At 34.5% G+C, this 267,454-nt stretch overlaps 35 protein-coding genes, 3 long non-coding RNA genes and 1 pseudogene across 48 annotated transcripts; 19 read left to right on the top strand and 20 right to left on the bottom strand.

Moving 5' to 3' along the window:
• Positions 1-6,087: 6,087 nt before the first annotated feature.
• HA3 (H[+]-ATPase 3) lies at positions 6,088-13,254 on the top strand. The gene is made up of 16 exons (XM_012982143.2): positions 6,088-6,669; positions 8,742-8,861; positions 8,962-9,198; positions 9,295-10,056; positions 10,163-10,285; positions 10,369-10,473; positions 10,551-10,695; positions 10,784-10,948; positions 11,031-11,269; positions 11,365-11,397; positions 11,496-11,577; positions 11,686-11,846; positions 11,952-12,125; positions 12,250-12,432; positions 12,543-12,724; positions 12,832-13,254. The coding sequence occupies exons 1-16, from the start codon at positions 6,613-6,615 to the stop codon at positions 12,926-12,928; spliced, it is 2,865 nt and encodes a 954-aa protein (XP_012837597.1). The 5' UTR covers positions 6,088-6,612; the 3' UTR covers positions 12,929-13,254.
• Positions 13,255-14,034: 780 nt separating this feature from the next.
• LOC105958138 (uncharacterized) lies at positions 14,035-15,530 on the bottom strand. Its single transcript, XM_012982144.2, has 3 exons — positions 15,251-15,530; positions 14,980-15,156; positions 14,035-14,388 (listed from the first exon to the last, which is right to left on the bottom strand). Exons 1-3 carry the CDS (start codon positions 15,397-15,399, stop codon positions 14,142-14,144), a joined length of 573 nt encoding a protein of 190 aa, XP_012837598.2. The 5' UTR covers positions 15,400-15,530; the 3' UTR covers positions 14,035-14,141.
• A 1,662-nt stretch (positions 15,531-17,192) lies between these two features.
• Positions 17,193-22,651, top strand: LOC105958139 (Galactose mutarotase-like superfamily protein). 2 transcript variants are annotated; one of them, XM_088824105.1, is made up of 10 exons: positions 17,193-17,327; positions 17,441-17,581; positions 18,545-18,619; positions 19,575-19,631; positions 19,710-19,870; positions 19,972-20,112; positions 21,129-21,231; positions 21,326-21,425; positions 21,792-22,030; positions 22,272-22,651. In XM_088824105.1, the coding sequence occupies exons 2-9, from the start codon at positions 17,465-17,467 to the stop codon at positions 22,004-22,006; spliced, it is 969 nt and encodes a 322-aa protein (XP_088680231.1). In that variant the 5' UTR covers positions 17,193-17,327; positions 17,441-17,464; the 3' UTR covers positions 22,007-22,030; positions 22,272-22,651. The 2 variants fall into 2 exon arrangements, with proteins under 2 accessions (XP_088680231.1, XP_012837599.1); XM_012982145.2 differs by lacking the exon at positions 17,193-17,327 and having other exon boundaries at positions 17,343-17,581.
• Positions 22,652-24,684: 2,033 nt separating this feature from the next.
• Positions 24,685-26,826, top strand: LOC105958140 (peroxidase 16). Its single transcript, XM_012982147.2, has 4 exons — positions 24,685-24,961; positions 25,161-25,358; positions 25,461-25,626; positions 26,260-26,826. Exons 1-4 carry the CDS (start codon positions 24,740-24,742, stop codon positions 26,664-26,666), a joined length of 993 nt encoding a protein of 330 aa, XP_012837601.2. The 5' UTR covers positions 24,685-24,739; the 3' UTR covers positions 26,667-26,826.
• A 16,111-nt stretch (positions 26,827-42,937) lies between these two features.
• On the top strand, positions 42,938-45,561 carry LOC148767731 (uncharacterized). Its single transcript, XR_016033864.1, has 3 exons — positions 42,938-43,602; positions 44,165-44,250; positions 45,339-45,561. It is a non-coding gene; the product is annotated as an uncharacterized LOC148767731 (long non-coding RNA).
• Positions 45,562-65,002: 19,441 nt separating this feature from the next.
• Positions 65,003-67,516, top strand: LOC105958124 (peroxidase 45). Its single transcript, XM_012982125.2, has 4 exons — positions 65,003-65,385; positions 65,496-65,693; positions 65,784-65,949; positions 66,906-67,516. Exons 1-4 carry the CDS (start codon positions 65,164-65,166, stop codon positions 67,310-67,312), a joined length of 993 nt encoding a protein of 330 aa, XP_012837579.1. The 5' UTR covers positions 65,003-65,163; the 3' UTR covers positions 67,313-67,516.
• A 939-nt stretch (positions 67,517-68,455) lies between these two features.
• On the bottom strand, positions 68,456-69,429 carry LOC148767730 (ras guanine nucleotide exchange factor Q-like protein). The gene is made up of 2 exons (XM_088824092.1): positions 69,224-69,429; positions 68,456-69,058 (listed from the first exon to the last, which is right to left on the bottom strand). The coding sequence occupies exons 1-2, from the start codon at positions 69,302-69,304 to the stop codon at positions 68,654-68,656; spliced, it is 486 nt and encodes a 161-aa protein (XP_088680218.1). The 5' UTR covers positions 69,305-69,429; the 3' UTR covers positions 68,456-68,653.
• A 4,647-nt stretch (positions 69,430-74,076) lies between these two features.
• On the top strand, positions 74,077-76,639 carry LOC105958141 (Ubiquitin carboxyl-terminal hydrolase family protein). The gene is made up of 2 exons (XM_012982148.2): positions 74,077-75,896; positions 76,021-76,639. Exon 1 carries the CDS (start codon positions 74,543-74,545, stop codon positions 75,881-75,883), a length of 1,341 nt encoding a protein of 446 aa, XP_012837602.2. The 5' UTR covers positions 74,077-74,542; the 3' UTR covers positions 75,884-75,896; positions 76,021-76,639.
• A 6,603-nt stretch (positions 76,640-83,242) lies between these two features.
• Positions 83,243-86,657, bottom strand: LOC105958142 (Protein kinase superfamily protein). The gene is made up of 7 exons (XM_012982150.2): positions 86,117-86,657; positions 85,760-86,014; positions 85,515-85,672; positions 85,355-85,434; positions 85,131-85,266; positions 84,891-85,040; positions 83,243-83,573 (listed from the first exon to the last, which is right to left on the bottom strand). The coding sequence occupies exons 1-7, from the start codon at positions 86,298-86,300 to the stop codon at positions 83,376-83,378; spliced, it is 1,161 nt and encodes a 386-aa protein (XP_012837604.1). The 5' UTR covers positions 86,301-86,657; the 3' UTR covers positions 83,243-83,375.
• Positions 86,658-90,638: 3,981 nt separating this feature from the next.
• Positions 90,639-92,620, top strand: LOC105958143 (U4/U6.U5 small nuclear ribonucleoprotein). 2 transcript variants are annotated; one of them, XR_001172813.2, is made up of 3 exons: positions 90,674-91,368; positions 92,104-92,193; positions 92,405-92,620. XR_001172813.2 is itself a non-coding variant. In XM_012982151.2 (2 exons), the coding sequence occupies exon 1, from the start codon at positions 90,761-90,763 to the stop codon at positions 91,334-91,336; it is 576 nt and encodes a 191-aa protein (XP_012837605.2). In that variant the 5' UTR covers positions 90,639-90,760; the 3' UTR covers positions 91,337-91,368; positions 92,104-92,354. The 2 variants fall into 2 exon arrangements, 1 of the variants encoding a protein (XP_012837605.2); XM_012982151.2 differs by lacking the exon at positions 92,405-92,620 and having other exon boundaries at positions 90,639-91,368; positions 92,104-92,354.
• Positions 92,621-92,830: 210 nt separating this feature from the next.
• Positions 92,831-93,759, bottom strand: LOC105958144 (ribulose bisphosphate carboxylase small subunit, chloroplastic). Its single transcript, XM_012982153.2, has 3 exons — positions 93,543-93,759; positions 93,297-93,428; positions 92,831-93,152 (listed from the first exon to the last, which is right to left on the bottom strand). Exons 1-3 carry the CDS (start codon positions 93,687-93,689, stop codon positions 92,919-92,921), a joined length of 513 nt encoding a protein of 170 aa, XP_012837607.1. The 5' UTR covers positions 93,690-93,759; the 3' UTR covers positions 92,831-92,918.
• A 1,395-nt stretch (positions 93,760-95,154) lies between these two features.
• LOC105958145 (VIN3-like protein 2) lies at positions 95,155-98,852 on the bottom strand. 2 transcript variants are annotated; one of them, XM_088824080.1, is made up of 5 exons: positions 98,711-98,852; positions 98,444-98,549; positions 96,831-97,494; positions 96,320-96,624; positions 95,155-96,239 (listed from the first exon to the last, which is right to left on the bottom strand). In XM_088824080.1, exons 2-5 carry the CDS (start codon positions 98,463-98,465, stop codon positions 95,257-95,259), a joined length of 1,974 nt encoding a protein of 657 aa, XP_088680206.1. In that variant the 5' UTR covers positions 98,466-98,549; positions 98,711-98,852; the 3' UTR covers positions 95,155-95,256. The 2 variants fall into 2 exon arrangements, with proteins under 2 accessions (XP_088680206.1, XP_088680205.1); XM_088824079.1 differs by lacking the exon at positions 98,711-98,852 and having other exon boundaries at positions 98,444-98,638.
• An 11,364-nt stretch (positions 98,853-110,216) lies between these two features.
• Positions 110,217-120,106, bottom strand: LOC148767729 (uncharacterized). 3 transcript variants are annotated; one of them, XR_016033863.1, is made up of 4 exons: positions 119,263-120,106; positions 112,425-118,502; positions 111,590-111,664; positions 110,217-110,530 (listed from the first exon to the last, which is right to left on the bottom strand). It is a non-coding gene; the product is annotated as an uncharacterized LOC148767729 (long non-coding RNA). The 3 variants fall into 3 exon arrangements; XR_016033862.1 differs by lacking the exon at positions 110,217-110,530 and having other exon boundaries at positions 111,588-111,664; positions 112,425-117,368; positions 118,428-118,502; XR_016033861.1 differs by lacking the exon at positions 110,217-110,530 and having other exon boundaries at positions 111,588-111,664.
• A 1,236-nt stretch (positions 120,107-121,342) lies between these two features.
• AIL5 (AINTEGUMENTA-like 5) lies at positions 121,343-125,355 on the bottom strand. Its single transcript, XM_088824075.1, has 8 exons — positions 124,998-125,355; positions 124,435-124,822; positions 124,237-124,323; positions 123,805-123,893; positions 123,613-123,686; positions 123,434-123,484; positions 123,242-123,318; positions 121,343-122,311 (listed from the first exon to the last, which is right to left on the bottom strand). Exons 2-8 carry the CDS (start codon positions 124,550-124,552, stop codon positions 121,590-121,592), a joined length of 1,218 nt encoding a protein of 405 aa, XP_088680201.1. The 5' UTR covers positions 124,553-124,822; positions 124,998-125,355; the 3' UTR covers positions 121,343-121,589.
• Positions 125,356-129,136: 3,781 nt separating this feature from the next.
• Positions 129,137-131,949, bottom strand: LOC105958125 (replication protein A 32 kDa subunit A). Of its 2 annotated transcripts, XM_012982126.2 has the most exons (10): positions 131,785-131,949; positions 131,553-131,660; positions 131,282-131,379; positions 131,126-131,167; positions 130,954-131,031; positions 130,566-130,644; positions 130,401-130,478; positions 130,219-130,298; positions 129,483-129,551; positions 129,137-129,390 (listed from the first exon to the last, which is right to left on the bottom strand). In XM_012982126.2, the coding sequence occupies exons 1-10, from the start codon at positions 131,881-131,883 to the stop codon at positions 129,309-129,311; spliced, it is 813 nt and encodes a 270-aa protein (XP_012837580.2). In that variant the 5' UTR covers positions 131,884-131,949; the 3' UTR covers positions 129,137-129,308. The 2 variants fall into 2 exon arrangements, with proteins under 2 accessions (XP_012837580.2, XP_088680200.1); XM_088824074.1 differs by having other exon boundaries at positions 131,126-131,379.
• A 1,935-nt stretch (positions 131,950-133,884) lies between these two features.
• On the bottom strand, positions 133,885-136,445 carry LOC105958147 (gibberellin 2-beta-dioxygenase 8). Its single transcript, XM_012982156.2, has 3 exons — positions 135,855-136,445; positions 134,516-134,837; positions 133,885-134,237 (listed from the first exon to the last, which is right to left on the bottom strand). Exons 1-3 carry the CDS (start codon positions 136,358-136,360, stop codon positions 134,007-134,009), a joined length of 1,059 nt encoding a protein of 352 aa, XP_012837610.2. The 5' UTR covers positions 136,361-136,445; the 3' UTR covers positions 133,885-134,006.
• Positions 136,446-137,100: 655 nt separating this feature from the next.
• On the bottom strand, positions 137,101-137,547 carry LOC148767728 (transcription factor MYB44 pseudogene; annotated as a pseudogene).
• Positions 137,548-139,336: 1,789 nt separating this feature from the next.
• Positions 139,337-141,213, bottom strand: LOC105958120 (uncharacterized). Its single transcript, XM_088824771.1, has 4 exons — positions 140,709-141,213; positions 140,410-140,627; positions 139,956-139,986; positions 139,337-139,851 (listed from the first exon to the last, which is right to left on the bottom strand). Exons 1-4 carry the CDS (start codon positions 141,126-141,128, stop codon positions 139,387-139,389), a joined length of 1,134 nt encoding a protein of 377 aa, XP_088680897.1. The 5' UTR covers positions 141,129-141,213; the 3' UTR covers positions 139,337-139,386.
• A 985-nt stretch (positions 141,214-142,198) lies between these two features.
• LOC105972016 (DELLA protein GAI-like) lies at positions 142,199-142,997 on the top strand. The gene has a single exon (XM_012996952.2). It carries the CDS (start codon positions 142,347-142,349, stop codon positions 142,995-142,997), a length of 651 nt encoding a protein of 216 aa, XP_012852406.2. The 5' UTR covers positions 142,199-142,346.
• Positions 142,998-145,745: 2,748 nt separating this feature from the next.
• On the bottom strand, positions 145,746-149,031 carry LOC105958148 (Afadin/alpha-actinin-binding protein). The gene is made up of 15 exons (XM_012982158.2): positions 148,896-149,031; positions 148,642-148,753; positions 148,433-148,530; positions 148,070-148,166; positions 147,895-147,984; positions 147,745-147,807; positions 147,556-147,630; positions 147,409-147,474; positions 147,242-147,319; positions 146,904-147,008; positions 146,638-146,715; positions 146,389-146,508; positions 146,262-146,305; positions 146,123-146,179; positions 145,746-145,983 (listed from the first exon to the last, which is right to left on the bottom strand). Exons 1-14 carry the CDS (start codon positions 148,898-148,900, stop codon positions 146,143-146,145), a joined length of 1,068 nt encoding a protein of 355 aa, XP_012837612.2. The 5' UTR covers positions 148,901-149,031; the 3' UTR covers positions 145,746-145,983; positions 146,123-146,142.
• Positions 149,032-154,390: 5,359 nt separating this feature from the next.
• LOC105952293 (uncharacterized) lies at positions 154,391-155,720 on the top strand. Its single transcript, XM_012975827.2, has one exon. It carries the CDS (start codon positions 154,528-154,530, stop codon positions 155,464-155,466), a length of 939 nt encoding a protein of 312 aa, XP_012831281.2. The 5' UTR covers positions 154,391-154,527; the 3' UTR covers positions 155,467-155,720.
• Positions 155,721-160,207: 4,487 nt separating this feature from the next.
• LOC105952294 (NADPH--cytochrome P450 reductase) lies at positions 160,208-165,279 on the top strand. The gene is made up of 17 exons (XM_012975828.2): positions 160,208-161,030; positions 161,224-161,283; positions 161,377-161,453; positions 161,618-161,675; positions 161,785-161,868; positions 161,987-162,093; positions 162,216-162,401; positions 162,567-162,659; positions 162,754-162,979; positions 163,080-163,163; positions 163,340-163,491; positions 163,585-163,681; positions 163,771-163,920; positions 164,011-164,088; positions 164,177-164,299; positions 164,383-164,496; positions 164,782-165,279. The coding sequence occupies exons 1-17, from the start codon at positions 160,683-160,685 to the stop codon at positions 164,860-164,862; spliced, it is 2,118 nt and encodes a 705-aa protein (XP_012831282.2). The 5' UTR covers positions 160,208-160,682; the 3' UTR covers positions 164,863-165,279.
• Positions 165,280-171,978: 6,699 nt separating this feature from the next.
• On the top strand, positions 171,979-172,978 carry IAA33 (indole-3-acetic acid inducible 33). The gene is made up of 2 exons (XM_088824073.1): positions 171,979-172,550; positions 172,806-172,978. The coding sequence occupies exons 1-2, from the start codon at positions 172,090-172,092 to the stop codon at positions 172,888-172,890; spliced, it is 546 nt and encodes a 181-aa protein (XP_088680199.1). The 5' UTR covers positions 171,979-172,089; the 3' UTR covers positions 172,891-172,978.
• A 198-nt stretch (positions 172,979-173,176) lies between these two features.
• LOC105952295 ((DL)-glycerol-3-phosphatase 2) lies at positions 173,177-175,237 on the bottom strand. The gene is made up of 6 exons (XM_012975829.2): positions 174,947-175,237; positions 174,258-174,482; positions 174,070-174,130; positions 173,836-173,983; positions 173,658-173,737; positions 173,177-173,549 (listed from the first exon to the last, which is right to left on the bottom strand). Exons 1-6 carry the CDS (start codon positions 175,041-175,043, stop codon positions 173,417-173,419), a joined length of 744 nt encoding a protein of 247 aa, XP_012831283.2. The 5' UTR covers positions 175,044-175,237; the 3' UTR covers positions 173,177-173,416.
• A 1,144-nt stretch (positions 175,238-176,381) lies between these two features.
• Positions 176,382-179,219, bottom strand: GS1 (Haloacid dehalogenase-like hydrolase (HAD) superfamily protein). Its single transcript, XM_012975831.2, has 6 exons — positions 178,988-179,219; positions 178,166-178,390; positions 177,924-177,984; positions 177,694-177,841; positions 177,508-177,587; positions 176,382-176,697 (listed from the first exon to the last, which is right to left on the bottom strand). The coding sequence occupies exons 1-6, from the start codon at positions 179,073-179,075 to the stop codon at positions 176,565-176,567; spliced, it is 735 nt and encodes a 244-aa protein (XP_012831285.2). The 5' UTR covers positions 179,076-179,219; the 3' UTR covers positions 176,382-176,564.
• Positions 179,220-180,183: 964 nt separating this feature from the next.
• Positions 180,184-185,055, bottom strand: LOC105952298 (3-ketoacyl-acyl carrier protein synthase III). Its single transcript, XM_012975833.2, has 8 exons — positions 184,294-185,055; positions 183,174-183,322; positions 182,532-182,668; positions 182,175-182,280; positions 181,957-182,075; positions 181,754-181,818; positions 181,438-181,660; positions 180,184-180,529 (listed from the first exon to the last, which is right to left on the bottom strand). Exons 1-8 carry the CDS (start codon positions 184,473-184,475, stop codon positions 180,308-180,310), a joined length of 1,203 nt encoding a protein of 400 aa, XP_012831287.1. The 5' UTR covers positions 184,476-185,055; the 3' UTR covers positions 180,184-180,307.
• A 7,399-nt stretch (positions 185,056-192,454) lies between these two features.
• On the top strand, positions 192,455-193,612 carry LOC105952246 (uncharacterized). The gene has a single exon (XM_012975780.2). The coding sequence runs from the start codon at positions 192,642-192,644 to the stop codon at positions 193,404-193,406; it is 765 nt and encodes a 254-aa protein (XP_012831234.1). The 5' UTR covers positions 192,455-192,641; the 3' UTR covers positions 193,407-193,612.
• A 2,448-nt stretch (positions 193,613-196,060) lies between these two features.
• On the bottom strand, positions 196,061-198,540 carry LOC105952299 (muniscin carboxy-terminal mu-like domain protein). Its single transcript, XM_012975834.2, has one exon. It carries the CDS (start codon positions 198,238-198,240, stop codon positions 196,324-196,326), a length of 1,917 nt encoding a protein of 638 aa, XP_012831288.2. The 5' UTR covers positions 198,241-198,540; the 3' UTR covers positions 196,061-196,323.
• Positions 198,541-198,632: 92 nt separating this feature from the next.
• XRCC3 (homolog of X-ray repair cross complementing 3 (XRCC3)) lies at positions 198,633-200,293 on the top strand. Its single transcript, XM_012975836.2, has 2 exons — positions 198,633-199,657; positions 199,884-200,293. Exon 1 carries the CDS (start codon positions 198,697-198,699, stop codon positions 199,552-199,554), a length of 858 nt encoding a protein of 285 aa, XP_012831290.2. The 5' UTR covers positions 198,633-198,696; the 3' UTR covers positions 199,555-199,657; positions 199,884-200,293.
• On the bottom strand, positions 200,212-203,234 carry LOC105952300 (uncharacterized). The gene is made up of 6 exons (XM_012975835.2): positions 202,840-203,234; positions 202,065-202,176; positions 201,393-201,959; positions 200,911-201,010; positions 200,564-200,628; positions 200,212-200,486 (listed from the first exon to the last, which is right to left on the bottom strand). Exons 1-5 carry the CDS (start codon positions 202,920-202,922, stop codon positions 200,603-200,605), a joined length of 888 nt encoding a protein of 295 aa, XP_012831289.2. The 5' UTR covers positions 202,923-203,234; the 3' UTR covers positions 200,212-200,486; positions 200,564-200,602.
• Positions 203,235-206,724: 3,490 nt separating this feature from the next.
• On the top strand, positions 206,725-209,581 carry LOC148767727 (ABC transporter B family member 11-like). 2 transcript variants are annotated; one of them, XM_088824064.1, is made up of 6 exons: positions 206,725-207,309; positions 208,102-208,349; positions 208,541-208,595; positions 208,677-208,852; positions 208,926-209,315; positions 209,435-209,581. In XM_088824064.1, the coding sequence occupies exons 2-5, from the start codon at positions 208,161-208,163 to the stop codon at positions 209,097-209,099; spliced, it is 594 nt and encodes a 197-aa protein (XP_088680190.1). In that variant the 5' UTR covers positions 206,725-207,309; positions 208,102-208,160; the 3' UTR covers positions 209,100-209,315; positions 209,435-209,581. The 2 variants fall into 2 exon arrangements, with proteins under 2 accessions (XP_088680190.1, XP_088680191.1); XM_088824065.1 differs by having other exon boundaries at positions 207,226-207,309; positions 208,201-208,349.
• LOC148767725 (uncharacterized) lies at positions 209,526-214,943 on the top strand. Of its 4 annotated transcripts, none has more exons than XM_088824063.1 (7): positions 209,526-209,668; positions 209,792-209,892; positions 211,281-211,438; positions 211,569-212,771; positions 212,862-214,486; positions 214,571-214,623; positions 214,728-214,943. In XM_088824063.1, the coding sequence occupies exons 2-5, from the start codon at positions 209,822-209,824 to the stop codon at positions 213,416-213,418; spliced, it is 1,989 nt and encodes a 662-aa protein (XP_088680189.1). In that variant the 5' UTR covers positions 209,526-209,668; positions 209,792-209,821; the 3' UTR covers positions 213,419-214,486; positions 214,571-214,623; positions 214,728-214,943. The 4 variants fall into 4 exon arrangements, with proteins under 4 accessions (XP_088680189.1, XP_088680187.1, XP_088680188.1 ...); XM_088824061.1 differs by having other exon boundaries at positions 211,554-212,771; XM_088824062.1 differs by lacking the exon at positions 209,526-209,668 and having other exon boundaries at positions 209,684-209,892.
• LOC148767726 (uncharacterized) lies at positions 213,438-214,484 on the top strand. Its single transcript, XM_088824770.1, has 2 exons — positions 213,438-214,204; positions 214,349-214,484. The coding sequence occupies exons 1-2, from the start codon at positions 213,438-213,440 to the stop codon at positions 214,482-214,484; spliced, it is 903 nt and encodes a 300-aa protein (XP_088680896.1).
• Positions 214,944-222,922: 7,979 nt separating the features above from the next.
• LOC105952302 (P-loop containing nucleoside triphosphate hydrolases superfamily protein) lies at positions 222,923-224,953 on the top strand. The gene has a single exon (XM_088824078.1). It carries the CDS (start codon positions 223,171-223,173, stop codon positions 224,746-224,748), a length of 1,578 nt encoding a protein of 525 aa, XP_088680204.1. The 5' UTR covers positions 222,923-223,170; the 3' UTR covers positions 224,749-224,953.
• A 10,218-nt stretch (positions 224,954-235,171) lies between these two features.
• On the bottom strand, positions 235,172-239,390 carry LOC105952247 (protein YIP4a). The gene is made up of 3 exons (XM_088824072.1): positions 238,684-239,390; positions 235,815-235,889; positions 235,172-235,694 (listed from the first exon to the last, which is right to left on the bottom strand). The coding sequence occupies exons 1-3, from the start codon at positions 239,188-239,190 to the stop codon at positions 235,434-235,436; spliced, it is 843 nt and encodes a 280-aa protein (XP_088680198.1). The 5' UTR covers positions 239,191-239,390; the 3' UTR covers positions 235,172-235,433.
• Positions 239,391-240,194: 804 nt separating this feature from the next.
• On the top strand, positions 240,195-241,304 carry LOC148767724 (uncharacterized). The gene is made up of 2 exons (XR_016033874.1): positions 240,195-240,674; positions 240,863-241,304. It is a non-coding gene; the product is annotated as an uncharacterized LOC148767724 (long non-coding RNA).
• Positions 241,305-247,363: 6,059 nt separating this feature from the next.
• Positions 247,364-252,754, bottom strand: LOC105952304 (alpha/beta-Hydrolases superfamily protein). The gene is made up of 10 exons (XM_012975839.2): positions 252,124-252,754; positions 251,833-251,900; positions 251,414-251,484; positions 251,083-251,295; positions 250,378-250,541; positions 250,231-250,286; positions 250,091-250,143; positions 249,871-249,991; positions 247,709-247,806; positions 247,364-247,533 (listed from the first exon to the last, which is right to left on the bottom strand). The coding sequence occupies exons 1-10, from the start codon at positions 252,468-252,470 to the stop codon at positions 247,462-247,464; spliced, it is 1,263 nt and encodes a 420-aa protein (XP_012831293.2). The 5' UTR covers positions 252,471-252,754; the 3' UTR covers positions 247,364-247,461.
• A 7,293-nt stretch (positions 252,755-260,047) lies between these two features.
• LOC105956469 (protein CUP-SHAPED COTYLEDON 3) lies at positions 260,048-261,481 on the bottom strand. The gene is given in 6 exon segments (XM_088824769.1): positions 260,048-260,161; positions 260,163-260,274; positions 260,276-260,354; positions 260,550-260,762; positions 260,872-260,935; positions 261,174-261,481. Coding segments are annotated over 6 exon segments (744 nt in total). The 5' UTR covers positions 261,336-261,481.
• A 3,288-nt stretch (positions 261,482-264,769) lies between these two features.
• On the top strand, positions 264,770-265,605 carry LOC105952249 (pathogenesis-related protein PR-1). The gene has a single exon (XM_012975783.2). The coding sequence runs from the start codon at positions 264,861-264,863 to the stop codon at positions 265,356-265,358; it is 498 nt and encodes a 165-aa protein (XP_012831237.2). The 5' UTR covers positions 264,770-264,860; the 3' UTR covers positions 265,359-265,605.
• Positions 265,606-267,454: the final 1,849 nt, after the last annotated feature.

The raw sequence follows: 267,454 nt of genomic DNA, 5'->3' as shown, positions 1-267,454 counted from the left end.
ATTAGCCAGATAATAACGGTCTCATTTCATGATTAAACTATATTATACCCTATAATCCTAGATAAATAAATTATTAATTTTGAATTTTATCTAGGTGAATTCAATTTTGATAAATGTGTAATTAATGCGATAACATCTGTCAAGGATTTAGGGATGATTTGCTTAATTATGGGCAATGCACAAAGAAAAGAATTGTTATATCTCTCGTAGTGTGATTTGCAAGCTATTATACGAGAGTGTTGGTTTATTCAGTGCACCTATACGATTGGCTGCGAGTTTCTTCAATTAAAAAAAAATGTTAATCTAACAATTATTCCCTTCATTTAAATATTTTTTTCCTACTTAAGTGTAAGTTCGTTCTAACCATGTGACAACGTAACATGACCACCGAGTATTATGTGAACTCTTGATTAAATATATCTTATATAAATAAATAAATAAATACATATATAATAGTCAAATTTGACTCAATAATTTCTGTTGGGTTTGCAAGTAACATGCATCCACATTATATGTATCTAGTGATAACCGGTATAGCGGTTGGAATACGTGAGTTTGTGTCAATCGAAATAAGTTTGAATCCACTTGCAAATGTTTGTTAGATCGAGTTTGTTACACGTGGTTAGCCTAATATGGTTAATTAGGTTAATTACAAGCTGTCGTACGAGAATGTAAATTTACTCAATAAACCTACCTTCGTTATTAAAAAAATAAAAATAAAATACTTATATAGTAATAGAGAAGTGTGTGTATATATATATATATATATAGAGAGAGAGAGAGAGAGAGAGAGAGAGAGAGAGAGAGAGAGAGAGAGAGATTATGTATAATGTGGTTTTTGTATTTTTGTGACTTGTCTATACAAAAATGATGGCATAAAAATTCCAAAATTATGTCTAGAAATCAAATTAAACTACTCAATACTCGATTTCGATTTTTATTTTAAATTCAAACTCGTTATAAAATTGGAAATGTACAAGAGGTACATAATTTGAACTCTATCTCTACTCTTCTAATGAGGGTTTTGACTTGAAATTGATATTTACAAAGCATATTAGATAATGCAAGGAGTTCCATAATTATACATATCAGATCATAACTAGTAATATTTTCTTCGCTCTCGATAAGTGAAAACGAATTAAATTATTACTTCGATAATTTAATATGTCACTAAATTAATAAAATTTTACAAATGCGTCAACTGCACTAATTTATAGAGGTGTAACTGTAGGCTGTAGCTACTTTGACGATAACAATAGCCGAAGGCATGAACCTAAGGGCTAAGCCGGCCTTCTAAAAGATTTATAGGAACGTAATTAGTGAGTTTTTATAAGGTTAATCACGCATTTTAAGTAATTAAATTTTAGGTTAAATATTAATTTTAGGTTGGTAATTAATATTTAATAGGTCAATATTCCTGTATGTTTGACTGCTAGAGTCTTAGGCTAGCCACAAACAAAGTTACACACACAACACAACACAGTGCCGGCCAGACTGCCTAATTCCCTCCTTATATTCCTTAATTGTAGATTAATAATGCTAACAACAAGATTTTCCTACAATTTTTATAAATTAACAAGATTTTAATTATTATTATAATAATAATTATTATTTATTTGAATATCTTTGACTAAAGTGATAATCTAAGGTGTCTCCATCGGCTCTCCTCTTCCCCCTACATCGTCTCCAACCCCGATATTTTTTTTCACACCCCCTCACAATTTAATAATTGCAACTATAGTATTAATTAGTAGACAATAATATTATTCAATAACAATTATACTAGTCAATAATAATAATGATCATATTTATAGTATTTATAATAGTCCACAAGCTTGGAGAAGCGAATTGGCGTACATGTCAATATAACGATTGGTTGTTCAAATTACGTATGCGTACAAGACTATCGACGGTGTATGTGGACAAATCTGATCCTTTTACTATCGCAGACATATACACAATTCGAAAATGGAAATTAATATTCAATAGACTTAAAGTTTTAGTTTATAATACTATAATATTAAATTGTAAACAAGTTTTATTCCATTTTAAAGTAAGTATTAAAAAAAAATGCATCTATAGGCTTTACAAAGTTTGGCTTAATATTCCAAATTCTAATGTATAGACTATAGAGTAATGAGGGGATGGAAAAGTAGTAGTAGACTTTGATATTGAAGATGTACCACTCTACATTAAAAGTGACCACACACGTATATATGTAGTACAAAATGTTAATGTCACAAATCAAAAATCTAGGGACTTAAAAAATTGAACATTTATTAGAAACCATGTAAATAATTTAATTTGAGTATCACTTCAATGAAAGTATAGAAGTCTATCTGTTATTTAGGTAAATTACGAGCACCTCTGAGGTAAAACTAAATGACTTACGAACCCCTATGGTGTTGGTAAGTACAAATACATTGATTAATTATTTTTCTTTCTTACAATTACACCCTTACGAAGTTATGAGTAACGGAATCTTGAAGATTATATGAAATAGTCGTTCTAAATTTTCAAATCTACCCCCAGGGATTAAATACAATATACACACATAGGGGGGTAAATGTAATATTTTGTCTTACCGAAGAGGGTACCCTCTAATACAAGGGCAATTTAGACAATTAATCCATTCCGTTAGAATTTGCAAGGAGTTGTTACCTTTAGGGGATATTCGTAATGGTCAATATCACATGAATATGTAAGTTATTCGGTTTTACCTTAACAAAATATCGTAATTTACCCTATTATTATGAATAATGAAAATGAGAAGAACATGATATTTATAAAAAATAAGTAATGACATATATAATATTTATATTGCTTCAAAAATCATTAATTAGTCTAAGCCATATTCATAAATAAAACCAAGAAAAAAAGTGATTTTTTGAATAACTTTATCGGGACAGCTTTTAATAGTAGTGTGGGGGCGAATGGAATTTTCCATGTACGAATGGTCTATATGGGGTTAAGGGCCACAATTAAATTTGAATTTTTTTGTTATTATTAATCATTATTATTATTTATTATTTATGTAAAAGTGGAAGAATCATTCGTCAAAAAATGGGTTGTTTAAAATATTGGGGCAATGACTTTGTATTATTGATTGGCCCCATTTTATTAAGTCAATCTCTCTCTCTCTCTCCAAAATCTCTCTCTCTCCAAAATCTCTCTCATTTTTCAATCTCTTTCTTAATTAACACTTGACTGAGCCTACTTTTTCTAAGGTTAAAACGAAACATCCCATGTACTCATCTTGCACTCTTGATTATTTTTTAATTATAATTATTAAATTTTACCAATTTTTTGGTATTTATTTAGGGGTCCCACCATGGAGTAGGTTTCATGTACAATCACATATTATACATATACAATTATACACATGATCATTTTTTTGTTTGTCATATATTATTATTACATATTTAATTTATAATTTGTAACTCAATTCAAGATTTTTCAAAAAAAATATATATATAGAGTAAGTCACATAAAGAAAAGTGAAAAAAAATATTCCTAAAAATATATGGCCTTAATAATAAATGTAATTCAAATTAAATAATTTTGTTAAAGCCACATATTTGGAATAAATAAGAAAAATATAGTAGTATAATAAATAAATAAAACGATAAAACATAGAACTAAAGAATCTTTCTACTGATTCATTGCTCTGGAATTTTATTGTCTGGCCAGTAGGATCCTTGCTGTTTTTATAAATATTTTAATTAATTTATATACTAAATTAAATGTAATATCAATCCTGAATCTGATGATATTGAAGTTGAGAAAAAATTAAATAAATAAAAATAAATAAACAGAAAGAATCTCAATAGTTGTTCATCATGGTTCTTTGATTTAAATATATCAATTTAATTCTACTCCATAAATGAATGCACTAATTAGGCAAATTCTTGCTAAATAAATAAATATAATTAACAAATTACATTGTGACGAGAAATTATTAGTTAACTTACTACCATCATTTAATTTGTTGATTTAGTAATTATTTCTTTAGAATCAGTAAAATGTCATAGCAAAATTCTACAATAAGTGTTTATGTTTGAAATATAACGAAATATAACATTTGTGTTAAATATAAACACATTTCTTTTCGTTGAGAATAGTAAAAAAAAAATAGAAAAAACACAGTTTTCACCCCTCAAGTTTGTACTGATTTCATATTTAGTTCATGTTTTAATAATTTTATAATATTGGTCATTTCCGTCAATTTACCGTTAATTCTTCAGTTAAGGCGAAGATGGACACATACTTGATTTTGTTAGTACTAACGAAATATTCAAAGCAATGACTAAAATTGTTGAATTTTTGAAACATAAAGAATCAAATGTGTTTTTTTTTTTTGTGAACATGAAGGACTAAATATGAAATCGGTGCAAACTTGAAGGATGAAAACTGTATTTTACACTTTTACCCATAAAAAAAATGTTAAAGTGAACCCTAATTTTCATTAAGAAATAAATATTTTAGCAACTTTTGACTTACTCCGCCACTAATAAAATTGCAGCAATTTCATGAAAATAGAGTCAATGAGAAATATTAAGAATTGACAAATTTCCATTAAAAAAATGGTTAGATTGCTTAAATTGATTATATAAATATTATCCTTGATAAGCATAGTCTACTTGCCAACTAAAATGACAATTAATTGCATTTAAAAAATTTAAATGCAGTCGTTTTTCAAACATGGTAACAATCATATCAAATCATGTAATTTCTTACTAATGTTACATTATCGGCACAATCTAATATTGAAAATACCAATTATTGATAATCCATTTACTACCGGTGTAGTCAATATTGCCGTTGTACCGGAACATGCATCGCGATATGATTTTTATAAACGATACAATTCGGCATATGTATCGATTGTAATCAGATACTGCTAAGTATCGCTCTATATCGAGATAAGATACGATATCCGATACAATATGATAGTTACGATATTCGTTTTGAGGGTGATTTGTGCGACTTTCAACATATTTAGGGGTAAATTGTGCGATTTTAAACACGTTTAGGGGTGATTGTGCGACTTTCAACATCTTGTGGGATGATTTGTGCGATTTTCAGCACATTTAGCGATAATTTGTGCAATTTTCAGCACTTCTTGTTTACAAGGATCGTGTTTTTTAATTAAGGTAAAACCACAAAAAAAAAATGCTTCAGATAAAAGCAATTTATAGTAGCAAATGTAATAAAATCGACACTAACATTTCTAATGTTAGAAAATACATGTGATATATATTTTGTACAAATTTTAATAGTTAATCAACTATCATACGATACAATGCGATAAATAATACGGTACGGTAAACGATACGACGATGTATTCCGATACGATAACCATGTTTATTACGATTTTTAAATTTTAATTAGTAAAAACATTAAATTTAGTTAATCCATTTAATAACATTTCTTATTAAACTTTTTTCTTAAAAGGGACTATGAACCGACTATTTTTAATACACCAATAAGGTACGCATTATTTTTCAAATATATATTGAATTATATTCCAACTTATTCAGTAATTTAAAATATTTATTATGTGATCTGGAAGCCTTGAATTCTGGTTGAAAGGCCAAAAGAATCAACTAAAAACTAACTGAAATACATTTTATAAATTATAATAAGCTTCCATGAATATTTGCCCCCTAAAATATTATTTAATTAATAAAAAAAAAAAGATTTTATTTTAATTTTAATATTTCATGTATGTAAATAAAGAGGTGGCAGTTGCAATAATGGCTGCCATGTTTTTTTTTTTTGAGACTTGGGTGGATTTATCATTTTATCTCTCTACATGGGCCCACATGGGCCACCATTTTGGACGGCGTCAGTGTAAGGTTGACGCCCCAATGCATCTTTGCAACCGGCAATCACCGGTAATCACCACTTAATGCGCTTGTAAATTTACCAAAAAGCCCCGCACAAAATTCAAACTCGTATTACTCCTAATTAATAAATTTAGAAAAAAGCGAAAAAAGGAAAAAAAATACAACTAAATTTATAAATAAATTAAATTTGTTGAAAAGAAACTTTTATTAAATTTTGCTGTCTTTTGAGATATGAGGTTATCCGTTGAGTGGTAATATTGTCATAATACATTTACAAAAAAAATGAAATAGATATGTATTTTAAAAAAGGGAAAAAATCTTTATACGGGATACTCGTGTATACATACGTAAGTACGTGTACGTATAGGTGGAGAGAGAAAGAAAGAGAGGAGAGAGAAAGTTAGAGAGAGAGAGAGAGAGAGAGAGAGAGTGGCCACTTGAGGGAAGGAGGGGATGGGGTTAAAACATACGGCGGGTATCGTTTGTGGAGACGTATAAAAAGAGGGGTTGTAGGCAGAAGAGACTCCGACGAACTGAGGAGAGCTAATTTTCCCCTTTTTTCTCTCTCATTACTCTTTTTTCATTTTCCTTGGGGAGTGAAAAACCTCGTTCAATGAATCACTGATTTTCTCTCTCTCTCTCTATATATATATATATCTCCTCTCCCTCTCTCTCTCTCTCCTCTGTTTTCTCTCTCTAAGAAGAAAAAAAAATACTGATCTAGCAGGGGGGGAGATTCCCTGTGAGTGTGCTGTAATCAAACATGGGAGGCGACAAGGCTATCAGTCTTGAGGAGATCAAAAATGAGACTGTTGATCTGGTAAAACTCAATCTCTGTTTTTTTTTATTAATTAATCTGATTCTTCGAATTTCGTGGAATTTTTGTTTGTTTGTGCACAATTTTCTGACGAAAAATCGAATTAAGATCTGCCGTGAAAGCGAAATTGACTGGTGATTTTGAATTAATTTGTTCCTCTTCTGTGTGATTGTTGCTGGAATTGAATTGATTTTTCGCTAATCTGGTTGGTTTTTTATAGTAATTAAAGGAAATTGACATTAACAGCACGATTAGGTTTTTGTTAAGAAGATGAGAATCGGAAAAGATGCTTTGTTTTTGCTTTTTTCTTCCGGCTTTTTTATGTGTATGTAGATATAGATATGCTGTCTCTTTCTTCTGCTTTTTACAAAATTAAGAAGAGATATGAACAACTTTTTCAACAAACAGCGCATGGCGTCCGTCGCCATGACTGTCATCCTTTTTCTGTTTCTCTCTCTAGTTTTCTGATCAAATTCATCTCTTTCTCTCTCTAATTTTCTGACCAAATTCATCTCTCTTTCTCTCTCTAATTTTCTGATCAAATTCATCTGACTTTCTCTCTCTAACCGGTTTGAGACTGTATAGTCAAAGTTTGTTAGCCTCAAAATGTACAGTGAAAAGAAATCACAACACTCTTTGGAACATGGGAAAGTAAACGGCTACGCTAATCGCTCCTATAATTTAGGCTTCTCTTAAACAGAAATTAATTAATTGCATTATATTATTTATTTATCATATTATTATATGAACATATCACATGGTGATGCTGTACAATTATTATTAGGATAAGATAAAAATAATTGGCAAATTGAATTAGGTATATTTTTGTTTTGAAAATTATACCTAATGAACGATCTGGATTCGATCTCGAAATTTCTTAAAATTTGAAAATTGTAAAAATAAATTAGGTATTCTATTTAGGGAAAAGAAAATGAAATAATTCGAATAGTTATTCAGAAGAGTTGTAGTTACTTTTGTGTCTGGTTTTATGTTTTTATAGGGGAATTAGTTAAGGTACTTTTTCCGTGGTACTTTTTAGCCCTTCTTGTTTTCGGTATTTGCGTTTTGGGGAACCTAACTTTTTTTTTTTCTTTTGTTAATCAACGGTTACAAGTACCCTTTCTTTTTTCATGTCACAGTCCCTGGTTTTCTGACTACTCACGGAGATTTATTATTTTTATATTACCAAAACTAAAATATTTTAATCATTTTTCATTACTCATATAGTTAGCCCATAGACTTGCACGGTATTTTTAAATTTACCCCTGCGTGATTATTTTGGATTTTAATGGCGCGTGGGGTCAGTTCAGAATTGACACCCACAAAGGCGCACTGTGATTGGTTGGGGGAACCAAGACCGTTCTTTGTGGGTTTTGGAAAGCTCATTGATGGGCCCCACCCACATTGTTTTGAAAGTCAACTTTCGATTGTCCATACATCATGGTCCACATGACTTGCCGTTTCATGTGAATAAACAGTTGTGTATTATCTGCACTTATTGTATGTAGGCATGTATGGACAAGAATAAATTTGAATTGGTAAATACCAATTTTATTAAGGAAATTAATTACATAATTAAGATGATATTTATGTGATGATTTTTTGTAATTATGTTGACATAATTTTGACTTGATATTGGTAATGGATTTTAAAAATTTCTTATTTTGTATTCCAATTGGTAAAAGTGTAATAGTTTGGTTGACTTTGACTACCAAATAGTGAAGATTTAGCTGTTTGGAGTTTCTCAAGTATATTATGAAAATTAGTTAATACATTTAAAGAATCAGTAAATAAATAACGGGTTCAGTCATAAAATCAATTGGTAAAAGTAGAATATTCGTATTCTCATATTTTCACCACTTATAATGCTTGTTGTTATTATTGCTTTTTATTTAAGATTGATCAACTTTTATGATTCAGTTTGCATTAATCTGTAAATCTTGGAGCAGTTATAGATCAAGATCACACATAATCTGTCAGAATAGTTCATTGCATATGTGTGTTGCCAAGAAAAATGTCTATATAGTCATATTGAGATTCTAAAGTAACTTGTTTCCATCCTCAAAATATAACAGGAAAAGGTTCCAATTGAGGAGGTCTTCGAGCAGTTGAAATGTACCCGAGAGGGTTTGAGTGCCGACGAAGGGGAAAGCAGGCTTCAGATTTTCGGCCCGAACAAGTTGGAAGAGAAAAAGGTGAAACTCATCACAACAATTATTTTTTGCCTATTTAAAATACTAGACTAAAACATTTATGCAGTGGTTCCATATATAATGTTGTGTTATTTCGATACAGGAAAGCAAATTTCTCAAGTTTCTCGGTTTTATGTGGAACCCGCTCTCATGGGTTATGGAAGCTGCTGCTATCATGGCAATTGCGCTGGCAAATGGAGGTGGCAAGCCCCCGGATTGGCAAGACTTTGTTGGAATTGTTTGCTTGCTCGTTATCAACTCGACAATCAGTTTCATTGAAGAGAACAATGCAGGAAACGCTGCTGCTGCCCTTATGGCTGGTCTTGCTCCAAAAACCAAGGTATCTATATCGGACTATTAGTTTTACCAGGAAAAGGAAAAGTATGTATTTTGCTACAAGAAAATATTGCTAACGATTGCTTTCGTATGACAACAGGTTCTCAGAGATGGCCGATGGAGCGAGCAAGAAGCTGCAATCCTTGTACCTGGAGATATTATCAGCATTAAGTTGGGAGATATCGTTCCTGCTGATGCCCGTCTTCTAGAAGGTGATCCTTTAAAGATTGACCAATCTGCCCTCACCGGAGAATCCCTTCCCGTGACCAAAAACTCGTATGACGAAGTCTTCTCCGGTTCGACCTGCAAGCAAGGTGAGCTTGAGGCAGTCGTAATTGCCACAGGTGTCCACACCTTCTTCGGTAAGGCAGCACATCTAGTGGACAGCACTAACCAGGTGGGTCACTTCCAGAAAGTTCTAACAGCAATTGGAAACTTCTGTATCTGCTCTATCGCCGTTGGTATGCTGGCAGAGATCATAGTCATGTACCCGATCCAGCACAGGGAGTACAGAAAGGGTATTGACAATCTCTTGGTTCTTTTGATCGGAGGTATTCCCATTGCTATGCCCACTGTCTTGTCTGTCACGATGGCTATCGGGTCCCACAGGCTGTCACAGCAGGGAGCCATCACCAAGAGAATGACAGCTATTGAGGAAATGGCTGGCATGGATGTATTGTGCAGTGACAAGACCGGGACTTTGACTCTAAACAAATTGACTGTCGACAAATCCTTGATTGAGGTCTTCACAAAGGGTGTGGAACCTGATCATGTGCTGCTTCTTGCTGCAAGGGCTTCCAGAGTTGAAAATCAAGATGCCATTGATGCTGCTATTGTCGGTACACTCGCTGACCCGAAGGAGGTATATATAAACATATATATATTTTTCAATTCTTGTATCATATATTAAAATGTTAGGAGACTAGACGATTTCACTTATTTGACATGTGTTTGGTGTTCTTTTTTAGGCAAGAGCTGGTGTCAAGGAGATTCATTTCTTCCCCTTCAACCCTGTGGATAAGAGGACTGCTTTGACTTACATTGACTCTGATGGGAACTGGCACAGAGCTAGCAAGGGAGCCCCGGAACAGGTGTGTGGCCTACTTACTCCATCTATAAATAATGTTCAAATATTCAGATTGCTAATTTTATTTTTGGTCTCTCCTTGAATCAGATTTTGACTCTCTGCAACTGCCGTGAAGACTTAAAGAAGAAGGTGCACAGTGTTATTGATAAATTTGCTGAACGTGGGCTCCGTTCATTGGCTGTTGCTAGACAGGTTAGATATCGATAGCATTCACAACTTTTTCTCTTACACAGATTTTGGTAATTGACAAATTATGCTGTAAATTTCAGGAAGTGCCGGAGAAATCGAAGGAATCCCCTGGTTCTCCATGGCAATTCATTGGACTCTTGTCCCTTTTCGATCCTCCCAGACACGACAGTGCTGAAACCATTCGAAGGGCTCTAAATCTTGGTGTGAATGTCAAGATGATTACTGGTAAGTAAACGGTCTATCACCTTTGACTACGTGTTTCTGAATTAATAATCCCATATCAATATCTTATTTTTGTTTTCATCGATTTTAGGTGATCAACTTGCCATTGCTAAGGAGACTGGTCGTAGGCTTGGGATGGGAGTAAACATGTACCCGTCTTCTTCTTTACTTGGTAACCACAAGGACGAGTCTATAGCCGGACTTCCTGTTGAAGAACTCATTGAGAAGGCAGACGGTTTTGCCGGGGTCTTTCCAGGTCCGTCTTTATTCATTGATATTTGAGTTTTAAAATATTGATTATCGAAAAATTCACACTCTCTATCTATCTCTTCGTGCAGAGCACAAATACGAAATTGTGAAGAAATTGCAGGAGAGGAAGCATATAGTTGGAATGACAGGAGATGGTGTGAATGATGCCCCTGCTCTAAAGAAGGCCGATATCGGTATTGCTGTGGCCGATGCTACTGATGCTGCAAGAGGTGCTTCGGACATTGTGCTCACGGAACCTGGGCTTAGTGTCATCATTAGTGCAGTGTTGACCAGCAGAGCTATTTTCCAGAGGATGAAGAACTATACTGTTAGTATATATTTCGTCTTTTTTTTCCTTTCTGAATTGAAACTATACTTTTTAGCTGAATCAGGTATTGAAGCTTTTGATTTTTTGTTTGGCAGATATATGCAGTCTCCATCACCATCCGTATTGTGGTAAGTTGAATTTTTCATTTAAAATAAAAATGAGATTGGATAAAATATAATTATGTCTGAGAGGTTGATTCCTTATGTTGTTTTCTTTCCTTTTGTAGTTTGGTTTCATGTTCATTGCTTTGATCTGGAAGTTTGATTTCTCCCCATTCATGGTTTTGATCATCGCCATCTTGAATGACGGTAAATATTCAAATTTTTTTATTCTTTTATTAGTAGTTTGTGTATTTCGAGATTTCAAATAAAAACAAAACGAGGCAACTAATGGATTAATAATTCTTGTTCTATTAGGCACAATCATGACCATCTCCAAGGATAGAGTGAAGCCATCACCATTGCCTGACAGCTGGAAGTTGAATGAGATATTTGCCACCGGCGTGGTTCTTGGAGGCTATCTTGCATTGATGACTGTTATATTCTTCTGGATGATGCACGAAACCGACTTTTTCCCCGTAAGTACTCTTCATGTGAAACAGAATACAAAAAGCTCGACTTAAACCATTTATGTATCTTATTCATTTTAATTTATTTTTCTTTTGCGAAAAAATAAAATGCAGGACAAATTTGGAGTCAGATCTATTAGAGATAATGAAGACGAAATGATGGCTGCTCTATACTTGCAAGTGAGTATTGTTAGCCAGGCCCTTATCTTCGTCACCAGGTCAAGAAGTTGGTCATTCGTCGAACGCCCCGGACTTCTGCTACTAGTCGCTTTCTGCATTGCACAATTGGTAAACAGACTGTTGCCTTTTTTTTTTGTTTCTTTTCCTAATGGAATATTATCACTAAAGATTAAAATAGTTCTTTATTTTTCTGGTTCCAAAATAACTTACTCTGGAATACTTTTTTTTGTAGATTGCAACCCTGATTGCTGTATATGCAAACTGGGGTTTCGCAAGAATCCAAGGGTGTGGTTGGGGATGGGCTGGTGTTATCTGGCTTTACAGCATTGTCTTCTACGTACCCCTCGACCTAATGAAGTTCGCCATCCGTTACATCTTAAGTGGAAAGGCGTGGCAAAATCTCTATGACAACAAGGTATACATATACATATACATATATATACATACACGCACGTGTATTATTTCTGCTTTAAAAAACAAAAGGCTGGTTGTGATTTTCGCTGAATTTGCCTTTGTTTGAATCAGATTGCATTCTCGACCAAGCAAGATTATGGAAAAGGAGAGAGAGAAGCTCAATGGGCTCATGCTCAGAGGACTTTGCACGGGCTTCAAAATCCGGAAGCTGGTAATCTATTCAACGAGAAGAGCAGTTACAGAGAACTGTCTGAAATTGCAGAGCAGGCCAAGAGGAGAGCTGAGATTGCCAGGTACTATTTTATTTTATTTTATTTTTAATTTCACCTTAATTCTTAATCTGTAATGATTTATTTCTTCCGATTTGAACTAAAACACAATTTTTTTTATATCTTCTTAGGCTTCGTGAGCTGCACACACTAAAGGGTCACGTTGAATCGGTCGTGAAGCTAAAGGGTCTCGACATTGACACCATCCAGCAGCACTACACCGTCTGAAGAAACCAAAAAAAATCCCGAACGAACGAATGAATCTTTTTTTTTAACGATGAATTGTGGCTCTTGAAACAGAGAGCGAAAATAATCTTAGGGAAACAGAAAAGAGTGCTTTTTTCTAGAATTTAAAACTGCTTTTTTAAAAGAGGAAGAACGGCAGTATTATGCCTCGTATTTCCCTGACATGTTTCTATTTTTGTTTTTCTAAAAAGTGTCCCCAGAAAGGGGTTAGTTTCTCTGTTTGATATTCGTCTCTGTTGAGTACAATTGCATCTCTACTTTGTAACAGTTTTTCACCATCTCTCTTATTTTTTGCCTGGTTGTTTTTATTCTCTTTGTTTGTTTTACTGCTGCACAAATGTTCTCTTTGTGAAATATATCGATTGTGTTTCTCTTCGATTTACGCATACTTTTACACGTTTAAATGTGGATGTTGTCGAATATATATGGATGTGAAATTCTTTCTTGTTGTAAAGAACAAGTCCAAAAATATTATGCAACAGAGTATTTGATCGAATTAACTTGCAAAATTATGAATGCACATAGGGTGAATTACGGCCACTCCCTGAGGTGAGGTTATATTAAGAAAAATCCCCCTCTTGTTTGGGTAATTACAATCATCATTTCAACTATGAATCTTTTTACATGTCTACCATTGCATTGTTAAATTTAGTGGAATCTTGTAAATTATATGGAATGGTCTCCAGTTTGTACTCGTTTTACTCCATTCGAGCTCCACATTTTGAAACAAGATGATCATAAAATATGTTTCTTGGCTTGTAAATCTAAGATTGTGGTGTATCAGAAACTATATTTTTGCACAAAACGAGAACAAACTAGAGAACGTTCCCCAGAATTTGGAATATTATGTTGAATTTAGCACCATAAGAGTGAATGTGTAAGAAGATTCATAGTTTAGAGTGATTGTAATTATCCGAACAAGAGGGGTTTTTTCGTAATTTGACCTTACCTTAAGGGATTGCCGTAATTTAGCCATACTATACACCACCAAGTTTCTTGATTAATCAGTCACTAAAGTATCCTTTTGTTTTCTTCAATTCTTTTTTATCCAGATACATCTATCTCATAGGAAAAAGAAGAATTAGAACTAAGTTGAAGAAACTTCCAACTATTAAAAATTTCAAAATTGTGTTGTATACAAAGGACTCAAGTATAAATAATTACAAGAGCAATCTCTCTAGGTATAGTTGTGTATTTAATAATCATCATCATCATCTTCTCTTCTTGCACCAAAGAATTTCCTGAAAACAGCAGAAGCTGCACCTAGTGCAATAAATAGGAAAAATAGATCAAATCCACCTCCAACGCCGCCTACAGCCACAGCGGGACCCGGTGCGAAAAACGAGAAGGGAGACCAGCCCCACCCCCCGTAACCATATCCACCGTAACCATATCCGCCACCTAGAGGTGGGGCCACTCGTGGGTTTATATACACATTCGTCCTGCAAAGAGAAACAATTGTTAAAATCTCGGATTTCAAGAAAATTATCCATAATTTGACAACTGATGATCCCAATTTGTAACATGATTTTAATTTTGTAAACAAAAATTGTAGCTAATTGCATTTTCTTGATGTTCAAAAGGCGAATGTTAAAGCAAACAAAACGAGTAAGCATAGCCTTTCATTGATATAAACTAGCTAACACATCGTTAAAGGTAGAAAAAGTTGTAAGTGGTTCGAAGACACGGGAAAATTCGTGTAGGAAATGTAGCTAATATCCATGAAAGTGAACAACCACACGATAGAGAAACCAAGGGATCGAAAATATTCGTATTGTCGAAGTTAATGATGATTCTAGTAAGCAAATTGAATCTTTAAAATTGCTCTATAGTTACACAAATTTCAATTAATTTGACAGAAGAGCACAAAATCCAACCAAAATTCAAGAAAGTCAATCCCATTCAAACATACAATTCTTGAAATGAATCATCTATTCCCATTCTTTTTTCTTTACCACTAAACAAAGCAAACTTACTACCCCACAATAAAAATAGAAAAAAATAAATAAATAAAAACAGAAAAAAAAAACTACCTAGAATTGTTGATTCTTGGGCCAGAAGAACGAGGCGGCGCCGATGACCGGAAAGCCTGACCACCAACCCTACCGCCACTCTTACCGGCTGCAGCAGGGTCAACAGAACCCAGTGTCAATAACCCTGCCGCCATTGCAACTAGTGCCACTCTACCCAACTGGTTCTTCTCATTTTTCCTGCCAAAAACAAAAAAATAAAAATAAAAATAAAAATCAAGAATTAGATATATATTACACAACAAAAAATGAAAATTCAAGAACTATTTATTACATTGAGGAATCATTATTATTATCTTGATCTGGGGTTTGTCTGCAGGATATGAAAATATGTTTAACCGGAACAATTCTTTTGTGGGGTCTGATGAAAGTTGATGTAATAGGGTTTGAGAGGAAGCTGCTTTCCATTAAAGCAACTGCCATTTTTTTATTTGATTTAGATTTTATTTTCTTTGGGGGAGAGATTCTGGGAATTTAAGGCAAGGTTTTCAATCTATATAGAGTACGAGGGTGTCTGATATTTATTTGTTGTTCTTGGATTCTTGATTGTGGTTCATTTGATGCCACCCAATCAGACTGCAGCATCCATATATTGGCTGACGTGTGGCATACTTACTCCCTTTCGTCTTTAACTAAGTTAACTAACTACCATGGTTACTCATCAAGGTTAGCAGAAAAATAAAATCTAAGGAACAAGTGTGATATTTTTGCAATTTTAATTGATTTTTTATTTATCTATTTTCTTTATTTTTATGTTATTCTAAAGGGTAAATTACGGCCACCCCTGAGGTAAGGTTAAATTACAAAAAAAATTCTCATGTATGAGTAATTACGACCATTCCCTCAAGTATTAATCTTCTTGCACGTCCGGCTTATAGTGTCGAATTGAACATAATTTTCTAGATTCCGTAGAATGTTCACTAGTTTGTACTCATTTTGTGTAAAATTGCAGTTTCCGAGGCACTACAATCTAATATTTACAAGCTTAGAGACACATCTTATGGTTATTTTGTTTCAACATGTGGGGATAAAACGGTAGAAATTAGAGATTATTTCACATATCTAGAAAACTCCACTAAATTTGACATAATAAATATGAACATGTAAAGAGATTCATAATTGAGGGGCTAATTGTAATTATTAAAACAAGAGGATCTTTTCCCCGTAATTTGATCTTACACATGGGCCACTGAAATTGAACCTTTTTCAAAGAGGCGTGCTAAATCCTACACTAAAATTTACTAAATCCCACACATACATTAAAAATAAAATCTCTCTCTACTCATATTTTCTCTAACTTCTCTCTAAGATAATTTTTTCCAAGTCACTCAAAATTCATTATTTTTACGTGAATAATCATAAAAATGAGTTCTTTCTTAATTAATATTTATTTGATTTCATTAAGCCTATTTACTTATTCAAATTCATATCAATTCGACTTTTTTCCTCAAATTCCAACTTTAATTTAGTTTGAACATGTGAAGATTTTCGTCAAATTCGAACTTGGAATGCTAGGGACGTTTTTAGTGTGTGATTTTCTAAAAAAATTAGGGAAAAAGAAGAAGGGTGATGAAGGAGAAGAGAATCTTTTAAAAAAAAAAAAGGAAGGAGAAGAGAAGATTTTATAGAGAGAAATATTTTTATTTATGTGCATGATTTGGTAAAATTAGTGCGGAATTTAACATTTCAGTTTTTTAAATTTAGGTAGACTTTTCCCATAAATTTTCTTAAATTTTTTTATAATGGTTTGTACTATAGGGTGTAAATAGGCGGATTGAATCATATAAACATTTTCAAAAAAAAAAAAAAAATATATATATATATATATATATATATATATATATATATATATATATATATATATATATATATATATATATTTTCAAAAATAAAAAATTAACTTCAATTTTATTACAAAAAATAATTGAAAAAAATGAAACCTAGAACTTAAAAAATAGAACGACACAAAAAATTCAAAATTTTTGGATCGAAAGCAACGGAAATCGAAAACTTTAAATTTATATTCACCTACAACATAAGTACATAATATGATATTGTAAGCAAAACTTTTTGGAATTATTTTTCCAAGACTTATAATCGAATTCGATAATTTTCGTAATTCAGAACGAAAAATATTGTTTCAAAATGAATTTTTTTGTAAGAATAAAAATAATTTATTTATTTATAAGAAAGAACTTTATAAAGGGTATTCAAGTAATTTCACACGATCATTTTCTTACGCTATACATGATGAGAGAAATCAATCGGAAACCGATCCCTCTCTCTCTCTCTTCTCTCTCTCTCTCTCTTATAAAAAGTGAAACTGCTGAAAAAATTAAAATAAATTTTCTGTACGTTACACATAATTTAAATGAATGCTTAACTGAAAATTTCGATAAGATATAAATAATACACACAACTACTAATACCCAGGAATTGTGCTTCCTTTTGTTTTTATTATTAGGAGTCCAATTAGTGACGTCACAATATGTCATCGGCGGGGGCAACGGCGGCGTCGAACGAGAAGGCCGCCGTGGAGATTTGCAAAGGAATCAACGGACTCGAGAAGGTCGTCCTCCGCGACGTCCGCGGCAGCTCCGCTGAGGTAAAAATTTATTATATCCTTCAAAATTCACTTTATTGTTCGAGGCTGCTTTTTCTAGTTTTTTGCTTTTTTTTCCGGCGATGCTTGTAAACTGAGAGTGGAAATGGATTGATCTCGATTCGATATTGTTCGATCTGTACTTTTTTTTTTAATCGAATGTTATGTGATGAATTGATTGTTTAGATGTGTGTGATAATTCCTTATATTCGTGTCGTACTGTGTGCTTCGGAGCTTGTACAATGTTGAATTTGGGTAACAATGTGATGTGGCAGGGTTTTAGGTGGTGATTCTGAAGTTTTAGTGTGAACAAACTTTTCGAGGTTATGTTGCGTGTTTTTTGAAATTTTACCTCGGTTGTGTCCATGGAAAAGAATGTCTAAAATGTTTGATTTATTGTGTAACTAATTAAACTGATGTTGGATGTTCCGTACTGATTCGTTGTGCTTCGTTCCCGCAAATGTGTGAATATATTATTAGTATTGAGATCATTGAAATTTTATTCGTAGATTGTATTGATTTGTATCCGTAAGCGGGACTAAGCATGTTGCGGCCAAAAGGCTGTATTTCTTCTAGAGATTTCCTGATTGTTCCAGTCAGTGAGTCTAGAAATTCATTTCGGCCAAACGAACCTTCTCGAACTGTTTCTTGTTGCAGGTCTTACAGAAAAAAGGATTAAGTTAATTCGGAAAATATATTCAACCAACCCCAATCCTTTTAACAATTAACATATTAGAAGATTTCACAAACCCCTTATCACTTAGATTTCGACTTTTCGGGGAAATCTGAGCGAATGAATTAGTGGTGATCTAAATGACAGAATGTAATGTAGAATATGTTCATGTATTGTTCTATCTGAGTGATGTGTTATTTATGATTTGCGTATCTCAAGGAGTGCATCTAAATAAATATTTGTAATGTTATATCTTCATTTTGCAAGCTTTTGTGACTTTATCTTCTTTATAGGTCTATTTTTATGGCGCTCATGTAACATCGTGGAAGAACGAGCATGGCGAAGAATTGCTTTTCGTCAGTAGTAAGGTATTGTCTTTGACTTGTCATTGTCCTTTTGTTCTCGATTGTACTTTAGCGGAAACTAGGCATTAACTATTATAATATTCTGTCCTCTTTAGTGTAAGATTGGGGTGATTACATAAGTGTTTGATTTAAGTACTACTGATTGTTCTTAAACTATATTCCTATCATGCATGCTTTTTTACTTCATAAAATAAACAACCGAGTTTTTTCAAAACAGCATACTTGAGAATTGAGAAATGACTACAAGACACTCCTTAATGTTTTGTCCTTCTAAACTAAGGTTTATATCACCAATAATTTGTTACAATTGCTGGCATAAAGGTTATTATTGGTTTCGGGAGCAATAACGAACCCACTTAGATTTTCATCTGTATAATTTATTAAACTCATTTGATGAGAATGGCTTTAAAAACTCTTAGTTCACAGTTTGCTGATTACCTATTATAATATTCTGTCCTCTTTTGTTGTTTGGATCTGATGGCGCTCTTTTTGTGCTTTTGCCTGCTCTTAATCTATTCTTCTTCATAGATATCTCTTTTAATTTTTTTTCTTGCGTTTCGGTACACTACACACCACATATTTGTATCCTCAATGTCTCACACACTCAATAGAATTAATTATAAATATAGAAATTATGTATAGACGGCACTTGTTTCTCTATAAATCCTTTGTGATGAAGAAAACATAAATTCAATGGTTGAGGAATCGATGCACAAGTAGGAGTCCTCTCCTGATATAAACATGCTGATTTTCTCCTTCAGCTTTCTTTGATTTACACTTCAGATTAACTTGTTTTAAATATTGCAAAATTCCTCCCTTGTTATGCTAGTTGATTGTCAAACTTCTGAAAAATCTAAAATTTTCATTTAAATTTTGCTACATGCTTGCGTTGTTCCTCGTGAGTACTTATGTATGTTCCACCTCAAGTCTCTTGACTGATACTTCTTACATTTTTCAGGCCCTTTTCAAACCTCCAAAGCCAATTCGTGGAGGCATCCCTATATGTTTTCCCCAGGTATGTGCTCTGAACTTTGCTTCTTTACTTTCGTGTTATTCAGGATCCTCACCTAACGAAGCTGCTCTTAACTTTCAGTTCTCTAACAATGGACCACTCGAGGCTCATGGATTCGCTAGAAACAGGTTCTGGAGCATTGACCCTTCCCCACCTCCGTTTCCTACCACTACCTCCAATAAGACATTTGTCGACTTGATTCTGAAGCCCACTGAAGAGGACATGAAAATTTGGCCCAATAGGTATATAATTTAGAAGTTCTTTTTTGAGTGGTGGGGGCACTCACTGCTTCTAGATTTTCTTCGGAAAATGTCTTTGATATTTATCTTTGTTTCTTGTGAAGTTTTGAGTTCCGTCTGCGAGTAACTCTGGGACCTGCTGGTGATCTGATGTTGACTTCTCGCATCAGAAACACTAATAGTGATGGAAAGCCTTTTTCATTCACATTTGCTTATCACACCTATTTCTCTGTCTCTGATATCAGGTATTTCCCTTCATTCACATTTACTTATTCACATTTCTCTCTGTTTGTGATATCGGGTATTTCATAAATTCAAAGGGATCTTCTTCTGTTAATTTGTTTCTGAAGTGGCAATAGTTACTGTCTTGATGCAGTCAACAGATTCTTTTGTCTTCATAGTGCTTGACCACTTATTAAACATCTAAACTCAAGCTTCTTCTAATTTAGAATTGAATCACTTGCTATCAGAACGAATTTTTCAGGATCAATATCAACTACCTACCTTTTTAACACGTATTTGATGAATCATTTTTTTCCTGTTTGTACATATGCATACATATATTAGCATTCACTTTTATGGGATAGTGTAACTTTTAGGGCACACATGTATGATGAGAATGTTAAATTTGGTCTTTCCGCTGCATTCATGATATCTCAAGCTAGGAGAAGACATCCAATAGCATATGTTTTTGAAGGAGATAAATATGGCATATTTATTATAGTAACATTGCTTCAGTTCTTTAACTGATAATCTTGTTCTTGTAATATATTCTTTTGCTATAATTTATTTCAATTTTTGTTTCTTGTTCAAAAAATATGAGGTTTTTTTTAAGGTGATAAACTTTTTAGTTCACCCCATAAACGGGTACTGTTTCAATAGCATTGTTTTATTTGTTAATCCCTTTTTTGTGGCAGTGACTCTAGCCAGTGAACAATTTATAAAAAATATTTTTTAGGCTCATAACGCTAGAACCTCTTTCAGCTTCATTCTTTTGGATAAAAATAAATATTCAAGTTTGTTTGAAATTGTTATTGATTCTTTTGTCAAGTGGTTGTATTGACTCCAGCAACTAGACCTCGAGTTCAGCTCTATCCTGATACTTAGCATTGATGTTTCACTTGGAACGAGTCATTCTCTATGTTCCTATGGGCTGTGTCAGTTGTGTATTCCTGAATAATCTTTGTGTACGATCAGTCAATTTTCAACTATGCTGGATAATGTCAAAATAACTTTTTTGTATCCCATATCATCCCATTAGTGAAGTACGTGTCGAAGGGTTGGAGACACTGGATTATCTTGACAATCTGCAGAACAAACAGCGATTTACTGAACAAGGGGATGCAATAACTTTTGAATCAGAAGTAAGTTCGGAGACTGATGTTTCTTTTATCTGCCCTTTGTGTATGTATTGGCTGATAGCCTCGACTAGTTACTACTTGATTCAATGTCAATTAGGTGGACAGGATATATCTAAGCACACCTACAAAGATTGCTATTCTGGACCATGAAAAGAAGAGAACCTTCGTCATTCGTAAAGATGGCCTTCCTGATGCTGGTAAAGTTTATCTATAGTTTACCTTCACTTTTATATATGTTTTACACTAAATACTTTCTGCAAGAACCCTGTTTCGGTTTTGACGAACGACCTTTCTTGTGTTAGTAAGATCTTCCCGCCCCTTTCCCAATTATGGATTGTGTTAACATGGTTCTAAAACAAATGAATTATATGCGAAGGAAACTGTAGGGTTTAGAGGATTTTAGGTCGATTTCTGACCTTGTGGTTAAATAAATTTAGGTTAAATCCTCGTTTAACTTGGTACGATTGTTGGATTAGCATGATGTGGTTAAAGAATGTTAGGCTTAAAACATCGTCCTCTTTTTTTTTTTTTTTTTTTATTTGAGTTCTTTATTGAATTTGTAGTTGTGTGGAATCCTTGGGATAAGAAGGCAAAGGCAATTGCCGACCTTGGAGACGAGGAATATAAGTATATGCTATGCATCGAGGCAGCTGCAGTCGAAAAACCAATCACTTTGAAGCCCGGTGAGGAGTGGAAAGGTAGGCAGGAACTTTCTGCCGTGCCTTCAAGTTATTGCAGTGGGCAGCTTGATCCTCGCAGAGTCCTCCTAGGCAGCTGACAAGCTCGTCTTTATCATGTATAGGTACTTCTCCTCACCAATTTCTTACGTGTAATTCAATTTACGTATGACGTAATCATGAATTTCATTACATTGCCCTAGGCCTGCATTCGCTCTAGCCCTTTTCAGTTTCATCTTTTATCACAACATTGTCTATTTAGCTCCTATTATTGGTTATATAACTAATTTCTGATATTACTCCGACTTTATACATCGTGATATATCTATTTATATATATCTGAGAGGCTCGATTTTGTTGGTGCAGGTGGTCTGATAACTATATGTGGAGGTATAAGGTGCGTCGTCAACGTCTGTTCAAGACCTCTTTTATCGTCTTGTCCTTAATACAATAATCTCTCTCTCTATCTCTCTTTTCTTTTACGTGGACGAAATGGAGTTGTCTTAGCATATATTGTCAAATAAGTTTTCGATTGTTTTGGTTGGGAATACACGACATTGTAGTAGTAATTGTATAACTCAGAAGCAGTGCCTATGATGCTTTTTGAGTCTCGAATTGATTCTTACCTGAAAGTATATTATATATTCCAGGGAATCGTCTAGGTTTGATTCGACTATTAAATCAAGTGATTGCTAAACATGTAATCAATTACTCATTATCCGACATATATTCGATTCTAAACTAAAGAGTCTTTGTTTTTCTAGTGAGATACATCATGTAGTTCTACACTGTAGATCTACATATAATCACGCACGCATGCAGTGAATGTAAAAGTGAATAGTTATAATTCATGTATATGATGAGATTACACTTGTTGGGCAACCATTCAAAGATTGCATAATTAACATAACAAATAACCTGAATAATATTGATTATTTCAGAGATTAATAGCAATATAGTGTGAAAAGAAAACGTAAGAACAAAAGAAGGGTTTATATGGTTTAGGTCATTTATCTGTGTCTTAACACTCTGATATACTCGTATAAATAGGACTCAAGTCAGTAATAGCCGGTGAAGGTACCAACACAGGGTCAAAGTAAGCCGTACACGGTGGCATTTGACCCACTGTTGACAGGGGAGACTCACGGATGAGATCATTTACAGATACTTCCACTAACTCGGGACCATAAATACACAAACGGGCTTCCCTAATGGTGGGCAGACTTGGAGTAAATGAGCTTCACTGGCCATCAATTGATTTTGGTTTATTTTATGCTACACCGGGTGAAATACATCGGGTTGATCTTTACCATTCATATACATACAAACACACGCACACCTACATTAGTGTGTGTAGATCAACGGTTAAAAAACACCCGGTGTAGTCTTCACCTGGTGTGGCATAGAAATAACCATTGATTTTGGCAAAAAAACACAACACCACTTAGTCAAGTTCACCAGGTTATATATCTTCAAATAAACTTATTTATTCATCTCATACAGTAGAACCTTGATAAATTAATGACCTTGATTAAATAATAGTTTCTCTCGGTCCCGACTCGGTGAAAATATGTTAAATTATTAACTCTGTAATTTAATAATTTGCTGAATTAATAGAATTTCCCTAGTCCCGACTGTATTAATTTATATAGGTTCAACTGTATTTATTTCTGTGGATCATAGATTATATGATTAAACCACAATCTAAGCTTGGACACTTAGATTCTGTACAAGTGCTTAACACATATAATTGAGAGCCTGTGAGATTATGTCAGTTAGGACAAACCAATATTATATTTATATGGTAATAACTTAAATCAAGAAGCGTGTTATATGTCTGGTTAGTTTGAATGAATAAATAAATAAATAATGGGATAACATAGTTTAGTTTTTTGATTAATCCAAATTGTCCCTATAAATGCCAGTCATGATTCCATTTGGCTTGTTCAAATAATCATTAGTTGTTAAAAGCTATTAGTTGATTGGTTCTTTGAAACATAAAAATAGTGTATTAGTCTTAATTACTTAAACAAATCCCGAATAAGAATATAGCTTTAGCTATTTGTTGATATTCCAAAGTGAAGAAAAACATAAACCCGAAATTGCGTCGAATTTGATGAATAATTTCGATCGTTTTTTAGATGGTGGCACGACACTATAAGCTACTTAATTATGACCTACTGTACGTACGTACGCTCGTGAATTCGAACTCACTCAGCCTTTATAGAGAGCCTTGTTTAAAATCCATTGAAACTTATATAGAGATTGTCACAACAAGATTTATTATATATATAAAATAGAATATCATTACATAGTATATATTCAGACTTTGCTTCTGTTTTTGCCCTTTGTACTTGCAATAATCAGTTCCCAGCAGTTTTAATAATTTTTATTGACTTTTTCTTGAAATCTATCTGTTATTCCATGCAAGAAATTCATGTCCTTAGTACAATATGCATTACACGTTCTTCTTACAATCTGTCAAAACCAAGTACTAGCAATATATATATATATATATATATATATACAATTAGAGAGAGAGAGAGAGAGAGAGAGAGAGAGAGAGAGAGAGAGAGAGAGAGAGAGAGAGAGAGAGAGAGAGAGAGACTAAGTGCTTTTCAGCACATATAATCCCAATTATTAATGTAATTAGTCTACTCTAAATCCGTGTTTAATTAATATAACATAAATCAGGACAACCTTACCTCATTCTAATAAAAAAATAGTTTTTATTTTTTAATGACAAACAAAAGACTTGTATATAAATAGGCATCCACCACCACCTCATCAAAACACAACAATCTTGCTTGTATCTCCCAAAAAAGAAAAAGAAAATGATGAACCAAAAATCAACAAGTTTAATGACCCTTTTGCCCCTGATTGTTGTCCTTGTAATTAGCAACACAGCCAATGCTCAGCTTAGAACTAATTTCTACAATGCAACATGCCCTAATGTTGAGGCCCTTGTTCGTGCCGCCGTTCAGGCCAAATTCCGGCAGACTTTCGTCACCGCTCCGGCCACCCTCCGCCTCTTCTTCCACGACTGCTTCGTTAGGGTTCGTCTTTTCTTTCTTTCTCTATATATATATGCATACAAAAAATGATCAACTTTTCATGACATTAATTTCAAGAAACATTTTTTTCTTGACCTAGCTGTTAATTAAAAACCCTCTAATTTTTCATGTTAAATAATTTTCTTTTCTTGGCTATAATATATATACATACATAAATATAAATATATATATATATATATAGGGTTGTGACGCATCGGTTATGATGGCATCGCCGACCGGAAATGCGGAGAAGGACCATCCGGATAACCTATCTCTCGCGGGAGACGGTTTCGACACTGTTATTCGGGCAAAGGCTGCCGTCGACAGAAATACTAATTGCACAAACAAAGTTTCGTGTGCCGATATATTAGCGTTGGCCACAAGAGACGTTGTCGCCTTGGTACGTGTATATATATATATATATGTACATACATTGTCTTAATATATACTATTGGCATTAGTGAAAACAAGAGCGGTGATCGTACGAAATTACTACGTGCAGGTCGGAGGGCCGTCGTATTCGGTGGAATTGGGAAGAAGAGACGGGAGAATATCGACTCGTGCCAGCGTACAAGGCCGTCTTCCGGGACCAGGGTTTAGTTTGAACCAACTCAACACCTTGTTTGCCAGTCATGGCCTAGACCAAACTGATGTCGTTGCATTATCAGGTATTATTATTATTATTATTATTATTATTATTATTATTATTATTATTATTATTATTATTATTATTGTTACGGGAAATTTACGGTTTTTTCGTTCCTCAAGTTCGCATCGATTTCATATTTGGTCCCTCGTGTTCACAAAAAACATATTTGGGTCCCTCATATTTCAGTAATTTAACTATTTTGGTCATTTCCGTCAATTTACCATTAGTCCGTCAGTTAAGACAGTGTTGGACAAATGTTAGATTCCGTTATTACTAACAGAAAATTGACTGAAATGACTATAAGTGTTGAATTTTTGAAATATGAGGGACCAAATGTGTTTTTTGAGAATATGGGGATTAAATGTGAAATTGATGCAAACTTAAGGGATAAAATTTGTATTTTCCCCTTATTATTATTATATATATAACGCCTCAAATTTTTTTTAAAAAGAATTATTCATAAAATGTAGTACAAAATAAATAAATGCATTGAAAACTAGTAAATAGTGGAAACACATTTAATTGAGAGTGGGTTGGAGTTCACTGCTGCCAAAAGATAGATCATTTGTGTATATATATATCCTCAGGAACAACAACAACAACAACAATAATAATAATAATATCTCGTTATACGTCTTAATTAAATTATTAGGCGCGCACACAATTGGATTCTCACACTGCAACCGTTTCTCGAGGAGAATCTACAACTTCAGCCCGGCAAACAGAATCGACCCGTCGCTCAACCTCCAGTACGCATTGCAGCTTCGACAAATGTGCCCCGTGAATGTGGACCCCACAATCGCCGTCAACATGGACCCCACTTCCCCAAACAGATTCGACAACGCTTACTTCCGGAACCTTCAAGGAGGAAGAGGCCTCTTTACTTCCGATCAAGTCCTCTTTACCGATACTCGTTCGAGAGCCACCGTTAATCAATTTGCTTTGAACAATGCTGCTTTTGGCAGAGCATTTGTGCTGGCTATGACTAAGCTTGGTAGAGTTGGGGTGCTCACTGGTAACCAGGGTGAGATCAGAATTGACTGCACTACGCCAAATTAAACCATGGTTAAGGATTGATATATATATATATATATATATATATATATATATTGTATGTGGCTGTTTCTTGATTTTTATTTTTTTTATTTTTGTTTCTTTTAAATTTTGTGAAGAGTGATAACAAATGCATTTATGAATTATAAAAGTATTGTTCAACAAACATTACATTTTCGTAAGAAAATGTTGGAAAACCCAAAAGATGTATCAATTGGTATCAAAGTGTAGTTGCGATTTTATTAACATCACCACGATACCAGAATTGTAATTTTTCAAACTTAAGTAAACTTGTACAGACTTAAATAAAGAATAGACCATGAACCGGATTGTGATTGTAAAGCCGCTAGGGGTATGAACGAGCCGAGCCCGCCTTTTTTAACAGGCTCGAGTCTATTTTATCGAGCTCGAGCTCGTCGAGTTCCCTTTTTTTTGGCTTGAGCTCGAGCTTGTGTCCATATTGTCGAGCTCGAGCCCAAGCTCATTTTGTTGTTTTTTTTTTTTTTTAAAATGTTTTTAATCATTATTTTTATTATATTAAAAATATTTAAAAAAAATTACAAAATAAACAATAAATTATAATTGTATATATTTTATCAAAAAAAAAAAATATAAAAAATAATAAATAAAGCTCGCGAGCCGACTCGTGAGCTCACGAACAACTAAAAACTGGCTCGAGCTCGGCTCGTCAGAAAGCTCGAGCCAGTTTTAAGAGAAAAAAAAAAGAAAAAAAGAGAGAAATAAAAAAAAAAAAAAAAAAAAAAGAGACTAGAAGGGAGAAGTAAGGACTAGTTGTTGAATTGTTTTGAAAACTCGATCCATTGTCTTAAGAGCAAAAGCGGAGACTTTTGAACCCTTAAGAATCGAGTTTATTAAAGTCCTTAGAGGTGACTTCATTGTTTCAAACGCCTATCTTTCAAATTTTGGCGTAATCACCTCAATTCAAGAAGAATAGCCACATATACCCATATTTCCTACCTCGAACCAAAGAGCCTAACAAATGAAAGCCACAAAGCCCCAATGATCCCAATAGCTTAATGTTCGATATTAGTAGAGTAGAATAATTTGGTGAGTATTTGGACATATGCATGTAAGTATAAATTAATTCTTTCTATCTTTAATTTGCAAATATTGGATGCTTGAAGCAATTGTATGATGGGTAAATTACACCCACACCCCTGAGGTATGCTTAAATAATTTTAAGGTCATTATGGTATCGATAATTACACTCACCCCCTGAAACGTAGTTAGAAACTCTAACGGGATAATGCATTGGATACATTATTCCGATAGGGTTCTAATGGACTATTACTTTTAACTAGTGGTGGAGATAACATAGAGTTATGGGGAGTTATTGGGTGACATGACTTCCCCAATATTTCTTAAATCACTCATATACCTCTTTGTTGTCTCCACCACTTCCTGAAACCAATAGTCCGCTAGAACTCTATCGTAATAACGTATCCAATGCATTATCCCATTAGAGTTTATAACTACGTTTCAAGGGGGTGAGTGTAATTATCAATACTACAGGGACCTTAAAGTTATTTAAGCATACCTCAAGGGTGTGGGTGTACTTTACCCTTGTATGATTTGTGGTTTTTGATAATGGTGAGTGACTAAGTGTTGTTGAATTTTGAGCGTGTGAATGCCTAAGAATTATCATTATAATTACAAGTTCTGAAAACGTGAAGTTGATCATTGATCTATGTAATGAGATGTAGTGGTTGAATTATTTGCTTATTGGTAGATTTCGCTTGAGGACAAACAAAAGTTCAAGTTTGGGGGTGTGTTAAGTGTATATTTTTACACTTTATCGTACATTTTTATTTGAGCTTTTGGTGTGTTTTAACGATAATTGGTGCTTAAAAAGTTGATTTATTGTATTTTAGGTACAAATTGAAGAATTGGAAAAGTATGGGGTAAAAACTGTAATTTTGGAGAAAATTTGGGCTAAAAGTGAAAAAGTCAAAAATATGAAGATTTAAAGCTCGGATGGCCGTCCGACTTTAAGTTCAAAATGTGGGACGGTCGTCCGAGACCACGAGGCATCACAGTAAAGGGATTTTAATTGCACAAGGAAGCTGCATTCTTCCCCAAGTTTTTCACCCTATATAAGACCAAGCCAAACACACAATTGGGAATTCATCGTTTACGCAGTTTCAAGAGCAACAAAATAATAGCGAAGACGAAGAATTCGAAGACTCCAAGCAAAGATTTATCGTTTATGATTTATTTTATTTGCGTTTTTACTCTAATCATGAGTAGCTAATCTTTTTAGTTTCTAGGATTTTATTTTGAACCCTATGTGGGATTTATGAACCCTTTTATATGATTTTATGCAATTTTTAATTTCAAATTATTTCTTCTACTTGTTTTATTAAGTGCATAAACTTGATCAACTTATGTGCTTTTATGTTATTATTAATTGCATGAATCGGAAGATCGGATTAATAATTAGAACTGTGGTAGAAGAGCTTTTGTGGTATTAACATAGGAATATAGTTAATCTCTTAGGTAGCCATTATTGAGATTTGTGCTTAATGATGTGTTCTAGAATTAATTGCGTAGGAATACAGTAATTGAATCTAGAGTATTAGAATCGTAATACACGCGGAAGCGGGTTATGATTAATTTAACATCTCAGGTTAATAATCCGGGTTAATTGCTTGCATAATTGAAGGAATTGGGGGAGTAATAATCACATAGGGGGAAGAATAAAATCCTAGGCTTGTCTACTTTGATTAATCTTCGTGTTTAAATTGCTTTCTTGTTTTTGCGGGTTATGATTAATTTAGCATATTAGGTTAATAATCCGGGTTAATTGCTTGCATAATTGAAGGAATTGGGGGAGTAATAATCACATAGGGGGAAAAATAAAATCCTAGGCTTGTCTACTTTGATTAATCTTCGTGTTTAAATTGCTTTCTTGTTTTTGCCTTTTTAATTTACTTAGTTAGTTTAATTTAATTAAATTAATCTTTTCCAAATTCGACTGTGTAGGATGGGCTTGGTAATAATTGTTAGGGTTTAGCATCTAAGATTAAATAATTAAATATTCTCTGTGGGTTCGATATGCGGACTTAATTGTCCACTATATTATTTGTACGAGACGTGCACTTGCATGTGAAACACGTGGATTATTTCCACATTGTGTTTTTAACTTTCTTATTTTTTAAACTAAATTTTAGTTATGGAATAAGTAGTGCTTAGTGGGTTAAGTATAGTGCTTAGTGGGCTAAGTAGTGCTTAGTGGATTTAATTGTGGATTTTATTCTAACTTCCTAACTAACCCACTAACCCATTTTCTTGAGTGCTCTTGTGGTTGGTTTTCTTGCAGATCATGGGCTGAGGAGTGGAAGCTTGAAATGTCTATAAATACCGATTTCAATACTCAATGATTTTTATCGATTCTACGAAATAAAAAACCGAGAGCTGAAAAGAATACATGAGTGTTTTAGAGTGGTTTTAGAATCGGTCGTTTGTACTCCTCATGAGTACAATCTTTACGTACTCCTTATGAGTACATTCTTTACGTACTTCTCATAAGTACATTCTTTGTAGTCTAGATTGTATAGTATATATGTTTCTAGACTTGGTTGTAAGAATGATCAAGATAGTGATTCATTCATAAGTTCTTTACGTACTCCTCACGAGTACATCTTTGAAATCTAGAATTTTTAATATTTTTCTTTTTGTATCTAGATTTGAATGTAAGAATGATCATGAGAATGATTCATTCATAAGGAAGAAGTTTTCGCACCTCTTCTGTTTGTATTCTTGGAATACTGATTTTAATATATTTTCTCGCCCTGTAAAGGGCAAGTTCACAAGTCTTTACTTGTGAACATTTTTAATTCTGAGTGTTGTTCTTTTATCTTTATATTTCCGCTGCATGTTTTCTCAAGTGTCATAACACTTCAGATAACATCTCTGTATTAAACGAATTCGGGACCATAAATTATTTCAATTGGTATCAAGAGCCAACACTTGACGTAACTAAGTGTTTGTTCTTATTTTCTTTTTCAGAAACGAATTCGTGATGGATACTCAGATGATTGCTTCCATGCGACCTCCTGTACTTGATGGCACAAACTACACCTACTGGAAAGTCGAGATGAGGGCGTACATCAAAGCCACTGATGAGAAAGCCTGGAGATATATTCTTAGTGGATGGAAGCCACCAACTATCACATATGCGGATGTGGATGTATTTCCAACACCAGAATTACGGTGGACAGCAGACGATCTATCAAATGCACTCCAGGCAGAACTAGAAAAGGAACAAGTTGCTACGGAATATGATGATGATGCAGATGAATGTCTCAACAATGTGGCATTTCAGATTCAAAAATTCAATAGGGCATACAGACGAAGTGGAATCAAGCCTAGACAGTTATTTCCAGATGGCTCTCCACAAAATCGAAAAACTCAACCTCGGAACAGATCTATTCCACAGAAAATATTTCCTCAAACATCTTCTCAAAACACTTTAAAAAATTCTTCATTTATTCGTTCAAATTCTGAACCCCCTAACTTGGATCATATTAAATGCAAGGCATGTTCAGGATTTGGACATTATGCTAATGAATGTGCAACTACCTTGAGAAGAAGAGGAATGAGTCTGATTTGTGCTGTCAGTGATGAGGAGGAAGAACAACCTGAACAGACAGAGGAACATCAATCCTCTAAACAAGCTCTTTCTGCCAGATATCTCACTGGAAGTGCCTCTGAAACAGAATCACAAGGAGTTTCTCTGGATGCTGCAACACTTTCTGAAACACTTTCATTAACTGAAATTTCTGAGTTAAATACTGATCATTATACATGTTTAAACAATATTTCTTTGAATGCAGCAGAATCCAGTAATAAAGCAGTTAGTGATGAGGAAGAAATGTGTAAGAGATTGTTCTGTGACTTGGAGAAGAAGACTCAAGCTCTAGATGCAGCCAACAAGAAAAATTCTTCCCTTAAAGAAACAATCACACATTTGGAGGTTGGTATCACCAAGAAGGATCTTGAACTGGCAAAGGTGAAAGATGAACTCAAAGAAGCAACTCTAGCAATCAAGAGGATGAATACCGACACAACTAAACTCGAAGAGATTGTGTCACTGGAGAAGTACAACAAGAATGAAGGTCTAGGGTTCAACAAACAAGTGAAGAAACACAAGCCAGTAAAGAAGAAAGAAATTGTCTTTGTAAAAGAGAAGGGTTCAAATGGAAAAGAATGCAGAAATTCCACAGTCACCACTTCAGAGTCCAGAATAAGGGGATACATTTGTCATGACTGTTTCTCACCAGGACATACCCGTCCATTGTGTGAGAAACTAAGTAGTGACAAAATGTTGTACAGGATGAGTCACAGCACTCCAGGGAACACCTCCAAGAAAAATGTAGAATTTACCAAAAAGGAGTGTAGAATATGGACTCCCAAAGGTAAACTTATGTGCAAAGCAGTATACACTTCTTTAAATGCTAACATTTCAGGTTCATGGTACTTTGATAGTGGATGCTCTAGGCACATGACTGGAACTAAAGAGTTTCTATCAAACTACTATACACTCAATGGAGGACGTGTAACCTATGGAGGATGAGCTAAAGGCAAAGTGGTTGGACGTGGAACACTCAGTCTTGAGGGACTTCCAAAACTTTCAAATGTCTTACATGTTGAAGGATTGGGGTCAAATATCATCAGTTCCAGATCAATGGAGAATTGTTATGAAACAGGTGACACCATCTCATGCAAGAGCTCAAGAGTAAGTGAAGTAGAGCTGTGTGTTGGGTTTCGGGCACGCGTACGCAGCGGAAAATAAAAATTTAATGTGATTTAAACGACTTTAAAACACACAAGTACATGCCCGACAAATTAAATCAATTAATTGCGTACCTTTGCGCTTCCAGCGAAATTAAACAACAACATACATGCTAATTATTTAACCGAATTTAAATCAATTAACATGCTCGCGTTTAAACCAAATAACATGCTCGCATTGATTTAAATCGATTACACATAATCACATAAAATCATACGAAACAAACATGAATACATATACATAGGTTTAAACGAAACTCAAATCGAAACTAGGGTTTCGCGTATTTACCTCTTGAAGCGTGAGGTAGGAGCGTTTAGCACGTCGAGATTGCTACGGAAACCAATCCGTACAATCGGGGCAGCAACGGTGCAGCAGCAGCGGCGGTGAGACAGCTCACGGCGGCGCGTGAGTTTCACGCGCGGACTTTCGGGGCGGCGCGTGGGGCAGCGTGCGGCTTCGGCTCGTGCGTTGCTCCTCGATTCTTCGATCTACAGTCTTCATCCTCTCGGATTTCACCTCGTACACTTCGATCTACTAAATCGTGGCACTAGACACGAAGTAGTTAGAATAAAACGGAAGAAAAAGAGAAGGAAAAACAATACCGAAACAATCGGCCAATGAATGGCCGATTCCGGTGAAGCTCCAGCGACGGCGGCGCGGGGGCCGAGGAGAGAGGGCCGAGAGAGAGAGTGTGTGAGCGGCTAGGGTTAGGGTTTTAGTGTTGTGTGTGTGCAAGTCCTATAAATCATGTATTTATAGTCCCTTGCATAAAACCCTAGCGGGCTTAAGTTGGACCGGGCCCAACAGCTTAAGTCCGTTAGTACTTTCACTTGCTCGTCTCTCTTAATTCAATGACCGAAAAATTGCAACGATTACATTTTCGGAATCATTATAATTTTCTCGTCATTACGAGTGCCATCTTTCATTTTCCAACTTTCCAAAAGTGGAAACCCTAGTTCAGTGCACTTTCTAAATTTGGAAACTTCCCGATTTAGAAAGTTCACTAACACGTTCGCCTATTCTTTTCCTTTTCTTATTCTCATTCATAATTCCAAATTACGAATGTTGGACTCAATCATATTGACTTCCAATCATGCAAAGATAAACTATTTTATCTCTGACCGTTTATTCAAAGATCTCATGTGCACGAGCAGTGTGACCCTCGATGGTTCAGGTGTAAGCTAGCCGTGGGCCCACAACCCTTTGTGGTCAAAACTCGTCCCCTTCGAGTTACGATTAAGATGAAGCTCGTTTCACCTTAATCACCCAACGAATCAAGATTGGCGTCTAGCAACTACGCGTCATGATTCCCTAGATACAAATGAAGTGCCTGCAAGAACCTTCAGATATAGTTAACGTACAGTACGGTCCCTTCGATTCATATGTCCCGATCGAACTAGAGGCATTGGTTCATCGAGACCTCTTTATATGTTCGATGACGGTGCGATCGTTCTAAGTGTTGTAATCCTTACGTGCATGACTTAGAGAATCGAATTCTCTAATCATCACCTAGTCAGCTCTGGCCAGAGACTTAGAATGATTACAAACTTTCAGAACACACAGGACATCCAAGACTATTCTAGCGATCGAATCCCCGACTACAATGCACAGACCTCCCACTAGATTTCGGACTGCACGAACACTGGCCCTTGGGATGGTCCTCGGTGGAACTCAGGGACAGGTCACGATACAGCTGGTCCTCTAGTGAAGTCACGGTGATGTCTAGGTCATAAGGACTAATGGTGTACAACTATACCATAGATATCTCTACTCGATTATTGGGAACCACTTAGAGATTTCTAGGGTGAGGGAGCTCAGTGAACTCGTCAACTTACGAGCACCCACTTATGCATGCCGATATCACAATACCGTATACTGATGAGATGCAGTACACATACACTAAGTGCTAGTCTTCATGGGAAAGGCCGATATCCTCATTAGTGGCGTAACCCTTCGACTAGGAACACGTTTAACAGTTATAATACTTAAGTAAATATCTCACGATCCTAACGATCAATTACTAGTACTTGTAATAACTGTAAGGACTATATCTATGCTTGTGACAAAGGGACAAATATATAGAATGCCAATGTGTTTTATCATTAATACGAATAAAGGTTCGTTTATTACAATAATAAATACGAAAGACCACAGCCACAAGTTGGCTTGTTGGTCACCTACTCTAACAATCTCCCACTTGACCTAAAGCCAACTACCCATAAACCGCAATCCCATCGACTCTCGATGTTTCTCATGGACCGATCTTGGTAAAGGCTTCGTGAAGGGGTCTGCAACGTTCTCTTCCGAGGTGACTCGTTCTACCTTAACTTCACCTCTATCAATGATCTCTCGGATCACGTGATACTTCCTCAGAATATGCTTCGACTTCTGATGAGATCGTGGCTCCTTAGCTTGCGCCACGGCTCCGGTGTTATCACAGTACAACGGTACTGGATCACTAGCATCAGGAATGACACCCAACTCTTGGATGAACTTCCTTATCCAAGTCCCTTCTTTTGCAGCTTCAGACGCTGCAATGTATTCCGCTTCGGTAGTGGAATCGGCCGTCGTGCTTTGCTTGGAACTCTTCCAACACACGGCACCACCATTAAGCGTGAATATAAATCCAGAATTCGACTTTGAGTCGTCCACGTCCGATTGAAAACTAGAGTCAGTGAAACCCTCTAATTTCAACTCGGCACCCCTATAGACCAAAAATATATCCTTAGTCCTTCGCAAGTACTTGAGGATATCTTTCACGGCTTTCCAGTGAGCCGGGCCGGGGTTAGACTGATATCTGCTTGTGACACTCACAGCATACGCAATATCGGGTCTCGTACATAGCATGCCATACATTATGCTTCCTATGGCAGAAGCATAGGGCGTCCTTTTCATCTCCTCGATTTCACTAGGTGTTTGGGGACACATAGATTTCGAGAGACGAACCCCATGGGACATTGGCAAGAATCCCTTCTTGGACTCTTCCATGCTAAACCGTTTCATAACGGTGTCTATGTACAGGCTTTGGGATAAACCAAGCATCTTTCTCGCTCTATCTCTATAGATGCGTATTCCTAATACATAAGATGCTTCTCCCAAATCCTTCATTGAGAAACGTGTGGACAACCATGCTTTCGTTTGTTGTAACATCCCTACGTCATTCCCAATGAGTAGAATGTCATCAACGTAAAGCACTAGAAATATTATTGCCCTCCCACTAACCTTCTTGTATACACAAGGTTCCTCCGGATTCTTCTCAAAATCAAACTCTTTGATAGTTGAGTCGAACCTAATGTTCCAACTACGGGATGCTTGCTTCAATCCATAAATGGATCGCTGGAGCTTGCAAACCTTTTGCTCACTTCCAGAAGATATGAAGCCTTCCGGCTGTGCCATGTAAATTTCTTCCTCAATATCTCCATTAAGGAAGGCGGTCTTCACATCCATTTGCCATATCTCGTAGTCGTACCACGCAGCTATGGCCAGCAAAATCCTAATGGACTTCAGCATCGCGACTGGCGAAAAGGTTTCCTCATAGTCAACACCTTGCCTTTGAGTGTATCCTTTTGCTACCAATCTAGCTTTATAGGTCGATACCTTTCCATCAACTCCAATTTTCTTCTTATAGATCCATTTGCAGCCTATAGGAACAATTCCTTTGGGTGGATCTACCAAGGTCCATACCTTGTTGGAGTACATGGAGTCCATTTCGGATTTCATGGCAGTTAGCCAATGTCCCATGTCCGCATCCGATACGGCCTCATTGTATGTTCTTGGATCTTGTCCAAGATCAACATGATCTTCATCATTTTCGAGGAGGAATAACCTATCCGGCATTTTCCGAACTCTTTCGGATCTACGTACCGTAGGTTCAGGAGGTATATTAGTGGTTTGTTGTATTGGTTCGATTACTTGTTCTTGCGTTTGAACTTCACTTTGTGGTTCTTGAACTACTTCAAGTTCTATCATGCTGCCCTTTCTATCGGATAGAAACTCCCTTTCCAAAAAGGTGGCATTTCTCGAAACAAACGTCTTTGCTTCTTTGACATAGTAGAACTCGTATCCCATCAAGTCTTCGGGATACCCCACAAAATAGCACAAGTCGGATTTACTATCCAACTTATCTCCCACTAATCGCTTCACATAAGCGGGACAACCCCATATCCTAATATGTTTGTAATTGGGTTTTCGGGAATGCCAAAGTTCATAAGGTGTGGATTTAACTACTTTGGTGTTAACTCTATTCAGCAAATACGCGGCAGTACGGAGTGCATGACCCCACAAGTATGCCGGTAAGTTTGTGAACCCCATCATTGATCGAACCATATCTAATAAAGTTCGATTCCGACGTTCGGATACTCCATTAAGTTGAGGAGTTCCCGGTGGAGTCCATTGGGACTGTATCCCATTTTCTTTTAGATAGTCAATGAACTCGATGCTCAAGTATTCTCCACCACGATCGGATCGCAGCTTCTTAATACTTCGTCCGAGTTGCTTTTCTACTTCATGTCTAAAATCTTTGAACCTTTCAAATGTTTCAGACTTGTACTTCATCAAGTACACATACCCATACCTAGAATAATCGTCGGTAAAGGTAGCGAAGTAGTTATATCCACCCTTCGCACTAACACTTAGTGGACCACATACGTCTGTATGGATCAAATCCAAAAGACCCTCGGCTCGTTCCATTTTCCCTTTGTAGGGTGACTTGGTCATTTTCCCTTTAAGGCAAGATTCACAAGTTTGTAGTGATTTCACGTCCTCCAAAGAGAACAATCCTTCACTAACAAAATCGTTCATCCTTCTTAAAGAGACATGACCTAATCTAGCGTGCCAAAGTTGTGCGGGGTTTTGATCTATCTCCTTACGTTTTGCTGATATAACATTAATAGGTATTTCACTTGGATTTAGTTCGTACAAGTTGTTTATTAGTCGTCCTTTGCAAATTAAATTCTCATTCTTTTGTATAATGCAAATCGAATTTCCAAAAACAAAAGTAAAACCTTCAATATCTAATACATGAATAGAAATAAGGTTTCTAATGAGCGACGGAACAAATAAACAATCGTTCAAAACAATAGGAAAACTAGAATCCAAAACATTTAAGTAAATTGTGCCAATGGCTTCAGCAGCAACTCTTGCTCCATTCCCCATCCTTAGGTAGGTCTCACCCGCTCTAAGTCTTCGACTTCTTGTCATTAGCTGCAAATCATTGCACAAATGTGAGCCACAGCCCGTATCCAATACCCAAGAAGAAGAGTTGACAGACAAATTTATGTCAATGAAATACGTACCCTTTTCAGAACCTTTCTGCTTTAGGTAAGCCTTGCAGTTGCGGCGCCAATGTCCTTTCTTTCCACAGTGATGGCAAGCATCATCAACTTGCTTACCAACCTTTGCTTTGGGGCCCCCACTACCTTCACCCACCTCGAACTTGCTGTTTGGGAAGGGAACTCTTTCCTTTCTCTTCTTTTGGAAAGGACTCTTCTTTCCAGAAGTAGCAGCAATGAGAACAGACTTCTCTTTCTTAATGGTGGACTCGAAGCTGACCAACATGTTCATTAACTCATCCAAGGGAGGATCTAGTTTGTTCATGTTGAAGTTCACTATGAACGATTCATAGGAACTAGGAAGGGATAACAGGATCAAATCCAACGAGAGCTCGGCCGGGAGGGTGACATCAAGATTCACTAGCTTTTCAAGGAGAGTGATCATTTTGAGACAGTGCTCGTGGACCGAAGTCCCTTCGCGCAGTCTCGCTGTGATCAACTCCTTTGTAGCAGCGTACCTCGATGCCCTAATATTCTCACTATACATGCTATCGAGATGAGCCTTTATATCGAAAGCATGCATGTGAGACTCATATTTCCTCGCAAGCTCGGGCTCCATGGCGGCTATCATATAGCACCTAGCATGAATGTCATCTTTCTTCCAAACTTCATAAGTTTCCTTTTCAGCATCAGTCGCTGTGGCAGGTATAGTGGCGGGAAGCCTCTCGTTCAAAACATAGAGACGCCCCTCAACAGTTAGCACAAGCTTAAGACTACGCAACCAATCTAGGTAATTAGGGCCATTGAGTTTATTGTCGAGGATTGACATTATGGGATTCTTAGACATGATTATCTGAGACATATAGAGAAGAGGATTATTAGAGATTCGCGTTAAATGATTGTTACAATTAAATGTTTGGACTTATGTTATTTAATTGTTCTCCCACTAATTTTATCGAATTCCACTTCCCTCTAGTAGACAAACGAGAAAACTGATTTTTCTTAATGGGCTTTAGGTCCAATAGACAAATATAACCCGTAGTTAATCTAGCCCGATTATATTTGCCCAAGGGTAGATCACAATCAATCATATCCACAATATGACCCTAAATTAATTTTCCTCACACTTGATAATGACCTAAGTTAATCTCGCGAATATCAAAATCGTCGTGTGTCAAGTCTAACCTACCAATCAAAGATGCTCATAGAACTTGATTATGCCAAACTAATGCAGTCCCTAGTTAATCTAGCCGACCACGTTAATTCAACATAACCCTTTTCTACGGCTACCTTCATCATTATGTCAATTGAATTACAGCTTACTCTACCATAGCACTCCCCGCTAACACGGCTTACTGCACTATAGTAAAGGGCTACACATAATCCAACCGTTGGCAGAAGGAAAGAAATAACTCAACAGATTGGGTTTTTTCTTTATAGCTTGAAATGATTCTTAATTAAAAGAATGAGGGATTTTATTAAAATGTTTTATCTCATCAGAAGGTTTTGGATTGGTCTATGTGATTCCTACATCTATGTTCTCTAAAGGTATATGGAAACGCATATTGTCCTAAGAGGAACATACGACCTAACTACATAATTAATTACATTAATTAATTATCGGGGTTTTCAAAATAATTATAGAATCTCAACTAACATAAATCAATCAAATAATGTTGAGGTACTATTAATTAAGTTGAAGTATAATCAATATTATACGTGTGTTCTATTAATTGAAATTAATTTAACAATTTAAATTAATTAATTAATCTAACACCTATTTACTAAAATAGATGATTGTCGATCCAATTATCTAATTGGGATTAATTGAAATTAATTTTCCAAAAATTAAAATCAATTTGTTTTAAGTTTAATTTTAGAAATCTGAAATAAATTTTTTTTTTTTTTTTTCAGTGAACCGGTTCGGCCGACCGGTCCGACCGGTTCGGACCGAAACGGTCCGGACCGAAACGGTCCGGTTCTGCCCGGTCCAATTGACCCAAATCAGTGGGCCGGGTCAGTCGGACCGAGAACCGGTCTGACCGACCCGAATCCACTTGGATTCGGTCGATTGGATCGTGCACAACCATCGAACCGGCCGGTCCGACCGGTTCGATCCGAACAATTAAAAACCGACGTTTTAAAAATAATTTCAGATCCGATTTTCCAATTTTAAACAATTTTAAAGCTGGAAAAATTCTAAACAACATTTCAAAAATATTTTAAACTTACGAAAACTCCCAATTACATAATACGACAATCACTACTTTAATAAATCGAACATGCATAAAATCATAGCATATTAAACGACGCAATTAATTGCGCAACGAGCTCTGATACCACTCTTGGGTTTCGGGCACGCGTACGCAGCGGAAAATAAAAATTTAATGTGATTTAAACGACTTTAAAACACACAAGTACATGCCCGACAAATTAAATCAATTAATTGCGTACCTTTGCGCTTCCAGCGAAATTAAACAACAACATACATGCTAATTATTTAACCGAATTTAAATCAATTAACATGCTCGCGTTTAAACCAAATAACATGCTCGCATTGATTTAAATCGATTACACATAATCACATAAAATCATACGAAACAAACATGAATACATATACATAGGTTTAAACGAAACTCAAATCGAAACTAGGGTTTCGCGTATTTACCTCTTGAAGCGTGAGGTAGGAGCGTTTAGCACGTCGAGATTGCTACGGAAACCAATCCGTACAATCGGGGCAGCAACGGTGCAGCAGCAGCGGCGGTGAGACAGCTCACGGCGGCGCGTGAGTTTCACGCGCGGACTTTCGGGGCGGCGCGTGGGGCAGCGTGCGGCTTCGGCTCGTGCGTTGCTCCTCGATTCTTCGATCTACAGTCTTCCTCCTCTCGGATTTCACCTCGTACACTTCGATCTACTAAATCGTGGCACTAGACACGAAGTAGTTAGAATAAAACGGAAGAAAAAGAGAAGGAAAAACAATACCGAAACAATCGGCCAATGAATGGCCGATTCCGGTGAAGCTCCGGCGACGGCGGCGCGGTGGCCGAGGAGAGAGGGCCGAGAGAGAGAGTGTGTGAGCGGCTAGGGTTAGGGTTTTAGTGTTGTGTGTGTGCAAGTCCTATAAATCATGTATTTATAGTCCCTTGCATAAAACCCTAGCGGGCTTAAGTTGGACCGGGCCCCACAGCTTAAGTCCGTTAGTACTTTCACTTGCTCGTCTCTCTTAATTCAATGACCGAAAAATTGCAACGATTACATTTTCGGAATCATTATAATTTTCTCGTCATTACGAGTGCCATCTTTCATTTTCCAACTTTCCAAAAGTGGAAACCCTAGTTCAGTGCACTTTCTAAATTTGGAAACTTCCCGATTTAGAAAGTTCACTAACACGTTCGCCTATTCTTTTCCTTTTCTTATTCTCATTCATAATTCCAAATTACGAATGTTGGACTCAATAATATTGACTTCCAATCATGCAAAGATAAACTATTTTATCTCTGACCGTTTATTCAAAGATCTCATGTGCACGAGCAGTGTGACCCTCGATGGTTCAGGTGTAAGCTAGCCGTGGGCCCACAACCCTTTGTGGTCAAAACTCGTCCCCTTCGAGTTACGATTAAGATGAAGCTCGTTTCACCTTAATCACCCAACGAATCAAGATTGGCGTCTAGCAACTACGCGTCATGATTCCCTAGATACAAATGAAGTGCCTGCAAGAACCTTCAGATATATTTAACGTACAGTACGGTCCCTTCGATTCATATGTCCCGATCGAACTAGAGGCATTGGTTCATCGAGACCTCTTTATATGTTCGATGACGGTGCGATCGTTCTAAGTGTTGTAATCCTTACGTGCATGACTTAGAGAATCGAATTCTCTAATCATCACCTAGTCAGCTCTGGCCAGAGACTTAGAATGATTACAAACTTTCAGAACACACAGGACATCCAAGACTATTCTAGCGATCGAATCCCCGACTACAATGCACAGACCTCCCACTAGATTTCGGACTGCACGAACACTGGCCCTTGGGATGGTCCTCGGTGGAACTCAGGGACAGGTCACGATACAGCTGGTCCTCTAGTGAAGTCACGGTGATGTCTAGGTCATAAGGACTAATGGTGTACAACTATACCATAGATATCTCTACTCGATTATTGGGAACCACTTAGAGATTTCTAGGGTGAGGGAGTTCAGTGAACTCGTCAACTTACGAGCACCCACTTATGCATGCCGATATCACAATACCGTATACTGATGAGATGCAGTACACATACACTAAGTGCTAGTCTTCATGGGAAAGGCCGATATCCTCATTAGTGGCGTAACCCTTCGACTAGGAACACGTTTAACAGTTATAATACTTAAGTAAATATCTCACGATCCTAACGATCAATTACTAGTACTTGTAATAACTGTAAGGACTATATCTATGCTTGTGACAAAGGGACAAAGATATAGAATGCCAATGTGTTTTATCATTAATACGAATAAAGGTTCGTTTATTACAATAATAAATACGAAAGACCACAGCCACAAGTTGGCTTGTTGGTCACCTACTCTAACACTGTGGCACCAGAAACTTGGGCACACAAACTTCAAAAATCTGAAGCTGCTCAACAAGTACAATGCCATAAGAGGAATTCCTGATCTCAAGATCAATGACATTCCTATATGTGGAATGTGCCAGAAGGGAAAGCAAACTAAAGTACCACACAAAGTGTTACAACCCGTTGGTACCACCATTTGTTTTGAACTTGTACATATGGATCTTATGGGTCCTATAGAGGTAGAAAGCCTAGGTGGTAAAAAATATGTATTTGTGTGTGTTGATGATTTTTCGAGATATACTTTGGTGTATTTTTTAAGAGAAAAATCTGATCTAGAATACATGCATGTGTTTGGATGTGTTTGCTATGTCCTCAATGATACAGATCATCTAGCTAAATTTGATTCCAAGTGTAACACCCCGTAAATTATGCGAGAGTTTATTGTACTTTATAATGAGAATTGGGGGCTGATGTGTTATTATGTAATAATTTTGGGGCATAAGCATAATAATAATTCTATAATTTAGTAACTTGGCCATTAAGCAATTGAGGGGCTTGTTTAATCGGATAATTGAATGTTGTTAACCAAGAAAATGAGAGAGAGAGACACGTAGAATAAAAATGAGTCAGACTTTCTCTTCATCTTCATCCGATTCTTCCTACACTTCACTCCTCTTCTCAAAACTCCTTTCTCTCTCTCGCTCTCTCATCATCTCTCTCTTTCTCTCTCGCCCGCGCTCTCTTCCTCTCTCTCTCTCTTGATCCTTGGCTGAAATCATGGAAGTTAATTGAAGAAAAAACGTCGAATTTAGGAACGAGGTTTGGTCGAGTGGGGTATAGGAAGGGAATTTGAGGTTTTAATCGGGAAATCCCCAATTCACATTATTGGCAGAATTAGGGTTGCGTGAAGAAGGCTTTAGCAAGGGGCTACAACGATCAGGTCGCCTACGGTGGTGGTCGCATCAGATGGTCGCCGGAATCGGGTGAAGAAGATAAGCTGTCCAAAATCTGAATTTTAGCTTTTGGTCCTTTGAAGAATTAATAGCTCGGAGGCCTTAAAGGTTGAATATTGACGATCAGGACACACGGTTAGAAACCTGGAGATGTTAGCTTTCCATTGGTGTTGGAGCTCGGTAGTATAAATCGGCGGTGGTTGCCGGAATTGGGCGAGAAGTTCAGCCTGCTCGCTGGACCTATAATGAAATCTGCTGCCGCACCTGTTTTCGGAGCCGAAATCGAAGGGTTTCGAATGCGAATTTGGAATCGGTTCCTTCAGGAAACTCGTAGAGGACATCGTAAACTATAAGTAAGTGTTCAATTGTATCGAATTAGAATATTTAATATACGTGTTTTAGAGGTCGGAATCCGATAACAGTAATCTGCCGGAAACAGGGCAGTTTTGAGTATCTTCTTGCGGGACTGTTTTCGATATGTTGGGATCATAATTTGGGCTATGTGCCTTCATGAAACTTGTAGATTAAACGTCTAGGTTTCATTTGATGTATTATTTGGACAATTTGGATAACCGTGCAATTTGTTATGATTTTTCAAAATGGCTGTGACAGTAAACGAAATTATCCGAAAATCTGGCAGGTTTATGTATTCATCTTTCGGGGTTGTTATTGACGGGTTATGTTGTTAATTTGGGGTTAAAGTCTTTAGTAAAATTGTAGATACAGATGTTATCTTTAACTTTATATATCATTTAGGTCATTCGGATAAGTACGACGATCGCAGTGATTATTTGAATAGAGTGCCACGAGAAGCAATTCTTAGTATATGTTTAAGAAATTGACTATGTCATATAGTGAATGGTAGTATGACTATATTACTGTTCGGAATCTTATTTAGTTCTAATATTTGCATAGGTGTTGAGCGTAGTGAAGCTCTCACTCAAGGTTTAAGCTTAAAGATGCTTCTATAGCACTTCTATAGCACTAGCGTTGGACTCCAGGTGAGAAACTATGACTCCTTATCCGATTTCTTTCCTACCGCATAATATCTCCTTTGTTTGAACCGAATATTTTGTATATATTGAAGCCTTCGATACCTTGATTATATTTGTTCTTGAAATATGATCCTTAATGTTTTGCGAGCATATTGTTTTCTTGGCTCGAACTTGGAACCTTGATCTTGTTCTTGAAATCTTGAACTTGTCAATTCTCTTGGTTGCTATGTTCACGGCTAATTCCTATACTTGATTCCCTGGCCTGAACATTTTCCTTGAATCGATATTGGATAATATTTATTCTCAAAATCTTGTCTTGAATGCTTTCTGAGAATAAATATTTTGTTGGCTCGAACTTGAATCTCATGTTTATTGAATTCATTGAGATCTTGATATACTCGTTCTTGGAACCTGACATAGGAACTTATTGTTCTTCTTGAATTCCATATTCACGACAATTCTTTCATTGGCTTGAATTGAAATCTGAACATGTTCATTATCCTGAGACTTCGATATTCAATTATCGTGATCGTGACCTATCTTGTGAATGATTGACTTGATTCTTGAATTGATTCTTGAAATGAATGACTTGATATTCCTAAAAGGAATGATATTGATTCTTGAACCTACTGTCCCCACCCTTGAGGACGCTCTTGGGGGAGCTGGGCCCTAGGACCATTTCGGCAAGACGATCGGGCAGTATTGGGCTGACGATGACTGGTCTCCCGAATGGTACCTCCTGATGGTTCGGACTCACGTTCGTTTGGAGTTAAATGTTCTTGAGCCGAATCGGCACGTTCCGGTCGTGCCTCTTGCTTGTTTCCGACCGAGTGGCCACTCGGGACGGAGTGGAGGGATAAGGATGTGATATGATTTTATTTGTTGGGAGTTACAAGGTTGGAGACCCCACCAAATATTGAACTCAAGCCGTACATGTTACACTCTTGTACATGTTACACTTCTGTTAATGAAATTCTTGTAAAGTCTCTCGTTATATGTTCTGTTCTGTTGATTCTCATCATACTCATGGATCATATGTTTTTCACTAAGTCATTCGGACTTATTCGTTTCTCCTTTCTGATATTAATGCGTAGGTAAAAGAAAGACTTAGACCTAAATTTTCATACTAAGAGTTAAAGCTCGTGTATGCCTCCGATTAGTCTCGTCGAGAGGTATCTCTATTTATGTTCCGTATAAGAATCCTTTGATCGAGAATTTTGTAATAGAGTACGTGGTGTCGAAGTCGACTTGTAATAGAATCCCCTTTTGTAAATAAGATGGTATAGATATTGGGGTTTAATGTTTTGATCATCGAAATTTTTAGGAGCATATTTGGGGTCATTGAATGTACTGCATGTTGAGTGGTGTTCCGCCACGAGGTGCCTGGTACTCGGGGCGGGGTGCTACACTAAGAGTGATTTGAGTTTATTTATGGGATACTCTAATAACAGTCATGCTTATAGAGTATATAACTTAAGAACTCGAACCATTATTGAATCTGTAAATGTGGTATTTGATGATTTTGCTGATCTCCGCAGTAAAACAGCTGAAGATGAAGTTGATGACCTGATTGCTGAAGGAGAAACAACCGGAGGAGACACTACTGCCACAGATGCTCCAGATATAAACAGTCCAGTATCAAGAGAAGAGGGTGTTGAGCCAAGTGTTACCACATCTGGCTCAATACTTCCTACAGAGAGCACAGAAGCTGAATTGCAGCCAACTCATGATGTCTGCAGAAAAGGAACCATCAAGTAGAATCCAGAAAAATCACCCATCGACTCAAGTTGTGGGAGATATCTTTGATGGGATAAGGACCAGAAGAAAAGAGAGAGTGAATTACAGAGATATGGTAAGATTTGCAAATTTATCTTCTGAATGTACACTAACTGGAACTACTTGCTTTGTATCTTCAGTCGAACCAAAGAATATTGCAGAAGCACTGAAGGATGAGTTTTGGATTAATGCAATGCATGAAGAGCTGAATCAGCTCATCAGGAATGATGTTTGGTACTTAGTTCCCAGACCAAGTCATGTAAATGTGATAGGAACTAAGTGGATCTTCAAAAATAAAACTGATGAAAAAGGTACAGTTGTTAGAAATAAGGCTAGGTTAGTAGCACAAGGTTATGCTCAGATTGAAGGTATAGATTTTGATGAAACCTTTGCTCCAGTAGCTAGAATTGAATCTATTAGGTTACTTCTTGCTATAGCCTGTTTTCTTAAAATAAAATTGTATCAGATGGATATCAAAAGTGCATGTCTAAATAGTGTTTTAAATGAAGAAGCATATGTAGAGCAGCCCAAGGGTTTTGAAGATTCTGCCAAGCCTAATCATGTTTTCAAGCTTAAGAAGGCTTTGTATGGTCTTAAACAGGCTCCTAGAGCTTGGTATCAAAGACTCACTGACTTCTTACTTGAAATACAGTTTAACAGAGGAGAGGCAGACAGAACTCTATTTGTTAAGAGAACAAATAACCATATCATTACTGTACAGATATATGTTGATGATATTGTTTTTGGTTCTACTTGTGCTAACCTTTTTCAGTCTTTTGTAGATTCTATGTCTCACACTTTTGAAATGAGCATGGTAGGAGAGTTGAATTACTTCGTAGGACTCCAAATCAAACAGACAGGTGAAGGAATTTTTGTAAATCAAAAGAAGTATGCTCTCAATCTGGTCAAAAGGTTTGAGTTGGAGTCAGCCAAGCACATGAAAACTCCAATGGGTTCCAGCCAAAAACTGTCCAAGGATGATGTTGCAGAAGATGTTGACAGCACCCTTTACAGAAGCATGATTGGAAGTCTTCTGTATCTAACAGCAAGCAGGCCTGACATTATGTTTAGTGTTTGTGTGTGCCAGGTATCAGGCTAATCCCAAAGTCACTCATCTTAAAGCTGTGAAGAGGATTATTAGGTATGTTGCAGGTACAGTAGACTTAGGCATTCAGTTTTTCAAAGACACTAATACAAACTTGATAGGTTTTAATGATTCTGATTGGGCTGGGGATATTAGTGACAGAAAAAACACATCAGGTGCATGTTTCTTTTTGGGGAATAATTTGGTTTCTTGGTTTAGTAGAAAACAAAATTGTGTATCACTTTCAACAGCTGAATCAGAATATGTAGCTGCTGGAGGATGTTGTGGTCAACTAATTTGGATGAAACAAATGTTGGGGGATTATGGGTTAACCAATGACACCCTGACCATATATTGTGATAATTCAAGTGCTATTGATATTTCAAAAATTCCTGTTCAACACTCACGAACTAAACACATAGATATTAAACATCATTTTATTCGTGATATAGTTGAGAAAAATATAGTGTGCTTAAAGTACATTTCCACAGAAAATCAGCTGGCTGACATCTTTACAAAGGCATTAGATTATGAGAGGTTCTCTAAACTTAGAAAATCTCTCGGGATGTGTACTCAATAAACATGTCCTAAAATATGTTGCAGCACCTCATCAAACATCTTAAGCTGCAACATAATTTCCTGAAGCTTAGCTTCTTTAAATAATGACTTCACTGTGATGGATTATTCTCTAAATCAGTAACTGGAAGTCTTTCACCTTGAAACGTGATCATGCTTCATGTAAACATTCAGAGAACAATCATAATCACATAAGTCAAACTCCTCTATTTTGATAGTCATATCTTAGTAACTGAGGAACCTTCAAACTGAACACTTGATCATGTTCCATTTGAATTGTTTGACTTGAAAATAAGAGTTAAAAAAAAAAAAAAAAAAAAAAATTCTATGCCTGTCAGCCAATTTATTTTTTCTCAAACTATTAATCATTAATAAATGTGTTTCTTATTTTTGTGAAAATTTCGTGAGGGCTACTATTTTTATTATTATTTTATTTATTATTGAATTATCACTATTTATATGGGTCATGGGGTACATGGGTTAGTCTTTTATCTTCCACTAAGTCCACTCCTTATTGTGCCATGTGTCACGTTTTGCTTTAAACTGCCAAATAAACATTTATTCTCCTTAATCACATTTTCTCCAGAAAAACGCACACCACTTCTTCACCTTCTCCACTTTAATTTTTCTCAGCAAAAATTAGGGCTTATAAATTTCGTGCTTAATCTTTCAAAAAATTCACACTCTCAAATCAAAAGCACAAGAAGAAATTTTTTTTTAGGGATAATATGCTATGAGCCCCTCAAAGAAAACCTAATTTGAATTAAATGACAAGTCTAAATCTAATCTTTTAATTAAATCCTTTTTTTAAATTAATATATGAGCCACATCCCTAATTTTTTATTTATTCCTATACTACCCTTATACCCTAAATTATCTAACTTATACATTCACGTTTCTTCAATTTCAGATTTATTTCTCTTTATTTTTTACTTTCTCTCCCACGTTCTCTAACTCTCCATCTCTCTCTCCCTCACGTCTTCCACTGTATCTTTTTCTCTTTTTTTTTTCTCTTTCTCTCTCAACCATCTATCTCTTCCTTGTTTTCTCCAGTAGCAACGAAGGCCGGCGATGGCAGGTGGAGTCGTGGTGGAGAGGGCCGCGCCTGTGGTTGTGGGGTGCGGAGGGTTGTGGTTATGTTTGCTTGGTTTGGGTTCAAAATAGCAGATCTAGGTTTCCAATCTTCTCGTACTCGTTTTCTCCAATAGCAACGAAGGCCGGCGATGGCGGGTGGACTCGTGGTGGAGAGGGCGGCGGCAGGTGGCTGCGACAGTGGTTGTGCGGTGCGGGGGGCTGTGGTTATGTCGTTGAAACCATATGTTCGACTAATTGAATCTGATTTTTTTATTTTTTTTAAAGAGATTTTGTTTGGTTTGGGTTCAAAATAGCAGATCTAGGGTTTTCCAAAGGTAGTAGGTGAGTATAGATGCGGCGGCTGCGATTAGGGTTTGGCGGCGGCCGCACGGGATGCTAGGGTTGGCGACGGCTGGGAGTTGTTGGCGGTAGGGTTCAGAATAGTACACCATAGTATATCGTAGTACATCATAGAACACCATAGTATACCACTGTATTTTTAAAATTCATAGTATACCATAGTATACCACTGTATTTTTAAAATCTCATGTATTATTTAACAAAAACGAAAATATTTTTTTTTCGTAATTTTCAAAAAAATGTTAAAAATAAGAAAAACATATAAGCTGTTTATAATACTTAAACAATTTTGAGTGAAAAACGAAAAAAAACAAAGATGACAAAGTGTGCAAAAATAAAATAAAATATATTAAATGAAAAAAATAAAGATATTAAATGCATAATAAAAAATGATAAATGCAGTTCGAATTTACTTAATGCAAATTTCGAATTTATGAGTAGAGGGGCACTTTTGGAATGAATTTTATAAAGGATGTGAAGCAAAGGTTTAGTTGGACTTGTCATTTAGTTCTAATTAGTTTTATCACTAGGGACCTATATCTTAAGACCCCTTTTTTTTATCTACTGTATCATGGCATCTCCACCTAGAAATCCCCTTCCAGCCGAAGATGATGTCCACAACGATGCTGCAGCACCTGAACCAGCAGACCAGAATCTAGCCATCATCGTTCATCCTGTCAACCTTGAAGCTATGCCGATCAGCTTTTTTGAGCCCGGAGACGAGCTGAATCCGATTGACCCAGACAACTTCGAGTACGTGGGTCCCTCTTCCACTGCAGGAAGATTTCCAACTCGCCGGTCCAAGCGCATGAATCCTTTCCCAGATCTGAATGCTACTGGGTCACAATGCCGAAGGGAAGAAAATTCTCCCAGCAGAGGCGGCAGAGGTGGAAGAAGAGGCGGCAGAGGCAGCCGTACTCCAGTTAGGCCAAACCCACCAAGAGGCCTTCATTTGGTTGATGAAGAAACCGATGATGAAGAAGGAGATCCAACCTTTGCAGAACCAGAAGCCCAAGCTCTGTCCTCAAGCTTTGCTGAGTCATCCTCCAACGACTCAACTCCACCAGCATCAACTCAGGGGGAGACACTTCAGCCTAACATGGCAGCAGCCTCTTCTCAAACATCCTGTTTCCGAAGATGTTGCTGCACATGTTCCTGAAAATGCTGCCGCACCTACTGTCTCAGACAATGCCCTTCAGAATGCTGCTGAGGATGCTGTTCCCTACCAGGATGAGGAAATGCCTGACTTTTCTGGGATGTCTTCTGCTGAGCATGTAGACATTTGTTAGAGTAGGTGACCAACAAGCCAACATGTGGCTGTGGTCTTTCGTATTTATTATTGTAATAAACGAACCGTTATTCGTATTAATGATAAAACACATTGGCATTCTATATCTTTGTCCCTTTGTCACAAGCATAGATATAGTCCTTACAGTTATTACAAGTACTAGTAATTGATCGTTAGGATCGTGAGATATTTACTTAAGTATTATAACTGTTAAACGTGTTCCTAGTCGAAGGGTTACGCCACTAATGAGGATATCGGCCTTTCCCATTAAGACTAGCACTTAGTGTATGTGTACTGCATCTCATCAGTAAACGGTATTGTGATATCGGCATGCATAAGTGGGTGCTCGTAAGTTGACGAGTTCACTGAACTCCCTCACCCTAGAAATCTCTAAGTGGTTCCCAATAATCGAGTAGAGATATCTATGGTATAGTTGTACACCATTAGTCCTTATGACCTAGACATCACCGTGACTTTACTAGAGGACCAGCTGTATCGTGACCTGTCCCTGAGTTCCACCGAGGACCATCCCAAGGGCCAGTGTTCGTGCAGTCCGAAATCTAGTGGGAGGTCTGTGCATTGTAGTCGGGGATTCGATCGCTAGAAAAGTCTTGGATGTCCTGTGTGTTCTGAAAGTTTGTAATCATTCTAAGTCTCTGGCCAGAGCTGACTAAGTGATGATTAGAGAATTCGATTCTCTAAGTCATGCACGTAAGGATTACAACACTTAGAACGATCGCACCGTCATCGAACATATAAAGAGGTCTCGATGAACCAATGCCTCTAGTTCGATCGGGACATATGAATCGAAGGGACCGTACTGTACGTTAACTATATCTGAAGGTTCTTGCAGACACTTCATTTGTATCTAGGGAATCATGACGCGTAGTTGCTAGACGCCAATCTTGATTCGTTGGGTGATTAAGGTGAAACGAGCTTCATCTTAATCGTAACTCGAAGGGGACGAGTTTTGACCACAAAGGGTTGTGGGCCGACGGCTAGCTTACACCTGAACCATCGAGGGTCACACTGCTCGTGCACATGAGATCTTTGAATAAACGGTCAGAGATAAAATAGTTTATCTTTGCATGATTGGAAGTCAATATGATTGAATCCAACATTCGTAATTTGGAATTACGAGTGAGAATAAGAAGAGGAAAAGAATAGGCGAACATGTTGGTGAACTTTCTAAATCGAGAAGTTTCCAAATTTAGAAAGTCCACTGAACTAGGGTTTCCACTTTTGGAAAGTTGGAAAACAAGAGATGGCACTCGTAATGACGAGGAAGTTATAATGATTCCGAAAATGTAATCGTTGCAATTTTTCGGTCATTGAATTGAGAGATACGAGCAAGTAAAGGAACTAACGAGCTTAAGCTGTTGGGCCCAGTCCAACTTAAGCCCGCTAGGGTTATATGCAAGGGACTATAAATACATGACTTATAGCCCTTACACAAACACATAAAACCCTAACCCTAAAGCGGCCGACCCTCTCTCTCTCGCCCTCTCTCCCGCGCGGCCACCACCGCACCACCGTCGCCGCTCCGTCGCCGGAACCGGCCGTTCGTCGGCCGTTCCTTGTTCGGTATTCTTTCTCCTTTCTTTTTCTTCCGTTTTATTCTAACTACTTCGTGTCTAGTGCCACGATTTAGTAGATCGAAGTATACGAGGTGAAATCCGAGAGGAGGAAGACAGTAGATCGAAAAGTCAAGGAGCAACGCACGAGCCGAAGCCGCACGCTGCCCCACGCGCCGTCCCGAAGCCGCGCGTACACTACACGCGCCGCAGTGTCCTCACGCGCCGCTGCTGCCGTTGCACCGCTGCTGCCCCGATTCTACGGATTGGTTTCCGTAGTAATCACGAAGTGCTAATCGCTCCTACCTCACGCGTCAAGAGGTAAATATACGAAACCCTAGTTTCGTTTAGGGTTTAGTTTAAACTATGATTTCATGCTTGTGTTTGTATGATTTTATGTGATTATGTGTAATCGGTTTTAAATCATTGCAAGCATGTTATTTGGTTTGAATTGCGAGCATGTTAATTGATTTAAATACGGTTAAGTTTATTAGCATGTATGTTATTTCATTTTCGCTGGAAGCGCAAAGGTACGCAATTAATTGAATTTAATTTATCGGGCATGTTCTTATGTGTTTTTAAAGTCGTTTAAATCGCATAAATTTTTGTTTTCCGCTGCGTATGCGTGCCCGAAACCCAACAGTGGTATCAGAGCTCGTTGCGCAATTAATTGCGTTCGTGTTTATATGCTATGATTTTATGCATGTTCGATTTATTAAAGTAGTGTTTGTCGTATTATGTAATTGGGAGTTTTCGTAAGTTTAAAATATTTTTGAAATATTGTTTAGAATTTTTCCAGCTTTAAAATTGTTTAAAATTGGAAAATCGGATCTGAAATTATTTTAAAATGTCGGTTTTTTAAATTGTTCGGATCGAACCGGCCGAACCGGCCGGTTCGATGGTTGTGTGCGGTTTAGTTGACCGAATCCACGTGGATTCGGGTCGGTCAGACCGGTTCTCGGTCCGACTGACCCGGCCCACTGATTTGGGTCAATTGGACCGGGCAGAACCGGACCGTTTCGGTCCGAACCGGTCAGACCGGTCGGCCGAACCGGTTCACTGAAAATAAAAAATAAAAAAAAAAAAAAAAAATTTATTTCAGATTTCTAAAATTAAACTTAAAACAAATTGATTTTAATTTTTGGAAAATTATTTTCAATTAATCCCAATTAGATAATTGGATCGACAATCATCTATTTTAGTAAATAGGTGTTAGATTAATTATTTGAATGATTTATGCTAGTTGAGGTTCTATAATTATTTTGGAAATCCGATAATTAATTAATGTAATTAATTATGTAGTTAGGTCGTATGTTCCTCTTAGGACAATATGCGCTTCCATATACCTTTAGAGAACATAGATGTAGGAATCACATAGACCAATCCAAAACCTTCTGATGAGATAAAACACTTTTAAATAAAATCCCTCATTCTTAATTCAATTAAGAATTATTTCAAGCTATAAAGAAATACCCAATCTGTTGAGTTATTTCTTTCCTTCTGCCAACGGTTGGATTATGTGTAGCCCTTCACTGTAGTGCAGTAAGCCGTGTTAGCGGGGAGTGCTATGGTGGAGTAAGCTGTAATTCAATTGACATAGCGATGAAGGTAGCCATAGAAAAGGGTTATGTTGGATTAACGTGGTCGGCTAGATTAACTAGGGACTGCATTAGTTTGGCATAATCGAGTTCTATGAGCATCTTTGATTGGTAGGTTAGACTTGACACACGACGATTTTGATATTCGCGAGATTAACTTAGGTCATTATCAAGTGTGAGGAAAATTAATTTAGGGTCATATTGTGGATATGATTGATTGTGATCTACCTTTGGGCAAATATAATCGGGCTAGATTAACTACGGGTTATATTTGTCTATTGGACCTAAAGCCCATTAAGAAAAATCAGTTTTCTCGTTTGTCTACTAGAGGGAAGTGGAATTCGATAAAATTAGTGGGAGAACAATTAAATAACACAAGTCCAAACATTTAATTGTAACAATCATTTAACGCGAATCTCTAATAATCCTCTTCTCTATATGTCTCAGATAATCATGTCTAAGAATCCCATAATGTCAATCCTCGACAATAAACTCAATGGCCCTAATTACCTAGATTGGTTGCGTAGTCTTAAGCTTGTGCTAACTGTTGAGGGGCGTCTCTACGTTTTGAACGAGAGGCTTCCCGCCACTTTACCTGCCACAGCGACTGATGCTGAAAACGAAACTTATGAAGTTTGGAAGAAAGATGACACTCATGCTAGGTGCTATATGATAGCCGCCATGGAGCCCGCGCTTGCGAGGAAATATGAGTCTCACTTGCATGCTTTCGATATAAAGGCTCATCTCGATAGCATGTATAGTGAGAATATTAGGGCATCGAGGTACGCTGCTACAAAGGAGTTGATCACAGCGAGACTGCGTGAAGGGACTTCGGTCCACGAGCACTGTCTCAAAATGATCACTCTCCTTGAAAAGCTAGTGAATCTTGATGTCACCCTCCCGGCCGAGCTCTCGTTGGATTTGATCATGTTGTCTCTTCCTAGTTCCTATGAATCGTTCATAGTGAACTTCAACATGAACAAACTAGATCCTCCCTTGGATGAGTTAATGAACATGTTGGTCAGCTTCGAGTCCACCATTAAGAAAGAGAAGTCTGTTCTCGTTGCTGCTACTTCTGGAAAGAAGAGTTCTTTCCAAAAGAAGAGAAAGGAAAGAGTTCTTTTCCCTAACAGCAAGTTCGAAGTGGGTGAAGGTAGTGGGGGCCCCAAAGCAAAGGTTAGCAAACAAGTTGATGATGCTTGCCATCACTGTGGAAAGAAAGGACATTGGCGCCGCAACTGCAAGGCTTACCTGAAGCAGAAAGGTTCTGAAAAGGGTACGTATTTCATTGACGTAAATTTGTCTGTCAACTCTTCTTCTTGGGTATTGGATACGGGCTGTGGCTCACATTTGTGCAATGATTTGCAGCTAATGACAAGAAGTCGAAGACTTAGAGCGGGTGAGACCTACCTAAGGATGGGGAATGGAGCAAGAGTTGCTGCTGAAGCCATTGGCACAATTTACTTAAATGTTTTTGGATTCTAGTTTTCCTATTGTTTTGAACGATTGTTTATTTGTTCCGTCGCTCATTAGAAACCTTATTTCTATTCCTGTATTAGATATTGAAGGTTTTACTTTTGTTTTTGGAAATTCGATTTGCATTATACAAAAGAATGAGAATTTAATTTGCAAAGGACGACTATTAAACAACTTGTATGAACTAAATCCAAGTGAAATACCTATTAATGTTATATCAGCAAAACGTAAGGAGATAGATCAAAACCCCGCACAACTTTGGCACGCTAGATTAGGTCATGTCTCTTTAAGAAGGATGAACGATTTTGTCAGTGAAGGATTGTTCTCTTTGGAGGACGTGAAATCACTGCAAACTTGTGAATCCTGCCTTAAAGGGAAAATGACCAAGTCACCCTACAAAGGGAAAATGGAACGAGCCGAGGGTCTTTTGGATTTGATCCATACAGACGTATGTGGTCCACTAAGTGTTAGTGCGAAGGGTGGATATAACTACTTCGCTACCTTTACCGACGATTATTCTAGGTATGGGTATGTGTACTTGATGAAGTACAAGTCTGAAACATTTGAAAAGTTCAAAGATTTTAGACATGAAGTAGAAAAGCAACTCGGACGAAGTATTAAGAAGCTACGATCCGATCGTGGTGGAGAATACTTGAGCATCGAGTTCATTGACTATCTAAAAGAGAATGGGATACAATCCCAATGGACTCCACCGGGAACTCCTCAACTTAATGGAGTATCCGAACGTCCAAATCGAACTTTATTAGATATGGTTCGATCAATGATGGGGTTCACAAACTTACCGGCATACTTGTGGGGTCATGCACTCCGTACTGCCGCGTATTTGCTGAATAGAGTTAACACCAAAGCAGTTAAATCCACACCTTATGAACTTTGGCATTCCCGGAAACCCAATTACAAACATATTAGGATATGGGGTTGTCCCGCTTATGTGAAGCGATTAGTGGGAGATAAGTTGGATAGTAAATCCGACTTGTGCTATTTTGTGGGGTATCCCGAAGACTCAATGGGATACGAGTTCTACTATGTCAAAGAAGCAAAGACGTTTGTTTCGAGAAATGCCACCTTTTTGGAAAGGGAGTTTATATCCGATAGAAAGGGCAGCATGATAGAACTTGAAGTAGTTCAAGAACCACAAAGTGAAGTTCAAACGCAAGAACAAGCAATCGAACCAATACAACAAACCACTAATATACCTCCTGAACCTACGGTACGTAGATCCGAAAGAATTCGGAAAATGCCGGATAGGTTATTCCTCCTCGAAAATGATGAAGATCATGTTGATCTTGGACAAGATCCAAGAACATACAATGAGGCCGTATCGGATGCGGACATGGGACATTGGCTAACTGCCATGAAATCCGAAATGGACTCCATGTACTCCAACAAGGTATGGACCTTGGTAGACCCACCCAAGGGAATTGTTCCTATAGGCTGCAAGTGGATCTATAAGAAGAAAATTGGAGTTGATGGAAAGGTATCGACCTATAAAGCTAGATTGGTAGCAAAAGGATACACTCAAAGGCAAGGTGTTGACTATGAGGAAACCTTTTCGCCAGTCGCGATGCTGAAGTCCATTAGGATTTTGCTGGCCATAGCTGCGTGGTACGACTACGAGATATGGCAAATGGATGTGAAGACCGCCTTCCTTAATGGAGACATTGAGGAAGAAATTTACATGGCGCAGCCGGAAGGCTTCATATCTTCTGGAAGTGAGCAAAAGGTTTGCAAGCTCCAGCGATCCATTTATGGATTGAAACAAGCATCCCGTAGTTGGAACATTAGGTTCGACTCAACTATCAAAGAGTTTGATTTTGAGAAGAATCCGGAGGAACCTTGTGTATACAAGAAGGTTAGTGGGAGGGCAGTAATATTTTTAGTGCTTTACGTTGATGACATTCTACTCATTGGGAATGATGTAGGAATGTTGCAGCAAACGAAAGCATGGTTGTCCACACGTTTCTCAATGAAGGATTTGGGAGAAGCATCTTACGTATTAGGAATACGCATCTATAGAGATAGAGCAAGAAGGATGCTTGGTTTATCCCAAAGCCTGTACATAGACACCGTTATGAAACGGTTTAGCATGGAAGAATCCAAGAAGGGATTCTTGCCAATGTCCCATGGGGTTCGTCTCTCGAAATCTATGTGTCCCCAAACACCTAGTGAAATCGAGGAGATGAAAAGGACGCCCTATGCTTCTGCCATAGGAAGCATAATGTATGGCATGCTATGTACGAGACCCGATATTGCGTATGCTGTGAGTGTCACAAGCAGATATCAGTCTAACCCCGGCCCGGCTCACTGGAAAGCCGTGAAAGATATCCTCAAGTACTTGCGAAGGACTAAGGATATATTTTTGGTCTATGGGGGTGCCGAGTTGAAATTAGAGGGTTTCACTGACTCTAGTTTTCAATCGGACGTGGACGACTCAAAGTCGAATTCTGGATTTATATTCACGCTTAATGGTGGTGCCGTGTGTTGGAAGAGTTCCAAGCAAAGCACGACGGCCGATTCCACTACCGAAGCGGAATACATTGCAGCGTTTGAAGCTGCAAAAGAAGGGACTTGGATAAGGAAGTTCATCCAAGAGTTGGGTGTCATTCCTGATGCTAGTGATCCAGTACCGTTGTACTGTGATAACACCGGAGCCGTGGCACAAGCTAAGGAGCCACGATCTCATCAGAAGTCGAAGCATATTCTGAGGAAGTATCACGTGATCCGAGAGATCATTGATAGAGGTGAAGTTAAGGTAGAACGAGTCACCTCGGAAGAGAACGTTGCAGACCCCTTCACGAAGCCTTTACCAAGATCGGTCCATGAGAAACATCGAGAGTCGATGGGATTGCGGTTTATGGGTAGTTGGCTTTAGGTCAAGTGGGAGATTGTTAGAGTAGGTGACCAACAAGCCAACATGTGGCTGTGGTCTTTCGTATTTATTATTGTAATAAACGAACCGTTATTCGTATTAATGATAAAACACATTGGCATTCTATATCTTTGTCCCTTTGTCACAAGCATAGATATAGTCCTTACAGTTATTACAAGTACTAGTAATTGATCGTTAGGATCGTGAGATATTTACTTAAGTATTATAACTGTTAAACGTGTTCCTAGTCGAAGGGTTACGCCACTAATGAGGATATCGGCCTTTCCCATTAAGACTAGCACTTAGTGTATGTGTACTGCATCTCATCAGTAAACGGTATTGTGATATCGGCATGCATAAGTGGGTGCTCGTAAGTTGACGAGTTCACTGAACTCCCTCACCCTAGAAATCTCTAAGTGGTTCCCAATAATCGAGTAGAGATATCTATGGTATAGTTGTACACCATTAGTCCTTATGACCTAGACATCACCGTGACTTTACTAGAGGACCAGCTGTATCGTGACCTGTCCCTGAGTTCCACCGAGGACCATCCCAAGGGCCAGTGTTCGTGCAGTCCGAAATCTAGTGGGAGGTCTGTGCATTGTAGTCGGGGATTCGATCGCTAGAAAAGTCTTGGATGTCCTGTGTGTTCTGAAAGTTTGTAATCATTCTAAGTCTCTGGCCAGAGCTGACTAAGTGATGATTAGAGAATTCGATTCTCTAAGTCATGCACGTAAGGATTACAACACTTAGAACGATCGCACCGTCATCGAACATATAAAGAGGTCTCGATGAACCAATGCCTCTAGTTCGATCGGGACATATGAATCGAAGGGACCGTACTGTACGTTAACTATATCTGAAGGTTCTTGCAGACACTTCATTTGTATCTAGGGAATCATGACGCGTAGTTGCTAGACGCCAATCTTGATTCGTTGGGTGATTAAGGTGAAACGAGCTTCATCTTAATCGTAACTCGAAGGGGACGAGTTTTGACCACAAAGGGTTGTGGGCCGACGGCTAGCTTACACCTGAACCATCGAGGGTCACACTGCTCGTGCACATGAGATCTTTGAATAAACGGTCAGAGATAAAATAGTTTATCTTTGCATGATTGGAAGTCAATATGATTGAATCCAACATTCGTAATTTGGAATTACGAGTGAGAATAAGAAGAGGAAAAGAATAGGCGAACATGTTGGTGAACTTTCTAAATCGAGAAGTTTCCAAATTTAGAAAGTCCACTGAACTAGGGTTTCCACTTTTGGAAAGTTGGAAAACAAGAGATGGCACTCGTAATGACGAGGAAGTTATAATGATTCCGAAAATGTAATCGTTGCAATTTTTCGGTCATTGAATTGAGAGATACGAGCAAGTAAAGGAACTAACGAGCTTAAGCTGTTGGGCCCAGTCCAACTTAAGCCCGCTAGGGTTATATGCAAGGGACTATAAATACATGACTTATAGCCCTTACACAAACACATAAAACCCTAACCCTAAAGCGGCCGACCCTCTCTCTCTCGCCCTCTCTCCCGCGCGGCCACCACCGCACCACCGTCGCCGCTCCGTCGCCGGAACCGGCCGTTCGTCGGCCGTTCCTTGTTCGGTATTCTTTCTCCTTTCTTTTTCTTCCGTTTTATTCTAACTACTTCGTGTCTAGTGCCACGATTTAGTAGATCGAAGTATACGAGGTGAAATCCGAGAGGAGGAAGACTGTAGATCGAAAAGTCAAGGAGCAACGCACGAGCCGAAGCCGCACGCTGCCCCACGCGCCGTCCCGAAGCCGCGCGTACACTACACGCGCCGCCGTGTCCTCACGCGCCGCTGCTGCCGTTGCACCGCTGCTGCCCCGATTCTACGGATTGGTTTCCGTAGTAATCACGAAGTGCTAATCGCTCCTACCTCACGCGTCAAGAGGTAAATATACGAAACCCTAGTTTCGTTTAGGGTTTAGTTTAAACTATGATTTCATGCTTGTGTTTGTATGATTTTATGTGATTATGTGTAATCGGTTTTAAATCATTGCAAGCATGTTATTTGGTTTGAATTGCGAGCATGTTAATTGATTTAAATACGGTTAAGTTTATTAGCATGTATGTTATTTCATTTTCGCTGGAAGCGCAAAGGTACGCAATTAATTGAATTTAATTTATCGGGCATGTTCTTATGTGTTTTTAAAGTCGTTTAAATCGCATAAATTTTTGTTTTCCGCTGCGTATGCGTGCCCGAAACCCAACAACATTCCCACTGTTGATGCCCAGGATTTCACCACCACTGAAGAAACACCCTCTGCTCCACATGAAGATCCACTGGAAACTCTGGCAGAGGCAGCTGTTCAAGTGGATGCATCACCTTCCCAGGCTGAAGAAGAAGAGAAAAGTGATGATAGCTGGGAAGTTCTCCTTGTCTCATTTCGCAAAAAATTGCCACCCTCAGAGTCAGACAGTGACTCGTCTGAGGAATTCTCTCAGATGCAGGAAAATGCTGCCCCACGTGTTGCATCACCTGAGCCACCATACATCCCAGATGAACTTGAAGACTCAGAAGAAGAGGAATCTTCTGAGGAAGAAGAGCTGAAATTGGATGGGAATGATCTGTCAACTGCTTTTGAGGTAAACAATGCTTTCAGTACAACCTTTTATTTTGAATCTGATTCAAATTTGAGTCCTCAAATCATGAATTGCCAATTCATTGAGGAGAAGAAAATTTCCAAGGATGAGTTTAATAGACATAGAATTACTGATTTTCGTGATCAAAGAAAAATCCTTAGTCTAGTTGAGATTGCCTGTCCTTATGATCCTTCTATTACAAACCTCTTTTTTAAAGAAAAATTCTCCAAACTTTGGCAAAGTTTTTGTGTGAAATTCCATTTTCTCCCTTTTCTCCCAAAATTATCAACTCTCATTTACAAACTCCTACTGTGATTGATGAGGATAATTATGGTGATTTTTCTGAGGTTTGTAAGACTCTTTCTGGCAATCGTTTAAAATGTTGGCCTGCTCACCCCAGAAAATTCAAAGTTTCTCAACTCACTGCATTTTATTTTGTCTTGTTCAGACTCACAGTGATGAATTGGATTCCATCCAAAAATGTCTCTGTGGTTACTAAACCTCATGCAGTACTCATGTACAAATTGGGGATGGGATTACAAGTTGATGTTGGCAAACTTTTCTTTAATAATTTAGGTCATCTTGCCCAGAAAATTTCATCCTCCACTCATCTTTCGTATCCTTCTCTCATCTACTCCATTCTGTTTTCTCAAAATTTGGGCCAAGATGAATCATAATATCTTCACACTCCACTTAGCATGATAACTGTTTCTCAAAATTTTCTCAAGGCTACTCATGTCCAAGATCTTCCATGGAATGGAGATAATTTTCTCTCAACTGAATCAGGTCAAAATAATCTTGGTACTGAAGGTGTTGCTCATCATGTTGACAACACCCCTGACAATCTTGTTTCTGTTCCTAGAGATCTCTTGTTACAACTGCTTACTCACTCTCTAGCTCAGATTACCTATCACCAGTCCATGGTGGAAATGCTCCGAAGAGCTCTTTCTGATCAAAAAGGGGGAGAAAAAGTTAGTCATGAAGTTGAAGGAGGGACTTCTCATCCTTTGGATGCCAGAGACAGAGAGCAAGGAGTCAGTGAAGAAGGAGCAAAGAATGAAGGAGAAGCTCAAGGAGCAGAGGAAAGCAGTGGATCCAGTGCTGATGATGGAGGAGCAGCAACTGATACTGAGGAGACTTTGGATATTCTACTTTAATCATTTTTATGAACATTGTTGACTTTGTTCTGTTTTTTTTCCTCTGAACGTTTATGTTAATATTGGTTGTCAAATTCAGGGGGAGTTCAAGCAATGACTCAGGGGGAGTTAAGCTAAAATTTAGTTTTGATCAGAAAGTTAAAAATGGGGAGTTTGAAACACGTGGATTATTTCCACATTGTGTTTTTAACTTTCTTATTTTTTAAACTAAATTTTAGTTATGGAATAAGTAGTGCTTAGTGGGTTAAGTATAGTGCTTAGTGGGCTAAGTAGTGCTTAGTGGATTTAATTGTGGATTTTATTCTAACTTCCTAACTAACCCACTAACCCATTTTCTTGAGTGCTCTTGTGGTTGGTTTTCTTGCAGATCATGGGCTGAGGAGTGGAAGCTTGAAATGTCTATAAATACCGATTTCAATACTCAATGATTTTTATCGATTCTACGAAATAAAAAACCGAGAGCTGAAAAGAATACATGAGTGTTTTAGAGTGGTTTTAGAATCGGTCGTTTGTACTCCTCATGAGTACAATCTTTACGTACTCCTTATGAGTACATTCTTTACGTACTTCTCATAAGTACATTCTTTGTAGTCTAGATTGTATAGTATATATGTTTCTAGACTTGGTTGTAAGAATGATCAAGATAGTGATTCATTCATAAGTTCTTTACGTACTCCTCACGAGTACATCTTTGAAATCTAGAATTTTTAATATTTTTCTTTTTGTATCTAGATTTGAATGTAAGAATGATCATGAGAATGATTCATTCATAAGGAAGAAGTTTTCGCACCTCTTCTGTTTGTATTCTTGGAATACTGATTTTAATATATTTTTTCGTCCTGTAAAGGGCAAGTTCACCAATCTTTACTTGTGAACATTTTTAATTATGAGTATTGTTCTTTTATCTTTATATTTCCGCTGCATGTTTTCTCAAGTGTCATAACACTTCAGATAACATCTCTGTATTAAACGAATTCGGGACCATAAATTATTTCAGCATGTAAGTTATCCACCAACAGCCCCTCCAAGAAATTTATTTATTTTATTATATATATATATATATATATATATATATATATATATATATATATATATAAGGAATTTATTATTGATGTACAACAAACTCCATTAAAGAAAATTTTGAATGGTAATTGTTGTTCGAAAACTTATCTGAAAGTGTACGTACCATAACAAGTAGTAAAGTGAGCTTAAAAAAATCAGATGTTGCACCCATAGGAAATATATAACTGACTAATCCTAAGTACTGATCCTATCCAGCCAAATCAAATTTGCATGGTTGATTATATCTAATTCTAAACAACTAAAATGAAAAAGTGAAAAATAATTAGGAAAATCAATTAAGCACGAAGGTTTTATCAAATAAAAAACTAGTTTATGATTTTATCTTCCCCTTATGTGTTTATTAATCACCTAAAATTCTCAATTATGCATGTAAATAATTCTGATTATTAACCTGAGATTCTAGATTAATTATAATCCGTTTTCCCGTGAAGTGTAATTCTAATATTCAAAATCAAATTGTTGTATTCCTACGCAATTCAATTAAAAAATAAACATTAAACACAAATCTTAATTTTGGTTACCTAAGATGATATCCATATTCATACAATTCAATTAACACACTTATACGGTGAAAATGACTCAGATGTTCTTCTACTTAACGTTTTATTATTAAAATAGCTATTTCGAATTAATTTTAATAATCACAGATAAAATCACATAAATTGATCAGGTTTATGCACTAACAATCATAACAAGTAGAAAAAATAATCATACAGTTATAGTTGCATAATATCAAGAAAATTGGTTCATCCCTAGATAGCGCCTCTTCTAATTCATCAATTCAAAATTTCTAACTTATGGTGTAAAAACTTATTGCTTTTATAGACCCTTTTTTATTAAGGAAGTAGCAGAAACCTACGGGGATGTTTGTTTCTATTTCCAAAACAAATTTCCATTTTTATACTATTCATAAAACTGAGATCATGTTTGTTTGATAATTTTATCCTGAAAATCTCATTTTTTCTTCTCAAATTTCTATTGGAAATACACTATTCATATTTTTTTCAATTTTCAAACCTACTAAAACCTACTAACTAACATATATATTTTATTCCACCAACTCATTTCTCTCTACTTCTATTCATCACTCCTCATTAATATTTACACTCTCTCTCATCTCATTTATCTCTCCTCATTAATATCTACACTCTCTCTCCTCCCAATTTCTCTTTCTTCTTCTTCTTCTTCTTCTTCTTCTTCTTCTTCTTCTTCTTCTTCTTCTTCTTCTTCTTCTTCTTCTTCTTCTTCTTCTTCTTCTTCTTCTTCTTCTTCTTCTAACAACAACAACAACAACAATAATAATAATAATAATAATAATAATAATCACTATCATCATCCTCAATCATTACATTCTACTTTTGCACGTACTTTCGTAGAGAAAATTCACCACAACCAAACATATTCTCATTTCTACACATACATAAAACTAAAAATACCACTTCATCCAAACATATTCCCACTTTCTACACCTACATAAAACTAAAAATACCACTTCATCCAAACATATTCTCATTTTCTACACAAAAACCAATAAACTATTTTTTCCATCAGAAATTTTGAAAACTAGAAATTCCCATTGAAAACATAACCAAACATCCCCGTACATTTCCAAATATTTTTCCCATTAGAATATGTTATTCAATTTTGACTATGTTAGGGTCCGAATAATGACAAATTTGTAGCTCTTTCAAATATATTTCCAATGCCGATGGAATCAAGTTATTTAGAGTCCAAATGAAAGAAATATAATAGAAATCGTTGGCAATGCCAAAGATGTTGATTCCTTCCTCCAAATTTGATTTTATTTCTTTATTTGCAATTTTTTTGATATTTTCCCTCATGGATATCTAATTCTCATTTTACAATTTGCACCTATAAAATACAAAATTCTCCAATTAAAAGAAATATCACTACATCATAAAAGATCCTCATAAAAGAAATATCACTACATCAATATTGTAGTATTTAAACATTAAAATTTGACTTTGCTTCTGTTTATGCCCTTGTACTTAGCTTGCAATAATCAGTTCTTAGTTTTTATAATTTATCTTGACTTTTTTTTCTTAATATAATAGATCTATATATCTGTTAATATTGTTCCATGCAAGACTTCCATGTGCTTACCACAAAATGCACCACACGTTCTTCTTACAATCTGTCAAAACCAATTAGTACAACTACACATATATATCTTATCTAGAGAGAGAGAGAGAGAGAGAGAGAGAGAGAGAGAGAGAGAGAGAGAGAGAGAGAGATTGACTTAGTGAAACAAAGACTTGTATATAAAGAGGCGTAGCTCCACCACCACAACACCAAAACACTAACAATCTTTGCTTGCATGTGAAACAACATACACTACTTCTACAAAAAAGAAATGATGAATCAAAAAACAATAATTTCCATGACCATTTTGCCCCTAGTTATTATCCTTGTGATTAGTAACACAGCCAATGCTCAACTTAGAACTAATTTCTACAGCGCAACATGCCCTAATGTTGAGGCCCTCGTTCGTGCCGCGGTTCAAACCAAATTCCGCCAGACTTTTGTCACCGCTCCGGCCACCCTCCGCCTCTTCTTCCACGACTGCTTCGTTCGGGTATACCTTTTCTTCCTTCTTTATATATATATATATATATATATATACAAAAATAATAAATTGTTCAACTTTTCATGATTCTTGATCAATATGATCATATATACATATAGGGATGTGACGCATCGATTATGATAGCATCGCCGAACGGAAACGCGGAGAAGGACCATCCAGATAACCTATCTCTAGCAGGAGACGGTTTCGACACGGTTATTAAGGCAAAAGCTGCCGTTGACCGAAATTCCCAATGCAGAAACAAAGTTTCGTGTGCTGATATATTAGCATTAGCCACAAGAGATGTTGTCGTCTTGGTACGTACACACACACACACACACACACATATGAATTCAAGATTAATAATAATAATAATAATAATAATAATAATAATGTAATTTGTGCAGGCTGGAGGGGCGTCGTACCCGGTGGAATTGGGAAGAAGAGACGGGAGAATATCGACTAGTGCAAGTGTACAAGGCCGTCTTCCGGGACCGGGATTTAGCTTGAACCAACTCAATACCATGTTTGCAAGTCATGGCCTAGACCAAACTGATTTAATTGCATTATCAGGTATTAATTATATATTATTAATCACCTCACACAACTCATATATATATATATATATATATTCTTTGTCCTTGTGTTTGTATAGTTTGTGTTTGTATGTATGTATGTTGTCTAGTATAGGTTCTCTTACAGTTCATTTTATTACATGGATTATTCCATGCTACATCCGATGAATTTTATACATTCAAATGTATATGTATGTCACTGTGTGTAAATTAAAATTAGAAAACTAATTTGATGTACTATGATATCTAGCTAGCTAATACCTTACCCTAATTAAAAATCATGGAGAATTAAATAATATAATTATTTTGGACTAATGTTGGCACGATAGTGATCATTGCATTCATTCCCCTTTACAAATACCTTTTTTCTTTGAGATATACTTTACATGTGCTCATCACATGCGATGGACCCCAGGATTAGGGGTGGAAATTGGAACGTAATTTTCGATTTTCCCAGTCGATTAGATCCAAAGTTTTTTTAATTTTAGTACAATTCTATCATTCCCAATTTTGAAAATTCTAATTCTTGATTTTTCCTTTTCCTTTTTTTTTTTAATAGATCTGAATTGAATTATATATGAGATATCAATTATTTTTATTAGATTTTAATTTTCGAAGTTAATTTCTAAACCCCCATTTTTCTCCAAAAATTATAGTTATAATATAAATTTTTATATTTAGGTAATTAAAAACTTTGAATTTCCATTTCTGCCAATGCCGGTTCGAAAATATAATCTCTAATTTTGGAATAAACATTTTTTTCACTCCAATTTTACAAAATTGTGATTTCCGATTTTTTTTTATGGAATGGAATTTAAATTAATTTCACTTTAATTTTTTTTCGAAATTGCTTATTTCGATTCTATTTGTCCAATTTCCACCATATCCACGATTTTTTTTTTGTAATTTACCCTATAATATATCTCTCGTACTTTGGTGTTAATTACTATAAAGGTGCACACACGATCGGATTCTCCCACTGCAACCGTTTCTCCAACCGTATCTACAACTTCAGCCCATCGAGACGGGTTGACCCGTCACTGAACCCGCAATATGCAACCCAGCTTCGGCAAATGTGCCCGATCAATGTTGACCCTAGAATCGCGATCAACATGGACCCCACATCCGCAAACACATTCGACAACGCCTACTTCCGTAACCTACAAGGAGGAAGAGGGCTATTCACCTCCGATCAAGTCCTCTTCACCGATACTCGATCGAGAGCCACCGTTAATCAATTTGCATCGAACAATGCCGCTTTTGGCAGAGCATTTGGCCTGGCCATGACTAAGCTTGGTAGAGTTGGGGTGCTCACTGGTAACCAGGGTGAAATCAGAATTGATTGCACTAGGCCAAATTAAATTATGAGGATCAATATATATTAAATTAATGTCGTTATTTCTTGATTTTTATTTTATTTTTTATTTTGTGAAGATTGATAACAACTAGAACTAGTGTTAGTTTCTTGTTGCCATTTGTATTGGATGTGATGAAAAAATAAGGAGTTTGAGTTGAGAATATTTCAAATTCATTAATAAATAAACTATTGAATTCATTTGAATAAATTTTTGAGTTACTATTGTGGTGGATTTTATAGAGTTAACTGCAGTTATCTAATGTTTGAAAAAAACTAATTTTGAACAAAAAAAAGCTCGTATTCACTTTGAAAAAGCGTTGAAACACACCACCTTACTACCGATGAATTGCTAAGAAATCACCTCATGTTATTTTATTGGCAAACATTTCCATGTGATTTAACTTTGTTTTAGCAATTACCTTTGTCTAGGGGGTTGTGCGATTAAAAAAAATAATTATGAGGGGTTTTGCTAACAAAATAACATGAGGTAGTTTTTTTTGGCAATTCGACGTTGCACATGGGAACCAAGTGTAATAAACCCGGATTCTATATGGAGTTGTTAAAAATTCTTTCTGCAAATCCTACTTTTAAAATTACGAATCCTTCCGGGCGAATAAGATTTTGAATTTGTATGAAACATATATGTATGGTAGCCTATGTAGCACGAGAACTTTAACGTCTTAATGTATCTGTGTTTCGGACACGTTTCATGTAAGACACCCCTCGAGCACATTATGAGTCATTTTGCAATTTCTAAAAAATTAAAAACATGCAGTTTGAATTGCAAATTGATAATTGATAATAATATTTATTTTCAATATATTTGTATGGAGATATATATTTATAAATATATTTATAAATATACTCCTATAATTTTAAAATTTATACATTTTCTCTAAGTTTATATATTCCCATTTTTGATACATAAATGTAAGCTTAAAGATGAGTGGATTCAAAAGAAAAGCTAACAAGTTTAGACCAACGTTTTAACAAGTAGTGGAAGGAGAAAATTGTCATTTAGCTAATAGCTCACCTTTAGATGCTCTATAGCCTTTGTATTTTGTAATAATTAATTAAACATCTCAAAGAAAAAAATTCAAAAAAAATGATTAAAATTATAGAAGCTGGAAATCAGTCCAAATAGATGGAACCTAAACACATTATTTAACTACATAATTAACTAAATAGTTAGATAGTTTATACAATTATTACATCTCCAAAAAACTATTATTTCCCTTTTGGATGAATAATAAATCTTAGCATGTTAGGAACTTATAAATTAGCAGAAATTACAAAAAAAAAAATAAAAAAAAATTGCAAATTAAATTAGAAGATCGATATCTGATCATCTCGTCGTATTATTTAAGCTTAGATCTTGCAGTAGCCAATGCGGTCGGGCAATATTATTTTCTTGAAATGCAGCTGATTTAATCGGCTCACCGTAATTGTCTCCTTTATTTGATTTTGTCGAGGAAGAAGAACCGATTTCTCGAACAACTTTATTCGATTCATCAGATAATTGGCTCGTACTTTTCGATCTTTGATTATTAATCCTCGTACAATATTGTCGTCCAATGCTGAGTGTTAGTTCCACTTGTACATCACTTTCTTCGTCATCGATTCTTCTCAAATTATTACTACTAGAGTTGTCGTTTTTCTCTTCATTATCTCTTGCATGAAAAACCTCGACTTTTTCAAGTTCTTGCATCAGCTTCTTTTGAAGATTGTAGAGACGGTGAAGCTCGTGAACCTGGAATAATAATTAGATCAAATAATATTTAAAACAATTTGATATATATATATATATATATATATATATATATATATATATATATATATATATATATATATATATATATATATATATGCAACTAGTAAATTTATGGGAAAATAAAAAATCTGATTTAATTTGTACCTGATGTTTAAATACTTGTTCTTGCACGAGCATTGTCTTCTTCATCGACACTATGTCCTGAATTTCAAGAAATCTGTTCATCGAATAATGAATGCTCCAGTTTGTGAACAACAACTTGTAGTGATCGATGAAATTTGTCGAAAGATTTATCGAATAATATTGGAGCTAGTACTTAGGTTTTCATGCCTGATCAATTAGACAAAAGATTGTGGCCACTTAGATTTCAATTAACAACCAAAATAAAAATAAATAAAAAGAATTAACAGACTATATATATCAAGAAACACATCATTAGTGCTAGCAAAACATGTCTGTAAATTGTCAAAAGAGAGGAAGACTTAGGGTATAAAGTAAAGAGACTTAAATTAAGTAAAGGGCTGTTATTATATTTCTGTAATCTTTACTTATATTTGATAATTAATCTTAACCAAATATTAGAGTCCCATGCAAAGCATGACATATATTGCAAAATTAACAAGTCTGTGTACTTTGTACATGTCTTGGACGGATAATGTAATAAAATCAAGTGGTTAGTTATTATCACACCATTTGAAGGTGTTTGTGTGTAAATAAAGTCAAGAATTGAGGCTCAGAAATTCTTTTTTGTATCAGATAATCATAATGGATTCCATTTAGTGATCTAAGCTAATAGAGAGAGAGAGAGAGAGAGAGAGAGAGAGAGAGAGAGAGAGAGAGAGAGAGAGAGAGAGAGAGAGAGAGAGAGAGAGAGATGAAGTTTCAGATCACAAATTAAGACTATAACAAACAAGCAAAAGCAGACAATTCATGCAGTAGCAAAGAAATCTAAAAATCAAGAAAATCTTCAGTAAATTAACACATTCCAAATTCTAAAAACTACAAAATCAGAAATTAAGTACAGACATCTGTATATATACCTGAAAACAAACGTATAATCCCGGTGATAATCTCATCGAAAATTATCAAGAAATCATCCAAGAAATACCAAAGCAATCCTCACAAGCCAACAAAACCAACCGGAACCAATCAGCGTACACAAAATCGATCCAAATTAATCGCGCGCCCACATTGAATTCGGATAATAAACGAGAAATAATCATATATCAATGTACTTTCTTGGAATGAATGAATGAATGAAATCTCTCTGGTGACAACTATATATCTCTTGCCTGCCCAATTATTTACAAAGTCCTATATATATGTATACATATATATAATACTTTTATTTTATTTTATTTTATTTGTTGGAGATCATAACAAACAAATCAATCTATATTGTGAATAAAGTATTACAAGAATCATGGGATTTTTAAACAATTATGACAGGCTGTGTTGTCTATGAGCATGTGTTGTTTATGAAGATCAAACTGAAGGGACCCACATTGAGAATCAAATATTCAAAAAGAATTGTGTTTCTGTGTGAACATATATATATATATATATATATATATATATATATATATATATATATATTGTAGAGGCCTGTGAAGTAAATATTCCAGGCAGGTCTTTTGAGGAACATGAGAATCATGGTGTAAGAAAAAGTTGATGAAATTAATAATAAAATGAAAAAGAAAAATAGAAACTAAAGTTAAGTGTTTCTTTCTGCACACAATATGTATAGCACAAATCCCTTTCTTGTACTTGTAGTTGTCTGATTTTTCAACACCGGTGGAATATTAATTGCAGCTTTTATAATTTTTTTTGTCATGGAAATATCTACTCAAAGTTGCTATATTCCCTTTTTTATTTTATTTTATTTTATTATTTTTTAGGGTAAATTACACATACACCTCTTAGGTATGTTCAAATAACTTTGAGGTCTCTGTAGTATCGGTAGTTATAATCACCGCCCCCCTGAAACATTGTTAGATACCCTAACGGAATAATGCATTGGATAAGTTATTATGTTAGGTTTCTAACGAACTATTAGTTTCAGGCAGTGGTGGAGACGATATAGAGCTAGGGCTGACATAGTTCACCAGATATTTCTGAAATCCTTATTATTTTATATAAGATTTATAAATTTTCGTCTACGGTGGCATTAACAACCCATCGAGAAATGAATATAGCGCATATCGGTCCCCAGGACATGAAATTTTGGGGTAATTGTTTCAGGGGTGTGCCTGTAATTACCAATATATACCACATGGATCTTAAAGTTATTTTAGTACTCTCATGGGTGTAGGTGTAATTTATCCTTTATTTTTTAAAAAGAGAAGATGGCATTCTCGATATAATTATCATCGAAAACTCGTACCTCAGTAATTTCTGAGTCTATAGTATTTGCAAAAGTTTTTAGAAACATATTCAAAAAAAAATTTTTGTTCATAATCTGTTTTTAGGTGATTGCAAAATCAAATATTGATTTTGCTTCTCATGAAATAATAATAGCATACAGTTAAACCTCTATAAATTAATACAGTTGTGATCATCAAAATTTCATTAATTTAGCGAAATATTAACTTATCGATAAATTAATAATTATTAATTTATACATTAATTAATAACTTATTAATTTATGAAATTATTTTTATTATTATTTTCAATAAATACATTTTTTTAAAAGAAATTTACGTGTATATTATCCATATTACTATTAGTTCAATACACTATAGAGCCCGTTTGACGAACGTAAGCTCTAAAAGCAGCAATTGTATAGACAATTTATGCTGAGTTATGAGAAAACTATACCAAAAGTTCTAATCATGTTAAATAAAGTGAGGAACGAGATTGATGGTGATGTGAACTTCACCAAGAAACAATCGATAATTAAATTATATTGTATTAAAAGCCTTCATAAATCAATAAAATATGTATTGTACCATGTAATTTAAAAATTATATACATTATTAATTTATATATTATATGGGACTTCTTAAAATTTTCAAATGTGTATTATCTTATAAATTTAGCGAATTATTAATTTAGCATATTGTCCACGAGTTGGGACCGAGAAAGCGAGATTATTAATTTATTGAGTATTAATTTATCGAAGTTCTATTGTAGTATATTAAAATTCATAAACTAAAGTAAAACAAAAAAAAAAAAAAAGTCTTGTTATTATTGATAGACATTAAAAGAGACAATTAATGTGAACTTTATATGATAGCAAAATTAATTTGGGCAGGCACATATCGTTTAGTGTGAAACCATTGCCCAGGGCCAATATAAAATTTTAATTTCAAATTGAAAAGATAATATAATGAACTTAAATAAATGATGAAAACAGAACAGATAATGGAATCATGTTAATAATAAATGATTAAGATCAGAGTGATTAAATTATTACAAACATAATTATCTGTCTTCTTAATCTCTCTTAAGTCTTATCCCCTCTCTATACTCTTCCACATGCTTGTAACATATTTTATATTATTGTTTTTTATAAATATTATTTATTTATTTATCTATTAATATTATTAATTTCTTTGGAAGCAACCTCTTTTTTGGCAGTATGCTGGCTCATTACTATTCACAAGAAACAATGCATGATTAAGAGTAATTTAGGGACAAAATTATCCCACAAATTTACCACAAAAGATACCCTCTCACATATAAATTATAATATATGGTTCTTTCATATATATTATATATCTTGTATAATATGGACTTTAATATGATTTTATTGCATTGGAGTTAGACCCTTTGATGATCTAAGTACAAATTTGAATGAGGATGCGACCATACTTAAGAGCCCGTTTGGCTAAACTTATTTTAAATAACTGAAAAGTTCGTAGGTCTGATAAACTGTTTTAAGAACTCATAAATTGTTACGTCTTATTTTTAGAATTATTATTTAAAGTGTTTGGATAATGAACTTATAAGCTATTTTTACTCATTATTTGCTCTACGACATCTTATTTTTTTAATTTTTAAGATTTTTCTGAAAAAAAATATCAAACACTTTGAACAGTTTATAAGCTTAACCAAACACCTTCTATGTAAGCTTTTATTCTTTTCTGTTTTGCTATACATCCACATAAATTCATCCAAATTTTGGGTGTTCTAATTAAAATTAATCAGTAAATTGGGTGTTCTTGATTGAGTTTCTATTAAATATGTCCCATATTAATAAATTAAAATTCTAAAAAATGGTTAGAATTAATCTTGATGCTTGGGATTTGACACATGAACAAGTTAGATCCCATATCAGTGGAAATTAAATTCAGATCTAATTAAAACAATACATGTGTAATCAACTATACTATATGCTGACTTCCACATGAATCCAAATCATCTAAAAGTCAAAGGTACAAGAATGTGTAATCATTTATACTAGATGTTGACTTCCACATGAATCCGAATCAACTAAAAGTCAATGGTAAATTACTAGGGGTGAAAAAAAAAAAAACACAAAACCGACAAATCGAAAAATTACCGTTGGATTGGTTTTGCTTTTTTGGAAAAACCCGAACATTTTAGGTTTGTGTATGATTTTCAAGCATAAAACCACACTACTTGAAACGAACCGAATCGAACAGTTTAAATGACGTCGTATTTCATTTTAATATACATACGTGTAGATAAAAAATATGAAATGCCGAAATACTACACTTTAGATCTTTACATTATAAAGACAAGAAGAGAAGATATAATAAACCAACCGAAGAGGAGAAAATCCAAAACCGGTCAAGAATTGGGAAAAAAGAAAAACTGAAATACGAACCGAAATCTAAACCGAAAGAAAACAAACTAAATTAAAATCGATGGCTTTGGTTTTTATTTCATAAAAATCAAATTCATTGGTTCGTGCTTGGTTTTTGCCAAAAGTCGAGGTGGACTGATCCATGCACACCCCTATAAATTACGGTCACCGTCAGTTATGAATTGATACATAACTCATTTTACGAATGAAACATCTTTATGAAAGTAAAAAAAAAAAAAGACGAAAATTTTCCGAAGAGATCGATTGCGATGCGTTCCATCCGGGTTTCAAAACCCAACTTAAAAAGCCCAACACATTGATGAGGTTCGACACTTTTTGGCCCATGAACTGAAAAGAGAAATTAAATTCAGCACCGCCGCGCCAATCTCCGTTCATTCAGTCCCCAAAACCCCCTTCTCCGGCGACTTCCTGTCATCCATCTCCGCCGTCGAACCGTCGCCCTCCCCCTCAATCCCCATCCAAAACCTTCTTCTTATTCAAACAAATACACACGAAAACACACTTTTTTTTTTTCTTTTTCCAAAACCCCTGTAATGCATCAAAATTTCAAACGACGTGATACAGCCAATTTCGTCTAATGAAATCTCTGTAAAGGTGGATATCCTTCAAATTCGTTTGTAGAGGAAATCTCGTCAATTTTTCTGCCAGCTTGCTACATACTTGGTTACACAATGCTCCAGCCTAGAGTATTCTTCACAAACGACGTCGTTCCAGGGTATTGTACCTTAATGTACAACATTCAACGCCGGTGGATGACATCCAGCAAAAGGGTACAAGACCGCAGCCAGAACAAGCGCGTGCAGGAACTCGAGATCGCCACAGAGAAACACAAGGTAATCTCCAAAATCCTACATTTGTTCGAAACCCTAAAATGCGAGCAGGAGAGCATCATTTCTTTAAGAAACCTCGACCAGCATCGCCAGCAGCTCAATCTCCCCAAACCCAATAAAATATCCGATTTTCTCCGTAAATCTCCCAAGCTTTTCGAGCTGTATAAAGACCGTCGGGGCGTTGTGTGGTGCGGGTTGACGGAAGAAGCCCAGGAATTGATTAAAGAGGAGGACCAAATTATTCGAGAACACAGCGAAAAAGCTGCAGAATATGTAACTAGAATGTTAATGATGTCTTTAGATAAGCGGCTTCCGCTCGATAAAATCGCACATTTCCGTCGCGATTTAGGTTTGCCGATGGATTTTAGGAAGCATTGGGTACATAACTATCCCGAAAAGTTTAAGGTTGTTCAGCCTTTTAAGCCTTACGATGAAGGGGAGTATTTGGAGCTCGTTTCTTGGAAATCTGATTGGGCGATAACCGAACATGAAAAAAAGGTTTTAGGCATAAACGAAGGGAAGCGTGATTGTGATAGTGATCACGTACCTGGATTGCTTTCGTTATCTTTTCCGTTAAAGTTCCCCCAAACTTACAAGAAAGTGTACAGATATGGTGGGAAAATCGAGCATTTTCAGAAGAGGGAGTATCTGTCACCGTACGCAGACGCCACTGGTTTGAAAGCAGGGTCCCTCGAGTTCGATAAGAGAGCAGTTGCAGTGATGCACGAGTTGCTTAGCTTTACGATCGATAAAAGATTGGTGACGGATTATTTAACGCATTTTAGGAGGGAGTTTACGATGCCGCAGAAGCTAATGAGGCTTTTGCTGAAGCACTTTGGGATCTTCTATGTTTCGGAGAGGGGGAAAAGGTTTAGCGTGTTCTTGAAGGAGGCTTACGATGGTTCGGAGTTGATCGAGAAGCATCCTTTGGTTGTTTGGAAGGAAAAGGTTATGAGGTCAGTTGGTTATAGGGGAAATAAGAAGAAGATAGGGAGTTTCGAGGATTTTTCAGACAGTGAAGATAACTACGACGTGGCTTTGGTTCGTTCCGATTCTGGAGATGAAGAACATGCGGTGATGGATCTTGGAAATGACGAGACGATGCAAACCCTCGAGAATGATTCGGATGGAGATGGTTCCGAGATGGAGATTGACGATGTTTGCAGCGCATACAATGACTGAATATTATGACAAGGTCCGTAATTTTTTTCGTGGTTTTGTTTGTAATTTGTTTGATTATGTATGATTTAGTGTAAGTTGTATCTGTTGAGATCTATCGTGGTTTTATTTTTTATTTTCTTACCGTTCGGTTTTTGTAGGGACCTGGCATTGACAGATTGAGGTTCGATTAGTCTTACTTGCTCATTGAGCTTGCGGGATTGATAAGCTGCAGCGGGGAAATAGCGTGAGTAATCACGTGGGCCCCACAAAAGAGAAAATATGACGATAGGGTTTCAGAGATGTAGGCCGTTTGGTTAGCGAAAAACGGTGATTTGGTAACTACTAAAGGTGACGGAATTTTTAGCCTTATTCTTACTGCTCCTGTTAACTGACTGTACTAGGAGATTGAATCTTTAGACGTAGAATTCTTCGAAATCAGACAACAAAAGTTGCCGATTTGAAGGGTACTTCAGATTAGAAAAAAAATATATTATTGTGCATTAAATACTATTCGAATATTAACATGTAAGTCGACAGCTTGATGTATGAACGCTGCTAGATCTTTACTTCATCGAGTGTAGAATAGATTTGATCTTGAAACGTGTTGAACGGTGTGATTCACGAACGTTGCCTTTTCTCTTCCGCTTTGACTTCATATGTTTCGAAAATACTAATCTTCGACTAGGGCTGCGGTCGACGATAAGTTTATACTTGCAACTTATGATAAACACTATCATTATGTAAAGAATTTTGCATCTAATACAGCAAATTTTGTGCTACTATCATTTTTATTTATTTATTTATTTACTGTTCTGTATGTCCCAGTTTTTTGGTAACGGTCCTGTACATACTATAGACTTAATTCCACTTTGCACCCTTGAAATATGTTTTTTGGTACTCTGCAACCTTGAAAAAAAATAATAGCATTTTGCACCCTCGAAATACAATAAATCATGCATAATGCACATCGGATGAATTTGTAAAATTAATGAAGGTAATTTAATATTTTTAGTGATATTTTCATATTTATCAATCCTTTCGAAACTACAAATTGCAAAGTAAAAATACATCTTACCAGCATATTAAAAAAAAAATCACAAAAGAATTTTTTTTAAAAAAACAAAAAAAATCCTTCAGCTATTTTGTTATTAAGTTATTTAAAAATTATATTTTTTTCTAAAGATTTTTACGAAATATTTTCACTAATTACAACAAAAGCTCCATCAATCGAATAATTTAGGGAGAAAATAAATTAATTTTTAGTAAAAAATAAAGTTTTTTCAGTAATTCGTTGTGAAGTAAAAGTAAAAATGAAATTACCTTCGGTAAGTTTTAAATATTCAATTTGGATATATTGTGAATAATTTATGCTTAATTCCACTTTGCACCCTTAAAATTTACTATTTTAGCACTTTGCACCATTGAAAAAAATTAATAGCACTTTGCTCCTTTGAAAGGTAATACATTTTTTTTTTCAACGGTGCAATGGACCAAAATGCTACATCTCAACGGTGCAGAATGGAACTAAGCTCATATTATATGCTAAATCGAGTGAAATGTATTGGTTAGTATAACAGTAACACTTTATAGCATGTGAGGGTAGATTTACACACAATCATACACGTATAGAGTGTATTGTATGTGTATATATCTCTTTCAAGAGAGAGAGAGAGAGAGAGATTCATTCAACCACCTGTGAATTAGCTTCTTCCACCAAGCCCTTTTGTCTCTTTAGTTTCTAAGATTCTCAAAAATGAATATCTTTTAATTTCCAAATTTTATTTATTTATTTATTTATTAATATCTGAAAAAAGAGTAAATGCATGGTGAAGTCAAAAGGCTTTATCAACTAAACCAGAAACAACCTTAGTCCTGTTGTTTTGTATGAAGTGGTTAAGCTTATCATACTCAACAAACATATTATTATCTTTGCACAATAAATTAAATAAAATAAAATAAAGGGCAAATTACGGCCACCCCCTCAGGTATGGTCAAATTACGAAAAAACCCCCCTTGTTTGGGTAATTACAGCCACCCCCCTCCTTTTAAATATTTTTACGTAAAATTTATGTAATTCGGTTATTTATCGAACTAAATCGTATATTTAGTTCGGTAAACGGTATGAAATGTTGGCGTACCGAAATTTTGGTTCGGTTTTACCGAATTAACATCCCTAAATTTACCTCTTGAGGGGTCTTTTCGTAAGATAAATATATAGTTGAGGGGGTGGCTGTAATTACCCAAACAGGAGGGGGGTTTTCGTAATTTCACCATAGCTCAGGGGGTGGCCGTAATTTGCCCTAAAATAAATAACCAAGAATCTTAATCCTTTCTGTGCAGTGGCCACGCTGTCATATTGAACTATTTTTAATTGTTGTTGGATTTCTTGACACGAATAACTCCTGAATCCTGATATAATTACTGATTTCTTTTTCTTTTTTTTTAGGATAAAAAATTATATATTAAAAGTTGGTAGGGGAGGAACATACACATATATATATAGAGATGTATATTATTATTATTTACTAGCGTTTTTTTCCCGTGCGATGCACGGAAATTATTTCAAAAGTTAAAAAAAATATCAATTTAATACATAATAAGAAAATATAGTACATTAACATAGTAAAATTTAATAATGTAGTATTATTCATATTTTATATAACATTAGTTTTTTTAAATCTTACATATTAAGATTTATAAGCTAAATGTATATGTTTAGATTTAACAAATCGAATTTCTATCTTTATGTATTAAGATTTGAGATATATTGATGGAAAATATGAGATATTATTGTTGAAAATTGGTACCGAAAAAATATTAAAAATATTTTTTTACAGAAATACCATTAGGGTTTTTTAGAGTTGCCCAGCGTTTCTTTCTTTTATATATAAGATAATATTAGAAGCTCATTGATGTTGATTTAAGTTGAAGTTAGTGTAAATTGATAATTGCAAATTACAGTGTTAGTAAATCACGATAATAATAATAATAATAATAATAATAATAATAATAATAATAATAATAATAATAATAATAATAATAATAATAATAATAATAATAATAATAATAATAATAATAATAATAATAATAATAATAATAATAATAATAATAATAATAATAATAATAATAATAATAATAATAATAATAATAATAATAATAATAATAATAATAATAATAATAATAATAATAATAATAATAAAAAAGGTCGAGATTTTTCTAAATTAGTGTAATGTGTAAAATAAAATATTGAGTATTATTCAACTTCATTATGTAGAGTTATCTGATGTATTTCACCCAGCGGCCTTCTGACGTAGCATACTCATATCATTTTTTTGTAATTAAAACAAAAAAATAAATAAATAGATGGATATAATTCAAGAAACAAGATGGTTTAGATAACCTAACTGTAAGAGAATCAAAGGGGAGTTGAACTAACTCTTATGATTGATTGTTTGTGCCATTTAATTTGAGTGGCATTTGGTAAATTAATTAAAACTGATTATCAGTCCCATGATTAAAAGTTCCATTACATTATCTGTTTATCAACTGCCATTCACATGCTCCTCTTCATATTATTGCTTATTTGTTATTATTATTGCTTTTTAGATTCTGTTTTTTTTTTTAAATTGAGAGAGAGAGAGAGAGAGAGAGAGAGAGAGAGAGAGAGATTTATTGAACTTTTATTTATTTAGTTTTGGCCACTCAAAATTTGTTGTATGTTCAATTTTCATTGGACTGGTGGTTGAAACAACACTTTCAATTCTGTGACTTAGCCAGCTGTTTGTTTCTCCCTTTGCTTTCCCTCTCCTCCCCAAATAAAATTTGAATTAATTTATTATAAATTTGGATTAATTTGTATTAGGAGAAATATAAACTAGATGATTTTGTGGAAGGCAAAAATTAATTATTTGAAGCAAACTATGTTCTAGAGGCGATTCATTTGTCCCACATTTGTCCTATTAGGGATGACCTAGCGGTTGGAGTAAGTAAACATGTGTCAACTGTCTCGGGTTCAATTAACCTTACCAACAGTCACTAGGTGGAGTTTGTCACACGTCGTTCGTCGTATGGTTTGCAAACTATTATACGAGAGTGTAGGTTTATCCAATGCACAATTATAAAAGAAATATTTTGACATTTGAGTTAATATTTAATAATAATTATAATAATAAAAATATATGAGAACATAGGTCTTAAGTGGTGATAATTAAAACCTAGATTCTCAATTATTTTAATAAAAATATATTTGGAAAACATAGGTATATTAAGTGGTGATTAAAACCTATGTTCTCAATTATTTGACAAAGAAAATATTAATGAAAACATAGGCCTTAATTGGTGATTAAAACCTAGATTTTCCATTTTAAAAATTGATGAAAATGACAGCATTTTCTATTAATTATTTTAAAAAGTTGAAAAAAAAATATGTGACTTATTGTTTTATTATTGATTACATTGACAATAATGAGTGATCAATCCCATATAAGTACAAGCATTGAGTTGGGCAAATTGGAATGACTTTAAAAGCTGGTGGGTCAGAAATATAATTATGACAAATTTCGAGGGTCGGCAGATGTTTCATCAAAATTATATAAGTCTTTACAAAGTGGTCCCTATTATTATTGGCAATGACTTAGGAAATAAAACAGAACCCGTGCTATGATAGTAAGTACTCATCACTTTATATTTGAGTTAAATGCAAAAACCACCCCTGTGTTAATCCTAAAGACCAGAAAACCCCCCATGATAAAAAAAGTGACAAATACCCCCCTATAATGTGTTCAAGCAAGCACACCCAACCCTTTTTGTTTTCCCCCGTTGACCACTCATGAAAAGACAAAAAAGCCCTCAAGAAAAATATTTTAAGACTGAAACAATTTTTTTGGAATTTTCAATTCAGTCCATTGTATTTTCAATTAAGCCCTCTCTCCAATTAAAAAACACACAGTAACACACAAATACACACACTTCTCTCTGCGCAAGTATACAAACCTCACGCCACCACTGTCGTCTCCGCCGCCACCTTCTTATCATCATACAAATCTCAAACCCACTCAAGATTCAATCCATATCCGTCAAAAGCTCCGCCCAATTCAAAGAAAACGGGATTTTTTGCAACCTCTAAGGTGGAGGACGTTGATCCGACGAGTTTGCTCCCGAAGAAAACCGCCGGCACAAGGCCACTGTAGCCCATCCTCGATTTCCTTACCCCCTGAATCGTGTTCAATTTCGATTTTCTCACTTAATTGAAGGCTGAAATTCTGAGTTGTTGGGGGAGGAACTGAAGACGGTGGGGAAGAATTGAAGTGGTGGCGGAATTGAAGAAGGGGGTACGGACTTACGGTGGAATTGAAGGTGGCGGCAGATTAGTGAAATAATAAATCTGAAAGTGGCGCCAAGGGGCCATTTGCGAGTGAAGACGACGATTTTGAGAGGGCCAACGGTGGATTTTTGCTCTTCGTCGAAGAACTCGTCGAAGTGGAGGTCGCCGGACGATAACTTGGTGAAGAGATTTAAGCGGGGGAAAAGGATGATAAAGGGAATTGCTGCAAGCAGATGGCGGCGAAGGAGGCTTGGGCAACTCTGAAGGTAGAACTTGATTTTTTAATGGCGGCGGCGGAGGAGGCTTGGGCAGGGAAGAAGAACATAATTTTTCAATTAATTAATTTATATAATATATATCTTTTCACAATTTATTTGTTTAAATTGAAAACTAAAAATACAGAAAGTTTCATAGGGGCGATTTTGTCTTTTCATACAAAATATTGTACAAAAATCAAACAGGAGTCGCACGAATAGCGCGTGAACGACACAGCCGATCGTGAGGGGGGGAAACGACTTTGACTATTGAATACAGGGGGGTTTGGGTCACTTTTTTTATCACAGGGGGTTTTCTGGTCTTTAGGATTAACACAGGGGTACTATTTGCATTTAACTCCTTTATATTTTAATACACAATACTTATTTGTCACGTTTACAAGTGTCCAATTCTTGTTTAGTTCCATTTAACTTAGCTCATTAATTATGAAATAAACTTGAAATTAAGAGTACAATTCAAGTATTTTTTGTCGGATTAGGTAATTTATCTGTTGCAGTAAAACCTCGTTTGGTTGGAGAGATTAGTCACTATTAATTGAACAATTGGACTTTGTTTGATGTTTCATATCACAATAACTTAGTGGGTCGACCCGCAAATATAACATAGTTACTTATATTGTCTTTTAGGAAGTTTTCATTAGATAAAATAATTGGCTTTATTAAATTATTTAGTCTTATCTTAACTAGCAAACGAGTCATAATACTTTAACGGAAAAAAATAGGATTTGATCAAGCTTATCCTAAAAGAAATGAAAATTTGAAAATAATTCAACAATTTTGTTACTGAAACACGTTTAACGATTACGAGAGTTAATATATTCAATCATTATATTAGGTTAATATAGTAAAACTACATTATCTAGATAAAATATTTTTTTCTGTCACCAAACAAACTCGAATCTTTAATATTCTACACTATTAACGATTCAGTCATGTATTTTCAACATTCAGCGTTGATTGCGTAATTCTATCGACCATAGCCTAACACTTGTGGCAAATATCAACTCAAATACACTTAAGCCACATCTATATTATATGGCATCACTCCTGGCATGACCAAATTAACTGAATTGGATAAGTTAAACTAATTAAAAATAAATAAAAGGTATATGCTTGCTGTCCTGTTTACTAATTTTAATTAAATCAAATCCACACTTGTTTTATACCGACAAACCAGTAAATTAACGGTCTACGAGATGCTACCAGATGTAACACATCGGATGGTTTTAAATCGTAAATTTCCATAAATAATTACTCACTAACTGCACATACACATATTGTGTATTAGTATATATAAATCAATGCTTCAAAATCACTCAATTTATTTTATCGAGTGCAGCATCTGCAAAACCCTAATTAATTAGATTCAGTCAATCTCCTAAACTAATCACGCTTCTGACTTTTGAGCATTCCAATGCAATTTCCAAAAATATATTCTCCCACTCATATATAGTAACTTGTATTATAAGGTCCCATCTCCCAATAAATATTCTAAAAATCATTGAAAAATGAATTATTTTTGTCCAATTAATATTTAATTAAAACCATTTATTTATATTCATCAAATTTAATTTATTTCCCGACAAAGTCACCCTCTTTCCATGCTGGAAATGGTTGTCCCTTTTGCCAGTGTGGAACTTATCCTAAAACTCTTGTATAGTCTAATCACTATACTATATATTTATTTTATTAAATTATATATATATATATATATATATATATATATATATATATATATATATATATATATATTACTTTTATTTATTATTAAAAATAATTAAATGAAGTTAAAACGAAATTTCAATGATCAAAATTGGCCAAGTGTTAGCTACATTTGCTCCAAATACAAACATGTTTTTAATTTCTTATATGTATTATCATATGCTAAATTGTTTTTTCGACTATTTACATAACGTCAATTCACTACGAGGGCAGAATTGGTATTTCCGATACAAGAACTTGTAATGGAAGTCGAGAACGAAGAAGTTACATCATCATCATCGTCGTACTCGCATTCGAGATCTTCGAAACCCCAAAACTCTTCTTCCTCTTCGTCCGGCATCTTCCATTTTTCCTTGTCTAATTCGTCTTCCATCGATATTACCTCCAATATCTATAAATATTATATAAGATAAAAAAAAATCATTAATAAAAAAATTGAACATATATAATTTATCGATTATCTTAGCATCAGAATCTGCAGCATTATCGAATATACTCTCGTCACAGATGCATAGTATCCTCTGACCGTATACAAACAATTATATACGGAGATGAAACGTTATAAGACAGCGGAAAAGACACGATTTTATCATCGTAAACTAGATTATTTTAATTAAAAATTAATTAATTAATTAATTATAAGAGAAGTGGTGGCCTGAATCAAGAATGGGACAACTAACAGCTCCCCATGCATAGGCATAGTATAATCTTTCCCCACTTGACAGATTATATATATATATATATATATATATATATCCCTCGTCGTATTTTCGTATTTCGTGAGTTGTTTTTTTTTTTTTTGTATGAACTAGAGGAAGTAAGATAAGGCTGTCGTACTGTAAACGGAATTTTTCTTGTCTCGAAAAAAAAAATCAAAATAAAGCGTGCACCTTTTTTCGTAGAAATTCGTTTTCGAAAATGTACGAACTACTCTTTGTATTTACATAAAAAAACACTCACTATGTATTAAGGCTGTTATTATCAATCACCCTATTATCGTCTAATCACATGATTAAGACAGATATGATTAGCCTAATAAAGCATAAAGATTATGGTTAGGTGAGGCACAAACATCAAATAGAGTAATTTGGAATGTAGTAATGAAAAAGAAATTACACACATAAAACACACACTCAGTGTGTGTGTGTGTGTGTGTGATCGACCGGACCGACAGACGATGGCTAAATCATGTAATTAAGCCCCTTAAAAAGTTTTAATGATGTAAGATTTTGACTATTAGTACATAATTTTTAAGACAACAAAGTTTTGTTACCACCTGCATGAACTCTGTCTTTGTTTAAGCAGGGTTTCTTTATTCAATTAAATCGAAGAGGCGTGCGAATTCGATACTGAGGTCTTTATCAGTAAAACTCAATCGGCGAGGAAAAAATTGCATGTGTTTATTATTAGGTGGATCGCCGTATAAAAATGGCGGAACCATTTGACTAATCTTCAAGAAAATGACATGAATGTAATAAAAATAAAAAACCTTAGCAACTTTTCGGAGTCGATTTTTCTACGTAAATAAACGCAGAGAGAATCAAATTGAAAGAAAAGGGACAAAGAAAAAATATCTCGATAAAAATTATTTTTTAAATACTCGTTCTTTTTTGTCTTCATATATCACCTACTTTTTTTTTATAATTCTTGCATTAAAAACATATTACCTAGCAAAAAATAAAATTAGAATACGAAAATAATTAATTACCTCACTCATGGTGGGGCGCCAAACGGGAGAAGCTCGAATGCAAAGTGAGGCTGCAAATGTAAGCCGATTGAGTTGGCCAACATCATAGTACTCTCCGATTCTCGGATCAACCACTTCTTTTATATCTCCTCGGTTTAGTATAGGCTTCGCCTATTTATTTAACGAGCGTAAAATTAAGTCCAAATAATTAAAATTTAATTTTTCGAACATATTATTGAATTCGGAGAAATGGGAATTTACCCAGCTATGCAAGCTTTGATGAGAGCTATCCACAGGTTTTTTTCCAGAAACAAGCTCGAGTAAAAACACCCCGAAAGCAAATACGTCCGTTTTTTCGTCCACTACTCCGTGCATAAAGTACTCCGGCGCCAAGTGTCTGAAAACATACATTCAACTAATTAATTAAACTTTCATTATAAAAAAATAACATTTTTCAGAATATCAAGAAACGAAATAAAACGTACCCGAACGTTCCTTCGATTGGAGCAATCGAGTGATGGCTCCATTGTGATGGAAGCCATTTTGCTAAGCCAAAGTCTGATATCTGTACCACAAAAATCAAACCATCAAGAATTTCTTTTTTTTTTTATTACTAATTGGATTTTTTTTTTTTTTTTTTTTTACCTTGGGTTCAAAATCTGCAGTGAGTAAAACATTAGAAGATTTGATATCTCTGTGAATAATTCTTCTTGGGCAGTTCTTATGCAAGTAATGTAAGCCCTTTGCAGTACCAACTGCAATTTTGTACCTTGTTTTCCAATCCAAAGCACCCAATTTCTCATCTAAACACCAAAAAATAAATTAGTGTAAGAAAATTTAACCTAGGACAAACAAAAAAAAAAGTTTTTTTTTTTGATTTTTTTTTTTACCATGGAGAAGAGAAGCAACGTTGCCCTTTGAGGAGAACTGGAAAATGAGATAAAGGCCACTGTCAATACAGCACCCAAGAAGTGACGTCACGTTCGGGTGAGACACGTGGCCGAGTGTACCAATCTCCGTCAAGAAATCCTTCTCTTTTCTTTCGTCGTTGGCAGTTTTGGTCAATCGTTTGACCGCAATTGTTTGCCCATCTTCAAGCAAACCTCTGTACACCTCTGCGAACCCTCCTTTTCCGACCATATTGTCTGAACACACCAAAAACACACACACACAGAAAAAATAAAAATTGAATCTTTTTGTCTTAAAAATGGAGATTTTCTTGGGGAAAATGGAGATGGGAGTGAAACCTGATGAGAACCCATTTGTGGCGGCGAAGATTTCTTCGTAGCTGAAGCATTTCCATGTGGGTTTCTGAAAATGCGCCGCCGGCGGCGGCGGCGGCGGCGCGACGGCGGAGTCGGATTCTTCGTCGAAACTGTGGCGTCGGAGGGAGAACAGCCTCTTCAAACTGGCTGTCCGTATGTACCTCATTTGTCTTGTTACTAGACAGGAATTCAATCGCAGAAGCTTTTGTAATGATTTTTTGTATACAGAAAAAAAAAACACCAACAGAATTTAAGTACAGAATGGGAACTAACTCAACAGTTGGAAACAGGACAGAATAGAATACAGGTTTTTAAGTACTATGCAGTATATGAGAAGGCTCCTCTCTCTCTCTCTCTCTCTCTCTCTCTTCTCTTTTTCTCTCTCACACACACACACACTAAAGGGGGCTGTGTATGTTTAATTTCACATATATTTATGATCATATACATAATGATTTCAGGGGATTAATATTACTAACCAAACAATACAGGTGTTATTCATCCAACATGAAATGATTGGAGTGGTTAGTAGCTAAAAGAAAATCTCTATTTTAGCAAAACGGGTCAAGTACTTCAATATGGATATATCCATTAAAGTAAGTAGATATAGTGATATGAAATATGTATGTAGCATTAAATTAAATTCTATTAGTTGTTGGTTCAATGAGGTTTGAGCAAAGAGAAGGTGATTGGTGAGTTGGGTTTGGACTTTGTTTTTTCAAGAATGGAATTATGACAAGTGGGCATTTTTTTTTATTTATTTAAGTGGTAATTTTGAAATAAAAGAATTGGAATTTTATTCAAGATAGTTCAAAACCAACTACATTTGTTGTATGGTGGACAAGTTAGATTTCATATGTTAGTTGGTCATTCAAGAATTGCTTTTAGGTTGGAAGAACTTACAAGTTCGGATCATCTTGTGAACGGTCGTTAGGTTTAGTTGGTCACACATGTTAGCCTAGTGTGGTTTGCATCTCTCGTATGATTTGTAAAATAACCCGGTTTAAGATAATTTCAGTACTGTTATATGACGAGTCTATTTCTTGTACTACAATCCAACGTATTGATTTGACTTTGTATAGAGGATATGGATCTCTCTTAGATGTTACAATTTGTGAAATACATCGAGAAGTTTTGGCAATATTTGGTGTTGGTTTTTTTTCATTTTATTTTGGGAAAATTTATTTTGAGAGAATAATTTGAGAATGAAAGTAGTGCTTGTTTTTATAATTTGAGATGAGACAAAAAATACACTGTAGTAATCAAATAGTGTTTGGAGGTGTTAGAAAAATGTATCTCAGAAGAATAAATTAAAAAATAAAGTCATGTTATTTTGTTTTTCAGTGAAGATATTTTTTTACTGTAACAATCAAATATTTTTTAGGTAGTTATCAATCATGTGTGGATGAGATAAAGTTTACAAATTGTTATGGGATTTTTTTTTAAAAGCTAAACAAATATGAATTCGTTTCACGGAAATAATAAAAGTGAAATAAAAACATAACGAGACACTGCTTTTATTACTTTTTAGTTACATACCATCACACATATAAATATGAATGCGTGTAAAATATGTACGAATCTATTCACATGTATACGATACTATGTAACCATGTGAAAGTGCATGTGGTATATCAATCTATATATAGACTTGAGGTAAATTGAATGTCAATCAAGGTCTAAATATGGAATAAAGTAGAAGTATATTATCTTTTTATTTTATGTTTTTTTAATATAATTTTATCAATTTTTAATTTCTGTTATCTTCTTATTTTGGGTGAAATTAAATCGACAAAATTGATGTTTTATTTGTCACAATCCACTACAGATGGACAGATTAATTATGGTGGTGGTGCAGTGTTTTTTTTGCCTTAAAAAGGGTGGGGTTGATTGATGCGAATGTGTGGGGTAAATTAAATATAAAAGCTTTTGAATTTCGTAAAATTTTTGGAGTAACGTGAAAGAAAAAAAGGTGGCATATTATAATATATGCTTTGTGCCTTTTATTTAGCTCTGCATTTTTCTATGGTAAAAAAATTTGCAAGTTTGAACGCCGCATCTTTTTAACTGCCTTTCCCTATTACCAATGTTTTCTTTTTGTTTTTACTCAGAAAACAAATCTTAACAACCGGTAGAATTCGGTCGCTTAAACTGCGAATCATTGCCTTGTCCAGTTCGACTTGACCAATTGAACCGTAACATCGGAACCTGAGTGAAAATTAAGTTTTTTCCCCTCTGAAATTGTGTCTTTTTAAAAAATAAACAAATAAAATAGCTAAAATGATGTCTTTTTACTTGTTTAACTGAAGATGAAAAAAATTGAAATTGGAAGACATATTATTTTAAATGTTTGATATTTGAAAATGATCCGGTGTGATATGCGTGTTGATATGTTTTGTGTGTAAAAGAAAAATATGTTCGATTTGCCTTTCAATTGAAAATGAGTTTTTTTTAGGGAGAAATGAGTTAATTTATATGAAAGAAAACATGTTTTATTTACAATAAAAATTATGCAAAAATAATTTATTGAAAAAGAAAAAAAACAATAGTTTGTCGGATCCGATTTTCAAAATATTGGTAGAAAAAAAAAATTGTTTCCTTTAGCATCTTCAATAACCGAGTTCATTCATACACTTTATTTTGAATATTATAGAATTTCATGAAATATGAAATTGTTCAAAAATTCTCTTTTATTTCCTACATTCAAAAGTTTTTTCATAATACTTTGGCGCCATTCTATTAACATTCGTTTACTTTGGTCCGTCCCTTTTCTTATATTTTTCTTCTTTTATTCCTTTTTACCCCTTTATTGTTGTCTTAATTAAATTCTTTACCATTTCGTTTCATCTTATATCAAGGCAATTCTAAGATGCACAAAAACTACTTTACTGCGCGTTTCCATGTTTCAGATACGTTTTGGAAATTGAAACTCCATGAGACATGCTCGAGAAGTTTCGGGGTTGTTTCCATTTATGCGTAAAAGTTGTCGGGATATTTCTCGTAATATCGAAAAAATGGAAACACGTCTCTTCCGAAAAAATATCTAAAATTTATTTGAAATAAAGACTCAAAATTGTCTACTTTTGAAAAAAAAAATCTTAAATCTTGCTTTCTAATATTTTTTTTTTTATAGATTTTAACCGTATAGTAAAATAAATTTCTCTGCCCATAGATAATTTGTGAATTGATAATAAAGATTGTGAACTCGTAATTATTTATAGTTTGTGGAGACACGTCTATAATTGATGATAAGCATATATGTTAATGTTTCAATTTTTTTTTAAGAATTTATGAGGATACCCCTATATTTGTAGTATTTGCACGTATCTGTTTTCCCGTTTCGCCATGTCGGCATTCCACATATATGTACTACATAGCAGTCAATCGTCTAGGCAAGCAATTCTTTTAACTTTCAAATACGCACGTTGGGGTGCAATGCAATATCTTGATCCCGGGGAGAACCCTTCAGCGAAAATCCTCTAATGCTTAAGTTATTTTCAAAACTAGAGAGAAAAGAAAATTTCTATAAATTGGGTTAAAATAATTAAAAATGAATTAATTACCTCTAATGATCATTAGACTATTTATTAATTATGGGCTCAAAGCCCGTAAATGAAATAAACTTATACTTATTGAGCTTCTCCATAGTGGGCCTTCTTTTAAAGTATGTGGGTGTGTGGGCTTTAGCATATCAATCTAAAAGTATATAACTTCTATAACATAAAATATCCTACCTCGGATATTTATTTCAACTTAATATTTGTATTTCTATTTTACTAATAATTCACCTCATGTGATGCAAAGCCATTAGAATATACTAGGACATATGGTACGTTTACAAATATAAATGAATTCTTGCATTTCTAAAAGTTGAGTTTTAAGATATAAGTATTTATTAATTTTTAAAGCAAATTCCACTTTTCATTGGTACTTTGGCTCGATATTACTTTATTCTCTTTTATTCTTGATTTCATTGATTTGCCCCTGCACTTGAAAAATTGTCTCAATGTGGCCCTAGCTATTAGTTGTCAGACATTTGATCTAAGATCCGAAATTACAAAAACGTCCATCCTAGTTTAAATAATTATTAAAAAATGAAAAAAAAATCAAAATAACGAGAAAGTATAGTCCACGATGGCAGCCACAATTTATTTTTATGTTTAATTATTTTTTATGATTATTTAAACTGGGAGGAATGGTTTTTTTGTAATTTCAGACCTTAGACCAAACGGTGTTAAGGTCAAAGGCCTAAAAACTAAGGGCGGGGACCATATTGAGGCGATTTTTTAAGTACATGGAGGTAAACTAATACAATCGAGAGTAAAAATGAGTAAAATGATATCAAATAAAAGCACAAGGGGAAGTGGAATTTACCAATTTTTAAAAGTATCCAGAAAAGCTAAAAATGATGTAATCGCAGGGAGGTGGATGTAATTATGAATAAATGATGGGTTTGTTCGTAAATAGATCTTACCTCAGGGGTGTGATTGTAATTTACCCAATTAAACAAATAAAGAGGGATATTGGAATTGGCTATCAGCAATAGTATCTCTCTGAAGTCTAAACCCCGCTCTCTCTCTCTCTACCTACACCTCTTAACTTTTCCTCCGCCGTCCGCCGTCCGCCATGGGCGACCGCCGTGATCGTGACCGTGACCGTGACCGTGGGGACCGCGACCGCGATAGAGACCGTGACCGGAAGAGAATCCGTGACGAGCGTGACCTTGACCGCAGCAAACGCTCCCGTTCCCGTACACCCGACCGCACCCGAACCCGCCACACCCGATCTCGCACCCGTTCCCCCGATGACAGAGACCGCCATCGCCACCGCCACCACCGCTCCCGCTCCCGCTCCCGTTCAGTCGCCTCTCCTCCCAGGAAGCGCCACAAGGACGACGACGACGTTTCCAGAGAAAAGGACAAGCGCAAGGACGACGCCGTTTCCAAGGACAAGATGAAGAAGAAGAAGGAGAATTCCGTCACTAAGGAGGAGGGAATCGTCGACGGCGAGATGATGGACGACGACGAGATGGAGATGATGAAGAAATTCGGGATTCCGGTGGGGTTCGACACCACCAAGGGAAAACCGGTCGCCGGAAACGACGTCGGCGCTGTGAGGAAGGTCACGAAGCGGCAACCGCGGCAGTACATGAACCGCCGTGGGGGTTTCAATCGCCCCTTGCCTGCCGAAGTCAATCGTTAATTGAGGAGAGGGATTTTCCATTGCCCCCCCAGGTTAGGGTTTGTTTTTTAGGGCTTCAGAATTTTAATTAGCTAGAGATTATTACTTTGCTTACACTCGTTTTAGGCGTAGAATTGTTTCCTTATTTTTACGAATTAAGAGGAAATGCAATCACATTCCAGTAAAATCGAACCAACTTCGAGTCTCGTCAAAAGGTATTGCTTATGTTTGTGCTGCTTCTGATTACCAATGATGTTAATTAGGAATACTTGATTGTAATTGTTTCTTGTAAGTAGAATACGAGGATATTCCCGTTCTCTATTTACTCACTGAATCACTTGTTTGGAAGAGTATTCGACTTTGTCATTGTTAAGAATGTTACACTTCGTTTAGTAAACGAGACTCGGCAAAAGTTTTGCTCTGTATCGTCTGATAGATTTCTATGTTTTAACTAAGTAGTGAGCCTAGTTAACTATAGGTGGAACCAAGAAGCAAGAATCAGAGGATTAGGACCTTCGTAATGAAAGGAAACGTCAAATCAGATGTTTCATTTTCTTCGTAGCCTGTGTGTTTTAGAACTTATGATTTATTCCACTAAATATTATCTCAATTACAAGACGAATTACAAGAATCCCACTTGTCATATAATTCAACTGAGTAAGAGGTGAAATTATGTTCATTAACAATTTTCATTATGGGCAACCCTTTCTTTCTTGTTCTTCATAATGCTTTAAAAGAGTTCACTCTTGAACAATCTTTTAAATCATAGAATTTCGGTCTTAATGCAGATGGAAGTTGTTCATGCCATGCCATTCATTAAAGACGAAGATTGCCTTTGCCCTTTTGGTTTAGATGATTTGGGACAAACTGGACACGATGTAAGACCTCGTATTTGGTAGTAAGATTGAAAATGTTGTCTAACCAATTTGTCACAATTATTAAATAGCTTGCAGTTTCTATATTCTGTTTTTGTATGGAATGATTACTCGTATTCTTCTGGCTAGCGTTGACTATAATCAACAATGACAATTCTCTATTACTGGACTATTATCTACCCTGTTACTGTTGGTTTTATTTTTCTTAATGCAGAAGCCGCTTGGTTTTTATGCGTAGGTGTTTCTGCTACATCCTCATCCCTTCGTAAAGGTCCGAAATGTGAATTTTTTTAATGAAATCATAACTGTTGTGATATATATCCATACATTTCCCTTGTTCGTAGATGTTTGTCTATGAAAAATTATAGCTTTATCACTTACACGATGGTTCTGCACTTGCTATATTTATTCAATTATCCATTTTGAGTTTTGGCCCATTGTCATGGTTAGTTTGGTAATTAAGAAAGTAGATGTAAGAAATAAATTATCCTTTTAATTGCTAACGAAGGATCTTTCTCGTGCATTAGAGGTTGACTTTGCATACGTAAACTGAAACTGTGTGATTTAATTAGTGATTACTATATTGCTTCGACTGGGTAGTTTGTGCTACTTCCAAGGTGTAATTTTGAGCGATCGAGTATACTTGAAACCTCAATTTTATATTGCATTTGCACAAAAGACGTTGTTGAACTAACGAAAAACATAGAGAGAGATAGAGACAGCTTTGATTAAGAGGCAGTGTTTGGCTTCTGGATGACAAAGGCCATGCACTGCGCCTGCTTTATGTTGTCGAATGCCAAACAGCGAATATAAGCATTTGGATATGCCTTTTTGCACTCTTCGATTTCTTTCAAAACTTGTGATGAATCGTTGCAGCCAAACATGGGCAGCTTCCACAGAGTCCAGTATCTCCCATCGTAGTAATTTGGCATCCTGCTATTTTCCCTGTATACGTATCCCAACTTGAAGAGACGAGACAAAAAAAGAAAAAAAAAAATCAAAAACCTCGCGTTATTCAATATTCCATCTCGTAGATGCTATAATTACTAGAAAACACGGTAATTTTTTTTTTTTTTTTTTTTTTGTGTGTTGAAATATGTTATTACCTTGTCGAATTCGAGACAAGGGATCCATCCCTTTTTGATCATGTAATCGATCTCCTTTGCGACGGATTCTTCTGAAAGAGGCGGAAGGTACGAAAGTGTTTCGAATTTCTTGTTGTTTATTGGGTTCCATGTCTGTAAAAAAAAAAAAAAAGAATTCTAACTCTTAGGAAGAACACACAGCACAATAAACTAGTGAGTGATCGATCATAAGCAACTTTGGTTTTTTTACTAGAGTTGGATTGTTACCTGCATGCAGTAAGTTTTCGAACCGTTGGAAACTGTTTTCTTGCTCCAAGAAACCGATTCATTGTCAGATAGAACATTAGCCCTGTTGGGTTTCAATCCTGTGTAGCTTGGTGCAGCAAAAGAAGCACAGAAGGTTCCAGTTGACATGTTCTTGTTCTTTTTTATTTTTCGAGGTATATTATAAATTTATATCGAAGTTTAGTAGAGAAGATGAAGTGAGGATGGTATATATATATACATATATATATATTAACCAGGTTAGGTGAAAAAGACAGAAGGAGAAGTATGGGTAATGTGAAGTGAGGTGGGAGGAATTAAGGTTGTCTGAGAGTTTTGTTAGCATTGTTTCCATCGCCACCTGCATTCAATTGTAAATGTTTTTCTTTATTTATTTATTTTTAATTTAAATTTTAAAAATTAGGGCAAATTACGGCCACCCCCTTGAGCGATGGTCAAATTACGAAAACCCCCCTCCTGTTAGGGTAATTACAGCCACCCCCCTCAACTATGTATTTATCTTACGAAAAGACTCCTCCAGAGGTAAATTTAGGGATGTTAATTCAGTAAAATCGGACCAAATTTTCGGTACGCCAACATTTCATACCGTTTACCAAAATAAATATACGATTTGGTTCGGTAAATAACCGAATTACATAAATTTTACGTAAAAATATTTAAAAAGAGGGGGGTGGCTGTAATTATCCAAACAATAGGGGTTTTTTTCGTAATTTGACCATACATTAGGGGGTGGCCGTAATTTGCCCTAAAAATTATATAGTGGTAGTTGTGGAAGGTGGTTTTAGCATTTCCTGAATTACAGTTTGGTGTATGATTCCACCTGGGAAATTGTTTTGTGAGCCCATAGTTTGATTTTAATTGATTCAGAGTTTGGAGTAAAAGTGATGCAGTTTGGAGTTTGGTTCTGGGAATATAACTACTACCAATACTCATAAATTGAGACTCGTTGCAAAAGTAAACACACACTAAAAAAACACATTGTGTGGGCCAAAAACACACACTGCATCAAAACCACAAACTAAAAAACCCAGCGTGGAAGAAAATACATGCACTACACCAAAAAAACACACTAAAAGACACAGTTTGTGTAGAGAGAAAAAACACGCACTATATCAAAAATACACACTAGAAAAACAAGAGTGGAGTGAAAAAATGCACACTACACCAAAAGCACATACTAAAAAACAGTGTTGAAGAAGAAATATGCACTACACCAAAAACACACACTAAAGGTGCACTACCCCAAAAAACACAATGGTAAAAGAACACGCACTACACCGAAAACACACAGTGGAAAGACAGACAAACGCACACTACAACGGAAAACATACACTGGAACAAATAACATCATGCGCTACACTGAAAACACAACAAAAAAGAGCACATCACCAAAAACTTACGATAAACATGGTTTTAACATATATGTGTGTGTTCGTGCGTGTGTGTGTGTGATGTTCAAGCCATCTCCACACTAGCTGGAAGAACCACCACAACACCGTCATGGGTAACTACATCGTTGCCGTATTTCACCTAATTATTTGCTAAACCAAGAAAAGAATGTGTAAATTTAACCAAGAAAAGATAGATCCAACAGTGACAACTAACTGGTAATAATGCCATCCCAATAAATAATATTGATCAACAATCTTCTAAATTCAAAAGAATTAAAAAAAATAAAAAATAAATAAAACATATCTCAATGCCAAAGCTTCATGCAAAAACCCGAGGCCAAATTCGAACATCTCTTATTCGACACCACATCCGAAAAAGTATCCACAATCTGCCCCGCAAGATTCTCCGGATCTTCAATGAACGTATCAATAAATACCTTGACAATCCTTACAAGCTGAGGTGTCGCTCTCAAACTATACCAAGTCAAAAAATTCCGCCTAAACGAGGTTTCGATATAACCCTCACACTCCAACCTTCGAATCACTTTAACATAGTACTCGAAATCCTTGTCGCCGATCCCGTTATTACAACCCTCGTCTCTCCTCTCTCCTCCGCTCCTCTTCTTCGACGAGCTCCCGGCCTGCGGCTCTTCCTCCTCCTCCTCCTCGGTTGAAATGTCGATAATACCCTTGCGTTTATTTTTCCTTCCACTCCCGTCCTTCGCGCAAGGAGTGAGCTGCAACTCTGTTTTGGATTTACCAAAATGATAAGGGACGCACTCCAAGCCGATAACGGCGCTCGTTTCATTATTGTTGCCGAGTAAATTTACCGTTTTGCCCTTCTGGCTTTGACTCGGAAGATCGGTTTTATTGTCGTTGTTGTTGTTGGTCTCATCTTCGACGGAAGAAGGATTGGAGAGGCTGCTGCAGTTGGTGGCTGGGCTTTGACTTCTTTCGACTTCCGAACTCTTGGAGGGCAGATTTGGGATTTCATCTTCGGACGTTCTTGTTCGGAATTGAAACTCGTGGGGCCCGATCTCTCTGTCTTTGTCGAGGACGATAATGACCTTGAGAACGTAGTCTGTGGCGGGAGTTAGATTCGATAGTGGAAACTTTGTATCCGGTGCGAATAATCTGCAAGTGGGGTCCGCTGGATATTCCACCTCATCAGCTTTTCGATGCCATAATTTATATCCCACATTCGAATCATCGGAATCAAGAACCACATTGAGTGATGAATCTTGCACGTCTTCAAATTTGACGAGTTTCGAGGCAATCACTTTACAATCTACACAATTCAAATCTTGTTAGAGAGAGAAAGAGAACTAGAGAGAGAAAGAGAACTAGAGACACAGAGAGAGAGAGAACCAGAAGGCGTATCAGATACTCTTTCGGTAAGCATCGAATCGAGAGACTCAATGACTGAAGCACAAAGATTCTGAATTTGTGGGCCCGACGAGAGCCTGTTTACTATCCCTCTAGCCATCTTCACGGGCAAACCGGTTAGCGGGCCCACTTCTTCTTCGAGCAGTTTAACTGCTTCATCAATGTCTTCACACAGATTTTGATAGTGTTTAGTACCCGCAAGAATCTTTTGGCTTAAGGAGAGCCTATAGCACAATATATCTACTCGCCTCGTATCCCTCGCCACTACCAGTTGCTTCCTCCACGACCTGCATTATATATATAAATATATATATATATATAGATATATATACATACACACACACACTACACCTTAGAATGAATCTTGATATTCACATTATCATTAAAAACGGAAGCATATATCGAAAATCCTAGTTACTAGACTCGAGCATTCTTGATTAACTTCAAATGTATAATATCGCATAAAACGAAAAAAAATGACGGGAAATTTTACCCGAGCAAATCATTCACTTTTCGACAAGATACACAACAGAAGCTTCCATCGAGCCCCTTATCCTGCCTATCCTTTAATATACCAGAATTCTCGTGACGTAAGGCGCATTCCAGGTGGCAAGACATACCACACGAAACACCAACAAACGGAGGGTCCGAATTGCAAATTAACCAAAGACTAGGGTCCTTATTGTCATCATATTGTCGGCAAATACAGCACGAGCACCTTTTGCAGAACAAGTCTCCCCGATTCAGTTTCGCCTTACAAGCCGAATTCTTGCAATACACTGTCTTATTATTATAATTATTATTACTATTATAATTTTCGGAGTCAATATCAGGAGCACTAGTTGTTGCGGCAGCATCTGATTTCCTCTGCCTTTTGGGAATCCTTTCGCAGTCTTCCGTCTCCATTTCAGAAACGTTTTTTGCGGATTTCTTTTCGTATACAATTTTGAGAAGGTGTTCGATAATTTTCGACTTTGTTAAGCCGGTGTACTTTCTTTCTTTTCCCAGCTCTGCGCAGAGGATCTGCAGTATCTCGTGTCGGCTCCAGGCGTGGAGCATTTCCGTGGCGCCATCTGGCGAATTCGACACGTGGTAGACTAAGTCCCTCTTCTCATCTATGCTCAGTTTGCTGCACCTCAATGGATCGTAAACCAACGCTGCGTAAATAAAAAAAGGACGAAAAATTCATCACAAACGTATATTATTGGTTTTCGAAGATTATCCACTCGGATAACACAGTTACTATTCGAGACTCCATATAACTGCATAAACTAAGCATTTGTGCAATTTTTAAAAGCCTAACCGAAGAGCAACCAATATTTTAAGAATAAAATCGAAGAAATAAGAATAAAGTAGTAAAAGTTTATTCGTACTATCACGAGTCGAGTATACACAGATACACATTTTCGGGTTTAACGGGTTATAAGCTTTCGGGTATATATAGAAAGAAAAGCTAATTCGAGCCATCGACGGTAACTGATCTACATGCACATAGTACATTACACCAAACCCGAAAACCGAAATTTCCGAAATAATTCGAGTAATCAATCGATGGGACTAGTAAAAATCAATCCCTAATTTTATCACGATTTTTTTTTAATTCAACAATTATAGCCAACCAACCAACCATCTTGCAAAAGATGAAAGGGAGATAACAATGAAAACCAGAAAGCGACAGCTGGCAATCCATGGGACCTTCACCACAGTCGATCACTTATTACAATAAAAAGGCTAATAAATTAGAAAAATAATAAATAATAATAAAAAAATAAAAAATAAATGAGGCAACAATGGAGTGTGTGCGTGAAATGTATGAGCATGCGTGTCTGTCTCTGTGTGGCGTCAATTTCATCGAATAATAAATAAAATTAAATAAAACAATTCAAGAAAACACAAAAATCATGCGTGAATCAAACCATCAAACAGATCGAACACCAAATCTTGAATAAAAAATATATACAAAAAAAAAAAGAAAATTAAAAAATCGATCTTTATAAATCGAACCAGAGAAACCCTTCGATAACATGATGATTTGAAGACGACGGAGATGGGAATTTATACCGAAAATACCCCCGAAAAATAAAGAAAGAAGGGAAGAATCTTTACCCTCCAAGGAAGAAGAATCCATGGATGCCCACAGTGTTTTTGTTTTCAATAACAAAAGACGAAGCAGCGCACATTAGCACCAAAAGCCCATTTATTTCCCTTTAGCCTGAAAGACAAAAAATAATTTCAACTACCCATATTAATACATAAAGAAATAAATCATGTGACTGCGTGCTTTGAGAGTGTTGTATACATATACCCAAATACATATATATATCTATATGTATATATATATATATATATATATGAGAGAGAGAGAGAGAGAACCAAGAGGAGGAGAAATCCATGAAAGATGGGTCCTTAACGTGGGGTTTTCATAACCCGAAGCACAATTTGATGTATGTATATATATATATAAATATATCTTTGTGCGTTTTGTGACTGTGTGTAGAGAGAGAGAGAGATGGGCAGTTGAAGAGAGAGAGAGATAGGAGAAAAGTGAGGAAGAAAAGGCGAATAATAAAGATATGGTTAAATTACACTTTCCCTCTTATACTTTGGCTATATATAATTTTACACCCTTGTACACTCAATTGCATCAATTTGTCCCCTGTACTTGAAAAATTGTTTCAATATTTAGTTTTCAGATCTTTGACATTAACAGCTTTAGGCTCTAATGTCTGAAAATTGCAAAAAAATCACTCCTCCCAGTTTAAATAATTATAAAAAATAATTAAAAAAATAAAAATAAACTGTTCTTGTGCATTATGCTTTCTCGTTGTCTTGAATTTTTTTATGTTCTTTTTTTGTTTTTCTAATCATTATTTGAATTGGCGTTATTGTAATTTCAGAGTTTAGACCAAACGATATTAAGGTTAAATGTTTGACTAATAACAGCGAGGGCCACACTAAGATAATTTCTCAAGTATAGGGGCAAATAGACGTAATCAAGAATAGAAGGGTGTAAAGTGATATAGAGACAAAATATGAGGGGGAAAGTTGAATTTGGCCTAAAAATATAAATGAGGCTAGAAACAGAGGAAAAAAAAGCGGCTGAATGTAGAGCGCTTTTTAACCTTTTCCCGTGCCCTCGGTTATCTATCCACTGTTGCAACTACTTCTTGTACTACCATGCACTTATTTTAATTATACATTCTTTTTCTTTCTTCTTCCTCAATTTTCTTTATTTAATTTATTTCCTATGATTAATAAATCCTTTAATTATGTGAACAAATCAAATTCAATACTACAATCTTTTTGGATTTGTGATTTCGATAATTGGTGATACTGAAATTTTGAGATATAACTTATCACTTAATAGCCAAATGAGATTAAATTCTGAACGGATCGGCCGATTTTTAGTATGATATGTGGCACTTTTAAGTCTTAATTCTTAATAAATCACGCTGATTATAATTATGGTTAGAGGGGTAACGGGTTATGCTTGTGTTTTTTTTTTCTTTTTTTCTTTTTCCAATTATTAGAATCTTAATTATATTTTTATTTAAACTATCCACGTGTCAATCATCATATGGCATCTGATTTTCCTTTTAAAACAGGCCATCCAGTCTGAATTTGCACCCTAGCCAAATATATCCGTTATTAATTTTTGGGTTTAAAGTCTATTACATGGTTTTACACATGTGTTACAAGGGATGATTCGGAAATAAGTGGTAAAATCTTTTTCTTTTTTGGATTAACTAATTATGCACGATTTAGCCTATTAGATCTAGATTGAACGAGAGAAAGAGAGAGATAGATATCATGTTGAAGAAATGCAAATTTGATTCAATTTGAAAATTATGAAAAAAGTTGATCAACAATACACGGGAAGCTAGCCTATATACTACAACTTATTCCTAACTAACTCTACTATTTGTAGTCTATGCTTTACTATAATCACGGTTTTACAAATAATACCCTCCTGATTTTCTAAACAAACCTGAGACAATTCGAGTTGTGGCAATATGGATTGCAGTCTGGTTGTCACAATGGATAATTGTGGAGGTAGTAATACCATGTCTGAGGTCAATGAGAATTTGTTGAAGCCATGTGAGTTCACTAGCCAATGAAGCAAGTGCCCTATATTCAGCCTCAGTAGATAGTAGCATGTTTCTTTGTTTTCCATGAGATCAGAAAATCAACTAGAAATTAAGTACACATAAATAGTAGTATATATTATGGTGTCTAGGCATGAGCTCCGATCTGCATCAACAAATGCGTTGAGAGTGCCAGGAAAATCTGTGGGAAAGAAAAGACCTTGGCCTTGAGAAGCTTTCATATACTTTAAAATGTGTTACAAGGTAGGCTTAGAAACAAACTTCCTAAGTTTATGAACAAAATAAGTAATGTGTGGTCGAATTAATAGTGGTTAACGAGAGGAGTTGCCCAATGAGTTTTCTATAGGAAGAAAAATCTTCAATAGGTGTGCCACTGTCAATTGCAAGTTTGAGATCAGGGTTCATTGGTAAGTCTGAAGTCTTACGCCCTAAATAACTACGGTCATCTAGCAACTGAAGAACATGTTTTCTTTGGGAGAGGAAGATTCCTTAGGTATATCTTGCTACCTAGATGCCAAGAAAGTACTTGAGAGCACCAAGATCTCTAAGCTTGAAAGATTTACTAAGTAGTATGAATGAAGTTCGTAATTTTTGCTGAGCTTGGACCAACAATTATGATATCATCTAGCAACAAAATTAGTATTAAAACCTTTTGTAAATAAAGTGTAATCAGACTTTGACCGAAAAAACCCTAACTTGAGGATAACTTATGCGAGTTTGACATTCCGTTGTCTAGAGGTCTGTTTTAAGCCATATAATGAATTGATCAACTTCCAGACTAGTCGTTGGGTAGCGTTTTGTGCCACACTTGGTTGATAACCCAAGGAAAGAGACACGTAAACTTCCTCAAAGAGGTCTCCATTGAAGAATTAATGATGTCAAGTTCGTATATACAAGTGTCATTTTGTGTTTTGATAAAAAAAAAAGTAATAATAAATAATAAACAAATACAATTTGCGGACTTCTTCGACCTTATACCTGGTGATAAACACCGGGTGGGTCTTCTGCTGCCACGTATCATTTTTTGTAATTTATAATATATTTCCCACTAGGGATAATCTGTAAGGATTTTAGAAAAATATAAAAAAAGACACGTGACAGCAAAAGATCCACCCGATATTTATCACGGCTTGTAGGGTCGAGCCGCAATTTGCGCGTACCTAATTGGAGGGTGCACACAATTTGTGTGCATATAGTGCACAGTGATCAGTGATCACGAGCAACTGCCAATGTCAAATTAGACGTGGTCCAAGTGGGGACCACATTTTTTTTTTAAAGAATCTATGAGTTGATAGATAATTAGAATTTACAAATTTATCCTCAATTTTGTATCGATTGCACATCTGGTTCCCTACGATCAAGAAAAATACATTTGGTCCCTCATATTTCAATAATTTAACATTTTCTTTATCCATTTCAGTCAATTTAGCATTAGTTTGTCGGTTAAGGCAGTTATGTGCACACGCTTAATCTGTTGATACTAATGAAAAATTGATAAAAATGACTAAAAATATTGAATTTTTGAAACATGAAAGACTAAATGTGTTTTTTTATGAACATTGAGAATCAAATATGAAACCTGTATAAATTTGAGGGGTAAAAACTATAATTTTTACACGTAGATAATTATGTAACTAATTGTTCTCTTGTAGTGGGGAATTATTTAACTAATTGTTAATCAATTATAAGTAGAATGATATATCTCATTACTTCTCCTCTTCGAACGAAACAAAAAAAGTGAATAAAATACGGTTATTTCTATCCTACACCCGGTGAAGGTTACACCAGGTGATTTTTAACGTTGATCTACACACACCAATGTGGGTGTGTGTGTGTTTGTGTGTATATTAATGGTAAAGATCTACCCGGTGTAGGATCTCAAAAGCCATAAAATATTGACACGTGAATTTGAAATTTTATCGAGGAACCCTTGAAATAATAAATGGAAAATAATACTAAGTGATAAAATAATATTTATTTATTAATTAACGAAATGTTTAATAAATATGGGATTCCCAACCATAATGCAACCCTAGATCCCCTTTCTTTTTAGCATCTACTAGTTTATTAATGTTTGAAAGTACACAATAAATTTAGTTTGAAACAATCTTATTAGAATCTAGTGTTTCTTTTTTTTTTTCTTTTTTTTTTTAATTAGTGCACAAAAATGATTTAACCAATAATATAACTTGCAAGCATTACAAGAAATAATCTTTTGAGTGACGGATAGAAAGAGTTTGTTATTTATATTAGCGACAATAAAAATGTATTAAGTGACAGTAAAATGAGTTATTGGTGGCAACTGAAACATAAAAATATTGTCACTTAATCTATGCATTTTAGTTACTCAGTGACAACTTTTAATAGTATCGCAATTATGGTATGTTAAGTATTGAGCCCACATAAAATGATCTGTTGTGATCTGGGCCCAATAGCTATATTAATTCTAAGCCCAACTTGGGAAATCGGGCCCAATGTCACTTAAGCCCACTGATCAGTCAACCCTAAATCTTGACCGTCGGATAGAGGGCTTCAATCTGAGCCCTCCATTTACCCACTCCTCTTTTCTTCTCTCAACCCTAGCAGCTTTGTTCTGCTGCGCCGTTTCTCTCTCTTCCCTTGTCCCCTTCTCTCTCTACAGTATATCGTCACCCCTTGTCGTTTTCCGGCGACACCTTCGCAGGTCCGGCCGGACAATGGGTGTCCTTACCGTCGCAGCACATTTAATGCTGAAGACCGTTGAAACTCCGTGTATTTATACTGTGGTGAGAGAGAGAGACAAGTGTGATTCACCTTTTATTCAAACCCCTTCATTTCTGGTCTCAATCCTCTTCTGTGAGGGTTTCGACTGTGTGTGTGCAGAAATCTGGGTTTGTGCTGAGTGGAGAGGGTGAGTTATCACCGAGTTGACTGTGCATGTGTTGGTGAGTCAACTCGGAGTGAGGTTTGGGGTCAGATCTAGGGTTTCGATCAGTGGCAGTGCTTGGTGCTTGTTTTCGGTTGGTGTTACCACCAGACCTTTGGATCTACAGTTGAACACTGGAAATAGGGAACTGAGCCGTTCTTTATAATATACTCTTTCTGTTCCATTTTTACTTCCTGTGTTATCTAACTGTGTTTTACAGATCTATAGCTATGTCTGGAAGAACCTGTACCTAACAGTGGTACCAGAGCATCAGTTGGACACTCGTTCTTTTGCAGACTCGTGCTACGGATTTAACTACTGTGACTCACTCACTCTGTTTCTGGGTAAAATCCTGGAAAACCTGTGGTTGACCTTGTGTGGTCAAAACTTGCTTCCGCTGTTCTATTGTTCTGGGCCAACTCAGGCTACTCGCCACTCCAAACTTCCCTTGTCCGGACCGCTTAGTGTCGCAGGAATCTGGGGAAGGGGGGTAGTCTGAGACAGCCCAGCCTTCGACCGGTTACTTTGGTACCTTCTGGGCCAACTCATACTATTTGCCACTCCAAACTTCCCTTGTCCGGACCGCTAAGTGTCGCAGGAATCTGGGGAAGGGGAATAGTCTGAGAAAGCCCTGCCTTCGACTGGTTGCTTTGTTGCCTTCTGCAACACTTGGCTCTCTGTTGGGCCTACTGGGATCATCTTGTGTGTTTATTTTCTGTTGCTGTCTGTGTGCAGCTTGTGTGGTTTATTTTTCCTTGTTGCTGTCTGTGTGCAGCTTGTGTGTTTCCTTTCTGTTGCTGTCTGTGTGCAGCTTGTGTGTTTTCTTTTCTGTTGCTGTCTGTGTGCAGCTTATTTGTTAGTGTGCCTCTTACTTGTGTCTGAGCCCTTGTCTGTTTCTCTTCTGTGTGAATATGAATTCTTATCCTGTGGCTACCTTTGATGGTAAGGGTGACTTTGCTATATGGAAACAGAAAATGAAAGGTGTTTTAGTCCAACAGAAATGTTTTAAGGCTATAACTCAAACTTATGATGATAAAACCACAAAAGAAATGAAAGATGATTTTGATGAACTTGCTTACTCCCTGATTATTCTGAACCTATCTGACTCTGTGATTAGAAAGATAGGTAAGCTTGATACTGCTAAGGATTTATGGGATAAGTTAGAAGAGCTTTATACTGAAACCTCTTTACCCTCAAAAATGTTTTTACTGGAAAAGTTTTTTAGATTTAAACTTGACTTGCACAAAGATATAGATGAAAATCTTGATGTTTTTACAAAACTTGTGCAAGACATAAAGTTAACTGGGGATAAAACCATTGATGAATATACCCCCATTGTTCTTCTAAATGCTATTCCAGATTCTTACAGTGATGTCAAATCTGCTATTAAGTATGGCAGAGACAAAGTGACTCTTGACACTGTGATAAATGGTTTGAAAAGTAAGGAACTAGATTTGAAAACTACCAAAGGCAACAAGTCTTTGGGTGATGTAAACTTTGTGAAAAACAAGCATAAAAACAAGTTTTCAAACAAGGGTTCTACCTCCAGTAACCAAAATTTCCAAAAATTTGATAAGGGTAAAGTAGGGAGTAAGAACAAGCTCAAACATAGGAAGTGTTATAACTGTGGCAAGTCTGGTCATTATGCTAATAGGTGTGCTGAACCTAAGAAAGAAGTTAAGTCTAATAATGAACAGGCTAACCAAGTTGCTGAAAACATGGGTGATGTGTTTATGATTACTGATGAGTATCTTGATTTTGTGAATTCTGTGTCTGCATCTTTGACTGATAATGACTGGTTAATGGATTCTGCTTGCTCTAATCATATGACACCTCACAGAAGCATGTTTTCCTCCTATGTTAAATTGGAAAATGGCTCTGTGTCCATGGCTGATAGCAGCAAAAGGCATGTGCTAGGTATAGGAACTGTATGTCTGAAATTTCAATCTGGTTTTGTGCTTAAACTGAAAAATGTGAGACATGTTCCTAAGCTGAGTAGCAATCTGATGTCTTGTGCTATCTTGGAGGATTCTGGGTATAAGGGTACTTGGGGTGATGGGGTCATGAATATTATGCATGATGGTTTAATTTCTTTCAAAGCTGTTAGAATGCACAATATGTATGTTGCATCTGCACTATCTGTTTCACATGTTAATTCTGTCCAGCATGACATGACTGATCTTTGGCATAGAAGATTAGGTCACATCAGTAGTAAGGGACTAGGAATCTTGCATAAAAACAAGTATCTGAGTGATGACATTGTTGTTGATATGCCTTTGTGTGATTCATGTGTTATGGGTAAACAGTCTAAAGTGAAATTCCCTAAATCTCCCTTCCCTAATACTTCTAAGTGTACTGAAATCCTTGAATATGTTCATGCTGATGTTTGGGGTCCTGCACCTGTCTCCACACCTGGTGGAAACAGATATTTCTTGTCTGTTGTTGATGATTTTTCAAGAAAAGTGTTTGTCTTCTTGCTTGTGCAAAAGTCTGATGTTTTTGATAAGTTCAAATCTTGGAAAACCTTTATTGAAAATCAAACTAACAAGAAACTTAGAACCCTTAGAACTGATAATGGCACTGAATTTTGCAATCATGAATTTGATTCTCTGTGTGCTGAATTTGGCATCAGGAGACATAGGACTGTTGCATATACACCTCAACAGAATGGCATAGCTGAAAGAATGAATAGAACATTAATGGATAGGGTTAGATCCATGTTGCATGCATCTGGTTTGCCAAAAGTTTTTTGGGGTGAAGCTGTCTTAACAGCTGCTTATGTGATTAACAGATCTCCATCTGTGCCTTTGTCTGGAAATTTGCCTGAAACTTTGTGGACTGGGAAACCAGCTGATTTGTCTAATTTGAGAGTTTTTGGATGTTCTGCTTTTGTGCACCATAAAACTGATAAATTAGAACCTAGATCCTTAAAATGTGTTTTTATTGGATATCCTGAAGGGGTAAAAGGTTATAGATGTTGGCTAAAGAATGAACATGGTTTTAAAACTATCATTAGTAGAAATGTTGTTTTCAATGAAAATGAATATCCTTGTTTGCCTGTGCCTTCATTTATTGTTCCCCCCTCTGCTCCTATTGAGGTGGAGAAATCTCCTCTTGAGAGTGAGGAAATTGATATTGTTGATGATGATGATTCATCTTCTGTGCCTGAAAATGTGTTTGATCAAAATGTTGAGTCTGATTTGCCTGAAATTGATGATTTGCATGATTATCAGCTTGCTAGGGACAGACCTAGAAGAGAAATTAGGAAACCTCATCATCTTGATAATTTTCAGCTTGCATCTTTTGTTTTCAATGTGTTTGATTCTTTAGATGGAAATGAACCTAAGTGCTACAAAGATGCTTTAAAATCTCCTGAATCTGCTATGTGGTTATCTGCTATGAAAGAGGAGATTAACTCTCTGCATGTCAATCATACTTGGACTCTTGTCCCAAAACCTGCTAAGTGCTCTTTGATTGAATGCAAATGGCTGTTTAGAGTTAAGCATGAATCTGATTCTGTTAGATATAAAGCTAGGCTTGTAGCTAAAGGTTTTACTCAAAGAGAGGGTATAGACTATACTGAAATCTTTGCTCCTGTTGTTAAATTCACCACTGTCAGAATTTTGCTTGCCTTAGTTGCTCATTTTGATTGGGAACTTAAGCAAATGGATGTTAAAACTGCTTTCTTACATGGTGATCTTGATAAGCAAATTTTCATGTCTCAACCCGAAGGATTTGTTGATCCTGATAAACCTGATTATGTTTGTTTGTTAAAGAAATCTCTGTATGGCCTTAAACAGTCTCCTAGGCAGTGGAACAAAAAATTTGACTCTTGCATGCTCTCTTTGAAATTTATAAGAAGTGAATTTGATCCTTGCTTGTATTTCAAAGATGACTGTCAATCTCCTGTGTTCCTATTGATCTATGTTGATGATATGCTTATTGCTAGTCCCTGTTTAAAGGCTATTGATCATGTTAATAAATGCTTAAGTGAAAACTTTGACATGAAATTTCTTGGTGACTCTAAGAGGATTCTGGGAATGGACATAATCAGGAATAGGAAAGATTGTTCTTTGTTTCTGAACCAATCTGCCTATGTTGAAAAGATATTAGATAAATTTGCCATGAAAAATGCCAAGTCTGTGTCTGTGCCTCTAGCTGCTCATTTCTTGCTAAGTAAGGAACAGTCCCCAAAGACTGAACCTGAAATCTGTGATATGAAATCTGTTCCTTATGCTAATGCAATTGGTTCTATAATGTATTTAATGGTAAGTACTAGGCCTGATATTGCATATGCTGTTAGCTGTTTGAGTAGATATATGGCTAATCCTGGCATGCCTCATTGGGAGGCTGTGAAATGGCTAATGAGATATCTAAGAGGATCTGCTAGAACAGGGATTGAATTTTCTAGGTGTGAAAAAGGAATTGAATTATGTGGTTATGTGGATTCTAATTATGCTAATAACAGAGATAATAGGAAGTCCACCACATCTTATGTGTTTACTTTGTGTGGTTCTTGTATTTGCTGGAAATCTCAACTTCAGAACATTGTAGCCCTTTCTACCACAGAGGCTGAATACATTGCTGCCACAGAGGCTATAAAAGAATCTCTTTGGTTGAAAGGGCTGCTCTCAGAAATTGGTTTCTTGAAAGGTAAAGTTGTTGTTTTTTCTGACAGCCAATCAGGTATACAATTGTGCAAGAACCCTGTCTTTCATGACAGAACAAAACACATTGAGATCAAATACCACTTCATCCGGAAAGTGGTGAAAAAAGGTGTGATAGACCTGGAGAAAATTCCTTCTGAATTCAACCCTGCTGACATGGGCACTAAGTGCCTGCCTGTGGAAAAATTGAGATCATGTTTGAGAATCTTGAACATTGTCTCAAAACATGATTAAAACAGACATGTGTTTGTCTGCTTGCTTTGTGCAAGTCTGTTGAGGCTTTCTATGTGATTGCTTGCTTTATTTGTTTTGTCTTAACTTCTATGTGATGTTAAGTGTTGGTTTTATCTTGGTGATTACCTCCTTTGTGGAAAAAATACTGTGTGAATCTTCTACTACAATCTGTGTGATTAGTGTTTAAGATTCACAGTTACGGCAATGATGATCCCAATCCATTAAGTGTGTGTCATACTGATCCTTTTATTGGTCTCAGGTGGAGAATTGTTAAGTATTGAGCCCACATAAAATGATCTGTTGTGATCTGGGCCCAATAGCTATATTAATTCTAAGCCCAACTTGGGAAATCGGGCCCAATGTCACTTAAGCCCACTGATCAGTCAACCCTAAATCTTGACCGTCGGATAGAGGGCTTCAATCTGAGCCCTCCATTTACCCACTCCTCTTTTCTTCTCTCAACCCTAGCAGCTTTGTTCTGCTGCGCCGTTTCTCTCTCTTCCCTTGTCCCCTTCTCTCTCTACAGTATATCGTCACCCCTTGTCGTTTTCCGGCGACACCTTCGCAGGTCCGGCCGGACAATGGGTGTCCTTACCGTCGCAGCACATTTAATGCTGAAGACCGTTGAAACTCCGTGTATTTATACTGTGGTGAGAGAGAGAGACAAGTGTGATTCACCTTTTATTCAAACCCCTTCATTTCTGGTCTCAATCCTCTTCTGTGAGGGTTTCGACTGTGTGTGTGCAGAAATCTGGGTTTGTGCTGAGTGGAGAGGGTGAGTTATCACCGAGTTGACTGTGCATGTGTTGGTGAGTCAACTCGGAGTGAGGTTTGGGGTCAGATCTAGGGTTTCGATCAGTGGCAGTGCTTGGTGCTTGTTTTCGGTTGGTGTTACCACCAGACCTTTGGATCTACAGTTGAACACTGGAAATAGGGAACTGAGCCGTTCTTTATAATATACTCTTTCTGTTCCATTTTTACTTCCTGTGTTATCTAACTGTGTTTTACAGATCTATAGCTATGTCTGGAAGAACCTGTACCTAACATGGTATCACTAATTCCGTTTTTTCTTGTACCGTCACGTTTAGCATCTATGGATTAAAGACAACCAAGAAACTTAAGGGAATCAAATACTACCAATTAACAAAAAAAAATGTTGATAAATTATTAAATTGGGATAATGGAGAAAGGTACGTTTGCCTAACATCAAATAAATAAATTGGAATAATAAGACGATAAAACGTGGTCAGTGATAGGCAGCAATTTTGTTGTGAGTTTATGTCAACATTTGGGAGTTGGTCACTTGTGATCCATAAAAATAAAAAATTATAAGTACTAGCAATTTGTGCAAGTAACAAATAAATAATAAATTTACAAAATTACCCTTCTACTCGTTTGGAAGTTATTGCGAAACGAACTAATATACACTAACGGTGTTGAATGACCACTTCATTTTAAAAACAAATATATAAAAAATGGTCATTCGACGCGATATCGAACTCTATTAAAAAATAAATTGATTTTGTTTTCTTTTTAGAAAAAAGATAAGTTCGGACTCTAGTAGCTATTTTTGTATATTGTTTAAATATGATGTTGAGATAAGTTTGATTTATGAGATCGTACATCTGATTAAATACACCATGTGGTTTTAAACCATAAATCTACATAAATAATTATCTACTAAATACATATATATATATATGGGCGTGTGTGTTATTATGTATATATATATATCAATGGTGTATATATATATATATATATATATATTATATTGGTGACTAAAACCAAAATTGCTCATGCGAGAAACTTATCTACAATTGGGCCCAAACGTAGGGTTTCATTTTCATCATATCAACGTAATCTTTTTCGTCACGATGAAACTCTTATCTCTTCTAACATTTTATTCACACTTATCATATTCAATTTAATTAAAGAAACATTTTAATCCCAAATAAAGTCATATATTTGTAGCGCCCCGCCCCGAGTAGCAGGCACCTCGTGGCGGAACACCACTCAACATGCAGTACATTCAATGACCCCAAATATGCTCCTCAAAATTTCGATGATCAGAATATTAAACCCCCAATATCTATATCATCGTGTTTACAAAAGGAGGTTCTATTACAAGTCGACTTCGACACCACTTACTCTATTACAAAATTCTCGATCAAAGGATTCCTATACGGAACATAAATAGAGATACCTCTCGACGAGACTAATCGGAGGCATACACGAGCTTTAACTCTTAGTATGAAAATTTAGGTATAAATCTTTCTTTTACCTGCGCATTAATATCAGAAAGGAGAAACGAATAAGTCCGAATGACTTAGTGAAAAACATATGATCCATGAGTATGATGAGAATCAACAGAACAGAACATATAACGAGAGACTTTACAAGAATTTCATTAACATAAGTGTAACATGTACAAGAGTGTAACATGTACGGCTTGAGTTCAATATTTGGTGGGGTCTCCAACCTTGTAACTCCCAACAAATAAAATCATATCACATCCTTATCCCTCCAATCCGTCCCGAGTGGCCACTCGGTCGGAAACAGGCAAGAGGCACGACCGGAACGTGCCGATCCGGCTCAGGAACGTTTAACTCCAAACGAACGTGAGTCCGAACCATCAGGAGGTACCATTCGGGAGACCAGTCATCGTCAGCCCAATACTGCCCGATCGTCTTACCGAAATGGTCCTAGGGCCCAGCTCCCCCAAGAGCGTCCTCAAGGGTGGGGACAGTAGGTTCAAGAACCAATATCATTCCTTTTAGGAATATCAAGTCATTCATTTCAAGAATCAAGTCAATCATTCACAAGATAAGTCACGATCACGATAATTGAATATCAAGTTTCAGGATAATGAACATGTTCAGATTTCAATTCAAGCCAATGAAAGAATTGTCGTGAATATGGAATTCAAGAAGAACAATAAGTTCCATGTCAGGTTCCAAGAACGAGTATATCAAGATCTCAATGAATTCAATAAACATGAGATCCAAGTTCGAGCCAACAAAATATTTATTCTCGGGAAGCATTCAAGACAAGATTTTGAGAATAAATATTATTCAATATCGATTCGGCCAGGGAATCAAGTATAGGAATTAGCCGTGAACATAGCAACCAAGAGAATTTACAAGTTCAAGATTTCAAGAACAAGATCAAGGTTCCAAGTTCGAGCCAAGGAAACGAATATGCTCGCAAAACATTAAGGATCATATTCCAAGAAAAATATAATCAATGCATCAAAGGATTCAAGATGGAGAATATATTTGGTTCAAACAAAGGAGATATTAAGCGCAGGAAAGAAATCGGATAAGGAGTCATAGTTTCTCACCTGGAGTCCAATGCTAGTTCTATAGGTGCATCTTTAAGCTTAAACCTTGAGTGAGAGCTTTAGTACGCTCGACACCTATAAACATATTCATCACTTAACAAGATTCCAAATGCTAATATAATCGTATTATTCTACTATATCACATAGTCAATTTCTTGAAACATTTGTTACGAATGTCTTGCTGCCACAGCTTATTCGAACAATCGTTACGATCACCTTACTTATCCGAATAACCTAAACGATATATCGAATTAAAGCTAACATCAGTGTCTACAGGTTTACTGAAGACTCTGAGCCCAAATTATCGACCTAACACAATAATAACAGCCTCGGAAGATGAGTACATGAAACTGCCAGGTTTTTTTTTGGAAAATTCGTTGTTGGCACAGTTTGTTTGAAAAATCATAACAATTAGCATGCTAATCCAAATTGATCACATGATACGTCAAATGAAAGCTAACAGAAAATCCTACGAGTTCACAGAAGGCTTTGATCACAAATTATGATCCCAACATATTCAAAACAGCCCCAAAAGATGACTACAGAAAACTGCCAGAATTTCGGATAAATTCTGTTTTCTGGTACAGTTTTGTAAAATTCATAACTATTTGTAAAGTTATCCAAATTGCCTAAATAATACATCAAATGAAACCTTACAACTTAATCTACAAGTTTCATGAAGGCACAGAGCCCAAATTATGATCCCAACATATCGAAAACAGTCCCGCAAGAAGATACTCAAAACTGCCCTGTTTCCGGCAGATTACTGTCATCGGATTCCGACCTCTAAAACACGTATATTAAATACTCTAATTCAATACAATTGAACACTTACTTATAGTTTACGATGTCCTCTACGAGTTTCCTGAAGGAACCGATTCCAAATTCGCATTCGAAACCTTTCGATTTCGGCCCCGAAAACAGGTGCGGCAGCAGATTTTGCTTCCCCAAAGTCGCAGCGAGCAGGGTGACTTCTTCGTCAAACTCCGGCGACCAACGTCGGTGCAAGCCATCGAGAACTACCACCAATAGAGAGCCAAATTCATTAGCTTTCTAACGATGGATCCTGATCAACGAGGTTCAATCTCAAGGCCTCTAAACAATTATTTCTTTGAAGGCCTAACTGCTGAAATTCGAATTATAAGTGACAACTTGTCTTCTTCGCCGGATTTCGGCTGCTGGAAATAGAACACCATCTCAGACCCGTATCTTTCAACCATGTTGCTATTTTAAGATTTCTAGATTTACTAATTTAAAAATCAGAAGAACAAAGGTTCTAAAGGGGTGCTCGCCGTGAGTTTTCATGGAGAAAGGAAGATACCATGAATATTGCTATTGCTAGAACTGTTAAATGAACGAGATAAAGGTTGGGTATTAAGAAAAGAGAGAGTGAAGAGATGAAGATGGAGAGAGAGAGACGGTGAGAAGGTGAGAGAAGAAGAAGAAACGTGGCTGCAATTGATGATGCACACGTCAATCCATATCTCAATTATAAATTCTGAAAATTGGCTATAAGGCCAAATAGTTTTCTTAATTACCAAATAGATGCCATAACTTTAGATAATTACAATTCTATACTTCCCATCAAATTCGAGATATATTATAATTTCATATCGACACATATCAACTAAATAATTTCAATTATCCCCAAACTTAAACAACTTACATATTTACGGGGTGTTACACTCTTCCCTCCTTAAAAGAATCTGGTCCCCAGATTCTCAACTATTATTCGAACATGGAAATACAATTTCCTAAAATTATTTTCTTGCTCATCCGTCGCTTCTTGAACTTCGTGGTTTCTCCATAATACCTTTACGTCTTGTCATCGACGAATTCGTTATTGAGATGAATACACTTACGCGGGTAATCTATCTTCAAGCCGTGTCGCTTCAGGGAAGAATATACGAGATTGATCGAAATAGTGCGAGCTTAGTCCTTCAAACCTCTACGAAGTGTTTCCATGACAATCTATATCTTCCCAAACTTAGAATTGATTTGGATAATGAGTCAAACTATTATCGAAATGAATTCGAAATTACTTATTCAATTCAAATCTGAGGTAGTGCTAGGAAGTACTGCTTCTGGAACTTTAATTTCCGCGGCTCCATTAGCAATATCGTACAGTTCATTCGGCTCATACTCGATGTAGCCTTACTGTTGAGCAAAATGCTAAATATTTCTAACGTTATAGAAGTTGAAGGCCGAGATACAGTTCGTCAACCAATTCATGGGAATTGTGAGGTACATCAACTATGAGGAAACAATCGAGTTAGGGTTGTAGCTAGAGTGCTACAAATGGTCTGATGAGAGGAATGAAAGGGATTAATAAGGGGTCTTATATCGTTCGAATCATTAAATCTCTCCCTAGTTATCCGTGTCACCTTCCTCAAGAGAACGTGTTTCTTCTCCTCCGTTTCGCTCGAAAATCTGATGCAATTAGAATTATATATCTAGTCCCGCATTTGCATAGCTCTTTTGACGATCTCGTGTAGACTTTGATCTTTATTCGATAAGTCGAACTTAACCAGCAGCATTCACTATGATCTCCAATCACCACCCCTTCTGTTTGCTATCGTTGGTTATTCGCCGCTCATCTAGTCTGGAATTGCAAGCTTGATTGACACTTTATTCCATGAACACTGCGAAAATGTTTGTATTCCAGCTTGATAGATTCCCAATCATCACGATAATATGCGCTATACATTCTCAATGTAACTTCAATTTGTCCAGTCACCCACTTAAATGATAAGTTAGTTTTGAGAACGTTTCTCGTACCGAGCTGAAAATTAGTCCCCTATTGCGGATAGTTGCTTCCATAACAACGAGATGATGTATAATCTATATCGAGATAATGTGAGTTAACTACAAGAGATAGATTTCGGATCTAAATTATCTTCAGGAGACTGAAGAGGCAACTACTTTCCGGTCCACAAAAAAAATTCTTCTCATTGGTCTACATAAAGTGGAATTGAATGCACCACGATTACAATCAAAGAGGACGACGAAGCCTGATTTACTTATTGTATCAACATTGGACACTAGAAGGGCTTAATTATAGATGGCGTCGCAAGGAAAAGGTTTTCGAACTGTAGATCGACCAAGCAACGGTTAATGGAAGAGAGTTTTACTTCTAAAATCAAGAGTAATCAAAAATGGCAACGGTTGACACAATCTTCCGGTGGTTTCGCAACCGCATGCCTAATAAATACTTACCGTACATAAATCATGACCCGTAATATTTGACAATTGAGTAGCCTTAATATTCATTCAGTTCACTATTGTTTCAACATAGGTCAACTAGTCTAATGTCATTCATCGACATTAAGCATGCTCTAATCACGTCCGAACCATTACACACATTATGTCTATTAATGTCGATGATGCATTACTTCAACCAAACGACATGACGGGCAAAACTTATTAATAGCAAGTTGATCATGAAGACCGAATTCTTGTAGTTGTTCGTTCACATCTTACAAAGAAAAGTACAATTCTCTACGGTGTTATTGACAAAGGTGTTGTACTTTAAACTTCTTCTCCACATAGCACTTAGCTCTTGATATTAACCAAACAGAATTGCAAAAACTGATGATCCAATGTCAAGATATAGCTGACTTATGGGACACTAGGGACTCTAGAGGTGGCTCATGCAAGATTAAGAGGTGTCTCCCGTTGTGTAGCACTTTGTCCCGCAGGTTCAAGAGGTGGCTCCCACATCGTAGCACTTTACCCTGCATACCACTTAGCTCCCTGTACCCTAACGATTAGAATCAAGAATTCAAAATGCTCAAAATACCTTAAGAGTCAACAAACACTATAGAATTTCTAAGTCGTCATAACTATATAACCTTTTTCCGTCGAGTAAGATAATCGTCGAAATTATTCCAGGTCGAATCCATAAGATGATATAACAATAGATGCATACAACTGTAGTCATATAACATGACATTGCCCAAACAAGGTCCATACTTTTACCCTGAATTAACAATAATCATGGCCTATGAGTGAGAGGGAACAACAAGAAGCGATATGAAGAAGTCGAATCACAAGGTTTCAAAGGAATAAGAAACCTCACAGAATAGGCCTCACTCATGAAGTATTAAATGAGATGAGGAATCTCAAAAAGAACATAACAAGAATATGGAAGCATTCAAACAAGATCAAACGCCTCACTCATGATCAATAATGGGAAGGAAGTAAGATAGTCAAGCAATATTGTATACAACGAATCAGATACCTGAAAAAAAAGTAGGTAACCGAGATGCCGAAGTATTGAAATGAGATATGGAGTTTTGAAATGAGATATGGGATTTCCATTGTGATCAATAATAACAATGGAACAATACATATACAAGAATCGAATTTTGAGGCCAAAATAACAAGAACCTCAAAAATAGGTAGAAAGATTGACCCGACATTTGAATAATAACAATGGTATAGCCAAATGAAACGAGAATAGGGACCTCAAAGGTACGTGATCAAAATCACTAGATATTCAAGGAAATTGGAACACTGGAAATGGAGTAGTATAGATTGAGTAAGTAAAGCAATATTCGAGGAAATAAAAAGTCTCGACAAATAGATTAGCCGAAACTATAGAGTGTTCAAAGAGATACAAAACCTCACAATCAGGTAGATGATCAAAGCAGATGGTAATAGGATAAAGTAAGAAGCCTCAGAAGAACATGACCAAAGTCGTGACGTATTCAAAATAAATGGAACACTAAAGATGAAGTGAACTGAATAAGAAGTCTCGGCAAATAGATAAGCCGAAACCATAGAATATTTACAAAGGATAGAAGATGGAGATGGTAGCAAAATAAGGTAAGGGCTTAAAAAAAAGGATAATCCAAACCATGCGGAATTTGAAGGGGTACGAAACCTCATAAAATTGATAACTAAGACTATGAGGTATTAAAATGAGACAAGAGAATCGATTACGATCAACAAATGAAATTAGACAATATAGGCCAATGAAGCAAAATTGAATTCATTGGAATAATAAGGAGTGAACAAAAGAACTCCTGAATATTTGGTTCACCATAAATCAATACTCAAAACGAGATAATACGGTTTCGATAAGGAAGTCAAGTTATGAAGTAAAAAGGAATGGGACGTCTACAAGAAAAGGTGTTACCAAATTCAAGTGAGACTAGGAACCTCACTCGTGATCAACATTGGAGAATTGGGAGAATTGGAAGCCAATTGAAGTAACCAAAAGAACCAAGAATCTCAAACTGCGTCTCAGGTCGTGTATGATAGATATTTCTACGGGGTATTCCTCACTATCTATATCGGTAATAGATGCTAAAGTATTATCTCAATGCCTCTAATACTCGATTATCACCAATCTTCTCAATTCCCCAAGATTCAATTCATAGCTCTACAATTCTCAAAGATCCCTTTTCCATCATCGCCCGGGCATCCAACCCAAAGCTACCAACCTGGCTCTGATACCACCTGTAGCGCCCCGCCCCGAGTAGCAGGCACCTCGTGGCGGAACACCACTCAACATGCAGTACATTCAATGACCCCAAATATGCTCCTCAAAATTTCGATGATCAGAATATTAAACCCCCAATATCTATATCATCGTGTTTACAAAAGGAGGTTCTATTACAAGTCGACTTCGACACCACTTACTCTATTACAAAATTCTCGATCAAAGGATTCCTATACGGAACATAAATAGAGATACCTCTCGACGAGACTAATCGGAGGCATACACGAGCTTTAACTCTTAGTATGAAAATTTAGGTATAAATCTTTCTTTTACCTGCGCATTAATATCAGAAAGGAGAAACGAATAAGTCCGAATGACTTAGTGAAAAACATATGATCCATGAGTATGATGAGAATCAACAGAACAGAACATATAACGAGAGACTTTACAAGAATTTCATTAACATAAGTGTAACATGTACAAGAGTGTAACATGTACGGCTTGAGTTCAATATTTGGTGGGGTCTCCAACCTTGTAACTCCCAACAAATAAAATCATATCACATCCTTATCCCTCCAATCCGTCCCGAGTGGCCACTCGGTCGGAAACAGGCAAGAGGCACGACCGGAACGTGCCGATCCGGCTCAGGAACGTTTAACTCCAAACGAACGTGAGTCCGAACCATCAGGAGGTACCATTCGGGAGACCAGTCATCGTCAGCCCAATACTGCCCGATCGTCTTACCGAAATGGTCCTAGGGCCCAGCTCCCCCAAGAGCGTCCTCAAGGGTGGGGACAGTAGGTTCAAGAACCAATATCATTCCTTTTAGGAATATCAAGTCATTCATTTCAAGAATCAAGTCAATCATTCACAAGATAAGTCACGATCACGATAATTGAATATCAAGTTTCAGGATAATGAACATGTTCAGATTTCAATTCAAGCCAATGAAAGAATTGTCGTGAATATGGAATTCAAGAAGAACAATAAGTTCCATGTCAGGTTCCAAGAACGAGTATATCAAGATCTCAATGAATTCAATAAACATGAGATCCAAGTTCGAGCCAACAAAATATTTATTCTCGGGAAGCATTCAAGACAAGATTTTGAGAATAAATATTATTCAATATCGATTCGGCCAGGGAATCAAGTATAGGAATTAGCCGTGAACATAGCAACCAAGAGAATTTACAAGTTCAAGATTTCAAGAACAAGATCAAGGTTCCAAGTTCGAGCCAAGGAAACGAATATGCTCGCAAAACATTAAGGATCATATTCCAAGAAAAATATAATCAATGCATCAAAGGATTCAAGATGGAGAATATATTTGGTTCAAACAAAGGAGATATTAAGCGCAGGAAAGAAATCGGATAAGGAGTCATAGTTTCTCACCTGGAGTCCAATGCTAGTTCTATAGGTGCATCTTTAAGCTTAAACCTTGAGTGAGAGCTTTAGTACGCTCGACACCTATAAACATATTCATCACTTAACAAGATTCCAAATGCTAATATAATCGTATTATTCTACTATATCACATAGTCAATTTCTTGAAACATTTGTTACGAATGTCTTGCTGCCACAGCTTATTCGAACAATCGTTACGATCACCTTACTTATCCGAATAACCTAAACGATATATCGAATTAAAGCTAACATCAGTGTCTACAGGTTTACTGAAGACTCTGAGCCCAAATTATCGACCTAACACAATAATAACAGCCTCGGAAGATGAGTACATGAAACTGCCAGGTTTTTTTTTGGAAAATTCGTTGTTGGCACAGTTTGTTTGAAAAATCATAACAATTAGCATGCTAATCCAAATTGATCACATGATACGTCAAATGAAAGCTAACAGAAAATCCTACGAGTTCACAGAAGGCTTTGATCACAAATTATGATCCCAACATATTCAAAACAGCCCCAAAAGATGACTACAGAAAACTGCCAGAATTTCGGATAAATTCTGTTTTCTGGTACAGTTTTGTAAAATTCATAACTATTTGTAAAGTTATCCAAATTGCCTAAATAATACATCAAATGAAACCTTACAACTTAATCTACAAGTTTCATGAAGGCACAGAGCCCAAATTATGATCCCAACATATCGAAAACAGTCCCGCAAGAAGATACTCAAAACTGCCCTGTTTCCGGCAGATTACTGTCATCGGATTCCGACCTCTAAAACACGTATATTAAATACTCTAATTCAATACAATTGAACACTTACTTATAGTTTACGATGTCCTCTACGAGTTTCCTGAAGGAACCGATTCCAAATTCGCATTCGAAACCTTTCGATTTCGGCCCCGAAAACAGGTGCGGCAGCAGATTTTGCTTCCCCAAAGTCGCAGCGAGCAGGGTGACTTCTTCGTCAAACTCCGGCGACCAACGTCGGTGCAAGCCATCGAGAACTACCACCAATAGAGAGCCAAATTCATTAGCTTTCTAACGATGGATCCTGATCAACGAGGTTCAATCTCAAGGCCTCTAAACAATTATTTCTTTGAAGGCCTAACTGCTGAAATTCGAATTATAAGTGACAACTTGTCTTCTTCGCCGGATTTCGGCTGCTGGAAATAGAACACCATCTCAGACCCGTATCTTTCAACCATGTTGCTATTTTAAGATTTCTAGATTTACTAATTTAAAAATCAGAAGAACAAAGGTTCTAAAGGGGTGCTCGCCGTGAGTTTTCATGGAGAAAGGAAGATACCATGAATATTGCTATTGCTAGAACTGTTAAATGAACGAGATAAAGGTTGGGTATTAAGAAAAGAGAGAGTGAAGAGATGAAGATGGAGAGAGAGAGACGGTGAGAAGGTGAGAGAAGAAGAAGAAACGTGGCTGCAATTGATGATGCACACGTCAATCCATATCTCAATTATAAATTCTGAAAATTGGCTATAAGGCCAAATAGTTTTCTTAATTACCAAATAGATGCCATAACTTTAGATAATTACAATTCTATACTTCCCATCAAATTCGAGATATATTATAATTTCATATCGACACATATCAACTAAATAATTTCAATTATCCCCAAACTTAAACAACTTACATATTTACGGGGTGTTACAATATTAGTTCTAACAATCGATTTAAAACTTAATTAAATTCGAAATCCACAATTCAATTGGACCATGGATGCCTTGCAAACCGTACCTGTTTTCTTTTTTTCCGTGGCACATTCAAATTCGGGCTGTACATCAAACTAAATTACTCGATATCTGATTCAGAATCGATCGTAAAATGCTCGTTCGAGTAAGCTTGATCCAAATTTTCGGTCGATAAGCAACAAAGTTCGATTCGAGCTCGAGTTTGATATACTTACGTAACTATTTTCACGAGCTATTGCTAATATTATTTGACCTTTAAAATAATTCAATTATATGAGGCCTGGCAGCCCAAAAAGAGATGAGCTACTTTTGAAACAGACCCAATTTTTAAGTGCTAAAGATTTGAAATATTTTGGCACAAGTAAAAAGGCCCAATTTCAGTCTTAATGAAAGCCCTTAATGAAATTCACTTAAAACAATGTTTGTTTGACGCTACACCTGTGAAGTACACCAGGTGATTATTAACCGTTGATCTGCATACAATCTCACACACCCATGTGTATTTGTGTTTAGTGGGAAGTTATTTCACCATATCAACAGTTAATTATTACCCGATCTATTTCACCAGATGAATATAGCGTCTCAAAGACCCTTAAACAATGCTTATTACAAACCGCTGTTGCGACAACGTTTTGACGCAAATGAAAGTTGATTTGTGGAAGGATCTGGAAAACTGATCTCATTCGTTGGATCGAGCTTTTACATCATGACCATAGAGTTCTCACTTTAATATCATTCTCCTCTCTCTCTATCTCTCTCTCAGTTTTCTTCCGTTTTGCGTTCTCCTGAAATCCTTATGCTCTTCCCAACCACTCCGTGTGTCTTCTTTTGTTTCTTTGTTCCGTCAACCATGGGTCAAATTCCGTCGTACCTGGCACGCTTTGACTCATGGATTATTTCTTCACCGATGACTTTTGACTTAAGCACCTGTTTAAAGCAGAAGGTGGACTATTGGAAACTAAGACCGAAGGAAAACCCGATACACTTGTATATATTGCCCTAAATTGTTCTGTGTGTGAGATTTAGGTCTTTGATGAGTGCGTAAGCTTGCGTGCTTCGTTTTTAGTCTCCCTTTGCGATTTCCGTTTGAATGGATGCCCAACAACTACCTTGTTGTTTATGATTATTCATGTCACTATTTCTTATTAATTTTTATAAACCATTTCGATAAAGGTCAAAAACTAAAAGTAATGAATAAAAGAAAGAACAAACTGTATACATAAGAGCCTCATAAACAAAAAGATTTAGTTATAGTACACATAATAGTTGCTGACCTATTGAAATGATTGTCAAAATCCTATTTTTGTAAATTCTCATAATAAATAAATCCCATGCAAAAAAGCAAAATCCTCTTTTTGACCAATCCACTTGCTCTACTATAAGCTAATTCTATTACACCCTTTTTTTTTTTTTGTCTACTATCCACTTTTTCCAGCTTTCATTCTATCCCAAAAATCGGTGTCTGAAAATACGACAGATTGCCCTTCGCAGCCTGGAACGAATGAACCGGTGCTGGCGTTAGTACATTCCAATTCCCGTTATTCCCGAACTCCTCCGCTTCGTTTGTCGTTGTGCCGTTGCTCGAATCTTGGTCGTGTATTGTGCCGTTGCTCGAATCTTGATCGTGAGTCGTTGTACCGTTGCTGATCGAATGCTGATAGTTATAACTACCGGTGACGCCGAAGAAACCCTCGTTGTTGTTGCAATTGAACTCCATGCTGTAGGGTGTTGTACCTTGTAGTGTAAGTGTTGTACCATGGTGGTGTGGTTCTTGGAAAAGAGTAGTGGCACTAGTGTTTTTGGCGTTAGTGGTTTGGTGGTAGCCTAAAGCAGCCCACAAACTTGATGACTGGTCCTGCTTTATTGGCAGGCCGAAATTTATACTGGCCGCAGCGTTTAGTTGTAGTGGGGCTGACGTGGCTGACAGCATGTCCTCCCGACGGAGATTATCCTCCGACGAAGTTATGGCGAGGTTGCTCGTATTTTCCGGTAACAATTCTGGAGAGGTTTTCGGTTTGTTGGTCCCACCACCGATTGGCAAATTGCTGCTAGCAATGCTCCTAACATCGTATCGGCACATGTCGAAATTCGTGACTGCATTTAGACCACGGAATTTAATTGCCGCAATGTCGTAAGCCTCTGCCGCTTCTTCCTGAGTGCCTATTTCGAAAGAACACAAAATATAAATATTTCATTTATTTATATAAAATAATAGAGTTTATTCGGTACACGAATAAATAAAAACTCGTCGCGTTATTAATATCAGCAAAACCTCCCTATGTTGCATTCTTTGCACCCGAACAACTTTTAGGAGTTAGAATGCTGAAAAAATTGCATTATTGAGAATTTTCTGCAGATATTGTGGATTTTTTTAACTAGACTAATGTGGTGTTTGCAAACGCTTTTCAAAAGTGATTATAAGCTTTTCTTTTTGTTCAAATCAGTGTTTTTTAAACATTAAAAAACTCTTAATCACTTCGGAAAAACGTTTGAAAACACCACCTAGATTGTGCAAATTGTAATAATTAAACTATTGAAATGCTGCACTGTGTAATTTTTAACTATTGCTGTGGTTAAATAAAAACTTACTAAACACACATAACACAACATGGGCGAATGTGATTACGTGCAGATCAACGGTTAATAAACAAGATCAACGGTTAATAAACATACATACGTTGCCACGCATAAAATTGAAAACAGCATAATAAAATATGAATATTTTATTGATTTATTTAAAATTTAATAATTTAAAAGGACAACGTATGTAGACGCTGAAAAGATTCGTTTCATTCATTCATTGATTTTATCTTCTGATGAATTCACATTATTTATGTCGCCACCGTTTTAAGAAACCAAATACGAGTCGCCACGTATTACATTAATTGTCTTCTTGTCAGCCTTTCTTAATTCATTTTTTTAAGGCAACAACCACCGCCACTCCAAACCAATAACACACATGTAGATATATATATATATATATAGGACCAGTTATTTATTATTTGTGGTATACTTAGTAATTATCTTGGAATAAATTATTAATATTTAATTTAAATTAATTAAAGAAAAATAAATAAATAAAAAACTTACTGAAGGTGCCGAGATAAAGATCTTTGTTCCCGGCAACTCTTCCGATCCTTGCTTGCCACCTCCCGTGCTGGTGGTGCCTGCAAAAAATATTAATTTTCCGGTGACGAAATTAATTAAAAAAACCTAATAGTTATTTTATTTTATTTTATTTTTGCCTAAAAAGGGCAAAATAGTCCAGATTTTTTTACAGACCTTGTCACTCCTCTGTAAATCGAAGCTCCCCGAGAAAACCCACTACTTTTTCTGCAATTAATTAAAAAGAAAAATGTCACATAATTCAAAATATATTATTATTATTATTATTATTATTATTATTATTATTGAATAAATGAAGATATAAATATATTAATTAAAGTGAAAGAAATTAAAACCTTCTAAGGGAAGCAACAAATTCCTGCCTAGTCATGTGCTGCATTTCCTCAATTTCCATTTCATAGTTTGATACCTGTATGTATATATATATATACGTACACGTTAAAATTCAAGAAAATTACATATATGTATATGTACGTATATGTATATATATATGTGTATATAGTAGGTGCATGTGAAAATGAGTTCACCGGAAAATTGGTGGTAGTGGTGGGGCCCCAGTACTTGAGGGCTGCAAGATCATAAGCTCTAGCTGCTTTCTCTTCTTTATCGTATCCACCTTTTTTTTTAAACAAATTAAATGATTATTAAAAAAAAATAGATCACGTCAAATTTAGTACACTGTCTTAAAATAATTATTATTAAAAAAATTGAATGATTCAAACACTTACCCAAATAAACTGGAGTTTAAATCGAATTTGTCCATTGAATAAAGAGTTGTCACGTTCGTATATATTCCGGAAAGGGAAACAAGATCAGAATTACAACTGTACATCTTTCTTTGCAGATAATAATCAATGAAGAAGATGATGATATGTATGTATAATGTATGTATATATGAAGAAACCCTAATGTGGTAATAATAATTAATTAGTGTTAGTGTAGAGTGTACATGAATTTACAAACCTTGCCTTCCTTTCCGACTTTGCCCTTCTCTTCTGCAACTGTTGTCCCACAAATGAGCTTCATATCTTCCCGTCCACCTATGTCTAAAATGGTCATTTAAACAAAATCAGACTTACTTATGTATATATATATATATACAAAAACCCTAGGTTGCTTCTTAATTTCTTGTCCGAATTTTGAGATGAAGTTTGTACCTAGTGACTCCTCTAAAGATGGAGGTGCGTTGGCCGAAATTCTCCGACGCCTTCTTCGCCGTGGGCGTCGGCGGTGGAGGCGGCGGCGCAACAACCTGCAGCTGCATCTGTGTGTCATCGTTTTGTGGGGTGGAGAATCCGGTTAAGAAGCCAGCAGCTATTGTCTTGAGCTCCGAATCATCGTACATAGTACTGTCGAACTGAGTAACCACCCCATCCCCGCCCATAGGGCCCCCGCCGGAGCCACCCAAGAAATCCTCCAGCTTCGGCCCTCCTCCGCCGCCGAGGACCGTGAGATGGTGCTGATCGATCTCCGACGCCGCGGCTTGACTTGCACCGCCGCCGCCGCCGCCGCCACTACCATTTTCTTGATCCGCAACCCCGCCACCTATAAAAACACAAGCCCAAATCCCATGATATAATAGTGCATATATAGTTTCTGACAAATAGTAATAATTACTTAATTTTATTTTAATCAAATAATAACCGACGCTAGTTTTGAGGTGGGATTAATTTCAATTTCATATAAACTATATAAAAATAAATAAATTAAAAAAACTTACTGTCAGAGTTATTGAAAGAGGGTTGGAAGAGAGAGTTGTTAGAGAGAGAGAAGACGAGCCAGTTGGGATTAGAAGAAGAAGAATCCATATTATGATCCATTTTTAATACAGACGACGTGAAAAACTAGGGTTTCTTTCTTTCTTTCTTTGGGAAACAGCGCTGATCGAACTCCCAGTTTTCTCTGTGTGTGTGTGTGAGAGAGAGAGGAGAGAGAAAGAGGAGAGAGAGGAGGTAAAATGAAAGAGTACGTAAAAAAAAATGAAAGGAAGAAGAAGAAGAGAGGAACACAGATATAGAGGTGAAAACGAAATATGCACGACCAACGAGGCTCTCCTCTCTTGTCACATTCTCCCTTTTAATTTTGACTCAATTATTATTATTATTATTTATATTCATTCTTCTTTTTAACCTATTTAATTAATTAATTCAATCCTTTTTCTATTTTTTTTATAGCTAAATTACAGTCACCCTCTTGTTTAGATAATTACAGATACTCTCTTCTTTTAAATATTTTTACGTAAAATTTACGTAATTCGATTCTTTATCAAACCAAATCGTATATTCAGTTCGGTAAACGATATGAAATGTTGGCGTACACAAATTTTAGTTTGGTATTTACGAATTTAACATCCCTAAATTTGACTCTAAAGAAGTATTTTCATAAGATAATGCATAGTTGAGGGGATGACTATAATTACCCAAACTATGGGAGGGTTTCGTAATTTGACCATAACTCAGGGGTTTGGCCGTAATTTACCCTTATTTTATTTTACCTAATATAATTTTCATCCTAATTCAAAAAAAATATATAATATATATGTGAAAAAGAAAAGGATCTTTAAATAATTAATTACAATTGATGATACTCCCTCCGTCCCAATTTAAATGACGTTTTGGGTTGTTTCACACATATTAAGAAAATCAATAAATGTGTATAGATTATAGTAAAAAGCATAGCAAAATACTAATATATCATTGACATTAACTGTTTTACAACTAACTAATTAGGAGTTAGAAAGAGTAAAATTGAAAATAGTGCAATTAATGATGCATTGAAATCTAAAATGACAAATAATTTGGGACAAAAAAAACTCTCTAAAAAGACATATAATATTGGACAAAGGGAGTATAATAATAGGATCAAGTGTAGCAAAAAGGCACTTAATTAATTAATTAATTAATTAATTGTGGAAATATTTAAATGAATGTAATTAAAAAAACTTTTTCCTATGATACTGGTTTTGAGTCAATAAATTTTAATTTAAAAATAAAGATAAGACTATATTATGTTTGGAAACAGAGAGGACATGTAATTAAATAATAAAAGCAAGGTTGCAGAGGGGAAGCAAGTGGAGGCCAATTATGGAGGTCTGTCTCTTCACCCAACTAAGCGCGTGTGAAAATTGAACCGATCGAATCGGAGTTTAAAAAAAAATAAATTAATTTCGTTTTTTGTTTCGAAAGAGTTAAAAAATGAAATCAAAATTTTAGAAATTGAAATGGAGAACGTTTATTCGGAAGTCATCGAATTTTGTATAGAAATTCAGTGAGATTCGACGATTGTCGCAATTTCCACCGGTAATATTTGTTATCTCTGTATATAATTTTGTTTCAAGAGAGTTCAAAAACAATGAGAAATCGAAATTTCAAGAATTGGAATGTAAAGCATTTGTTCGGAAGTTGATATTTGTATCGAAAATCGGCGAGATTCAGAAATTTCGACCGTCCCAACTTCCACTAATTATTATTATTATTATTATTATTATTATTAATGACATGAAAAAAAAAAGGTGATGAGGGGTTTTAGAGAGTTTTGTTTGTTAGTGGGGAAACAAGAAGGGGGTGAGGGGACATGGCCTACGTGTCATTCCATCACTTTATTTATTATTTTAATCCATCTCCCGCCAATTTGCTCCATTTAGTCACACAATCTTTTTTCCATTTTAATTCTAAATCGATATTGAGTTGTACTATACTTTATAATTCAAAATGACATGACCAACAAATTAAATCAGAAATTGTGTAACAAAATTTAGTACAGCGCGTGCCTAAAAGAAAAGGTGCATGGATGGAGGCAGTGTGTTAATTCCCAATAAATTCCTTTTTCAAATAATATAAAATTATAAATAAAAAAAAATAACCACACCTCCGATCAATTAATTAGCAAGTACAATACAGGTGTTGGTGTACTTGCATGGTGGCTAAGATTTTATGAAATATCTTATTTAATTAATTTTGTGTAATTTATTCAACAGTTATTTCTTCTTAAAACAATTTAATCAGTAAATGAATATATGTGGATATTCGATTCGTTGTATTTTAATTAACTTTTTAAATGAGTTTGATATGGCTTTGGGTTGAGGTATATTTATAATTTTATTAATGGTTATTGATATTATATTACTGGTTTGTGTCTAAAAATAAGGTTTATTGTCTGATTTAAGAGGCTAATAATTAAGGTAAAATGTACATTTTCATTTTATTTTCCATTCTGCCACATCAATTCAAGGTGCCCAACTGTATTTATTCTAAATATTTATGAAACATATATATACGTGTGCCATAATTAAATGGTTTGTACATGCATGGCACAAACCAGTTTATTATAATTTATTTTTTCTAAATTACTTTCCCAAAATACAGTTAAACCTCCAATAATTAATACAATTGAAACTAGCGAAATTCTATTAATTTAGCAAAATATTAATTTATCGAATTAATAATTTAATACATTTTCATCGATTCAGGATCGAAATAAATTACTCCATCTGTCCCATATTATATGTCTTTTTAGAGATGTTTTCTTGTCCCAAATTATTTGTTATTTTAGATTTTCAATGCATCATTAATTGCATTATTTTCAATTTTACCGTTTATAACTCTTAATTAGTTAATGGTAAAATAATTAATGTCAAGGATATATTAGTATTTTCCTATGTTTTTTACTATAATTTATACACATTTATTGGTTTTCTTAATATGTGTGAAACAACCCAAAACGGCAAAACGTTATTTAAAATGGGACGGAAGAAGTATTATTTAAGTGAGGTTTGCAACTTCGTAATCTTGAATCATCCAAGCGTTTAGGAATTAATTAATTAATTAATTAAATGTTTGTAAACAAAGTAATAATATGTAAATAATTAGTGAGTCAGTAGTAGTGAGTACAGTCTAAAGAAGTATTGGTAGGTAATTCGGCGCCGCGTTGTTTTGCTTTAATAATTTTATAAATTATTATTCCCTGTTTTCCTTACTTTATTATATGACTGAACTGATCAGAAAAAAATAATAATAAATAAATTAATTAACCGTCGTTACATCAATGTGAGTGTGTCTTTGTTATGTCTCCGGTCAAAGTTTTTTTCATTTAAATCGGGGTTGAGTGAATGATATTTTATAGATACACCATTTTCTATATTGTAATGAAAAATGTTATACCATGAATTTAGGGTAAATTACAATCACCCCTCGTCAAATTATGAAAAAAGAAATCCTCTTGTATGGATAATTACTTTTGCCTTTCAACTATGAATCTTCTTACACATTCACCCTTATGGTGTCAAATTCAACATAATCATCTAGATTCCGTAGAATATGCTCTAGTTTGTACTTGTTTGTGTAAAAATACAGTTTCTGATGCACCACAATCTGATATATACAAGCCAAAAAACACATGTTCTGATCATCTTACTTCAAAATGTGGAGCTCGAATGGGATAAATCGGGTACAAAAGTAATAATATTCTATATAACCAAGAAGATCCCACTAAATTTGAAATCATAAAAGTGGACGTGTATGAAGATTTATAGGTGAGGGGTAGTTGTAATTACCTAAACAGGAGGGGTTTTCATAACTGGACCATACATTTGGGAGTTGTAAATTACCCCATCAATTTATTTTTTTATTTTCTTTTGTTGTTGTAGTAGTTCTTAGAGAAAAGGTCCCCCCTTGCCCTCTTATTAGTGGTGTAAAAATAGGTGCTTGTTATATATAAATTGAAGACAACAACATAACATAACATGCACGTGGTATTCTTTACAAATGGCAATGCATGCCATCTATTTGCTTAAATGCCATAACACTTGTCACCGATTCTAATGGTACACTTGTGGCGGTCGACCTAAATTTTTTCTAAAGATAAATTAAAGAAACTAAAAATTAAAGGAATCTTCAGACATCCTCAATAAGTTTCTCTCAATCCCCGACAAGTAATTAATTAATAATATTCTTAGCCAGATAGAAAGAAAAAAAAATTACTTGGGAAATTTCTAGCAAAGTGAAAAAAAGACATGTGAGTAGTTGCACAAAGTTCAAGAGGCAGTGGACTTGTAGTGAAATTCATCTATTGTTGAATAAACCAGTCCTTCCGTTTCTAGAGCCTCCATAGTTTCTCTGTCACGGATTAAAAAATATATTATTAAAAATTATTACAAGTGTGTGTGTGTGTGTAATAGAGAGAGAGAGAAGAGAGAGAGAGAGGATACATTATCTTTTCCTGGGATAATTTAAGCTTTTGTGCAATTTCATTCCGGTGCACACCCCTTTCGTCGGTACTGAAAGTAGAATAAACAGTTCGATTAGAGCTTTACTTGTATTAAAAAACAAACAAAGCAAAAAACAAAAAAATAGCAGTTCAGTGGAATATTCTAGATTATATGAAATATTCTTTAATTTGTACTTGTTTTATCCCATTCAAGATCCATATTTTAAAATAAAATGATCATAAGACGTGTGTGTCTCTTACATGTAAATATAAGATTGTGGTGCATCAGAAACTGCATGTTTGTGCAAAACGAGTACAAAACTAGAGAACATTTCACGAAATCTAGAAGATTCTGTTGAATTTAACATCATAAGGGTGGACGTATAAAAAGATTCATAGTTGAGGTGGATGTAATTACTCAAATAAGAGGGAGTTTTTCGTAATTTAACGAGATTCATAGTTGAGGAGGTGGATGTAATTACTCAAACAAGAGGGAATTTTTCGTAATTTAACTTTACCTCAGTTCAGGAGGTGGTAGTAATTTACTTTTTCTATAATCAATTTCATCAAGTTTTTGGTCCATCAAAATATGTATCATGGAGCTAAAATAAAAGATACAGTACAACATATCTGTACAGAGAGCGCATAATTAGGACATTGTTTTGTATTGTTTTTCGCCATTATAACACAAAACACGAAACTTGGCAAACGATGAGAATCAGTTACGGATGACTTACAGAGACGAAGGTAACTGGAGATAGTCTAGAACCATCTTATCGATGCTCCCTAATCCATCCACGTTGTATTCTTGAGAAACCTTAATCAAAACAAAATTGACAAACAGTGTAAATAAGTACGTTAGTTGGTTAAGTTTTAACGACAGTGATACGAAAAAACAACTTGTTAAACGTAAACTAACTTGAGTTGAAGGGACGGTTTGGTGTCCACTTTGAGTCGCAACAGCTGTTGAAGCTGCGGGAGCAGAAGAACCATTGTTCTGTATTTTGCAACCCAAAAAAAATTACGAATCTAAATTGTTATATTCGCTAATAATACGAGAGAAGAAATTTGAGTTCATAAATACCTGTGATTTATTGTTGCAGCAGTGTGCATGTATACATTCGAGAAAGTGTGTTGCAATCTCGTTGTAATCATTCACGGGCCTGAATATAACATCAACAAAAATTACTTTTTTTTTTTTTTTTTTATTTCCGCGTTGTCTTATTGCAACTTCGATTCTTATTCTAGTTCTTGATTATTGTCTTCAATATGCCTAAAGATGCAAACTGTAACCTAGTATATATATACATCCGACCTCCCGTTTGCAACAGAGTATAAATGCAAAAATCGACATACTAGTTATTCTATGCAATTGACATTAATAAGACAACGGAAAAATCTTAAACGTACGGCAAAACTTAAATGTAATAAATAATTAACATCTTACAACGACAGTCGACAAGAGCCATTACCTGATTGCGAAAACGACGACTTGTTTTTTCGCCTGAAAAGTCTTCAAATGCCCGTGAACACGTACATACATACCGTCCCTGTTTTAGACACGAGAATCTTGTTTAGCGAAAACTAAATCGAATCTCGGATCGTTACAGAAATGTACTAATGCGACTAAGATAGAATTATTACATTAATTCTTCCACTTCCTCTGTGTCTTGTGGGTCATTAATCCTGCACAAAGAAATCATAGTTACGATTTCGTATTGAGGTTTATTTAAATTAAAGACATAAATAAATATATATATAAGAAAACACCGACGAACGAATTTAAAACGGGAAACGCACCATCTGTGGCAACCAATACGCCCGGTGCCATCGTCGATGACAAACGAGGCATCGGTATTTCTAGCTGATTTTTCGAATACCATTCCAACCAATTTTACCTACCGAAATAAATAATCATAGAAATAGTAAATAGCAATCGAAATCGTTGAACTCCATACGCAAATTAAATAACCGATACAAACATGTTCAATTTCTTCATGAATTGAGTACAAAATTAAAAAAGCGGGGAAATAAATAAAATCAATTTTAAAAATAATTGAGGGAAGCGCACATTGTACACATCAACTCCGTCGATGAGGAAATTCGACTTGTCGTCGGCGGAACTCGCTTCGACTATTTGCTTCACCGTAACAGGACACATCGGTTGATTATCTCGACTCTGTTCATTATTTTTTTCAAGGATTAAATTAGTATCACGGATATGGATTTTTCCTTTTTTTTATTTCTTTTTTTTTCTTTAATCGAATTATTAACTGCCTACTACTTGCAGTGAGGGATTTTACCTTGGCAGATGTGCGGGAAGAATCGGCGTTTTGAGAAGAGAAGAAGCCGCCGCCGCCGCCGCCCGCCTGAGAATCAAATTGGCTGCTCTCGAACATCATTTTGCTGCTCTTGGAGACGATTGCGTGTACGAAAAAGTGAATAATTCTTCCTTTTTTTTTTAGGGGAAGTGGTATTTTAATTGGTGCAGTTTAGGGTTTCGCGCTATTTTCAAGTTTTTTCCCGCCATTTCTAGTAGTCCCTTCCCTCCCACTTCGTACCCCACTTTTACCCTTTAAATTGTCCCCTTTTTTTTATTATTAATAATAATAATAATAATAATAATAATAATTACAACCATCCCCGAGGTATGGGGATCACTATTTCAAATCCCAACTTTTGTTTACTTGAATACCAAAAAAATAAAAAATAAATAATTAATTGTAAATTACTTTAATACCCTTAATGAAATTAAAACTAAAAAAATATTACAAATACTATTTTTCTTTCTTAAATACCAAATAATCAAAAACTCAAAAAACCATTTCCCTCCTTCTCCACCTCCTTCTTCTCCCTCCCCAAAAACCCTTCTAAAAAATCTTCCTCACAACAAACCCTTCTAAAAAATCTCACAACAAACCCTTCTAAAAAATATCAAAACTAAAGAAATTAAAACCTCACAAAACGTATAAAATTGAGTTATAAGACAATAATATGGTAGTATATATGAAAGGAGAACACATTAAGGTAAGTATCGATGTCTTTTTTGAGCTTCGAAGTCGATTTTGAAGTTTTTTTTTTTTGAAACCCGTCGGCAATTTTCGACACATACAGGTCGATTTTTTGGTCAATTTTCGACACCAACGTGTCGAAAAAGAAAAAAAAAAAAAAAAAAAACCAAATTTCGACACCTACCTGTCGAAAATTGTCCAAATTTCGACAGGTATGTGTCGAAAAAATACTGTTGGTAAAAAAAAAAAAAAAAAAAATTTTTTTTTTTTTTTTTTTTTTTTTTTTTTTACCAATAGTGTTTTTCGACACCTACCTGTCGAAAATTGTCCAAATTTCGACAGGTAGGTGTCGAAATTTGGTTTTTTTTTTTTTTTTTTTTTTTTTTTTTTTTTTTTTTTTTTTTTTTTTTTCGACACGTTGGTGTCGAAAATTGACCAAAAATCGACCTGTATGTGTCGAAAATTGCCGACGGGTTTCAAAAAAAAAAACTTCAAAATCGACTTCGAAGCTCAAAAAAGACATCGATACTTACCTTAATGGCTTCTCTTTCCACATATACTACCATATTATTGTCTTATAACTCCATTTTATAAGTTTTGTGAGGTTTTGATTTTTTGAATTTGGAGAGGAGAAGAAATGGTGGAGGTTTTTTTTTTTTAACAACAAAGGGTTTTTTTTCTTTTTTTTTTTATTTGGTTTTTGAATAGGTAATTTCTAATAAAATTTGATATAATTGATATTTTGTATGAAAGGGTGTTTTTGTAATTTTCTTTTTATTTTGGTTTTAAAGTAAGAAAAAACTTATAAATATGTACTCAATTGTGGTTTTCAACTAGGTAGTATTCAACTAAGCAAAAATTAGTATTCAAAATAGTTGCCCCCCCGAGGTATGGTTAATTTACAAAATAACCCCTCATGTTTGGGTAGTACAATCAACCCTCAACTATAAATATTTTTACACGTCCACCCTTGCGGTTTCAAATTTAGTGAAATCTTCAGAATTATATGGAATATTATCACGTTTGTACCTGATTTATCCCATTCGAACTCCATAATTTGAAGTAAGATGATCATAATATGTGTTTTTTGGCTTGTATATATCAGATTATGGTGCATCAAAAACTGTATTTTTACACAAAACAAGTACAAACTAGAGCACATTCCACGAAATCTAGATGATTATGTTGAATTTGATTTCATAAGGGTGGAAACATAAGAAAAAATCGTTAAGAGAGTACAATCGTTAAGAGAGTAAAATCGTTAAGAGAGTAGATGTAATTATCCAAACAAGAGAGGGTTTTTCATAAATTTACCATACCTCAGGAGTAGTTGTAATTTACTCTATAATATATATAGTTTACAAATATTCAATTGACTTCAAAATGATCAAATGACTTGAAATTTTTTGCTCTTTCGCAGCAAAATTCACATATCTAATCCAATTTTATTTTCCAGTTTCACAATGTTGCATTGTTCAAGAACAATAGTACAGTAAACACAACCCATAAAAATATTAAACCGATCGGTCTATTCTGAACCTGGGAAGACCGATCTTGATCCCGACGGTCTTCAAATCAATTTCCTTCTTTGCTTGAAAATCAGCATAACTAAACGGCTCGTAATTCGAACTTTCTATCACTGCATCCTCATCCGGAAACACGAAATACCCTATCGATATTCTCTCTTTCTCCACATGCACCCTCACTCTGTGTGTCACACTTGTATAGATGTCGTCGCTCATCGCCTATAAAAAAACATTTTACTCACATTTATTTCCAATTTTTAATTTCATAACTCATGATTAAGAATAGAGTAAATTACAACCAACCAAAAAAAAAAACTCTCATTTTTCTATAAACACCCCTGCAATTTGTAGATTTCTTACATTAACACCCTTTTGTAGGGGTTGAATGTAAAAAATTACAAACAACAAAGGACTGAATATAATTTCTCAAAAAGAAAGAATTTTTTTCGTAACTACACTTTAACGGTACCCTCATAAAATTAGGTTAGGGCAAAAACCTGCATCATATCTCCAAGGTTGACGATCAAAGAGTCGCGAATAGGTTTCACATCAAGCCATTTATTATCGTTGAAAATTTGGAGGCCTCCAATTTGATCTTGATGTATTATTGAAATAACGGAGCTGTCGGTGTGGGAATTAATCCCCCACCGCTGCTCCGCCAGGTGGCAGCGGAGGTAGCGGTAGACACGTAAGAATCCGGTGGGCGGCGATAGATAAGACTTTGATTTGTTTGGTGGGAAATTTAAGTCCTCGGCCATGGTTTTGAATAGTGATTTTGCAAGCCTTGTTTGGTGGGCACCATATTCTTCTAATAAAGACCTAATTTAAAAATAAAATAAAATAATTGTCATAACTCATAAGTGAAAACAATAAATAAATTGAAAAAAGGCAAAGAAATTAAAAAGGACAAACGTGTCGATTAGTTAAAAATGGACCCCTACCCACCTAAAAATCCTTCACTAGGGCTTGAGAGATGCATGAACATATATTTCAAATCAATTAAGAGCATGATTGGGATGTGTTAATAATAATAATATTTTTTTTAAATTAATTTATTTTATTATTTTCATAATATCAACAGTACCTCTATTTGTCTAAAGGAGAAGAGTTTCATGTTCATCATTCATTAATCGTTAGTGTAATTTACGTAAATTACGATCACCTCCCTGAGTTTCAGTTTGTAAATTTCTTACGTGCACTCCTACAAAAGAGTGTTAATGTAAGAAATTTACAAATTGCAATATGAGGAATATTTTGTAAATAAATCTTTCCTTCGGGCTGATTGTAATTTACCCTTAGTATAGATTATGAATTATAGATTATGGATAATAATAATAATAATAATAAGGGCTCGTCCGGTTACCGCTATAAGGTTCTACTGACTAAATAGTAGGGGCTAATAACATGTTCGGTTGGTAAGATTTACACTTTTTCAAACCCGCTACTAAATTCAAAGTCCGCTATTAAATGCTACTATTTCATTAAATTAGTAGCACCCCTCCCCTTAAGATTACTTTAATAGTGGTGACAAAAAAAAAAATACAATTTTATCCTTAAAATTATGTTTTATTATTGTAAACTAAGTGGTTTTATAGACAATTCACATGTAATAACTAATTATAACAAATTTAATAGAAAATATAATCTAAAAAACCGTACATGCTACTAACTAAATAATGAATTAATTAAATAATTAATTAATCAGTAAGGAATTAATCCAATTTCATGTAATCCAATATAATCCATATAATAATAATAATAATAAAAAAAAAAAAAAAAAAGAATACTATATATAAATAAAAGAAGAGAAGAAATGTAGAATGACAGAGAGCTAACCTGAAAGATTGAAGAAGTGCTTCGTCAGAATCAGACATCTGAGAATCCGATGATGTTTTGTTCAACGGAACATTAAAACCTTCCAACCAGTTGATGTTGTTTTGCACACCGCCGCCGACAGTTTGTTGATGAGCATTCGCCGACATACTAAGGGCCGGGCTGCCCCAGAAGTAGAGCATCGGGCTCGTCGGAAAAGCCCGCTTCGTCTCGAAACTGAGCGAGAAAATCTTGTCGGCGTGTTCATGGAGGCCGCTCAAAAGCGCCGCCGGAATACCATGGTTGACCAGCCGGAAAACGCCCCACTCTCTGCATACTCTGCCCAGGTCTGAGGGGCTCGTCTCCCGGAAATCTATCACCGGAAGAGAATCTGAATCCGAATCTGGATATGGATCGGGTTCGAGCCGGGCTGACTTTGGGGTGTGGTGGTGTTCGCCGGTTTCAGCGCCGCCGTGGTTAGGGCGGAAGAGTGGTGGGTAGGAGGACTCTGTGTTGTCGGAAGCGGTCATTTCTAACAGTTTCGGATTCTCTCTTAATTCTCACTTATCTGTTTCTATGTATTTATTTATAATTGTTTTTTATATTATATGATTTATATCATTGTTATGTACTTTCAGCAGTATTATATATTATATATTGACGGTATTATCAATAATAGGACGGTTGCTGCAATTTTTTTAGGGGCTCTTTGAGAAAACCCCCTCACTATTTTTTTTAATTGAGGGAGGCCCAAAATATTTTAGTCCATTTGAGAAAAGTCCACACCCATTTTGAGCCATTATGCTTTCCAGCTTTGCCCCCGCCCACCACATCAGCACTGGGTCACGCTCAGCAGTTTTTTTTTTTTTTTTTTTTTTTCCGTTTTTTCTTAATCGACTATGAAGCATAGTCGATTAAGCCTTAATCGACTATGCTTCATAGTCGATTAAGGAAATTATTTAATTATTTAATTTTTTTTTTGTTTTTTTAATTCTTTTTTTCTATATCACGTGTATTAATCGACTATGATGAAGCATAGTCGATTAAGAATCTGCTACTAAACATAACAAATTACAACTGCGAAAAAATGCAAAATCAACTATATTTTAGTTAGAAAAAAAAAAGATATAAACGTTATAAATGATTTATACAATTGAAACAATAAACAAGAAATCCAAAAAAAATAAAAAAAAATGGAGTCGATCAACCTTAATCGAATACCAGAACATAGTCGATTAGCTTAATCGACTATGAACATGTACATAGTCGATTAAGGTTGATGGATGATGGGATTAACAGCTAAGGGTTGAGTTGACTCGGTCCTGTGATTGGTTGACTCGGTCGGGTCAACTCCGGGTAGAGACAGGCTGAGACTGGTCGTCGGGTCAACGACGGAGGAAGAAGCGGTTTCAACCAAAACGACGCCGGATCTCGCCACCGGTTTATAGACATGGGAAGGCAGACTCGAATCGCTGGCGTCCGACCCGGACGGGCTGCCCGGGTTGAAGTACATACCCGAAACGGGTATACCCGACCCGTCGCTGACGGATCTCTTCAACGGCCGCTCCGGCTGACCACCACCACCGTAATCTCCGCCACCGCCGTCGTTGTTATCGAAGTTACCGCCTTCGTCGGAGCTCAAGGAGGAGCACTTGCGCTTGAGGGTTGAGTTCCAGTGGTTTTTGATGGCGTTGTCGGTTCGACCCGATAGATTCATCGCAACACCGGCGACGGCGATGGATTCCTCACTCCAGCAGCTGACGCGTGCGCGGAGACGATGGCGGCGGCGGCGGCGGCGGCGGAATCCTCCTTACTCTCCTGTTGAGCTTTCTCCTGTTGAGATTTCTCACTAATTTGTGTGTGTGTGTGTGTTTTTATGTGTGCGAGAGAAAGAGGAGAGAGAGAGAGAGAGAGAGAAAGAGAGAGAGAAGAGATAAGAGTGAGAAAGGGTGGTTTGGGAATTATTAAATAATATTTGGGTAGAATATTAGGTAAGGGGGTTTTCTCTAATTATTTTTGGGAGGGGGGTTTTTCTTAACTCATTTACCTAGATGAGGGGGGTATTGCTAATTATCCCATTTTTTTAATTAGCAATTAATTTGATTGCTAAATAATCAATTGATCTATAGTGTTGTTATATTCGAACATAATTTGTGTATTTTCTTTTTTAATTAGTACCTCAAATTAAGTAAGCTGTGGTCCGTTCCATTATTTCGGTCTAGAATTATGTATAACAAAATTTCAATTTAATGTGTGAATAATTTAGTCAATTAGCACTTTAGCCTACAACTTATTTAGGTTAAATTGCTATTTGACTTCAAAGAAGTGTTACACCATCATCTTTTAATAAGGAAAATTATGTAAGGTTGTATTCAATGTTGTTGGAATCGGACCAAACCGGCCGGTCGGATCGGTTCGATCTTGACCCGGCAATAAACGGTCCGGTCTAACATCGAAAACCAGACAAATCGAAAATTGGGGTCAAATGACCGAAACTCGGTTCGACGGAGTAAAACTCGATAACCGACGAGTCAGTCAATGAACCCGGTTTTCGGCCAAAACGTCTCGAATCACCGTTGAGTTGGTTATTTGTAACTAGATTTGAGCGAACCTTCACATACTTAGTAGTGGGTGGCCGGATTTAGTCATGAGGGGTCGAAGGATTGTCAGATATGATCATGGGTGATCGAATAGGGGTGGCCGATTGCCGGATTTGAAGAATAAAAAATGATAAAATATAGAGAATAAACAATAAAATATATTAAAAACTGAGGTGAAGTAGATAAAAGTGAAAAAAATAACTGGGAGATTAAAAATATAAAGAAAATAATATTTTTAAAACAATAAAATTAATAAAATAATAATATATAAAAAAAAATTGAAAACTCGGTTGAACCGGTTCGACCTTATGAACCCATGACCCAAATGGTCTTCCGGTTCTATAGTCGGTCCGGTTCTGAAAACATTGGTTGTATTACAAAAAAAATCTCTCTTGTTTGGGTAATTACAACTATCCCATTAATTATGAATTATTTTATTGTACCTTTATGGTGTCAAATTCAACATAATTTTCTAGAATATGTGGAATGTTATGTTGTTTGTACTCGTTTTCTGTAAAAATGCAGTTTCTGATGCACTACAATCTGATATTTACAAGCCAAAAGACACATCTAATGTTCATCTTGTGTCAAAATATGAGCTCGAATATGGTAAAACGGGTATAAACTGGAGAATATTCCGCTAAATTTGACACTGCGAGAATGAACGTGTAAGAAGATTCATAGTTGAAGGAGTGATTCTAATTACTCAAACATAAATGTTTTTTTGTAATTTGACCTTAATTACGAGAAACATGCAGTGGGGCCGTAATTTATCCTTTAATAAAATACTTAAACATCACAGTGTCATTTCCACTACTCATAATAAAAAAGAAAAAAAAAAGTATTGAAACACAATTCAAATAAGTAATCCAGATAGAACAATAAACTACAATATCACATGCAAAAAGAACCGTTATTTAATATTTAAATTGTTTGAGGCAAAAAAAAAAAAAAAACTAAGAAATGTATGAATATAATTTCCTCCTAGCAAAAACAACAATGTCTTTTCTCCTCCAATAACCACCACAGCTAAAGCAACCACCCTGAAAATTCCTTCGAATTTTCGACACTCTCGAATCCACTTTCGAAGAACGAGAAGAAACGGAACCCGATTCTCGAAACGAAGCATCAAATTCAAATAACTCCCCTGTTTTTGCCTTCTCTTTGTTCTTTCGCCGTATTGTAAAACAAGCTGCCCTAGATGCCCACGTGGAGTACTCCCCAGCCTCTTCTATTTGCACCGCCGGTGGAGGGATGGGAGGTGGGATGTTGTCATTTTCCGGCAGGGTTTTCGGTGTTCCGGGATGCACTTCACATTGGAACGGAACTCCGGCCGCCGCCTGTGTAATTATTTCGTTATCTTCTATAGCAAATACTTTCTTGTGCTTGCTGCAATAATATACCCCTTTCTTTCCTTCATCCTGAAATTAAAAAAAAAAAAAAAAAAAAAACATTTTAATCTAATATATACTTATAACAAATTAAATTAACCAATGAATATTCATTATTCATTTGAAACATGCACTTTCTCATCAAGAATTGAGTACATAAACTCACTTGTTTTATTACAATTTTAGATATTCATGTATATAATCGTCTAAATACCTACATATATAATTTCATACATATTATCCAATGTATATAGATATCATTATAGTGTTCCAAAATAAGAAAATAATTCAAATAAAATGCATAAAACTAAGGATTTATTGCATTCAGCACCCCTGTATTTTCTCTAATTGCTAAAAAAACTCCTCATGCATGTTATTTTACCGGCAAGAGCACCCTATGATTCAATTTCCTTTTTTTTTATATAGCAAAATGACCCCTAAAAACACACCGTTTACGTGGTAATTAATGTGCTAAAAAACAAGTGTATTATAAGTTTTTTTTTTTGCTAATATTAATATTAATAACGCGGGGACTTTTTAGTAATTTGATAAAACACAGGGGTACTAAATGCAATAAAATCAACAAACTAAACTCGTCTCACAACACGAACCAGTACGACAGTCAACGGACCGCAACAAAACGGGCCATCATCGATCGCAGAAGTATCCACCACACGACTTTTCGACGAAAAAGACGAAGAAGGAGAAGAGGAGGAAGAAGAATCTGAACAAAAGCTCGAAGAATATTCTCCGAATCTCGAGCTCTCTAGTGGCAGTTTATTATTATTATTATTATTATTATTATTATTATTATTATTATTATTATTATTATTATTATTATTATTATTATTATTATTATTATTATTATTATTATTATTATTATTATTATTACTACTACTACTACTACTGCTGCTTCCAATTAGTGTCTCCACTTTCTTGCCAATTTTCCTCAAACTCCAAATTTTCGACTTCTTCAGGGCGGAATATTCTTTCGTGTCGTGATCGTGATGAACCGTCACATTAGGGAGAGGGAGGCGCAAGCTCTGCATCAACGGAGAAGGGCAAATTGGTAATATGCTGTCGTCGTCGTCTTCTTCTTGCTGATGTGGAATAATATTCTTTGGAGTGCCTGGCTGCATTTCCCATTTGAACGGAACACCTTCCGAAGCGCGATAGAACACGCGCGACGATTGGCCGACCGAAGATTCTCTTGCGAGAATTCTGCCGATGCAAAATTTGTCGCCTTCGAGCACCGAAATAGGGTTTTGATCATCGGTTTCTTGATTATTAATATTGATCAACTCCATTGTTTTCTTAACAAAAGTTTGGTGTTTAATTATTTTGATGAAACCTATGATTCTTACAAGTGTATATATAATATATGTGAAAGGAAAATTAATATATATATATAGACTTATTGCAAATAATTGATCTATGAAAATGTGTCTGCATGTATATTTATATGTGTGTATGTATATATATAATAAGGAAAAGTGGTTTTTAATTTCCCGATTTAAAGGCGAAAAATGAGAATTAGGGCACATGATTGTGGGGTTTGGGAGGTGGCTGATAATTAGGCTATGATTAATGGGTTTTTTTTAAATTTAATTATTTTTTTTGGGTTTCATATATATATATATATATATATATATATATATATATATATATATATATATATATATATATATATATATATATATATATATATAGAGTGATTTAGTTGTTTTGTCATGGACAAGCAAAGAGACCAAACTTAGCTTTGAAGGTTACTTTAGTATTTTTAATTTGACCTAGTCCTTAAGTCACAATCATTCAAAAAATTCACATGCATACTCTTTGTTTCCAAGTTTTATTTTATATTAAATCACATATTCATATTTATAAATTATCAATGTAATAAATTAGTACAAACGGTGCATTAATTGGTATATATGTATATAAACATCAATTAATCCAGACACTCAAATTTTATAAAATATAAACACTACTATAAAATAAAATAAAACATTTCCACTATTTTTTTTTAATAGGGTTCAATAAATAGTATTACCACCCCAACAATAGCTCTCAAAATTTCAACAAAAAGTTGGGTAGTCTTGGCCAATTGGGCAAAGAATTGTCGGTCAAACACCGAATAATTAGTTAATAAATAATGCAATTAATTAATTAATTAAATAGTGGTTTCTTTTTTACTAGTTTCTCTTATTAGCTAATCAAGATGGTTGACTTCAAATTTTCACGCCATTGAGATTGTTCAACGAATTTGTGCACATTAGCTTTAATTTGTCATTTAAGTATTTAAGTGATGATGATATAGGGGTTGACTTTTACAGTTACATAGAAAGGATTATTAGCAATACCCCTCATCTAGGAAATGCAATTCAGGAAACCTCCTCCCAAAAATAATTAGAGAAAACCCCCTTAGTTAGTATTCCACCAAATATTATTTTTATAATTCCAAATCTACCCTTATTTGTCAATGTATTATTTTCAAACCCTAATTCCTCTCATATTTAATCGAGAGCATGTTGTTGGAGCTCGGCAGCTCGAGTAACGGATTCGATATGATTTCCGGTAATCAAATTGGAATCTCCGGCGAATCTAATGGGTACGACGACGACCTCAGGGCGATTCCCGGCGGCGCAATTTTCAGCAACAAACAGAAGGACGACGCCGTTGACCTCCCCGAGAGCGCTAATAAGAGGACGACATCTGAATTTTCCGAAACAGGGTTTCTGCCCGCCGCCGCCGCCGCCGCGGCGCTGCCGGTGATGGTGGTGGACTCGCAGGAGGCAGGGGTGAGGCTCGTCCACACTCTGATGGCGTGCGCGGAGGCCGTCCGGCAGGAGAACATGAAACTTGCCGACGCGCTGGTGAAGCACGTGGGCGTACTCGTGGTGTCTCGGGTGGGGGCCATGAGGAAAGTCGCCACCTACTTCGCGGAGGCGCTGGCGCGGCGGATCTACAAAGTCAGCGGTGGCGCGGCGGATCTACAAACCCTTAATCGTCAACCATCTCTGCCCATCACCACCACCACTATCTCTCCTCCGGCGTCCACTGCTATCGTTGCCAGATTGATGAAAGGTGCCTCCGTTGACCAACGCCGCCTGCCCAAGGATTCCGACCCCGTCAAGGCCTCTCTGACTACTGTTCGGGCAAGAAACCTGCTGCGGTGAACTGGATTAAATGGAGGGAAAAATCGGTTGTGTGCGAGGCCATCATCAAGGAGGAGATTGTGAAGAAGGTGCTCAACACTGATGTTGCTTCATTGGTGGAGCTGAACATTCTCAAAACCTGACGGGTTCGGCCAAGGCAGGAGCTCTGGGCCAGGTGGTGTGGTGACGATGGGGAGGTTGTTTTTGGGTTTTTTTGTGCGAGTGTAGAGAATTTCGACTATGTACATGTTCATGCAGGCTGAAACTTAAATCGACTATGTACATGTTCATAGTCGATTAAGCTAATCGACTATGTTCTGGTATTTGATTAAGGTTGATCGACTCCAGTTTTTTTTATTTTTTTTGGATTTCTTGTGTATTGATTTCAATTGTATAAATCATTTATAACGTTTGTATATTTTTCGTTTTTTGTAAAATATTGTTGATTTTGCATTTTTTTCGCAGTTGTAATTTGTTATGTTTAGTAGCAGATTCTTAATCGACTATATTTCATCATAGTCGATTAATATACCTGATATAGAAAAAAAATTAAAAAAACAAAAAAAAATTAAAAAATTAAAGAATTTCCTTAATCGACTATGAAGCATAGTCGACTAAAGGCTAATCGACTATGCTTCATAGTCGATTAAGGAAACTGATACAGAAAAGACGGAAAAAAAAAACGAAAAAAAAAAATGCTGAGCGCGGACCCAGTGATGACGTGGCGGGCGGGGCAAAGCTGGAAAACATAATAGCTGAAAATGAGTGTGGGCTTTTCTCAAATCGTCTAAAATATTTTGGACCTATCCCTATTAAAAAAAGTAATTGGGGGTATGTCAAAGAGCCCCTACATAGAATGCTTACGTGTTCCCTTGATTGTTGGTCAAACACAGACAGTAGTTAAAGATTGGGTGAATTGCGTCTTGCAACTTGGAAATAACATAGATTTGTGATTTGCACCCCGAAATTTTAAATTTGGTGAAGTTCACCCTCAAACTAGTTATCTTTTAGCAACTTGCACTCTTCATGCATTTGCACCCCGAAATTCTAAATTCGGAAATAACATAGATTGGAGATTTGCACCCTGAAATTCTTTTTTCTCTCAATCACCAATTCATTAGAGCTTTCTCGTTTTCGTTTTCTATTTTTTTTTTCAAAATTGGAAGAAAAGAAGAAACCCTAACTTCATAGAAAAACAGATATAGGAGTCACGTAAAACTTGCAAAAAATATGGGAATAACGAAAAAATTGTCAGGGATTATTTTACTTTGTTTTCAAGACTAATTTGCCCTTCAAAATATCATGATATATTATTGACTTCTTGATTCAAATCTTGCAAAAATAGACATGGGGTGCAAATTGCCAAGAGATAATTAATTTGAGGATGCACTTTGCCAACTTTAAAATTTTGTGGTGCAAGTCACCAGTTATTTCCAGGGTGCAAAACGCAATTCACCCCAATCTTTTTTTAATAATACACTAGGGGGCAACTAAAACAAATCCCAATTTTTTCTCACTTCAGTACCTCCAAGTTTAAAACCATTTTTTATAGAAGTTTTTACAATTTTTTCTTAGTTTAAAACCATAAATAAAAAAAATTGTTAGCAAAGTACAAAAACGCCCTTCATCAACCAAAATACAATTTATACAAACAAAATTTTTATTCCTCACTTCAATACCAAGGAAAAAAAAGAAAAATAAATCATCTCTTCATCTTCCCAAACTCAAATCACTTAAACCCTATCTTCTTCATCTTCTTAAATCCTCCAAAACATCTCCAAATTCAAAAAATCAAAACCTCACAAAACTTATAAAATGGAGTTATAAGACAATAATATGGTAGTATATATGGAAGGAGAACACATTAAGGTAAGTATCGATGTCTTTTTCGAGCTTCGAAGTCGATTTTGAAGTTTTTTTTTTTTGAAACCCGCCGGCAATTTTCGACACATACAGGTCGATTTTTGGGTCAATTTTCGACACCAACGTGTCGAAAAATATAAAAAAAAAAACAAAAAAAACAAATTTCGACACATACCTGTCGAAAATTCTCCAAATTTCGACAGGTATGTGTCGAAATTTGTTTTTTTTGTTTTTTTTTTTATATATATATTTTTCGACACGTTCGTGTCGAAAATTGACCCAAAAATCGACCTGTCTGTGTCGAAAATTGCCGACGGGTTTTAAAAAAAAAAACTTCAAAATCGACTTCGAAGCTCAAAAAAGACATCGATACTTACCTTAATGTGTTCTCCTTCCATATATACTACCATATTATTGTCTTATAACTCCATTTTATAAGTTTTATGAGGTTTTAATTTATTTAGTTTTGAGATTTTTTAGAAGGGTTTGTTGTGAGGAAGAAGAAGGAAGAGGTTAAGGAATTTGTGAAGAAGAATATGAGTTTGAGGGATTTTGTGTGTTTGTATTGAAAAAAGAAAAATGAGATTTTTAATATTTGTATAGTATTTATTTTCATTAAGGGTATTTATGTCATTACTTATTTATTATTCAATTTTTATTTTTTTGGTATTGAAGTGAGAAAAACTTGGAATTTGTTATAGTCATTCCCAATACACTAAGGTCTTGTTTGACCAGAAAAAAAAAATTATGAAAATGTGCAATTGTGGACTAGAGATCCAAAATTGCCAGCCAACTTGACAAATGATTGAACTAATTGTACCAAATATGGAATAAAGTTCAATTATTCAATTAATCATCGTTAATCTTATCAACAACTTGTACCGAAACAAAGGCAACTACAGAATGAAACAGAAGCCAGATAAAACTTGGAGTACGATAATATAATATGACCATAAGTTATGGTACACAAAATTACATAAACTGAATGAAATAAATAATTTTAAGACAAAAATCTCATCTACTAAACCTATGTCTAAAAAAGCTTGCCATAAGTTAAGCACAAGCAATTACATATACACAACACTAACGAAATAAAGATACATCTCCAGCGAGAAATGGCGGTCCGTACGATTATCGAAAGCCCCTATACGACAAGCAAGAAGAATATCCTCTAAGTTAATATTAATTATATGTATCTGTCACAAACACAACTTGGGGGCATTTCGGACTTTTACTCAATAATCGTGGAACCTTTTTTCTTTTTTCGGGGGAATAAACGGTACCTATTACAGTGGTGATGTTTCTAGTCCCTGTCGGAACTCAGATGGCCACTTAATCTCCTGCACACATTTTCATACTTCGTTTATTTTCTTTTTTTTTTTGTTAATTTTTTTTTAATTCGTCAATTTTCAAGAAACGTACCTTGGCCTCTCAGACTTAGCAATATTTTTAGACATTATAGATGCCTGCATTAAAGGACGTCGTTTCTTAGTCAAAATATGTTACACGTGCAAAATAAATCGAGAGAGAGAGAGAGAGAATACAAGACCTGCTCTTGAATAATGCTTCTTGCTTCGACAAGCTGAGCTTCGAGCTCAAGTTCTCTCTCCGTAACCTCAGAAGTAACTTCTGCATCCTTTTGCGCGTCTTGAAGATGAACCATGCGCTCCTTCATTGTTCGAATAACAAAATTATTCAGAAAATTAAAAAAAAAAACATTATCACTTGTTCAGAAAATTACATTAATTTGGTAATATCTCAGCATACAGATCAAGAATTAGCTCTAAATCAATTCTACCTTAATCGAAGTCATCTTTGTTCGAAGACTTTCTTCGATTTGATCCCTACCCATGCGAAGAGGCAGATCAAACATGTCCTGCAAAAAAATTACAAAAGTAAAAAAACATTTCTTCCAACATTTGGAAATTACGTATTCTAAACAAATATTCTATATATAACTTTTATATATATAATATATATATATATATATATATATATATATATATATATATATATATATATATATATATATATATATATATATATATAAAAGATGTAACGTACGGTTCTCCCACCCAACGGAGACTGCGATTGGTCAGCATCTGACTTGCCATTGGCTGGAGAAGACTGCTTCGTATTTGGAGCATTAAGGAATTCACGCATATCAACCTGCAAATTTTTTTTTTTAAAAATGCTTTATATGTACATGTTCACAGAAAATAAAAATCGAAACAAAAAATCGCAGATTTACTTTAGCAAAGTAAATATGTCACCCGTGAGTTCATTATTTAAACAGAAAATATATATCAGAACGAGACATAAATCCACCATTCAGAATTTTGCAATTTATTAAATTAAATCATTATATATATATATACAACTCTCACACTATTAAAAGGTACCTGCATCGAACGTAGTAATGCCCTCAAATTAGCATTCTCAGCCACCAATTCTTGATTTTTCACTTCATAAGTGTCCACCTACAATATTCGACAAGCTTCAAGTGCTTAGAGAAACTTCCCCAAAAAAAAAAAAACCCCGAAATAGAAGAATCTGTCGCATCACTTACGATCTTTTTATAGAAGTCGTTATCAGTTTTTTTTCCGTTCCAAGTTCCACGCTGGCGGCCTTCTTTCTATCGGTCAAAAATAGAGAGGTGTAAGAACAAGAAACTGTACTGTAATAAAAGACACTAGAAAAAGAAACTCTCTTTTACCTGTAGTAAATTCATAATTTCCATTCCCGATTTAGATTCCTTTTTTCTCTCCATCAGTACTTGATTAAGCCGCTCCTGCGTGAAATCGCGAGTTAATAAAAACCCAAAATACGATCTATTTATTTCATTTTGAGAAAGCTGATTAAATTAGGCATGCACAAACGGCAGAAGAAAAAAGAAGAATCGAACCTGCAACTTTATATAGTCCTTTTCTTTCTTCTTCATCTCGTGAATCTGTTGAGTTCTCACTTGCTGTTTATCAAATACACAACGTCAGAACTAAACCCTAAACGGCAATAAATAAAATAAATTAATAAATAAAAAGTTGTCGTAATCAACCTGATTACCCAAAACCATCTTCTGAAATTCGTCTCGTTCCTGATGCAACTTATCGATCTGGGATTTGAATGCCGCTGTAGCTTTAGCTTCCTATTAATTGCACGAATTGAATTCCTCAAGAAATCAGACGAAATACGAAGGGTTAAATTAACTGATAATTTCTAATTTGTAATACCGTTCGAGTCATTGTAGCTATTTCTCTGTCTTTTCCGGTTAACTGTGCTTCTAGCCTCTCGACTTTGGCTTCCAGTCTCGAAATGTCTGATAACAGTCTTTTTTAACGGCAATACAAAAAAACACGTAAGCATCTTCTCAACATGACTCGAAAACTCCAAATTCTAAATCGAATCATCTAAGTAAAGGGTATCAATATGAATTCTAAATTCTTGATTTCATGTCCTATACTTTCCATTCTTTCATCAGCAAACGAAAACTACACAACAGAACAAACACTACACCGTTATCTTAAATATCCGTAAAAAATACGAACCAATATATACATAGAGAGAGAGAGAGAGAGAGAGAGAGAGAAGCATACATTTGCCTCTGCTCATTTGCTGATTCTCTGAACTCAACATCCCTTTGTCTCTGCTGCAACAATGCGTATATACAATTGCAAGTCCTCGCTACCGAAACCTAGTTTACATCAAACACATTGTCATAAACATGTAAGAAAAAATCTTCCTCCCCCCCCCCCCCCCCCCCCCCCCCCACCCCCCAAAAAAAAAAAGAAAAATTGAAACTCACGGGATCATTAGCAAAGAGATCGAGAGAAGCAGGGAAGCCGAATGTGACGAGGGTATTGTTCAAATACTTGGCGCAATGGTCCAAGTTCTCCAGATTCGCAAACGCATATTCACTTTCCAACAAAAAAAAAAAAAAAAAAAAAAAAAACAATTCTTGCAAATTAATTTTTTTGCTTCTGACATTGAGGAATTATTGCAAAAGAAAAAAACGAATCGACCCACTTGATTATTTTTTTAGTATGGGTTTTCTCTTACCTCATATTTAGAGTACCCGGATTAGTTGATAATCTCTGTAAAAGAAGAACACGAACAAACGCACAGAGAGAGAGAGAGAGAGAGAGAGAGAGAGAGAGAGAGAGAGAGAGAGAGAGAGAGAGAGAGAGAGAGAGAGAGAGAGAGAGAGAGAGTACACTCGAATCAAAGTCGGATGAGAGAGAAAACTTCGCAGTTAGCAGAGATGGGAGTGAAGAAGAGTAGATCTGAATTGTGGGGAAATTTGAAAATGGAGTAGAAAAAAGGGACAAAAGAGGAGGAGCAATGGAGGTAAAGCCCTGTTTGTTTAAGGAATAATAATGTCAAGAAAAATGTTTTTTTGTCGGGAAAATTGTTCTTGGAGAATATCATTATTTTTTATATTATTATTATTATATAACATAATATTTATATGGCTATAAAATTCAACATTGTTATCACATAATTACTTAGTGGTAATCCATAATATTTCACAAGTAATTGTGTTATTGGTAATAATAAAGTAAAATATCGATAATTTAATAACTTCGTTTAAATAAATGTGTTTTTCCGTTCCCAACTTGAAAAAGAATATGTTAAAAAATATATCATTAAATTAATATTTCGCTAAATTAATAAAATTTGGTTAGTCCCGACTGTATTAATATATGTTTAATTGTATATAGAATTTCATAAATTTTTCTGTATGGAATGAAAAAACAATCAAATTTTAAAAAAAAATTAATATAATTTAACATAATCAATTAGTTAACATATTAGTTGATCATACATTGTTAATTTCCTTTTCCTATTATCTGAAGCAATCAATGTATCCATTGTATTTTGTATGTATAATTGAACCATGTCTCATTAAAGGGATCAATAATTAAATAAAAATTTTGGACTTATGAATACTTATGAATAATTAGGGTTGTGCCTTTCCACTTGTACGATGTATCATACACTGCAACGTGCGACGCATCAAATGCACCTTGTATTCTTGGATTTTTTTTTTGTTACGGAAATGTTTCTTATTTTTTTTTTTATTTTTTTTTTTTTTTGTAATGAAGGAACCCGCAGCCAACCATATAGGTGCACTGGGTAAATGTTTCTTATGATCTATACAAGTGTTGACAATTTATATATATCTTATGCTACATTAGAGTAAATTATTTCCGTTTTTATTTTATTTTAATTTATATAATTCGGAAGTTGTTCTAGCGACGAAGCTGATACGGATAATATCATCCTAAAGAATTCGAAGGAACAAATATGTCCTTGTAACAACACAACAACCCGTTACGCAAACCAATATGCGTATTCATTACAAAACATAAATCATATCCATTACTATCGAAAGTAAGATATTAAAATTCAGTCAAACCTTCGTAAATTAATACAGGTAAAACTAACAAAATTCTATTAATTTAAAGAGATATTAAATTTTTGAACTAATAATTTAGTACGTTCTTTTTCGATTCAGGACTAGAAAAAGAATATTTATTTAAGCGATTGTTATTAATTCATCGAAATTCTACTGTATAATTGTTCCTAGCTATTGTGTGATTGGAGAATCATATAAATAGTTCAACAAACGCGCTCACACATAACAATTCATTGAAGAAATTTTCTACATCCGATTCCGATTTGGAAACCCTAATAACTCAGGTCGATTGCGAAAAAAGCTTAGGAAATTTTTCGTAAGGCAAAAAATTCGTCAAAAAAGATTGCGAAATTTCGTAATCTCAGGAAATTGCATGCCGCATACCTTCCCGATTCCGGAACTTGTGGGCAACGGATTGACGACATCGGAACATGGAAAATTTGTTTCGTGTTTACCATCGACATCCATGGAAGACGAATTGCACAGATGCAATTGTGAATGAAGGAGACTTAGCACTGGGCTTATATTTATTAAAGAGAGTTTATTTAAATAGCATTCTAAAATTCTTAGAATTCTGCATGTTAAATTAATGGGAGTGTTTCTACCGTGAGATCATGTGTTCTAAACTTTTATAAGATACTCCCTTCAAATTGCGACACGTGTCCCAGCAAAAAAACCTATTTTTTCCTCATTTATGTATTGTCGCAAATACCCTTTGTACAATAATTATTTAAAAAAATCGGTAATTATAAATTATTAATGAAATGTCAAATTTACCCTCTCTACAGCAAAAAAACCTATTTTTTGCTCATTTATGTATTGTCGCAAATACCCTTTGTACAATAATTATTTAAAAAATCGGTAATTATAAATTATTAATGAAATGTCAATTTTACCCTCTCTATTTTAGAGCAATTTTAAATCTATATTTACTGCTGAATTAAAATTTATAAAGTCAATTATATCATTATTCATAAAAAGCATTAAACCACCCATCCAAAATTGCATCAACTTGAATTAGAACTTGTGACCATTTAAAAACATGCAAGAATACTTACAATTAAGACACAACACATAATTGATAATAAACTAATAATACAGATATATATCACAAAGCTACAATTTATAATGGTTATAAAACTTATATAAATAATGTTAAATAAATTACTAATTCTCATATAATTATTATTACATATTAATAATATCCTATCATAACAAATCTTTATATAATATATTTTAAAAATCTAAGGAAATGCTGATCAACTCGTGTAATTTAAAAATGAATTTCGAAAGAATTTGAAGTTTGAATTGAATTGTAAATTGTAAGATTTAATTAAATCGTAATATTTGAATCAATTAAACTCATGTGTTTTCAATTCAAAAAAAAAATATTCAAAGATTTGATCGATTAAGCTCAACTCATTTCAATTCGTAGACAATATTCAAATATTTGAATCAGTTAAACTCAATAATTTACAATAGCGTATTAATTAAACTATGTATAGTTAAAGTTTAGTATCTTTTTTTATTGAATTTTATCGTAAAATTTAATTCGTAAAAATCGTAAGATTTAATCGGTTCATGGTCAGATTAAATCGTACGATTTACGATTTGATTCTTACGATTTTACGAATTAAATTATTATTTTTTTGTTAAAATTGAATTAAAAGGATAGTAGACTTTAATTATAAATAGTTAACTCGATTAATACGTTCTTGTCAGTGGTTGAACTTTATCGATTCAAATTTTTGAATAATATTTACAAATTAAAAGGATTTGCGCTTAATTGATTCAAATCATACGCTTTAATTAATCTTATGATTTGATTCTTAAGTAATTTAGGAATTATTTTTTTATGATAAAATTGAATTAAAAATGTATTACACTTCAATTAATAATAGTTAATTTGATTATGACGTTCTTGTCAATAGTTGAGCGCGCTAATTAATTGATTCAAATATTTGAATAATGTTTACAAATTGAAAGGACTTGAGCTTAATTGGTTCATATATTACGCTTAGATAAAATATTACGATTTACGATTAGGTTCTTACATGTGTTAGAAATTAAATTTATTATTTTTTATGACAAAATTAAATTAAAAAGATACTAGACATTACTTATAAATAGTTAAATTAATTATGTAACACATTATGTCAATAGTTAAGCAACTGATTCAAATATTTGAATAATGTTTACTAATTCAAAGGATTTGAACTTAATCGATTCAAATTTTACTATTTGATTAAGTTAAATATTAAAAGAAAATTCACAATATAGTATTTGTAGTATAAAATTTTATTTTAAAGTGAGAAAACTACTAATTGGAATGAGTTATAAAATTTTCTTCTTCTAAATAAACATATTATTTTATTTTTTGTTTGGATTTGTCACAGTATCGATTTAATAATATAAGTGAGTTTGAATTAAGTTATGCATTTTTTTTATATTTAATTGAGCATTCTTTACATTGTTAAATGGTGGAGTTTATTAATAATTCTAATATTATATAATTAATGATAGATGTTTGGCGTATTGAACTGCTATTATTTATATTTTTCAAACTTTATTATATTAAATTTGTTAATAATTTATTTAATATCATTTAATAATAATGAATGTTGCAATTAATATTTTAATTAACAGTATTTATACAATTATGGTTAAATATATTATAATAAGTTAATGTGCTTGGATGGTTAGGAGTGATAAATGTATTAAGATGTCCCAAATTATATCCCTAATGAATGCATTTTTTTTGACTATTTATCAAATAAAACTCGGTCATAATGAATTTAAATTAATTATTTAATTAAAATATAGTAGGGGGTAAATTAGACAATTCAATATTAATCAATTTTATATATTAATTTAATAAAAAAAATAATAGAAGGATAATTTGGTAAAGTACTTCATTTTTTAGAACATATGCCATGTTAATTTCTTAGAAAATTAATGGTGATTAATGCATATCTCATAAAAGTTTAGAACACAGGCGGTCTCACCCTAGAGAGACCCTAATTATTTATAATTTTATATGTCCACTCAAAAAAAATATCTTATATGTTGTATATATAATTAGGCTATGATTAGTGACTTTTTTTTAATTATAAATTGTTTGGTAGTTTAATTGTATATATTTGGAGTGATTTAGTATATAAGTATATATACATGTATAGAAAAACACTTGCCACAAAACAAAATAGAAAAAAGATTAAAAAGAAATGAAACTCCACAAAGGAGAGAGTAGTGAAACACCACAACTATAGAAGGATTATTCAGCAAATAATTTATATTCCAATTCCAATTCCAAAATATATATATATATATATATATATATATATGCCGAAAATATTCAGTTACATGTTACCACAACTCCACAAGGGCCACAAATTAATGATTAATGATTTAATTTATTCTTGCATTATCAATTCTGGATAAAAAATATTCATATTCATCCAATAACCCAAATATTATTATTCTACATTCCAAGTTCTTAAGCCTATCTCCATGGAATTTGATTCCTTCAATCTTGAATTGAAGCATTTCTTAAGATATGACTCATTATTAACTGAATAATTAGTTCTTATATTTGATATTTGGTTAGTTAGGGTTTGTTTGGTTAAGCATATTTTAAATAATTGATAAGCTCCTACGTCTTTATGAGATGTTTTAAGAATTGATAAGCTGTTACATCTTATTTATAGAATGAATTTTTAAAGTGTTTGGATAATGAGTTTATTTGCTATTTTTATTATTATAAGATCTTAAATAAAAAGGCGAGTGGAGGTACTTATTAGAAAATATCTTATTTGTTGTTCAAGAGCTTATTTAAAAAAAAAAAAGATTTTTTTTAAAAAAAAATTACCAAACATTTTGCAAAAGCTTATAAGCTCGCTTTTATAAGTTTAGCCAAACACCTTCTTAGTATAATAATTTTTCAAAACGATCAACAATTATCAGAAAATGAATTGTACTTTGTCGAAAATTATGCAATGAACCTTCCAATGTTATCATAAGATTATATTCTTTAATTTTATCTTGTTTAATTTTATCTTGACAATCAGTCTTCGTAGAATCAGATGCTCAAGTATAAATGTATAATCAAGAAAAGAACCACCACTATCCTAGATATTTCTCCAATTGTAACCACATAATAACTCAAAAAGTCCTATATAACCCCCACCAAGGTACAATCCTCAAAACACAACACAAAAAAAACTTCCAAGTCTCGTTACAATACAATTTGTTTGTGTGTGTCTCTTAAAATACATGGCTTGGTTTGGCGCCAACAAAACCAAAGCTTATCAAACCTATCCCGAACCGGGCTACGGTGGGATTGGTTATCCGGACTACGACATAGTCGGCTTCTCCGCAACCCAAAACTCGCAGAGCTATGTGGCCACAACTGAACAAGTTGTTGAGTTTAAGCGCTTTCCTTCGTTTGGAGATCATCCCAAACATAGCCCAACAAGAAAGGACTTGTACCCCGAAACATGGGATAAGCCCATGACAGGTCCGTATGGGCCGGCCCGTGATAAGCCTGAGAAAGCCCGTGATTTCTCTCCCAAGTTCGGCAATAATCCAATGATCCACCAACAAAACAAGGGTTCACCAAAGAATACACACGATCACTATGGTAAGTATAACAACTTTAGTGATGATGATGATGAAGATTATGATGATAATTATGATGGTATAACGAAGAACAACAACAATGACTATAATGTCCCGCCTCCTTCTTACACACGATACCATGAAACACCAAACCCTAATTACAGCGGCCATTCGCCACCTTCTTCCTACACCGTTCCTCTCAATACACCACCACCACCACCACCAACAACAAAAGATCACAACACATATAACTATGAAAAGTCCAACAACTACGATAGGCTCTTTTTGAACAATCCACCACCACCAGTCAAAACGAGAACTGACACGGGCCGAGCCCGCGAGTTCGCTACTGAAAGCCCGAAAAACTCCCCGGTCACATCGGCCAAGGCAAAGCAGACACAGTTCATGGTGGCGTCACCGAAGAAGTATGATATTCATCAGGGCTATCAGGAAACCATCGACAGCGCAGAGGCCCGGAGGAGATACGGGAGGGGGCCTCAACGGGCCGGGTCCCGTTTGGAGGAGAAGTACATTGTGACCATTGACAGCAGAGAGGCTGCTAGAAAGTACAATGGTGTCTTTGTGCCTAATTGATGAGAAAATGAAACTAACTAAATTAATTATGAACTAATTACGTACCCCCATGCATGCATGCATAATATTAATTAATATCGACTATATGTGTGTCTATGTTATTTCTTGATGTTTGAAGCTTGTTGGAAGAAGGTTGTTGTACTGAAGTAAGTTACATAAACAGCTTGAGACAAGTGATGTCAAGAATGTATCCTTATTTATATTACAAAAAAAAATGTCTATATATATATGAGAAATATGGGTGCTTTATTTTTCCTTTGGTTTGTAATATAATATTAATTAGTAGTACGATTTATTTCAGCAATAATTGATATAATACAGGTGTAGAAATGCAATGAACTTGAAAAAATCATAAAGCTCGTAATTAAATGTCATAGTCGAAATTAAAATTAATTAGTAGTGCACTGTTCATTTTGTAGGTCAACAATTGTTGGTAATTAACCAAAGAAAAAGTAATTATTGTGGAAAATTATTAATCCGTGTTTTTTAATAGATCATTTCTAATTATGATATTGAGTAAAAGTCTGAATTATGCAAACATAGAATATGTTGTCAACTTTGATGTGTTTAGTTTGACTTTATTCCCTCAAATAATTTTGACTTTGTTCTTAAATTGAATCAATTTAGTGTGTTGGATTTATATATTTATAAATACAAATAGATATAAACAACAGCCACCCGATTTGTTGTGTGCTAAAAATGCCTACACCATATGTTGAACTTCACCTGATTAATTATATTTGATCATATACGTGTGTGTATATAATTATATATACGATGTGTCTTAATATGTTTTGGTACGTTGATTAAGAGGGTGTCTGGTTAAGTTGATAAGTTGTTAAAAATAGCTTATAAGATAATTAACTCTTCCAATGTATTTGGTAAAATTTAAAAAAAAAATTTAAAAATTCAAAATAATAAGCTCTTGGAAGCAAATATATATTTTTTAAATGTGTTCACCCCGTCTTTTTATAAAAGATTTTATAGTGAGTAAAAATAACTTATAAGCTGATTATCCGAACACCTTTTATAGTCAATTTTAAAAATATCGTGAAACAACTTATTAGATGTAAAAGTTTATCGACTGTTTAAAACAGGTTTTGCCAAACGGAACCTTGTCATAGTATATTTTGTCGATCATGCATGTACTATGCATATTTAATTACAATTTGTGATTATTATTTTTCCAAATTGACTGATCCGAGAAGAGACTGCTGTCTTGATATATTATTAAAGAGTTAAATGATTTAATTTTTGAATTCTTTTACTTATATTTATATATATATATATATATATATATATATATATATATATATACATTATTACCAATGCAGCAGGCAATGTTTGGCATGGCAATACACAAACTGAAGTTGACCTTAATTCTCTGCGTGCTGCCTTATTTATTTATTAATTAATATCAAAATAAAACATTTCATGTACATTTCAATGGTAACTATATATAGAAATACACTATACCAATATTTATCAATTAATCGTATGCCACTTATTTATTTAGGTTTAATAAAAAATAAAAAAATAAAAAAAAATGAGTTACTTCAACTTTATTTAAAGATCGAATTTGATGATGCTAGAGTTAGATCACCTGAAATAGTGGATGTAGGATGAGCTGGAAGAGCATAGTGGATCACTGGCTCACGAGCTTGATGACCTTGAGATACCTGCGATCACTAGACACGTAAACTAGGCCGGGGTTGATCCGGCGGAAACCCCTCCGACGCTCAAGTCAGACGTGCGGATAGTGGAAATAGTCCAGATAATACATATTATAGTATTGCTCAGTTAATAGGACGTACCTCAAGAAATGAGTTCAAACATTTATTTAAAGCTTAGTTGAGATTGTCGGGCCCAAACCTTGCTTGAAGGTGATTGGGACTCGGTGATAGTGGTCTTCGATATTGGGCTCGTGGCTCAGTAGGTAAATAATTTGTAGGCCCATTAGGTTGGGCCAATTAGGCATATCATTAGAATCTATGCATGAACTAGAAATCGAAGAGGAGACTATACAAATTACGAATCAAATTTTTAAAGTTTGCATCAATTCGATTTACCGGACTACTGCTATATATGTTTCAATCTCGATTTTCTTTTCCCCATTCCAAAGCTGAATTTTTTTTCGATCGCAGCAGCGTTATGGCAAACCATGGTTAAGCCACTATTAAACGAGAGACGGAGAATGAAAAAAAAGAGAAATAAATAAAACTAAAGTGGTGTTGGCTAAAAAATGTCCATAGACTCGTTTATAGGTGGTTGCAAATTGCAATCATACATAGGGAATGCATTAATTATATAAGACTAAATTTAGAGATGCCAATTAATTTTGTTAGGTGTTACTATATTACTATATATGTGCCTCTGAGCTAGGGTTTTAGGTTTAGGCCTTCGACCGATTCTTATTCGAAAAATCGATGTTTGTCATTTCGATTACGGAGTTACATTTTTTTTTTTCAAATTTTAGGATTTTTCAACAAATCTATTTGAATTATTCGGATATGTTGATTATATATACTATTAATATCATTAATGTATATATATATATATATATAGTGTATCTATTTTATTTATACTAGTTTTGTCATTTAATTATGGACAGTATTATTTAGCCTTGGTTATGAAATTTCAAAGCCGGCCCACCTTTGGAGATATTTCCAGAAACAAAAAGTAATAAGAAAATACACAGTTAATAAAACGACGTCGTTTTGGTATCCGAACAAAGCTCAAGAGAATAAAGAAGTTATAAAAGGCTCCTAGAGGAACACGAAGTATATTCCGTGCGCCACGTAATAAATATTGTCACGACGATAACAAAAATTTATGCTGCATGAACTGTTTGGTACACTTGAATTTATTATATTCATTAATTTAAAATAATAATATTAGGAATTTAAAAAAAAAATGATAAATGAGGTCATCAACTTGTGCAAAACAGGTAGCCAGAAAATGCTGGTTTCAATAAAATAATAATAATAAAAAACGGTTATTAATTGTTGTTTTACTAGTTGGCTTGAAAGTCAACTAAGTGACAACGCGGTTTTAATTAATTAATTTATATGAGTCCCATTTATTATATTTAATACGTTCCTATGTTCGGCAATATGAACACGCTTTGAAAATGTGATTTTCCCTTTTTATTTTTTTTTGGCTAAATTCCTATATAATGATAGTTGAAATTAATCGGAATATTTGGTTGACACTCTGATTTTATATTAAACATAAAATAAATATTATAAGTTGCTTTAAGAATATTGTAGTGTGTAAAATGCCACGTTCATTTACCTCTATTAAATTCTCGTAGTTAAATAGTTGGGGTAGTAAGACGTTTAATCGACAAGATTCGTACTTAGTTAAATTTACTACGAAAGTTAAAGTTCGAAATCTGAATACATTATTTCCGAAGACGTAATCTCTTAATACACTAATCCTTGTTTGTTTAGTATTAATAAGTTTTACTATTAACTAAATAGTGTGTGCTAGTAAAAAAAAATTGGTTAATAAAATTCGTGTTTTAGTCAAGTCTGCTAGTATACTTAAAAATTCGAAATTGCATAGTACTATTTGATTAAATGATTAGTTAGTGAGTGTGATGTTAATCGAATCTCACATAATTCAAGATGATCCAATATAAGTAAGCAAACGAAGGAGACCTCAATCAGACTGCTGATTGAAGAATTGAATTTTGTGGCAAATAATTGAATGGGCAATCTCAAATCTGATACCCAGCCTTAATATATCGTATATTACTTATCAAAAAAAAAAAAAAAAAAATCCAGTTCATCAGAAATAATGGCCAAAAAAAATTCAGCAAATGAACACGTGTATAGAAAAAAAATGAATGGGCAATACAGCACCATTCCAATTGAGTAGAATACAAAAAAGGGTATTTTAGAGATACCGAAAAAACCCCCAAAAATACCTTATATTAGCAGTTAGCACCACTTATATACCTGTTTCGAGCTTTGGTTATTGTTTACCATGGTTAAGAGTTCAGACTTAAGTTAATTTTATTTTCTCTTTTTCTTTTAATTTCCGGTAATAACAATGGCCCAATCAGATTGATCCAAAAATAAAAAAAGCAATTGTCCAATTACGCGTTTATTACAAAATGCTCGTATTTGGAGAGACTTCTTTATAAGTTGACCATTGACAAGAAGATTTGAATTTGAATCAATTAATATGTGCTCAATTGTTCCAATCGTTAGACCAACTCATTTGATGATTGCTGCAATCGTTGTTTTGGTGACGGTTACCATATTTTATTACAAATACATTATGAATTCATATATGGATTTTGATAATAAATGCAATAGGCTGACATTCCGTGGATAATTGTGCACCACACAGTAAAACACTATCATTAACTTAAAATAATTAGTTAATTACTAATAATCTTAAAAATATAAAAAGCCAGATGTTTTAGTACAAATTCGAATGAATTCAGAAAAAAACCTTCAAATAAAAGACTTCCTCTCAAATCGCAATTAATTCCCATCACGAAATAAATATTGGAAGCTAAGCTAATTTTAAAATTTTCCAACTCTCATGTGACAATTTTTAATTTCTGCATAAAATTAATTACAGCTAAATCTCTATAAATTTATACGGTCGGAATTAATAAATTGTTAATTTGTCGAGCTAATAATTTACTATATTTTTATCGAATCAGAACCGAAAGAATATATTATTCAAGTGGGTTATTAATTTATAGAAAAAATATTATTTTTATTTTTTTGGTTACGTAAACGTGACATATTGACATGTATTTATAATAAAAAAAAATATTAAATAATGAGAATTAACAAATCTAACCAAGGTTAGAAAGAAATAGGTGGAATTTGATTTTTGACCAGTCTGGTTTGGTAGGCGTTTGTAGTGCTTCCTTGCTCCCTCCATCTCTCTCTCTCTCTCTCTCTCTCTCTCCTCTCTACTTTCTCTCTCTAACATTTTCTCTCTCTACATCCTCCAATCACCATATAAGCTCCATACATAAAACCTCTCTCTCTCATTCCGTAGAAGTCAGAGTCTCTCCAACCACAACTACGCTCTCCCTACAAAGTTCATCAAACCTCCCCACAATTCCAAATAAGGAGAGACTCTGAAGAAGAAAAATAAAGGAGGAAATTATTTATTTTTTTGTTTGATTGAGGCGTAATTCTTTTGATTTTCCGTTTTGATTTCTAGCTCGGAGCAGTAATTAACTCATGGAATCCACTCCCGAGAAGTTTTCGCCGTTCGATTTGATGTCGGCGATCCTGAAAGGGGTCAGACTCGACAATTCGAACGGTTCCGCGGAGGCGGCGCCGCCGGCGCTGGTGGCGATGCTGCTGGAGAACAAGGACCTCGTCATGTTGGTCAGCACTTCCGTCGCGGTGCTCGTCGGGTGCCTCGTGTTTCTGATGTGGAGGCGGGCGGGATCGGCGAAGAAGAAGGCGGTGGAGCTGCCGAAGCTGGTGGTTCCCAAGGCGGAGCCGGAGGAGGTCGACGACGGGAAGAAGAAAGTCACCATCTTCTACGGCACGCAGACTGGCACTGCCGAAGGCTTTGCTAAGGTAGATTAAAGTGTATTTCCCCTAATTTTTTCAATTGAAATTTCTGAAAATCAAATAAGTAAAAACTAAAAAATTGGAATCCTCAATTGGATCTTGTCATAAAATTGAAATCCTGAATGTCAATTTAAATATTCATAAATTACTAATGATAATTTTATTTTATTTTATTAAATGATTGATTTTCTTTATTTAGGCACTAGCTGAGGAAGCAAAAGCTAGATATCAGCAGGCCAAGTTTAAAGTAATTGACTTGGTAAGTTTTAATTTTTTACTTTTATTTATTTAAATTGCAGATTTACTTTACTTTTTAATGTTCTTAATTAATTTATTTTCTGATCTGCTATAGGATGATTATGCGGCCGATGATGAAGAGTATGAGGAGAAGATGAAGAAAGAGAATTTGGTTTTCTTCTTCTTGGCCACGTATGTTTATTTATTTATTCTAGAGTCCAAAACTATCCTTTAATTGCATAAAGACAATACCTTCTTGTGCTTGTCCAACAAGTGCCAGTTCATAGTGTTAAGTAAACTAATATTTATTTGGTCCTTGTAATTTATTGAGTTGGTTGAGCGTTGGTTGTTTGCAGATATGGAGACGGTGAACCAACTGACAATGCAGCCAGATTTTACAAATGGTTTATTGAGGTATAAATAATAATAATAAAAAATAAAATTAAGACAGTAATAAAATATTTCTTGAATTTCTCACCAGGTTTGGATTTGGGGTTTAATTTATATTTATTTTGTGGTATAGGGAAAAGAGAGAGGAGATTGGCTTAAGAATCTCCAGTATGGTGTATTCGGCCTCGGAAACAGGCAATATGAGCATTTCAACAAGGTACATATATACATGTTTTGTAATTACATATGTTTGATTGCCAGCACGCGATTAATTGTTCGATTTTGTAGTTAGTTCTTTTGTTGTTTTTAATTTTTTATTCGTGTTTGTGTAACAGATTGCTATAGAGGTGGATAACATTGTTACCGAGCAAGGTGGACAGAGGCTTGTCCCGGTGGGTCTTGGAGACGACGATCAATGCATTGAAGATGATTTCACTGCATGGTACAGAAAAAAGAAAGAAAAGAAAAATCGTTATTTATATGATTGAATTCGTCCGTCTTTTTGAAATATAATTAGATAATGGATTAAAAATTTGTCCTTTTTTTCCCAATAATGCAATATAGGCGCGAATTGGTGTGGCCCGAGTTGGATAAAGTACTTCTTGATGGAGATGATGCAACTGTTACTACTCCATACACTGCGGCGGTTTTGGAATATCGCGTTAAATTCCTTGACCAATCAGATGAATCTGTCTCGGATTACAGCTCAGCCAATGGCAATGCTGTTTATGATGCTCTACATCCCTGCAGGTACCGACTTTGCCTATATATATATATATATATATATATATATATATATATATATATATATATATATATATGTATGTACATATTTTGGATTCTTGTATAATTTGAGAGGGGTGCACATTATTATTTTTTTTAACCTAACATTTATATATATGTTTGTCTTAAAAGAGCAAATGTTGCTGTGAAGAAAGAGCTTCACTCCCCTGCATCTGACCGTTCTTGCACTCACTTGGAATTCGACATATCTGGCACTGGATTAGCGTGAGTTTCTACTGCATACTTGATTGAACAGTCAACTTAGGTCGACTTATTGATTAAGTTTCGTTCTTAACTATTTTTCTATTATATTCTTTAGGTATGAAACAGGGGATCATGTTGGTGTATACTGTGAGAATTTAATCGAAACAGTGGAGGAAGCAGAAAGGCTACTCGATCTATCTCCACAAACGTATTTCTCAGTTCACATTGATGAAGAAGATGGAACTCCACTCAGTGGGAGCGGTTTGCCGCCTCCTTTCCCTCCTTGCACTTTGAGGACTGCTCTTACTCGATATGCCGATCTTTTGAGTGCTCCCAAAAAGGTATATATATGCATATATTTATAATTTAAATAAATATGCCCGTATATATAATTGCATTTTGTATTGGATTTAACGAGTAAGAATGTATCTATTTTTCCAGTCTGCTTTGCTTGCATTAGCGGTGTATGCTTCTGATCCAAGTGAAGCTGATCGGCTCAAACATCTTGCCTCTCCAGCTGGAAAGGTTAGTGATTAAAATTTGTTTAATTATGTCGTTGCACATTAAAATTACCCCCTTATCCTGTTAGGCCTTGTTTGGTTTGAAAGATGGGATTTTGTGGATTGTTAAATAATCTTGGTCGGTTAACGTGATCGAATGAACCAAACGTGCCCTTATCGGAAAATGTTGTGTATTTTCAGGAAGAATATGCTGAATATGTTGTTGCAAGTCAAAGAAGTCTACTCGAGGTGATGAATGAATTCCCATCTGCAAAGCCTCCACTCGGTGTTTTCTTTGCTGCAGTTGCTCCTCGCTTACAGCCTCGATTTTATTCTATCTCATCCTCCCCAAAGTGAGTTTTTCACCAACTACAATTCAAGAGTTAATTTTCGCTTTCTTATATATATATATATTAATACAAAGATTCTTTATTATGTTCTTCCAGGATTGCAGGAGAAAGAATCCACGTGACTTGTGCATTAGTACACGAGAAAACACCCACAGGACGAATCCACAAGGGGGTTTGCTCCACATGGATGAAGGTATTTATTTTTCAGCTCAAAATTGATAGTAAAATAAAATAAAAAAATGAAAATTGTTTTATCATAACTTTGGTTGCTTCTTTTACCAGAATGCTGTGCCATCAGAGGAAAGTCTCGATTGCTCTTCGGCACCGATTTTCGTTAGGACATCTAATTTCAGACTCCCTTCTGACCCTAAAACTCCGATAATAATGATTGGTCCTGGAACTGGATTGGCTCCATTTAGGGGTTTTCTTCAGGTTTTTATAAATAAAAAAAAGCATTCATCTTTATTAATTGTGTTTCATTTTTCTAGAATAATTTAATTAATTCTCTGTTTATATTTTCAGGAAAGATTAGCAATAAAGGAATCCGGAGCTGAACTCGGCCCTGCTATATTATTTTTCGGATGCAGAAACAGTAAAATGGTTAGTTAATTCACCAAAACATCTCTTAACTAACTTAGACTTCATTAAAATATACAATTGTAATATCTTCGATTTTTACTTACTGCAGGATTTTATTTACCAAGACGAGTTGAGTAACTTTGTCGAAGCTGGAGTGATTTCCGAGCTCGACCTTGCTTTCTCACGAGACGGACCGACTAAGGAATATGTGCAGCACAAGATGGCACAAAAGGTACAAACAATTTTTCTATTAACATGTTAAATATATTTAATTGCGATTTTTTTTTTTGATTTATTTTTTTAATCTATAAACAGGCTGCGGATGTGTGGAATATGATCTCGGAAGGAGGCTATGTTTACGTTTGTGGAGATGCCAAAGGCATGGCTCGTGATGTTCATCGAACACTCCACGCTATTGTCCAAGAACAGGTTTGTGTCTCCTTTTACATGCACATGCACATGTCATTTTTCTTTTCTTTTTAATTTTTTTTATAATAATAATAATAATAATTATTATTATTATTATTATTGGTGGGGGTCATTTGTTTTCTTGTTGGAACCACCACCTTCACATCCTTTTTTGTGGTTGTCATTTTTCTCGCGTCCTTTCGAAAATGTCCATTCGTTTTTTCTTGTTTTATTGTTTTCTTGGTTGGTTCGATTGTGATGGATCGCTTACTCGAGAACTAATGACTAAATAAAATCTTATTACAGGGATCTCTAGACAATTCCAAAACCGAAAGCTTCGTGAAGAATCTGCAAATGAATGGAAGATACTTGCGTGATGTTTGGTAATTAATTCCTCCGATAATAAAGAAATAAAAGGAAACCACCATTGTTGTATTTGTCGATACCGAAAAGAAAAAAAAAACGCAGAAAGGAGGTTAAATATGCCACCCTCAGCAAGAATGCCATGATCATCTTTTAGTTCTTTGTGATTCTTTTCGACTTAGTTAATTTACGGGATTTTTTTTCTTCGTGCGTTTTATATATATTTATATATATATGTATACGAGTATGTACGATATATATATACGAAATAATGATTGAGACAATGCTAAGTAGGTGTAGTTACTCTCTGTAATCTTTCCTAATGAGCCGGCAAGATGGTTCAGATAGACAACACATGTTGTTTTTGCACTTATGTATGTATAATTATTAAATGTCTTGTTTTTATTGTTCGAGATTTATAAGAAATTAATTTATTTGTTAGTTTTGTGACATACTAGAAAAGAGTATTGTTGTTTTAAATCTGGCTTTATTTTAGTTTGTTAAAATTATATTAGTTTTATAGAAAATATGGTTTATATGAACCAATTTTGTGTACTAAATAAAAAATAAAAAATAAAGAATAATTGTTGGGAATAAAAGAGAGATGTAGGTGGGATTGGATCTGTGACACGTGAGTGCGCGTGCTGATATAATTGCAATGAAGGAGGTTGGTAGGTGAACCAAACCCCCAGCCTGCCAAGCCCCAACCCTCACTAAAAAAAAAAAATTTAATAATAATAATAATAATAATAATAATAATAATAATAATAATAATAATAATAATAATAATTATTATTATTATTATTATCAAATGATTGAAAAATAAGAATTAAATGAATGAAAATAGAGGGGAAATAAGAGTTGTCAACACGTGCGGAATATAATAATTAAAAAAAAAAGTAGAGTGAACATAGGTGAAAATCGGAACGAAAATTCTAAATTCCACAAATCCAACCTGAAATATTTCGATTTTGGAACTATTTACTCATTCTAATTTTTAAAAGAGTCACCTTTTTTTTTTATTTGTGATTTTATTGGACGAAAATGGAAATGTATATACAATTATTGAAAATTTCAATTCTTTATTTAATTTAATTGTCAATATAATCCTAAATATTCCAAAATTTTCTCATATTTAATATTGATATCCTCATAATACAACCATCTCATTTTTAGTTGATTGTTTTTCTAAATATGCAATTCTAATTTTATGTTACCTCCATAAACTTTGTGGATAAATGTGTTAGAAATTGTACTAGTTTAAAATTATTTTTATTTTTGTTTTCCAAAGTAATTGAAATATTTTGTATATTTCCACAAAAAATCCTTATTAGTAGGTAGGAACTAGGATGTGACGACGTCCTGTCTATCAAATTCCGAGGCGGATATTTCTAGGTCGATTTTATTATACATAATTAACCTAGCATAATTTATATTTCTTGTGCGATTTACGAGCTATTGCAGGAAGATCATGTTATCAGCTCACTTTGCTGGTGCAGTTGTCCAAAAATAAAAAATAAAAATTCAATGGATCTTTCTAGTATCTAAAATTGATTTTCATTTCCTTTTTTATATTGATTAAGTTAGACTTTAGGTAGGATTAAATTGTAATAAAATAGGGGTGTAGAGTTAATTAATTAAATTGGACTTTAGGACAACAAATGTAGAACCGTGCAATAAATATAAAGAATCAAAGGAAAGGAGAATTGAGCTTTCACGTGTTGAGACCGTCGCCACCAAGGATTTGTGGTTGATAATTGTTTATTAATCTTTTTTTTTTTCTTCCTGAATTGAATTGAATTGATACTTCCTTATTATTTAAATAACAATTAAATACAGTTAAACTTCTATAAATTAGTATATTTATGAGTAATGAATTCTATTAATTTAGTAAAATATTAAATTATTCAGGAACGAGAAAAAAATATTATTTAAGCACAATTTATTAATTTATTGGCGTTCTACCATTGCTACTTCTAGAAAAAAATTAGAATTTTCTAACTAAGAAGTTTACTATTTCTTGTTTAAAAAAACGTGAATTGATTTGAATAATAATATCCAAATAGTCAACTATTGAATTGATTTGAATGAAAGTTTGGAGATTTCCCCTAACAGAAGAGGACATGTGTTGCTGCATTATTGTAATTAAATTTCCCATAGTGCAACTCTAGTTAATTTTATTCTTCAAAACAAATAAAATTTGTATAAACGAATATTGTTTTCTGTACAAACTATTAAAATTTCATAGTATAACTAGCTTTTCAATGCCCAAAATTTAATATTTAAGGCATAAATATTTTTAATATAGATTATTAACCAACTCATATGAATTATATCCAAAATCAAATTATAATAAAAAAAATTTGTAACATAGAATTGTATCACCATTATAATTAACACACACCAAAAATTAAGACAACTTAAACTAGAATAACTAATTTGCACACTAAGAACTTATCGTATTATTTTTCACATAAAAATATTTTATTTGTAATTAATATTTTGGTATATCGTTATATGATTATTGTAATGAATCGATAATTCGATATTGATAATATATGGGATTCTTTCGTTCAACTTCATGCATTAAGTAATATATTGGTTGCGGCTATATGCAATAATAATTCCACTTGTGCAAGATCAAATTAAAGAAAGATTCCAAAAGATTCTATTTTGTTAAGATAAAATAACAAATATATCCATAAATTAAATTGGTTTTTTTTTTCTCATGCAAAACCAAATACAAATAATGAGGAAAAAATAAATAAAAAAAAAATGGTGAATTAAAAAAACAAACAACCCCCTCCTCAAACCCTACATACGCCCACCTTCTCCACCTACACCCACCTTCTCCGCCGTCAAAGCTCCGCCCCCCAAGCTCCGCCGTCCAACCTCCACCACCTACGCCCACCTTCCTCATTTTGTTCAACCTAACAAAAAAAAGGAAAACCAAATTAAATTTGAAACTGGTTAAAATCGACACCAAGGTGTCGAAAAATTGTGCTACAAATCGACACTTAAGCGTCGAATTTTATAGGTAAAAATCGACATTGACATGTCGAATTTATAGCACAAATTCGACATTGCCAAATGTCGAATTGTATGCCTCAAAATCGACATCTAAATGTCGATTTTTACCCATAAAATTCGACATGTACATGTCGACTGCGTCTGCGCTGGTATTTAAAAAAAAACGGTATTCTAGCTAAAAAACCCATAAATGCATACCTTCTTGGGTTCTTCCACCGTAGAATCTTCTATTTTGATGTCTTCTGACTCCATACTTGCCATCTTTTTAAGATTTGTTGAGTTTTGATGATTTTGAATGTTTATGTTTTGTGGATTTATGGAGGAGGAAGGAGAAAAGTCTTGTGGGTTTTGGAAGATGGAGAAGATGAGAGTTGCTTGTGATCTTATGGTCTTGTGATAGGGTTTTTTGTGTTTTTGAATTTTTGGTCTTGCACATTTAGAATTTCCTATTTTTTAACAAGTAAGGGTATTATAGTATTTATACATTAAAAATATAATTTAGTCTTGCACAAGTGGTTTTAGTCTTGCATATAGCCGCAGCCTAATATATTTTGCCTTCTCACATATTTGCAATAAATTAAACTGTGCTTGGATTTGTTTGGGCTTTGGGCTATGCTTTTAAACTTAAGAATTATAATCTAACCCAATAATATATACTTTGAAGCCCACATTTATCAGGTTATCAAAAAATCGAATTCATTGCTGCCATTGGTTTTTTTTTTTTCATTCAAGGAATCTGACCGTAGAGTTTAAATATTTGAATGTTATATGAAACTTTATTTATTAAATGAAAAAATAAGCCACCAGCATTATCCCGAATTTTATTATAGTAATGCTTAAAATTATTATGTTTCTAAATTATATGCAAGTTAAATTGATTTTTGTTGACAAGTTATATATTTGGCACCAGCTAGCTAGGCACTGCGCCTCCGTACTTCATACTAGTATTTGTTTACATAGATAACACATTCACATGATAGATAACACATTCACACAAGTTAAGTTACCATGAGTACATTCAACTTCCAACTTGTCATGCTTTAACTTTCAACTTATCTGTAGAACATATGTAAAAATTACATATTTTATCTTCTCATTGTCTCGAAACTCAAGTCCACAAACAGGGAATATGGGGAGTAGACACAACGAACACTCCGGGCACTTTGGTAGCTTGCACGAGGTGGCACTTCTGCAGCTCGATAATCTTGAAGAACAAAGGACTAAACTTATTCATAGCGTCAGGTCGAGAACCCGTCGGTAGCGATTCAAAAGAAGATTGACCATTCTATTAATTCTTTCAAAAAGAACTAATGTATTTTAGTATTATTTGTATTAGTATTATTATTCGGAATCTTTGTTATAACATGCTCATGCTTTTCTTTTCTTCTTGTTTTTTGTTTGGAAAATTTCATTTCGCGAATCTTGAAAAACATAAGGATGAACTTATGGAGAGGGTTGAGAAGGTTAATTTTTAACAAAGGTTAGGACTTAACATAGGGTTTGGGTTGTCTTAATGTAGTGACTATAATTTAGGTACTAAAACTTTTTTATAAATATATGAAAGATTTAGCTACTAAAATTATCCAGAAAAGTACCTAGAACGAATAAAATGCTTAGATATGTTTTATATGCGATATGTAGATAATAGACTATAATTTATAAAAATACGGATAATTGGACACATCACTCAAACAGGAGCTTGAAATTTATTTTACAATACATGTTTTAAACTATGGGTAATTTACCGGTACATCAGAACTAATGTCAATTATCAAACAAACCCTCAAGTATTCGTAATTATCGAAATCTCCTAATTGTAGTCATTTAATATGAATCTTTCTAATTTAATGGAAGGTTTGTCCTCAAAGAATACCAATTGTAATATTAAACCTTACAAAACATACCACAGTAGCAATTGATTCTATATTTATTAATATTTTGAGAGAGTTCACGTTGCTCCAACTTCATTTTATGTTATTTGAGCCCATACTTTCTGAAGGTGGATCGTTTACAGTCATACCTTTGTTGTCGAGCAAAACAACCAAACCAAAAGTCGTCAAGAAAGTTGCTATTTTTTTTCTAGGGTTAAAGTGATTTAGGGATTTGATGGAAGATGTGAGTGGAAGAACATTGTTAACATCAAACCAGCTGAAAGGGCATTTCTGTAATTCACAAACCTTGACCTAACTGTGTCAAGGTCAAAAACATGAAAACTAACAAAGATGTACAATTGTACAAATGTAGAAGGTATATCGATGCAATTAAAAGTACGAGGTGTTAAAGTGATTCTGACCCAAAGTAAGAGGGAGAAAATTGATATATATATATATATATATATATATATATATATATATATATATATATATATATATATTCATAGTAAACAAAACTCATATAAAATGGTCATAGATTAGAGTGCCAACCCGACCACCTTGGAGTCAAAGTAGCGAGCCCTTCGCCTACTGCAGCGCGGTCGTCTCCTTAGCCCATGCGTCCAATTTACAATGCCTATTTCTTTATCATTTTCCCTTTTATTTTATTATTATTATTATTATTATTATTATTATTATTATTATTATTATTATTATTATTATTATTATTATTATTATTATTATTATTATTATTATTATTATTATTATTATTATTACAAATTAATTAACTTCTGTTTCTTATACACTTTATGTTTCATTTATATACTATCTTACTTTTTCTTCACGCATAAATTCCACAATCCCAATCAAGAAACACCACATCACAAAATCACTCATGCACTATATATACTATTGTGTATTGCTTACTCACCTAATAACACGATCACAACCTCCCTTTTTTTTTATTAATAAATGTTTGGGAAAAATAAAAGGAAAAGGACAAATTTTGTGAATAATATATTTTAAGAAAATATAAAAAAATCGCAATTATATACGTGCACTGAGTAAATTAAATTTTCGTTGATAATCCTCAAATCACATGAAATGTAAAAACTATATTGGACAAGTCTTCTGCAACAAACTCGATCTAGAAAGCGTTGATCATATGGAAATAAAAAAAAAAAAAAAAAAAAACACTTTTGCATTCACAAGCAAACAATCGATTTGGTTTAATTAGCTGTCGTACAATTATATAGTTAATTGACATTAATGAAGCACCTAGTTGCTTTATCATAATTAATTGCTTGGGACCTTTAACCATAGTGTTGGCAAACTGCAATTTAATTACTATATAAGAGGGCGTTTGCCTAAATTTTTAATTAAACTATAGAACATCTTCCAAACTTATATATAGATGTATATTTATTTAACAAATTAAATTATCAAAACAACTAAAAAATTGCATCAAATCCCCGTCTCTATTTTTTTTGGCAATTAATTAACTTATATTATGAGGTTTCATGCAAAGAAAGGAGAAATAAATTAAGCAAGTTTTATCTTAACAAAGAGGTTTTATTTTATTTAAATATTACTCCATTCTTATATATATAAATCATTAGAACAAAGATTAAGAGGGTGTTTGGCTAAGCTTATTTTAAACAGCTGATAAGCTCTTACGTCCGATAAGATGTTTTAAGAGCTGATAAGCTGTTACATCTTATTTTTAGGATAATATTTTAGAGTGTTTGGATAATGGGCTTATTTCCTATTTTTACTCATTAAAAGATCTTAAATAAAAAGGTAGGGTAGAGGTACTTATTTAAAAAGATCTTATTTGCTCTCCAACAGTTTATTTTAAAAAAAATTAAGATCTTTTTCTAAAAATTTACCAAACACTTTGGAAGAGCTTATAAACTCTAAAACATCTTATATGCTCCTTTTAACATCTTATAAGTTTAGCCAAACAACCTCTAAAGTTCGTACATATTCAATAATTAATTAGTCTCACACACTAAATATATAGAGTAGGGATTTTTTAGGGCAAAATGACAGTTGTTAGTGGATTTTCATATATAGCTAATTAATGGCAGCTTTGAAGCTCGAAAAACCATAGCTCGAGTTTAGGGTTTGTTTCAGACACCATCCTGACCGTTGCCCGACATTTGTGCTCTAGATCTCTCCTTCTTTACACATTCACTCACAAACATGTTTTACACACACACACACACTAAACTCCTTCTATATATATATTCTCACTCACAAACATGTTTTACACACACACTTAAACACCTCAGCTTCACCTTATCAAGAATTATATTTTTCCAAAGAAAAGAAGGGAAAAGAAAATACAATGAGCAGCTTCGATTCTCAAATGCAAGAATCCGTAAAGAGAACGAACCATTCGACGACCAATTATACCGCCCCACCAAATTTCCAAAATTACAAACTAGCCCCAACAATTAATATTCCAGTCTCTTCTTCAAACCCTAAAACCCTGCTGCAATTACCCGCATTTTCCGGGGGGTTCGACGGCGACCTTGTGGCGGCGGCGGCGGTGCCTCCGGTGACGGTGGTGCTGGAGGGACGATCAATCTGCCAGCGCATCAGCCTCCACAAACACGGCAGCTACCAGAGCTTGGCGTGGGCACTCAGACAGATGTTTGTGGATATAATTAATTACGATAATACCGATATTAGTAATAATGACGGTATTATTAATAATCTTGATATTTCGAATGCCGTTCCGGGGTATCTCGTTGCGTACGAAGACATGGAAAATGATCTTCTTTTAGTTGGTGATCTCAACTGGAAGTAAGCACATATCACTGTTATTAGCATTAATAATTACATTAATACCATATATCAAAATTTTAATTTTCCGATTATTATGAATATTGTCTTACGATAAATAAGATTAATTATTATTAATTATATACACGATCGTGCATGTATATTAGTTAATTATATTATAAATTATTGGAGATCTGAACTGAAATTCTTGCAGGGTTTTTGAGTTATGTTGAATATGCTAATATGTATTTAATTAGGTTATTTTGATGTTTGCAGGGATTTTGTTAGAGTGGCTAAGAGAATCAGAATATTGCCAGCAAAGGCGAATTCAAGGAAGAAGAAAGATGGTATTATTAATTGATTATTTAGATTGCAATGAAGTATTTTAATTTGTTTAGAATAAATAATCCAATTTAATTTTATTTATAAAAAAATATTTTCAGTCTTTACCTATCCTAAAGGGGCAACTCACAAGCAAGAATATTTTTGTGTGTGAAGATCTACCATAAATACTACCGATGTAATTCACCCGGTGTAGCATAAATAAGACTGTAAACGAAGGTTTTTCTGTATGCTAGCAATTTTTTTTACGGACACAAACACTTTAAAAAAAACAACTAAAACAATTAAAACTACAAACTATCATAATAATAAATCCAAACCATGAAGTCAATGATATAAAGCAAATGGTCAAACTCAAATCCAACATTTGTGTTCGAAATCCATGAATAAATAGATAGTAACGAAGGAATTTCGAGGAAAAAAAAGGGTCTTGGCACAAACAAAAATTCTTATCCAAGACAACTTTCCTCCAATAGTATTATCTAATTTTAATTTTAATAATAACGAACTTGTAATCGCAACAAAAATCAATCAACGTATGATGATTAACTTGCTGGTTTATCGAAAGGAGGTAGGCCCCACTCACTTGGATTGAAGTCCAAAAGGGAGCTTATAACCTGATCGGCAGTTTCATGATATGAGCTATCCAACCTTGGATCTGGAACCATGATCGCTGACCTGCATCGTAAATTCAAATACAATTATTACTATTAATATAAGAAGTAAGAATTTACATTCATTAAACTATCATAGAGGTATAATCTATGATAAGCAAGGACGACTTACATGCCAGCATTCTTAGCTGCTAGGACGCCAGCTGGCGCATCTTCGAAAACGAGTATCTTTTTTGGATCAACTGGTCCGCCCTGCAAAAACGAGTGAAAATCATGAATACTAGTTGAAGAGTGATTTGAATTATTTGGCATTTTTTTAATTATATAGCAGTTAAATATAAGAATAATACCTCGAATCTTTTGGCGGCTACAAGGAATACATCTGGCGAAGGCTTCCCTTGTTTAACTTCTGGATCATCGCCACGTACAATATGATGCATCAGTGAGAAAAGTTCGCCGTGTTTTTGCGTTTTCAATTGAAAATGCCTCGTGTGGGAGCTGTAATAAGACGCATTAAATATAATATCAACATCCATTAAATCGGCCTGCTAATTCCGAAAAATAAGAAAAATATTGCAAAATACCTTGTTGCGACACAAATAGGTATTCCATTCGCATGGAGGTGCTGAATCAAACGACTGGCCCCTGTCATACAAAGGATTAATTACACTAAATTAATAACGGAAACGAGAAAAAAAAAATCACTAGAACTTGTTTTAAATTCGAAAGTTGTGAAATTTTAATTTAGGGAAATTTTCTAATTATAAGAAACCTGGCATGAGTTCACATGCCGGGAACATAGTCCGCAGCATATCTTCTCTTTCAACAAGAAATTCTTCGGGTGAGAGTAAACCATTGAGTCCGGTTTCTTCAACAAAAAGTCGAGCAGCTTCGATTGCCTTCATCCCCATCATTTTAGCCTTGAGAGACCACTCAAATGTTTTATTGTACCTAGCTAGAATATTCTCCTGGACTTCACCGTACAATTTCTCTGTATCTGATAAAAAAAAAAAAAAAAAAAAACTCATCGGTTTCGACTCAAGATCAGAAGCCAATAGTTTGTTCTATCAATTCATCCGGTTCAATATCATATATATAATGTGTATGCTTGGATACTATCAGTGCATTCAGTTTACTCTAACAATGCATACCGATTACCAAACAAAATCGAGCGATTTCTTAACAAAAGGAATCAATTAGAAGCAACTGAATAGAAAATCAATGCTGAACTACTTTCCAGATTATGCACACCAGAAGAATAATATGAAGCAATTCTGCAATTGTACGGATAAACTATTCATCAACAAAACCATCAGAAAAATTTAATCAACCCACCGAAAACAACATAAAATCAAAATTAGGTTTCCGAAACTTGTTCAAAAATATGCATTGGGAGATAAAATCAAATCAAATTGTGCGAATAATTTCAAAATTTGGAATTCTATAATTAACGGCGATTACCGAGTAAGAGTCCGTCCATGTCGAAAACGACGTGAGTAATTGACGGATTAGTTGACGGAGCATCGGCGGCGGCAAGGCTACATTTATTCGCCGCCATTGGAGCTACACAGTGAGCTGGAGATCTCGGATTCTTCGGAGAAGAGAGACGAAGGAAGAATTTTTTTTGAATATTATTATATTTAATATTTTTCGTAGAAGAAGTTGATTCACGATGTATTGCTGATGCAGAGTTGTGCGTGCTTGATATTGTAACAATTTGATTACCAGAATAAATTCTCTGTTGGGTAAACATATTTTATTATTTTCTACACATCTGCGTTTATAATGTGTTAGTATTTATTAATTAATTAATTATGTTAGGTTAACCATTGTTTCTCAACACTCCTTTATATTAGATTTAATTAAATTCTTAAATTAAATAATTAATATATATTCTGACCAATAGCATAAAGTCCAAATCAATATCAAAGATTTTAGCTTATCTTTCAAATTGTTATAGATACATTGTGATACCAATCCATTTTATTAAATGTCTCAGGTTATCAAGCTAGCGACTTTTACCAATCTAATCCAAATTTATTTTTGTAAGTGTTTTTTTAAGAGTTTGACATCTTGAAGAAAATTATATAGTACAGACACGGAAACGCAGACACGGAGAAACGGAAAAATGAACACGGAGAAATATTAAAACTATAGGGGTACATTCGTAATTTAAAAAAAATATTATAATATTGTTGAACTTAAATACATCGTTAATTACATATTTGTATCTGCAAACTTGTATATTTTTTTACAGATTACCATCTAAATTATCATTCCATAAATTACATTGAGAGCATATAAATTTATGCTAGTGGAATTAGCATCTACAAAAAATATTAGAACACCACTAGAAGTGAAAAATAGACAAAAGAAATGTTTTACGCTTATGCAATTCCGAGTTTTTATTTAAAATGGGTTTTTGATTTTTTTTGGTGGAAAAGTGTTACCATTTTTCATTATTACTAGAAACGTCCCCGAAATTTTTAAATATTTATGAAAACAAACCCGAAACATTTTCGACTGGTGTCGTGATGTTTCGGTTTCCAGAACGTTTCCGAAACATGGAAACACATGTGACTAGAAGTTTCCATGCATCATAGCAAAACAATATTTGTTACCGTAATATTTTTCTATTGAGAACGAAAATATGCCTACAATTTGCTCAGCGAAAAGATGCACATGAACAACTTTCAATTAATAATATATCGAAATCAATCAAATCTATCAAGCGAACGAACATGAATACACGATTAAGACAATGATTCGTACTTGTCAAGATAGTCGATAGAGGATACAAAAAAACCAATTTCCACAAATCGAAATCTATAAACAAAGAGAAACTACAAAATGGAATTTCGAGGGAGAAAAAGGGTGTCGGCACAAACAAAAACTGTTATCCAAGAAACTTTACTCCAATACTATGATTAATCTTTGTTCGAATAACAATGAATTAGTAACTGCAACAAAATTGCACTGTCCTTTCCAAATTTATATATAAATAAAACACGAGTTACATATTTCAGACGGGGTCAATCCAGAAACGATGATGCTGTTCTAAATCATAGAATGTATGTATTTAAGTTGGTGGTTTATCGAAAGGAGGTAGGCCCCACTCACTTGGATTAAAGTCCATAAGAGAGCTTAGAACCTGATCAGCAGTTTCGTGATAAGAGCTATCCAACCTTGGATCTGGAACCATGATCGCTGACCTGCATCGTAAATTCGAATACAATTATTACTAAAAAAAAACCGTAATTCTTTTGTTAGGAGAAAAAAAGGGGTTAATTACAAAAAAAAAACTATTATTGAGGTTTAATCTAATTATAGGAAAAAACCAACTCGAAAAATTATGAACATGCCCTTGAGAGAGTACAAATACTTCCCTTCATATTTGTTTTACAAACACCCTTCTTCAAGTAGGTGCAATTGCAAGATTAACAAGAAAAAATGTCAAGGGGGTTATTAGTAATTTACGAGCTTCTTTTTTTTTTTTTCATTTGCAACAGGTTAAACCTCAAGATAATGTTTGTAATTGACCTAGAAGAATATCATGATAACAAGCCTATTTTTTCTGCTTCTAAAGCTAAATATAGGCTTCGGGTTTTCGGGTTTCTGTTTCGGTTTTGGTTTCCGGTTACGGGTTTTCGGGTTTCCGGTTTGGGCTTTTCGGGTTCCGTTTTCGGTTTTCGGTTAGGGTTCCGAGTTCGGGTTTCCAGTTTCCTGTTTCGGGTTTCCTGTTTCGGTTTTGGTTCTGGGTTCCGGTTTCCATTTTCGGGGTTTGGGTTTTGGGTTTTGGGTTTTGGGTTTCCGGGTTTTCGGGTTTTCGGGTTCGGGTTCGGGTTCGGGTTCGGGCTAAGGGAAATAGCAAAGTATTTAAAAATGTCAGAGAATTTGGCTTTTATGAAGCATCGCAAGTAAGAAGTCGATTTTTTTGTTCACCATATTCATCAATAAAATCCACCACCAACACATCAACTCGTCTTTTAATAACACAACAATTTCTGGAAGAAATGACTTACATGCCAGCATTCTTAGCTGCTAGGACGCCAGATGGCGCATCTTCAAAAACAAGAATCTTTTTCGGATCAACTGGTCCGCCCTGCAAACAAGCAAAAATGTATTTTATTTATTTATTTTCTAGTGAAATAGTGATTTGAATATTTTCGGCACATTTTTAAAACTCAATTAATCAATAAGAATAACACCTCGAATCGTTTGGCTGCTGCAAGGAATATATCCGGCGAAGGCTTCCCTTGTTTAACTTCCGGATCATCACCACGTACAATATGATGCATCAGTGAGAAAAGTTCACCGTGTCTTTGTGTTTTCAATTCAAAATGCCTCGTGTGCGAACTGCAAAAATACACATTAATTAAAATAAAAATAGCAACATCCATTAAATCGGCCTGCTAATTCAGAAAAAAATCGAAAATACCCTGTTGCAACACAAATAGGTATTCCATTCGCATGGAGGTGCTGAATCAAACGACTGGCACCTGTAATAGTACAAATATAAGGCAGTGAAGTTCGATCGGTTTAATGTTGCAAAATTCCAATTTCATGTTACGACTATTTTGGAAGTTATTTTCAACGGCTTTCATTAGTCGAAAGGTTATAAATAAGTGAGTCTCGACTATCTACTATCACTCGAATCTTTCGATTATTAAGATAAAAAACCTGGCATGAGTTCACTTGTGGGGAACATAGTTTGCAGCATATCTTCTCTCTCTACAAGAAAATCTTCAGCTGAGAGTAAACCATCGATCCCAGTTTCTTCAACAAAAACACGAGCAGCTTCAATCGCCTTCTTGCCCATCATTTTAGCCTTGAGAGACCAATCAAATGTTTTATTGTATCTAGCAAGGATTATCTCCTGCACTTCAGTGTAGAATTTCTCCGTGTCTGAAAAAACACCCAAGAAAAAAATTTATTGTACCGAGCATACGAACACCTACGATCAAACAGACAAGATTCTGTTCCGATTCATTAACCAGTGAAAAAATGTGGCAATAAGCTTCTTCTCTAGATTCTTTTACTGCGAAGCTTAGGTGATCTATCAAATTTCTGAATTACAAGAAGCTATCAATGCATTCAGTTTATAATAACAATGCATTACGGAAAAAATCGAGCAATTCTATAGTTATTCTTTCCTAAAACTAAGGTCATGTATCGATTTTTTTTTTTTTTTTTATAATTAAACTGATCTATTACCAGACATAAAAAAAACAACATCAGCTGGAGTTTCTTAACAAAAAGAATAAATTAGAAGCAACTGAACAGAAAACAAACGCTAAAATGTTTCAAAATTAAAAAAGAAAAAGAAAAAAAAAAACCAGTAAAAATTAATCAAAGCATCGAATGAAAAATCTGACATTGTAAAGTTCAGCAGAAGGGGCAAAATATTTGTAAACAACATAAATCAACTTAGCATAATTAAGTTTAGTGAATAAATTTAGTTTGTGGCAAAAAAATTGGAATTGTATAAGCAATGGCGATTACCGAGTAAAAGCCCGTCCATATCGAAAATGACGTGAGTAATTGAGGGCTTAGTTGAAGGATCGTCAATTGCGCTACGTGTATTCGCCATTTTAGTGACGTCACAGTGGAGCTGGAGATCTCAGATTATTTGGGGAAGACGGACCAATTGCTATTTACCAGTTTTCTTTTCCTTTTTTTTTTTTTTTTTTTTTAATTTATTTATGAATTTACAATTAAAATTCAAGACGAAAGCGCATCAACTGTCCAAGCGTTTCTAATTAAATCGCTGCTGTGTTCGTTTTCTTTTTCCTAATGGGAATCATTCAAAAAAGGGACCCGTTCGGTTTCGATTTCGGTTTCAGGTTTCGATTTTTCGGGTGTCCGGGTTTTGGATTTTCGAGTTTTGGTTTAGGTTTTTAGGTTTCTGTTTCGGATTTTTGGGTTTCGGGTCTCGATTTCAATTTTTTGGTATTCGGGTATTTAGGTTTCGGGTTTTCGGATTTTCGGATTTCGATTTCATACAAGAGGATTTCACTTTAATATATTATATAGATATAGATGGGTATATTATGGCCCTTTCAAAAACTACTTGTAACACTTCTCACTAATCAAAATACATCCAAACAACAATATCGTCACTATTACATATACCTCATGTACTATAAAATGCGACAAAACAGCCCCTCACATTACCAAACAACTCTAACAGTGTTAGTTTTTACCATGTAGTTACTTTTTTACCCTTGCCCTTATTTGATAGAAATTCAATGTAACTTGGGCAAAAAAAAATCGATCACGTACATCAAAACAAAACTGGTTCCAGAAGAATATGAAATGTAGTGTTTGAACCTAAAACATGAATTTTGAGTATTTGAACTACCGAAAGACATTTTTAAATCAAGTAATTTATTTATAAATTTAAAAAGAAATAAAAAATAATTTCTAGAATATAAAATTTGTTCAAAAATTCTGGTTAAAACAAAAGGCTGGAAAAGAAACTTGGGAAGAAATTAAGTACAAATGAGTGAAGAATGATGCACACCTTTTATACGCAATCAAAGGGGTATTTTGGTCTGAAATTTTCCAACAGCTATTGAAAGGGGAAACTTGTCTAACAAACATGGACGGCACGGGTCAAGGGGTATATGCGACAGCGATGATAGTACAGGGGTGCAAACTGTATTTAACCCAAAAAAGCTATTCAGCAACAAAGACCATGAGACAAAGAATACATATTATTGATGTCCAAAAAAAAAACTTCAGTTTCGGACAAAGTCGAAGGGGAAAAAAAACGAATTCGCAAAAAAAAAAAAAGTTAATTTAATGCAATAATAATAATAATCAACCCCATCTAATAATAGCAGAGCCCCAAGTAAGGCCAGCTCCGAAACCAGCAGTAGCTATAGTATGACCGTTTTGTACTTTGCCGCTTCGAACAGCTTCGTCCAATGCCAATGGAATCGATGCAGCACTTGTATTCCCGTAATTTGCTAGGTTCGATATCACACGCTCTGATGGTAGTTTCAAACGAGTGGCTACTGCATCGATTATTCTTTGATTCGCCTGCAAAAATAAAAATACAAATTGATTCGATAAAAGATTATGGAGTTTCTTGCATTTAGCAACACTGCGTTGTATCGAATATTTGTCAGAAACTCCCAATGTCATAAATATTAGCAAACAACCCCCTATGATGCATTTGTTTTAGCACACAAACCCTCTAAATGGTGAGTTTTTAGGGAGCAGTTTGCTATAAAAAAAATTGAATCGAAGGGGATGTTTGCTATTATTTATAATACGGGGAGTGTTTTTACAATTAGAGTAAACACATGGGCATTAAATGCAAGAAAACCCTTCTTTTATAAGCGCAACCAAATGACGCCTAAGTTTATACTTCTACTCTATTTTCCTATAACTTCACATACCACTATTCGTTTTTTAATAAGTTCAATAAATACCCCCAAAATGGGTACATTTGTAATTTACAAACTTAATTTTGAATTTTTCTTGGGTAAATAGCACTTACCTCCTGTGGTTTGAACTTTGTGCACATCACCCCCTTTTACTTTCAATATTGCACACCACCCCCTTTAATTTTAATATAGGCACATAACCCCCGTGTACTTTCAAAAAAATTATCTTTCAATGAGAATGATTATTCACCAAATGGAATACCATAGGAGGGTTATTATGTGTTTATATGAAAAGTACAAGGGGGTCATGTGCACAAAGTTCAAACTACAGGGGGTCATGTGCTTATATTGAAAGTACAAGGGGGTCATGTGCACAAAGCTCAAACCACAGGGGGCGTTTAAGTAGTATTTACCCTTTTTTTTTAAATAGGTCAAAAGCCAAAACTTCAAGGTAATTTCTATAATTTACCCTAAGTCATATATAAACATGATGTATGTATAATGCAAATTGATAAATCAAACTCAAAAAAAATAAAAAAATATAGGTTGTATAAATACCTGATGAAGAAGCAACCAGTCTATATTAGATCCAGTTAAACCAGCCTTCTCTAGAGCCAACTCGATAGAATGTGGGACCACACGAACAGCAAACCGGAACACCTCCTTACCATTCATCTGTATACACGAGTACGATGACCCGTTTGGTAAAAGTCCGAGTAGCGAACCATTTGTACCCAATTCTCCGTCCTTTTCATTTTCCTTCATCGTTGCATTTAAGTGTCTGCAAAAATGAAAAAAAATTAAGGTTATTATTTGCTTATTTGTATAAATTCTTGAAATTTACGGAGTTGACGAGCATATATATTATATAGACCTTTGTCCGTCACCATCACTGTGCAAGTCAAAAGCAAATAAACCATCTTCTTCAGGATCACACGCCTGCAGGAGAAGAATAAAAAGTAAAATAAAAATAATATTAATCATGCATATAATTCTCGTTCCAAATATCAGAAAATATTAATTTATAGAATATTGCAAAAAAGTAGTCGTATTAAAGAGATATGACGTAAGCAGTACCTGTACTAAAACGGCACCAGCAGCATCACCAAAGAGGATGCAAGATCCTCTATCTGTCCAGTCGACGTAGCGCGACAGAGCATCAGCCCCGATCACCAAAACATTTTTGAAGCCACCCCCTAAATATTGAAAAAAACGAAAACGAAAAAATAACTTCGGTAGTCGTAATAGAGCTAATTAATAAATATAAATAAAATAATTGATTTTTTTTTTAATACCTCTAACGTAGGAAGCAGCTGATACTAGGCCCAACACGAAACCACTGCATGCAGCAGTAATGTCGTAAGCTAATGGATTGTTTTTGCATCCAAGCGCTTTTGGAATCTGTAATAAAATATACCAGAAGAAACGTAAATAACACAAAGGAATTTTTTTTTTTTAAGAAATAAACGATTCGGAAGAGTGCAAAGATCGACTAGTCGAAAAAGACGTTGGCAGTTTATTTTTACTTGCCCCTCGAAAGAACAGTTATATATATATATATATATATATATATATATATATATATATATATATATATATATATATATATATATATATATATATATATATATATATATATAATATGTGTATACCTGTGGAGCACTACCAAACAAATCTTCGGGAGTTGAAGTACACAACAAGACGAGGTCCACGTCATTAGGGTCGACATTTGCCATTTCGAGAGCTTTCTTTGCTGCCTCTGCAGCCAGATCTGTTAAACTATCTTTTCCTGTGGGATCATTGTAATTTAAGAATAAGGCCGCGTTTGATATCTAGAAAAGCTAAACAAATTTCACAAAATTCCGTTTCGTAAAAGTTAAAACAAAAAAAAGGGCTTATATACAAATTAGTATACTTGTGAACTCTGCGTGTATTGATCAGCCGTACAGAATTGCATAACTACTAAACTATTCTGTTTCTGTATTCTAAATAAGTGGTAAACTTTGTCCAAAGATTCAATTTTTCAGTATTCCAAAGTAAGTTTGGAGATATAGACTGTTGTATCATCCCTTTTCGTTCAAAAGTAAGCATTATTCCGATATCCAAATCATTTCGTTGGGGCCCACAAGGTAGTTTAAATCCCAAAATTACAAGTACGACACTGAAATTAACATCAATTTTACCAGTGGGGATAGGTAAATATAATCACAAAGCCGATCAATATAACATGTTCTAACAAGTTTTATAGTATATGTAATCGCCCACAGAAAAATAGGGAGAAAAAAAAAACATACCAGAAAGTATTCTTCGATTACGAATTCCTGTCCGAACGGATATCCATTCATCGTTAGTGTCAACAATTTTCGAGAGATCGTCGTTCGATATTTGAAGACTCGGTACTGCAGAGCCACATCCGACCAACTTGCAGCCTCTGCTAACAAGCCTGAATAAAATTTTCAATTTGTGATTAGAAATTAGTCGAAAGTATAACTAAAACAATCACATTGAATTGAAATTTCGATGGAATTTCAAATACTTGGCTCTAATTTTCGAGTCATTGTGGTTGATTTCAGATTTATCTCGTTTGGAGTTATTTGAAATATCTCTAACTAATCCTCCGTCAAATACGAATCCTCCCATCCAAACAGTAGATAAACAATATATAGTTTAACTAATCTAAACGAATGAGGCCCAATCAAAAGATTCATAACGAGAGTCAAATGTTAATACGTTCAGTACATGTTCAACTCTAAATTATTAATATTAAACTATTAAACTTTATAAATTCGACAACTCTGTAACCATCACTGAAATATGAAATTTCTTGATCGGGGATAAAGAGAAGTTAGCTAAACAAACAATACGGGAGCAATATCGCATGTTGTAGCTCAACATATAAAATCACTTCAAAAGTAAGAGTTCGTATGGTCTCAGAGCAGCCTCATTAGAGAAACGGTCTTATTTATAAAAAATAAAAAATAAAAAATACCTTCAATTAGGGTCTTAGGGCTGAAAATCGGCTTGAGTTCGATTAGGGAAAAAAACATGTACAGAAATCAAGAAAGCTACTCGAATTGAGCTCGGCCGAGCTCGACTCAATTACTTATCAAACCAAGCTCTAACAAAACTCGAAAGCTCGAATAAAAGTTCAAAAAAGCTTGAACAACCGTAAGTTCGGCTCGACTCGATTCCTTTACACCCCTAATTGCAGCACATTCAGTGAAATAACAAGAACACCACCTCAATCAAAAATCAATTAAAAAAAAAAAATCACATTTCTTACACACTATTTAAAACACCCAATAATAAACATTTCATCACCAACATAGTAAAACAATAAAAACCCAGAAATCAAAAACGAAGTAAACATGTAAAGATTGAATTTTTTTCCCAAGAATTTAATAAATTAATTACCTGGGTGGTCTAGATTCAGAAGAGGAGAGCTTCTGTTCACCGTGGGCAGTGGTGGAGCACACTATACCCCTGGACCCGCCCTCAGAGAACCAAAACCCAGATCGATAAATGCCTGTACATGGAGAAAACCTCCTCCTCACACTCGGCACCACTGGATTAAACAGCCCAGATGCATTCGCCATTTTTTTTTCAATTCTGATTATCTATTTTTTTTTTGTTTCTACAAAGCACTTTTCACAAGAAACGATTAATCGCCCTTTTTTTTTATTTATTGAAACCAATAAATAAATAAAATAAAAAGAAACTCCAATCGAAAATAAAATAAAATTGACGGAGAACACGATGGATCTTTACTTAGTAGTAAATTGATGAAAATTCCTATGCAAATCTTCTCTCTCTCTCTCTCTCTCTTTTTTATCGCACATGCAAATGCATGTAAGAAAAAGAAAAGAAATAAAAAAAAAAATATTACAGATGTATAGATACAGGTTTTCTGTATCTATTCTATTTCAGTTTGAAGAGAGGGAGGAGTGACTCATGTCTATCATGCAGATTGCATCTGCCATTTCTCGAGACTGAATCTTGGCAAAGCAAATTGTGCTAAAGTAGGGATTCCGGCACATCCTATTTCTGTGAAGTTACTATTTTGCCCCTGGGTGTGTCGACAGGGCCAGGGGCCCGGGCTGGGTGGTTCAGTTGGGGACTGAAATGTAATTTCGCAGGGTTTTAGTGGCTACTCCTTTGTAGAGGGTGTTGTTAATTGGACAGTCAACTATGTTTGTTGAGCTACATTATTAGCAAACTTACTGAGGTGTACTTTTTTTTTTTGTGTGGAGAAAACAAAGTTTTTAAGAATAATTAATTCATGGCTTTTAATATCATGTCTGAATAAATCTGAAATGATTATGAACCATGAAGTGATTTAAAAATAAAAAAAAAATTACGGCCACCTACGAGGTCAGATTAAATTACGAAAAAACCTCTTATGTTTGGATAATTACAATTATCCTCGACTATAATCTTCTTACACGTTCATTCTTATGCTGTGAAATTCAACAGAAATCGTCTGGATTATGTGGAATGTTCTCTAGTTTGTACTTGTTTTGTGCAAAAATGCAGTTTCTGATGCACCACAATCTGATATTTACAAGTCAATAGACGGATGTTATGATCGTGTTGTTTGAAAACGTGGGGCTCGAATAGGGTAAAATGGGTATAAACTGAAGAAGATTCCACATAATCTAGAAGATTACTAAATGTATATGACGGCGCAAGGTGGACGTGTGAGAAGATTCATAATTGAGTGGGTTGGCTGTAATTATCCAAACAAGAGGGGTTTTTTTTTAATTTAATCATACCTCAGGGGGTCACCGTAAATTACCCCTTATTATATTGGCATTTAAAACATTGAAAATAATGTGTGCGTAATACTGGATAAATTTCAGAATTATGGTTTATGAATTATAATTTTTTTTTCCTGAAATAACAAGATGTTTTTTTATGTGGGGGTATATATTGTTTATTTTTAAGAAAATCGTGAAGTCTCAATTCTATATTCATTAGTAACAACGTCTTTTTAAAGGTTTCGATTAAATTTCTTTGCGAATCGTTCTAATAAAAAATTACCCCTGCATTTTTCTTAATTAAAACTTAAAAGCACACATGCTAAGGTTATTTGATTAGTGTAGTTAGGTTAGTTGTACTGCATATTTCATAGCTTACTAAATGATTTGTAGACTGTGGTTAACTAGACTAGTATGTAACTAACTAGATTGGCATTTACTTTTCAAGAGAATTGATGAAGCAATCAAGTTAAGGAGAGTAAGGAAGATAGGCTGAAGACTTTGAATGTGCTACGAGTTTTAGGCGTCGGATGAAGTAAGTTAGGTCCGTGAGGAAATTTTTTTGTTCGGAGCTGAACTCTGACAGATTCTGTTAATTACTAATTGCATGAGTTGGCGCTTTGTGATTGGATAAGAGAAGGAAAAGCAGTTGCAACTGTTGAGCTTATTCAAGAAAATTCTATGAAACATGTATATATAGGATCTTGTTAGCTCATCAACCAGTTAGTTAGAACACACGTGATATTACACATTTAGAGCGTGAGGGAAGAGAGATATTTATAGAGAGAAGTAGAAGAAGATCTTTTGCATAAACTGAGTTAGGGTTGAAGACAGATTTGAAATCTGTTGTATTTGGTATTGTATCTTTGTAATCGTTTACGTTCATAGTCTCTCTTTTCTGGTGCATATAGATCACTCCGATAGAACCACGTTGAATCGTCCTTGTTCAATTGCGCGATTCAAACTTTCACTCATTGCATGATAATTACGGTTCTTAGCTCATCTCTTAAATCTAGATCTGTATTTTCTTTACAACTTTATTAAGTTTCTATCTACTAAATTGATGTATACAAGATTATTAATTAAACTTATTTTTATCACTTTGTTAAACTCATCCATTGTACATGATTTAATTCAAATTTATTGAATTTTTTTTAGGGAATTTTTTTTGGATCGAAAATAATGGATCGCAACCGGTCCCGGTCCTTACCTTTTGGGACCCTAAGTGAATTTGAATTACGATACATACGGCCCCACACATATATATAAAATATTTTTTTATTCCAAATACTTCAATTATCATTATCTTTTGTTACTTTCTAAGGTAAAAATACATATATTATCTGTAATACATGATTAAAAACTTCGCCAATTATCATAAGATTTGCTAAAAGAAATCAAAAGACTAGCCCTTTATAGATCAATATTTTTGGGCCCAAATAAGAAAATTGGTTTTGGGCTTCATTTTATACATTGCATGGATTTACTCTCTTGACTTGCATCCCTTGAGATTAGATATGATTAAACACTATTTGACCCATGTGTTCACTTTTCAAAATTACATTATTACCCTTGACTAAATAATGAATAAATTACGATCTCCATCCATGATTTCAGGTCTAATTACATATATGGTCCTCATATTTTAAAGGGAAAATTTGATAAAACTCCCTGACTACACAAGTATCATTACAATAAGTCCAATTTTGTTTTACATTTTTAAGATAAATCAAAAATAATTTTTATTAATTAAAAATACTTAATTATCACTATTATGCCCCTACTTAAAAAATAGGGCATATTACAAATAAGCCCATCAGTGGGAACTTATTCATAAAGAGATCCAGACAATATTCTCCTTTACCAATAAGTCCACACATGGTCCAGATTTATGTAAAGGACTAAAATAACCCCTCTTACTTTAATATGCTCCAATTTCATCTTTAACTTACTTTAACTTCAATTTGACCCCAACTTTCACAAATTATTCAATTTTGACCCAAAACTTTTTTTTTTCACAAATTTTTTTTTTTTCAAAAACTTTTTTTTCCCGCCGGATTCCGGCGTTGACCGGCGGTCAACGCCGGTCTCCGGCGTTGACTTTTTTATTTTTTTTTTTTATTTTTTTTTTTCCTTCCGGATTTTTTTTCCGGATTCCGGCGTTGACCGGCGGTCAACGCCGGTCTCCGGCGTTGACTTTTTAAATTTTTTTTTTTTTTTTTTTTTTTTTTTTTTTTTTTTTTTTTTCTGTAACTTTTTTTTCCGTTTAAACAGCAATATTGCTGTGAATGACAGTAATATTAACTATATTACTGTTAAACACAGTAAAATTAACTAAACTATAGTTTAACACATTGATATTGCTATATTAATCTCTAGCACATTAATATTAACACAACAAAATTCATTATTATTGTATAATAAAGTAATATTACTATGTTGTCCGTTCAACAAATGTAAAAAAAATAAAAAAAACCAAAAGAATTAATATTACTGTGAGTGACAGTAATATTACTATAGCAACAGTAATATTACAATAGTAGACAGTAATATTATTACGTTACTTCGTGAATAACTCGAACAAAACAAACACCCCAAAAAAATAATAATATTGATGTTGTTGACAGTAATATTATTGTGTTTACAGTTATTTTACTGTCAACGACAGTAATATAATTACGTTGACTTGTCAACAAATCAAAAAAAATAAAAAAAAATAATAATAAATAAAAAAATATAATATTGCATTAATTTACTGTCAACGGCAGCACAATTACATAAATGTAATGTCAACGGCAGTACAATTACGTTAATTAACTATCATTGACAGTATAATTACGCTAAATTACTGTCAGTGACAGCACAATTACGGTCAACGTGTAGCGGCGGGCGTGGAAAAACAAAACAAACCAAACAAAAAAAAAAAACTTAAAAAAACACTAAAGAAAGAGACCGCCGGAAACCGGCGAAAAAATCCGGAAGAAAAGAAAAAAAAAAAAAAAAGAAAAAAGAAAAAAAAAAAAAAAAAAGTCAACGCCGGAGACCGGCGTTGACCGCCGGTCAACGCCGGAATCCGGAAGAAAAAAAAAAAAAAAAAAAAAGTTTAAAAAGTCAACGCCGGAGACCGGCGTTGACCGCCGGTCAACGCCGGAATCCGGCGGCAAAAAAAAGTTTTTGAAAAAAAAAAATTTTTTGAAAAAAAAAAAAATTTTGGGTCAAAATTTAATAATTTGTGAAATTTGGGGTCAAATTGAGATTAAATTAAGTTAAGGATGAAATTGGAGCATATTAAATTATACTCCAAAAAAAAGTCAAAATTGAATTTTTGTGGTCAAAATTGAACTTTTATGGACAAAATTGATTAATTTGGATTACAATTAAGAATTGGGTATAAATGATTGAGGGTAATATTGGGATATACATGAATGTTTCCTTTAGTTATAATAAACATTAAAGGGATGGGCTGATTGGGGAAAGAGATATGTCCCCTATACCTAGAATAATAAACATGCTTGGTTGGGGACTTTTGCATAAAAATCCCTAAAAAATAATGTATATTTAATTTTAATATTAAAGATATATAATATATTTTCCACTAAAGAATCCTAATAATTAGGAAGTTAGTTAGTTGAATGATTGACCGTATTATCTGTTTCCTATTCCTTAACCTCCCCCCCCCCTTCCTATTCATTAACCCCCCTCTCTCTCTCTTTATCTCTTTCCTATTCATTAACCCCCCTCTCTCTCTGTTGAGTTTTGTGTTGTTATTAGGTGTTATCACTCTAACAAGATAAGAACCCTATTGGTTATAAGTACACCTGTAAGTATATATATATATATATATATATATATATATATATATATATATATATATATATATATATATATATATATATATATATGCCATTTGTATTTGCTCTATTTTCTAAAAAATAAGTTTCTTACAACAATTGGGGTTTGGATATATTTGCAGTCACAGTGGGAGGAAGAAGATGATGATTTTTTCAAATAGTGGTTTATGTTTCAAATAACGAGAAGAAGATGATTACACGGACTATATACTAGGGGTTCATTGGAGAGTAGATGGTGTTCTTTATAGTGGTTTATAGCTTTCTTTTCGCAGAATTTATGATGTTTTCTTGTTAGAATTCATAGTAATTTTCGATGTTTATACAGTTGTGTATATAAAGTGGTTTTCATGTTTATATAGTTATTTATACGAAGTAGTTTTCATAATGCCATGCTTTGTCTTTGATAAATTTATAGTGGTTTTCAACAATTTACATAGTTGTATACACAGAGTGGTTTTCATCTTTACATAGTTGTATACACATAGTGGTTTTCATGTTTATATAGTTGTATACACAGAGTGGTTTTCATGTTTATATAGATGTATGTACAGAGTGGTTTTCATGTTTATATAGATGTATGTATAGAGTGGTTTTCATGTTTATATAGTTGTATACACAGAGTGGTTTTCATGTTTATTAGATGTATGTACAGAGTGGTTTTCATGTTTATATAGCTATTTATACAAAGTGATTTTCATGTTTATATAGTTATTTATACAAAGTGATTTTCATGTTTACATATTTGTTTATACACATGTTTCTACACCATAATTTTATAAATACAAACTTAAAAGAACAGTAGTTATGGTGTCAACTAATATTGATAAATTTATTAAAATTGTATATGCAAGAAACTACATAATTAATATATTAATATAGATAAAATTACAGTACCCATACCCAGATTTTTCTTCTTCAATCCAATTATTGAAAAGGGCAGGCAACAATATTCAAATAATCGGCCAAATTACTTGGTCACAAAATGTTCAGAGAAATGTATGATTGACTTGTGTGTATATACTTGTTGATACACCATGTTTCTTCCCGATCTCCATTGTTTGAATGGATTTGGTATAGACGGTGGGTACACGAGAATTTTTGGATTTGGGAGCGTGATTTTAGGGCATAAATTTATGCAGGAGATATCGGTCCAGATTAGGGAGATTTGGGAGCGTGATTTGGAATTGATTTATCGTATTTTTAATTTTAATAATTATACTAATTAGTGGGGGTATATATGGTTTTTCAGGCTCATTGGATTTATCTCAAATATCATTTATAAATAAAGGATTTATCAAGAATTAAAATCCCAACAAAGGGTGTTCGGCATATAGCCCCTATTTTAAAACACCACAAAGACCTCCATTAATGTTTAATTTTAACTAAAATCTTAATTTAAACTTACTAATAATAGTTTTTATTATTTTTCTATATTATAAAAAAATTATTGTTATGAATAATAATAATGATGATAATAATAATAATAATAATAATAATAATAATAATAATAATAATAATAATAATAATAATAATAATAATAATAATAATAATAATAATAATAATAATAATAATAATAATTAGACTTTTTTATCTAAAAAATAATAACATTATTAATTTTTTTCCAATATTAATTTTCTAATATCTTTCAATAGTAATTTTCTATTAATACATTCAGCATCAATTTCCAATAGTTTCCAATATTAATTCCCCAATATCAATAACTCTTATTGTCTATACAAAAGCGTAAGATTAATTTTCTAATAAATTTATCTTTCCAATATTTTTTCTTTAAAAAAATATTTTAGTAAAAATAAAAATATTTTTCCAACATTAAGGGGTGTCCTTGTGATATTTTAAATATGAAGGAACTATATGTTATTAGACCTAATCTTATGGCAGTAAAAATATAAATTGCTTAATATTTGGTAAAAAAAAAAAAGTTAAAAGTAGAATTGCTTAATACAATACTCCATCTCTTCCACAAAAAACTGTCTCTTTTTTAAAATATTTGTTTTTCATATTATCTATCACTTTAGATTTCCAATATTGCATTAAATGCATTTTTCCTGTTTCAACCTTATTAATGCATCTCTAAATATTAATTATCTCTTATAAATCACAAATGATAAAGGTTGTTTTAGTCATTTTTATGTGATTTCCCTAAAATGAAACTACATTTATTGAATTTCTTAATCTTTGTGAAAAGTGAAATAGACACTTATTTAAGAACGGAGCCGGTGCTAAATAAAAATTAACCATGAACAACAAAATCATGAATTTCATGTATATGTGTATATATTAATCCATTTGATAATGCCCTCTAAGAAAGGGAAGTGGTATATATCCATCGCTTGACCATATACCAATTCCTCCTTCGAAAATTCCCATATTTTATAATTTTTAAACTTTTTCAAACAAAATTCGAAATATCTGAAATTTTTTTCTTCTAACATTACATTTATAGTACCAAGTTTATTACATATTTTATGTTATATGTAAATATAAAAATCGAACTCCACAATCTCAAATCCAAAATGTTCAAAATTTGGAGGGTTTTTTAAGATCTAATTTGCCGAAATTGTGATTCCATTTTTTTTGATTTTTTTCTAGTTCAAATATTATTTTTTGAAAGTGTTAAATTCAATCTGATTCGCCCGATTTCGACTGGGTCTCCTTTTGTCTATCGGCTTCTCTCTCTCTATATATATATATTATTCTTGGAAGCGTCGTTTCTAGAAGGCATGCACCATAGCCTATAACAAAATAGGATTAAAATGTGACAACTATAAGATTATTAATTACTTTATTTTTCTCTCTCTATATATCTCCTCTTTCATTTGAAAATGAAATTTTTGTCATTTTTCTCATTGCACACTCCACCCTTTTGAAAAGGAAAACAAATACAATAACCTTTATATATATATATATATATATATATATATATATATATATATATATATATACACAAAATTCTTGATCCTTTTCTAGATAATACACAATTAAATCAGCCTTGATCCGAAGCCATCTTTGTTCATTCCCTCACTTCTGTTCTCTTTTACAAATAATTTCACACAGTACCACACGCAGTGATACACACACATATATATATATATATACACACACACATGCATTATAATTTCTTGTATTAAATTAAATGGATAAAATCACCAGCTTTAAAATTCAAGAAACCAACGAACCAGAAGATGAAGAAGAAGAAGAGGCGTTATCGCTCTGCGATTTACCTCTAAACTCCGATGAACCCAAGACAGATATTCATCACCGCCGGAGATCCTCCTCCCAGCTGCCGGATTTCTTCGAGTTCTTCAACGATCCCATCTCCTCCGACGAAACCAACATGTCACACGCGGAGGACATAATCTCCGGCGGCAAGCTCGTTCCCTTTTACAGGCAATCGCCGCCTCTAATTCCCGACGATCAAACCCTGAAATCTCTTTCCGCCGGAGATGAATACAACTCTGCAAACTTTTCTCGGCGGTACTGCGATTCCTTGCCGGAGATGAACCCCACGAGATCAAACACGCACAGCGCCGACGCCGCCGCCGCTACAGAGCTGACGCGGAGCAGCCGTTCTCTGGACTGGAGAAAGCTTCGCCGGAATTCGAGCCTGGTTATGAAATCCGAAGCGTCGGATGTTCACCGGAGTCTGTCGAGCGGATCGAGGCCCAGTAGGTGGTATTCTTTGATGTTTGGGCCGGTGATGTTTTCGCCGGAGATGGATCTCCGGGACATGAAAAGCCGGCAGGTTCGCCGGAAGGTGGCGGTGGATGGCGGAGGGAAATCTCCGGTTAACCGGAGAAGCTCGTGGGGTAATGATTTGCTGAGTGTATTGAGTTGCAAGAATCATGCTAGCGTGGCGGTGGTCAAACCATCGTCGGTTGGTTTTCTGCCACGTGTGTGATAATGACTGTCACGTGAGAATTTATTTTTCAGAGTCAATATATGCATTTACGTACGCATATATACTTTTGTGCAAGAATTTTGATTTCATTAAAATAGAAAAGAAGTAATTAGATTTCAATAAAATATTGTATTTATTTGTGTATTTTTATTTATTTTGTTCCAAAGTAAATGTGCATTTTGCATATGTTTATTCCGTATTTTGAATTCTGCTCATTTCGATCCAAAATTTACCGATTGTGGAACAATATTTTTATTCCTGAATTCTGAAAGTTCTGATTCCATTTTTTGGAATGGAATTGGTATACATATTAGGTTTCGATTTCTGGTCCAATATTAAATTTCGAAAGGGTAAATTACAAACACCCCCCTGAGGTATGGTCAAATTACAAAAAAACCCCTCTTGTTTGGATAATTACATCTACTCCCCTCAACTATGATTTTTTCTTAGACCTCCACTTTTATGGTGCCAAATTCAACATAGTCATCTAGATTCCGTGAAATGTGCTCTAGTTTGTACTTTTTTTGTGTAAAAAATACAGTTTCCGATGCACCACAAACTGATATATACAAGCTAAAAATCACATATTATGATCATCTTGCTTCATAATGTAGAGTTTGAATGGGATAAAACGGGTACAAAAGTGATAATATTCGATATAATCTCGAAGATTCCACTAAATTAGAGGAGTTGAGGGGGTGGTTGTAATTATCCAAACAAGAGGGGTGTTTTTGTAATTTGACCATATCTCAGGGGGGTGTTTGTAATTTACCCATTTCGAAAATTACACTTATAATATCAGTGTTATTATGTGTTATAGGTGACTAAAATTTGACATTTCTGAATCCCTTCAATTCTTACCCAAAATTTTCTGATTTTGGAACAAGTATTTTCTTCCAATTTCCGTCCGATTTTTTTTTCTTTTGGAATGAAATGAAATTAGTTTTCTACTTCCAAAAAAATAAAAAAAAAATCTAAAAATATTAATTACGATCCGATCTGCCCCATTCCATGATCCCATCTATGCAGAGCTTATGTTTTGGTTTGACGTATTGATTAATTGTCCTCAATAATATACAAAAAGACAAATTACGGTCAATCCTCTGCGGTAAGCTCAAATTATGAAAAAGTCTCATATTTGGATAATTACAACTACACTCTTCACATATGTATTCTCTTACGAAAAAATCTCTATTTTAGTAACTAATTTGACACCATAAGAATAGAGATATAATACAATACATAGGTGAGAGGGTGATTGTAATTAACCAAACATGAGAGGTTTTTGCGTAATTTAACCGTACCTTAGGGGTAGACGTAATTTGCCCATGTGCATAAACACAACTTATAATTACACAACACAAAGTTTGTCTGACAATTTTTTCATAAATTCACATCCATAAAAACAAATTAACAATTGTATAAGGGTGTTATAGTAAATTCGGTTAATTGCAAAACCAAAGAGGATTTTACGTACAAGAAAAGGTAGTACACAGTTTGGGGCACATGTTTGACGATGATGTTTCCATGTAATTTAATGTTGCTGATTTTATGAATTTTGTCTTCCATGGTGGATTCAGTTAATTGGGGCCAAAAAAATCAGTGCGACTTTTTTTAAATATTATCCAATTTTTTTATTTTATTTAGAATATTTTAAAATATTATAATTTGGAAAACATCGATTAAATTAGGTAGCGTACATAAAGGACAATATTTTTCCCATGGCTGCTTATTAAAATGTTCAGTTCTTGTTATCTCAATGTTGGTAGTATCGAACATTCTTGGTAATTACAAATCTAATTCAATATTCCAAATGGTATATTACTATATAGTATATACTATATACTATATACTATATACTATAGATCAATTTTCTAAAACTAAAAATTAAAAACTTTAAATTGACCAATCATTGCTGTTTATTTTTTATATTACTTTTTAATATATATTCGACCCGTAATAAAATTAAAATCCTAGCTTCGCCGCCAACGTAGAGACAAATCAAGTAACTAACAGAATTCAATTTAAATGTATTAAACAAATTGTTATAATATATTTTAGTTGTGGAATTTATATGTGGTGGAGGGTCATTGTTCGTACCTTAATTAGCCTCCACTTACAAAATTAGAAACATGATTTTCATTAATCTTCAAAATTGAATAATATATGCTCAAGAAAATTCAAAAATGACATGGCATTAAAAGAAATTGAAGAAACGTGCATATTTAGTAATATTCAAAAAGGGTATTCCACCAAAATGTTGATAGGTATATGGTATACCGAATAAAATAGAGAAAATAATTCTTTCTTTACATTGAAGTTAAAGGCTTCAAATTTCACTTTTATTTACCATCTTGTTTTCATGAACTTTAGTTCAAGAAAACCTAAAAAAACTCGTCTAGAACAAACACGAGTCGTGATAACTAATACAATATAACCCCCGTTCAAGAAAAAAACACAATAGGGCAATAAGTTGCTTCAAATTGTGGAGTGAAATAATTCATCGAGAAATGATTAACAAACGCTATTGGCTCACATAAACCAGTCGAAAACTAAAGCAAGTTAGTTATAACTGATTCTGTCGAGGAAACGGTGATTTCTCATGCAGATTAGTGAACGAAAAACACATTCAGCAAGAATACTTAACCCTCCTCTAAAAATGTAAAACCAATCATTTACGAACTTTATCACCTTCGTTACAGAGTACAACTCTGTTTAATAATATACATACACGCACACCTAAGTAGGACCAAATAGTGCACAAATAAATTTTCCGTATAGAAACAATAAGTCGTCCGTACATAGAACACCTCAAAGTACGCTAAAAAAAACATTCGAAACCACAAAACTCATCACAACAGAAAAACAGAAAATGGTACAAATCCACTACTTAAAAAAAAGGCAATAATTTTCATACTCAATTGCAAATATAAACCCCGCTCGCGTACCTGTGATCAACCTCGTAAAAATCCGTCTTTCCTTCAGAAGCTGGCCCTAGACAAATCCCGGACAAAGACTGCTTCCCTATCGCAGAAAACTTCACATAACCAACAATTTCAAGATCCGACCCATCATCATCATCGTCAATCTCCAAAGGCAATCTCGCCCTCAACCTACCGGGATTACCCTTCAACGGAATCTCATCAATATGCCATTTCAATTCCCTCTCGGACCTATTCCACACCGCTTTAGGCGACACTTTCAACAGCGTGGGGTCCACGGGAAGTTTCAGAACAATAGTCACATCATTCAAAGGCACAGGCAAGTCGGGATTCGACGCATACTGTATCATAATCGAGAGCAACGTCCCACTCAGCCGCTTCACAAGCCGAACCCTTATAGGCAATGGAGTCATACGTGGCAGTAAGCTGTACTTCATAATCGGCATAGGCTCGTCCGATGGAGGTGTCCTAACATGAAACAAACCATTTCCAAGGCTGCTAATTTTAGAATTTTCCACCACAAACCTCTTAACGCCTGCTGTGCCATCAACCTTAAACGAGAACTCCGTTTCGGTATTATCCGAGGAGGGTTTTGGCGGCACTGTCTTGAGGTACACCACCCCCTTCAACCCAACCCTAGCTAGTATAGATTCCCTAAACTCAGCACTAATCTCTTCCACAATGTACATTTCCGGACCCTTCATTTGAGTCTTCTGCACCAGCATATCCACAATCTTATCGGCATCACCACCTTTAGCCACCGCTGCAGGTGGAGGCTCGCTCGTATTTATAAATTCCAAACCACCAAGACCTAGATCCTTTGGAACCTTCTTGGGTCCCACGAACTCCGATGCATCCAATCCACCACCCCACGCACTATTATGTCCCTCGAAATCGTCCTTAAGAGTCGAGCCACCAGTACCAAACTCAACCCCACCGTATCTCCCTTCAAACCCGTCAACCGTTATCTGCGTGGCTTCGGTGGCTGCAGCTGGGGGCAAAGAAGTAATTTCAAGTCCCGCGAGGGCCTTGCTCATGTCCGAAAGGCCGGAGTCTTTATCCTTCTTGAATCCCTCGATCAGCAATTCTTCAGGCGGCTTGTTGATTCTATCGCTGGCGGCAAACGGATCCTTCTCCGCCTCGGTTTCGTCGGCCTTGCCCAATGAATCTTTCTCCTCGGTGCCTTGCTGGCTGAATGTGGCGGCAGCCACCTCGTCGCCCGCCTGCAGAGTCTCGGAGGGCAACTCGAACGAGGCGTTCGAAAATGCACCCACGCTGGCTTCGTGGTCCACCGCATGAGGCTCCACGTTACCCCAGGTGTCGGCGCCTCTGATCTTGCTCTCAGTGTGAACTGCCGAATGAACCATCTTGGCTATGCCGTCGCCGTGCATTGATGCCAGCATGGCAGCAAGCCTGATGCTGCTAACACCCCTCAGAACAATATCCAGAGCCATGTAAATCTCAGCGTATTTTTTCCCCAGCTTCTCGGGGGTTACATCCACGCCGCGGCAGGCGGTGACCACTATCGAAACCGCCTGGTTGACGATGTTGATGCACTCGAACACATTGTTGTTGGAATCGTCGATGGTTGTCACGGCGAGGACGTAGATTGAGTTGACGAGTCGGTACACGACTCGGTAGCGTGACTCGACGCCGACGATTAGCTGGCCGGAGGAGGCCGCTAAGGGATCGTCACCTAGTGAATCGGAGGACGGATCGGGGTCGGGGCCGGTTCCGGCGGCGGATTGGTGGTGGCTCTTGGCGAAGGAGAGGCGGGTTTGGCGGAAGGAGGAGAGCGCCATCAGCGCGCGGGAAGGGGGAAACCATTCTCGGGTTTGGAGCAGTATGTCGGGCCCATTCGTGGGCTGAAGAGATAGTGCCAAGCACGACATTTGGGATTCTCAATTTAGGTTTTTTTCTGAAAAGGGGCTGAATTTCAATTGGGAATTTGGGGATCAAATCTGCATATGTTTATATGATCTTGTGGTGGATGAAGGTGTTAGATATGGAATTGAATTACTTGAAGCTCAGATCAGTGAGCTTTTTCTGTGATCGGAGATTCGCTTGTTGCAGAGATCGGAGAAGAAGAGAGAGAAAGAGAGTAGAGAGAGAAAGGGGGAAATAGGCCAAAGATATGTTTAATCTTGCTCTTTGATCCTCTTTTTGGACCTAAAATGTCAAAAATATGTTTATTCCCCATGATGAAGCAAATACTATAACTTTAAGGGGGTCAATTGCTATACCCCATAAGATTTTGGGGGGGAAATTATATTTTTCAAACTTGTGAACCCCTGTCTTTTGATTTATGATTTATCGCAATCAAAAATTCGAATCATCGGAAAAATCAAATGAATCCAGAAGAACTCCTCCGCCACCCTCTCCCCACCGAAACCCCCAAGCTGACTCTCGGCTGCCCCCTCCTCGACCGCCTTCTCGGCGGCGGCGTCCCCATCGACACCATCACCGAAATCGTCGCCGAGAGCGGCACCGGCAAAACACAGCTCTGCTTGCAGCTCCTTCTCGCCGCCCAGCTCCCCACTTCCCACGGCGGCCTCTCCGCCTCCTCCCTTTATCTCCACTCCGAATTTCCGTTCCCCTTCCGCCGCCTCCACCAGCTCTCCCTTCGCAGGCCCCACCTCCCGGAAAACCCTTTAGACCGCGTTTTCGTACAGCCCCTTCATTCCGCCGACCACCTGCTCGACCTATTGCCTCGCCTAGATTTTCTCGTGCCCAAGTTCAACATCAAGCTTATAGTTATCGATTCCATAGCGGCATTGTTCCGCGGGGAATTCGAGAACACCCCAGTTGAATTGAAGCGGAGATCTAGTATGTTTTTCAAGATTTCGTCGAAATTAAAGTTCCACGCACGGAAATTCGGGTTGGCTATTGTGCTGACAAACCAAGTAGTTGATGTGATGGGGTCTTCGGAAAGTTTGCGAATTGGGAATTCGGTATCATTTTTTTCATCCGGGAGAAGGGTTTCTGCTGCATTGGGGTTGTCGTGGGCAAATTGTGTGAACACGAGATTATTTATGTGGAGAGAGGATGAGAGAATAGGTTCGTCGGAAAATGAGATAGTTGGAGAAGAAGGTGAAACCTTGGAAAATTTTCAGACAAGAAGGTTCATTCGGGTCGTTTTTGCGCCCCATTTGCCTGATTCTTCTTGTGAGTTTGTAATTAGAAGAGAAGGGGTTTTCGGGGTTTGAATGATGATTAAATTAGCTCAAACGGTGAAACGATAACTTCACTGTAGAGGATATGATTATGAGAGGAGGTTTGATATATTGACGAAAGAAGCCATTGCCTCCGGTGAGATACTTTGTCCCTTGTGTTAGTGTTCGTTTCGATTTTGATTTTTTCTCTTTCTAGGTACTTGTCTGAAAATCGGCAAGTGCTTGGATAGCTGGATACATTTAATTTATCTGTCTTCAGTGTATACAGTATGATCCTTTCTTGAATGCTTGTTGAAGCGTATTTGCGAGGTTTAAAACACTCTGTACTAGCTCGTAATCTGTTGTAACTGTTCTGTTTGCAGATATTCGGTCGGCATTGTTATTACCGAAGGCTTACGAGGTTTTCTGATACACCTGACCTTGGTTTCTTCCGAAACAAAATCAAACGTATTTTGGTCGAATGCGCCTCACCGGTGAGCTTTTTGTACCGTAAATTATCCTAATAAGAGCAAATGAAATTGAATGCCGATTGAGATTATTATCATTGGCAAATAGATGCTACAACATAGATGCAAGAGATTTTGTATCGTTTGATATATACTACGTCGCACGCGTAATCAAATGTATGTTTTGTCTTTGATGTATTCTTGCAAATATTCACTTACATTCTTGAATTAAAACCATCTGTAATAAGATTGTAGATAACTCTATCAGCTTTCATTATTCAAGGAATTGCTGTTTCCAAGGAAATACATCAAATTCTTTGTTCTAATGTTCTGTGCTATCTATATATATTATATAGTAGTATGTATACATATATTATACGGACAGGTCGCGTATAATGTAAGGAATCAATTTGCAACTTATTACGGAAAATCAAATTGTAATATCCACACTTGCTTGAAGAATCGGAGAAGCCCTCCCCACTTAGAAGATCTCTCCATCATCAACTCAAACTAAAAAACCTGCAAACGAAGAAACAAAAAACTCAGCAATCTTGTTCTTACTAAAACATTGCATACAGACACAGTATTCGACATACCTCTGTTTTTTGCTAATGATCAATCGAACTAAATGCAGCTCAAGTCGAATAGACCAGAAACGGCACTGCAGAAACAAAAGAATATATACCAAGTGAGAACAAAATTGAAGCAAAAAAAAAAAAAGATTGTACTCAATAATCGTACTAATTGTATTCTCACGCAAGATTTTACGTCTCCACAACAATTTAATTTGAATCTAGTTGAATCACGGCCCATTGAAAAGCGAAACATCACCACATTGTTTAACTTTTTATATGCCAATTAAGAATATTCAAAATAAAATCATATATTATATATTATCAGTTTATATGTTGCAAGGAAAACAAAATTAAAAAGAAAAACTTACCGACTAAAAAAATGGTGAGCATCAAAGCAAGTATGAAACGCATTGAATTGACGGGCCGTACGAGTTGTTGCCTCTGGCTTCTTTGACCTCCTCTCAAGCGCTGCAAAACCCACAAGCAAATAAAGAATTCCATTTTCAGAAACTAAATCAAATATTAAAATATAGCATTTCAAAATCTCGACAGTGATTTATTATTACGAGTTTTTCATGTAATGAAACGAATACAGTCAAATAAAAGAAAACTCCCCATTTGCCCATATCTAAATAAGTTTGCCGTAGTATAATACGGTCTTGCTGTATAATCCTTTGACTAATTTATCGTATCGATTGCCTGATTCTTTCGACATTATATAATCTTCAACTATTATTATTTATCTTATTAAATTTTTGTTAGGAAGTTTAACAAAGTCAACACCACCAACCGTATATTTAATTCTTAATGGACACAAATTATTGCACAAATTATTGTAAAAAAAACTAACCTGATTTATCCAATTGATCATTTTCAATTGGGTATGGTTTATTGCACCACCTTTTGCCCCTTTTGAACCCTTCTCGTTCGGCAAAGCTTCAGTCAATGCATTCTTCTTCTTCTCGTCGCCACTAACAATAACAATCTCCAAAGCACTCTTGTTCGGTGGGGTCCACATTCTTCGATTGCCCGTTTCTTGAATTCTGCTCTCTTCTTTGACACCCTCGTTACTAATGGAATATTCTTCGATACTCTTTTCCCCATTTGAGGTTTTATTTTTGGAGCTAAATTCAGAACAATTATTACTTTTGTTGTCGAGTGAGTCGGTCACGCTTTGGTCGGTGCTAGTTTGTGACTTCCCGGAAAGGAAAAGGGCGAAATCGTCACATTCATCTTTATCCAAATTCACCCACCGAAAGGGTTTCTTTCCTTCAACATTGAAAGATTCCTTCAATTCTTTTTCGACGCGGGAAATTTGGTCTTCCATGGTGGAGATAAATTGCCTGTGGCGGCTAATCGTGACATCATCTCCGTGACTTCTGTAGCTCATACGAACCGCCCTTTCAAACTCTTCCAACTACATACCGTCGAAATCGAAAAATTGTTTACAATGTTTTTCTTTATTTTTTCTTAATACGTACACTAATAAGTCGATTAAAAAAATGAAGTACCGATTACCGACCTGCCATTTTGCAGTGCCTAAAGCCATTTGAAGCTCTCGTTCTTCGTCTAAATGGTGTGGCATTAGTCCTTCTCTTCTTGCTCTGGTCCACGTCCTATAAGCCGATTCCATTCTGCCCCAAATCGACACGCGGAATCAAGAATGTCAAATTTTTTTCGGCATATAAATTCAAACTGATATTTTCATTCCATCGAATTCGGCATCAGGCGCCGTATAACAGTACAGTACGAAAAGAATTCCATATTTGCAAGCAACAAATATTCAAGAAGGGCTACTCCTATTTAATTACTTTAATTACAGAAGTCAAATGAAAGAATTCAATTTCATTACAGCAAAAAAAAAAAAAAAAAGACTCCATCTTCTTCTTCTTCTTCTTGCATACAAAAACATAACCACAGCTCAACCAATTAATAACACACTATTCCATTAAAGGAAAGAGGGAAAAAAAAAACATCTTCTTTGAACCTCAAACACTTCAAAAACTACTACCAATCTTAGGTGGGGTGGGGTGGGGTGGGGTGGGTGGGGTGGGGTGGGTGGGGTTGGGGGTATGAAAAAAGAAACACCCAAATAAAATGCACACACACACAATTGGTAAAAAAGCAATCTTTACCTAACTCGAGGCAAGAACCCACAAATTAAAACAAGATCTAGATTAAGAATTAATTACAAATAACAAAATCAAATTCAAAATGAGGAAAAATAAAATTGGTGGTTGTCAAATTTACATAAACACACACACAAGAAATAAAAAAAAAAAAAAAAAAGAACTGACATGTCGGCAGATTGTTGAACCTCCTCAGCTGCAGAAAAGAAGGTATCTTTCTGCCATAAATCGAAGCTATTTGCGACCAACATCTTTTCCCCTCCTGATTTCTTGTTTATTTCCAACAACAAATAACACCACTTCAATTCAAGAGAAATATATATATATATATGTATGTATATATCTGTGTGTGTGTTGATTTGTTTGTTTTTCTCTCTTTCTATCTCTCTCTCTGGTTCTTGAGAGAGAGAGGAAGAAGAAGAAGAAAGCAGACAGAAACAGAAGGCGAAGAGAGAGAGAGAGAGGTAAGAACGAATCTTGTATTACTTTTTCCAACTTTTGCTGTTCTTTCGTTCCTTTTATCTCTGCAAGTTTTTTGGTATGTCTGTTTCTATTTTTATTTTATTTTATTTTATTTTATTTTTTATTTATTTTAATTTATTTTATTTTTGTGTTTGTGTGTGTGTTTCAGCTGGAATGCAATAATTAGTTTTTATTAGGTGTAAGCTGGTGTAGGAGTCAATATTGCAGTCAACCTCTCATCATAGCTTTCTAGTTTCTATTGAGTCCTCTTCGAAATGTTTGTAAATTCCACTTTGGCCTCTTTAATTTATATAACATTTCTTTTTGACACATATATTAAAACAAAATGTACTAAAACATTCATTAGGACTCAAATGTTGCTCTCTTTAATTCTCTCCATTAATTATTTATTTTGTTTGAGAGAATCAATGTTTGGAATAATTTACGAGTAATAAGGCAAAATTGAAGTTTTGGAGTGACAAATACTCATATGTTTCACATCATATGTCGCTTTAGATTTTCCAGTTTTTTTATAGTATTAATTAATGTAATGTATTTTCTCAAGTTTCCATACTGCTAAATAATAGATATATAAATAATAATAAAGGATATTTTAGTCTATGTAGTTCATTTTTTCTAAACTTCATGTATATTTATTAGTTTCTTAATTTTGTCTCTAAAGTTTAAATGACAAATAATATAAAACGGAGGCAAATAATATACAAAAAAATCTCTAAAATAATTGTTTCGAAACAGAGTGAGTATTTTTCTTAAGTTGTAGCGGTTGGGACAAAAGTCATATATAACCTTTCTATGCATATAAAAGATAGTTAAAATAAATTGAAATGATGTGAAATATAATTTAATATTAGTAAAAGCATTATTAAGATATTAGATAATTAATTAATTAATTAATTAACTAATTATATATCAAGATAGAAAAAAACTATGATTGTGGTAGATGAAACAAAAAAAAAGTTAATATAATAAACCATTAATTAAATTAAAATTGAAACATAATAAATTATATAAATCAATGGATATTTATCAAAGTTTACGTGAGACTTTTATGAAGGCAATGAATGCATTTAAAACAATAAACTATCATAATTTTTTGAATTTTCCATTAAAAGATGATATTTATAACCGGGATTGGGGGGGATTATGTCATTATGCAAAAATAAGGGGTTTTTTCTTAAATGTTCAGAGCTGAAAGGAGGTCGATGCAAATTTTCATTTTATATTACAAAAAGAAGTTCTAGAGAGAGAAACAAGGCGTCGGCAGTTAGAGAGAGAAGGGGACAAAAAAGATGGTGAGTTGGGAATTTTATTTATGTGGGCCGGGCCCTGTTGTTATCGCGGTAGCTGCTGGGCCCGAACAGTGGGTGCGCCGTGTTTAGTCATTGGCCAGCCAACCACCCAATTTCCAATGTGGTGGGTCCCATTATCCTAATCAGCCAACCATTTACATGTTAATAAATATAATAATATATATTCTATTAAATTAATTTTTGCTAAAATATTTTTTTATGGCCTATATACTATCATATGGATACTCTTCCAATGTGTAGTTACTTGTCAAAGCTTATTTTATCATGTTCTTCATTGTTTATTCATGAATAATGAGGTTTCGTTTGGTTGGGGAGATTGGTCGTGACTCGTGATTAACTAAATAATTGGACTTTATTTAATGTTGGTATTCTCAATAACTTGACGGATCGACCGACAAATATTATTGTCATGGTTTATTTTGATTTATCTTGCTTTTATAAGCTTTTTATTGGAAGTTCCGGGTCAGATAAAATAATTGAGTTTTCATTAGATTATTTAATTTTATGTTCACTAATTTTATCTTGTCAACCAAACGAGGCATGAGGAGATTGTTGTTTTTATTTAATTTTTTCAAAAGAAATGACTAACAAATAAAAAAATACCAAAAAACTGCCCAGAAGATAAATTTTCTAAATTGCCTCTACTGCCTACATATATGATTATAGTCGAAAGTTCTTGCTTTTATATATAAGATAATTATATATTTTCTACTTGTGTTTTTCTTTCAATAAAATACATAGTTATTTTTGATTATATTGTTATAATTTCAAGTTTGAAAACATGTTTAGACTATTTAGTTCATCTATAAACACGAAAGTTGGATAAAACGTAACTGACAAAAGTCTATTTAGGAATTTACGATTAAGAAAAAAAATGAAGCTACACAACTCGATTTGGTCATATCCTCATCTCGTACATTACACGAATGACCTTAGTCACCTCATAACACGGTTATGTAGTCTATATAAAAAAAATATTTTGTTCGGTTGACATACACTTCATAAGTAGCGGAGCCAGTATAGAGTTATACCTTAAATTTTCCACAATTTCTCAAATACCTATTGTTTTATATATTGTATTTAAACGAGCATATTTGCATTATCGGCCCACTAAAAATAATTAATCCATTCGGCTCACGCGTACTGTAGACGTGTTCTTCAATAAATATACATTTGATTCGAGATTATACACAAAATTCTCGAATTAACGTTATTGAAATATAAAAAACCCAAACAAAAGAGATCAAAGTATTAATTTCGTCAAATCTTACAAGGTGTTCATTACCCGTTTGTCAAGCTTTAACATTCGATTTGAGATTAAGTACATAACCCACAAATTAACGTTATTGAGTTACTAAATAATATCCAAGGAAAATCAAAAGGCGATTACACCTCAGAACAAATTTCCAGAATTACTATTCTTGAGGACAAGAATCAAGAGATTTTAAATAGAGATTGTAACCCAATTTTTATTTAAACCTTATTTCTTGTTTATTTATTTACGAGCTCGAAATTTGTGGTTTAAAAATTTGCAATTTGTTAACAAAAAAGTTTTCGAGTCGGCAAAATATAAATAAAAGACCAGAAAAATAGGGACAAATACAATTTATTTATCAAACGAAATGGATTACAATCTCCGGGACAATTCCCCTAATTCTTCTCTCCTAAATCGATTCAAGGGATTAAAAAACTTTTCTTTAATCGAGTAAATATAAACACCATGAATTCAAATATATTATGAATTCACAGTGGAGACTTGAGACTTGATTTCTTCGTTTACATGAGCCGGACGCCTTCTTTTAGCAGCACGAATTAGGTTGCAGCACGGGCTGAAACATTTGTAAAGTCCACATTTATAATGATTGTTGATTTATCGTAAAATTTCGATGTTTACATGTACTTAAAATCATGGTTCCACTAATGCACTTCACGCTACGAATCATGAAAGTGTCAACAATACATACTCACGATACGAATGAAAAATGTGAAAAACATTGCAAATGGTTGTACCACTATTGGACCATGGTGGGGTAAGAAGACACGCTAAATAGTAACCCAAATTGATGTGCAGGAGAGGAATCAATTTCAATCTAATTAAAAAATACATAAATTTAATTAGCATTCATCATTCAACATTTAATAATACCACTATACCAAATTCAATTTCAATTGCTATTTACTTATTGACTTAAATATTATCATGATATATATATATATATATATTAAGTATATATATATATGTGCATCGCCCCCTTCTTCCGCCCCCAAAATTATTTTCACTTTTCTTTTGGCCCGTTTATTTAGGAAACGGCGCCGTTTCCTCCCCTCCCTCCAATCACCATCGTCCATTCTTTTCTTTTCCCTTTTCATCCGAAACAGCCTGCTCGAAGATTAAATCAAGCTGCCTGCTAATCTTTTCTCTTTTCTTTTAATCTCGATTTTTGCCCCTTTCTCCTCTCTTCCTTCTACCGCCGCAATTGTTGACCGCCGCTCCGTCATCTCCCTCTATTTCTCCACCCACTGTTATTCTACGGTTCAGGTTCCGACGGAGCTCTCGTTCTAGCAAACCCTTTCCGACCGCGGTCCGGCCGTTTGTGGGCCCCGATTTCTGCTTTTATTTTCAGAAGTTCTTCAGCCCAGTTTCTTCACGCTCTTCAATCCCCCTTTTCTCTCTGCCTCCCCCCTGTTTTTCTTATACGGATGGACCCATTTCCGAATCTCTTCATCTAAATTTCGAGTAATGGCGTTCATTTTAGGAGCTGCCCCAACAACAATTGCAGAATGCAGTTCCTCTATGCAATTTATTACTCGCACTCTGTCGAACAATCTCCGAAATAGGAATCTGGTAAAACCCTAATCTCTCTCTCTTCTCTCCTCTGTTCGCTTGATTCCTTTTGTTTATTTTTGATTTGCATAAAGCATTGTTTGACATTTTCACTTGATTTTACAAGTATACCTCTGTTTGGGATTTGCATGCATATGATTTTTGTTCGAAATTATCTGAGAGAGAAGCATTTGAATTTGAATAGAATATTTGGGGAAATATTTCGAACGATTCCATCAAAAAAACAGATTCCAAATCTAGCATATAACTCAAAATAATCAGTTTTAAGAGCTAGGGATTTGAAATCCATTGTCAAATGAATCTGTCCGAACAAGCACGGTGATTTGCGGTTATGGATTAAGTTCTTTGCTCAAATGCTTTCGTCCAAAAAATACAAACTTAGAGCTGACTTGCTTTGCGTGATGCAGATTATGATGTCATCTAATATTGAATATGATACGTACTACATATATGTGATTTCAACTGTTGCTACAAAAGATTAAGATTGTTCTGAATCTTTTTTTTTTTTTTTTACATTTTTAGATGCTATTATCCACAAATTCTTGTTTTAGCCATGAATTTCCACTCTGTTTTTTTATTTGTCCGATTTGGCAGTTTATGTTTGAAGACACGGTGTAGATATCATTTAATCTTTGAGTCTCTTGGAAGACTTCATTTGCTTTGCCAGTTCTTTTTTCAGTTTTCATTATTATGCTCGTCAGATTTGAAGATATTTTTCATATCATAAGCTGCATATTAATGGAAAGTATTTCCGAACAGATGTGTAATTTATACTGCTCTATGGTTGAATAGGGAATAAGATTGTAAAGTTGGTGGAGAACAAAGAAAGCCAGGCTGAGGCAAAGGAGCCCATGAAGACCATTCGGTTTTACAAGCTGTTCTCGTTTGCAGATTTTAGGGACAAAATTCTGATGACAATTGGTACAATTGCTGCTATTGGCAATGGTCTGTCACAGCCCATAATGTCCCTCATTTTAGGGGAGTTAACGGATGTTTTCGGGATATCCAAAAGCGACGACCCTCTATCGGAGGTGTCTAAGGTATGTAAAAGAAAACTGCAATTCAGCTAATTAAGATTCTAACTTCTCTTTATCATTAAGCATCATTGCGACATGTAAAAAAATTATTTCTGCAGCACGTCGGATATTTAATATATATTTCTCAGTATATTGCATATTTACAAGCACTGAAAGATGATCTTTCTCTTACTTAGTTTTATCATTGACTTTAGGTATCTCTTAAATTCGTTTACTTGGCTTTGGGATGCGGGGCCGCAGCATTTCTTCGTAAGTGCTAATAACAATAATTTTTCTCTCAAAAGATTTTTTTTTTCTTCTTAAATTTATAAAACTTCGAATTTTTTGTAGAGGTTTCTTGTTGGGTAACTATTGGGGAGAGGCAGTCTGCAAGAATTAGGAGTCTTTATCTGCAAACTATACTGCGACAGGAGATCGCATACTTTGACCAGGAAGTAAGTACCGGAGAAGTAATTGAAAGGATGTCTTCTGATACCATTCTCATTCAAGATGCAATAGGGGAGAAGGTGGTTCTTTTTTACTCTACTGATGTTAATTTTAGTGTCCATTGTCTTTCTTATTGTCTGTGTGATGGTGCAGGTGGGAAACTTTGTGCAGGTGGTTTCATCATTTCTAGGTGGTTTTGTGATTGCCTTTGTGAAAGGGTGGCATCTTACATTAGTCATGTTGACATCAATCCCGTTGATTGTTATATCCGGTGGAGTCATGTACTCTCTCAGTTCCAAGATAGCTTCCCGAGCAGAAAAATCATAAGCAAGTTGTGGCTAAATACAAGAAATTCCTTGATGCCTCTTACAAATCCGATTTAAATGTATGCTTGAGTTCTGGACTAGGTACAGGATCGCTCGTGTTTATCATGTTCTCCAGTTTTGCTTTGACTGTTTGGTTCGGTGCAAATATGATCTTGCACAACGGCTATACAGGAGGTGAAGTGATCACCGTACTCCTTGCAGTGATAATAGGTGGCACGTAAGTCTCTCTTAGATATATGTCATATTAAAATGGTTCTTGTATTGCCCTATAAAATGTTTTTTTTTTCTTTCTAAAACCGAATTGAGATTAATAATTTCGGGAATCGTCAATTTCAGTTCTCTTGGTCAAGCGGCTCCTCCCCTGACTTCATTTGCTGCTGGTCAAGCAGCAGCGTTTAAGATGTTTGAGACAATAAATAGGAAACCAACCATAGATGCTTATGATTCCAAAGGAAAGATATTGAATGACATTATTGGAGATATAGAGTTGAGAGATGTTTGTTTCAGCTATCCGGCAAGGCCAAAAGAGCAAATCTTCGATGGATTTTCTCTATTTTGCAATTAATAGAGGTAAAGAGTAGGGTTTATGGCTGATGAGTGATGACTGATGCCTTTTTTTTCTTCCTGGTATGTGGTATATATGAATATGTCAGGTGATATAAACGGCTTCGGCTGAATATATTGATATTGCAGTGGAAGCTGCTCGCAAAGCATTCTTCAGAAATGGTGGCAAAGATTGGTCATCCGCAACTGGGGCCCACCGAGCCAAGTATTTACGAGCCATCGCTGCTAAGGTTTTTCTTGCTCACTCTAATTAAATTTTGTTGCAAAATATTTCATTTTCTTGTGGACTATTTTCTCGTATGGTTTGGGGGTGCGATAGAAACTATTTTGGTAATTTTATGTAAAATTATAAAATCTTGACTCTTGCTTCGTGAATTTGAGAACTGAATTGTGTAAAGGTTTATTTCAATTTTATTGGTACTGTTTCGACTTTATTTTGGATCATGCCACTTGATTGATTCGTTTTAGATATAATCATGGCACATGACTGATTACTGCAAGATAGTTGAGTTTTCATTCTTATCACATCATCCCATTTATTTTCCCCTTTTTTTGGTTTTGCCCCTTTTTATTCTAAAACACTGTCGTATCGTGCTTACTGCGCCACATTTGCACTGTATATTAAGAAGATCATACGACCATTGAGAGATAGACTATGTTGATAGGATTAGATTTTTTAACGACAATAGTTATTTGGATTCAAATACGCATTTGTAAATAATTTGCAAGAATTGCTTATACATTTTTGTAGTTACATTCCAACTGATAAGTTATTAAGGTTCATTTTCGTCCAATTGTTTCATAGTTTTGGGGATTGCACCATATCACATGGTGCATTCGCATCACCAACTCCGTCGAAATAACCGATCGACTTGTGCAAATATGACTACTGGACACCGCGCCTTGCGCGGTGCTCCGTACCTAGTATATATATATATATATATATATATATATATATATATATATATATATATATATATATATATATATATATATATATATATTGAAGGGTGAGTCATACCACCCAAGTCACTAGACCTAACAACCAACCATAAATGGCATGATTGACACCTTGTTCAGTTGGATATGCCCTAACGGTTGTAGCAAGTGAATTTGTATCAATAGATTTAAATTTAAATATTTTTGTCGGCACTCGCTAAGTCGATTTTATCACATATGAACAGCTTAGTTGATTTACATCTCTCGATAATATCAAATAACACGAGTTCGAGTGCACATATATGATTAATTACATATTCCTTCATTAAAAATAATTAGTTGACTTTGTACATTATAAAATATATGCCCTTCATGGTTATTTTTGTTTTATACAATTAAAATGAATATTGAAGAATATTTTATAATGAATAATTTCGATTGTTTTTGTCGAGTAAATAAATCACATGTCAATGATATTTTTGTATTCTAGTCCTTTTACTTTGAAAGATACTTGCACTATTTAATTCAGTATCAACACACACTAAAACTAAAGTATATATTTATGTAATGCACATAAAATTATATTATTGAATATTAAAATCAGGAGTCAAATGATGAAGCCGCATTTAAATTGTAAATCATTATTATCCAAGTAAACCATGGTCTGCCTCATGCACAGGAAATTCTTACAATGGCCTGAAATACAAAGGGTCCTCAATGACACAAGTCTCAGACCGGAGGATCGCCCTGATATTCTATGTCGCGTATTCAAAATGAAGCTGGACAGTTTGATGACGGATTTCAAGAAGGGACATATATTCGGACGAATTAGAGCACGTAAGTCATGAACTCTTTTTAATAAATTACTTTACGAGTAAATTCATTACATAAAGTATCGCATTAAAGTATGAATATTAATTTACGTAATTTACATAATTATTTTTATACATAGATGTGTGTACTATAGAATTTCAGAAGCGTGGTCTGCCTCATGCACATATATTGTTGTGGTTGGATAACGATGCCAAACCTAAGTGCTCCGCCGACAACTATAGGATGATCTGTGCGGAAATTCCGGACAAAAAAACCGTCAGAAAGATGTACAACTTGGTTGAGAAATACATGATACACGGCCCGTGCGGCCATGCGAATTTGAATTCACCTTGCATGAAGGATGGCGTTTGCACGAAGAGGTTTCCAAAAAAGTTTGTACAGCGAACCGAGGCCGACCCTGATGGTTATCCGGTATATAGGAGAAGGGATAATGGAAGAACGGTTAGGAAGAAGAATACTATTCTTGATAACGGATTTGTGGTTCCCTACAACCGTGTGTTATTGAGTAAATACCGAGCCCACATCAATATCGAGTTGTGCAACCAGAGCAAGTCAATAAAGTATCTGTTCAAGTACGTTAACAAGGGACACGATCGTGTCACGGCAACATTTTTCCAACCTACGTCTACGGACGCCGGTCCTGCTGTTCGTGATGAAATCAAAATGTATTATGACTGCAGATATTTATCTGCGTGCGAGGCAATGTGGAGGATATTTGCATTTGAGATACATTACCGAGATCCACCCGTCATTAGATTGAGCTTCCATCTCCCCGACAATCAACCGTTGGTATTCAATGAGAACCAATCATTAAAGAGTGTCTTGGAAAGGCCAACCGCGAGGCAAACCATGTTCTTGGCGTGGTTCGAGGCGAACAAGACCTACCCACCAGCTAGGGAGTTACGGTACGCAGAGTTTCCCCAACATTATGTGTACAAGGATGATTCTCGGGTATGGGTGCCAAGAAAGAAGAGGTTTGCCATTGGAAGAGTCACCAATGTGCCCCCGACAAAGGGAGAAGACTTTTATCTTAGATTGTTGCTCAATGTCCAAAGAGGGTGCAAAAGTTACGAAGACATCAGAACGGTGGATGGCATTGTTTATGCGACGTTTAGGGATGCGTGCTATATGTTGGGGCTGTTGGAAGATGACAAGGAGTACATTGGTGCAATTAGAGAGGCATACGGTTGGGCAAACGGACACTTCCTCAGATTGTTGTTCGCTGTTATGTTGCTTTCTAATAGTTTGAGCAGACCGGAACATGTTTGGGAGAAATGTTGGTCCAATTTGTCTGATGATATTACATACAAGCACCAGAAACGTCATAATAATCCAGGTATCGATTAGTTTTGTGGTATTTTACAAATTTTTGTTTAAGTTCTTATTTGTCCGGAACACATTTGTCTTACTATCTATACCTTTGCAGACTTGACTCTATCGGATGATAGTTTGAAGAACTACGCGTTGATTGAAATCGAGAAGATCCTACAGAGCAACGGCAAGAGCTTGCGGAATTTTGACTCTATGCCGATGCCACTAGATTCGTCGATGGATGACACGGAGAACCGATTAGTGCTCGATGAGTTGGACTACGATGTATTTGCGATGGCTGAAGAACTAGAACGATATCTTTCTTCTATCACAGATGAGCAGAGAAGGGTCTACGATGCCATCATGGATGATGTGTCGGAGAATTGTGGCGGGATGTACTTCATCTACGGTCACGGAGGTACCGGAAAGACATTTATATGGAGAACGTTGTCCGCTGCTGTCCGTTCGAAGGGGGAAATAGTTCTTAATGTTGCTTCGAGTGGCATAGCATCGTTGCTGCTTCCCGGTGGCCGAACCGCTCATTCTAGATTTGGACTCCCCATCATTGTGCACGATGGTTCCACCTGCAGCATTACACAGCAGAGTCCACAAGCAGAATTGCTTATAAATGCGAGGCTCATTATATGGGATCTATTGTTTCGAAGCGCTTGACAAGACCTTGCGATCTATCATGCATGTTCCCAAACCATTCGGTGGCAAGGTTGTCGTTCTTGGCGGAGACTTTAGACAGATTTTACCTGTTGTACTGAAGGCATCAAGGCAGGACATTGTTCACGCTACGATCAACTCATCTCAGCTTTGGGAAGAATGTAAGGTTCTTAAGTTGCATACGAATATGAGGCTTCAATCAAGTTCTAATCCATCGGAAGTTGAAGAAGTAAAGGAGTTTGCTGATTGGATACTGAGTATCGGTAATGGGGAGGCGGGAGAGCAAAACGATGGTGAAGCGTCTGTTGAGATTCCAGAGGACATGCTAATTCCCGATTCCGAAGATCTATTATTGGAGTTGTTGCAGTTTGTATATCCAGATTTGTTGAGTAACATATCAAATCCCGATTACTTCCAAGGGAGGGCGGTGCTTGCCCCGACTAATGACTGCATTGAGTTTGTCAACGAATACTTATGCTCCCTCCTTCCCGGCGAAGAGAAGTTGTACCTAAGTGCGGATAGTATGTGCAAGGATGAGATGAGTTCGGAAGAGAATGCTCAAATTTATACGACCGAATTCCTCAACACCGTGTCTTGCTCCGGTCTCCCTTCACATAGGCTGAAACTAAAGGAAAATGTTCCTGTTATGCTCATACGAAACATCGACCAGGCGAGAGGCCTTTGTAATGGAACCAGACTTCAAGTTGTTAGAATGGGAACTCATGTTCTTAGCTGCAAGGTTCTATCCGGCAAAAATACCGGTGATGTTGTTTTCATTCCTCGGATGACGTTGGTCCCGTCGAACTCTACTCTACCAATTAAGTTCCAGAGGCGACAATTTCCACTGATGATTTCCTTTGCAATGACCATCAATAAGAGTCAGGGTCAAACACTTTCCCACGTTGGTTTGTATCTACCCTGACCTGTATTCAGCCACGGTCAGTTGTACGTTGCACTCTCGAGAGTCAAGAGTAGATCTGGCATAAAGATCCTAATCAAGTCCGAATCCGGTGGGTTGTCGAGTTCAACTAGCAACGTTGTTTACAACGAAGTATTTCAGCTCATATGAAGGTATATGTCGTAAATTATCGTCTATTTATATTATTATAACGATATTTAGTCTTATTAATGTGTGTATATCCTCTTTATGTTTAGGTATGTCTGCACGTGATTTTGTATTTCTAGCATATTCGCTGCATTCGCATTTGGTAAGTAATGTAATCTAAATATTATTTGATTACGCATTATTGTCATTGTTGTTTCATAAAGAATGCATTGAACTCAATTCATGTGAAGTACGTAAATTTTGCAGGTTATCTACTATGTACTGTTAGATTTAAGCGAACCAACGAGGTGGTGCAGTGTGTTTGATTCCATTACTTTAATTAGTTCTAGCATTCTCATATGGAAGACATGTTGAACGGAATATTTTATGCATTATGTTATAAGCAAATATTATGTTGCTTCGGACCAAAAATTTTTGTTCAACAACATATTTGCTCATATTAGTTTTATATTTATTTTGAAATATTTTTCTTTACTATCCTAAATTGTTCAATAGTAGATTTGTTCTCGAAGGTGATCACCGTGCATCGCACGGGTGAAATACTAGTTATCCAAGTAAACCATGGCATCATAAATATAATTCTAACTCACTACAAAATTGGTTCTTTCAATGACGAGTGATATATGATCTAATGAGTACTAATATGGAATGATGCATGCCTTCTCCAATATATATATATATATATATATATATATATATATATATATATATATATATATATATATATATATATATATATATAGCATCCTGAAAAAAATCGAAAAATTCTTGGAAAACTTTTGTAATCTGTTCGTTCTTTTTTTCTCTCAAAAAGAGATGGATTGAGAAACTCAGTCGACCAAAGGCGAAACATAGACTCGATAGAGATTAATATAATTGTTGAAGAAACAACAAAATTTTTGACGGTCCGAAAATAAAGAACTAGTTAATATATTCAAAAGAGTTATATATTTGCAAAATAGTATTTCCTTCGTTTTATATTAAGTGTTGTTTAAGGGTGATCCACATTGCATACAGATACATAGTAAATAAACTTGATTTCGAGATAATAAGTTATTATTTGACAATTTTACCCATTTGTGCCTTTTTACTGTCTCTTTCTCACTTTATTAATGTCAGGTTGAAATTAGAAAATAAATAAGTGAATAAATAAACAAATAAAAAAAAATTGGTCCGGAAACGCAATGGAAGGCTACATGGGCCGATTTAATATGAACTTTCCAAATTGGGCCTTTATATTTATATTTCTTATTGGTTTCATTTATTGTTCAAATTTCAAATGAAATATTAAATCCTGAATGGACAGATTTTAATTGAAACTAATCCATACCAGAATTTAATTAGGTCGAAATTATATGGCTTAAGCTGCATATCTACTAATTTTCTTCTTACAATGGTATAATCTAGACTCTAATTACTAAGATTTCATTTGATTCGATTAGTCGCGATTAATTAGATAATTTGGGCTTCGTTTGATGTTTGATGACGTCTAATAACTTTTCAGATCGGCCCGCAGTTGTGAAAGAAATAGTTCTAATCTTGGGTTGTTGAAAATTTATGTATTAGACCTTCTATGTCCCAAAAATATAATTAGTTTTTTTGTGAGATTATTTAATTTTATTTTGACCAATTTTATCTCAGGAACCAATCGAATTATTATAAGCAAATAAGAGGGTACACCATGTCATTCATTCTCGTCCGTCCGATCAACAACAAGCTCGTATGCAGAAATCTCATATCCCCCTAATCCCGTCGTAATAAAAGAGAAGAACGAATATCATATCGATTAAAAAAGATCTTGTCGACATTGCCTACTTAATTGTTTCCTAGCCTCGAGTGTGTTGGTAGTAGCATGCTATATCAGACTTAAGCGTATCGGAGAATTTTATGTCGTGTCACATTGTATTTTTAGCTTGTTTTATATAAAGAAGAACATCCATTTTAAATGTTTAATTTTTTTTCCCTAATTTTGACCATTTTTTGAATAATTTGGTTGAGAATTATTACCAAGATCCACGGCTATTATTCATCCTTATAATTTATAAAGTCCATTTTTAATCTTATGGAATAATCCTCAGAACCAGTGACTTATGTCCTTGCATTTGTGTAATGGTATTAATCATGCCACGTGGGCTTGCATCTACCCATCTTTTGTTTATGCCAAATTGCCAATTGTACAAAATTAGATACTACTCTATATATTTTTTTTGTCGAGAAAAAATCATTTTTTTCTCATATTTGGCTAATCAAAGTATGCATAATTAAATGTAATTCGTCTGTATACTTGAAGGTGTGTATTGGTGATATTAATATTAAATGATACATTCCAACAAATAACTTAAATTTTTAGTTGAGATGGTCATTCAACACAAATAGAAGGATATTTTCATAATTTAATTTTACACAAGGAGATTGCCGTAATTTGCCCCTTTTTTTAATTGATATTTGTACACATCCATCTAACTATTCCTGGTCGTAATGTTCATTCCGAGCGAGTCTTGATTTTCAGGGTTTTCAATTTTAATGTTACGTTTGTTCAATTTAGGGACAATATAAAACATTGAAAATGTGCTAATTAAAAAATAAATAGTTGAAAATTTGAAACAGAAATGTTTGAATTCTTTTGTCTTGACCGTTTGCTTACAAAGAATATTGACATATTCATCTTTCCCCTTTTCTCACTAGTCATAAATTTCCAACCCAGTATTTATGAAAAGTCCTTTTGACAATTTTAGATATAGGTAGACATTAAAATAGTTGAATTCGATGGTCAATATTACATATAGACGTGTAAGCAATTTTTTATTTATATTTTTAGTAACAAGGAAATCCGCAGCAAATCATACATGCCAACTGTGTAACCTTATATTCTCGAATAATGGCTTGCAAATTATATTAGTGAACTAAAATTGTAAATATATTAGGCTAACTATGTGTGACAAACTGTAGAGGTGGATTTAGGGGGTTTTGGGGTTTGGGGATATACAGGGGCGGACCCATGCATATGGCCCCTCCCAAGAATTTTTTTTTAAAGCAATTTTTTTTCCTTTTCTTTTTAAATTGTCATTTATGTATTAGTTAATGCATTTTCGCCTCTCCAAACTTTTAATTTTGTACACTTTAGTCCATAAAAAAAATATTCTCTTAAATTACCCAGATATTTCAGCCTCTCCAATAAAACCTCCCTATGTCCGCCCCTGGGGATATGGGTGTGAATTAAGAGAAGGAAAAATATATTTTTCATGGGCTAAAATGTATATAATTTAAATCTTGGGATGACCAAAATTTATAAATTAATAAATAAATAACAAAATAGAATAAAAAAAATAATAGAAAATTGCTAAAAGAATTTTTTTCGCTGGGGAGCCTCCCAAGGCTACACATAGGTCCGCCCTGACAAACTGTACCAATCGACCGTCGGCAAGATAATTTGAACTTAGTTTATTTGACACAAACTCATTTGTTCAAACTGATAGATCATCGTTTACAGGACACCTAGGCATATTTCATAATATATAACTACATGCAACTTCGTTACTGGATATATAAGTATTAAATTATAGTTTTAAAATGCCCACTGTTGAATATAAAAATATTAAATTAGAGTTTTTAAATGAGGCAGTTTATTCAACATCTACAATTTCTCGTATATTATTTTCCTACCCCTACAACTTTCCTATCTCCACAAACAGCCCTGGAGTAAAAAACCTCATCAATACGATCAGATGGGCATTTTAGTGAAAACAAAAAACAAGTTGACGATAACTGTAGTAGTTGAACAGTATATAAAATTAAGGGAAATTACGGCCTACCCCTGAGTTATGGTCAAATTACAAAAAACACCCTCCTATTTAGGTAATTACAGTCACCTCTCAACTATGTATTATCTTATAAAAATACCCATGTATAAAATACCCATCCACATGTAAATTTATGGATGTTAATTCAGTAAAACCGAACCGAAATTTCGGTACACCAATATTTCATACCGCTTACCAAACTGAATATATTATTTTGTCGTTAAACAACCAAATTACATAAATTTTATATAAAAATATTTAAAAGGAGGGGTTGGCTGTAATTACCCAAACAAAATGAGTTTTTTCGCAATTTGACCATACATCTGGGGTGGCCGTAATTTTCCCTAAATATAAGCAATCATAAGCATTTTGTTTCTCTCCACACATCGTATCGTATCATTTATCGTATTACATCGTAAGATATTTGACTAACTGATAAAAATAGTATAAAATATGTATATATATAAATAAAAAACAATAAACATGTAAAATTCATATTTTAAAGTCCCGCCAATAGTTCGAAATAAACTTAATCAAGTTTCAACATTAAATTATTAATTAAAGTCATAGTTTTTTGAAATGATATATAGTACTCCCTCCTTTCCTCAATAGTTGTCATTTTTTTTAGTTGCACACATATTAAGAAACTAAATAAATAAGCATAGATAGCAGCAAAAAATATAGTAAATCACTAAAATGCCCATGCCATTAATTGATTTTCAATTAATTATATTTCAATTAATTATGAGTGAGGAAGGGCAAAATTAAAAGATTGCAATTAATTATTCATTGGAATAGTAAAATAACAAATAATTTGAAATATGAAAAAATAGCAAAAGTGACAAATATTAAGGGAAGGAGGGAGTATCGATTTTATTACCTTTGCTCATGTATATTTGACACACACAATTATTATTCAAAAATATGTTCTGAAATGCACAAATCGCCCCCCCCCCCCCCCCCCCCCCAATGTACTGAAAAATGCATACGTCACCCCAGTGTGCTGAAAAATCGCACAAATCTCCGCTCACATGTGCTGAAAATTGACACATACATCACCCCTAAAACACGTTGAATAAATATCGTATCGTATCGTAATATCGAGCTATTTTACCGATATTTGACTACATTCAACAAAATATCAAAAAAAAAAAAAAAAAAAAGACTACATTCAATGTATACACCGAATCTACATTGTTTTAGCCTTACAAAACCTAGCCTAAATAATAAAAATTAAATGAGTTCTTAAGTATAGAGGACAGCCACAAAGCTCATCATAACAAACCTACAGCCTACACGTACTCATACCCTAATAATCTAGCTTTGCAGATCTCAACAACCAAGTGCAACAACTTGGTTATTTGTGTCTTTTTCTTTTTTTTTTTTTTTTTTTTTTGGGGCATTCAAAGTGGGCCCAGTTTGCTAACTCGAGTTCGATTCCTATCGGATCAGGTCCAACTCGTCACACATAAATTATACACTATAGTTTTAACTTGTCAAGAAGTTCGCAAAGGAATGTAACATTATTACAATATAACGTTACATATGTCATTTGTACCTTTGTTTAAAGTTAAAAATATATTTTTTTCTTCTGTTTTTTTTCTAATAATTTTCTTATATTAAATTAATACCCCCACTTCTAATTATCATTAAATTTACTAATTAACTACACTCTTTATTATATTTCAGGTTGGTTGATCAGAGTACAAAAGGCTGAGACAGTGAGTATTGTGCCAAGCAATTAGGCAATAGTATCAAGAAAGATTTTGGTCAGAAATCATCATCAAAAATCTTCTATTAGTCATTATCTTTAAATTTCAATTTGTTTTTTAATTTTTAATTTATTTTTTATAATTTATAATTTTAATATTTTAATATTTTATCTGGGATTGGAGAGATTTTTTGTTCACTGTCTGAAGCAAAGTGAAGCACAGGAAAATATATAAAAAAAAAAAAAAGGAACAAAACTAATTAATGAATGCCACTCTGTTTATTGACCAATTGTATAAAGAAAGTCAGAAAATTGGTCCAAACTGGGAGTACCTTTCCTCTGTCTTTTTTCTCGTACTACAGATTAATATTACATTGGTCACGTGTTACAAAACGTGTGATTTTTGGTCTTTATTTCAAAGAATCTACACAACACCTGGTTTCAAAAAAAAATAAGGGTAAATTATCGGTACACTTCTTAGTTATGCTAAAATAATTTTAAGGTTCACGTTGTATTGATAATTACAACGACACTAATAGAGTAATTATCGGAGCTAAGATTTCATGTCTTGGGGGTCGAGATACACTATATTTGTTTCCCGCAGGGTCATTAATGCTGTCATAGACGAAAATTTATAAATCTTATATAAAATAATAAAAATTTAAGAAATGTACGAATGTCACACCCTACATCTATGTTGTCTCCATCACTAAACTAATAGTTCATTATAATTCTAACGAAATAGTTTATTAAATGCATTTATTCCGTTAGGATTTTTGACAATGTTTCGGGGGTGATTGTTATTACCAATACTATAGGAGCCTTAAAATTAATTGAGCATATCTCTAGATTGTAGATGTAATACCCTAAAATATTATTATTCAATAAAATTACTAGCTACCTTACTTATGTGATTAATTTTTGTTTTATAGACAATTGTTCAATGTTGTCTCCATCGGTTCAACCATGAACCAGCGATGAGGTGGTCCGATCTGATCTCTAAATCAGAAAAAAAAAATTTGGGGTCAAATGACCGAAACCCAATTTGACCAAGTAAACTATTCAAAGCACCGCGGAGTTGGCTATTTTTGACTGAATTTGAGCAAACCATCATGGAGTTAGTTGTGGGTGGCCAGATTTGGTTATGTGTCGTCGAATAGAGGTGGTGGATTGCATGATCTCGAGAAAAAACTTCGAATTTTAACTCAAACACGGAGATATGGAGAGGGATGCTTCATTTGTAAGAAAATAGAGAAATAAAAAAGGAGAAATAAATGAAGAAATTGATAAAAGTGAATAGGGTGTGTGGAAAATTTAGAAATACAAAGAAAATAGTATTTTTAAACATTAAAATAATAATAAAATTAAAGAAAAATTATAAAAAAAATTCAAATACTCGGTCAAATTGGTTCGTTCCCATCAAACCGTGGTCCAAATGGTGGTCCGGTTTAATGGTCTATTCGGTTCTGATATCACTGCAACTTTTTACCCATAAAATGCTACAAATTATAATATTGTTATTGTTGGATTAGACATGTAATATTTTGTTGAGAAATAAGATTTAATTATAGCTTTTAACAATTGAAGTAGTATATCTGTCAAATACAAGAAATCCAACATCCTAACTAATTAATTAATTATTCAATAGAAAATTAATGTAAAAATATCGAATTTTATTCATGTGACCGAGTGACGCCAGAACAAGGTCAAATTGTATTAGTATTAGTATTAGAAAAATACTCAAATATGTTTATTATAGCTTTTAATTACTCAACATATTGGGATAGCTTGAAATAATAAAGCACCTGCTATAAGTTTCTTCAGGAGAAATAATTGATTAATTGAAAAAAAAAAAATTAAATATTACCAGCTCCATTGCTGATTTATTTTATTTTATTTTATTTTTTGTATTTATTACAGTGTCCCTTTCTATGAAAGAACTTTTTTATGTAAAAACTAGTAAATACTAAAAATGTCTCTCTCTTCACATTCGAAAAATGCTTCATTTTATTTTATTTAATATATATAAAATAATAATAATAAATAAAATCCTACCACACTAAATTCCAATATTTACAACCCAGCCTATGGCCCCATTTCTGAAACCCTTCCTTTTATTACACACAATCTTCAAGAAATCTTTTATTTTCTCTTTATGTTTCTAACTATGCTTTCTTCTAATATTTAGGGTAAATTAACGTCAACCCCCGAGGTAAGTTTAAATTACAAAAATACCCTCATGTTTGGATAATTATAACCACCATCTCAACTATGAATCTTCTTACACGTCCACTCTGATGTTGTCAAATTCAACAAAATCTTCTAGATCCCGTATAATATCCTCTAGTTTGTACTCGTTTTGTGCAAAAAATGCAGTTTATGTTTCCCCACAATATGATATTTACAAGCTAAAAGACACATCTTATGATCATCTTGTTTCAAAATGTGAAGCTCGAATGTGGTAAAACATGTACAAACTAGGAAAATATTCCACTAAACTTGATACCGTGAGGGTGAACGTGTAAGAAGACTCATATTTGAGAGATGACAGTAATAACCAAAACAAGAAGGGTTTTTTTTTTGTAATTTAACCTTAGTTCAGGAGAATTGCTGCAATTTACCATTTCCCTTATACACTCGTAATTATTTATAAAATAATCCAAGGGACAAAATTGTATTTACCTAAATAAAATGATTATTTTATTCACATTTACCTAATTTTCTTTATTTCATTTTCATTTCAATTTTTTCTTATAGTCTTGCCAGCCCAGAGCCAAACTCACCAGCAGCCTTTCCTTCCCCTAAACATAGCCACACACACCACATTAAGCCCATTTTAATCAATTCACAATTATTATTATATCATTAAATATTATTTAATTAATGATTACACTAATCATATTAGATCAATTCCATTCCGTTATTATTTATTCTCAATTCCTTCCCTAAAACCATAAATTTCTTTCCTCTCATAATTTCGAAAATACCACATTACAAAAGATTTCAAGATTTTCATAATCCCTCATATTTTTCTTTCTTCTATAAATCCCCGCAGAATTCATCGCTGCCTTCTTCATAATCACCCCTCCTTCCTTTCTTGACCAAATACCAACAATCAATCCCTAATATATATACATATATACATACACCATCTTAATTGTATTTCATTTGATTAAGGATGAAGGAGATTTGGACAACCATGGCGTCGATGATGGGTGTGTGGGCCTTCTGCCAGAGCCTGCTGCACACGGTGTTCCCGCCGGAGCTCCGTTTTGCCTTCCTGAAATTCTTCCACCGCTTCTTCAGCTACTTCTCCACCTACTGCTACTACGACATAACGGAGATCGACGGCGTTAACACCAACGAGCTCTACAACGCCGTCCAGCTCTACCTGAGCTCCTCCGCCTCAATCTCCGGCAGCCGCCTCAGCCTCACCCGGGGACTCAACTCCTCATCCATCACCTACGGCCTTTCCAACAACGACCGACTCATAGACTCATACCGCGGCGCCTCCGTCGAGTGGGAGCACATCGTCACCCAGCGCCAGTCGCAGACTTTTTCGTGGCGGCCACTCCCGGAGGAGAAGCGTGGCTTCACGCTCCGGGTCAGGAAAAAGAACAAACAGTTGGTGCTCAGCTCTTATCTCGACTACGTAATGGAGAAGGCCAACGAATTGCGCCGGAAAAACCAGGATCGGCTGCTCTACACCAATTCCAGAGGCGGATCTCTCGACTCGAGGGGCCATCCATGGGAATCTGTGCCGTTCAAGCACCCCAGCACCTTCGACACATTGGCCATGGATCCTTCTAAAAAAGCTGAAATCATGGCGGATCTTCTGGATTTCGCCAATGGCGAATCTTTCTACCAGAAAACCGGCCGCGCGTGGAAGAGAGGATACCTGCTGTACGGACCGCCGGGCACCGGCAAATCCAGCATGATCGCCGCCATGGCCAACTACCTCGGCTACGATATTTACGATCTCGAGTTGACCGAAGTCAACACCAATTCCGAGTTGCGCAAATTGCTGATGAAGACGAGTTCCAAATCGATTATTGTTATCGAGGATATTGATTGCTCAATTAATTTAACCAATAGGAACAAGAGCGGCGGAGGCGGCGGCGGCGCCGCCGCGAGGAAGAACAGCTACGATATCGGATCGCCGCCTGGCGGCGGCGGCGCCGCCGGCGGCGGCGAGGAGGGGGGAAACACGATAACGCTGTCCGGATTGTTGAATTTCACGGACGGATTGTGGTCGTGCTGCGGTAGTGAGAGAATATTCGTGTTCACGACGAACCATATCGAGAAGCTGGATCCGGCGCTGCTGAGGAGCGGGAGGATGGACATGCACATAAACATGAGCTACTGTTCGTTCCAATCGCTGAAGATTCTGCTGAAGAATTACCTAGGGTTTGAGGAGAGCGGGTTGCGGGAGGGGGTGCTGGCGGAGCTGGAGGCGGTGGTGGCGGCGGCGGAGATGACTCCGGCGGATATAAGTGAGGTTCTGATTAAGAACCGGCGGGATAAGAACAGGGCGGTTGAGGAATTGGTGGAGGCGCTGAAAATTAGGGCTGAGAAGAATCGATTGAAGAAGACGAATTTGGTGGTGGTGATTGGAAACGACGTCGTTGTTGAAGATGAAGAGCAGGAGAAGAGGGCTTTGGAATATCCCAAGGAAAATGGGTCCCACCTAAATTGCGGCAAATGTGGGGAGCAGAATCAAATTGAAGAAGGTGAAGAAGGGAAATTGAAGGAGTAATAATTAATTATTATTATTATTATTAATTTTTTTTTTTTTATCATATGTTTTTAGAATTAACCGAGTTGTATGAACTAAAGAAGAGAGGCTGCAGATTGATGAAATTTGGCAATGTAAAAGAAAACAGAAGTATTAATTATTTAATGTAAGACAACTCGATCCCATTTTGCTTTTGTTATTCTTGATAATGAATTTGATTTTTAAATACCTAATTTCTAAATGCAAGAATGTTTTTTTTTTCTTTTTTTTTTTTAAATTTTAATTTTGTGTCCTAACATTAGATCGATTTGCATGTGGTTATGTGTTCTAAATTGTCTGATTATGGAATTCTGCTTAAAAGTTTGTTTGCAATTTGCATTAATTGGAGAGGAGTTGTAATTTCTTTGATTTAGGGATTTTGATGTGAAATTGCTATTAGAAAAATAAAAATTGAAAAGAAATGCATTTATAATCAATTTTGACACAACCAAAATTTGATTTTGCCTACTATATCTTTGGGTTCTTTTTGTCAAATAAAGTTGGTGTTATTTTGGTTGTCAAATTTGAACAGTTAATGAATCTTGACCAATGATGGCGTTTGTCAAACACTATTGATAAATTACGCTTAAATTATGAAAAATCCTATCTTTGATAATTACAGTCACCCTTTATTCTACATATTTTTATAAAATTTATGCAATTCAGTTATTTATCGAATCAAATCGTATATTAGTTTGGTAAACGGTATGAAATGTTAGCGTACCAAAATTTTGGTTCGATTTTATCGAATTAACATCCCTAAATTGACCTTGAATGGGTCTTTTCGTAAGATAATACATAATTGAGGAGGTGACTGTAATTATTCGAACATAAGGGGATTTTCATAATTTGAGCATAACTAAGGGGTGGGCTGTAATTTGCCAACAATGATAATGTTGATTCATTTTGGAAGTTATTTAATATAGAAGGAAAAAAATCTATTAAATGTCCTTTATTTTCATTAAAAAATCGAATGTTTACAATTTATACAACTCGAAGCATTAATTGATATAATAAATAATCCTCTGTCTAATCACATGTTTATTGTTTTCTCTATGATTTATCGGATCAGATAAATTTGGTAAAAAGATAATTCATGATATAATGCATTGAATTTTTGAAATGATTTTTTTTTTTTGAGTAATGATATGAGATTGTGTTTTTTTGCTTTTCTTTTTGCTAAAGAAATAAATAAATAGGTAATTATTTCATTATTTGTATAGATCTACCATTTAATTTTGTATATATATCTATATTTCACATTTCTATGTATATGATCACAATACTATCAATTCTTTAAAAAATTACATTACCTACACATAATTATATAACAATAAAATATACTTTTATTATATCTATTAAAAACATCCTAAAAAAATGTTCGAAAATGGGAATGAAACAAAACAGCACAAATATATGTAAGCAGAATATGACCTAATTAATACGGCTGATTTTTTTGGAATTCTCATGCTAAAGACTAATTTTATTGCTGATGTCAATGATTAATTAACTTTAAAATTTGACAAAAATAAAATAATCTACAATATTTTAACTAGAGCTTGACCATGACATTTATAGGCCAACAATAATTAAAACCCGATGTTCAGCGGTTAAATTTCGATCCCCATGTCAAAGACAAAACGAGTATTGAGCCAGGGAAACAATACCCCGCGAATATTTTTCAAATCTCTATTATTTAATATAAAAATATTAAAAACTCTACAAAAGAATAATCGTCCCCTCATAATTTTTTTTTATAATTCATTTAGTCTTCTCGTATTTAAAATTCTGGCTCCACTAATGCCGTATCTTAATATATTTTAGATCGAATTCATTGCACAAGACTTGTTTACATCTCTAGTATCATTTGCGACTATTACAGGAGATCGGTATTAATTATTTAAATTTATTAATCCCTTTTGAAATTTAAATCAAAATTGGGAGGTGTTCAAGTGGATAATGGAGAGCAAAATACAAACAAAAAAAAAAAAAAAGAAAAGAAAAAGAAAAAGAAACACTGAGGAAACAGCTCAACAAAACTGAAGATCTTATGTTGGAATAAAGAAAGATTTTATTATATAAATTGACAATAAGAAAGTAGACAACTTTTTAGTGTGCTTTTGTCTTGATTTTATATTTACTGAGTTGGAAAGGCAGATTTGCCTTTTCTTTATTTTATTTTATTTATTTATTCTAGCCTAGGGTTTTGTAGATTAGTTCTTATCCTACGTGGAGACAGCAACTACTACATTGTCAAATGTTGTAATAATTAATTAATTTTGTTGATTATTTAATTAAACTTAAAATATTAAAATTAAATAAAAAAATCATGTTGTGACTGTGTGTGGCGCTTGGGGATTTTTTTTTTGAACAAACTTTTGATTCGTCATGGTTTTTATGTTATAAATAATAGTGTCGAGTGCTGTGGTGTTGATGTTTTCCACAACTTGTTTACATATTTTAATTAATAACTCCTAATTTATTTTGTCTTTTATTTAAAAAAAATTAGGTAATTGATTTGTTTTGTAGTTGGTTGATATATACCATTAGCCACGTTCATCTATTTTATGAACTACTTTTTTCTTTTGGTGCAGTTTCCCACTTCATGACAAGCCAAAGCAATTAGGACTAATTGATGACACACTTACAATTCTCTTTCTTTTTATTTAATAAATTAAATTGAATAATCGAGTTTTATCTAATTTGAAATGTTAAACGTCGTTTCAATTTTACTGATACCGTAACTTTGAAGTTTTTCTAGTCTGATTTTGACAAAATTCAAAACACAAAAAATGGAATATTTTGAAATAGCTTTCTAATCCATTTTGAATCAGTTTGATTAGATGTCGGGTAATAACGTTTACGCATGAATGAGTTACATTTTCAATTTTAGATAACTCAAATTATCAGGATCGTGGACAATTTTTATTGATTCATGCATATTTTTCTCAACTGACATCCAATCTTTATGATTCAATTTCGATTAGAAAGATAACTCAAAGAAGTGCCAATTCTATATTTCGAGTTTTGCTTAATTCTTTCTCGAAAATGGTTAAGATCAGATTCAAATTCTTAATGATACTATTAAACTGAAACGTCATTTATCACTTCCTTCTATCCAATTAGATCCATTCTTGAAGTGGGTGATTTTCTCCGAGTTCACCCTTTTTATTCTAGACTAGAATTCGTTGAGGTGGCTCAGTATGGTGTATTAATCGTCAAGATAAATTGTGAGTAATTTTTTGGGCTCGTCCAGTTACTGCTATAAGGTTTTAATGAGTAAATAGTAGGGGCTAATAACACGTCCGGTTGACAAGATTCACATTTTTTTAAACACGCTACTAAAATCAAAGTCCATTATTCAATGCTATTATTGCATTAAATTAGTAGCACCCCTCCCTCAGGGATTAATTTAATAGGGGTGATTAAAAAGGAAAAACACAATTTTATCCTTAAAATCATATCGTATTATTTCAAACTAAGTTATTTTATAGACAATTCATATATAATAACTGAATTTAACAAATTTAATAGAAGATCTAAGAAACCGAACATGCTACTAACTGAATAATTAATTAGCTAGTAGAGAGTTAATCAAATTTCATCTAATCCAATCTAATACAATATAGATAACCGAACGAGTCCTTAATTATATTTTATTTAGCATTTGATTATTCTAATAACTTTTGATTTGACACGATTCCAAAACTTCGAACTTGATTGAAAATTTTGGGATTGATAAATCATTATCTTGACTTATTAAAAAAATGTACATAATCTAACCATACATTTGAGTCTTTATATATAGTATATATTTATCATTGATACAATTTACATAATGATGTAGTAGGTTTGTATTAAAAAATATTACATTGTGTGATGTGGTCGGTGTATCGATATAGTTAAACCTATACAAATTAATATAGTTGAAACTAGAAAAAAATTATTAATTAATTAGTGAAATATTAAATTATTAAATTAATAATTTAGTATGTTGTTATTGAGTCGGAATCAGAATAAATCATTATTTAAACGGGATTATTAGTTTATCGAGTAATAATTTTTCGAAGTTCTATAGTATATCTAACTCATGTAGAATATTCGTAGAACACACGCCTGATATCTCAAATTATGCATAAATTGCTATTTGCTATTTTAGAAATTATGTTTTTCAAAATTCTGATATCCGAATTTCTCGATTGTTTTTAATGGGATTTGATTTTTTTTAAAAAAGTATTAATTACGGTCCAACCAGTCCGATTCCACCGCTAACCCTGATAAAATTTTACATGGGTTAGATTTATAGTAAATTATAGCCCTAAATATAGTTTAAAGTTCACCGTGGAATATGTATTAATCAAGGGCAAAAATTGTTTACCTCCTCCTGATATAAGATTAAATTACGAAATATGTATTATTTTAGAAAAAACCACTCGTCCAATAGATGAATCATTTTTTAATTCTTTTTCTCCTAATTTGATTTGACCTCACAGGAGGCCCTAATTTGCACATTAATTAAAGCAACGGGGGCCATATAATATATATCAAAAGCACAAATATTTTCATGATTATGTATCAGAAATTATATCTATGTTTTGCATCCTTTAAAATTAAATAATCCGTTTTAATTGTCTCGTCGTTGCTCCATTATTTATTGAAGATGATAATGTTTTTCTATTTTTTTTTAATAATATATTAATAATCATTTTGTACTTGAAGAAATTGAATTAATTTGTCTAGTTCTGACTATTAAGTCAAAGGGTGTTGGATATCACCTTATATCTAGTCCCAAAGCACCAAAATTTTCCCACTATTTTATGATGATGTGAATATGATTAGATGTACTTCCATCATCACTATTGAGAACATACTTTTCTATAATAACTTAAACGAGATAAATGATTAAAATAGACTGTTTGGCAAAGCTTATAAGTTCATAAAAAAATATTTGTAACATGTTTAACAGTTTGTTACACGTTTTGAAGTGTTTGGTAATTTTTTTTTATGGATCTAAAAATTCAACAAATAAGTTGCTGTGTAAGAGCATTCAAAAATCTCTTTAAAGAATACATCTATTCCATTTTTTTTTATTAAAATCTTACAATGACCGAAAATAGCTTGTAAGATTTTCATCCAAATACTTTAAAAATTAATTCTAAAATAAGATGTAACAACTTCTCAGCTCAAATTAGGCTTTTCTTCGCATAAGGGCATAAAGATATTTTAAATGGATAGAATATAATTGAACCTACTAATATTTCAAATTCTTTAAGCAAATAATACTACAAATATAAACATATATTTATTTAGTTTCATATCTTGCAGTCTACACACATATATATAGAGAAAAATATTAATTGCATTTTTTTTTTGAATTTTCATACTAATATATTGTAAAAGTATTTCAATCCCTGCAAATTTTAAAAATAATTTACATCTAACCAAGGGGCTCTCTATATAGTAGCATATCTTGTCTTTGAAAATATTCTGCCTCTTTTGTTTTTAATTATGATGGTTCTTGTTGAACTACATATACCGTTCAAAAAATGAGCTAGCTATAGACCCTACACTCTTAACCAAAATATCAATCAGATCGAATCTCCAAATATTTTCTTTTTGAAATGTTAGAAATTATATATTGAAAGATAAGTATTAATTTAAAGCGCGAATTACAGCCGCCCCCGATGTGACTTCGAATTATGAAAACCCCCTTTTGTAAGAGTATTTACAACCATTTCTTAATTATGTATTGTCTTACACGTTCATCTTTACGGTGTCAAATTTATTTACTGAATGAGAGGTTTATTCTTAAGACAATACATAGTTGATGAAACTGGGGCTCCTTCGACCCTACACCTGGTGATAAACACCGGGTGGGTCTTCTGCTGTCACATGTCCCTTTTTTTATTTTTCTAAAACCCCTAAAGGTAAACCCTAGCGGGGAATATATTATAAAATACAAAAAAGAGACACGTGGCAGCAGAAGACCCACCCGGTGTTTATCACCGGGTGTAGGGTCGAACAAATCATGAAACTGATTGTAATAATCTAAATAAGACAAGTTTTTCGTAATTTGACCTTACCTCAGAAGGGTAGTCGTAATTTGCGCTAATTTAAAAGACGGTTCTATTCCATTAAAAAGAAAAATCGAAGTACTTTGCCTTGATATATAAATTACAAATTCTCCAAATTTGTTCATGGTATTCGAGCAAAATATTGTTGAACTTTTTTTTTGATGTTTCTCCACCTTCCGCTCAGTTCAACCGAGACGGAAAATGCCAGGAATCAGTGTTTTCGTTTGGAGGACAAAACTTACAACAGCCTTTCGTTTAGAGGGCAAACTTCTTTTTCCGCTTAATATTTATGACGATACTTTTTCCGAGTATTCTGCGGTTTATAAAAATTAGAAATCAAAAATTATTAGTAGAAACAAATTGCATGTCATGATCCCCATGTGGAATTATTATAAGTAAAGGCCAAAGAAAGAAGCACATGAACGAATAATTGTTAGCAAGAATAAAAAGAACTAGTTGGGAAGTCACTTCTTGCCTTTACAACTATTGGTTCATATTCATGTAACCCTAAGACAAAAACAAAACAAAATCGACCCCCTCCATTCGATTACGTCAACTTATTGTCAATCAACATCTATCTCCTTTTTAATCTATCTATCTATTTATTACGTTTTTACATTTCTATCCCTTTCTTAATCCATAATTTAGTTTCTCACATAAATTATATTTCCCTTAATTTGTTTACCAGATAAATTTTGATCGAATACAATTTAAATATCGGATAAATAAGTTAAATATTTGAAGTTAACGCAGTTTCCTTAATTTTACTGGGATCGCTAGTAATTTATTTGATGTTACACTGAATGAAGTTATTTAGAGATATCACGTCCATTCATAAAATATATAAAAACATATTTTACGAGTGTTGCCCTAGGATTAGAGGCCGATAGAAATTTTATTAAAAGAAAATTATTTGAGTGCGAATGAAAATTGTTCTGTAAATGTGTATAGACAACCATTCAAAATGAAAGGTGTCGAGCGTTTTCAAATGAAAATTTCCATGGTGTTAATGTTTGTTCGACTATTTCGCTAAATTCAGTATCCGATTTTTTACCAGGGGAACAACAGAGGCCAGAGGTACATACTGCATAAAGTTCATTAATAAGTTGTGATAATTATTGTACTAGTGTCGATAATAAGATATGACAACCACGTTGAACCATTCTAAAAAAAATCACCAATTCTGCTGGCATGCATATTATTTTCTTTTGTACTTTGTAGATTTTACTCAATAAAAACAATTACAAAAAAAATAATAAAAAAACGAAAAAAGAAAGAAATTATTAGATTAGATGGAGATTCCAAGCATGTGGAGCCTTAAAAATATATGGCCCCAATATATAACTTAGCCATACGCCCTAGAGTGTTGAGACCCCATCAATTCAATATCGATCAGTCACACTCGAATATTTTTTTTTTTCCATATGTAAAATATTGAGCCGTTGGATTATACTTTCAAAATTATTTTCGTATTGTAAAGATAAAACTATATATTTTGAATTAAATTTATAGCAAAATTACATAAACCTGTTCACTATGTATAATTAGATTTAAGTAGGGGCCTATTTTTTCTTTAACTTTATTAAAATTGACTGTGTTTTTTTTTTTTTGGGCAAAGAAAAGAAAGCTTTATTTAATAGTGTAAATTGGAACCTCGTTAAAACCTTGTTTATCAAACAAGGAAATAGTACTATGAAAGTTATACAACCCCACAATTGTTCGTATTCGTTGCCAAGTAATGCCATGCCTACCCTGAATCCTGCCGATGATCACTCGTGCCGTTCACCGAGCAACACCAATGCCAAACGCTAATTATTGCGGAGATTTACTCGTGCCGCTTGCCAAGCAACAACCATGCCAAGGCGAAAATACTGTCAATACTTACTCGTGTCGTCTGCCGGGGGGCCATGCTTGTGCTAGCCGTTGAGTACTTTGCGATTACCGTTTGCATTGGAATCATATATACCGTTCATTGTTTTCCCGACTAGCATTCCCCAAGCTTACCCATCACCGACCATTGTTTGGCCCAATCATAACTTGACACCATTTCTCAGCAATGACTGACCCAAATTCAAGTACAGTTAAGTCTTTTTATAAATTAATACAGTTGTGACCATCAGACTTTTATTAATTTAACGAAATATTAACTTATCGATAAATTAATAATTATGAATTTATATATTAATTAATAACTTATTAATTTATGAAATTATTATTTTCAACAAATAGATTTATTATTTATTTTTTTACGTATATATTTTTCATTGTACCATTAGTTCAATGTCTTATAGAATTCGTTAATCGAACGAAGGCTCTTAAAACAACAATGATATTGAAAATTTTTATGTTGAATTACGAGAAAACTATACGAGAAATTCTAACCATGTAAGAAAAGTGAAGAACGAGATTGATGGGATGCGAACTTCAACGAGAAACAAGCGACAATTAAATTATATTTTACTAAGCCTTCATAAATATATAAAATATGTATTGTACTATATAATTTAAAAATTATTTTTAAACATTACTAATTTATATATTATATGGGAATTCTTAAAAATTTCGAACGTGTATTATCTTATAAATTTTGCGAATTATTAATTTAGCACGTTGTCCCCTAATGAGACCGAGAAAAAATATTTTTTAAACGAGATTATTAATTTATCGAGTATTAATATGTCGAGGTTCCGAGGCTAACACCAACCCACCATTAGTGAAATTCAATATTAATTAGTTAAAAGTTGTGGGATTGTTAAAAAAAAGAAAAAAAAAAAGGGGGGAATCTAAACACTAGAAATACATTAAATGCAGTTTCTGCTTTAGCTATGCCCAAGATTCAAGAAATTAGTTCCAAACAGGCTTTTGGGTGTTTTTAAATTTTCAGACATTCAGTAAGTGAGCGTGACAAGCATGCAATAGGCCCCCACCCTGGGCTCTGTTTGGTGTCTCAGATAAAAGAAAAATAGATAAAAATTAATTAACTTGTGACTTCTGACAATTTTGTACCAAATCCTAAAAGCTCTCTCTTATTTCGTACACGTTTTTGTCTACCTAAATAAATTTTCCTTCACAAATTGACCACTCTGTTGCACCTGCCCCAACACCACCTGTCACTAAACACTTTTATTTCTTACCTTTGAAGTATTTGAATTAGATCTCTCCATAAATTCCACTGTAAATTACGGTCTTAAAATATGAAAATCTCTTATCTTTGGGTAATTACAATCATCTACTTTGTTGATGGCCATGCATCCTCTAGCTGCATTATAAGAAATTCGAATGGATCGATTATTTTTGCATCTTCAAGCCATCACCTCTGCATGGATGCATCCACAGCTGAAGCTCTGGCCATTCTTGAAGCATGCAAACTCCTCAACTCGGCCAAATGTCAACATGCAATCTTTGAATCCGATGCACTGAATGCTATTCTCCAAATTAATGGCAATCCTGATTCTGGCTCATGGAAGGATGAAGTCCCCATCTCTCTTATTAAAAATATCTGGGCTTTTTGGCCGAAATGGCGTTTCCGTTTTATTTCTCGTTCCTCTAATTTTGCGGCCCATTATCTTGCAAGCTGGGCTTGTAATTCTAATTGGGCTGGTGCTATCCCCTTTGATCTCATTCCTTTTAGTTGTTTCTGTGATGGGGGATCACCACTTTTTGACTCTTGTAATTTTTCCTTTGTTTAAATGCATTTTTATCCATAAAAAAAAAATGGTGTTAAATTCGACAGAATCTTCAAGATTTAGTGGAACGTTCTATAGTTTGCACTTGTTTGTTGCAAAAATGCAATTTCTGATGCACCACAATCGGATATTTACAAGCCAAGAGACTCATCTTGTTTCAAAATGTAGAGCTCGAATGGAATAAAATGGGAATAAATTGGAAATATTCCACATAATCTAAAAGATTCCACTAAATTTGACACCGCAAGAGTGGACGTGTAAGAAGATTCGTAATTGATGCGCGGTTGTAATCTCCCAAATTTGACCTTACTTCGGGGGTGAGAGTAATATACCCTAAATTCTATTAAATTATTTCCAAGTAAAATTTCATTTCTATCTTTTAATAATTATTTCAGATATTTTGATAATCTCAATAAATAACATAAATACCCTACATACGACTGAAATAATATCAGTAACGCCACAGATATATGCCCAAGTTCAGGTCAAAATTAAATGTGCTGTAATTCTTTAATTAGTACTTTTAACTGTTTTTTTTTTCTTTTTCAAAGAACCTAAAAGTGTTCTATTTAATGAATACTCTTATGCAAGGATATATATAAACATTAAACTGTATAATTAAAAAAAAAAAATGCAAGAAGAAGATGAAATCCTCGAAACACGCTTTTACATTTACTAAACTATGATAATACAATCTAAGACGAAAAACGTCAACATCTCACCAGTCGGTGCCAAATTGCAACATTCAACAGATTTATCAGAGTCCAAAAAAAGATGCAAATAAATCTCCACCGTAACCGATCCTATCAATATAATCCGCATTCAAAGAAAAACAAACGAAGAAAATTGATGAATGAGTAAAGTGTTTTACTATATAACAACAAAGCAGATTAGTGTTGTTCATGTATCAGTTGATAGCGATGATGAGAAAACCGACAGAAACGTACATGAGAAAAACGGGATAGAGTGCGAGAGCTTTCCTTCTAGGGTTGACAGCTGTACTCATGAATGGATAAGCAGCCCACGAACTCCATGCCAATGTGACGGCTACAACGACTAATTTGATTATTACATTGTCTTTTATCATGCAAATCAATGCACCTATGTCCAGTGGGAACAGACAGTATCCAAGAAGAGACAAGCTCTGGAAGAAAATTATGTGCCCACCCTGTAACGACACGGCACAATTGTAAAATCATCGGCGCACGCAAATGCGTGTGTGTATAGTTGTGTGTTTGTGTGTGTGAGTGAGTGTGTGAGAGAGAGAGAGAGAGAGAGATGAAAGTACCAGGAGCAAAACATTCAAGGTTAGAATTATAGCACCGGCTGCAAGAAGGGCAAACGCTACAGCAAAAACTTCAGACTGGACGAGGATACAACCCGTGAAAGAAAGGAGTGTTAGCTAGTAAGGCGAAATGGTTTTGAAGTTGAATATTTAAACGGCTTAGCCCAATATAACATTTTAAAAACAATGGGGACCGGGGTCAACGGTTTTAGAACCGTACCGGAACGGATTTGCCCGGAACCGAAAAAACCGGTTCGGTTCCGAATCCTCATTTTCGGAACCGAGAACCAACGGTTAGAGATGCGGTTCTAACCGTTCGAACCGGTTTAAAAAAAAATAGAAAATATTAATTTCCTAGGTGAAATTAATATATATATATATATATATATATATATATATATATATATATATATATATATATATATATATATATATATATATATATTTCCAACGGTCAAATTAAACAAAATTTCTTTTTAAGTATTAAAAAAAAATTAGGTTTTTAAAATATTCTTTCCACTTTTAAAAAAAGATTAACTATTTTTAAAAGTCTTTTTTTTTAAAGTTTTTTAAAGTATTTTTTAAGTTACATATATAAAAAAATTATTATTAAGAACCGACCGATTCTACCGGTTCTAACCGGGAACCGAACCGGAACTTGTTTGGAACCGAACAGTAAAGAACCGGATATTTTCGGTTCGGTTGGTTCCTTCAAAATCGGAACAGAAACCGGAACCGAACCGTGGTCAAGTCTACGTATAGAGTAGTGTTTTGAAAGTCTTAGAGTGTAGGGCAGGCGGCAGGGGAGCCGTTTACATGTCTTTGGTGGCTGGTGTTCTTGTAGAATTTTCGTATCTAGTACTTTTTTTTAAAATGTTACAGAATTTTGAAATATAAGTTGACATATTTTAAAACTTGACTACACAAGGAAAAAAATGACAAGTCAAACGTAACAGCGTACATATAGATGGATAACTACCCTAACAAATTCATTTTAAGAAAATTAAGGAAACTGTAACAGTAAATCTTATAACTGGCCGAGAATTATGCAGGATGCAATATGCAATAACCATAGAAGATACTATAGAAAGAAAAGAAGTAAAGGAACTATATTCATATTGATTTATTTAACGAGTTTTCAAGTTAATAACCTCAGCTAGTAAAGCATTACCTCACCAAAACCCTAAATACTTTGTATGAAGTGCAGTAAATAGAGATATACGAGAGGTTTTTGCATCCAACGGGAATATAACTTCAGAATTACCGTTTTTAGTAATATTTCCTTTTGGTTTGCAGTTTGCATAAAAGCATTATCAACATCTGTTTTCTGTTAATAAATTCCAACGGGAATATATATATATATATATATATATATATATATATATATATATATATATATATATATATATATATATATACATATATATACTATGATTTCATCTGCTCTATCCCAGACCCTAATAAAGATGACAAATCCACTAAATTACAAGTCTACCACATGACTCGATTATTAAACGACCATCATGGTTTTTTTTCCAAATCAGACAACCATTAGTATTCACAATCAGTAAGATTGTATGCCGTATTACGTATGTAGATATGCTAATCAAGTCTTGGACGACATGGATTTACCTTACAATGAAACTTATTTTGATCCGGTCATCAGTCTCTGATCAAACGATAAAGGTTGATGAACAACGACGAAAATCTTCGATTTCTACAATTTTTCTAGGATCAAGCTACAAGTAAGATGCAATCTTATTTTTCTTCTGATTTTATTCTATTTTGCCAATAAAATCTGCTCTGCAGATACGAGTAATATAATATCAACCCACTCCAACATTATTACGGGACAATTTTCCATGTACACACACAAAATCAAAACCAATTGCCAATCTAAAGTAATCCTTTTTTCTCTGAACATTTAAATGTCGTTACGGAACTCTCACTCACGACTATACATGATAAATGTTTTGTGGGTTCAAATTCAAACCTAATTATGGCATATGGTCTCAGGGCCAAGATAATGACACAATGATCACTAAGTAGTGATTAGAATATTCGGATAAAAAATTACGAAAAAAGAGGTTCACTACGCGCAAGGGTTTTGGACTTCATATTTATTACTAGAAGTGTAAAGCAATGTTTGGAACCGTTTTTATTTTGTTCTCACTGTTTCCCCAAAACAAAATGGGATTTATTACACTTTTCAAATCATTTTCTCAAAACAATTTCAAAAGTTTCTCTCTCCTCCAGACATGATGTGACTGCTACAGTAAAAAATGTCTTCACTAAAAAACAAATAAACATCACTTCACCTTTCAATTTTCTTCTTCAAAAATATTTTTTTCTAACACCTTTAAACATGATTTGACTTCTACAGTGTATTTTGTTTCCTTCCAAAATACAAACAAACATTACTTTCATTCTCAAATTATTCCCCCAAAACATATTTCCTCAAAATGAAATCAAAATAAGATTCAAAACGGTTCCAAACATTGCCTAAGCATTTCTTTTGAGTGATATTCTTGAATTATTTCCTACTTAGGTATCGAACAATCTACATGGACAAACCAATGGATCATTAATTTTCGACTATAGATACCTTCATTTCTCATTATCGGTAAATGAGTTATTACTCTGCTAAATGATTTCAGCTCTACGATTAAACGTTTTCTACGCTTTTCATTTACCTCGTGCTCGATCTACCCCAACTTCTCTTAGTGGTTTAAAAGCTCACGGTTCGAAGTTTTGTGTGCGTAAAATTCTTTCGGTACATCTAAGAGAAAACTTCACAGGCTATCACAATGCATAAATGATCATCGAGTGCAAACCGAAAGTCGAAGTGTAACGAAATTTGCAGCAAACGCACCTTCTTAACGGAAGCAGACCATGAAAGAGTTAGGCCAAGGAAAACGATGAAGAAAAACGGGCCCCAAAGATCCCAATCCCTCAATGCTTTCCCCGGATCTTCCCTAAACGGATTCGGAAACACAACCAGCTTCAAATTGCTTACGATCCTCGACAAATCCCTCTTAATTGTATCCCAAACAGGCTCCGTCAGAGTGTTCGGGCCCGACCCGAACCCGGATGCCGCGGCACCGCCGCCGCCGCCGGTGGTGGATGGTCGGGGGTTCGGAGCTGCAACAGATGGAACGGTGAACGTGGTGGAGGGGGCGGGGGTGGGTTTGGGAGGGGCGGGAGGGGGGAGATTGGAAGGGATGAAGGAGGGAGTGGATGACACGGGGATGGAGGCGCGTGGAGGTGAAGGTGGGCGAGCAGGGAGGACGGAGGATTGCTGGATATGGATGAGGTTCTCGATCTCGTCAATGTCAGATTGGGAGCTCGGGTGCAACGGGATCGTGTCGCTGTAAGACATTGTACGGTGTCGTTTTGAGCTTAATTGGGGATCTGATTGGGGGTATTGAGGTTACGCCGCCGCGGCGTCGACGGCGTAGATTAGTGGGGGGTTTGGAGAGGTCGTCGGTGGAGAATCGAAGTGACAGTGTGTGAAGGGCAATATGGTCAGAGATAGAGAGGGGGGTTTCACGATTCTTCGTAAAAAAAAAAATCTTTTGGTAACATCCGAGGTAAGGTCAAATTATGAATCAGTCCCTCATGTTTGGGTAATTTCAACCACCCCTCAATTATGAATCTTACGATGGTCCACCTCTACGGTATCAAATTCAACAGAATCTTCTAGATTTCGTGGAATGTTCTTTAGATTGTACTCATTTTGTGGAAAAAATGCAGTTTCAGATGCATCACAATCTGATATGTACAAACCAAAAAACTGATCTTTTGATTACCTTGTTTCAAAATGTGAAACTCGGATCAGGTAAAACAGGTACAAATTGGAGAATATTCTACTAAATTTGATACTGTAGGGTAGACGTGTAAAAAGATTCATAGTTAATAGGTGGTTGTAATTACCAAAACATGAGGGTTTTTTTATAATTTAACATTACCTTAGGGGTCTGGCTGTAAATTACCCTTTTCTTTTTTCTTCGAAATGAAGTAAATAAGACATAATAGATCTGTATTCTGTAGTAACTAGTAAGGTCTTGTTTGCCATCTCCAAAATTAGTTGATTTAAAATTTGTAATATTACTTATCAATAGAGTTTAAAAAATTATTAAAAATAAAAAAATGAAGTTTTTGCAAACAATATGAAAAAGGGTAATTAGCAATATGCCTCTCAAATCAATAAGAAATAAATATTTATTATTATTTGGACTGGATTAGTGTTTTCAGATTTGTTTTTAATATATTTTTTTTGTTTTTTAATATATTAATTTAAAAAAATGATTTTTTCTCGATAAGTTTACTACGTCGAATAGAATATGACTATAGTCAATGGTAGTCATGTTATTTCTTTATAGGGATAATTAGTGAAAACCCCCCAATACATTTGATTATATTAGGATGGATATAACTCCATTTTACATATTAGTGAGAACCCCCTTATTTTATATTTTAAGTTAACATATATTCAGATTTTAAGTGGTATGTCTATATTACCCTTAGTTATTATTTAAAATCACCAAACCCTATTTCTCTTCTTCATTTTTTTTTTCTCTCCAGCCACCACCTCTCTCTCTCGTTTCTATTCAACCCCAAAGCAGATCTCATCTTCCCACCGCCACCCTCTGTCAACCGTCGTCGTCGCTGCACTCCGTCCACCGCCGTCGTCGCTGCTCTCCATCCACCGTCGTCGTCACCGCCCAACGGTGCCCTCGTTAATTCTTTACTCTTTTTGAGTATCGCCAAATACCAGAAGCCGTCATTCAGTAGGCAACAATCGCTCTTCGATTGTCTCGAGTCGCGGCTCTTGTCGATTCATTCAGCCCGAGGATGAAACCGGTAATAAAAAAACTCATCGGAGCAAAGCAGTTAATTCATACTATCTTTGCCAATTTTAGATCGAATTTTCAGATTTGGTTAAGATCTGTATTTATAATTTTCGAAAAAAATGTGGTTTGTAGTTGATTTTCGATATATTGTAGAGTGTAGTTGATTGTTTTTACTAATTTTCTCTGAAACCACTTTAGGTATCCACATCGGCGATCTAATGTAGCATAGTGGTAATTGACGGTTAACGCAAGGGGTTTGCGTCCCTTCTTCACCTGAGAGTCATTGGCATGTAGAAGTTGGGGAGTGGTTGAGACGGTGGTGATGGAACAAATCACCCTCACAGCCTTCGGATTCAACACATTGTCGGTGGAGATGTAGCCCTTTTTCGATGAATATGCGACAGTAATGTCCAGCATCTGGATTGAACTATAGTTGTTTAATCTCTTAAATTGAGATTTTTTAATTCATAGTTGATTTAGATAAATTATAGTTGTTTTCGATTTTTATAGTTGGTTTAGATAATTTTAAAGTTGATTTGATAAATTTTTAGTTGATTTCAATTTGTTATGTTGATTTTCGTTAATTTGTAGTTGATATAATTTTAGTAAACCTGTTATTAAAAATAACTATTTTTTGTGATTGTTGGTTCGAGAAATAAACGAACAAATAAATAGTTGTTTTCAGTAATCTATAGTTGATTCTGGAAATAGTCAATTTCGAAAATAGTTGATTTCAGAAATAGTTGATTTTGAAAATAGTTGATTTCGGAAATAGTTGATTCCGAAAATTTTATAGCTGTTTTTGGAATTTTATAACGATATGAAAACAAAAAACTGGAAAATAAAAATAATAAAATTGAAAAAAAAATATTTTTAATTAAAAAAAATGAAATAAACGAAAATTATAATTAAAAAAAATGAAATAAACGAAAATTATAATTAAAAAAAAATGAAATAAATATTAAAGTAGTGGAGAGTGAATAGTAAGGAAGGGTAAATTTGAGAATTAAAAAGAGTTGGACTTATCACTAATAAACAGTGTTCTAAAAATCAGCCGAGGCGGCCAATTAATCGGTCTCCGAGGCGGAGGCGGTCCAAAACCTTTACGATTTTAGTGTAAAGGTTCGAAAAATCGGTTTTTTGCCTGTGAGGCGGTCTGAGTCGGTCCGAGGCGGTCTGAGGCGGTCAAACCTTTAAGGCGGGTCAAACTCGGTGGAAAAAATCGGTCAAAAATCGGTAAAAATCGGTTAAAAATCGGTTTTTCTTTGTTTTTTTTGTTTTTTTTTATAATTCAAAATAAAAGTTGGATTTTAATAAAAGAAAATATGAGTTTATGCCTTATTTTGTTTATGTTAATTGTTATTGTTAAAGAACTAATGATGTATGCCACGAATGTTCAAGAATAAATGTAAATTCAACAAAATTGTTTTTTTATTTATATTTTATAAGGATATTTATGTATTATGATCTTATGATTATTAAACTTTTATTATGTTATTAGGATATATACATGATGGAGATATAACTATGTTTCAATATCTTTTTATATATGTTTGGAGTATTTATAAATAATATTTAGAAATATATTATATTAAATTTTAAAAACCAATTTATTTTCGATTTATCACCGATTAATCACCGCCGCGCCGATTAATCGTGAGTCGGTGCCTGACCAACTCGGACCCGATTACCGATTTTTACAACCTTGCTAATATAGGAAATGAGGCTGGACCCATCTTTATTAAAAAAATGCTAGAGGGGGTTCTCACTATAGTTAATGGTAGTCATGTTATTTCTTTATATTACTGTTTCTTACATTTTCAACTTAAAAAGATATTCATCATTATATAATGTAGTACAATCAATTATATCCAATCCAATATAATTTAAAAAGATCGAATATCGTCGATTGTGAACAAAAGAAATATATTATAACTAATTTGTAGCCTACAATAAGATCAAATACAATCACAAGTATATATTTTCCAATAAACAACAATAATTAGCGTCAATATCTATATATGAATATATGACTATAGTCATATACAGTCACTTTGTACGCTAATATAGCTCGAATTGCTAATGTCCTCCAAGTCCTTCCAAGAAGCTAAAAACTTCTCTCTTTACTCGACTTTCTAGAGATTTTCGTCCAGAAAGACGACGACAATGGTGTAAATTTGTAAGGAGATCGACGGCGGTGAGATAAAATCAGGAAGGAGGGCGGCGACCAAGATGAAAATCTAGGATATGATGTGATGGAGAAGAGAGAAGATAGAATAATTTGGAAGTGGAAGTGAGAAACGAGACGAAATATAGAAAGAGGCGGACAAGAAGAGGGGTTATAATTATTTTTGCTATATTTTTCAAACTATAGGATATTGCATATTCTCTTAGAGCATCTCCAATGGAGAGGGGTTTTTTTTCCTCCCCCACGTCGTTTCCAATCGTTCGATCTTTTATTACTCTCTTTCCAATCCCCACTCTCACCACTATAATAATAATAAAATAATAATAACAACCACAATAACAATAATTACAATAATAATAATATTATTATTATTAATAATATTAATATTAATAACTAATAATTAATAGTAATTAGTACTAATAATAATTAATAATAAAAATAATGATAATAAATAATAATAATAATAGTAATAATAATAATAATTTAATTATAATAATACAATATTCAAATAAAAGTAAAGAAATAATCTTCAACTAATTCAATAATTAAAAAAAAAAGTGATTTAATAGCTCATGTGTAGGCAAGACACAATGGAAATATGTAATAATTTTACTTAAGTTTTTATTTACGAATTAAGTGTCTGGTTTTATTAAAATTATGTTGTTATTTCAAATTTATAATGAAAAGTAAAATAATCGTATTTGTTGCTTTTTCTAATTTTTACAATTATAAAGGAAATATATTAAAAAAATAAATCAAATAAAACTAAATAAAGAAAAAAAATAAAATCAAATAAAGAAACAAAATAAAATAATAATAAAATTACGAATAAATATATAATTTAAAAGGAAATAAAGAAATAAAAGAAAAGAAATTTAAAAATATTAAAAGTCTTCATTTACAAGTGTTGATTTTATTGAAATTATGTGATATTAAATTATGTAATTAAATAAATGAAATAAAATAAAATAATGATTTAATATAAAAAATAAACACAAAAGACAAAGAAAAATAAATTACATGTAAAAGAGAGAAGAAAAGGAAAAAAAAAAAAACAAACAACGTACAACAAAGAAAAAGGAAAAAAAAAAAAAAAAAGGAAGAGAGTTAATTACACGCTCCCTTCCAGCAAGTGAGTTGGAAGGGACAGCTCAAGGCAAACTCTCTCCTCCCTTCTCCCCACCCATACCCAACCCACACCCATCCACCCATTACCTACCTCCATTGGAGGTGGTTTTGTCTCCCCACCCCTATCCACCCCCATCTCCATCGGAGATGGTCTTAGGGCATCTCCTATGAAGTGGGGGAGGGGTGGGATGAGGGGAGTACTGAGGTGTTTAGTAAGTTGGGGATAGGGTTGGGGGGCTAGGGTGGCTGGGTGGTCAATTGAGCTAAGTGATAAGTCCTGGGCTCTCACTCGCCTACTCCCCGCGTGAATTTCACGTCTGCCAACTTTTGTTTTTTTTTTTTCCTTCTTTTTTCTACATTGGTATTTTCTTTTTTCTTTTTTTCTTTTGTTTCTTTGTATGTTTTCTTAATTTATTTTAATTCTTTCTTTTTTGTTTCGTTCTTTTTTCTTTATTTATTTTCATTTTATTATTAATTTTTTTTATTTTACTTTAGTTTTCTCGGTTTTTTTTTCTCTAATTCGATCCTTTTAATTTAAAATAGTAATTTTATTGTAAATATTCTATTAATTATATTAACATTACGTGTTATTATATTACAAAGTATAGTTAAAAAATAAAAATATACTTAATAACTTAATAATAGCACAACATTATTATTATTATTATTATTATTATTATTATTATTATTATTATTATTATTATTATTATTATTATTATTATTATTATTATTATTATTATTATTATTATTATTATTATTATTATTATTATTATTATTATTATTATTATTATTATTATTATTATTATCATCATTTTGATTTTTCTACTTTTCGGTTTTTACAATTCATGGCTATTTTACACTACATTTAATCTTTTTTATTTTATGATTCGAAATTTAATTTATTTAAAAAATAAAATATACCGTTTTATTGAAATAAACTATAATAAAACAAAATAAAACCATGATGGCAGATATTAATATTATTTTAATTAATATTATTATTATTATCATTTAGATTTTTCTACTTTTCGATTTGAGTTTAAGAGAAATTCGATTTTTTACAATTCAAGGCTATTTTACACTACATTTAATCTTATATTTATGATTCGAAATTTAATTTATTTAAAGAATAAAATATACCGTCTTATTGAAATAAAATATAAAAAAACAAAATAAAACCATGATTGCAGATATTATTATTATTATTATTATTATTATTATTATTATTATTATTATTATTATTATTATTATTATTATTATTATTATTATTATTATTATTATTATTATTATTATTATTATAATTATTATGGTTTACTGGGCAAATAATTGAAATTGCTGGAAAATTTGTGGCTAAACAGCAATATAAAAGAGATTGCTATTATTATAATTATTATGGTTTACTGGGCAAATAATTGAAATTGCTGGAAAATTTGTGGCTAAACAGCAATATAAAAGAAATTGCAAAAACAGGGGAAAAGGAGCAAAAAAGATTTTGATTAGTCTGTCAGACAGCTGCACGACCACCCCAACCAGCCGAAGCTAGCCGAGAACGATCCTCTTCTTGAAAAAAAATTCACTCCAACCACGAGTATCAAATAGATTATCAAATTTTAAATATATAAATAATTATTTTTTTAAATGCCATGTGTCAAATTGTGATAGGTTAATGGAGTGGTTATATTTTTGATACCTCGTTTTCCGGGGAGTATTTTTGCACCTCGGGGTAGTTGAGTATCAAAATAATTCTCTATTTAGAGCAACTCCAATGGAGGCACTAAATGAGGTATCAAACTAAAAAACTACCACTTTGATGCTCTAAAATTAAAAAAATCTTCTCCAATGGAGGCATTAAATGGAGAATTATTTTGATACTCAACTACCCCGAGGTGCAAAAATACTCCCTGGAAAATGAGGTATCAAAAATATAACCATTCCATTAACCTATCACAATTTGACACGTGGTATTTAAAAAAATAATTATTCATATATTTAAAATTTGATAATCTATTTGATGCTCGTGGTTGGAGTGAATTTTTTTTCCAGAAGTATCAAAGTATTATATCAAGTATCAAATGAATATTTAATGCTCCATTTTGATATCTCCCCATTGGAGTTGCTCTTAATGCCTCCATTAGAGAATAATTTTTTAATTTTAAAGCATCAAAGTGGTAGTTTTTTAGTTTGATACCTCATTTAGTGCCTCCATTGGAGTTGCTCTAAGGCCCATGTAAATTCGGTGGCTCACTGGACCAGCCATTCGTCTGTGTTTTTTAAGTTGATTGGATAAAAGCGTGTTTTCTTGTTTTTGCAACAATGATTCATTTTGCGTGTGGTGGGCATTACAAACGGGCTTTGAATCTGACGTTTTACTTCTGCAATGTAGCGACTTTGAAATGCTTTGAAGCTGTTCGAGGAAATGCCTAGCAGGGATTTTGTTTCTTACACATCAATTTGTTTCATGGCATGCATTATATTTTCTAATGAGAGTAAGTAGGTCATATTACAGAATCAAGAATCAGATAAGCTTGATGTGTTGGTACAACCACACTGCAAGAAAGAATTAAATACCTTATAATGATAAAAAAAAACAAGTATAGATAGCTAGTATTAGTATAATCAATTCCCCTATCTAGATGCTTCTTCGGAATATCCGATTCCATAAGCCACTCGACAATGTCCCAAGAAACTAAATAACCCATACCCGACATGTGATGCACAAACGGGTCCATACTAGGGCACGGGATAACGTACGCGTAGTACAAGTCTTGTCTAGGCAACGGTACAAGTGAGTCCACTAATGGTAAGGTGGATATGGTACATTTGATTCATTATTTAGCAACATTATGGAAATGCTGGAGAAATAGGTGTAGCTCTTACCATTGTTCATGTTTTCGCAGCAATCGAGGATGATGATGTCATCGTAGCGCATGATTTCGAGGGCAATTAGGACTTTTTGGTCCTCCCTTGTGAGATTGCAGAAAACGAATTTTATGTGTGCCGTAAATCATGCGGAGGAAGTGCATCTTATGGTAGTGATCGGGGAGCGTTAGAATTCCGATTAGTATACTAATTAGACTCGAATGTGATGTGCCATGTGGCAAAATTGTGTTGGTTGCAATTAGTGCTTCTGCAAATGAATTGTGGGGCCCACGAGAAAAGGCGCACTGTCCGAATTTTATTAGGATCAATCATGTTACCTAATATTTTCATCTTTTTATACGTTGTTTTCGAATGAACCAAACAAAGCCTACAAGACATGAAACCAATATAACGTTTCTTCCCAACAAGCACACGCAGCAAAAGGTTCAGATAATTTCGCAGTTCTTTTAATTTTTTAATGTAAACAATATCGACAGCGCAAATTAATCAAAATCGAGACAATGTACACAAAGGATAAATAAATATAATATAATCCGACTTGTTAAATTACAAACTGGACAAAGACTACTTACTTCATATGTATATATACAAATACATGCAGCTACAGAAGGAAATTATCTATCATATGTTGAACAACATCAGCACCATCAGAATTTAACCAGTAGCTCTTTACCTGAAGAAATGGAAAAAGATCGTCTTATAATACTTAAATACACAATGACATAAGTTACTACAATATCCAGTTTATAAATAATTAAGAGAAAAAAATAAAAAATTAATAAAACGACCTATTAAATATTAAGATAATTAATTTCGAGGAAAGTTAGAATTCGAAGTGAGGGGCTTACCTGAATGGTGTTGTGTGCAACGTATCGCTGTCTGCTTTTATGAAAGCTAACATCAACTCGTTCCCAACATACTTGATTAAGACCTCTAATCATCTCCTCTACACGCAAAAAATATTGAACTACTATGAAGATTGGACTTTCTTTTTATGTAAATACATTTTCAAAAGAAAAATAACAAAATAAATAAATAATAACAATAGTAAACGAAAGAAACAGAGCCTATTATGTTGCACCTAAAAATCGATGTTCAAATAGATCCCCTTAGAAAGATACAAGGCTCATTCGTACTCAAGAAAATATATTGTTTTTCACACAATGTGCGCGAGGCTCTGTTCGTTTCGTGTAATTTGAAACGAGGAAAATGAAAATGCAAAAGCAAATGAAAAGAAACCCATTTCCCCTATTTTAGTTCAATATTTTTTCCAATTTTCCTACAAAATACTTTAAATAATATTTTACATGAAAAACAATTTACTTTATATTTTTCCTTTTTTACTTACTATTTTCCTTAAACCAAACAGAGCCTAAGGTACTCAAGTTGGTGGGAAGATAGCGGTATGTAGAGTATATGTTGATGACATTATTCATTAGGGCCTCGTTTGGCTGCTAAGAGAGGATTAGCCAAGATTAGATTAAATTAAATAATCTCATGAAAACCAAATTATTTTACCGGATCCCCGGACGTCAAACAAACAAACTCCCTAAAAAGGGCAAGATAAAACATGATAACATAATATTTTTGGGTCGATCGAAGAAGTTATTGGGTTTACCAAACATCAAACAAGGTTCAATTATTTAGTTAATTATGGGTAATCTCCCTAACCAAACGAGGCCTAGGGATAGATGCTATTGGTCAAATTGGCGTGTGGCCAGCAGCGCGCCAAGTTGCACATCGGGCCTCTGCAACATCGGCAATTGCTGCCAAACTCAAGTAACAATCTCGCCCTCAACAATTTGCTTTCACTGGGAATCGAACTCGTGGAATTTACTCTGATACCACATATAGAACCCGAGATGGCTACCATACATTCTAAAATCAATTTTAAATAAATGGTAGAACATGAGGTCCTACATCGACCTTGGCTCTAAAATTATTTTCATTCGCATCATCTTCACGAAGGCTTAAAATCAGAGTATCTTGAAATAAAAGACTCGTAAATTGAGTAATAATTTTGCTAAACTCAAAATTGATTCTCGATTGAGATTATTCGGAGACTCGGTGACTGAAGAAGATATGTAATGGTTAAACCCAACTAGCACATCACTCCCCATCCAAACAAGGCCTTAAAAAAATTAATTAGTCTATGCTTGGAACAAAGGAGTTGGTGCACAGAGTTATCATTATCCTAACTTAGGCACTTCGTGAAGATTCCTTCCTTTCCTAGTATAATAGGTTATAGGGTAAATTACGGCCACCCTCTTGAGGTAAGGTCAAATTACGAAAAAACCCTCATTTAGGTAATTACAAGTTACAACCACTCCCTCAACTACTAATATTCTTACAAGTCCACCCTTATGATGTCAAATTCAACATAATCTTTAGATTCCCTAAAATGTTCTCTAGTTTTTAGTTTGTACTCGTTTTGTGCAAAACTACAGTTGATGATGCACTACAATCTAATATTTACAGGTCAAGACACATATCTTATGATCATCTGAGCTAAAATGTGGAGCTCGAGTAAAACGGGTACAAACTGGAGAATATTCCACATAATTTAAAAGATTCCACTAAATTTGACACCGCAAGGGTGGAGATGTAAGAAGATTCATAGTTGAGGAGTAGTTGTAATTACCCAAACATGAGGGGTTTTTTTGTAATTTGACCTTACCTCATGGGGTGGCCGTAATTTACCCACAGGTTATATTGCCTAATCACTAATCTAATTGCTATAACATGTCACTTTCACAACCCAGTCGAAATCTATAACATTAAAATACTTCATTTCTACAGCAAAGATTCAGTTGAAATAGCACTACTTTGTTTCAAATTTTGCATATTCAGGATTTAGCTCCAACCTCTTTGCAGCAGAAAAAAGGACAAAAACAAGAACCACCACAATAATACGAGAATCGCGATTTTCGCCAGCACAACACATGAGAAACCATCAGCAAATAAAATAAATAAATTTGTCATTAGAAAAACAAAAGAGTATCTGACTAACCTTCCAAGTCGATAAATTGCGTTCCAATAGCAGAGGATGCTTTACTAATTCCATCTTCAATTGCTCCGCGTTCGATATGTACAATATGAGGATACTTACTATCACTCACAAGGAGATTTTCCTGTAGAAAAAAAATAATGATCTAGTGGACTTTTGTATTTAATAAATAATTATAAGACAACAAGTTAAAAAAATTTTTTAAAAAAAATACATAAAATACCTTTGGTAGTTCATTCTGTCGGCGAATCGATGAAGTTCTCCACCCCACCACATCTTCGGGTACCGCGTTAAAGGCAAAACATCATAGTTTATTACAATAAAAAAAGGTGTATCATCATAAAAACTCTTTAAAAAGGATACGATCGTAATTTGCATTGGCATACGCCACACGCCGCTTAAATGAACGTAATGCTGATCTGCATGCATGTTCGTACAAATAAACAAATAGTTGACAACACCATCTTTTTATTTTTTTGGTTAAAATTATTAATTAAGTAAAATACTAACATGAAATGTAGGTCATCGGAGTCATTAACCATCCGCAGCAAGAGCGGTGGTTTCCCATCATCATTGTCGTTGAGGAAAAGATGCTTTCCCGATTTTCCGGCAATCCAGTGCGCAGTTTGTGACGCACTTTTTTCCAGAAAAGGAAGGCCACATAGGAGTGGGAGCTGAAGATTCAAAAGATGACAGATGAGATTCTATGTGTGGAAATTGGAAAGGAATTTTCAAATTTCCGCTAAATTCTGATTCAAAATTTCCCGATTTTGGAACACTGTTTCTCATTTCGAATCCGGAAAATTCCAATTTACGATTTTTTTTCGAATTTTCTGGATTGGAATTGGAATATAATGAATTCCAATTTCCGATTTTAATTTCCGAAACTTCCATTTTTTTTCCAAAAAAGTACACTAATATCAAAATTATTATGTATTTTATATTTTAGGTTACATAAAAAAATGGAATTTTTCGAATTCCGCCGATTCTAATTCATAACTTTCTGATTTGGTAACCAGTTTCCCATTCCAATTTCCGAAATCCCGATTTCGAATTTCTTTTTGAAACATAATTTAATTAACTCTTCACTTCAGATTTTTTTTAAAAAATGGTTTTTTTTTTATATAAATGTTAGTTCCGATTTGAACAGTCCGATTTCCACCCATAGATGACACAACGAATACACGACTGAATGACATAATAAAAAAAAATCACCTGTTTATGCCCTCGTGAACCCAAATGCGGAGTTGCAAACGTTACAAAATTCATCGGTTCAAGTCCACCGATACTTTCTTCACAAAACTGTTCCGTTTTATCGGAAAATTTATACAACCTTCCAATGGCATATCGTGCAACAAGTCCGCCTAACGAGTGAGCCACAAACGAGATTTTATCCACTCCATGCCAACGCATGATAACATCCAATACCTGCACTATGTATGCATAATTTGAGAATTGTATTGTTCGCTCGCAAAAAAATGATTCGATTTACGGAATTTTTTTCGTACAGTGAGAAGGGAGGGTAAATATGGTATTACCAAAGTACCTCTTCAGCTAGCCTTTCGCCCATTCTATCAACACCGTCGAAAGTCAACCTTGATGGATTGCACTCGCTACCTATTTCACAATCACATGTTCAACATAAAGTCTTTAAAGTTTAGCATTCTTATTTTTCGACAAGCAATTAATAATACACAAGCATCGAGAACTTAACAAAAATACGGAATTCTCTAAATGTAATACAGTTAAACCTCTATAAATTAATACCGTCGGGCTAGCGAAATTCTATTAATTTAGCGAAATATTAAATTACCGAACTAATAATTTAGTAGGTTTTTACCGAGTCGGGACCAGAAGAAACTATTATTTAAGCGAGGTTATTAATTTATCGAGTATTAATTGATCGAGGTTCTACTGTAATACATTTACCATAATTTTAGAGAGCAAGCCAAGAAAATAACTTACGGTGAACAACGACTTTATCCGGAAGGTTCTTCACAAACTGCTCAGCAGCATATCTCCAATCTGCAGCACTGGATTCAGCAAATGTTAAGCAAAAATGGCAATTCACACACACACACACACACACACACACACACACACACACACACACACACACACACACACACACACACACACACACACACACACACACACACACATATTATATTGCAAATTCCTAATGAACAAATCCGTAAGCAGAAATCTCAATTTGAATACAGTAATTTAAGAAGACCCACAAAAAAATATCTGTACCTCCCAATTATGCCGTTAACCATGATAACGAGGTGGTCGGGTTTCACCCTGGCCTCGGCCGCCGCCGCCGCCGCATCGAAGACATCTTCGCCGCCGTTGGTGAATTCAATTTCCACCTTCCTTTCCTTGTTCGAGCTGCGCCCCTTGAAGCAGCCCCTGCTCAAATTTCTAACAAATTCCATTTCCCCACGCTCGCCCGCCCACCAGAGTCTACAAACCCTAGTGTATCTTGATCTCTTCGCGATTCGGAAGCTGAGATTCACCGCCGCGCCGGAAAATTGAGAATTCGGAGTGGGTTTTGGGTTTGGGACAGTGGGTTGGTAAGGGATCTTTGTGATGGTGATCATGGAAGTTTTACGAATTTAAGAGAGAGAATCTTGAAAAGGAAAAGTTTGGAGAGAGAGAGAGAGAACAGTGCGGTACAGGTAGAGATGGAGATTTTACAGATTTTTACAGAACATGTTTGCTGTTACTGCCGATTGATAACTGAGGTGGAAAACGGAATTTTTGAGCTCGATTTTTTCTGACCGTTTTTTCAGATTTGGGGAAGATCTTTCAAATACTTTTTTGTGACTCGAGATGTATTTCCAAACGTGCCTATTTCAATTTTACACGTGACTTTTAAGTTTTAGGCATTGGTTTTATATAATTTGTTTTATGTATCGGTTTTCATATAATTGTTAATGGAAAAATTATATCCTCATACTTTATCAACTTTTTCGATATTGTTCCTAAACATTTTCAGTTATAATAGTAGTTCATAATGATGGTCCATTTTAATTTTTCAGTTAAATTGGATGGAAATTGCACGTGCCACTCATGTGACTTGTAATTTCACACTACAGGAAAAGAAAAAGGTTTTAACAACACGCATTGCATCTTGTTAAATCGAAAATACAAGGTAAATCTCATAGTTAGTTAATATAGACATGAAACTTGAATGGGATTTTAATATGAACAAGATGGAAATAAAACAGAGCATATTATAAAGGGTAAATTACAAACACCCCCTGAGGTATGGTCAAATTACAAAAAAAACTCTCTTGTTTGGATAATTACATCTACCCCTTCAACTATGATTTTTTCTTACACCTCCACCCTTATGGTGCCAAATTCAACATAATCATCTAGATTCCGTGAAATGTGCTCTAGTTTGTACTCGTTTTGTGTAAAAATACAGTTTCCGATGCACCACAAACTGATATATACAAGTTAAAAATCACATATTATGATCATCTTGCTTCATAACGTAGAGTTTGAATGGGATAAAACGGGTACAAATGTGATAATATTCCATATAATCTCGAAGATTCCACTAAATTTGAGGAGTTGAGGGGTGGTTGTAATTATTCAAACAAGAGGGGTGTTTTTGTAATTTGACCATACCTCAAGGGGTGTTTGTAATTTACCCTATTATAAAAGACATCAAAGTCTACAAAAATAGACTTTAGAAAGAGAAACAACACTAGAATTAGGCCTTCCCAAGACAACTTTTTATTCTTTCTTTTCTTTTCTACTCACTCATTAGAACCACAACCACTTGCTATTTATAGCAATTACATAATTGAGAATCAAATGCAAAGGAGAGCAACAACCCTCACATAAAATTAGTAAACCTCTAAAATTCTTTCACTAAACACATTAACATATTGAAAAATATAAGCACACATGATGTCTTAAACATTAAATTAAACAACTAATGGCGCAATAATATATATTCGTTTACCTTCGTATGCCTTTAGTTTCATGGTGCGTGAACAAGAAATAAATTTCGTGTGGAACCGAACAAGGAGTTCTACCAAGAAACGGATGATGGCAAAAACCCATTACTAGTTGATCACTTTCCATTTTAGCTTTCGAAGTTTCATTTTCATGAGCAGGATATACAAAGTTAGAAACATGGCGAGATGGGGATGAAGGTTTGCTGCAAGTGTCACTGGCGGCGGTGGCGGTCTTGATGTAGCACAAAAGGTTTGTGGAGAGAAAAATGTTGGTAATTCTTGTTGATGAGCCATTTTTTCTTGTATTTATGTTTTAACAAGATGCATTGCACTTTGTTAAAAGACCTTTTTTTTCTTGCTCTGTGAGAAATAGACGTCACTTGAGTGACACGTGATGTTTCCGTTAACTTAACTGAAAAACTAAACGGCGGATCACTTTTGTTAAAAAAATAGCAGCATTAGGGACTACTATTGTAACTCGGAAATGTTTAGGGACAGTATCGAAAATATGAATAAAGTTTGAGGACGAAAAATGTAATTTTGCCTATAATTAATTAAACACTACATAGCTCTAGTTGAATGTAGAGGTGTAAATGAATCGAGCTTTCTACTGATCTTGAATATTTGGCTCGTGAAAAACTCATTTCCACGATAAAAATACAAAAAAAAAATAATAATTAGGTTAGCGAACTCGAAAAATACTCAAGATTAAACTTGTAGTTTCTTTTTCGAGTTCGAGCTCACTGAAAAGACGAGTCTACCTCGAGTTCGTTACACTCCTAGATATGATTGGGCAATAAATGCAAAATCGTGACAAAATTATGAATTCCTTGAAAACGAAAACGTAAACGAAAATATGGACTATCGGTAATTGTTTCACTATACAATATAACCTCAATGATTGGATTTCTTTTAGGCTAATCATAAGTGGGATCCTATAACTAGGCTTATGTTAGTTGGGCCAAAAGAGTAGACTTCAAAAGATAGATGGTAGGAAACAAAAGTGGGGGAACTTTTATGGTAGTAATTAGTAACTACTAAATAGTAGTAATGTCCTGTTTATGTAAAGTTCTCAAGGTTTATTAAGGATGTTATCAAATTATTTAATCCCAATCACTCAATATTTAATCCAGGGGCGGAATCAGGATCAAAACGTAGGGGGGCTAGCTAAAATTTGGAGGTTCGGGGCAGCGCCCTGAAAAAAAGTTTAGGTTCACAAGACATTGCAAAAATAAGTTTATATTGAATTTTTTTTAATTAAAATGACATATATATTATAATTTTATCATACTTTAAGCATGACAAAAAATCTAAATTAATCCAAATTATTCTAATAATGTATCGTACTTAATATTTTGAGAATTCATGGCATCGTCTCATGTTATTTTCTAGAGTCATTGATAAAAAAAATCACAAATAAGTAAATATTCATAAATTTTAAAATAATAGAAGTTTTAACCATTTTATTTTAAAAAATATATATTTAATAGTATGTGTGTATATATATATATATATATATATATATATATATATATATATATATATATATATATATATATATATATATATATATATATATATATATATATATATATATATAACTATGGAGAAGAGAAAAAAGAAATTAAGGATTAAACACATATTTACAAAAACTTTGGGAGGGGCAAAAATAATATTCAAAATACGCAATACCAAAATACCTAAAAATAACTTTTTTTTTTTAAATCTTGGGGGGTCAACAGCCCTCCCAAGCCCCCTAATAGTTCCGCCAATGATTTAATATACCCCATTCAAGTTGGAATAGAGAATTAGTTTATAGGTCTACAAAATTGATGTTCTAAGTTATGCAAAATTCAAATTGAAAAAGGACGAAGATCACATTTGAAGTCGGAATTCTACCTGTAAAATTGAGACGATATTAATATTCTCTAAAATGTTTTATGAATATAGTTAGGAATAATTTCAGTTTTGGTCCCTGTATTATATATTCTTTTTTTGATTTTGGTCCTTCATTTTTTATGCCACGAAATTGGTCCTCATATAATCGTCTTTTTTACACTTTTCGTCCGTTTGAATTTCTGTTAAGTTGGATAGAAAAAGCCACATGCATGGCGTGGCACGCAAGAATGCACTTCAAACCCTTTTTTACTTGTATTATTTATTTAGCCACAATAACACCTTTTTGCTTACAATTCCGTCCAAAGAAAATAAAATCCAAATAAATCTACTAAAAATATGAAATAAATAAATACCCTATGAAGATTTTTAGCAACTAATACATTATAAATTAATTTAGAAATATTATTTATTTTTTTATCTTATATTTGTTATTCCAAACCACTATAATTAATTTGACCACATTTTATTAGATAATTGTGTTAAACTTTCTGAGTATTATTTTGCCTAATTTTTATAAATTTTATGATATTTCTTATTTCATGTTACAAATGTCTTATTATTCCTTTGATAAATTTTAATAGTATTTCAAATTTAAACAAATAAAATGAAGAACAAATCAACTAAAAATAAATAACTACTTAAAAGAAAACGAAAAAAGAAGAAGAGTGAGTCATCTTCTTCCCCACCACCACCCACCAACCACCAGGACCAGAGTCACCTACACCACCGGAGCTCCACCTCCCCTTCTTTGAAACTAGAGCCCCCTTTTTTCATCCCTCAAACGGCGGACACCAAACTGCGACCACTACAGCATATTCCTCCTCGGCCGCCAGTCATGAGTTCTCCCCCGTCCCAGTTGCTATGAAATCGTTGAGCTCTGAAGGTTAAGATATGTTAAAAAAATTGGAAAGAAGAAGATGAAGAAAATCAAGAGTAGAGATATAGGGTTCTTCTTGCAAATTATTTTAACACAGGGACATTTTCTGCAATGGGGTACCATTTGCAATTAACATTTTGTTCTTTTTGTGCAAAATTGTAAGAATAAATTAAAATTGGGGCTAAATCATAAATATTTTTAACAAAGAGGTTGAAATAGCAAGGTCACGTGCCTTTTCCAGCCAAACTGACTCCAAAATCAAACAATGGACAAAAAGTGTAAAAAATCGATTATTTAAGGATCAATTTCGTGACAGAAAAATTTAAGGACCAAAAAAAAAAAAAAGATGTATAATATAGGTGCCAAAACTGTAATCATTCCAATATATTTACGGTTAAAATGGAAAACCTGGATTGGGGATGGGCATTAGTGCATTGCTTATAATTTCACCACATGCACAATACAAACTGCACCATAGTGTTATTCCTATTTTTCTTTTTCTTTTTTATTATTATTTGGCTAATAACATGAGTAACATGAAATTAGAAATAGCATAGGATTTTTTTTCACATTCTCATATCTTCATTGGCTTAATTTCACTTTGCACCCTTGAAACATAGTTTTTTGCACTTTGCATCCTTAAAAAAAATTAATACCACTTTGCACTCTCGAAACACAATAAATCATGTATACAAATGAATTTTTGAAGCTAGTGAAGGTAATTTAATATTTGTGATGGTATTTTTTTATGATGCGCAAAGTCAAATCATTTTTTAGGGTAAATTACAATCACCCCTAAGGTATGGTTAAATTACCAACCCCTCCTGTTTGGGTAATTACAATCACTCCGCTGAACTATAAATCTGCTTACACGTCCACCCTTGCGGTTTCAAATTTAGTGGAATCTTTGACATTATATGGAATATTATCACTTTTGTACCCGTTTTATCCCACTCGAACTCCACATTTTGAAGCAAGATGATCATAATATGTGTTTTTTGGCTTGTATATATCAGATTGTGGTGCATCAGAAACTGTATTTTTACACAAAACGAGTACAAACTAGAGCACATTCCACAAAATCTACATGATTATGTTGAAATTGACATCATAAGGATGGAGGTGTAAAAAAAAACATAATTGAGGGATAGATATAATTATATATCCAAACAAAAGGAGTTTTTTCATAAATTGATTATACCTCAGGGGTGGTTGTAATTTACCTTTTTTTTTATACATTAATCAATTATTTCTAACCTACAGAGGAAAAATTAACATACAACAATTTTTTTTTTTAAAAAACCCCTTTATTTTGTTATCAAGTTAGTTGAACGTTATATTTTCTTCCAAAGATCTATACTAAATATTTTCACCAATTACAATAAAAGATTTATCAAACTAAACTGAATAATTTAGTGAAACAGAAATATTGTATTTTTTGTTCGTAAGAAAATATAGTTTTTTTAGTAATTTAGTGTGATATTTGTTTTTCTTTTTCACTTTATACACTCGCTATTTGGTTGGAGGTGTAAGAAAATAACAATTTAATTTGTAACTTCGCACCTGCGAAATAAAGAAAAAACCAACAAAATATGAAATTGGCTTTTAAGCTTTAAATATTCAATTCATGATCCATTGCGTTTCGTGCAAAGTGCTATTAGTTTTTTAAGGATGCAAAGTGCAAAAATACTACATTTTATAGGTGCAAAGTGAAATTTAGCCCATCTTTATTTGAATGTAAGAAACATAGTTTCTTGCAAAAAGTACCCCTGTGAAATCTTGAACTGTAGAAAAAGTTCTTATGTTAAAAAATATGACTTGAATACCCATACGAGTTTTAGGCAAAGGCACTATTCCCCCTAGGTCGAGTTAGTGTGTTTCACTCGCGATTTATGTGACTGATGATTGGGATTTTTTCATTAATAATTTAACTTTTAAATGTAAATAGTTGAAATTATAGAGACCCAATTGTAATGTTTATAATTTCTTACAAAACCCAAACCACACACCATGGCAAACTAGGGGTGTAAATGAGACGAGCCGGCTCGTGAGCTTCCGAAGCTTGCTCGAAAAAAGCTCGTACTCGAGCTCGAAAAATCGAGCTCCACTACGAAAAACACAATTTTATGTGACGAAAATTATTGTCACGAAAGCTTAAAGTTTTGTCACAAAAACCTTTTGCGACAAAAGATTTCGTCACAGGCATTAGGTGACGAAATACTGTATCGTCGGGATAGCGTGTGACGAATATTCTACTCGTCACAACTATTGACGATTTCTTGACGAATAATTCGTCACATAAGAGTTATTGTTTTGTCACTACAATTGATTTTCGTCACAATAAGTGTCTCCCCAGCTTACTTGTTGTGACGGATTAGTTCGTCCCATGAACTAAAATTGTATCGTGACAATATTTTCGTCTCTAAAAGTCCACAAATATTGTCAAAATAAGCATTTTTTACTTATTTATTGTGACATATTATTCATCACATAAAATTCATTTGATTTATCAAAAATAATATATTTCTAATATAAATATTGTTGTTTTGACTGTTTAACTTACAATTTCGTCAAAATAATAAATTCAAAGAAACTTAAAATAATTATTGTCTCATATTCGAATTTACATCTCAACAACTGATAGATAATAATCCAGCTGCTATTAAACAAATGGTCTGAATTGCAAAGTTAAGTCTAAAAAATATCCAACGGTACACTAGATATGCCCATTGATCTAAATACAAAAATATCTCAACAAAAACCGACTTCACTTCACCAATAAACTGGAAGGATCGAACATATTATCAACAGCAACGTCATCCTTCAAAAGATTAAACATTCGTCCAAATTCAATCTGCATAAATACCACAAAAAAAAAAAAAAAACAGATGCTTAACAAGATTGGACCACAATTTAACTACATTGCCCAACTACATAGAAACTCAGATGCAGCTCATTCGAAAATGAAATTTATCATCAATTTCAAATTGGTTCCCAAAGCATAAGCGAAAAGAACTGTAACTTCAAATATACAAGCAGATGTATCTTCAAAACGTACTCGGAAACCAATCGTAAATTATTTTACCAGAGCAACGATAATGCATATAAAGATTTCGAATTTTGCATGATTCCAATAAAACACGCACTTAAATCAATCATATAACACACACTAAAATCAATCAGAGGATATAAATATAAAAAGGTAAAAATTTCCTTCAAACAACATAGACCAATAGAAGAATCACCTTGGACAAGAAATCCCATTTAATGAAAGAATCACCTCATAACATTCATCAAACATGTCAAGAACATATTAGGCAGGTTGCTGCTAATCTATGTATAACACTTGGAGTTTGAAATATTAAAAAAAATATTAATTTTACATCAACACATGGAAAATACTATAACGCTTTAAAGCTGAATTTTCTTACCAAAAAGATTTTGTTCTTGCAAAGTCGCCGTCGAGGCGGTATTCATGCATGACCCACTTGGTTTTCTCCCTACGTGGGGCCCTCCCTTTGTAGAAAACCAGTGTTTTTTTTCATTCCAAGAAGTGCACCACCATTAGTACTTGAACCACCACCACCACCACTAGTATTGCTGTAAACTTCTCTGTCTTTTCCGGTGGCTTTCCAGTAACTGGCGCCGGTGGATGTTAGTTCTCAGCCCAGTTGGATACATTCTGTCTCTCAAGCTGAAGAAATACCACTCCCTTTCTCCCATTTTCGCCACATCTACAAAACCATATTCATAAGTTACATTATGTCTATATATATATATATATATATATATATATATATATATATATATATATATATATATATATATATATATATATATCAAGAACAAGAACAAGAAACTCGAAAATGAAAGTGGTGAAGAAAACACATGCAATGCAAGCCCTAATAAATAAATTAAAAAAAAAATACCAGGAAGTTCCCAAGATTCGCATCTGTTAAGGTCAACCTCAGCAATGTGGACAGCACAGAAGGTGCCATTGAAGACTTTGGAAGCTATGTAGAAGGTGATAAGCTCCTCATAAGTAGGATGAAACCTGAAACCAGGTGGCAGCAATGCATTATAATCAATTTCGATTATTGCCGTTTTACTGATTATACTATTTGCGCTCGAGCTCAGTAAACCTAAGTAATGGCACAATGCATTATAATCAATTTCAAATTGCAGAAAAATATATAGTTGTACAATGCATAATTTTATCAATCAAACAAATATAGTAAATAAACTACATACCGAGTCCTGCTGTAATCGGTTGTTGCTTTTTTTCCATCTCCAAAGCTTCCAGATCCCCCTTTAGCTGCACAACTCTCAAAACCATTTGAACTTTATTTACTTTTATTAAAGCCTATTGAGGATAATAAATTATCACCAGAACTTCCTCTACTTCCAATGCATTATCTGTTTGATTTGTATTTAGGCTTAGATAAAAAGGCATTAATATTGTAGTATTAAAATTCTTAAAGCCATTAGAACAATAAATTAAGTTGGGGATTTTGTTGTCGGAACAATAAAAAGGGATTTAAGGTTATCGTAACCTTAAATTTTGAACTCTCGAGGCAACGACGTACTGCAAGCCACTTTGCAATAGGAACTTCATCGTGTGGACTCATATCTCTTGGAATTTCCCCTGTTTTCACAATATTCTTGTAATATGCATATGTTCTGTTTCTCCAATGTCTATAGCCATCTTTGAACATTTCATCGTCGCTACTTTGGACACGTTAACAGGTCCAATCCTCAATTTCAAACCATTGCTTAAAAGTTAAATAAAAAAAAATTGTTTTTTTGCACCATCAATATAAATCAAAATGCAGATTAATCACCCAACATGAAATTACAATTGAAAATAACAAACAAATAGCAGTCATCTGTGGAAGCACAATATGCCAATATGAAATTACATATGCCTTTATTTTCTCTTCAATTTCTTTCGGGTTCATTAGTAGACATGCATTGAAAAATGAAATCTGAAATTAAAGCACCATAATTATGATTTATATTTCCGATTAATTTCTAACATGTAATTTCAAAAAACTTAATCTAAAATTCAAACATCAAAAAACCCCTATATAAGAGTTTAAATATAAAATTAAATAAATCTCATTTAATTTTGAGGACAAAAGCCAATTTAAGCACTTTGAGCAAAAACCCTAATTTTACCAATGAGAGAGAGGGAGACGGGTGGAGAGGAGAAGAAATTAGTAACCTTCACTGCACAGATTGAAAGACGGGGTGGTGGTGGAGGCGACAACGAAGGTGGTGGTGGTGGTGGTGGTGGTGGCGGTGGCGGTCGGAACGAGAGCGAGAGAGAGACCAAATGCACACGAAGAACATAATGGCAAGGGAAAAAGACGTAACCAAATGCAAAGGAAATTTTGTGGTCAATTAAATAATATTTAATTAAGAGGAGTCGAAAATAGTTAGTTTTGTATTTAAGAGACAAAATACCTTTTTTATCACATAAAGAAGAAAAATGGCGTTCAAAATTAAAAAATGGGAGGGAATTTTTTTTAAATTGAAAAGAACTTTATCCAATCACGAAATTAATTTTGTCAGGAAAAATAATGAATGTGACGAAACTATTTTGTCATAAAACAACTGCAAATTGTCACAAAAAAATGTGCGGCAATTGCTAGAACTAGCCAGCCTTTCCTTTTGTGACGATTTTTTAATGTTGTCGCATAAAAATTTAATTTACGCGACGATTTCGTCATAAGATCTATTACTAATGTGACGAATTTAGAATTTGTCACAAAAGATCGTCACGAGCTCGAGCTTTTTGATAAGTCGAGCTCGAGCTTCATTTCAGGTGTTCGACAGCTCGTGAGCAGGCTCGTAAGCTTTACCTTTTCTCTATATTTTTTAATACATATTAATAATATATAATAATGGATATTAATAATAATAAATAAAAAAAGAATAATATTACATTTTTAATTGAAAAAATAAATTTGATGGATGGATTTTTGATTGTGCCGAGCTCGAGCTTGAGCTCGTTTCGTATACGAGCTCAAGCGCGAGCTCAAGCGCGAGCTCCTTAGAAACACAAAGAGCTTGAGCTCGAGCTAAAACTTATAAGCTCCTCGAGCTCGAGCTCACGAAATAAGGCGAGCTCGGCTCGAGCTCAGCTCGTTTACACTCCTATGACAAACAAACACTCCTCAACGCATTTCTCACTTCGTCTTACAGCCATCTTCTCCGGCGGCTTGTTTATCCGGCGCCGCCACCACCACCTCATCCGTTTCAATTTAGAATTTCCAATTGAAAGTTAATTGAACTTAATTATAATGAATCCCCAATCCTGAATCTAGGCTTTCAATTCACCATTGCTCAAAATCCATCATTGGAGATCGAAGATGACGGCCATGGTTTTCTGGCGAAGATGTTTGCACAAAATCACTGCGGGTGTTTTTGGGGGCCATGTCTTCGGAGTTTTTAACAAGAGTGGGTTGTAGATGAAGATGAAGAATGAATGTTAATTAAAAAAGTTTGTAGGGGGGTTCTAGTCATATTTTTTAATACAGGGACTTTTTCTACAGTTCAAAATTTCATAGGGATACTTTTTGCAAAAAAACTTTGTAAGAAACAGATACGGAGAGTTGTTGGTAATCAACTAATCATGTTCCGCCAGTTTAGGCGATAGTTTGAACTTTGAGAGGTCATGAGTCATGACTCATGACATATTTTTTCCGGGTCCTCTAATTCAATCACCTCTGAATATTTTGGGTGTCTAAACCAAAAGTATCTAACTTCTAAATAAATGGACAACTATTTCTTGGGGCCAAAATGTCAATAAAGGAAGAAAGAAAAAAATTCAAGGAATTCTTCCATGTTTCATTGAACATAAAAGTCCAAACTCACTCCCATTTACGAGTGTAAACGAGTCGAGCTCGAGTCAAATTTGGTGAGCTCGAGCTCAAGCTCATCAAGCTTTCATTTAATGAGCTCGAACTCGGGCTCAAGCTCAAGTCGAGCCTGTCGAGCTCGCTCAGCTCATTTATATATATATATATATATATATATATATATATAAAGCTTGCGAGCCGGTTCATGAGCTTGAGTCCGTCAGAAGGCTCGTGAGCTCGAGTTTTTTTCATGCTGCTCATGAGCCGCTCAGCTCATTTACACCCCTACGGTCTACTCCCATCTATTCACCATCCGAATGTGTTATGAGTATGAGTATTTATTAAGGGGCAAAGTTAGGAAATATAATAGAAATAGGAATTTGATGATAAAATTGAATTTTCAGACTGAACATCTTACTTTGAGACTGAACATCTTAATTTGACTTATAAAATAGAAATATAATTAAAACTAAATTTGATGTAGTAGTACGAAACTTCGTTAAGAGGATAATTTGTTGGTCAAATGAATCCATCCTTGCAATCATTAGTCCATACCTGCCAAACTCATTATAAATTGGGTAAATAGTACTTAATCCCCATCTGATTACAAGCTTTTTACTAATGATTTTTTTTGCCCCTAATACCAGCACATAACTCCGTTGTGGTTGATGGGAATATTTTTCGTTAGTTTTTCCATCAAATTTAATCGTATGTGTCAACAGGCCAAAGTATTTTTTTTGTAAATGATCCCTTGTGCTTTCCTTTTCTCTTTTATTTTTGCAAATAATTCCCTTGAAGTTTGATACAAACAGTTAAATTTGACGAAAAAACTAACGAAAGCTACCCATAAACCACAAGGGATTATGTACCGATATTACGAGGGCAAATGAATCATCTGCAAAAGCTTATAACAACATGGTAAATAAGTACTATTTACCCTTATAAATTTGAACCTAGCAATTAAGATTATATATCTTTTCCATGATCACTCATCAATTATAATTCATTTTTGATAAAAAATATAATTTTGACTTTGCATCGTACACAAATAGTCAACACTTAATATTCTATTACAACATTTAAATGAAGAATTCTCTCCACATAATAATACAAAACAAATTGTGATAATATTAATAAATAAATAAGCTAATTTATTTTATTGCTCAGCCAGAATATTTTGACACCTTAATTACAAGATGTGGTAATCATTATCGAACATGGTTGCCACCCCATAGTTTGACACTTTAAAAACTCCTTATTTTTTTCAACTACTTTATTCTCTCATCCAATAAATATATTTACCATAATAAATATTTGCTAACTACTTATCAAAAATAAAAATTTAAAACAAAAAAATTCCATGAACAAAAATATTCAATGCACTTAATACTCCTCCTCCTCCTCCTCCTCATATCAGCCGCCGATGCCGCCCCGAAGCTGCCTCCGCCGCAGCCGCAGAACTACGTGCAGCAGTTCCTGGGCGTGCAGAACACGGCGCGGGCGGCGCTGAAGCTGCCGCCGCTGGTGTGGGACCAGCGAGTGGCCGCCTACGCGGCCGCGTACGCCGGGCAACGGCGGGGCGACTGCGCGCTGCAGCACTCGAACGGGCCGTACGGGGAGAACATATTCTGGGGGAGCGGCGGCGGGTGGACGCCGGCGCAGGCGGCGGCGGCGTGGGTGTCGGAGCGGCGGGGGTACAACTACTGGTCGAACACGTGCGCGTACAGGCAGGAGTGCGGGCACTACACGCAGATTGTGTGGAGAGGTACGAGGAGGATTGGGTGCTCGAGAGTTGTCTGTAATGGCGGTAGAGGTGTTTTCATGATTTGTAACTATGATCCACCTGGAAATTTCATTGGAGAGAGGCCTTATTAATATTTATTTTTATTACATATATATATACACATATATATAATATGAAAATATTATATTGTTTTTATGGTATGGAGCTTTGGTTTTTTTTTTTTTTTGGAATGAAATTTTTAATCCATATATGTATAAATAAAAGTTGAACTATGAGTATTTATTATATGTATTATGCCAATTTAAGTACTCAGTATTCTTTTTCAGCTCTTTGATTAATAATACTTTCATATTAAATTTTTAATCCATTTTTATTTCTTGAATCGTGGCATATTAAACAATATATACATCATTTTATATAGTTGTCTGAATGCTAGTGATGAATCGAGATGGTTTCATTCGCAATACACAAGATAATTCGATTTTTTTTCTAGATTTGTGGTTATGGATGAAACCGCGAAAGTTGGAACAAGATTTTCAAGTTTCATTGGTTTCGCTCCGCAAAGTTCCAATTTTGGAACGGTGATTTTCAATTTTTCCATTTTTGTTTTGGATTGGAATAAAAAGTATATATAAAATTAACGGCATTTTTTGAGTTTTGATGTGATCGTAATTCAAAAAAATACAAGTGAGTCTGTATCAATTGACCCAGGTTCGAATCCCCTTTGCCGACGGTCGCTAGTCAAACTTGTCACATATGGTTAACTTAGTGTGGTTTGCGTCTCTTGTATGGTTTTACAAGCTATTATATGTCTTCCACAAAATTAAAGCCTATATATTTTTCCCCTTCGATATTCATCATTAACAAAAAGCTTTATTCTCTCTTTACCCGATTCGTTTCATTCATAAAAATTTAGAAGTTATGTGATTTCCAAAATTTTAGAAACTTTTCGAATCGAATAATCTTATGAAGTTGGGCGCTTAATCTTATAGTTAGGCGCTTAATAGTTCAGTCGACTAATTAGAGCACCGACGTGACGCGCCGTTGTTGACAGCTGAAGGCAGAAAACCAATGATAAGACAAAACTTTGTCAACTAACTGGAAATTGGAGTTCCGGGGGCTCGTCGTCGTACTGCCGCCATGTTCGGTGTTACCGATGGTGGCAAAACCCGAAAATCCTAAACTCTTAAAAAGAAGGGTAAGAGGCATAATATAATAAAGTAATTTGAGTTCATTTAAAATGAGAAGTTGAAAGTAATTCATACTGAACTATATGTGTGTGTACTGGATACAAGTTTTTTTTTTGTGAAAAAGACTGTGTGTGTGTGTACAATTGATCGTCACGGAACTCGAACTATAAACACAATGAACGATAGAACAACTTTATTGATCAAAGAACAAATGTAGATTTCCATAGAATTCGAATACAACATAACTATGAAGATGATCACTCCTCTCAGGTAGTTTTCTCTCTCTAACTTTTCTAGAGGTTTTAGCACCCGGCACCCTTGTGTAATGTCTAATGGCTAAGAAAGCTCATTTGTTAAAAAATTAGCACATACTCCCCTAAGTTACATAGTCAACGACATTAAGGCTCCTACCAACTGGTCGTGTGATACATTTGCCAAATATGCGATTGGGGTTCAATTTTTTGACGTGAAATGACTTAAATACCCTTTATATTATAAAATTTAAAAATAAGCCCCAAATAAAGTTTTCAATATTTTCAGTTTAGTCCCTTGAAGTTTCAAAAAAGCCCTCTTCTTTCTTAAGTCAGGGACTAATTTGCAATTTTTCAAAAATATACTTAACATAGCTGACCGCCACTCTCCTTCCGACGAACACTCTCTCCGGCCTCACCTCCCTCCATATACTCAGCCTCCGCTTCGCCCCACCACTCTAAAATTTTCTCCGATGAAATTCGGTTCGGTTTGGAGCTAAGATTTAAGCTCATTATTCATCTGCAAAACCCATCAACAACCCGTGAAAATCCAAGAAAATATCTACCCGCATCGAAAACAGAGCTTTTCAGAGAAAAAAAAATCCACGAAAAGAACTATTTTTGGCCTTTTTTTTGCGTCTTCTCCGGCATCACCCGATAGTAGCCCATCATTATGCAAGGTACCTATGCCTCCGGATCCAAACCTCCCCGTTGTTTTTCTGCTTTTTATCATCTTCTTAGATATGATGGCGGCGATTAGGGCTTTGGCGGTGGTGGTAATTAGAG

Source organism: Erythranthe guttata, chromosome 10, assembly GCF_056151865.1.
Source record: "Erythranthe guttata isolate IM_541 chromosome 10, IM_541, whole genome shotgun sequence".
In the NCBI taxonomy this organism is placed as follows: Eukaryota; Viridiplantae; Streptophyta; class Magnoliopsida; order Lamiales; family Phrymaceae; genus Erythranthe; species Erythranthe guttata.
The sequence above is the reverse complement of the archived record's forward strand: the minus strand, read 5'-3'. Positions and strand labels throughout refer to the sequence as shown.

Coding starts and splice junctions, on each gene's coding strand:
- LOC105958148 (XM_012982158.2), bottom strand. Junction 147,475..147,555: donor AAATTATGAATTTACTACAG/GTAAAAGAGAGT, acceptor TTTGACCGATAG/AAAGAAGGCCGCCAGCGTGG. Junction 146,306..146,388: donor GAAGCATTATTCAAGAGCAG/GTCTTGTATTCT, acceptor CCTTTAATGCAG/GCATCTATAATGTCTAAAAA.
- LOC148767726 (XM_088824770.1), top strand. CDS start 213,438: ATGCATGTTCCCAAACCATTCGGTGGCAAGGTTGTCGTTCTTGGCGGA. Junction 214,205..214,348: donor GTTTTCATTCCTCGGATGAC/GTTGGTCCCGTC, acceptor ACCTGTATTCAG/CCACGGTCAGTTGTACGTTG.
- LOC105958140 (XM_012982147.2), top strand. CDS start 24,740: ATGATGAACCAAAAATCAACAAGTTTAATGACCCTTTTGCCCCTGATT. Junction 24,962..25,160: donor TCCACGACTGCTTCGTTAGG/GTTCGTCTTTTC, acceptor ATATATATATAG/GGTTGTGACGCATCGGTTAT. Junction 25,359..25,460: donor CAAGAGACGTTGTCGCCTTG/GTACGTGTATAT, acceptor TACTACGTGCAG/GTCGGAGGGCCGTCGTATTC.
- LOC105958125 (XM_088824074.1), bottom strand. CDS start 131,883: ATGATGTTCGAGAGCAGCCAATTTGATTCTCAGGCGGGCGGCGGCGGC. Junction 131,032..131,125: donor GAGGAAGTGGAAGAATTAAT/GTAATAATTCTA, acceptor TGTCTAAAACAG/GGACGGTATGTATGTACGTG. Junction 129,391..129,482: donor TTATCCCAGGAAAAGATAAT/GTATCCTCTCTC, acceptor AATCCGTGACAG/AGAAACTATGGAGGCTCTAG.
- LOC105952293 (XM_012975827.2), top strand. CDS start 154,528: ATGGCTTGGTTTGGCGCCAACAAAACCAAAGCTTATCAAACCTATCCC.
- LOC105952249 (XM_012975783.2), top strand. CDS start 264,861: ATGCACTTAATACTCCTCCTCCTCCTCCTCCTCATATCAGCCGCCGAT.
- GS1 (XM_012975831.2), bottom strand. CDS start 179,075: ATGGCGAATACACGTAGCGCAATTGACGATCCTTCAACTAAGCCCTCA. Junction 177,985..178,165: donor CACAAGTGAACTCATGCCAG/GTTTTTTATCTT, acceptor GTACTATTACAG/GTGCCAGTCGTTTGATTCAG. Junction 176,698..177,507: donor GCAGCTAAGAATGCTGGCAT/GTAAGTCATTTC, acceptor TTTACGATGCAG/GTCAGCGATCATGGTTCCAG.
- LOC105952247 (XM_088824072.1), bottom strand. CDS start 239,190: ATGTCTTACAGCGACACGATCCCGTTGCACCCGAGCTCCCAATCTGAC. Junction 235,890..238,683: donor GGTCTGCTTCCGTTAAGAAG/GTGCGTTTGCTG, acceptor ATCCTCGTCCAG/TCTGAAGTTTTTGCTGTAGC. Junction 235,695..235,814: donor CCTTGAATGTTTTGCTCCTG/GTACTTTCATCT, acceptor GTGTCGTTACAG/GGTGGGCACATAATTTTCTT.
- LOC105958143 (XM_012982151.2), top strand. CDS start 90,761: ATGGGCGACCGCCGTGATCGTGACCGTGACCGTGACCGTGGGGACCGC.
- LOC148767725 (XM_088824061.1), top strand. CDS start 209,822: ATGGTGGCAAAGATTGGTCATCCGCAACTGGGGCCCACCGAGCCAAGT. Junction 209,893..211,280: donor TACGAGCCATCGCTGCTAAG/GTTTTTCTTGCT, acceptor CCTCATGCACAG/GAAATTCTTACAATGGCCTG. Junction 212,772..212,861: donor GAAACGTCATAATAATCCAG/GTATCGATTAGT, acceptor ATACCTTTGCAG/ACTTGACTCTATCGGATGAT.
- LOC105958142 (XM_012982150.2), bottom strand. CDS start 86,300: ATGAGGTACATACGGACAGCCAGTTTGAAGAGGCTGTTCTCCCTCCGA. Junction 85,673..85,759: donor CGTTGCTTCTCTTCTCCATG/GTAAAAAAAAAA, acceptor TTTGGTGTTTAG/ATGAGAAATTGGGTGCTTTG. Junction 85,267..85,354: donor CCAATCGAAGGAACGTTCGG/GTACGTTTTATT, acceptor GTATGTTTTCAG/ACACTTGGCGCCGGAGTACT.
- LOC105952294 (XM_012975828.2), top strand. CDS start 160,683: ATGGAATCCACTCCCGAGAAGTTTTCGCCGTTCGATTTGATGTCGGCG. Junction 163,164..163,339: donor TTGCCTCTCCAGCTGGAAAG/GTTAGTGATTAA, acceptor GTGTATTTTCAG/GAAGAATATGCTGAATATGT. Junction 164,497..164,781: donor ACGCTATTGTCCAAGAACAG/GTTTGTGTCTCC, acceptor ATCTTATTACAG/GGATCTCTAGACAATTCCAA.
- LOC105958120 (XM_088824771.1), bottom strand. CDS start 141,128: ATGGAGTTGATCAATATTAATAATCAAGAAACCGATGATCAAAACCCT. Junction 140,628..140,708: donor GTAGTAGTAGTAGTAGTAAT/AATAATAATAAT, acceptor AATAATAATAAT/AATAATAATAATAATAATAA. Junction 139,987..140,409: donor CGTGTTGTGAGACGAGTTTA/GTTTGTTGATTT, acceptor TAATAAAACAAG/TGAGTTTATGTACTCAATTC.
- AIL5 (XM_088824075.1), bottom strand. CDS start 124,552: ATGACACACAGATGCAGCTGCAGGTTGTTGCGCCGCCGCCTCCACCGC. Junction 124,324..124,434: donor ATCTTTAGAGGAGTCACTAG/GTACAAACTTCA, acceptor TGACCATTTTAG/ACATAGGTGGACGGGAAGAT. Junction 122,312..123,241: donor TCTTTATCTCGGCACCTTCA/GTAAGTTTTTTA, acceptor CTTTCGAAATAG/GCACTCAGGAAGAAGCGGCA.
- LOC105952300 (XM_012975835.2), bottom strand. CDS start 202,922: ATGTTGGTCGCAAATAGCTTCGATTTATGGCAGAAAGATACCTTCTTT. Junction 201,960..202,064: donor TAGGCACTGCAAAATGGCAG/GTCGGTAATCGG, acceptor GACGGTATGTAG/TTGGAAGAGTTTGAAAGGGC. Junction 201,011..201,392: donor TGATCAATTGGATAAATCAG/GTTAGTTTTTTT, acceptor TGGGTTTTGCAG/CGCTTGAGAGGAGGTCAAAG.
- XRCC3 (XM_012975836.2), top strand. CDS start 198,697: ATGAATCCAGAAGAACTCCTCCGCCACCCTCTCCCCACCGAAACCCCC.
- LOC105952299 (XM_012975834.2), bottom strand. CDS start 198,240: ATGTCGTGCTTGGCACTATCTCTTCAGCCCACGAATGGGCCCGACATA.
- LOC105952295 (XM_012975829.2), bottom strand. CDS start 175,043: ATGGCGGCGAATAAATGTAGCCTTGCCGCCGCCGATGCTCCGTCAACT. Junction 173,984..174,069: donor CCTATTTGTGTCGCAACAAG/GTATTTTGCAAT, acceptor GTCTTATTACAG/CTCCCACACGAGGCATTTTC. Junction 173,550..173,657: donor GCAGCTAAGAATGCTGGCAT/GTAAGTCGTCCT, acceptor TTTACGATGCAG/GTCAGCGATCATGGTTCCAG.
- LOC148767730 (XM_088824092.1), bottom strand. CDS start 69,304: ATGAACAGATTTCTTGAAATTCAGGACATAGTGTCGATGAAGAAGACA. Junction 69,059..69,223: donor AACAAGTATTTAAACATCAG/GTACAAATTAAA, acceptor TTATTATTCCAG/GTTCACGAGCTTCACCGTCT.
- LOC105952304 (XM_012975839.2), bottom strand. CDS start 252,470: ATGATCACCATCACAAAGATCCCTTACCAACCCACTGTCCCAAACCCA. Junction 251,296..251,413: donor GCGAAAGGCTAGCTGAAGAG/GTACTTTGGTAA, acceptor TACATAGTGCAG/GTATTGGATGTTATCATGCG. Junction 250,287..250,377: donor TCCGATGACCTACATTTCAT/GTTAGTATTTTA, acceptor ACATGCATGCAG/ATCAGCATTACGTTCATTTA.
- LOC105958141 (XM_012982148.2), top strand. CDS start 74,543: ATGCTCCAGCCTAGAGTATTCTTCACAAACGACGTCGTTCCAGGGTAT.
- LOC105958139 (XM_088824105.1), top strand. CDS start 17,465: ATGTCATCGGCGGGGGCAACGGCGGCGTCGAACGAGAAGGCCGCCGTG. Junction 18,620..19,574: donor TGCTTTTCGTCAGTAGTAAG/GTATTGTCTTTG, acceptor TACATTTTTCAG/GCCCTTTTCAAACCTCCAAA. Junction 19,632..19,709: donor TCCCTATATGTTTTCCCCAG/GTATGTGCTCTG, acceptor CTTAACTTTCAG/TTCTCTAACAATGGACCACT.
- IAA33 (XM_088824073.1), top strand. CDS start 172,090: ATGAGCAGCTTCGATTCTCAAATGCAAGAATCCGTAAAGAGAACGAAC. Junction 172,551..172,805: donor GTTGGTGATCTCAACTGGAA/GTAAGCACATAT, acceptor TGATGTTTGCAG/GGATTTTGTTAGAGTGGCTA.
- LOC105958145 (XM_088824080.1), bottom strand. CDS start 98,465: ATGGATTCTTCTTCCTTGGAGG. Junction 96,625..96,830: donor AAAGTGAATGATTTGCTCGG/GTAAAATTTCCC, acceptor TATATAATGCAG/GTCGTGGAGGAAGCAACTGG. Junction 96,240..96,319: donor AGTATCTGATACGCCTTCTG/GTTCTCTCTCTC, acceptor TGAATTGTGTAG/ATTGTAAAGTGATTGCCTCG.
- LOC105972016 (XM_012996952.2), top strand. CDS start 142,347: ATGTTGTTGGAGCTCGGCAGCTCGAGTAACGGATTCGATATGATTTCC.
- LOC148767727 (XM_088824064.1), top strand. CDS start 208,161: ATGAAGACCATTCGGTTTTACAAGCTGTTCTCGTTTGCAGATTTTAGG. Junction 208,350..208,540: donor CTCTATCGGAGGTGTCTAAG/GTATGTAAAAGA, acceptor CATTGACTTTAG/GTATCTCTTAAATTCGTTTA. Junction 208,853..208,925: donor AAGATGCAATAGGGGAGAAG/GTGGTTCTTTTT, acceptor GTGATGGTGCAG/GTGGGAAACTTTGTGCAGGT.
- LOC105952302 (XM_088824078.1), top strand. CDS start 223,171: ATGAAGGAGATTTGGACAACCATGGCGTCGATGATGGGTGTGTGGGCC.
- LOC105958144 (XM_012982153.2), bottom strand. CDS start 93,689: ATGTCAACTGGAACCTTCTGTGCTTCTTTTGCTGCACCAAGCTACACA. Junction 93,429..93,542: donor CGAAAACTTACTGCATGCAG/GTAACAATCCAA, acceptor TTTTTTTTACAG/ACATGGAACCCAATAAACAA. Junction 93,153..93,296: donor CTTGTCTCGAATTCGACAAG/GTAATAACATAT, acceptor CGTCTCTTCAAG/TTGGGATACGTATACAGGGA.
- LOC105958138 (XM_012982144.2), bottom strand. CDS start 15,399: ATGGCAGTTGCTTTAATGGAAAGCAGCTTCCTCTCAAACCCTATTACA. Junction 15,157..15,250: donor AATAATAATGATTCCTCAAT/GTAATAAATAGT, acceptor TGTTTTTGGCAG/GAAAAATGAGAAGAACCAGT. Junction 14,389..14,979: donor CCAAGAATCAACAATTCTAG/GTAGTTTTTTTT, acceptor TTCTCTTTGCAG/GACGAATGTGTATATAAACC.
- LOC105958124 (XM_012982125.2), top strand. CDS start 65,164: ATGATGAATCAAAAAACAATAATTTCCATGACCATTTTGCCCCTAGTT. Junction 65,386..65,495: donor TCCACGACTGCTTCGTTCGG/GTATACCTTTTC, acceptor ATATACATATAG/GGATGTGACGCATCGATTAT. Junction 65,950..66,905: donor TGATTTAATTGCATTATCAG/GTATTAATTATA, acceptor ATTACTATAAAG/GTGCACACACGATCGGATTC.
- LOC105952298 (XM_012975833.2), bottom strand. CDS start 184,475: ATGGCGAATGCATCTGGGCTGTTTAATCCAGTGGTGCCGAGTGTGAGG. Junction 181,819..181,956: donor CTGGTGCCGTTTTAGTACAG/GTACTGCTTACG, acceptor CTTCTCCTGCAG/GCGTGTGATCCTGAAGAAGA. Junction 181,661..181,753: donor AGTGATGGTGACGGACAAAG/GTCTATATAATA, acceptor TCATTTTTGCAG/ACACTTAAATGCAACGATGA.
- LOC105952246 (XM_012975780.2), top strand. CDS start 192,642: ATGGATAAAATCACCAGCTTTAAAATTCAAGAAACCAACGAACCAGAA.
- LOC105958147 (XM_012982156.2), bottom strand. CDS start 136,360: ATGACCGCTTCCGACAACACAGAGTCCTCCTACCCACCACTCTTCCGC. Junction 134,838..135,854: donor GCACTTCTTCAATCTTTCAG/GTTAGCTCTCTG, acceptor TTTTTAAATTAG/GTCTTTATTAGAAGAATATG. Junction 134,238..134,515: donor ACCTTGGAGATATGATGCAG/GTTTTTGCCCTA, acceptor GTTTTTTTATAG/GCGATGAGCGACGACATCTA.
- HA3 (XM_012982143.2), top strand. CDS start 6,613: ATGGGAGGCGACAAGGCTATCAGTCTTGAGGAGATCAAAAATGAGACT. Junction 9,199..9,294: donor GTCTTGCTCCAAAAACCAAG/GTATCTATATCG, acceptor GTATGACAACAG/GTTCTCAGAGATGGCCGATG. Junction 12,725..12,831: donor AGGAGAGCTGAGATTGCCAG/GTACTATTTTAT, acceptor ATATCTTCTTAG/GCTTCGTGAGCTGCACACAC.